At 50.4% G+C, this 243,793-nt stretch overlaps 7 protein-coding genes across 20 annotated transcripts; 4 read left to right on the forward strand and 3 right to left on the reverse strand.

The window, feature by feature from the left end:
- Positions 1-36,290: 36,290 nt before the first annotated feature.
- On the reverse strand, positions 36,291-64,262 carry WFDC1 (WAP four-disulfide core domain 1). Its single transcript, XM_081215215.1, has 7 exons — positions 63,774-64,262; positions 49,865-50,048; positions 45,380-45,463; positions 44,150-44,290; positions 39,757-39,798; positions 38,436-38,508; positions 36,291-36,727 (listed from the first exon to the last, which is right to left on the reverse strand). The coding sequence occupies exons 1-6, from the start codon at positions 64,053-64,055 to the stop codon at positions 38,450-38,452; spliced, it is 792 nt and encodes a 263-aa protein (XP_081071341.1). The 5' UTR covers positions 64,056-64,262; the 3' UTR covers positions 36,291-36,727; positions 38,436-38,449.
- Positions 64,263-110,170: 45,908 nt separating this feature from the next.
- On the forward strand, positions 110,171-121,985 carry KCNG4 (potassium voltage-gated channel modifier subfamily G member 4; the record flags this gene model as incomplete). The annotated part of the gene is made up of 2 exons (XM_081216375.1): positions 110,171-110,911; positions 121,215-121,985. 2 exons carry the CDS (start codon positions 110,171-110,173, stop codon positions 121,983-121,985), a joined length of 1,512 nt encoding a protein of 503 aa, XP_081072501.1.
- Positions 121,986-131,438: 9,453 nt separating this feature from the next.
- ADAD2 (adenosine deaminase domain containing 2) lies at positions 131,439-138,214 on the reverse strand (the record flags this gene model as incomplete). Its single annotated transcript, XM_081215305.1, has 13 exons — positions 131,439-131,604; positions 131,690-131,810; positions 132,059-132,302; positions 132,425-132,645; positions 132,720-132,887; positions 132,965-133,115; positions 133,198-133,323; positions 133,412-133,459; positions 133,818-133,958; positions 137,243-137,386; positions 137,495-137,696; positions 137,961-138,043; positions 138,148-138,214. The coding sequence occupies 13 exons, from the start codon at positions 138,212-138,214 to the stop codon at positions 131,500-131,502; spliced, it is 1,821 nt and encodes a 606-aa protein (XP_081071431.1). The 3' UTR covers positions 131,439-131,499.
- Positions 138,215-142,243: 4,029 nt separating this feature from the next.
- On the forward strand, positions 142,244-151,414 carry TAF1C (TATA-box binding protein associated factor, RNA polymerase I subunit C). 8 transcript variants are annotated; one of them, XM_081216981.1, is made up of 16 exons: positions 142,324-142,392; positions 142,992-143,089; positions 145,072-145,311; positions 146,384-146,465; positions 146,647-146,744; positions 146,820-146,909; positions 147,005-147,078; positions 147,694-147,932; positions 148,029-148,145; positions 148,218-148,335; positions 148,422-148,493; positions 148,637-148,772; positions 148,929-149,072; positions 149,562-149,736; positions 149,811-149,948; positions 150,026-151,414. In XM_081216981.1, exons 2-16 carry the CDS (start codon positions 143,081-143,083, stop codon positions 150,886-150,888), a joined length of 2,595 nt encoding a protein of 864 aa, XP_081073107.1. In that variant the 5' UTR covers positions 142,324-142,392; positions 142,992-143,080; the 3' UTR covers positions 150,889-151,414. The 8 variants fall into 8 exon arrangements, with proteins under 8 accessions (XP_081073108.1, XP_081073105.1, XP_081073106.1 ...); XM_081216977.1 differs by having other exon boundaries at positions 146,647-146,909; XM_081216978.1 differs by having other exon boundaries at positions 148,029-148,335.
- Positions 151,415-151,475: 61 nt separating this feature from the next.
- DNAAF1 (dynein axonemal assembly factor 1) lies at positions 151,476-173,567 on the reverse strand (the record flags this gene model as incomplete). 4 transcript variants are annotated; one of them, XM_081216990.1, is made up of 12 exons in its annotated part: positions 173,345-173,567; positions 170,241-170,376; positions 169,698-169,789; positions 167,628-167,849; positions 167,324-167,490; positions 165,013-165,134; positions 160,868-161,034; positions 159,987-160,277; positions 155,788-155,897; positions 154,061-154,117; positions 152,804-153,173; positions 151,476-152,027 (listed from the first exon to the last, which is right to left on the reverse strand). In XM_081216990.1, the coding sequence occupies exons 1-12, from the start codon at positions 173,484-173,486 to the stop codon at positions 151,942-151,944; spliced, it is 1,962 nt and encodes a 653-aa protein (XP_081073116.1). In that variant the 5' UTR covers positions 173,487-173,567. The 4 variants fall into 4 exon arrangements, with proteins under 4 accessions (XP_081073116.1, XP_081073115.1, XP_081073117.1 ...); XM_081216989.1 differs by having other exon boundaries at positions 152,804-153,176; XM_081216991.1 differs by lacking the exon at positions 170,241-170,376 and having other exon boundaries at positions 152,804-153,176; positions 173,345-173,424.
- A 131-nt stretch (positions 173,568-173,698) lies between these two features.
- HSDL1 (hydroxysteroid dehydrogenase like 1) lies at positions 173,699-190,576 on the forward strand. Of its 4 annotated transcripts, none has more exons than XR_014013721.1 (7): positions 173,699-173,789; positions 180,976-181,034; positions 183,929-184,154; positions 184,835-185,280; positions 185,489-185,716; positions 187,762-189,405; positions 190,198-190,576. XR_014013721.1 is itself a non-coding variant. In XM_081215918.1 (7 exons), exons 4-7 carry the CDS (start codon positions 183,935-183,937, stop codon positions 187,858-187,860), a joined length of 993 nt encoding a protein of 330 aa, XP_081072044.1. In that variant the 5' UTR covers positions 173,699-173,789; positions 180,976-181,034; positions 183,209-183,577; positions 183,929-183,934; the 3' UTR covers positions 187,861-190,190. The 4 variants fall into 4 exon arrangements, 3 of the variants coding, with proteins under 3 accessions (XP_081072044.1, XP_081072043.1, XP_081072045.1); XM_081215918.1 differs by lacking the exon at positions 190,198-190,576 and adding an exon at positions 183,209-183,577 and having other exon boundaries at positions 187,762-190,190; XM_081215917.1 differs by lacking the exon at positions 190,198-190,576 and having other exon boundaries at positions 187,762-190,190.
- Positions 190,577-192,088: 1,512 nt separating this feature from the next.
- MBTPS1 (membrane bound transcription factor peptidase, site 1) lies at positions 192,089-242,734 on the forward strand. The gene is made up of 23 exons (XM_081216134.1): positions 192,089-192,235; positions 204,091-204,576; positions 205,293-205,550; positions 208,467-208,670; positions 210,271-210,381; positions 210,814-210,923; positions 212,500-212,616; positions 213,063-213,130; positions 216,709-216,811; positions 218,137-218,288; positions 219,605-219,766; positions 223,652-223,796; positions 227,090-227,278; positions 227,719-227,891; positions 228,359-228,474; positions 229,182-229,338; positions 230,083-230,207; positions 230,909-230,986; positions 234,039-234,179; positions 235,972-236,103; positions 236,976-237,102; positions 240,573-240,703; positions 241,893-242,734. The coding sequence occupies exons 2-23, from the start codon at positions 204,408-204,410 to the stop codon at positions 242,087-242,089; spliced, it is 3,165 nt and encodes a 1,054-aa protein (XP_081072260.1). The 5' UTR covers positions 192,089-192,235; positions 204,091-204,407; the 3' UTR covers positions 242,090-242,734.
- Positions 242,735-243,793: the final 1,059 nt, after the last annotated feature.

Below are 243,793 nucleotides of genomic sequence, written 5' to 3' on the forward strand. Positions count from 1 at the left end.
TGGGTCGCCTTTGGGGCTGGGAACAGGGTGGTGGAAAACCGAGGCAGTGACAGACTCCTACTGGACCCCCTTTTGTACCTTCTTGAATCTCGAACCATGCGTAAGAATTGCTGATTCCAAGGGGGAGAAACCAGTCCCGACCAAGCCTGCGGGCAGAGCTGGTGCAGGAGGGGAGGGGCTTCCTGGGGACAGGGATGCTTGGAGAATCATACTGGGCCGGTGCTAACTTGGGAAGGAGGGGCAGAGGCTGTGACCAGAGGGACCCATAAGGAGGCCAGTAGGGCTGGGCGCACAGAGCAACAGGAGGCTCAGATCCTGGGGCGAGAGTGATGTAATGAACTCAAAGGGCCTGCCCACTACTTTCTTTTTTTTTCCCTTTTCTTTTCCCTCTCTTTTTTTCCCCCTACTACTTTTTAATACTTGTGGGGCGGTGCGGGGGGAGGAACCCTAACTGCACAAATTGGGTGGAGGCCCACGTCTCACTGATCTGGGCTCTGATTCTAGTTCCCCCAGCTACCAGCTGTGCAACTCTCAGCAACTCCCTTGACTTCCCTGAGTCTCAGTTTTCTCCTCTATAAAATGGGAATGATACCACACACGGAGCACTGCTGAGGCGGGGGTTCTTAAAGTCCAGTCTCAGGTCAAGATGGGTTTCAGAGATGTTTTCCAGTCCCTGAAATCACATCTAGGTAGAGTCTGTGGTCTGTGTGTGTGTGTGTGTGTGTAACAGTGGTGTGACCCCGGACAGCAAAGAACTGCCAAGAGGACATGAGATACTCAAGAAAACATACGTTGTTGGGGGGTGGGGTGCAGTGCAGTCAAGGGGCCAAGAGAGAAGACAGGAGGTGGCCAATGGATTGCGGACCAATAGGTGGCTGGCAAGGTGAGGAGCCTGGCTACACACAGGGAGATTGGCAATCCGTAAATAAACCAAAGCTCCTGGGAGCTGGCACTCTCTCTGCTGGTGAAGGGAGTTACAAATATATAAAGAGCTGGCACCAGCCCTGTGGCATTTACTGCATTGAACTCTATGATCAAATATATTAAAAATATGTATGTGTATGCAGGGGACACGGGTTCGTGCCCCGGTCCGGGAAGATCCCACATGCCGCAGAGCGGCTGGGCCCGTGAGCCATGGCCGCTGAGCCTGCGCTCCGCAACGGGAGAGGCCACGACAGTGAGAGGCCTGCGTACCACACACACACAAAAAAGACACATGCACCCCAATGTTCACTGCAGCACTATTTACAATAGCCAGGACGTGGAAACAACTTAAATGTCCATCAACAGAAGAATGGATAAAGAAGATGTGGTACATGTATACAATGGAATATTACTCAGCCATAAAAGGAACAAAATTGGGTCATCTGTAGAGACGTGGATGGACACAGAGACTGTCATACAGAATGAAATAAGTCAGAAAGAGAAAAACAAGTATTGTGTAACAATGCATATATGTGGAATCTGAAAAAAAATGGTATAGACGATCTTATTTACAGAGCAGAAATAGAGACACAGACGGAGAGAACAAACATATAGATACCAAGGGGGAAAGGGGGGTGGGATGAATTGGGAGATTGGGATTGACACATATACACAATTGATACTACGTATAAAATAGGTAACTAATGAGAACCTACTGTATAGCACAGGGAACTCTACTCAATGCTCTGTGGTGACCTAAATGGGAAGGAAATCCAAAAAAGAGGGGATATATGTATAATTATAGCTGATTCGCTTTGTTGTACGGTAGAAACTAACACAACATTGTAACGCAACTATACTCCAATAAAAATTTTTTAAATAAATAAATAAAAGTAACGGATTCAGGCAAGGATCACCAACAGAAAATGAGAAGCAGGCTAGTCACATAGCCTTAACACGACTCGTCATAAAATACCAGTTGATTACAACGGGGAAACAGTAACTTTATAGAAGAGAAACCTGGCCAGTAGGAGTGGAGAATTCAAGCACAGAAATCAGTCAGACCCAGGTCCGAATTCCTGGGCAAGCTGCGTGGGCCTGGGCAAGTTACTTCACTTTCCAAGGCTCAGATTCCTGCAGGGATTTGTGTAAGGATTCAAAGTAATGTGGTGCATCCACAGATGTTCAGTGGAACATTGTTCTAAAAATTGAAGGGAAACTACCTAAATGCCCATCAGCTGGGGAGGGAGGTTAAATAAAAATGCCTACACAGCCATTAGAAAAGAATGTGCTGCTATTTACAACAGCCAAGACATGGAAACAACCTAAATGTCCATCGACAGATGAATGGATAAAGAAGATCTGGCACATATATACAATGAAATATTACTCAGCCATAAAAAGGAATGAAATTGGGTCATTTGTAGAGACATGGATGGACCTAGAGACTGTCATACAGAGTGAACTAAGTCAGAAAGAGAAAAACAAATATCATATATTAACACATACATGTGGAATCTAGAAAAATGGTACAGATGAACTGGTTTGCAAGGCAGAAATAGAGACACAGATGTAGAGAACAAATGTATGGACACCAAGGGGGGGAAGCGGTGCGGGGGGGTAGTGGTGGGATGAATTGGGAGATTGGGATTGACATGTATACACTAACATGTATAAAATAGATAACTAATTTAAAAAAGAATGAAATAATGTCATTTGCAGCAACATGGATGGGCCTAGAGATGATCATACTAAGTGAAGTAAGTCACAGAGAAAGACAAATACCATGTGATATCACTTCTACGTGTAATCTAAAATATGGCACGGGGCTTCCCTGGTGGCGCAGCGGTTGAGAGTCCGCCTGCCGATGCAGGGGACACGGGTTCGTGCCCCGGTCTGGGAGGATCCCACATGCCGCGGAGCGGCTGGGCCCGTGAGCCATGGCCGCTGAGCCTGCACGTCCGGAGCCTGTGCTCTGCAACGGGAGAGGCCACAACAGCGAGAGGCCCACGTACCGCAAAAAAAAAAAAAAAAAAAAAAAAATATGGCACGAATGAACCTATCTACGAAACAGAAAGACGGACAGACACAGAGAACAGACTTGTGGTTGCCAAGGGCAAGGGGAGGGAGAGACGGAGGGGTGGAGGAGGGATGGAGTGGGAGTTTGGGATGAGCAGAGGCAAACTATTACATAATAGGACGGATAAACAACAAGGTCCTACTGTAGAGCACAGGGAACTACATTCAATACGCTGTGATCAACCATAATGGAAAAGAATATGAGAAAGAATACATAAGTGTATAACTGAATCACTTTGCTGTACAGAAGAAATTAACACAACACTGTAAATCAACTATACTTCAATCACATTTAAAAAAGAAAAGAAAAGAATGTATTTGATTGGGATGTACTGCAGGGATGTGGGACAGTGGAGGAGCTGCTGTAGGATCCCATGTATGTAAAATAAAAAAAAAGACTTATGTTGTTGTGTATAAATAATAGTAAGTACTGTGATCAGGTGCTGCCCTGAGTACTCCATGCGTACTGAATCATTCCACTCCATAACAGATCTCTGATGTGTGTACACTTGACCCCACTGGAGAGAAAACCGAGGCACTGGAAATATTAAGAAATTTGCTTAACATCTTCTGCTGGCTGCGGAACTGGACTTTGCAGCCAGGTAGCTGGTGCTGCAGACACCAGTGTTCCTAACCATAGCCTCTCTAGAATTGCATAGAAAGGGGGCCAGGACCACCCAAGCAAATGGTAATCTGATTACTGCAAACTGATTAGTTGGCAAACGGTACCTCCCTCCACCCCTCACCAAGGCGGAAAGTGAAAAGCAAAGACATGGGGCAGTGAAGGAGGAATCTCAGACTCTGCAAACTTTTACTGGGGTTTATGAAAAAACAAACAAAAGCTAAGACAAGTTTCGAAAGGGAAAAGAACAAAGGACAAAGAGGGAGGCAAATAAAGAAAAAAAACATGCAGTGTTCCTGGTTCATAAAAGACAGTTGAAAAATAGCAGCTAACATTAGCCTAATTCAATGGTCAATGAAGGTGAAACTGTCACTCAAATTTCAATATGCTGGTACTTGGGGGAGGGAGGGGCAGAGAGAGGGGCAGCCCAGTGGGTTGATTTCTGAAACTGGAGATGAGGTGCTGCTGAATGAGAGGAGAGACCGGCAGGATCCCCCAGGCAGAGAGGTACCTCCCAGATCAGAGGAGGAAGGCCGTGTTCCAGGGCGTGCATGACATGTGGCCCATGGAAACAATTAAAATGAGAATGTGTAGCTTGAGTGCAAATCTCAGTTCTCCAAGTCCCTGCCACCTCCTCCAGGAAGTCTCCCTGGATTGCAGCAGTAGCGTCCCCACAGGTGACAGGCATACACAGGCTGTAACCAACTCCTTTCTTACATGCACTGCTTTCCTTCATGGGACTTATCTCACTTTGTAATTATATGCTCAGTATATAATTACTTGATGACTTACCCACCAGACTATAAACTCCACTCAGTAGACGGGTGTTTTACTCACTGAAGGGGTCTGGCCTCAGGAGGACAGATGTCACAGGGATGGCAAAGCAATGGTTCTCAAACTCACTGAACATCAGAACTACCCGAGGGCTGGTTACAGCTCAGACTCCTGGGCCCCAGACCACGTGTGAGGAAGAGCTTATCTAAAGAAGCCACAAAAGTAGGTGAGGGTCAGAAGGCTGTGCAGAGCCTGAAAAGGAGGAAACCAGATGGCGAGAACTTTCCGGCATCTCCGACTACAGACCTCACACAAAGATGCCCACCAGGCCAGCTCGGCAGATGTGCTCAGGAGGGCATGTGCTGCGTGCAACGCCCTGCTGGCGCTGACCTGAAATTCTCATTTTTCACGACGGGACCCCATACTTTCGTTTTGCAAATTATGTAGCTGGTCCTGCCCTCACCACAGAGCACCTCCCTGGGCACAGAACCGAGCACTCGACCCGAGGCCAGAGAACGAACAAGACAGTGATGATTCTTAATAAAACCCGTCGTCACGTTTTGAACTAGGCATTGTGCAGCGTTTTAAACCATTCTCTCATTTATTCTGTTTTGTTTAAAAAATTTTTTGGCTGTGCCTCGTGGCATGCGGGATCTCAATCCCCTGACTAGGGATGGAACCCGTGCTCCCTGCACTGGAAGCGCAGAGTCTTAACCACTGGACCGCCAGGGAAGTCCCTCTCATTTATCCTTGTTTTGTTACTACGGTGATACTCGTGTGAGTATCTGCATACATCACCTAATCTAATCTTCACAAAGAGTCAGGGAACGGCACCCACGGGGAACCTCGAAGCCACTATGGGCACATCCCCACTATCAGACAAAGACATTCTGATGTGGAGAGATGAAGCAAGTTTGCCCAAACTCACGTAGTCATAGTGATGGAACCTGGGCTCCACCTCTGGGCTTCTGGCCCCAGTTCCTGCCCTAAACCAAGACCTCCTGGTTAGGAGCGATCTTCTAGGCCAATAGTCTTTCCCCCATACCCACAAGGTCCCCCAGATTCAGTGTTACTGGAAGGGCACAGACCGGAGGATCCTGAGATGTACACGGGGTGATCCTGTGTGTCAGCTGTAAATCTACCAGAGCCCGACCACAGTAGTCCGGTTTCAGTGGTTTGAAATATAAAGAATACTTATGGGTAGTGCCTGACTTTATTCTAGACGTTTCAAGTCTCTCTTACCCCGGGGACTCCAGAATCATGAACTTTGAGCACGTCTTCCTTGGCATGTACTTGAGTTTCAAGTTGGGTCAGACACGTGCTCTGCTGGGCTCTGCTTCCTGCCCACGGGAAGTCCACGGGGAAGACAAGCTGGAAGAACACAAGCCATTTCCAGGGATTCGGGGCACACTGGTGGGGTCAATCAACGCAACCTTAAGAGTGTCTGCAACCTCCATAGAAGGTTACGTATTTCCCCAGTGTGACCCACAGCTTTCCCCCAACCCCAAATACCCGTCCAGATATTTTCTGCAAGGATCATAGTATTACAGGCTGAACTGTGCTCCCCGCAAATGCCTGTGCTGAAGTCCTAACCCCCAGCACCTCAGACCGTGACTGTATCTGGAGACAGGGTCTTTGAAGAGGTGGTTAAGTTAAAATGAGGTCATTAGGATGGGCTCGAATCCAATGTGACTGGTATCCTTGTAGGAAGAGGAGATTAGGACACAGAGGAAAGACCAGGTGAGGACACGGGGAGGAGACGGCCGTGTGCACGCCTGCGAGTCCCCTCCCCTTAGGAGCTCGGGGATCTAGGCTCTGTTATCCGTAATAAAAAGGCTCCTGACATTGGCCTGGAGCAGGGTTTCTAACAGGGCATCTTCAGACGTACTCTCAAGAGGCCACAAGTCTTCTGAGATCTTCCAAACCTTGAATATGTGTTTTAATAATTAGCCTACTATAATATATAATACAGACCTTCGGGTGGCCAGTTTATAATGAAGAGCTGTGATGTGACCCTAGTGCCACATGTGCATCTATGCCAACAATCAGGTGACACACTGAAGGGACGCAAGTTTCTCAAGGGCTCAGAGAGAAGAAATGGCAGGAGAACGGAGCCATCACACAGCAGGCGGTGTTGACATCGGCACATCAGCTTTAAAACGTCTCACTTTTGAAGAGTGTCGCCTTGTTGCAAGCGAGGCCGTACATGAACCCAGTCTCTGCACACGGCTACTTGCCACAGGTGATGTGCAGCAAGTATGGTCATCACACACGGTGAAGAAACATCCCTTCCACAAGGCCTGGCACTCACCTTATCAAGTGAGCCAGCCAGTTCTATGGTTATCAAATGAAAGCCTTTCAAACTGGCATTCACGGGCTGCTTGCTGGCAGCTGGGGTGAAGTATGATGCAGGTGGTCCTAATCTAGCAAACACATTCTTGATCCATTTAGATGCCACTCTCTACATATGCATGTAATTAGACATACCCAGTATGAGCTTTATCAAGATCAAAATTCAAGAGAGTCTAAATAAAGACTGGACCTCAGGACTGACACACGGAGACAGCTGGGCAGCAGACTCTGTGCCAGGTGTGGTTCTGTCATTTAAGGAACCATTTCTGTCTACCACTGTGGTCGGCAGGCTCTAAGACGCCCTGCCTTCATTTCATGACATCCTCGTGTAATCCCCATCCTTGTAGAACCAGCCGGATCTGGACTCCTTCCAATGAACTGAACATGCCACAAATGAGGAGATATCACTTCCAAAACTGGATTATAGAAAGGATCACTCTGGGGCTTCCCTGGTGGTGCACTGGTTGAGAGTCCGCCTGCCGATGCAGGGGACACGGGTTCGTGCCCCGGTCTGGGGGGATCCCACATGCCGCGGAGCGGCTGGGCCCGTGAGCCATGGCTGCTGAGCCTGCGCGTCCGGAGCCTGTGCTCCGCAACGGGAGAGGCCACAGCAGTGAGAGGCCCGCGTACCGCAAAAAAAAAAAAAAAGGATCACTCTTCTTTGGGGAAGCTAGCTGTTGAGCCATGAGGCAGCCACGAGGCTGCCCCTTGGAGAGGCCCATGTAGCCAGGGCCAGAGACCCACCAACAGTCACAAGAGGGAGCTTGGAAAGGGATTCTCTCCCCTTGCACCCAGAGAGCCTTCAGATGAGACCACAGCTCTGGCGAGAGCTGAACAGCCACCTCACGAGAGACCTGGCGCATCCCCCAGATGTGCGACCCAAAGAAACTGGGAGAGAATCAACATTTGTTGTTTTCAGCTGCTGCATTTGGGAGTGCAATCCACAACAAACACAATCATTCGACCTCACTGGTTGACTTTTAATGATACATCACCAGTCACATCAAAATGCAGTTGCTACATGTGTACTTCATAATTTTATTATAAATGTAGTTTGCTTTTATTGAGTTATAAGCACATGGCTATGTTTGTTGCAAATTTTAGGCTTCTACTTAATTATGTCACATTTTGATACAAATAATTTAAGACAACACTGGGGGCTTCCAACACATTTCTTCAAGATGACATATAATGGGCTTCCCCGGTGGCGCAGTGGTTAAGAATCCACCTGCCAAGGCAGGGGACACGGTTCGAGCCCTGGTCCAGGGAGATCCCACATGCCGCGGAGCAACTAAGCCTGTGCGCCACAACTACTAAGCCTGCGCTCTAGAGCCCGCGAGCCACAATTACTGAAGCCCACGTGACACAACTACGGAAGCCCGCACGCCTAGAGCCCATGCTCCGCAACAAGAGAACATTGAGAAGCCTGTGCACAGCAACAAAGAGTAGCCCCCGCTCGCCACAACTAGAGAAAGCTCATGTGCAGCAATGAAGACCCAATACAGCCAAAAAATAAAAATAAATAAAAACAAAATAAAAATTAAAAAAGATGACATACATTGCTAAATTTTGAGAGACACCAATGATGTGTGTGTGTGTGTGCGTGTGTGTGTGTGTGTAAACCTCAGAACGCCTCTTCCTGCAACCCAAGTGTGATCTCTTATTTTTTTTTATTTTTTTTTTGCGGTACGCGGGCCTTCCACTGCTGTGGCCTCTCCCGCCGCGGAGCACAGGCTCCGGACGCGCAGGCCCAGCGGCCATGGCTCACAGGCCCAGCCGTTCCGCGGCATGTGCGATCCTCCCGCACCGGGGCACGAACCCGTGTCCCCTGCATCGGCAGGCGGACTCTCAACCACTGTGCCACCAGGGAAGCCCCCCAAGTGTGATCTCTTAAAAACGCAAATCTGGGGCTTCCCTGGTGGCGCAGTGGTTGAGAATCTGCCTGCCAATGCAGGGGACACGGGTTCGAGCCCTGGTCTGGGAAGATCCCACATGCCGCGGAGCAACTAGCCCCGTGAGCCACAATTACTGAGCCTGCGCGTCTGGAGCCTGTGCTCCACAACAAGAGAGGCCGCGATAGTGAGAGGCCCACGTACCGCGATGAGGAGTGGCCCCCACTTGCCACAGCTAGAGAAAGCCCTCGATAGTGAGAGGCCCACGTACCGCGATGAGGAGTGGCCCCCACTTGCCACAGCTAGAGAAAGCCCTCGCACAGAAATGAAGAGCCAACACAGCCATAAATAAATAAATTAATTAAAAAAAAATTTAAAAAAAAACGCAAATCTGACTGTGTCTGCTCTGTTTACTGCGTTCCTCATGTTCGGCACATCTCTGAATAAATGAATGACTATCACGCCCCAACGTAAAACCTGTTGGTGATTCCTTGTTGCTCTATGGATAGAGCCCAAACTCTTTACAGGGCCCAAAGGCTCTGTGAGGTCCACCTCGGCCTCTCCCACTAACCCTCGCACCTCACTCCCTTCTGCCTAGAACTCTCCATCAACTCTGCCTTCCCACTCACCCTAGTCTTTGCCATTCCTATGAGTCTTAAACATCTCTTCTCATTAAACAGTCAACTATGATCTGTAGTTTGGGGCCCATCTCTGCCCACCAGACAGGGTGCCACAAGGGCAGGGAGTGTGTGCATCTTTTTCTCCACCCTATCCCTGGCGTGCAGCACCAGCCTGACACGGGGTAGATGCTCCATGAATCTGGGCTGAATGAATAACCAAGACACAGGCCTGCTGGAAGCCAGGCTTCACCCTGCAGAGCCCCAGGAAGATGGATCCGTTCACAACAGGGAAGGCAGCAGAGGATATGGAGCCGTGCCGGTCTCAGTTAAGAGAAGGGAGGGTCAACGATAACTTCCTGAGTTGGTACTGAGTTATCTGGGAAGCAGGAATTTCTGGTCCAACATTTTCCTTGTCCAAAGCTCAGATCAGCAGAGAGAGCTTTTTTCCAGTAATGAAAGGGGATCTCCTATACATTGTTCTTTTCATGACAGTGGAAATGCAGCAAGAATGAACCATCTGCAGAGCCGTAAGAACTGTGCTGATTCAGCCTCGGAAGCTCCTAACTCTGGGTCCTCCCCCATCCCTGTCTCAACCACCAATCCCCTGCCCAGTCACTCTGCCATTTAAGACGGTTGGATCTTTTTAAATTTATTTTATTTTATTTATTTATTTTTACATCTTTATTGGAGTATAATTGCTTTACAATGGTGTGTTAGTTTCTGCTGTATAACAAAGTGAATCAGTTATACATATACTTATGTTCCCATATCTCTTCCCTCTTGCGTCTCCCTCCCTCCCACCCTCCCTATCCCACCCCTCTAGGTGGTCACAAAACACCGAGCTGATCTCCCTGTGCTATGCGGCTGCTTCCCACTTGGATCTTAAATTAAACTTCTCTTGGGGTCTCTGCTGTCAGCCTCCCCCATGAACTCTGTTTTGGATACAACTGTACCCTTACCACCTGGCCGACCTGAGAGCCTCAGCAGCCTCATCTAACACACCGGTACAGTAACACAACTCAACTAGGGGTGAAGAGACACAGCAAGTTCTCAATAATAATTAGTATTATAGCTGAGCTGACTCGGCAAAGTGGCGGGGAGCTTCAGAGCCTGCCCAGGACACCACCTACAACAAGTGCTCATGAAAGAGAGTTACGACTATTATGGAAATGACCACGGTAAGCAAACTTTGCTTCTTTTTCAAATGTTTCTGAGGAAAAAAAAAAGAGTTCAAATTGGAGGATGTAAGTGTGAGAACAAAGACTGTCACCTGGCCCGGCCAGTCTCCTCCCTCATCATGCTCCCCATTTACCTTTATTTCAATCTCCTGGGTTTGATGAACTGCCTTTAAAGACAGGATACTTTGTTTCTCTGCCAGCCTTTGCGGCTGGCTGCCTGGGTCTCCTGTCTCGCTCCACGTCCACACTGCTAAGTCGTCACGCACCCTTCGGGGTGCAGCTGAGAACATCCCGACCACACCAGGTGGGCGAGCCCCCACCACCGCATACCTACAGACAGGTTGAAGACCTGTCCCACTCTCCAGGGCCCCTCTGGGGGCATGAAGCCCACTTTGGTGCAGAGATCAAATTCGCCCCAGCATCTCTATTCATGATACATCATCCCCATACCTGGCACACCTGGCACACCTGGCACACCTGGATACCTGGCAAACCTGCACATCCCATAAAATCTGACTGTAAGCAATTACATCAGGAGTGTTTGAAAAATACCTAGCTCGATGCAAAAATCAAAAGATGTAAAGAAAAGAAAATAGACAAAGTAACATAGAACAGGCAACCATGTTGGCAAACTAACTTCAAACTCCTTCAACAGAATGAGTTATGTGGCATATAGGGAGAGAAGTGGATTTCGGCAAAACAATGGAACTCTGCATCCAATCCATGGTTAACATACATGTCGCTTCAGAATAAGAGAGATTATCTGAGAACTGCTAGCTATGCGGCCCCGTGGTGTACCACCCTAGCACCAGAATTCTCACTTTAGCATCCATTTATAAAATACTAGTTTTTTAAACGCACAAATACTAAGACCCGTACAACCAAAATGTTTTGACTGTTGTCAAGTTTTTCCAGCTGACCTCTTTCATTAAAAAGTAAATTTAACTTGAGGTTTCCCTCCAGCCATGGAAAGGCCACGAGCACCTCCAGAGTTCCACGTCAGGAATTTTATTTTTGAATGACTGATTATATTTTAAAAAGTGCAGTGACCCAGAGACGCTTTGGCAGAAATTCCGTGCTCTCTGCTCGTGTATCACGCAGTGAGTTCTGCTTACAAGCTACGGAGAAAGTTGGGGGTCACCCCTTGACCCTGCTTCATCTCTGGGTCCCCCACATGGAAGGAGGGGCTTTTGGGGACAGCTTTGTCAGTTTCTCTGCTGATAAAAACTCCCCTGGCCCTAGAATCCTGTTGGTTTATCCTAGAGGATCCCCTGGAGGCTGCAAAGTCAACACACAAATCTGGGTGGTTTTTTTTAAAGTGTCTCTGGAGATGTGGGAAACACAGGTGGGAGGCATGGCCACTCTTACCTTGATTTCCACCATTATTGCTACTATTCATGCTAAAACATTTGCACAACAGTTTTTGTTTTTTACGCCGCTCTAATCCCCCCGCCCCATTCAAGTCACTTTTAAAAATCCGGATAGCAGCCTGGTGTGGAGACCCGGTAATTAAAATTTTCTGGAGTCAGAGAAACCAAAGTTAGGTTCCTAGCTGGGTCATTTGCTAGCCGCGTGTCCCTTAAGGGACATATTTCCCCTGTCTCGGCCTCAGTTTCGAGTCCGCAAAATGGGCTGGCAGGCGAGGGTTAAAAGGCGAGCGCCGGGCCCAGAACAGAAACGCGAGCTGGCGTTGCTATAAAGACACCTTCTTTCTAGAACCAGGGGGAGGCGGGCGAGCTGGAGGAACGCAGCCCGCAGCGCGCGGACGGGCTCTTGGGGTGGGACGGGGTTGGGGGGGGGGCTGTGTCGGGTCTCACGCCCCGCGCCCGGACTCACCAAGGTTTCCAACTCGCCCCTCTCCAGCGGCTGGTACTGGTGGCCCCCGCCCGAGAAGGCGAGTTTCTTCAGAAACTTGGAGAAGCGTCCCTCGACCATGGTGAGCGGGCGGAGGCCCTTCGCCCAGCCTCCCGTCCCGCCGGCGGCCGCCCCTGCCTGAGTCCCTCGGTCCCTGGCGTGGCCGGGGCTGGCTGTGCGCGCCCAAGCCTCCCGGGCCAGGCCCACGTTACCAGGTAGCCGTCTACCTGCCCGCCGCAGCTGAGGCCCCGCCCCCGAGGCGGAGCTGCGCCCCCGGCGGCCCTCGCGCACCTGGCCCCGCCCCGTCCGGCGAGCTCGCCCGAGACTTTCTCGCCCTTAGGGGCCGCGGCGGCCCGGGAAGGCCCGGGGGCTGCAGAGGCGCCTAGCTGTTTCCCAAACTTGCCAGATTATGCGATGCATCTGGAGCGGGGCGGGAGGGGGCGGAATGGGTTGGAGATGAGCGATAAACGCTTGTTTAAAATGTAGATTTCCACACCCCTCCCTACCCTGGGCCGGGAAGCTGGACTTTACCAAGCACCCAGGTGATTCTCATGGAGACCCACGTGTGGTCAACTAAGGTGTTGGGAGCGCTGAGTCAGACTCCTACAGCTGCTGCGAGGCTCGGGACCAGCCTCGTGGCCTCTCTGAGCCGCGGTTCCCAGTTTATGTTATTGAAGGGAGAGAAAGCTCAGACCTCACCTCGGCCCTGGGCGTGAATCCCAGGAGCTGGAGGGTTTGAGGACCCCTTTGGGCGCCACCGGGTGCTGCATGGTCTCTGAGCTCTCTTTCCTCACCTGCGGAATGGGTTCCTGGCGCTCACTAATCGTGGGGCTTGGGGTAGGTTTCTAAAATGTTCAGAGCCTTAGTTTACTGATGTGTAAAACGGCCACCATGATTGCACTTCCTTCCCAATGAAGTTGAGGGCATTTGATGGACCATGTTATGTAGGAAGAGCTCAGGGCAGGGCTTGGCTTAGTGTGTGTGGGGGGCATATTCACCATCATCCTCGTCATCATCATCACAGGAAAGGCACTGGGCTCAAACGGCTCCCAAAGTATGTGGGTGAATGTGCAGCGTAGGCAGCTCCCAGCCTCCAAGTGGATATAGTGGAATGTATAAGGGCTTTGGCTTCACGTGGGACTGGAATCCAGAACAAGACCCACCGCTTAGTAGGGAGGTGGCTTTAGAGAAGGCTGTGCCACTCTTCTGTGCCTCAGTTTTCTCATCTGTCGAGTGGGGTTACTTAAGGACTATAGGACAGGGCATGTGTATATGTCCATTAAACTGTGCTGCCCCTTTGGAGCAAAGGTTTACCACTTACCCCACCTGCCCCCCCCAGGGGGTGGCCACCTCAGCCCCACTCAAGCTGATAGGTTCTAGAGACCCTTCCTGTTTCTCCTGCCTCATCCCCCCTTTGCAGAAACCATGCTGCTTGGTTCCAGCAAAGGCCCAGAAATGACAGAAAGAGCAAAACTGTGGTGCGACTCAAATTTGAATCCCAGGCCTGTTCCTTTCAGATGTGTGACCTCGGGCGACTTTCACCACCTGTTTCCACCTCGGTTTACTCACCCACAAAATGGGGATGATGCTACCTATCCGTCTGAGTCAGGGTCCCAGCAAAAAACATATGGTGCCTCACACTGAGTGCTTTGGGGAAAGTTTGATAAACAGACTATTTGTGAGCAGGGGTGATGTGTTGGGCAAATGCCTTTCCCTTGAAAGCCCCACCTCTGCTCCAGCTCAGAACTGTCAAGAATTTGTGGGTCATGTATGAGAATGCCCAGGGCATTCAGGAAGTAAATTCTGGGTAGTGGATATTGTGCAACACCCAGACCTGTTGGGATGAAAGAAAAAAAAAAAAAAAAGGAGTGGATCACAGCAAAAGCAGTTTAAGAGACCAGCTTTGTGACTGGGATGGTTGAATGGGCATTGTTAGGCTTAAGTTTGCTTAATTTTTGTCTTTGCTGCATAGTGATCAGAAAATGCAGCCTGCACACAGGTCTACTAACTTTCCTTAATTTATTGAGACTTTGTGCCTGGTTTGTATGCAGTTTTTGTAAATATTTCAATCCCACTAAGGCAAGTTGGTATATTCTTTGAACGAGTATTGGTAAGCTGTACTTTCTTTGTAAATTAGTTCTGTACTTATTCACTCTATGACTCCATTTTTCATGTCTTTATTTTTGACTACCTGATCTGACACAGGAAGAAAAGGAAGAGTTTGAAATTTCCCAGTTTAATTGCTTTCCTGTCCATTTTCCCCTTTTGCCTTCAGCCTGTTGAATTCTCGAGTCCACTCTCAAGGAATTAACTCAGACAAGACAGTTGCTGGGAAACTTTCTGAGGTTGGCTGCTCTGGGAGCCATTGATCCTGATGTTCTGGCCTGACCTTGAGAGTCAAGGGCACGACTCAGCCCAAAACATCCAGCCTTTCCTGAAGTATCAGCTCTGGGCATCTTGAATATTGAGGTCACACTCTTCAAGGCCCATTCACTCTCTGTATGAAAGTGGTGTCATTTCATGAACCATAAATTATCTCCCCAAAACACACCCTGTTGGGAAGCCTCAATGCAGCCCCAGGCACCTGAAATGTATTTGGTAATAAACCTCACTGGCAAATTACAAGGTTAGAATTTGAAAACATCCTTTTCAGAAGGGGTATAGAATACAAAGGAGATATATATATATATATGTATGTATGTATCTATATTATATATATTAGTTTTAGGACTTAGTTTGAAGTTGTCACGGCTTACCTAGACCCTCAATTCTGTTTGTTTTTTAATGGCTGAGCATACAATTGATAATATAATCATTTTACAAGAAATGTAGAAACTAGAGAAGTAAAGCCACTTTCATTCCTTCAGCAAATATTTTTAAGCACCTGCCATGTGGCCGTGGAGACCAGCCCCTGCTACAACAGACTCTATTCCCCCTGTCCTGTATCTTATCTCCTAGCGGATGTGATAAGGTGCAAACAAATCCACCTGTAATGCAGTGTCAGGCAATGAATATAGTGGGTTGAGTAATGGGCCCCCAAAAGCATTCGGCAATGTCCGAGTCCCCAGAAGCTGTGTAATGTAACCTTATTTGGGGAAATAATCTTTGAAGACATTATTAAGGGTCTCAAGATCACCCTGCATTAGCTGGGTGAGCCCTAAATCCAAGGACTGGTGTCCTTTTAAGAGACAGAGGAGAGACACAGACACAGAGGAGAGGCTACATGAAGATGGAGGCACAGATGGGAGGGATGCGGCCACAAGCCAAGGACCGCCCGGAGGCACCCAAAGCTGGAAGAGGTAAGGAAGGATCCCCCCACCCCTCCCCAGAGCCTTCCGAGGGAGCATGGCTCTGCCAACACCTTGACTTCAGACTTCTGGCTTCCAGACTGTGGGAGAATTCATGTTGCTTCAAGCCACCTGGTTTGTGGTCATTTGTTGTGGCCGCCCCAGGAAACTAGCAGAGTGAGCGACGCTATGAAGACAAGGATGCAGAGTGGGGACCTATGAAGACAAGGATGCAGAGTGGGGACTGGAGAGTTGTCGCCTGAGCAGTCAGGAGAGGTGACATTCAAGCAGAGGCCTGAACAAGGTGAGAAGTAACACTTGTGGATATCTCAGGGGTGGGGTGGGGGCGGGCAGTATTCCAAGCAGAGGGAAGGGACGGGACCAAGGCCCCAGGCGAAAGTGTGCTTAGCTCCTGTCACCATTGTGAGACGTGCTTATGTGAAATGACTCACATTTGCACCCAAACTCTGGCCACACTCACCCCACGCCCACACAGAGCCTTATTGCAGGCACTCTTCACGTCATGCTCTTTGTCAGTTCTTCCACAGTCATTGTTTGCTGAGTGATGGGGTAACACTGGCTGAGAACCTTCTGCAGCTGAGGGCATCTCTGGATTTCCAAGGGGCTTAACTCCACCAGGAGAGCAAGGCCCAGCCCTGTGGAACTTGATGCCAGGTGCCAAGTGAACGTGCCTTGGGACTTGCTAAATCCCGAGAGGTAAACACCTCGCACGGATGCCACCCATCCCACCTCCTGCGCCCATGGCAGACATCACGTGTCAATCTCAGGGATGACATTTCCCCATTGGCTGGGACAGGCCTGGGAATCCTTCTACTTGTCAACTTTAAGTAGCTACCAACAATTGTTTAGGCCTGGCACATGAATAAACCTGTTTACCGCAAGATTTTCAGAAGAGGAGGGAATGACCTTGGGTGGGGGCCGTTATAGAACCTTCTAGAAGGTGGTGGTAGAGCTGAAGATCTCCATACGTGAAATCTGTCATTTACATGAGGGTTTACTCTTGGTGTTCTGTAGTCTGTGGGTTTTGACAAATGTAGAATGTCATCTAGCTACCATTACAGTATCACACGGAAGAGCTTCACTGCCTAAAACTCCCCTGGTCTCCACGTATCCATCCCTCCCTGCCCCCAAACCCCTGGCAACCACTGATCTTTCCACTGCTGTCGCTATAGTTTTGCCTTTTCCAGAAGGTCATAGAGTTGGACATTTGAAAATGTCACTGTCCAATTTCTGTTGGCTTTTTGATATAGTAAAGAGTTCAAAGTTCTGGGCTTCCCTGGTGGCGCAGTGGTTGAGAGTCCGCCTGCCGATGCAGGGGACACGGGTTCGTGCCCCTATCCCGGAAGATCCCACATGCCGCGGAGTGGCTGGGCCCGCGAGCCATGGCCGCGGAGCCTGTGTGTCCGGAGCCTGTGCTCCGCAACGGGAGAGGCCACAGCAGTGAGAGGCCCGCGTACAGCAAAAAAAAAAAAAAAAAAAAAAAAAGAGTTCAAAGTTCTGAGTGCCTGCCCTTTGAAAGTTCAGAAAGCCCCAGCGTCCCCCTGTTAGGTGGTGCTGAAGGGGTGGGGCTAGTTATCAGTTAAGTGGCTATTAGAATATTCCCTCTGTCAACCCCTGCGCCTCCGTCCCAGCACCACCCCCACCTCGGCCTCCTGGCTGTTTGTCAAACAAGCTGAGCTCAGCCCAGCCTCCCCACCTTTGAACTTCACAGGTCCCTCTGCCAGGTGGGTTCTCCTCCAGCTCCTCACAGGACCCAAAACTCCCTCCCTTCAGGCCTAGACTTCAGTGTCCGGGTGTCCACTTTGTAATAACTCATGGAGCGGAACTTGCATTGTGTGTGCTTTTCGGTAGGTAAATTTTGTCGCAATGAAAGATTCTGTTAAATAGAGAACAGACTTGTGGTTGCCAAGGGGGAGAGGGGGAGGGGGAGGGATGGACTGGGAGTCTGAGGTTGGTACATGCAAACTATTACATTTAGAACAGATTAAAAAAAAAAAAGGTCCTACTATTTAGCACTGGGAACTATATCCAACCTCCTGGGATAAACCATACTGGAAAAGAATCTAAAAAAAAGAATGTATAAGGCTTCCCTGGTGGCGCAGTGGTTGAGAGTCCGCCTGCTGATGCAGGGGACACGGGTTCGTGCCCCGGTCCTGGAAGATCCCACATGCCGCGGAGCGGCTGGGCCCGTGAGCCATGGCCGCTGAGCCTGCGCGTCCGGAGCCTGCGCGTCCGGAGCCTGTGCTCCGCAACGGGAGAGGCCACAACAGTGAGAGGCCCGTGTACCGCAAAAAAAAAAAAAAAAAAAAAAAAAGAATGTATATATGTATATAACTGAGCCACTTTGCTGTACAGCAGAGATTAGCACAACATGGTAAATCATCTATACTTCAATAAAAAGAAATTCTGTTAACATTTTAAAAAGGAAGCAGATGAAAGTTGAATGAGAAACAAGACATTTACACCATCTTAAGTGGGTCCCCACAAGATGGTTACGAATTACAAAGGGAAACAGTCACTTTAGTTGGAGAAATCTGGCAGACCCCAGCTGGACCAAGGGATCAGGGTCACCAGGACCACCGATGGGACAAATGACATCGTGCGCCTTGGATACGGGGCACCAAGGAGACACGGCTTCACTTCGGGGGATTCCTGGCAAAGTGCTGAACACAAGTCCCATCATGAGGAAGTAGCCCTCCCACTGGAGAGCAGCCTAGGAGATAACTGGCTCGTGCGCTTCAGAAATGTCAGGAAAGGCCATGGGATGTTCCAGAGAGACTAAAGAGTCATAATAATCAAATGCAAATGTAATCCTGGATCAGATCTTGGAGCTGGGAAAAATGTCTTCACCATTTGCTATAAAGGACATTAGTGGGACAAGCGGTGAATTTGAGTGAGGTCTGGAGATAATGGTATTGTACTGATGTGAACTTCTGATTTGGATCATTGTTCTCTAGTTATAGAAGAGAATGTCCCTTTTGGAAGGGCACCCTGAGGTTCTTAGGGGTAAAGGGAGGGGAAGCAAGAAAGTGAGGGGGGGCATGCCCACAGACTTGGGTAATCTGGGAAGAATATACGCAAATCTGAAAAGGTCACACAGTGTATGATTCCACTTACAGAACATTCTTGACATGACAAAATTATAGAGATGGAGGGCAGATTAGTGGCTGGCGGGGGTTAGGGATGGTGTGACTACAAAGGCAGTGAGAACGAGACCTATGTGGTGATGGAGCCGTTCTGTCTCTTGATGGAGCTGGTACTTACGTGAATCTGTACCTGAGATCCAGTGACTCGGAGACCACACCCCCCATACTGTACCATATCAATTTCCTGGCTTCAGTATGGCACTGTGGTTACACAAGATGTGACATTGGGGGAGTCTAAGTGAAGGGCCTCGCTGTGTAATTTTTGTAGCTTCCTGTCAAGCTGTAATTATTTCAAAATAAAAGAGTTTAAAAAGTAAGAGAAGGGGCTTCCCTGGTGGCGCAGTGGTTGAGAGTCCGTCTGCGGATGCAGGGGATACGGGTTCGTGCCCCGGTCCGGGAAGATCCCACATGCCGCGGAGCGGCTGGGCCCGTGAGCCATGGCTGCTGAGCCTGAGCGTCTGGAGCCTGTGCTCCGCGGCGGGAGAGGCCGCAGCAGTGAGAGGCCCGCGTACCGCAAAAAAAAAAAAAAAAAAAAGTAAGAGAAATAGCATCCCACTCTGTCACCCTGTTCCCCCCCCACCCCCCCAATCCTTGCTTTGGGCCATTTGTAGCAGCCAGCCAGGACACAAAAAGACTTCTGATAACCAGCTTGGGCAGCCACCGTGGACCCGGTTTAACCAGTAGGCAAGTTGGTTCATTCATTCCACAAATATTTGAGAGCCTGCAGAGGAAGGAGGTTGTTCGGGGCCGGGTGACAATACCGCCAGTGAACAGCACTGCTCCTGCGGTGCCAGGCTCTGCGCTCAGAGCTGTGCCCTCAACTTAATCCTCATAACACGTGCCTGATTTGCTGTCAGCACTGCCCGCACCCACCCTTTCACAGAAGAGGGACTCTAGCGCACGATGGGGTCCTCCACCCAGATACCCTGGCATCCCTTTTCCCGTTTGTGGGCTCCCCGCTCTGACATCCAGCAGCTGCAGTGCCTGGAAATGTGCTTCCCCAGGTTTCCCTCGATGAGGACCGGCAGAAAGCCCACCCTGTGCCCCCCCGAGAGGGACAACTCCAGAGCTCCCCAGGGGCCAGGCTGAACCTGGGACCCAGCCTGAAACCTTGCCCCTCCCGTTCCCTTACCAGTTTCTGCTGGAAAGACATCCTTAATAAACCATGAGTCTTGCCTCGGGCTCTGCTTCTGGGGAACCCGACCTGGGACAGAATCGGAGGCCCAGAGTGGTTGAGTAACTTGGCCCCAGCCACACAGCTAAGAGGGTGAGCCAGAAGTTCTACCACTGGACTCTGATGCCGGAACCTGCACGTCTGACCATCATGCTGCACTGCCTCTGAGGAGGGGCTCATCCATCCCTTCACAAACCTGCTCAGACCATCCCCTACTGCCAGGCTCTTAGCTGATTGAGGGCAAATAGGATTCTCAGGCCACTTCTCAGAAATTCTCAGCCTACTCAGGAAGGCAGACCCAACCTCACCCATTTGATCAGTCACCGATTCAATAATCCAGCATTTAGGGGCTACGGTGTACCTGCACCATGCTGCATATTGGGAGAGAGATGAGCTAGACGTGGCCCCTGCCCTCCAGGAGCTCTGAGTCCCATGGAGAAGGAGGAAGCCATGTGGCATGTGTTACAACGTCGCTGCGTGCGGGACCCAGTGGGGGCATATGTCAGTCTACCCGGATGACTCAGGGAAGACTCCCAAGGAGGTGATGTAGAGCCAGGACTGTGGAATACAGAGGAGCCAGGCTGGGGGAGGAGGGTGGAGACAGACAGTCTAGAAGAGGGGCAGTTGCATAATATCCGTGGCTCCTGGTTCAGGCTAAAAGGAGGACATGTAATCACAGCCAGCGTGCTGTTGGCTGGGTGGGGGGTGGAGCATTCCCACGGAGGTGGCCCAAATCCCACCCTCCCGTGGGAAGCCCTTAGTGTGGGGTGCAGGCTCCACTACTTTGGGACCCTGGGCCACATGTGTCACCCTCTCTCATCTCTAAAAGGGGAAAATGGTACACACCTGGCAGGTGGTTATGGAGGAATTATCTGGTGCTGAGTGAGCCTGACTGGGATCAGCAGGGCTGCCAAGTGGGCTTGGACAGGTTGTGCAGAGGTCCTGGGGGCACCAGTCACACCACTGTCGATTTGAAGAGGCTCGTGGCAGAGGATGGGCTCCCTTTTTGAGCCCCTTACGAAGCTGTCGTAAGGACCAGCAGTGGCGCTGTCCACGGGGGCTGTTATCGCAGGTGGGGTCCCGCCCTGAGAACTGCCTGGGGGAGGGGGCTTTAGTACCCACACACGATCCCCACAGCCAACAGCAGTTCATCAGAGCCCAGAGCATCACGCTCTTCCTTGGGTCTTTGGGTCAAGCCGGGCAGTGTACAGAGCATGGGGCACGGGAAGGGGGGAGGATTTCAGTGCATAGAAGGGTTGGCGCAGAGGCTTAGGGAAAGCAATTCACATGACCAATTTCTACTCTACGATGGACTTCCGGGAGCCCTGGACAAACGGCCCTGCTTTCTGAACCTCATTGCTTACAAGTTAGAACAGGAGAAGAATGCCCACCGTCATGCCCATCAAGTAAGACCGAACTCTCAGCCACACCCCTGCACCCATGAAACCCCACCTTCCCGAGGTTATTGTATCAATCTCTATGTTTTGTTAAGGTTTTAAATGTTTCATACACTTGTTTTAACTTTTTAAAAAAATTCTATTTACTCTTCAGAGCCTGGAGAGCATCATGGGATATGATAACTTACCAAAACAAACAAACAAACAAATGAAAACCAACAACAAAAAAGCTTTTCTCCCTTGATGAACTCTCTACTTTTTTCCCAGCATTGAACTTTTGGTCTTAGCTGTCAGGAACCTCCGTGCTCTGTTTAGTGCTCAGTTAAGGCTAAGCTTCACCTGGCTGTATCAGTTACCAACCTCCCGTCTGCGAGCAGCAGAAACTGGTTTTTTTTCCCCCTCTTTTATGTATGTATGTATGTATGTATGTATTTATTTATCAACTTTATTGGAGTATAATTGCTTCACATTGGTGTATTAGTTTCTGCTTTATAACAAAGTGAATCAGTCATACATATACATCTGTTCCCATATCCCTCCCCTCTTGCATCTCCCTCCCTCCCACCCTCCCTGTCCCACCCCTCCAGTCGGTCACAAAGCACCGAGCTGATCTCCCTGTGCTATGCTGACTGGTTATTTTAAACAGAAAGGGAATTTGGCAGAAGCATGTCAGGTCTGCCAGGACTATGCAAGGGGAGGGAGAGAGACCCATCCTTCTCAAGCTCCCCAGTGGGAGTGGGATGGGCTCCAGGACCACCCACCTATCCATCCAGCAGAGAGTTGCTGAGTGGGAGGAGGTGGGGGCGGGGCAGTGGTGGTGGGAGAAACTGTCAGGTAAAGGCTACAGGTGTTCCCTGTAACCAGGTGTTTTAGGGTAAACACGTCCTCCCACTTCATTAGAGTTTTTCTCAGCGTCTTGCTTTGGGTTCTCCCAAGCCCAAAGATCTGAACGCATGTTGTCTGAGAGGTGACCCCAGGAAACGCTGGCAGAGGGGAATAAGGCAGGGCTGGGAAGGGGGGCATCTGGTCCTCCCTGATGGGGGCTGAGCGTGTTCCTGCAGTTGAAAGAGAGCCGTGTTCGCGGGAAGCAGCTTTCCGCAGAGGAGGGGATGCTGAGGGCCAGGGGGCTGGAGACACTGCCGTGTCTGCTACCCCGGGCTTTATACGTCCACTGCGAACATGTTCACACCCCATATTCCGTGTGTTGATAAGTCTGCTCTGTCCTGCTCCTTCGCATAACAAGTTACGAGCTCCACAGACCTTTCTTTTCCCTTCGAGCCAATCGCTGTGCTGCTGGTGAAAGAAATGTCAGCAAGATCAGGAAGAGGAAACGTTTTGTCTTCAACAGCTCTGGGGAATGAGATCCTATTCTACCCCCACGGAATCGTCCTTGCAACTGTTACGATTTTTACCTGGTTGAATGGAAATGAAACAGTCTTAGAGGACCACAGAACACAAAAGTACTGCTTAATGAATGATTACCAGGTGAACCCCCTTGGAACCACCAGCCGGGCTCCGCCATGTGCCCCCTCCCCACAGATGTACCCATTCTCCTGACTTATGGTCTTATGTTCATCACTTCCTATGTCCTGTACAGTTCTTTAACCAACACGTTTCCCATCTGCATTTGTTTCCTAGGGCTGCTTGACAGTCACAAACTCAGTGGCAACACAAATAGTTTCTCTTAGGGTTCTCTTACAGGTCAGAGGTCTGAAACAGTCCTACTGAACTAAACTCAGTCTGCAGGGCTGCATTCCTTCTGGACGTGCTGGGGAGAATCCATTCTCTTATCTTTTCCAGCTTCTAGAAGCCACCCACATTCCTTGACTCATGACCCCTCTCTCCATCTTCAAAACCAGCAATGCTGCTTGGGTCTTTCTCATGCTGCTTCACCCTGCTTTCAACCCCTCTGCCACCCTCTTATAAGGACCTTGTCACCACACTGGGCCCACCTGGACCATCCAGGATCATCTCCCATCTCAAGATCCTCAACTCAGTCACACACCTGCAAAGGCCCTTTTGCCAGGTCAGGTCATATATTTACAGGTTCTGAGGCTTAGGACGTGGATACCTTTGAGAGGCCATTATTCTGCTCACTGCTCCATCCATCTCTTTCCCCTCCACCCCTTACATTTTATCTGTTGAGACACCCTGGCCGTCTGACCTGTAGCATTCCCCACAGTCTGGATTTTGCGGGTTGCACACTCCAGATGCAGTGCTGCATGGCGCTCTGTCCTGGGAGTTTCCTGCAAACTGGCAGTGGGATCCAGATGTTGGATCAGGCTCAGGCTCCACCCCCTTGGTCTTGTGTGTTTCCATCAGGAGGCTCCTTGTGGCCAGTGGTCTCTTTTTGTGATGTCAGTATCACTGATGTTCAATGTCCAGATCCACTCATTCCCTGGGGATCGCAAAACTGCGATATTCCAGTCCTATCAATTGCCTTTTTTTTTTTTTTCGGTACGCGGGCCTCTCACCGCTGTGACCTCTCCCATTGCGGAGCACAGGCTCTGGACGCACAGGCTCAGCGGCCATGGCTCACGGGCCCAGCTGCTCCGCAGCATGTGGGATCCTCCCAGACCGGGGCACGAACCCGTGTCCCCTGCATCGGCAGGCGGACTCTCAACCACTGCGCCACCAGGGAAGCCCCTCAATTGCCTTTTAATGTATTAGTTGGGATACTTTCATCAGGAGACTCTTCCTCTCATCTATATATAGTTTGTTACCAGTGGAAACAGGAAGGCAGAATCACTGCTTGATTCCCTCCCTTGACCGATTTCAAGATAACAAGCCGGTTCCTATCATCCTCCGAAGGAGATCCACTAGTTTTTAAAAACATTTTTGTGAACTCCTGAATGTAAACATAGATGGGTTTCAATCCAGTGCAATATTATCCTTCCTGAAGCTCCCATGGTCATGTCTTTCACCGCGGGGAGCCTTTTCAAGCTGGCTTCAGAGTTCTTTTAGCATAATCCCAGGAGTCTCTCTTTGACAAGTTCCCTTGGCGTTTGGGAAAACAAAATACTCCAGCCTTCTCTTGTACATTTCCAGCCCTGGAATCAGCTATGTCTCTGAGAAACCCTGCTTTTTTAATTTTCAAAAAAATGGGAGGGCTTCCCTGGTGGCGCAGTGGTTGAGAGTCCGCCTGCCGATTCAGGGGACACGGGTTCGCGCCCCGGTCCGGGAAGATCCCACATGCCGCGGAGCGGCTGGGCCCGTGAGCTATGGCCGCTGAGCCTGCACGTCCGGAGCCTGTGCTCTGCAACGGGGGAGGCCCGGATACATCAAAAAAAAAAAAAAAAAAAGAAGGGAAATGGCATTTCAAGACCACAATCTGTGTGTTAGGCTACAGAGGTGACCACTTTTTCTAAGACTTTTAAGGGGGCAGGGCTGGCTAATGTAAGTGTATTTTCAAAATGAAACACCTCGGCAGTTCACACTGTGACCCTCTCCCATGTCTACAGGTGGATGGCAGTCTCATGTCGTGACTTGTCCTGATCACATTATTTGATTGGCAGCTCTATCCCCTCAAAGGTTAAAACCTATGACTCTTCTCTCACATGGCTGCAGGTAAAAGAAACAAGGTTTCTATCCCTCTGTTAGATTTTTCATTTAAACCAAGGGTTTGAGAGACTGTGTCCTATTTAAATGAACAATTCTTAACTGAAGTTTCAGAGCCTTGGGGACAACCAAACCTGGGGCAATTGTCTCATCAGTGTTAGCTCGGAACCCGGCCATGACCTCCTGCACCCCCTGCACCCCCAGCCTGCCTGGTGTCCAGGGCTCCCCATGCTCCTTGACTGTTCCTGCCTCCTGTCTCCCCACCGGGGCCCTGGGGGAGAGGAGCCTTCCTGAGGCTCCCAGATGCATCACAGCTCTTGCAGCTCAGAGGCCCCCCTCCCGCCTTCCCCCCGGGGCTCTGGGGAACCCACCGCCCTGGGCAACCGTGAGCTCCTCCCTTACCATCTCTGGCCATGGCAGTGTCTTGTAGTCTCCCTGCCTCAGGGGCACTCCCTGCTCTTCCCAGCAGCCCCCAAATCTCCTTCCCGTTCTCTCCCGGGAGGCCCCCCCGCCCCAGCCCTGCCTGTGAGAAGCAGGCTCCCGTTGACGCGTTTCGAGCTCACTCGCAAGCCTCCTACGATGGTGTGTAGGTCAGGCTATACTTCCCTTGCCTCTGCCACCCGTTTGGTCAGAACAGCTAGTCCTTCCGTAATACCCGCTGTGCACCAGGAACCATTCTAAGCACTTAACTAGTTTCTCTGCACAGCCGGACTAGGAGGCTGGTGCTGTCATCCACGTATTTTACGGAGGAGGAAACGCTGGCTCAGGGTCACCTCGGGAGCGGGAGGACTCACCCACTGACCGCTGGGCTCCTGAGTCGGCTGGAAGGCAACGCTGCTTAAGACCAACCCCTCAGCATCCTTTGGGGAAGGAGCCAGAAGCTGCATAAATAAGAAATCAACAATGCAAGAAGGGAAACACCTCCCTGGGCCGTCATCCTCCTTAGGAGCAGCAGTTCGGGAGTTCCAGATGGCATCAGAGTCACCGGGAGGGCATGCTAAAATACAGACTGCTGGGACTGATAAGGGCTTAATCTCCAAAATATATAGACAGCTCATGCAACTCAACAACGAAAAAACAAACAACCCAATCGAAAAATGGGCAGAAGACCTAAATAGAAGACATACAGGTGGCCAATAGGCACATGAAAAGATGCTCAACATCACTAATTAGCAGAGAAATGCAAATCAAAACTACAATGAGGTATCACCTCACACTGGAGTGGCCATCATCAAAAAGTCTACAAATAACAAATGCTGGAGAGGCTGTGGAGAAAAGGGAACCTTCCTACACTGCTGGTGGGAATGTAAGCTGGTGCAGCCACTATGGAGAACAGTATGGAGGTTCCTTAAAAACTGAAAATAGAGCTACCATGTGATCATATGATCCAGCAATCCCACTCCTGGGCATATGTCCAAACAAAACTGTAATTCAAAAAGATACATGCACCCCTATGTTCATAGCAGCACTACTCACAATAGCCAAGACATGGAAACAAACGAAATGTCCATTGACAGATGAATGGATACAGGAGATGTGGTGTATATATATACAGTGGAATACTACTGAGCCATAAAAAAGAATGAAATAATGCCATTTTCAGCAACATGGATGGACCTAGAGATTATTATACTAAGTGAAGTAAGTCAGACAGAGAAAGACAAATAGCATATGATGTCACTTATATGTGGAATCTAAAATATGATACAAATGAACTTATCTACAAAACAGAAACAGACTCACAGACATCGAGAACAGACTTATGGTTGCCAAGGGGGAGTAGGGTGGAGGAGGGTTGGATTGGGAGTTTGGGATTAGCGGATGCAAACTATTACATATAGGATGGATAAACAACAAGGTCCTACTGTATAGCACAGGGAACTATATTCAATATCCTGTGATAAACCATAACGGAAAAGAATATTGAAAAAGAATGTATATATATACATATATATATGTATGTGTAACTGAATCACTTTGCTGTACAGCAGAAATTAACACAACATTGTAAATCAACTATGCTTCCATAAGAAATAATAAAATTAAAAAAAAAACCCACACACAGACTGCTGGGCCCAACCCCAGAGTTCCTCACTCGTTAGGGCTGGGGTGGTCTGAGAACCTGCATTTCTAATGAGTTCCCTGGTGATGCTGATGCTGCGGGTCTGAGGATCCCCCTTTGGAAACTGCTGCCCTAGTGAACTTGCCTGCCGTGGACCGTGGCTGGGACCATGGCTGGGACCGTGCTCCCTCCCAGGGCACGTGGTGTGGTGGTTCCAACTCGAAGTTTCCCGTCCAGGTGGTCCTGTGGTAATGACCTTATGATTATGTTAAAAAACATACTCAACTGTTAGAGATGCATTCTTTTTTTTTTTACATCTTTATTGGAGTATAATTGTTTTACAATGGTGTGTTAGTTTCTGTTTTATAACAAAGTGAATCAGCTATACATATACATATGTTCCCATATCTCTAGAGATGCATTCTGAAGCATTCACAGGTGATGTATACCATGTCTAGGATTTACTTTAAAATACTCCAGACTCTACCTCTGCAAAAAGTGGAGGGTCTAGATGAAGCAATGGTAGCTGGCTGATGAGTCCAAAGAGGTTCCTTCTACCACTTTCTACGCCTTGTTTATATCTGAAAGTGTTACTAATAAGCCTTTTGATTTCACGTAGGAAGAAAGCTCTGGCTCCCCACTTAGTAACTGTTTGATCTGGAGCTAGAAACTTGTAATATCTGAGCTTTGATTCTTTCTGCTCTCAATGCAGGTGGCGGCATCTTCCCAACCTGGATGTCGAGGACACAATGGATGTTAGATGTTAGCACTCACCTTGGCATAGAACCCATGAGACTTTAGTCCCCTCAGTTCACTCTGCTCTCGTGCATTCTCCAGCCTGGCCTGGCCAGGGCAGTGCCTAATGGGCAGGGGATCGCCCATGTCAAGGCACCTGTTCAACAAGTTCCTGGGCTGAGCGTGGAACTTTCCAGAAGCCTGCCCACTTGGGATCAGGCGGTGTGGATGTGGAATGTGGGGTGGGGAGGCCACGCGTCGTGTGTTCCCAGGACGTGAGGCTTCTGGGCCGTCACAGGCAGGACGGCCTCCCCACAGTGTGGCTTAGACCTGCCAGGGGTTTCTTTAGGTAGCCACCGGGTCTGAGGCAGGAAGTCCCTGGCATCCAGTTCAAAGGTGGTTCCAGTGGCTTCCACGGGGCCTTCAGCTCGCCAAACCGTCTCAATCAAGGCGTGTTTTGGTTGGTGTTCTGTTTTGGTTTTGATTGCAAAAACAAAAAACAAAAACAAAACCCATCTGTGCTAGCCCAGGGCAAAGTCAGGGGCAGCCCGCGACTGGGAACCACTGAGCTGTTTCCTTGAACCTCAGTACAGGAAGGGGAGGGTGGCCAAGTCTCCTATCAGTTGGAAGCAAGTCCTCGAAAGCTGTCAAGAACCTGCTGGCTTCTCTCTCTCTTTCTCTCCCCTTCCTGGTCCTCTTCCTCCTCTCCCTGTGGCTCTTTCTCCCGTCCCTCTTCCTCATGGACAAGGCAGGAGGTGGCCTCCGCACAGCCCCAAGTCCCATCCCCCTGTCCATACCACTAGCAGAGCCAGCTGACGTTTGCCCAGCATTTTCTGTGTGCCAGGTGTCAGGCAAAAAGCTTCACCACCAGGATTTCATGTAATGCCACAGCAGCCATGCAGGGAGGTTGCTGTTTTCATCCCTCCGACTTCCAAAGAAGGAACTGAAGCACCAAGGGGTTCGAGAAGTTACCTGAGGCCACGCTGCTGAGAGGAGCCTCCTGACCTAAGCTCCTAGTCACGGCCATGCTAGCTTCCGGCGTCAAAACGACTCAAGCGCATTATGGGGGAGGAATCTGACAGGCTTAGCTTGAGTCAGGTGACCTGTTTCTCCACCAATCAGATGTGGCCAAGGAGGCTGGTCTCAGAGCATCAACATGGCAACCCCCAGGCCCAACATTAGAGAACCGTTGTCAGGTGGGGCGGTGATCCTGGCACCTGATCTCACTTCCATTCCTTTCCTCCTTCCTGAGTAGCCTTCCACGGACACAGATTCCTGCTGCATTTGTCTTCGCACTTACGGAGTTAGATGAGGCCTGAGTTCAAATCCTGCCTCTGCCGTTTTCCTGATGCTCTGCTCTTGGGCAAATGACGTCACTTCTCTGAACCTCAGTGTTTTCATCTGTAAATGCAGACCGTTAAGACTGGCCTTCTTGGGGAGAAGCAAACAAGATCATAACCCAGGTAAAACCTTCAGTGGCTTCCCATTGTTTCACGGTCAAGTTCAAACTCAAGATGTGAACTGGCTGGCACCTGCTTAACTTTCTACCCCGCATCCTCCCAGTCCCAGAGTGCCCCGCTTCTCCAGCCATGTCCAGCTGTGCCTCTGCACATACTGTTCCCTCTGCCTGGAATGCCTTTCCTCTTCTCCCCCAGTCTGTTAGCTAACTTGCTCCTGAGTGGGTTGAATTGTGTCCCCCCAAAAAAAGTTGTGTCCGCATCCTAACTCCAGAACCTGTGTATGTGACCTTATTTGGAAATAGAGTCTTTGCTGATGCTGATTCTTAACTTCAATTAAGGATCTTGAGATGAGATGGTCCTGGGTTTAGGGTGGGTCCTAAATCCAGTAAGTGTCCTTATAAACCAAAGGAGAGGGAAATCCGTGACACACAGACACAGAGGGGAAGGCCATGGGATGATGAAGACAGATTGCAGTGATGGGTCTGTAAGACGAGGAATGGCACGGGTTACTGGCCACCCCCAGAAACTGGACAGGGGCATGGGACAGCCTCTGGAAGGAGCCAACCCTACTGACACCCTGACATGGACCTCTGGTCTCCAGAGCTGGGAGAGGCTACACTTCTGTTGTTTATGGTAATCTGTACGGTAGTTACAGAAAACTCATACTGGTGAACTTAGCTCAGAAGCCCCTCCTCTGGGAAGCCCTCCCTGACCTCTCAGCCTGCACAGATGCCCAGAGCCTACATAAACTCTATCCTAGCCCTTTCCACCGTGCCTGTGATCACCCACACACCAGTGTCTCCCCCTCCACCCTCTTCCAGAGGAATCCACACTCCACAGACCTCCAAGCTGTCCACAACAGATGATACTCTGATGGTGGAATTTCAGGCAGCAGCCTACCGGTGCCCACAGGGAAAAATCTGTCTGGAGCTGGGTGCCACCACCGTCTCACCTGAGGGCCTGCTCACCTCTTCCCAGGTGGAAGCATGCAGAGGCCTTCCCTGGGGTCATAAGATAAAGTCTGTCCGGCACTATGTCCCCTGGAAGGGCGCCCCTCTCCCTTCCCTTTACACTGCCTGCTGATCTCTGTGAGATGGTCTACAAAAAGATCTGGGGTCGGGAAGATAGTTGATCCTGACAACTCTGGTGGAAACTGGCCCCAGGGAAGACTGTGGCTATGTCAGCCGGCCCAAGGGACAGAGAGACTGTTTAATTAAGTTTGTTCTTATGGAAAAGCTGCCCCTGTGGGTGAGGTCCCTGTCCTCAGCCAAGTGCCCCCAGGGTCCAGCTGCTTTTCAGGCGCCTTGGAGGAGGCAGGGCTGACTTGCCCAACTGTTTCCTGGCTTCCTGGGGCCCTGCTTACCCTCTGGAGGGACGTAGCTCTCTCAGAGGCTGGGCATCCCCCCCCACTCAGCCCCCCCACAGCTGTGGGACGGTCCCCAGACAGCCAAAGACGTGGCCATGGCCTCTGTGGTCTCTTCAATATGGGAGGCTTTGTGTGTGTGGCAAGAGAGAAAACTCCAGACTGGGGATTCGGGGGAGTGGGGTCGGCCTCTTGCATTTCCTGGGAGAGTGGGAAAATGGGCAGTTCCAAGCTAGGTGACCCTGGGTGAATTGCTTCTCCCCTCCCAGGCTCCTCTGTGGAACCAGAGAAAACCCACATGCTCTGTGGATGGTGCCATTGCCAGCTTCCTGGTGGCAGTACTGCACTGTAGGTACACAAGGTGTTACCATGGGGGAGGTGGGCCTCTCTGGACTTTTCCTCACATGTTCTGTGAATTTACTATTATTTTAAATTTAAATTTTTTTGGGGGGTGCCGCGCTGCGTGGCACGCGGGATTTTAGTTCTCCAACCGAGGATTGAACCCACGCACCCTGCAATGGAAGCACAGAGTCTTAACCGCTGGACCGCCAGGGAAGTCCCTTAAAAATGTTTTAAAATTATTTTCAAAAAAGAAAAATAAAAACAGGTAGATGACCATAGTATGAAATAGAATCTGACTTCAACAACTAATGGCAAAAAAAAAAAAAAAAAAAAAGAGGAGCCGCATTCTTTCCTTCCTGGTCTTTTCCAGAAAGTCTTCCTATAATGTGTACTTCCTGGGAGACTGACAATAACTATGTAATATCTCTCTGTTCTGAATGGCTGCAGATATAAGAACGTCATAATCAAGTCAACTATTTCGTCCAAAACTCAATACCTAGATGTGTTCTTTTTTCCCTTTTAATTAATTTTATTTTTGGCTGTGTTGGGTTTTCGTTGCTGCGCGCGGGCTTTCTCTAGTTGCGGCGAGCGGGGGCTACTCTTCATTGCGGTGCGCGGGCTTCTCACTGCAGTGGCTTCTCTCGTTGCAGAGCATGGGCTCTAGGCACGTGGACTTCAGTAGCTGTGGCACACGGGCTCTAGAGCGCCGGCTCAGTCGTTGTGGCGCATGGGCTTAGTTGCTCCGCGGCATGTGGGATCTTCCCAGACCAGGGCTTGAACCTGCATCCCCTGCACTGGCAGGTGGATTCTTAACCACTGCACCACCAGAGAAGTCCCTAGATGTGTTCTTAAACCACACAAATTAAAGGCTTTTTCTCGCTGATTTAAAAAAAAAAAAAGACAAAGGTCGAACCTCCCAAGGAGTCAGATCCGGAATTAGTGTACTTGGGTCTGTATCTTCAGTCTGCCATTTACTGGCTCTGTGATCCTGGCTAAGTGACTATTTCTCCATGCCTCAGTTTCCCTCATCTGTAAAATGGGTGTCAAGAGTCTCTTCCTCACGGGTTGGGAGAGCTCAGATGAGTGGTTGGTTTCTGTAAAGGGCTTCCAGAGGCGCCTGGCACGTGATCAGCTCTCAGAAGGTGCTGGCGACCACGCTAAGGTTGCCACGAGAGCAGTGAAATAATACAGGTCAAGGGCTGAGCGGAGGGAGATCCCTGTAAGAACTGACTGTCCCCCATGGCTGCCTGGCTGTGTGTGACCTTTGGCAAGTCACGGGACACTGTGGGGTCTTTGCTGCCCTCCCCTGTGGAATGAGAGGTGGAATCTAGAAGATTGTCTGCCCAAACCCACGTGCACGTTTTCCTGGGACCCCCTCCTGGCTCGGCATCCCCACCCTCACCCCCGTGGCCATTGCTTATGGGGGACCTGCCAGTTCTTCCTCCCTGCTTCCCGTGGCCTCAGTCGATGGGCCCAGATGTGGGTGCCTTCCCCAGGGTGTCACAGGGGAGGCATCCCGTTCACCGGGAGTATGTGCTGGACGGAGCTCTAGGGCTGCCTGGGGCCACTCTCACGTCCCGAGGAGACAGTGGCTCTGCCCAGAGAAAACAGAGAGACGTGGGGGACTCCATCCCTGGTTCCCACTGTCCCTGAAGCCCACGTGTGGTCCTGTCCTCCCAAGGTGTGGCCGCTCACTTCTGCCTTAGAGACGGTAACAACAACAATAGCAGTGATCGCTTATAGAACCCACACTACGAGCCAGACATTGTTCTGAGAACTGCACATATTTCAACACTTTTACTCCTCATCACAGCCTGGAGTATCATCACCCCCTTTTGCAGATGGGGAAACCGAGGCACAGTGACTAACCTGTGCAAGATCACACACTAGCGAGTAGCAGGGCCGGGACTTGAACCCCATCAGCCTAGCACCAAGGCGGTGCCCCCATCCACTCCCCGTCTCTCCTGGCGGCCCTCTTTTCCCCAGCTGCTCGGCCGGGATCCTGTCACTGCCAGCAGCACAGCGGACCTCTAGCCCCCGAGGGTCCTTCGACTCCGGTCCAGCACACTGTCTGCCTTCTTCCTGCTTCTTCTCCCTGAGGACCCAGAACAGGCCTTTCCGGGTTTCCCACCTGTTTTCACAACTCTCATCTCCTTCGTCCTGCAGCAGGTATGGCAGGCATCAGCCCGTTCCATCGTGGTAGAAACTGAGTCTCAGAGAGGCTAAGCTCTGAGTCCAGGGGCACACAGCTGCGACCACCACCGGAACCCGGCTCCAAGTCCAGAGGTCTCTCACATCCTGGACAACAGGACCTCTGCTCACACTTTAGCTCAGGTGAGCAGCCTTGTCACCTGGTTTCCAAATCCATCAGGTCCAAGGAAGGGCTGTGCCAGCTCCCAAGGGGACAGTGCTCTGGGCTCAAAGCCAAGAAATACAGCTGAGCTCCGGGTACATACCCCAGTGCCTGCAACCACCCATGCATCTGTGTGTCTTCCTCCAGAATGAGGACCCAGGGCAGGGACGTAAGGGGGAAAGCCGGTGAGGGCGGGGTGGGGGTTCCACCAGGAAGGGGGCTTGCAAGCCCACCCCGGGGCTGCGTGGTGGAGAGGCAGAGCCCTGGAGTCAGGAGGCGGTGGTTCCAATCCCCACTAGACCGTAAACGCCATGCAGGCAGGGGCCGTTTCTGTGCTGTTCCCCTCTGTGTCTCACATGGAAACTAAGACAGGCAGCATATAGCATAATAACCCAAGCAGAACATTATATATAATTAAAAGATAAAAAGCACTGCCAACTGAGCTGCTATGGTGCTTTCACCTTTCTATTGTAAGCTTAGTAAAGACCTCTTTCAGATTTATTTATACACAGATTTTAATCATGCCTCATTCTGGCACATACATCAGAAAGAAAATGTTAAGTGAGATAAATGGGATAAGGTCTTTCCTAGAAGGTCATCACGCTTGGACCCAACCCTTCCGAATCACTTTTCCACTCAGAGTTGCCAGGGTCCTAGTTTTTCTGCCAACGTGGCCTCTGAATCCCCAAGGTTCTGATGACGCAGAATTTCCCAGAAGGCGGTTCCTTGGTTTTTCCTGGAAGTTTCTACTGGGTTGCTTACACCCAGCCTGCATATTTAAATGTGCTCACGTGCAGGCAATGACGCCTGGTGGTCACGACTAGGACACTTCCCAGCTTCGGGGACGTGGAAAGGTGAAAAAAAACGCGCATCTTGCAGTCACCAAGAAAAGGTGGTTCGTGCTTGGTAAATATTTCTTGATAGATGGAATGTATGAATGAGTGAATGAGTACCCGATGAGTGAATGGGAAAGTTAATTAATTACCCTGAACCTAAGGGAAATGCACCAATGAAACTTACTGATGGATGAAGTGAGATAATTAGAGTCTCAGTATTTGGGCTTAAACAGAGGCGCTCAGCTGGGGGCCCATGGACTCTTGGGCCAAGGTAATAATAATAAAGAATGATAACCATACCCGCTGACTGCTTTCTATACACCATCTCTCATAATCCTCCCCGGCAACTCTGAAAGGCAGTTACCCTTATCACACCCATTTCACAGAGGAAGAAACTGAGGCTCAGCAAGGGGAAGTGCCTTGCCCAGGATCAGAACCCAGGTTGACCAGCCTCTACTCTCTCCACCCCATCTACTGGACAGCCCCCCAGAACTGGGGGTGAGCTCCGCCCTGTCCCCAGGGCCCTCTGCAGATCCGTACACCAGCAGTGTCCCCTTCTGGGCCTCCACGGCTGGAGGGAATGTGCTTGATGGGTCTCTGGAGCCCAAGCTGTGAGCAGGTCAGACCAGTTTGGAATCCAGACCCTGGCACTTATGGGCTGTGTGACTTTGGGTGAGTCATTTCAGATTTCTGACACCCAAGTCTCTGCTGGTTGAAACTGTTTACCCCTGCCACGTATGGCCAGCCATGAAGGGGACAGTCCCTTAGACCTCTGGTCCTCGGCCCTGATGGTCTGGCTGCTCATGCCCGCCACCTCCCCGGGAGGGAGCTTCAGCCAACTGCAGGCTCAGGTCCCGTCCACACCAGTGAGATGGACCCTCCAGCACAGACAGATGGGACGCTGGGGATCTCATGGGTGACCCACGCTGTGACCCCTGAAATCACATGTATAAATTCCACAACATGCCTGGAATGGATTGACATAAACCTCAGTATCCGAGATGGAAATCAGATTTGTCTCTGGTCGGACCTGCCATTCTTGGATAAAGGCGTCTTCCTTTTCCGTCAACGGGAAGGTCAAAACCTCCCCCAGCCAGTGTGACAAAGGCACACTTTACACAACTTTGACATGAATCGCTTGACTGTTTTTCTCTCATGTTCCATATACACAAAAACAAAGCAACCATCAAAATAATTCTTGAGCAATGTGATCACACGGATGCTCAGAAACGACCAAAAAAAAAAAAAAAACAGGCCCATCGGTCATCAATCTCCACTTTAAATTGGACTTGGCGTGTTTTCCAAGAGAGTCTGGATGTTACCCGGAGAAAAAGTGTGGATGTGTGGGCCGGGGGAGGACCGTGAGGGGCGGGGCAGGGGTGAGGAGAGATGCTTGTTTTTAAAATACGGGTACTCAGGAGTCTCCGCACAAGCCCATCTTGGAATGTGAAAGGTCAAGCCCTGCCAAATGATTGATCGTCGAGCCATATCAGTCACCAATGGGGCTGTCTTACATGCCCGATGAATTGAATAATTTCCCCCAAAAGCCGGTGGATGTGTGTGTCCATTTGGGTGCAGTCACTGTTGAGATTTGGATTGTGTAACAGATGCCCCCAGGGCTCTGCCCACGTCCTCTTGGGTCCCCTCCCTGGCAGGGGGTGGGCTGCCCCTAGAATTGACAACCGCTCCTCCAAGGGACAGCCCTTACCCCACCACTGAGCGGGGCTCGGCTCCCTTGCCTTCTGAAGGGGCCAGCGCCACAGTGGGACTCAAACCCACTTACATCATTTGCAAAATGAACATGCGGGCCCCTCATTCAACTCTGTTAAACCAAGCGCGGGGCCCTTCTGAGCACCTGTATAGGTGCCGCCCCTGGAGCTGGTCCTGGTGGGACACAGGCTGCCTCTGGGACCCCCAGGGGACCTCGCCAAAGTTACCCCCCTCGGGACCATCTTACATCACCTGGTAGGACCTCTTTCTCTTCCTGTCCCACTGCCCCACCCCTCTGCTAGTTCTTCCCAGGAACCTTCCCAATAAATCGCTTCCTAATAAATCAAATCCTCCTCCCTCTGCTTCAGAGGGACCCACACTGACACGGTACACGTGTGGCCCAGACAGTGCAGGGGTCCAGAAGCAGAGCTGAGCTGAAACCTCATCCCAGTCACACCCGTCCACCTCCCACTCCCAGGACTCCACGGCTTCAGCACCTCCAATTTAAGATCATCAGGAGGTTAACACTACGAATCACGCATGAGTAGGTAAAGTTCATTTCCATTTTATGATGAGCAAACGTATCTTGAGGACATTTGGGACGGGTACATGCCTCCAAGAGTCACACCTGGAAGAAATCTGTACCAACCAAGACACTGACCTCTGTCTTAGAAAGGGGCTTCACACAGCTCACAAAGGCAGTGACTTCTTCCCACGGTAGATCTGGGGAACTGCAAGGTCAAGGGGACTGCTAGGTGGGCCTCATTTCCAGGACAATAAAACAGGGACCCGGAACTGCCGAGTGGCTCCCACGAAGTCACCCCGCCAGGTGGGGCCACCCAGGGGTTGAGAGCCAGGGGTCCTGTCTCCAAGCATCTCTGGGGTCATGCTCTGTTGAGCTGGGCATGACCTCTGGGGGGTCAAATCATTTTTTACCCAACGGTTTCTGAGGCTTAGCAGAAAGTGGAGGAATGTTCTTCCAGGTTGGCTGAAAGGGAAGCAAAGAGGGAATGAATATGAACCACTGCTTGGGTTCATATGAACCCAAGAACATGCGGTCAAAAGTGTGTGTCATCCACTTCCTCCTCACCCACCAGAAAACACCAGAAAGATGCCAGTTTCCACTAAGACTAAATTCTTAACTCACTGCTAAGTCTCTCTAGCTTCCATCTTCCTCTTCCCTTTCTACCTGATTCTGTGTGGATCTTTCTTACAACCTTGGTTGTACGAGAATCTTTTTGCCAGTTTCCATTTTGTTTGCAGTGAGCGGTGCTCCAGGTGGAGATGTATCTTTGATGCATTCATCGGGGGAGGTGGGCTCTGTGTCCTCCTCCGCTGCCATCTTGTCTCCCCTCTCATCTTACTTAGTTCCTAACACATCCCTCCACATCACTCCCATTTTACAGATGAGGAGACTGAGGCTTGGAGAGTGGAAGTCATTTGCTAAGGTCACCTTGTGGTGGACCAGGAATTTAAGCCCAGTTCTGGCCGGCTGGTTCTCAAGAGCCATCCCAAATCCTCTCTCACTGTCCTGTTCTTTCCCACTGGCCCCAGCACGTCCCTGTGTAAGGTTCACAGACTCAGGTGGGTCAGACCCACTCCAAGAACTGTTCCTGTCGTCAGCAGGTAATAGATGTGTTGGCATCGATCCCCATGGACTCTAGATTTTCCTGCAGGACTCACACCTGAGTATTCTGAATCTCAAACCTGATGTTTGCCTTTCAAGGGCATTGCGGTGGGTGGGGAAATCATCCCCTCTCAAGGGCTTTTGTTTACCATGCATAGACTTGAGCTCTCACAGCACTGGGTGGGTGTTCGGGTTTTACTGGCCAAGACCCCTGGACCTTTGCATCCACCTGCATCTCACCTTGAAGGGCATCAGAGAGCAGAGCCTGTGCCTTCCTTACCTGGTCACCTCTGACGGCAGCCTTCCCCACCATCATTCTGTTCCCACCCCAGTGGCCTCCCGGGGTTCCTCAAAGCAAGATCTTTCCTGCCTCGGGACCTTTGCCCTTCCCGCTCCGCCTGCCTGGGTGCCCGTGTCAGATCTTGGCTCTGCTCACAGCGGCCTTCCTTCCTGGCCCCGATCTGAAGCAGCTCCCCCCTCGCCTGGTTACCCCACATCACATCACCTGTCTGTCCAGCTTCCTTCACAACACTATTGCAGGCTGGGCCTTTCTTGCTGATTTACTGGTTTCCCAGTTTAGTCTCCTACTAGGATGTAAGCCCCCGAGAGCAGGAGCCCTGATTTATCCACGGCGTCCCCCCAGCACCACGCCTGCACACTGGAGAGTTCCATGAATGACTGTTGAATCTCTGGGCACCAGGTTCATGCCTGAGAGTTGGCCCTGGATAGCACCGCGGGGCAGAGGGAGGGAGACAGAGGGACCAACTTCATGGGACAGACGAGGGCTTGTCTGTCTGTTCACAGAGGCATGAAGGCAAAGGAATGTGTAAGTTACAATCCAGTCTGGTCCTTGGATTTAGGGCCACGGGCTATAGAAACTTCCACTTCTGAGCACGCCCAAAGCTCTCATATGTTCACTTTGAAATTTATAAGGGAATTTTCAAATTCAACCCGCAGGTAAAGCCCTACTCTTGCCCTCCCACTGTTCAGCTTCGTGATGAAAGCTACCTTGGACACCTGGCTGCCCAAAGCCACCTGCTGTCACTGACCCATCCCGCCTCCCACTTACCGGCTGCCGTCGCTTTATTGAAAGTGCTTCTGCTGTCCTTTCCCGTGCTCTGCGACATTTTTGGAGGCACCCTCTGCGAAAAGAAGTGGGCTCGGTCAGGGAAGGTGCGTCGACTCCTGCTCAGATGCTCACGGCTCACCAGCCAAACCAAGTCCAAACACCTCAGCCTGGGCCGGCGCCCTGGCCCTGCCCCCTCTCCTCCCCCAGAGAGGTCCCCCAGTCCCCACCTGCAGCTGCTGCCCCAGCCCATGTGCTCTGCCCTCAACTCCTGCCATTCCCCCCCCGCCCCGCGCTCACGACGCGCTCCGGCTGCTGTGATGGCCAAGTTCATTCTACCTCAGGATTTCCACATCTGCTGTCCCTCTGCCCGCTATTTCTTATTCTCGATACTGGGCTTCAATATCCTCTCCTCAGGAAGCCTTCCTTGACATCCTAGTCTAAGGTGTCCTTTTTTTTTTTATTTTTTGCGGTACACGGGCCTCTCACTGTTGTGGCCTCTCCCCTTGCGGAGTACAGGCTCCGGACGCGCAGGCTCAGCGGCCATGGCTCACGGGCCCAGCCGCTCCGCGGCATGTGGGATCTTCCTGGACCGGGGCATGAACCTGTGTCCCCTGCATCGGCAGGCGGACTCCCAACCACTGCGCCACCAGGGGAGCCCTGTGTACTGTCCATTCTTTAAAAAGATATGGTGGATGAATGGAAGAAGGGATGGATGGATGGATGGATGGATGGAGGGATGGATGGATGGATGGATGGATGGATGGAGGGATGGATGGATGGATGGATGGATGGGTGCATGGATGGATCGATGGCTAACTGGATGGATGACTGGCTGGAGGGACGGTGTCAACCATATCTTCTAATTCCCTCAATGAAAGCAGGAGGAACTTCTGCACGTCTAGTCCCAGGTTCTGACGTTGAGCATGAAGCTGTGTTTGCTGTGAGCCTCTCTTGCCCACCATCAGACCAAGGGCCTCTTCCTTACTTCCCAACCTAATTCCCATCTCGTCCCCTAGGAGCCACCCCTGACCTGCTGCCTCAGTCCCAGCCTGCAGCCTGGCATGGCTCCTGCCCACGTGGAGGAGCACACAGGCTAGAGGAGACATTTCTCACAACAGAAGCATCTTGGCATCCTAGCACCTTACCCCCAACATGCCATCTGACAGCATAAGAGCAACCAGGGAGAGCACAGTCATTTTCCTTCATAGCAGCTTCAAACTGTAGTTCTCAGAACAGTCCACTGGGTTTCTTTTCTTCACCCCAGAAATGCCCACTGCCCTTTTTGGTACCCTCCGCAAAGTAAGAATGGTTCTTCTCTTACCTGGATATTCTTTGTAAAATTTGTGTCGTAAGAACCGCCCATCTGGAAAAGAAGGGAGAGTATTAAACGCCTTTCGGGGAGTTTATAAGGCCAACACTATTTTCATAACAATGCAAAGAAATTATTTGTGTTTTTCACTCTCATGCTCTCACGAGTGTACGGTGGAATTTTCCAGAAGGTACAGTGGCGTGTGACACTGCAGCCGATTAAATGCAGAAGCAGAACAACCCAATTCCCACTGTTGATTGTCATCCACCACCTCCTTCCTCAGCCCCAACCCTGTCACGGCAGTGAAACATTTTCTGGTGGGAGTTGGGGAAATTTAACGTGGGAGAGTGGAGAAATCTGGCCAGATCATGCAGACGTTTCACTTGGCAATGCGTCTATTGGTAAACTCACCCCTCCCTCTCTGTGCATCAGTCTCATCTGACTGCTATAAGGTTAATAAATCACATTTGTGCACTTGAAACTAATATTATATGCCAATCATAGCTCAATAAAAATCATATTTCTGTACTCAGCGGGCATCTTGTTTCCTTCTCTTCTGTGGCTATCCTAAAAATCAGTGTGTGTCCAGGACCAGCACTGACATTTATCGTACAAGGCGACAGAACCAACGGCTGATCCACACCCTCGGGCAGAGAGCTTATCAGCAACCTCAACGACTACTATTTACAATGATTTCCATTTACAGTTATTTTCCGAAGCAAATGGCAAAATTCTTCCAGGCCGGAGGCTCTCCGAAACATTCCTGCTCCTCCCTTCTCCCTGGGGGTGAATTCTGGCCCCTGATGCCATGGGCAGGAGACGGTGGTCTGTGAGGAGCCGGACCCCTTCCTCACACCAGGTGTGTTTACCAGAAATGTCACTTTTACAGAATAAACCTATGGATTTGAGCCCCTGCTCTGGGCTGTGCGACCTTGTTATCCTTTCCAGGCAGCATCCAGTGAAGTCACTTTGTCAGAGGGAAGAGTCGGGGCGGGGGGGGGGCCTCATCTCCCACATCTCAGTCTTGGATGGTCAGTATCGGAGCAGCATGGAACCTACTCAGAAGATGCACGGGGTGGGGATAAATTAGGAGGTTGGGATTGACATGTACACACGACTATGTATAAAACAGATAACCAACCAGGACCTATTGTATAGCACAGGGAACTCTACTCAATATTTTGTAATAACCTCTAAGGGAAAACAACCTGAAAAGGAACGTGTGTGTGTGTGTGTGTGTGTGTATCTGAATCACTGTGTTGTACACCTGAAACTAACATGACATTGTAAATCAATTATACTTCAATAAAGTAAAATAAAATAAAATAAAAAGATGCACCAAGGACCCCGACCCTGCTCTCTGAGAAATCAGATCTACTGCCTGTGTTGATGTTCATTTTCCTCTCAAGAAAGACATGAACTCCTCAGACGTCAGGGTCCAGGCTGGACTCAGAGCGGTCCTTGGCCCCCTGTAGCAGCTGGCTCTCAGCAGAGACCTGCATCTTAGGCATGGGCACGAGATCTGTAACTTATTCTCAGTCCCCAAAAGTAACTATGTGGATGTACATATAGAGAGAGTGCAGGGCTGGGGGAGAGGCAGAGAGAGCACGATAAAGGAAACAGTATTTAACGATTGATGAATTAGGGTGGAGGGTCCAAGGGACTCTCCCTGCCGCTTTTCTGTAAGTCAGAAATTACTTCAGTACTTCCCTGGTGGTGCAGTGGTTAAGAATCCACCTGCCAATGCAGGGAACACGGGTTCGAGCTCTGATCTGGGAAGATCTCACATGCCGCGGAGCAACTAAGCCCGTGCGCCACAACTACTGAGCCTGCGCTCTAGAGCCCGTGAGCCACAACGACTGAGCCCACGTGCCACAACTACTGAAGCCCGTGCGCCTAGAGCCCATGCTCCACAACAAGAGAAGCCACTGCAATGAGAAGCCCGTGTACCACTACGAAGACCCAACGCAGCCAAAAAATTTTTAAAAATTAAAAAAAGAAATTAGCTCAAATATGCAGTTTTTTAAACACTTAAACTCCAAGGCTTCTTGTGTGGTTGCCCTGGGACAAGAGGGCTCCTCTATTCCCCGAGACTGTTGCTCCAAGGGAAGTTGTTGGAATTTAAGATGTTTCCAAACTCCTGTACAATTACCAATAATTATCGCTAAGTGACAGCCCTCTGGGGACAAGGCTAGGGGAAATTTCAATTACATTTCTATCTAGAAGGCTCCAATCATTCCTGTGGGTGGGGGAGGGCACACACCCATGGGCTTTGGAGCAGGTGGCCAGGCTTGGAATTCTCACTCTGCTCCCTGTTGGGTGTGTGCATTGTCTGGGCACGTTTCTGATCTCCAGCCCTCCCTCTTCCGGAAGACAGGTGATGGCGGCGCACATTGGTTGGGGACCTACTATGTGTCAGGCGCTGCCCTAAGCGCTTTATAAGTGTTCTCTCATTCAAGCTTCATCACTACCCCAAGAAGCAATTACTATCGTGACCCTCACTGCTCCATTTTACAGATGAAGAAACTGAGGCTAAGAAAGCTTAGGTTAGCTGCCCAAGATTACCCAGGAAGAACGCCGCAGCATTTGAACCCATTTCAGTGGCCTGCAGTCTTAATCACACTCGACGCTGTTCCTGGTCATATTTCTGCCTTCGCAGGCTCGCACTGAAGCTTAGGGGAGCACCCACAAGGGCCTCAATCAACCCCGGGTGTCATCGGTACAGTCACCTGTCTCTTTGTTTATCTCCACCCTTGAAGTGGGTCCTTTTTGAACTGGTTTGGTCCCTCAAGAATGGGTTTGAACCTATCTGGCTTACTCTGGTCTTGGAGGTCATATAACTGAATAAGCAAGATCAGGAGATGAGAAAGGTCACGTAATTCCAGGCCTTTCCAGTTATAAAAATGACATTTCGGTTCAGAGGACTCCTGACTAACCCCTACCATCCCCAGCTCTTTTGGAAAAAGCTGCTCCTTCCAGCAGGTTCCTACAGGCTGGCCTCTTCTTGGGGTTGTATGTCCGAAGGACTGCGTATCCCGTCCACCTGCGTACTCCGTCCACTGTGGTGTCTACAGACAGCAGTGATGCCAACAGAAGGGATTCAGTTCGGTACTTGAGAAACTACAGACATGGTTTATTTACATGGATTAACTCACTGGCTCCTCAAAGAGTCCATGAAGTAGCTTAACTACTATTAGCCCTGTTTACAGATGAGGAAAGCGATGCCTGAAAAGGTTGGGCGATTTGCCACACACAGCAGCAAGAGGCCAAGTGGCCACTGGAAGCCTGGCTGTCTGGCTGGAGAACCTACTCATAACCCTAAATAGCAAGTAGAATGTAGGAGAAATCTCAAGATTCCTGGTTGGTTCCAATCCTTTTATAAGTAATTTTTTTCAAAGCTCAGAATTCCAGGAACCAGGATTCCTGAGACATCTCCATGTCTCATAATTTTATTACTTGCAATGATGCTGATGCTAAATGTGTAACAGACTTCACATCTACGTCTTTCTTGAAACGCCTCAGAGAAATAAATTCTCAAATGAGGAAAAAGAAATGCTTTGGCAGATAATGCATGTGATGGGTCCTTTGGACCAGTAAGGTCGCTGTGATTATCCTCGATTTTGACCGAGGTGCTATCCTCAGCTATTAGGACTGAGAGATGCTAACGTGGGGACGTGGGCCCTGGAGGGTATGGTCTCAAAGCTCCAATAAGCTCAACTTTGACATGGTTACCTTCCATCTCCCTGAAGTTCCTGATTCTTCGTTTGCCACACATTTCTGGCAAATTCCATGCCTAACCTCTCGACCTTACACCTTGCATGAGGCAGGAGTGGCTTTTAGGTACCCTCCGCAGTCCCTCCTCTGTCGTCCCTGCCCCCCTGGGGAAAAGTCTGCAAACTAAAGCCACACTAGTCATGCCCTTCACTGAACTATTTATCGCCTTGTCTCCAAAGACAAATACTAATTAAGTCACGCTGAACAGTCCTAGCAGAGAGAAGTTAAGGGTTCTCAGACAGTTCAAATTCTGTGCAGTTTAAAATCGATAGATAGATAGATATAAATTATCCAACTTTTACTGAGCACCTTTTGTCTCTGCTCTGGCACCACATGTATGATTTCAATTAATCCCCATAACCCAGCATGAAGTGGCCCCATTTTACAGATAAGAAAACCGAGGCTCAGAGATTTGAAACAACTGACCCCAAGGTCAGCCAGGCAGGAGGTGGCCGAGCTGGGGTTTGCCCGCATCCTGCTCAGATGAGGAGGGAAAAGGCGGAGAGGAGCAGGGCAGAGAGGGGACAGGAGGAGGGCGGGGCCAGGCTCAGGGGCCGGGGGCTTCCTTTGGGAGGGGTCTCCCGTGGGGGGTTCTGGGGAGAATGGGGTGGGGCTCCGTGTCCACACTCACCTGCCGGCCGGCGCTGCTTGACACACTGCCCGCTGTTGGGGATGCCCTCAGCCAGGTCACCCGGGCTCAGGATGTGGCACTCATAGCCTGAGGGGCAGAGGAGTGGCTCAGCCCCGTCCTCTGTGGTGCTGCAGGCCTCTGCTGCGGGGGACACACATGCGGGGGCTCAGGGGTGGCCCCCACGGGGGCAGACGGGCCGCCTCTCATCTGCACCCCAGATTCCACGCTGTGCCTGGGGTCTCTGCACACACACATGCACACAGGGGCAGCCCAAAGTCACATGATCCCAAACATGCCCTCGCATGCATGCATCGTGACATGCATATGGGTTGGCCAAAAAGTTCGTTCGGTTAGCGAATGCGCCGTTCAAGAAAAGTTCTTTGTAAAAATGAAAAACGTCATTTTTACTTAAAACCGAACGAACTTTTTGGCCAGCTCAGTACATGTATGTTCATCCCCACACAATGAAACACATATGCTCGTGCTTATCACACGTACATACATGTTTACCCACCAAAATCCTATACACACACATACACACATTTTCACCATCCCACAAGTCCTAACACATGTATACACACACATAACACACAGCCATATCCACACCCACGTTCATGTGCACACAAATCCTGCACACATACACACACTCCTACAGTTGCACACATCTGCACAAACACGGATGCACAAGTTCTCAGACACATGGTCGCAAGCACAGCCAGCCGGCTTCACACACAGCTGCACACCCTGACAGACGTGGTCACGCACTCGGGTGTATGGAGGGTCACAAGCACAGCTGCACAAACGCAAAGGTGCTCCCTCAAGCCACATCCCCACAGTGGTCCAGGCCCCTGGGCCCGCCTGCCATTCCTTTCAGGAACTGTTCTCCACCCACCCCAGAAGGAGGCCACGTCAGCAGGGAACAGTGAACCCCTTATGGTGACTTGAGGGATCTGAAAACCCCAAGCCCCCTCCCTCTGAATTCTCCACCCAGGGAGGAGGCCCCATTGCCAGGGACAGTCAAACCCCACACTGTTCTGGGGATTCTGAGAGCCTGGCCAAGACCCAGCCATCCCCTTCCGTGTCGGGGTGGGGAGGGTCCAAGTGGGCCAGGTATTTGAGGACAGGCAGCCTGCCGGAGCAGAGGCTGACCCTGGTTATCAGTTTTCTGGGGGCACCTGAGAAGGGGGGACCCTGGCTCTGCTGTCGGGTTGGGTATCACCCTGCAGGTACCTTGCAATGCCTCCTCAGGGCCGTCCAGGAGCCAGCCGTTGCCCCCAAGCCATCGAGGTTTCGGCTGCACTAGCCAGTCTAAAACTGACAAGATAATAGATGGTTAAATCGAGGCCCTCCTCAGGCAGCTGAGAAATGCCCCAGCCTCTGGGGATGGGGAGCCTACATCTCATGATGAAACACAGAGCCTCCCCGCAGGAGAAGCAACTCAGTTCCCCAGCAAAAGTTCATCCCTTCCTTTTAGTAACAGAACTCTTTGAGTTTCAGCTAGGCACTGGCTGGCCAAGCTGGAGACTACATTTCCCAGCCTCCCATGCAGCAAGGTGTGCCATGTGACTGAGTTCTGGCCAATTGGATATGAGCAGAAGTAACGATGCCACATCCCAGCTTTCCCTCGTATGGTTACCTGTCGGCTCCCCTCCCTCTCTTTCCCGCTTCCTGCAGACTGGGAGCCACCATGTGGAGCAACGAGACAGAGGGAACCTGGGTCCCTGGGTGACTGGAGCAGAGCCACCTGCCTGTCATGGACCACCTGTCGACTCCGGCCTTTTAACCAAGGGAGAAGTAAATGTCTAATAGGTTGGGCCCCTGAGTTTGTGGGTCTTTTTGTTACAGCATCATGGCCTGTTCTCTAACCAATACATTTTTAACAGGAAGAGTGACCACGTAGTAGACTGGAAGGTCTTCAAAACCCCAAATATGGATTGAAAACCCAAATGCCTCTGGGGACACATAGGTAACATAAAGGAGGAAGGTAGGCTGGGTAGGATCACGGCCAACTGGAGAGTGTTCCTGCCTCAGTGGGTCAGCAGCTGGTCAGCTCTGGCCAGCTGTTCCCAGAGCTTCTGGGTGGTTTTTTTGTGTGTGTGTTTTTAACTTTAGGTCTATATTTTTAAAAATATAAACTCTTGGTTTTAAATGTTGGCAAATAATTTTTAAAAATTTTAAGTACTTTGGAGATTAAATAAAACTGGTCTGGGATCACATTCGTTTATGACCTCTGCTTTAGTCTGACTCCAAAATAAAGAGATTGATATGCTGTCTAGTGCCTAGATAGGGATTGGTAAAAATACCAGTTAGCTTTTTTTTTTTTTTTTTTTTTTTTTTGCGGTACGCGGGCCTCTCACTGTTGTGGCCTCTCCCGTTGCGGAGCACAGGCTCCGGACGCGCAGGCTCAGCAGCCATGGCTCACGGGCCCTGCCGCTCCGCGGCATGTGGGATCTTCCCGGACCGGGGCACAAACCCGTGTCCCCTGCATTGGCAGGCGGACTCTCAACCACTGCGCCACCAGGGAAGCCCAGCTTTCTCTTTAAAAGAGCACAATATGGTTATAAGATGGTTGCTCTCCGTGTGGAAATGGAAACAGCAGAACCAGCAGTTTACAACTTCCAAACGAGAGGGGTGAGACATGGTTCCAGAGCCTCTGTTTCCAATCTTCTGGTTCTTCCCTCCTTTTCCCCACCACCTCGGACTTAATGTTAGAAAATGTATTTTCAATGCTATTTTTTCACTAAATAGGAAATGTATTAATTTTTCCTGTACAGGGAAATGTACACATTTTGCTATACTTTTTGGAATACTGAAATTTGGTCAAGGTCTCCCATCAATATGCAGACCCTAAAGGCCTGGAGGCCCAGAGTCTCGCCTCTCTGCTCCCCAACTAGAACTTCCTGGGATCACCTGCTACATAAACTCCCCTCACTCAAGACCTTATCTCGGGGTCTGCTTTGGAGGAAACCCACAGGCTGACTGCAAGGAAGTGTGTAAGCTGCTTAGAACAGGGCCTGGTGCATTTCAAGTCATGTTAGATGAGCGGTTCTCAATCTGGAGCGATTTTGCCCCCCTGAGGAAACATCTAGTAAAGTCTAGAGATATTTTTGATCGTCCCAGGGTGGGGTGGGGGCACCACTGCCATCTAGTGGGTGGAGGCCAGGGATGCTGCTCAACATCCTACACTGCCCAGGTCAGCGCCCCACTGCCCACCCCAACTAGAATTATCCAAGCCCAAACGTCAAGAGTGCCAAGGGTGAGGAACCTTGTTCTAGATATTATTATCATAATTCTTATTATGACTGACTAATATTTTGTCGGCTCTTCCTGTTGGCCAGTGAAAGCTAGGCCTTCGTTGATTCATCCATTCTTCACTGAGTACCTTTTATGTGTCCAGAGACTATTTTAGGTAGTGGGGATACAGCAGTGAATGAAACAAACCAAACTTCCTGCCTCATGGGGCTGACCTTCGAGTCAGGGGAATGGTCAGGAAACAAATGAAACACAATATTCTAAATTGGGCTATAAAGAAAGCTTAAGCCAGAAGGCAGTAAGCAATGGCCAGAGGAAAGATTACCATTTAGAGAGGGAAACTTCCCTGAGAAAGTGACCACCTCTGCCTGAGATCTGAAGGAGGTGAGGAAGTGAGCTGTGTGGGTGTCTGGGGGAAGGATGTTCTGGGCAGTGAGGGATCCCACGAATGAGCCCGGGGCCCCATATCCCTACACGCAGAGCCTAAGGCAGTGGACACTTCTCCACAGTCAGAAGACTAAATTGAAATGCCAGCTCGGCCTGCTGTGTGACTCTGGGCAACGTACTCAGCTTCTCTGAGCTCCCGTGTCTTCAGCTGTAAAACAGAGCTGATAGTGGTCTCTCCACCCCATGGGACTGAGCGAGCATTAAATGAGATGGTGTAAGGAAAGGCTATTTGGAATGTCATGGACAGTTGTATAGTTTGTGCACTGCTCAGAAGCACCTGTTCTAGGCAGCAAGTAAGGCTGGAGTCCCTGTGCCCCGTCTCAGTCCAAAGGAAGGGGCACCTTTTTGACTTGTCCAACCAGATGGGCATAGTTTTATGTGCCTCTCCACCAGGAAGGGGTGCCATTTTGTCTTTCTCATAAAAGGCCCTGTAGGAGCCAGGTGGCCATGAGGCAGTACTCAAAGGCAGCACAGACTGAAATTATGAGCATTATTAAGGGTGCCGAGTCCCTTGTCGTCACTGTGACCTCACCCCAAAGAGAACTGAGTGTGCTCGTTCTTACCTTGGCCTTGAGGAGGGGGCAAGCCTCAGTAATGAAGGCCCAGGGGGACCACAGCCTCTGGCTGGAAGTGCAGTCCTCACAGGCTGCTGTCCTCCAGAGGCTCAGCCCTGAGCAGAACTGGGAGCGGAGGAAGCTTTTAGGGCACCTTTTCTCCACTCAGCTGCCCATAATCAGCCCCACCCTGTATTTCCCCCAGGCTCCCTTCCCTCCCCTCCCAAACCTCTCCAGAAGGGATCTGAAACTCCTTCCCTCCACAGATGAACCCCTGAGGCTGTGTCTCCCAAAGATTCCCCGTTCAGATTCAACGAACATCCTACTGATTCTCTCTGCTCCTGGCCGGAGGCGGAGGCAAGGCTGAGCACTTCCGGATGGGGAACTCCGCGTGAGCTGCACATTCTCCTTTCAGCCCTGCTTTACAAGTGTGGGTTTAAGCTGGTGACCAGCTAGCCAGTGGATTTGAACCCAGGAGTCTGCATGCCCGCCTGGATCGCTAAGGTGTCAGGTCTCCATCTCAAATACCCCCAGGGCCAGGCGTCATGAGTGAAGTGGGCCTTGTGGGGTCCCTGGAAACCGGGAGGGCGCCCCCGCTGCTATCTAGGGGCACCTGAGGCTCCAGCAGATGGTGGCCCCGGGAATGAGGTCCAGTATTTTTATTTATTATTATTTTTTTATTTTTTTGCGGTACGTGGGCCTCTCACTGTTGTGGCCTCTCCCATTGCGGAGCACAGGCTCTGGACGCGCAGGCTCAGCGGCCATGGCTCACGGGCCCAGCCGCTCCGCGGCATGTGGGATCCTCCCGGACCGGGGCACGAACCCGTGTCTCCTGCACCGGCAGGCAGACTCTCAACCACTGCGCCACCAGGGAAGCCCGAGGTCCAGTATTTTTAAGAAAAGCTGGAGGACTTCCGTGGTGGCACAGTGCTTTAGAATCCGCCTGCCAATGCAGGGCACACGGGTTCGACCCCTGGTCCGGGAAGATGGCACATGCGGTGGAGCAACTAGGCCTGCGCCCTAGAGTCCCTGTTCCACAACAAGAGAAGCCACCGCAGTGAGAAGCCCGCGCACAGCAAAGAAGAGTAGCCCCCGCTCGCCGCACCTACAGAAAGCCTGCGCGCAGCAAGGAAGAAATTAAAAAAAAAAAAAATTTTTAACGAAAAGCTGGAAATCTGGATTTTTTATGAGAAATCTCTCCCATCTTCATAAGAGGGGTATTTTCCTTTTAACGGGCGGCCCCTGGACTGTAGTTCTCTGCCGGCAGTGGCGAGCCCCGCATACAGCAGGCGCTCAGTGCATGCAGCTGGATGCTTGCTCCAGGAGCGCTATGTTCCCATCTCACAGGGCGGCCCGCCCACGTGGTCCAGGTTTAAGCCCAGCTGTTCTTCTAGTCGGGCAGCGCCGGGCAGTACAGTTCCCCGCGCCCCCCACCCCGTCTCCCCCCGCCTGGAGCACCTACCTGGCGGGGGCGGCACGGCCTCCAGGCAGGCGTAGGCGCAGCCGTTGTAGCAGCAGCGCCGGTGCCGCGGGCACTCAGAGTCAGCCTGGCAGCGCGCCGCCTGGCAGGCGCCGGGGGGCAGCGAGCGCGGGGGCGGCGGGCAACGGTCGGCGCGGGGCTGTCGGGGGCCGCCAGCCTCCTCGGCCTGCGGGAAGAGAGCGCGTCAGCGGGAGGGGGCGGGTGCTGTGCGCCGCGGGCGAGTCGCTGGGCCTCTCGGAGCCGCCGCGTCCTCGCGTGATCACAGCAGAACCAGCCTCAGCGGGTTACTCTGAGGATGAAAGGATGCTGTTTCTCTTTGTAATAGACCCAAACTGAAATGACTGTAAGCCCATCAGCAGCAAAAAGGATATATGAATCTGGATAAGAGTTGTATGTTAAGCGACTATCCTGATGTTTATATGTATGTATGTACATGTATGTATTTATATATAAAATACGGTATATATATGTATATGTATGTATACAAACACAATAGATAAACACACATATTTATATACTTCTTATAATTCATGTGTTTATACAGAGCTTTGAGAATTTACAGATCACACACAAAATGAATAAATTCACGTAGCAAACGGCTTGGAAAAACGTCACAGGCATAACACTGAGAAAAAAAAGAAGTCAGCTCACAAGAGAACATATAGTGTGAATCCATCTATAGTTTTCGTTCAAAAACAGGCAAAGCTGATGTCTGGTGTGAGAACAGGAGCGTGGTCACCTGGTGGGTGGTGACCTGAAGGGGGGGTCTGGGGTCCCTGGGGGCTGGCCCCGTTCTGCTTCTTGATCTGGGTGCTGGTTCCATGGTGTGTTCGTTTTCTGGGGATTCATGGAGCTGAACTCAGGATTTTCACACTTTTTGGTACTGTTTCCAGAAAGAGTTAAAAATATGATATCCTATTTAACATATAGGAAGTGTGGACGCATTACCAATAAAATAAGAATTTTAGAGGTGGGGTTGGGAGAGTTCAAGTCACACCAGACCCCATCTGTGCCGGGAACACTGCTCTGCTTCTGGATATGGAGGTGGGGTGTACGGAGGGCAGGTCTTACACATCCCTACACAGGTGTGAGCACACACACATGCACACTCACACACAGAGTTAGATACAGAGTAGGTTCTTTGGGGGAAAAACCACCCTGGCTTGCCCCGCCTCCGGCTTATGCCTGAACTGCCCCACCCATCTAAAATGCTTTGCCTACTGACCCCCCGATCTCCCCCAACATATATGTATTTCAAAATCCTGCACCTTGTACTGTCCAAGTAAATACTGCATGTCTGCAGACTGGAGTAGTACGCAGCCACTAAACCTGCTGATGAGAGATCCCCAAGAGATGGTGGTTCATGAAGAGAATTAAGATACAGAACAGGTTGTCTGCTCTTCACCTATGTTTTCAAATATTCATATGCACACACATGCAATATGCATATGTTTAACAGGCCTGGAACATCTTTGGAAGGATATATACAAGAATACACAGCAGCCGCTGGTCAAAGATTGCCTCTGGAGAGAAGAATTAGGTTCTGAAGCCAAGGGAGAGTTCTCCTTATTGTACACTTTCTTCCCCTTATTGCAAGCTCTTTTGCACAGGTTCCAATATATATATATTGCCATGAACACATTGATTTTTTTTCAATTTAAAGAAGACAATTAAAAACCTTAAAAGGTAGAAGTACTTAAGAAGAATGATTAATGACAGGAAAAACCTTTTATGTTAGTAAATAAATAAATAAAAGGCTAGCTACGCAATGCTACATGCCCTCAAAGGTCAAGGATGCAGGAACGTCCTTCCGCCACAGCTACTGCGGTGCCTGCAAACTCCACGCGCTGCTCCCAGTGCCCAGTAGGGGGCGTCAGGTCACAGAGAACAGGTCCCGACCAGACGCATCTGCCAATGCCTGCAATCACAAGGACCAGTGGTTCTCAAACTACCTCCCAGGGACCCGCCCCCCCCACCCCCGCCCCAACCAGGGGCTAAGACTGGGCAGGGGTGGGGGCTGGGGAGGAAACTGTGACCAAGTGGAGCAGGGGAGGGGTGCAGTTTGGGGAGGGCGGGGCTCCTGGCCCTCCCTGCTTCAGCCAGAGAATTCTTTTTTTTTTTTAAATAGAAGCAGAGTTGATTTCCGATATTGTGCTAATTTTAGGTGTGCAGCAAAGTGATTCAGTTATACATATATATTTTTTCAGATTATTTTCCATTATAGGTTATTCCAAGATATTGAATATAATTCCCTGTGCTTTACAGTAGACGCTTGTTGCTTATCTATTTTGTGTATAGTAGTTTGTACCCAGAGAATTCATCTTTTCTCCCTTGTATAAATCATTTAATTTGTGAAAAGCAAAAATGAATACAAAGCCAACATTTGGCGGAAACGAAGCCAAAATAAAGAGGCAACCTTGTAACTCCTGGATCTTCTAACTCCTGGTTCAGCCTTTTTGCCATCCTCTGCTCGGCTGGGTGCCCCAAAGTCCTGTATCCTCAGGAATAATTTCCAAGATGCAGGCAGGGCACATAATCCCGCACCATTAACTCAGTTCATTTTCTTAAGAAACAGCAACATCGGACCCACGTTGGGGCCCCGCCATTTGAATCCTCATCGGCGGTGACAGCTGCCCTGGCCTCCTTCGGAGGGCGAGGGAGGATGCCCGTGCGTGGCTGCGGAGGGACGGCTGGTTTTTCCGCCCAGCCTGTTTTCACATCAAGCCTCATTTATAAAATTTAACAGAACCTGGAGATCAGACGGGAAATGCTTTCCACCCACCTCCAATGCCTCCCAGGTGGGTGACTTCCTAAGGGCAGCCCGTAACAGGGGCGCTCTCCAGGGAAAATTTAAATGTCGATTCTCAGAATTTGGAGAAAACAAGAGATAAGCGCCTTAGAAGTCAAATCGCCCCAGTGATTTATGGTGCTGCCGGAACAACAGATGGTCCTGGGTGATAAAGAACCGATTTCACGGAGGCGCCCAGATTAAAGGATTAAATGTTTTGAAAAATATTTCATGTCATGCAAGGTGATGCTCACAGAGGGTCCTAAACGAAGGATGTTTCCTGGTGTTCTGAGAAAGAACGGACTTTTATAAATGAAATAAATAGATCACCTTCCCAGACCACGGGGGCTAAAGGTTAAAGGCCAAAGTCCTTGGGCTAAAGGTCACACCCCAGCTGGCCCCATGCCCCTGCCCCTCCGCTTCTCTGGCCTCCCTCCTGTCGTCCCACCGCTCTCGCCTTGCTCATTCCTGGCCAGCGCCCTGGCCTCTCTGAGGTCCCACCTCTGGGCCTTTGCACGGGCTGTGTCTCCCTCCTGAGATGCCCGGCTGGTTCCAGCCCTCACTTGGTCCAGGTCTCTGCTCACATGCACCCGTAGCTGGCGCTCCCCGTTCCCCTCTGCCTGCCTTACAGAGCTCCAAATCTCTGATCACCCTTGGGAGGACCGTGTACTGATTCACTGTTCAGTTTATTGTTTTTCTCCCCCCTACAACGTGTCCTCCTAGGGACTCGGTCCTCTTCCCACCTGTGTCCCCAGCACCTACGACTATGCCTGGTGTAGAGCAGGTGTTCAGTTCATTTTTGTTGTGGCTGATTGAAAGCTGTGATGATGAGAATGATGGAGGCGTGACAGTGACGGGCAGCATTTACTGGCGGTCCACCGCGTGCCGGGCATCCTTCATCCTTCCAGGCGTTTCACGACCTGCACAATGTCCCCGTGAAGGTGGCTCCGCAGGCCAGGTGGCCTGCACTGATGTGGAGCTGTCCCTTCGTGTGTGTTTAATGCTGTACCTTTCCCCCAGCATCTGCACACGCCTTTGGTCACGTGAGTCCAGGAGGGGCAAGTCCTATTTTATCCACACTCTAAAGATGAGGCCCCCGAGGCTCAGAGAATTAAAGGTTTGCCCAAGGCCACCGGCGGAGAAGGGTCATATTACACTCCTCCCTCCTGAAGCCAAAATAATGCATCCAGAATATAAGTCTGGGGTCAGTGTTTGAAGGTTTGCTAGGACCCCAAACTCCTCCTCGCCTTGGAGCCTCTGCACACTGTTCCTTTGCACTCAGAACTCTTCCCTCTCCTTGCCCAGCTAATGCCTCCTCTTCCTTTGGGGCAAGAACTTAGGAGTTACATCCCACCTTCAAGTGTACCAAGATGGATGGCGCTGAGGCCGTGACTTCCTCAGCAGTCAGGGATTTGAGCTCAGGTGTGGGAATTCGATGAGTCTGGCTTGGACCCCTGTAGCTGTGTCATCATACAGGAAAATGACCTCTGAGTCTCCGTTTTCCTCACCTGCAAAATGGGCCCAGAAGTGCGTGCCCGCTGCAGGGGTTTGTGGAGGGAGCAGATGACATCACGGCTGTGGGGGCTCTGCTCAGCGATGCTGACCGGTTGGTTTTATCATTACTTTTATTTTTGGTCTTTCCTGCTTCCTCCCTCCTTCCCGCCCTCGATTCACTCACACACTGATGATGCTTTAGGTGTGATGCTGAGGCAGATGCAAAAGAAACCTATGAGCCGGTCCCTGCACCCAAGGAGTTCAGAATCTAACTGGGATCTAAAGATGCGCAAGCAAGAAACCCTCCCGCAGCAGTGCCATCATTTCTAGGGAGGGAGGGGGGGGCGGTGGGGGGGGCAAACAACTGGCAGAGTTCCTAAGAGGAAGCAGCCGCCCCAGCACTGCTCCCTGAGGGTCCCCTAAGGTAGCATCCATCGCTCCCCTGTAGTTACACCTGCTGACCCCATTGTACAGGTGAGGAAACTGAGGCACATGCTCACCATATGGGGAAGCGCCAGGCTCAGAATCTGGGCAGGCTGATTCATAATCACTGCAGGGCAGGCAGCATTTATTAAGCTCCCACTGTGTGCCAGCGCTGTGCCAGGTCCTCACAAGACTGAATTTCACGGAATTCTCAGCATAACCCTCACTGCTATTATTAACCCACGTGACTGACGAGGAAACTGAGACACAGAAATATGAAAGGCACTTGCCCCAGGTCACACAGCTGGCCAGCAGCAGAGGCAGTATTCAAACCTGGGTCTGTCTGACTCTGGCAATTTCCTGTCCCAGGAGCCTGGATCTGGGGAGCTGCTTCTCAGTCTCACCTGTGAGATTCTTCCCGTTTTGTCGGCTCGGGGTCCCCCTCTCTCACACGCCCCTGCCTCCTGCCCGCCTCTGGACCAGCCCCAGCTCTGGATGTAGTCATGTAACTGCCTCCCCAAGGGATACATTCTGGAAAGAACTCGTCCTGGCCCCCACTCTCTGCAGCCCCAGCCAGCCCCAGCCCTCCGTAGCCTCTCAGCTGAAAATAAAACAACAGCACGTCAAATCCCAGTTCACCCCTTCACGAACATCCCAGACAACCCATGATCTCCATCTTTCATTTTCATCCCCGCAAAAGGATGGTACAGCAAGTCTGCTTCAAAGTAGCTGCTGAACATACATCTATGGTACAGCTCGGACAAGAATGTCCCAGCGCTGCATGCCTTACTTGGATAAAGATGGTTCCCTTAAGGTTTCGACCTGGTGGCTATTTTTTTTTTCATACCCTGGGGGGATTTTTTGGAAGCCTCTATAGATTTGCAAAGCCATTCTTCTTCTGATATCTTCAGGAAGCAGGTAGGGAAATGCCAATTCTGGGCTGCTTCAGTGGGAAGCCCAATTCCACTAGTCCAAATCCAGAGTCCACTGAAGCAAGTGCCTGGATGTCCAACCAAAGGAGGCTGGATAAATAAATAACTGCAGATTCACAGCTTGGAACACCACAGAAGTCTTTGAAAAGAGGACACGGACCTATCATATTAACATATTCACCATATATCGTTCAATGAAAAATGCATGGTACAAAACAATATGAATAATAAGCCAGACACAAATTCCACCTATTGTATGATCACGTTGATATGAAACGTCCAGAATAGGGAAATTTATGGAGACAGGAAGCAGACTGGTGGTTGCCAGGGGGCGAGGACGGGAAGGGGAGTGGGGAACAGCTGCTTAAAGGGTCTGGGTTTTCCTTTTGGGGTGATGGGAATATTCTGGAACTAGATAGAGGTGGTGGTTGCACAACGCTGTCGATGCACTAAATGCCACTGAGTTGTCCACTGTAACGTGATTAATTGTATAGTATGTGAATTTCATCTCAATAAAAAAATTTTAAACAATATGAGCAAAATACCATTAAGAAAACAATGTGGGCCGAGCATAACTGCTTCACGAAAAAGTCTAGGCACTCGCACATACCAAAATGTCAACAGAGCTTGTGTCTCGGAGAATTTAGAATATTTTTACTTATCTGTGACTTTCTGTATTGTCTGAATGTGTTGCAGAGTAAACATCATCGTTTTCATAATCCAGAAAAAAGCTGAAACCATTTCCATTTAAGGAGAAAGAATTCAGTCTCCAAAGCTGCCCCGGTTTACCCGCATCCCTCCCTCAGCACTCCACCCCCTTCATTCCCCTGCAAGAGCTTCACCCTTCTTTGGAATGTTCCAGAGAGTTCCTCCCTGACCAATAAATATGCACCCCAGGTCTGGTTTGCTTGGTGCAGGAAGAAAGCCAACTTTCTTCTAAGCTTTACTTGCTCTTCCTCTGGAATTCGGATGTCAAAGATCTAAAAATATGTCTCTCCCTGGAACAGAGGGCTTAGAGTTCAGTGTGCATTGAATGCCATTTCCTGACGCCCTAAGACCTCCAGGACACGCTGGGCTCCAGGAGCAGAGTTTGGTGCACGGCTAACGGGACTTCCTCGGAGAGGTACTCAAAAACCCAGGATCTCACACTAGGACAAGCCATCCCAGTGCATGTCGAGGGCAAGAGTGCAAACTTGGCCAACTCCTCCAGCTGGTGTCCACTGAGCCCTGCTGTGCACCTGAGAGTCTTCTAGAACTTTCCATCCCTTCTCTTCTGCTCTAGAAGGTTTTAATGTAATTTAGTCATTCATTTAACGGTAAATTCATAGTTCCCAGGCCTACCACGTGCCAGGCACTGGCTGCATGTGAGGAGAGCTGACCTAAACCAGAAGACACTGGCCCTGCCTTCACGCGTGGCTCAGCTCCAGGACATGTGACAAACACCAACCCAACACCACACAGAAAGCAAATGAATTGCTTTCTTTTTGTTTATCTGTGAAAGTAGGTAATAAAAAATGAAACAAAGCCAGAATAAAAAAAAATCATGCAGATCATAATAAGGGAGGTAAATGTTATGAAGAAGAAGTCGAGAAGTTAAGAAAACTTTTAAGAGAGACCTAAATAGGGGATCAGGGAACGGGCCTCTGAGGAGGGGACCATGAAGCTAAGACAAGCCTGACCAGGAGCCCCTCACAGAATCCCTAAGATGTACCTTGGGTTCCCACCGCTTTTTTTTTTTTTTTTTTTTTTTTGCAGTACGCGGGCCTCTCACTGTTGTGGCTTCTCCCGTTGCGGAGCACAGGCTCCGGACACGCAGGCTCAGCGGCCATGGCTCACGGGCCCAGCCGCTCCGCGGCATGTGGGATCTTCCCGGACCGGAGCACGAACCCGTATCCCCTGCATCGGCAGGCGGACTCTCAACCACTGCGCCACCAGGGAAGCCCCCCACTGCTTTTTAAAAAACTTATCGTGGTAAAATACATTGGGTTGGCCAAAAAGTTTGTTTGGTTTTAAGCAAAAATAAAAGACACATTTTTCATTTTCACCAAGAATTTTATTGATCAGTATATTCACTAACCAAATGAACTTTTTGGCCAGCTCAGTATAACATAAAATTTGTCATTTTCACCATTTTTAAGTGTACAATTCTATGGCACTGATTAAATTCACAATATTGTGCAACAACTGTCTCTTACCTATTTCTAAAATATTTACATCACCCCAAACAAATTCTTTTTTCTTTCTAACTGAAGTATAGTTGATTTACAATGTTGTGTTCATTTCTGGAAAACTTATATTCTCATTAAGCAGTCCCTCCTCATCCTCACCCCCTCAGCCCCTGGCAACGTCTAATCTACTTTCTGTCCCTATGAATGTGCCTTTTCTGGACACCTCACACAGACCGATCACAGGCTATGTGGCCTTTTCTGACTGGCATCTTTCACTGAGCGTAATGCTTCCAGGGCTCATCCATGCTGGAGCGTGTCTCAGTACCTCATGCCTTTTTATGGCTGAATAATATTCCATTGTGTGGATGGACCCCGTTGTGTTGATCTATTCTGAGCTTGTGGACATCTGGGCTGTTTCCAATTTGGTTACCATGACTATTGTCACTATGACAGGTAAGTTTCCCTCTGCTTTCCTGCCTCCTCGCATGCAGGGTCCCAGATTATGACCACACGGTTCTTGGATACTTCTCCCCTTGCTCGTTTCCACCTGGAATCAATTTCAGGACTGAAACCTCAGGTACAGAAGCCAGATTCAGAGAGGAGGAAGTCACCCCTGTAGTCACACTATTCATTTGTTTTTCCTTCCTTCCATCTACCCGCCCATCCATCCAGCTCCTTCCCCTCGTTCTTCAAATGTTTCTGAGAGTCTGTGACGGGTCAGGCTCTGCGTTAGGCCCTCGGGGAGGGCCGAGCCTACAGTGGGGCACTTCACCACGGTATGTCACGTCCCCTCTCTCCAGCCCCCAGGGAGGACTTGCGGGGTCTTGACCATGAACACTCCAGGGCCCACTGAGCAGCCCCTCCCCTCCAGATGGATGCATCCTAGTGGTGCTGATGATGGGGTCCTGCAGAGGTGCAATCAATCTCACATCTTTCAAGGAGCAAGGAAAGCCTCTAGGACTCTGAGGGCACAGTGATAGCTTCACCAGTCCATGGCCAGAATGGTGTGGGGTGAGTCACTCTCTGCTCTGGCCGGAATTCCCTCATCTGGGAAGAGTCTACCACTGGGGTTGCTGGTTGAAAGCAACAGAACTGACTATGTTGGTGCCCAGAGGCTGACCATATGAGTGTGCTAGGGCTGCTGTAACAAACACCACAGACTGGGGGCCTTAAAACAATGGAGCTGTGTTCTCTCACGGCTCTGGAGGCCAGACGTTCAAAATCAAGGTGTCGGCAGGGTTGGTTCCTTCTGAGGCTGTGAGGGAGAATCTGTTCCATGTTTCTCTCCTGGCAGTCCTTGGAGTTCCGTGACTTGAGATGCATCCCTCTAATCTCTGCCTCTGTCTCCACACGGCCTTCTCTCTGTGTGTCTCTATCTCTCTTGTCTTCTTCTGAGCTCACCAGCCACATCAGATTAAGGGCCTACCTAATTTCAGTATGACCTCATCTTAATTAATTACACTACAAGGACCCTATTTCCAAATTAAGTCCCATTCACAGGCACCAGGGCTTAGGACTTGAACAGATCTTTTTGGGGGTAGGGGAGACAAAATTAAACCCTGAGACTAGGATTTTAGTGCAGGTGGTATATTTGTGAGAGGGTCCCAGGCAGCTCTAGCAGGGGAGGGGGCACGTGAGGCAGGGAAGGGGGGCGCCATCTGGGGACCGTTAATGCCCAGGTGACTGCCTTGGGCACCTGGAGCTCAAACCCAAGGGCAACCTCTGAGAAACTGTCCAGATCACTCTGCAGAGGCGTCCCAGCCTGGGCTGAGGACGCCAGGCCGTGGTCCCTCAGCTCCGTTTGCTCCCACAGTATGGACCTGAGCACCTTGGCCCATCCTGTGTGCCGGCCGAGCGTGTTCCAAGGACAGAGCTTTCCAGGATGAACGTGAGGATTCAGGACTCAGGGAGTGATGAGAGCAGAGGGGAGGTACCCACAGCTCCAGGGCACCTGCCTCTCCCACTCTTGCTAACTTAGCAAAATATCAAAGATGTGCCAGAAAGCTCTAGAGCTCACAGAAGTAACAAGGGAAAGGAGGAGCAGCCTGGGGAGACTGGGGAACATGCCCTGCACAGGGCCTCTGTGCTCGTCAGCAGAAGATGCTGCTCTGGGCAGGCCAACTGCAAAGGGGTGCGCCGTCCGGCAGGACGCATTACATCCTCGCTCTGGGCTGCTGCAGCCCCACACTGCCCCTCTGCTGGGCAGGCACCTCTGGGCAGGGTGCAAACTGCCTAGCCATTTCCAGCTGCCCTGAATGGGAGCTTAGGGTACAAAACAGACACATAGCCACAGTGACACATGGGGACCATGGGGCTACCCAGTCCCCAAGCCGACATGGCGGCTACAATAAGTCCCACCTGGTAGGTTTGTTCAGAGGATCCTGAGATAGCCTGGCCTGGCACACAGGAACACTCAGCAGAGAACTGTTCTTATAACTTTCTCATCAAATGGCAGGAAAGCAAATCCCAAAACCCCAGCTCCACAGAACTGACCCTGAGCTCCCCAGAAAGCCTCTTGGGCTACTGACAAACATCCCTCTTCCTAGCCTATTCCTTTCCGTCTTATCTAGCCTCATAAATATCTGTCTTTGGTTTGTTTTTATTAGCACACAGAGAGAGGTGTTCCCTGGCCAGGCACCAAGCTGAAGGCTCTCGGGGTCTTTCCACTGGATTGCAAAGTAGCACTGCCGCCTCCCACGCCGCAGACGAGGAAACGGAGGCTCACGGAGAACAAGCCTTCTCCTCCTTACAAGCCTCCCTACAGGGCCCCCCGTGTCTTCCTCTCAGGCACTGTGTCTTGGGCAGGCAAATGCACACAGCATCCAGGAAATGCCCCGGACCCCCTCAGCCCCCTCTGCCCGCTCTGTCAAGGGGCGGGGCTTTGAGAAGGGGAGGAGCCAGGATGCAGGCAGCCACGTGCAGGTCCCGCTTTAACACCCAGTTCTCCGTGTGCAGCCTTTGCCAATTTCCATGGTGTAAATACTCTCACTGGGGCTGATTTCAGGCTACCAATGGGAGGCCACTGAATGAGGACTTGGGAAGAGAAGTGTAATAGCTCCTCGAGAGATGGTGTTTCTACCACGCAGATGCCACAGACGTGAATGGCCTCGAGAGCAGGGAGAATGGTAAGAATGCAACCAAAATAATCAGGAAGTGATATGTTTCTGATAAGGAGGATTTCCTTCCTTCCTTCTTCATGTAAATTATATAAGTTTATATGACTTCATCTTTAATAAGGGCTCTGTTTAACTCTCTGGAATGGGTATGAGCTGACTTCAGCATAATTCTGAACACCTGGCCTCTCCTCGCCCTGACCTGCCCCATGGGGTCCAGGGCCAAGGCTGAAGAGCTGACCCAGCCTGGGGTGGGCAATGGGGGCCACATAAGAAGTCTTGACCCTGAATATGCGGAGCTGCTTCCTATTACTCCTAGATTTCCTGTTGGACATTCACATGGATGTTAGAATCAGAACTGAAAGGGCCCTGGAGGTCATCCGGTCCTTTGTCTTCATTTCCCAGGTAATGACCTGAGGCCCAGAGAGGGGCAGCAAGCAGCCTGAGGCTGCACAGCTCATTAGAGATGTCACTGAAAAATTCCTAGGCCTGGCACCCTGCCCAACTTCCTTATCCTCTGAGCCACCAGTCGACAGCCTGTCTTTCCCCAGGGGCTCTCTGTGAGGCACAATCTTGGCACAAATCTCTCCCATGTCTGGGCACCGGAGAGGGAAGCTGATGTCTGTTGATAGCAGGGAAGAGTTCCAGTCCAGTGAGTACAAACTCAAAGTGCTTGCATTCTGACAAACGGTGGCTAGAAGTAATTTGGTTCCTGAAGCCCACCCAGGCCTGTGTTTTTAAAGAGACTCCCCCTGACCCCCAGTGCATATCGTCCCCAACCTCCTAGCCTCCTCGTTCCTCCTAGTGAGATGTCATGGCATCAGCCCCTGTGACGCTCCAAGACAAGGTGGAGATAAGGCCAGATGATGTATTGGAAATCTCTCTGTGGTCCTAGAACCAAAGTGCTGGATGCTTTGAGGCCTAAATCACCCTGTTGGGACAGCGAAGAGCACGGGGGAGTCCAACCTGACAAGGGTCTCTCTTCTCCCTCCAAATACCTACCACCATTTCACTTGCTACTATGCTTTTCTACACCCAGGTGGCCTCCTGCCTGACCTATAAAGTGTGAGCCCTGGAGGCTGAGGTTAGCCTCAATACAGTTTCATTTCACATGGTGCCTGGGGTCATTAAACATTCCCTTCTCCCTCTTCACTGCCTGGAAAACTCCTATTCATCCCTCAAAGCCCTGGGTTGAATGTCCCCGATCCTGGAAAACCCTCCCTGACTCTCTTGGGGCAGAGCTGCATACACTCTTCTGTGCTTCCATTGCACTTGCCCATAATTTACCCACAAGAATGTATGGGGCGCCTACTTCCTGGCAGGCACCAGGAACACTGCACTGAGGGAGACAGAATCAGGCCCTACTGTGAGGAACCTACATTCCACCTGGGGAGGCAAACACCAACCAATTTCCTAATATTTGAGTAAAAGTCACCAAGACGCAAGGACCACTCGCTATGCACTGTTTGACAGATATGGAGTCATTTACACTGCTCACCCACATGCTGAGAGGGCTGGTATTGTCTTCCTGAACCTTCTATGCCTCTGTGCTCCCTTTTGGGGTGGGGGACCTAAAGTGACACCCTTCCCACCTCCACTCTCTCTCCTAGTCCCCTTCCTGCTTTATTTCCCTTCTCAACACTTGTCACCAAATACACTACTGGCACGCCTTGGAGATACTGTGGTTTTGGTTCCAGACCACTGCGAGAAAGCGAGTCACATGAATATTTTGGTTTCCCAGTGCATCTAAAAGTTAGGTTCACATTATATCGTAGCATATTAAGTGTGTAATAGCATTATGTCTAAAAAACTCAATGTACACACCTTAATTAAAAAATAGCCTGTTGCTGAGAAACGCTAACCATCCTCTGAGTCTTCAGTGAGTCGTTTCGCTATAGTCACATCAAAGATCACTGGCCACAGATCAACATAATAAATAGAGTAAAAATGAAAAAGTTGGAAGTAGTGGGAGATTTACCAAAATGTGACACAGAGACATGAAATGAGCAAACACTGTTGGACAAAAGGTGCCGAGAGACTTCCTCCAGGCAGGGTTGCCACAAACCTGCAATTTGTAAAAACGCAGCATCTGCAAAGCACAATAAGATCAGGCGTGCTTGTATACATTTTCCTTTCACTTCTCATTCATTCTCTGCAAGCCCAGCCCTGTGGGGGTAACACGCGTCCCCCAAGGCTTGGGGACATCTAAGTCTGTATCCCCACAGCCTAGGGCAACAGTGACCTAGGTAAACAGCGGCGATCAAACATACATATTTGATGAAAGGAACTGAAAGGAACGCATCAATCTGTCTTTTTCAGATGAGATCGCAGGTGCTCACAGATGTCAAACAACTTTCCTGAAGTCACACAGCCTGTGAGCAACAGAGCTTGGATTCAGACTTAGGGCTGCAGGGCGCATGCTCCCTGCCTCTCACCACGGCGTGCCGACCCTTTGTATTGCTGTCACATGTCACCTGACTGCCTCCCCCACTCGACCACCCTGCAGGGTGGGAGCTGGTGTCTCCATGTTGTACCTACAGGAACGCACAGAGCGCTCGGCCTGGAGCAGTTTCCACTAAGTGTTTACTGAATGAGTCAGGAACGGCACGGAAGCATAATTGCATTCTATCGACTATCGACATTTGGTTATTGATTGTTGAGACAAACACTCAGTTTTAAGTCCTCGGACTCTAAAATCAGGTGCTCTTTGTCAGGAGAAAGTAAACGTGGGTAGGCAAAAGCACGTCACCGGCCCCCTGCGCATTTTTAGGGGCCCCTGGCTTCTTTACTCCCAGGCTTGGAGTCTTTTGAGGGCTGTGAGTTCCATCTGCTCCCCACCCGACTTTGGTACAACTCGGATAAAGAAAGAAGGACGCCTGCCCTGTGCTGTCCGCATCTGGGCGGGGCGCTTGTACACCGTACGGTGCGGGGATCACCGATCTCCCCCCAGCCCCCACCAGCCCGGGCACTTACACGGGTCCTCTCCGCCAGCCTCGCGTGCAGTGCCCGTTTCCAGATATTCTTGGCAGAACTGGCTTCGAGGAGCAGCAGCAGCAGGCAGCACAGAGTCCAGCTGACCTTCCTCCGGCCGCTGCCCAGCCTGCAGCTGGTCAAAGGCATTTCCTCCCAGATGGTCAGAGGAGAGGGGCCCTCTGGCCGGGGCGGGGCGGGGGGGGGGTCCTGGAAGTGTGGAGCAGAAGTGTGCACGATCTGCCGGACGGTCTCAGCTCCACTCGGCCGGGTCCCGGGGATCATGTGTCCGCGCCCAGCCCAGGCCCCCACCCCCCCACCCCGCCCCCGACCCGCACTCCCGATGGGGGCCGCCCACAAGGTTATTTTTAGCTTGCCCTATTGCATCTGGCCCGGAGACTCCAAGCCAGACGTCTGCAGCCCAGGCAGCTCATAAGGCAGCGGCGGCAGCAGGCGGGGGTATCACGCTGCTTGGAGACGTGGCCGCGAGTGGCCCTGTCACACTGGGACAAGGAGCACTTCCTTGCAGGCTGGGCGGTCCCCTCCCCAGGAGGTGTGCTGGCTCTGGGGGGTGGGGTGGGCACGCAGGGAATGGGTGGCGGGCTTCCGGCTGCTACTTTGTCCAAGTTCTGAGCTGGTCTGACAAACTCTTCTGCCCACAAAAGCTTCTTTGGAAGACTTCTTGCCGAATGGGGACCAGTGGAGCGTGGCACCGTGGGAAGAGCGTCCTTGAGCCCTGGTGACCTCCGCTGTAATGTGGGCGTGTGGACAGTTACCCACATCACGTGTTTCTTGGGAGAGTTCTATGCAATTGTGTGTGTAAAGTGCTTCACAGACGTCGTAAGTGTGCTATAAATGTTGGCTTGCGTGTGTTTTATACAAGGATCCATATTTCACAAGCTTTACACTCTATCGCCTGTTCTCAGCAACCCCAAGACAGGCACTGCTTTGATGTCCATTTTACAGATGGGGAAATAGAGATACAATACTTGCCTGAAGTCAGGCAGTAGTAGCAGAGCTGGGGCTCAACCCAAGCCCCATCTGATTGCTGTGACATGCTACCAAGCGAAGCAGAAGGGACCCGAGCTCTGGATTTAGAGCCCCTGGGCTGAGTCCCAGCTCAGCCTCTGTGTCTGTGGGATGCTCGCTGCTCCGCACTTCTCTCATCTGAGACAATGAGTTTGTGGTCATTCACTACAGCGGCAGAGGCAAGTTGCTACACCCTGGAGCAGGTTGTAGGCTCTCAAGGTCAGGTACCCACGTATCTCTTACTGCTTGCACCCCTGTGCCTTGCACAGCGCTCAGTAGGCACTGGCCCAATGCACAGAATAAATGTCGTCATCATGACACAGAGGCGTACCCTGGTCTACGGACTGAGAGATGGTCACACAAGTCAGGCATGTTTCCCAAAGCCCCCATTCGTGACTGACCTCCCAGGCGCTTTCCTCAGGACATGGCACAGGGGCTTGGCCACAGTAGGTGCTCAATAAATGTTCTTCATTTTTTTTTTTTTTTTTTTTTTTTCTTTTTGCGGTATGCGGGCCTCTCACTGTTGTGGCCTCTCCCGTTGCGGAGCACAGGCTCCGGATGCGCAGGCCCAGCGGCCATGGCTCACGGGCCCAGCCGCTCCGCGGCATATGGGATCCTCCCAGACCGGGGCACGAACCCGTATCCCCTGCATCGGCAGGCGGACTCTCAACCACTGCGCCACCAGGGAGGCCCAATAAATGTTCTTCAATTGAGCTATATCCGTTCCTCTGCTGTATTCAGACCATAGGGACCCAAGGCGCCGAGCTGTGTGCCATCAGTTCAGTTCTTGTAAACATGAACTCATAAAAATGACTTTCCCGCCTGTGCTCCGCAACGGGAGAGGCCACAACAGTGAGAGGCCCGCGTACCGCAAAAAAAAAAAAAAAAAAAAAAGATCTTCCCAAGTCTTCAAGACAGGGGGTGACTATTCTGGGAACACGGCTGCCCTCCGGGTTTCATGTGGAAGGAGAAAAGGCTCTGAGTAGAGAAATAAACATGGTACAAATCTACCCAGGAAAGCAGTCGCTTTCCTTTGATCAGGACGAGGCAGGATCCCGGCCTGACAGCCAGCCTGGATGCTCCCAGCTGGGGCCGAGGGGGCCGGCCAGGGCCTGGGGCCCCTCATGAAGTCAGGGCGGGCAACTCCTCCGCAATTCCTGCCAAGCCTCAGAACTTTATGTTCCAAGTGGCGGAGGTCCTTCTGGTTTATCTGAGCTCTGGAGACCTGGATTTGATCCCAAGCTTCATGGGCTGCACTCCTGGGATTCATCAAGCCTGAGTGTGACTTCCTGCAGATCCGTGGGCGGGGTTTCCGCTGGGAAAGCCTTGGAGCTGGCAAGGCTTTTCAACTCCTCTGCTGCCAGAGGCCAGATAGCGAGGCCTGCCCACAGGAGTCTGGCAGCCGCTGCCTGCTGACAGCTTTGCTCCCTCCAGAAAGGGAGGAAAATATCTCCTTTAAAAATACAAAGGGTGGGACTTCCCTAGGTGTGCAGTGGTTGAGAATTCACCTCCCAATGCAGGGGACACCAGTTCGAGCCCTGGTCCAGGAAGATCCCACATGCCATGGAGCAACGAAGCCCTTGTACCACAGCTACTGAGCCTGCGCTGTAGAGCCCACGACCCACAACTACTGAGCCAGCGTGCCATAACTACTGAAGCCTGTGCGCCTAGAGCCTGTGCTCCTCAACAAGAGAAGCCACCGCAATGAGAAGCCCATGCACCGCAACAAAGAGAAGCCCCCGCTCGCCGCAACTAGAGAAAGCCCATGGGCAGCAACGAAGACGCAACACAGCCAAAAAAAAAAAAGAAAAAGAAAAGAAAATACAAAGGGTGCAAGTGCTCAGGGCCTCCCTCTAAGGAGCAAAGGACATGGCTTGTGGTGCCAGGGTCTAGGAAGAAATCCTGCCCTTCCAACCCCCGTGAAACTCCCCCGCCTGATCACTGAGGCACCACATTCCCTCCCCAAAGAGGCAGAACATTTCTTCCACAGTGATCAGATCAGGCAAATAAGTGCTCTAGGAAAGAGGACAGGGTGGCACTCATTCATACTTTATACTAAAGTGTGAGTGACTTCCAGCAGAAACAGACACAGAGGCATACAAGGAGGAGCAGAAAACATTCATTCATTCAAACCTTTGAATATCTACTGTGTGCCAGGCCTGGGGATGCCGGGGAGAGTAAAACCAGGTCCAGTCCCTGCCTTTATGGGGTTTAACAAGTAGAGGAGTCAGATAATAATCAGTGTTTTTAATAAACACTTAGATGACACTTTTTGGCTCCAGGCATGGTTTCAAGTGCTTCAAAAATACTAATGTAATCTATCACAATTCTACTAGATAGTTACTATCATCATCCCATTTTATAGATGAGACTGAGTCTCAGATTAACAATGGAGTGCTTTAAAAATATTCCCTCAGCTAATCCATCAAAACCTTGTTAGTTAGGTACTCTTACTATCCCCATTTTACAGACAGGGAACTGAGGGTCAGAGAAGTGAACAACCTGCCCAGCTACGCATGGCTGATAACTGGTAGAGCTGGGATTGCAACCCAGACACTCGCTTTCAGAGTCTGGGCTCAAAACTACTGCACCGTGTGTCCACAGGACCAAGCTGCTACAAGGGCATATGGGGGGAGGGGGAGTGACCTAGTCACAGAAGCCAGCAGAGGTCCCCTGGTGAAGTGGCCACACATCTGAGAAGTGAAGGGCGAGGCTGGACAGAGAACGGGCTGGAGATGCAGCCCGATGCCCAGGAGGAGAGGGAGGCAGGAGGAGAGCCTCGCCTTACCTAAGTGGCGAGGGGGTGTCACCATCCAAACAGAGCCATGTTATTCCACGAGCCCTTGGTGCTTTTGCCTTCCTGGGCCCTTTCCTCTATCAGAAAAAAAAAAAAATTAACAGTGATCTATTATGACTGCATTGATAGAAGGACAAATATAATCCAACCTGGAATATATTCTTTGTATTTCCTCTAATTTTAAGAGAATTTAAAACACTTTCCTGGGCCCCTAAAAGTCTCGTGGGCCCTGGGACGTATGCCTGAAGATGGCCCTGGTTCCAAATACTGCTGTGCGACGTCGGGTAAGCCTTTGTACCCTCTGGGCCAAGATTAAATAGAGAGGATAGGAAAGCCTCTATAGGGGGTGCCTGGTTCTCGGCAGTGTCCCCTGCAAGAGCAGGGAGGACCGCTGGGAAAGGCCCCGGAGCTGCACAGTCAGCCTGCAGGACAGCCCTGCCCAGCCCTGCTCCAGCCGTGAATGAAAGCACATGTCCCCTGGACCGCCCGTTCCTGAACAGCCAGGCCCTGACCTCACGTCACCCCGCCACCCTGTCCCTGACCTCCACTCGCTGTCCCTCTCTCCACTTGATTCACAGCGGATGTCCTCCCAGCCGGGAAACTCCCAGCTTCCCTCCGCCTGCTCCCCTCCTCCAGCGCCCCAGAGTGACTGGTCCAGGGCCAGACCCCACCACCACCCGGAACTGACCCCTCCTCTCTGGCCAAGGGGACCTCCCTCGCTTCCTTCTGCCTTTCAGGATTGCTGCAGTACAAGGTCCCCTTTCAAGCAGTAGGAAGCCACGAAGCCAACGGACATGCATGAAAGGTCCGGCGGGCAGGCTGGCTGGCTCGCGAGCCCCTTCTTCCCGCAGCCGAGGCTGGTACCAATTCCATCAGCAGGCTCAGCCCCTCTCTAGCTGCCAGGCCAGGTCGCTAACAGGCTTCTCTTGGTTTTTTCTGCAGGACCTGGACCCACCCCCAAAGCATGGTTTATTTCTCAGCTGCTTGTTTTTGTTTCTCCCCCAAAGCACATGTGATCATGAAACCCCTCCTCATCCCACCTCCCAAGCTGAAGACCTTGCCATGGCCCTGTTGAGATATGGATAAAAATGCGTGCCCCACGGGCCTTGCTGGTCTGGCCCGGCCTTTCTCCACCTGGCCGCGTGGGAGCATCACCCATGGGAAGGGGTTTCAATCACACCCATACCCAGGTCCAGCACAGACCAAGTGAATCAGAACCCAGATCAAGGAAATCAGAACTGGTGGTTTCCAAAGTTCCCCAGCTGATTCTTTTTTTTTTTAAATAAATACATTTATTCATTCATTCATTCATTCATTTTTGGCTGCATTGGGTCCTTGTTGCTGTGTGCGAGCTTTCTCTAGTTGCAGCGAGCAGGGGCTACTCTTCGTTGCAGTGCGTGGGCTTCTCACCGCGGTGGCTTCTCTTGTCGTGGAGCACGGGCTCTAGGCGCGTGGGCTTCGGTAGTTGTGGCTCACGCGCTCTAGAGTGCAGGCTCAGTAGTTGTGGCGCACGGGCTTAGTTGCTCCGCGGCATGTGGAATCTTCCCGGATCAGGGCTCGAACCCGTGTCCCCTACATTGGCAGGAGGATTCTTAACCACTGCGCCACCAGGGAAGTCCCTCCCCAGCTGATTCTAATGAACTGCCAGGGCCAGGAGCCCTAATAAAGTTGGCCTCTCCCCCACTGGCCCCCACCCTGACCTCTGGGGCCACATGTCCCTACACGTTCCCTCCTGCTTCTCCCTGCTGCCACGTGCTGGACTGCCCCCTACACACACTCACCATGTGCCTTAGCCACAGTGCCTTTGCATATGCTGTTCCCACTTCCCAACACTCTTCCCTGTTTTCTTTGTTGAATAAACTTGTTAAGGCTTCTTCATATCTCAGCTCTTGGCACAACAGTTAGTCCCTTCATCCCAGAAACATTCCCTGATCTCCAGAGTAGCTCAGTTCCGCTAGAACAGGCTTTCACGGCCCCGGGTACCTCTGCTTGACAGGGCTCACACAACCCAATAGTGGAAGTGACAATTCTTTCTTACCATGCCTGACTTTCCTGATAGACAGAAAGCACCCTAAGGGCAGGGACAGCATCTTTATTGTTTTTGGTTTATTCTTCCTCACGTGCACCTGGCACGTAGTAGGGGCTCCGCAAATACTCACTGATCGGCTAAATGGGTGCTCCCACACTCCTCACCCAGGGCTCCTGCCCAGATGGCTTTGACGGGCCATCCTAATGCCAGCCAGCGATCCGAGTTGCTGACTGCCTGGCACCAAGTCCCTTGGTCTGGTTGGACAAACTTGAGCCCCTGCATGGGAACTAAGATCCCAGAAGCCACGTGGCACGGCCAGAAAAAAAAAAAAAAAGGACTAGGGCACAAACAGATACCAGTTATCTGTGCCCATATCCTACACCGGGGCAAGGGAGTAGCTAAATTCAACAGCTCAGCAAGAACTCAGCTCAACCACCAAGACAAGCAGGATGTAGCTGTTTCTTTCGGCCAATCGCTCGACCAGGTCAACCTCATGGGGGTCAAGGTCAGACAATCCAGGATGCTGTTAATGTGGGCTCCACAAAACCTAAGCTAGGTGAAACCATCCAAGATGTTGTTTAAATGCCAAGGATGACATTTTTAAAAAATGAAAAAAAAACCCTCTGACCCCAGATAAGTTGGACGTCAGACCATTCCCCTCTGCTGATACATGGCTGGGAGGTGAGCTGGAGATTTCACAATCCTTTCCCCAAGGAAACGCTTAACTTTCCAGGGAAGCAAATGCTTCCCACGTTCATACACACCAGCCTCATCTTGTGTTTTCCTGGGATACCCAGGATCTCTGTGTCCTGTGACACAGTAGGACCTGGATAAAATGGGGGCGATCCCCTCTGTCACGAAGGGGGCGGTCCAGCGGGGAGACACAGACCAAGAAAGCAGGTAAATTATGCTAAGTGCTGAAATGACACCGAAGTCTGAGGAAATGACTCTGGGGTGCCGTGTGGGATGGGGAACCCCCTTTAGATTGGGTGGGGAGGAGCAGTGTCCAGGGGGTGACGCCTAAACCCAGAGATGGGAAGGAGCAACACGTCTGGGATGGGAGGTGGGAAGAATCTTCCAGGCAGGGGCCACCTGCCTCTGGCTCCAATTCTGCTGGATTGTAAAGTCATGAGGGTCTTAAGGGGTAAGAAGAAGGCTCTAGCTGTATCCAGAGATGAGGGAGGAATTGGAGAAAAGCATGGTGGGAGCAGGATTTCAAAGAGCAGTCACCTAGTGATGAGGGTGGCTGATCCCCCCATAGCCCTAACCACCTGGATGACTGGCTGAAGCCAGTCATGTAGTCTCACCCACCACCTACTGGTGATTGGAATGGGTCTGTCATCTGATCTGGGCCAATGAGGTGTGAGGGGAAATCAGGGGAGGTGCTTCTGGGAAAGTGGTCCTCACCCCAGAGGCCTGCAGGAAAGTGGTGGTTCTTCTGTGCGTCTGGACTTTACCCAGTCAGGATGCAATGCCAGGATCTGCAGCAGCCACTTTGCCACAATGAGGGGAGCTGATCGGACAGTGAGACCAACGCTGAAATGGCCGCATGGGAAAAAAAACAAAACAAAAAACCTGAATTCTTGGGAACATTGCTGAGCTGTTGAATTTAGTCAGTCTTGGAGCCGTCCTACCTCTGGGCTTGTTATTACAAGGACAAACTAATCTTGCTTAGGGTTAAGTGGGTAGAGTTGGAGCTTTTTCTTACTGACCGCCAAATACATCCCAACTGATACAAATCAAGTTTGCGTTGCGTCCAACCTGACTGATGAGCATCTATGAAAGCAGAAGCTAAAGGAGAAAGAAGCAAAGGAGAAAGACAGTAGGGACTCACATTCCTTGAGCACCTACTATGTGCTGCGCTTTGTACTAGGCACTTTACATAGGCCTCTCCTTTATCCTCAGACCAGCCCTTTGAGGTGGCTCCTACAATGTTACCCCACTTAGCAGAAGAGGAAACTGAGGCTGTGAGCTGAAGACGCTTGATTCCAAGTGGTGGGAGCAGGATGTGAACCCAGGTCTGCCTGGGCACTTGGCCACAGCCTGCTTCCTGGAGGCACGATGGTGCTGCCCTGGCAGGGGAGGAGCCTCAGCTTGGGCTGAGCCAGGGTTTTCTGCAGACATTCGGCATCTCCCAAGAGCCGAGGACTTTGATCTACCCGACGGCCAGCAGCCCCCGAGCCAAGAGCCCACCCGAGAGAGACTGGGAGCCTGACTGGGCTCCATTTGACCACGGGGACACCACTGTCAAAACCCACATGATGATGCCACACAAACCCTTCCTTCTTCCTTCTGCTTTCTCCCTTCCTGGGGGTCAGTGATTCGGGCCACTTGACTGGGAGTGGTCAACAGGTACAGCAGGACACCCCTCCCCCGCAGGGACCTTGAAGAACGCTTTAGCTTGACATGAGTTTAAAGAAAGAAGAAGAGGAAAGAATCTTTGACCCTTATTATGTAGTGCCTGGTGCACATAAATCTATCACTTGGCAAAAACAAGCTGTCCCATCATAAATCACGGTGTGATGGGCACATAAATTCAGAAAGCGATTTCTGCCTGGCTGGGCGTGCAGGGTCCCAGCCTTGGCAGGCGGGCGGGAAAAGTAGCAGCCCTTCTCGGGCCCCTGTCCTACTCTCCCCCTTGCCCATTCCTCAAAAACCAGCCCCCAACCACTTTTCTGGCTTTCATTTATCCTTTTTTCTTATTACAGAGGAATAGATTTTGTATCACAGGAAAATGGAAATAATGATGGGCACTTAAAGCAGACAGATTAACGCAGGGACCTGGTTACACAGGCTGCAGAAGGGCTGAGAAACCAAGCATGGGACAGTGGGGTGACCCGGAGATAAACAACAGCAATTCAGTGCTGCCCCATCCCCAGGGCAGGGCACAAAGAGATGGGGTGGTGTCTCTCAGGCCCAGGATCTGGGGTCACCTGGAAGAAGCTCAACCACAGGAGGATGATGCCTGGTGATGCTGGAACCACAGAGGAGACATGGCCACCGCTCGGGGCCCTGCCCCAGGCGCAGAGATGGGGAGAACCCCCTGGCTTCTGCCTCGTGCCCTCCCACCCTCCATCAGGGTCTCCCGCTGGCTGAAACCAGTGACACAAGAGCTGGGGACAAGCTGCGCACCGGAATCAGTCCCCTTGTAAAATCCCCCAGAGCAGGAGAGCAGGAGAGGAGGGTGGATCTAGGAGCAAACGGTCCCAGGCCCGGCACGGGTAGACAGGCAGTCACTGCAAAACAACCCCCACCCCTTACACACACACACACACACACACACGCACGCGCGCGCGCGCACACACACACACACACACACAGTGACTGCTTCATTTTCTCCCTTCCTCCTCTTTTCCTTCCGCTAACTGGATCAAAAGCTGACAGAACCCAAACAACAATGGCAGAAACTTCCCATTCATCTGTTAAACATATTTACTGAGCACCTACTATGTGCCAGGTATTACTGTAGGCCTGGGGCGCCTGCATTCTAACAGGGGGAGTGGGGAGAGTTGTTCCCTGTATCAGAACAAGAAACGAATGAACAAGATAATCTCAGGGTGGTGGGTACTGTGAAGAAAATAAAACAGCCATGAGCAGGGAGAATGAGATGGGTAGGGTGGTGGGCAGGGAAGGCCTCTCTGAACAGGTGACATCCTAGCCAAGATTAGAGTGATGAAAAGGAATCACCTGTATGGAGAGAAGGTCAAGGCATTTTCCAGGCAAGGGGCAAAGCAGGTGCAAAGGCCCTGAGGTGAGCACCAGCTTGGCTTGCTGTAAGAATCATAATGTAATCGACATGCCAAAGGGTCTCTAATCAGCAGTGCAAAACCAAGCAACAGCTTCTCGACCGTGCTATGTGGGATCTCCTGGTTCCACCCTGCACATCAAGACACTTTGTTATGAAATCTTGGCCAGCTGTGCAAACTCCAAGCTCGTACCTAGTTCCGAGTTCTCTTGGAGAGGAGGCTAGATGGAGGCTCCAGGAGACCACACACCAGGCTTGTCCCTCTTCGACCCCCCAGGCACTTCAGGCTCTTTGTCCTCTGGGGCAGCTCTTCCTCCCAAAGACTCTTTTTTTTTTTTTTTTTTTTGTGGTACGCGGGCCTGTCACTGTTGTGGCCTCTCCCCTTGCGGAGCACAGGTTCCGGACGTGCAGGCTCAGCGGCCATGCCTCACGGGCCCAGCCGCTCCGCGGCATGTGGGATCTTCCCGGACCGGGGCACGAACCCGTGTCCCTTGCATCGGCAGGCGGACTCTCAACCACTGCGCCACCAGGGAAGCCCCCAAAGACTCTTGTTCCTCTTCTTTGAACCTAAATAGCAAAGCCTTCCCGAGCATATTAACAAATGCAAATAGGTAGAGGGTGGGTTGGAGAGCTGTGGTGTTGGGGGCACCCAGCTCTACCAGCCACAGTGACCGGTGACACATTAGCGGGCAGGAAGAAAGCCCCAAGCCAGGATGAACAGCGAACACCATTCATAGCCTTGGATCTCCCACCAAAAATGCTCATGGTGGCTTTCTCTGGATGGTAGAATTTGGGTGGGTTTAATTTTAGCTCCATTATTACTAATATATAGCTTCCAATTTGCCTACAATCGCCTATTACTCAGAGCATGGCCCTGGGTTCAAATCCCAGCTCTGCTACTTCCCAGAAATGTCCCCTGGGGCAGAAATGCATATGTTCTCTGAGCTTCACATGCTGCCCCATCAAAAATGGCCCAATAGGGACTTCCCTGGTGGCACAGTGGTTAAGAATCCGCCTGCCAATTCAGGGGACACAGGTTCGAGCCCTGGTCCAGGAAGATCCCACATGCCATGGAGCAACTAAGCCCGTGTGACTAGAGCCCGCAAGCTACAACTACTGAAGCCCACTCACCACAACTACTGAAGCCCGCGTGCCCAGAGCCCGTGCTCCACAACAAGAGAAGCCACCGCAATGAGAAGCCCGCGCACCGCAACGAAGAGTAGCCCCTGTTTGCCACTAGAGAAAGCCCGGGCACGGCAACAAAGACTTGACGCGGCCAAAAATAAAAATGAAAAAAAAATTAAATCTTTTAAAAAAATGGCACAATAATGGCACCTGGCCCATACGACTGTTGTGCAAATTACAAAATAAAAATAAAAAATACTTTGTATAGAACACAGCACATAGTCAGTGCTTCTTTACATGTTTATCATGGTGATCTCATTATAGAAAATTGGAAAGTCACTCTAAATAACTAACTTTCATGGTGCTTGTGATCTGGGGACACCACAAAGTGACATTGCAAAAGGCACTGGAAAAAATAAAAAGCTGGGGAATGATCTCATGCCCCTGGATCAGCCAGAAGGACTGGAAATCAGACGGGAGTGAATGAATGATGAGCATGTCTGGGACACAAAGACATGCGTCAGTGTCAAAGGGACCAGCCACGCTCTTGACCAAAGCTGAAAGCTTTCAACGTGAAGGGGGCTGTTCAGAGGGTACCTGACACCCACCCCAACTGGGGGGTGTAGGCAGCAGCTGGGATCCTGTAGGCTTCCAGGTGTGACAGAGAACCTGTGAAAATCCCACCCACTGCTACCCACACCCCTTATTCCTAGCAGTTTCACCCCCTTGGATGCGGAACATGTGAATTTTGTGTATGTGGTCTGGGGCAGGGCATAGGACAATGATAGCTATAATAATAACTAATCCTAATAATAAAAATAACAATAATCACACTTAAGTAGTCTTACTCTAAGCTGAGAACTTCACATGCTCAATGCATATGATAACTCTATAAAGCAGGTACTGTCATAAGCCTTATGTCACTGATGGGGAAGCTGAGGCTCCGAGGTAGCTTGTCCAGGGTCACCGAGCCCGTCAAGGCTGGGATGGCTCAATTATAATCAGAACACTGTCGCCCGGGGCTCTGCCTTTTGCCGCCCTGACATGTCACCATGGAGATGAGTCCCAAGTCACCTGATGGCCCAAGACATGGACTCCCCCCACCCCACACACAAGTACCTGCAGTCACAGGGGCCCCAGCTTCCCTGACCCAAGGATTCCACTTGGACACAATACCCAGCTCCTGCACCCTGGGGTCAGCCTGGCCCAGCTAAGAACTGGCAGAAATGTCCACACACCCTGCTCGGCTCCCCAGGGACTGCACAGGAACTTGGACCCTCCCTGAGCATCTCCTCCGTGGTGAAGCCTCAGTGTGCTATGTGTGCGATGCCCAGGCAGCCCAGGTACACGCACGGCCACGCGCCTTCGCTGGTGCCCTTCCCTCCTCCCCAAATGTCCTTCCCTGCTTCTAGCTAAATCCTACTGCTCAGTGCCAGAGCCCAGACCTTTCGGGGTCAGAGAAAGGAGGAGGTGGCAGCTCCTTGGAGAACAAATGGATGAGGCTCTCAGCCCCACCGGGAGCCAGGAACCCCCCTTTCTTCAACCAGAGAATCTTTGCTCCTCCCCACCTCCAATGTCGTCTGCTCACTGAGCGAGGACCCTGCGGCAGCAAGCAGCAAGCAATTTGCTTCCAGCAATGCCCCTTCATACTTGCATCTCAGTTTCTCCTTCCCACCCCTAGATAACATTGATAAAATTTTCAAAACTTTTTTGGGTCACCCTTAGTAACAAAAACCCAGCCCTTCTATGTACTTTTCTAGCTTGTGCTAGCCCTCTAGCGATCAAGGAGCAACATCTCCGATTCTTGATAAATGTGTCTAACAGAAATCTAGGAAAACCGGTCCAAGATGGGTAGAGGAAGGGAGCACAACTGAATCTTCAGAAAGAATAAGAGAAAGAAAGAGATGGAAGGAAGAGAGGGACAGAGGGAGACATATAAAATCTACAACAGATTTCAGAGTTGCCAACAAACTCTGAGAAAGCTAGGGACGGCCCCAGGCAATATTCAGCAGGGACTGAAACCTACCATTAATTATGAAGTGGGTACCAGGTGTCAAGGATGGGTGTAGGACTGGGTCACGACACCCCCTGCTGGAAGCAGCCCGCCACTGCTGGGGAAAGGAGAAAAGGGAACCCACTTGCACTGTTGGTGGGAATGTAAATTGATACAGCCATTATGGAGAACAGTATGGAGGCTCCTTAAAGACTAAAAACAGAGCTACCATATGATCCAGCAATCCCACTCCTGGGCATATACCCTGAGAAAACCATAATTCAAAAAGAGACATGTACCACAATGTTCATTGCAGCATTATTTACAATAGCCAGGACATGGAAGCAACCTAAGTGTCCATCGACAGATGAATGGATAAAGAAGATGTGGCACATGTATACAATGGAATATTACTCAGCCATAAAAAGAAACGAAATTGAGTTATTTGTAGTGAGGTGGATGGACCTAGAGTCTGTCATACAGAGTGAAGTAAGTCAGAAAGAGAAAAACAAATACCATATGCTAACACATATATATGGAATCTAAAAAAAAAATGGTTATGAAGAACCTAGGGGCAGGACAGGAATAAAGACACAGACATAGAGAATGGACTTGAGGACATGGGGAGGGGGAAGGGTAAGCTGGGACAAAGTGAGAGAGTGGCATGGACATATATACACTACCAAATGTAAAATAGATAGCTAGTGGGAAGCAGCCGCATAGCACAGGGAGATCAGCTGGGTGCTTTGTGACCACCTAGAGGGGTGGGAGGGAGGGAGGGAGACGCAAGAGGGAGGGGATATGGGGATATATGCACACATATAGCTGATTCACTTTGTTGAACAGCAGAAACTAACACAACACTGTAAAGCAATTATACTCCAATAAAGACATTAAAATTTTAAAAAAGGAAGAGTAACTGGTCTGACTTTATTCCCTCTGCCTGATTTGCTAAGCAAAGAGCAATAAAGACAAATTGGGAAAGATGCGTGTTCAAGAGAGCCCATCACTGCCTTGTGTATCATCGTAAACCATGATGAATGGGGAGAGGGCAAATGTTCACATCACAGTCACATAGTAAGAACTGAAATGAACTAGCGGAATATGGGGAGTGATGAATGAAACGGAGTGGGATGCCCAAAATGAAGCCAAGTGGGCTAGTGTGAATGGGGGAAGGGGATGATGGGATCCAGCGCATGGACCAAAATGAACAAATGAAACCGAATGGGGTGACTGAATGAGAGAGGGTAGGGATGGATGGATGGATGGATGAATGAAGGAAGGAAGGAAGGAAGGAAGGAAGAAGTGGTTGCTGACCCCAAGGGGATTCTGGTCTGGCAGGGGAAGGAGACATGTAACCAAGATTCACAGGAGTGTTTGACCGCTGCCCTACCACTAACAGGCCATTTGATCCTGCGGGCTTATGTAGTGTCTCATTTAACCCTGACACTAGAGGTTCTGTTAGTTTTGTTTTGTGAACAAAGAAACAAAAACTGCGAAAGCTGTAGTCAAGTCCCTAGAAAGAAGCAATTCTGGGTCAGGCTCCCAGAAAGCAGACTCTGATGGAGCCTTGCGGCCCAAGGCTCATCAGGGAAGCTGGGAGAAACCACTCCCATGCAGGGAAGGTAGGAGCCCGGCTGGGCAGAGGGGCACGTGGGTGGAGGTGCCCACCCCACCGGAGCCCTGAACCTGGGATGGTCCTCAGAGGTGTCCTGGGGTAGAGCAGGGGGACCCCTTTCCCATTGACCTGTCACAGGATAGAGGCTATTTTCTTCTCTCATAGTCGTGGAGGCCAGAAGCCTGTAATCAAGATGCCGGTAGGGCTGGTTCCTTCTGAGGGCTGTGGGGGAGAATCTGCTCCATGCATCTCTCCCAGCTTCTGGCAGTGGCCGGCATCCTTGATGTTCCTGGGCTTACAGACACATCACTCCCATGTCTGCTTCTGTCCTCACATGGCCTCCTCCCTGTGGGTCTGGTCTCTTCTCATGAGACATCAGTCATATTGGATGTGGGGTCCACCCTACTCCATCCAATATGACCGGATCTTAACTAATTACATCTGCAACAACCCAGTTTCTAAGTAAGGTCACATTCACAGGTACGGGAGGTCAGAACTTCAACATATCATTTTGTTGTTGCTGCTGGGGGCGGGGGAGGAGAAAGGACACAATTCAAACCGTAACATCAGCCAAGGACTTTTCCAGAGGGCTGGTAGCTGAGTGCCGTGTGCTGCCAGCAGTGTTCCCTGTAGCTGGGGGACTAAGTCCTTTAGTCGTGAGGGGCTTCTGGGCAGCAGAACATCTAGTACAGAGACCATGGCTTGGGGGGTTTCCATCAGTTTACCAGGGTCACGGAGCTAACAGGAAAATGGGTGAGGACTTGAACTTTGGGTTCAGGCATGTGCTCAGGAGCTGGAACCTTATCCTGAGGTCAAGGGGAAGCCCTTAAATGAATTTATTATTTATTTATTTATTTATTTGGAGTATAGTTGCTTTATACTCTTGTGTTAGTTTCTGCTATACAGCAAAGCGAATCAGCTATCATTATACATATATCCCCTCTTCCTTGGATTTCCTTCCCATTTAGGTCACCACGGAGCACTGAGTAGAGTTCCCTGTGCTATACAGCCTGTTCTCATTAGTTATCTATTTTATACATAGTATCAATAGTGTATATATGTCAATTCCAATCTCCCAGTCCATCCTACCCCCACCCCTTGGTGTCTAATTTGTTCTCTATGTCTGTGTCTCTATTTCTGCTTTGCAAATAAGTTCATCTATACCATTCTATTTCCCAGAAAAGCACTCCTGATAACTGTGGAGAATGGACAAGAGTGTGATGGCAAAAGGCTGTGAGGATGGGACCCCAACTGTGCTTGACAGAATAAAGACCCCCCAAAGACATCTGCATCCTGATCCCCAGGACCTGTGAGTATGTGACCTTACGTGGCAAGGGGGACTTTGCAGATTCAGATCAGCTAAGTATCTTGAGATGGGGAGATTATTCTGGATTATCTGGGTGAGCCCAGAGTAATCATAAGGGTCCTTATAAGAGGGAGGCAGGGGTGGGGGTCAGTGTCAGAGAAGAAGGTGTGACAATGAAAGCAGAGAGAGAGGGATGTCAATATGCTGTGCTGTTGGCTTTAAGGAGGAAGGGGCCAAGAGCCATGGAATGCACGTGCCTCTGGAAACCTGAAAAGACAAAGAAACAGCTTCTCCCTCAGAGGCTCCAGAAGGAACCAGCCTTGTGACAACTTGGTTTTAACTCAGTAAAACCCTCTCCAGATTCATGACCTCCAGAACGGTAAGATATTAAATTTGTGTTGTTTTAAGGCACTAAATTTGCAGTAAAATGCAAATAATAACAACAAGAAAATAATACAATAAGACAATTCAACAATAAGAATATAATACAGGACTAAGGCAGGAAAGATGGGGTTGGAGACACTCATATGGTCAGATCAAGTCACACTCCTCCAGTGGTGACCACTCTATGTATTTCTTAGTTTGACTTACAGGGTCCTCAGACCTGGCTCCATCCTCCTGCAGATCATCACCCTCTGCTCTCTCCCCACCTCTCCTTTCCCAGCCCCACTGGCCGTGCTATCCCTCAGACACACCAAACTCATTCCTGGACCAAGACTTTTCACTTGCTATTCCCTCCATCTAGAATGCTCTTGTCCCCCCACCAAAAAAAGTGTGCATGTCTGTATCCTTACCATTTAGGTGTCAGCTCAAATGTCACCTCCTGAGAGAGGGGTCTTCCCAACTACTCTAGCAAAAGCAGCCACCCAGTCAGTCTCATTGTCCTATTTCAATTGTCTCTCCAGCATCCATCACTCTCCTATTTTCTTGTTTACTTTGTTTACTGCCTGTCTCCTGCTTAAGAAGGTCAGCTCCATGAGAGAAGAGACCTTGTCTATCTTGTGTGCTGGTCACTCCCCAGTGCCTGGAACAGAACCTGAAATAAGCAGGCATTCAAATACTTATGGACGGAGATAAATGGATGGATGGATTGAAGACTGTTGGATGAAAGAAAGACAAAAGGATGGTGGGTGGGAAAATGGATGGATGTAGAGATGGAAAGAAAGATGGAAGCATGGGTAGACGGTTGGATGGAAGGATGGGTGGATGGAAAACTGGTAAAGGAAAGGAAAACTTGAAAGGTTGATGAATGGAAGGATAGATGGTTAGAAGGATGGGTGGATGGAAGGCTTGGTGGGTGGATGAAAAAATCCAGTTGGGTGGGAAGGATAGGTGGATGGGAGGAAAGATGGAAGGATGCATGGACAGGATGATGAATGGGTAAAGGGAAGGATGCGTGGATGTATGGATGGGTGGGTGGATGGAAGGAGGGATGGACTGAAGACTGGTGGATGAAAGAAAGACAAAAGGGTGGTGAGTGTGAAAATGGATCGATGGAGAGATGGCAAGAAAGATGGAAGCGTGGGTAGATGGCTGGATGGAAGGATGGGTGGGTGAAAACTGGTAAAGGAAAGGAAAACTTGAAAGGTTGATGAATGGAAGGATAGGTGGTTGGAAGGATGGGTGGATGGATGGGTAGATGAGTGGGCGGAAGAAAGGATGGGCTGATGGGAGGATAGGTGAGTGGAAGGACATAGATAGAAGGAAAGACAGGAGGAGGAACGGACAGAATGATGGATGGGTGAGTAGAAGATGAGTGGATGGATGGAAGGAAGGATAGATGTGAAATCTTCATGAGGTGGCTGCCAGGCTGAGGTGGCTAGATACTGCTGATGCTAAATACTTCCCATCTGTGTCTGAAGGGGGCCCGGCTGCTCTACACCTTTCTGATGAGGACTTTTGTTGCCAAGTGACAGAAGTCAACAGGCTGTTTGCACCTCTAATCCTTGGAACCAGGCTCCATTATCATCTTAACTCATCGGCAAATATCTATATTTAATGAATTCCCCACCCACGCCCAGCTATTGACTTAGCAGCTTTATCACAGGGCTTGATAATCCAGGTTCAAAGCATTAGCATTAACTTCTCCTGCCACCAGTGGGGTCCCTCTGCGATCTGGCCTCCTTCCAAACAAAAAAAGGTTTGCTCACAACGCTTCCCTGCTTACAATCCTCAGGAAGCCATGTGTGACTCACAGGACAGGTGCAAATTCCAGGCACTGAAAGTCCTTCACGTCGTGGTCCTGGCATAGCCCTCCAGTCTCGCTTCTCGTAGCCCTCTCGCTCCTGTCACTTAAACCCCCTGTGCTGCCATCACACGAAATTCCTCTCTGGTCTGAGGACAGATCCTTCTCCCTCAGGCCTCCAAGCCCCATACATGCTATTGACCCCGCACATAGGCTTCCCCTCTCTCCACCTAGGGCAGGTCCTTCCTTCTAGAAGCTCACTTGTTAGGGAATTGGAAGCGCTGGTCCCTCAAACACGGCGTCTTCACCACTGAAACCATCATCATCTCCTGCCAAAGCTGGTCCTTCTGTATTGTCCAGCTTCTTCAAGGATCCGCCCCGTACCCCAGACCACAGAGTCAGGAGGCGCCCGGACACTGCCCTCTGCTCCATCCTTCTCATCCCATCGAACGCCAAGCATCAGCAACTCCTTCTCCTGCAGCCTTCAAGCTCTCCTGGCCTATCACCCTCTCTGCAGCCGCCAGCTCCCAGCCCCCTTCCCTCTGCCATGGATGAGCCAGAGGCCCCCGCACTCACTGCCCCACCCCCGTCCCTGCTCCCTCCACCCACTCCCACTGCAGCTAGCAGGACCGCAATCGAGTGTTAAACTGGCCCCAGCAGGCCCCCGGTCCTATGGGCCTCTGCTGCCCTTAGAATAAAATCCCCAGTCCTCTCCTCACCTCACAAAGGCTTTCTGGTTTACCCCCCCACCCACCTCTCCAGCCTGTGACTACCATCCCCCCAAACTCTGCCCGTCTGCTATATATAGGCTTCCTTTCAATGCTTTCTGGGCATCAGGTTCTCTCAGCTCCTGGCTGGAGCAGAGGCTGTTCCCTCTGCTTAGGACCATCTTTCCTATCCCCCTTAGTCTGGATAATCCTCCGCATTGTCAGTATCACATCATCATCATGATGTTGACCACAAAAATAGCAATGGCAGCTAAATTTGAGAACTCATTATGTGCTGGACACAGTGCTAAGTGTTTTACAGAACATCCTGTTGGGTTATGAAGCAAGGATGATTGTTATGCCCATTTCTTTTTTTTTTTTTTTTTTTTTTTTTTTGTGGTATGCGGGCCTCTCACTGTTGTGGCCTCTCCCGTTGCGGAGCGCAGGCCCAGCGGCCATGGCTCACGAACCCAGCCGCTCCGCGGCATGTGGGATCTTCCCGGACCGGGGCACGAACCCGTGTCCCCTGCATCGGCAGGCGGACTCTCAACCACTGCGCCACCAGGGAAGCCCTGTTATGCCCATTTCATAGATGAGGAAATTGAGGCAGAGAGCTCAAGTGTCTGGTCTAAGCTCTCAGCAATTGAAATCAGGATTTGAACCCAGGCAGTCTGACTCCAGAGTCCTCCTCTTAACCATTTCTCTAAGGAGCCACGCAAGAGGAGGTCCCACGTCCTCAAGAAAGCCCTCTGTCTATCCCCAGCCCAGGTTTATTGCCTGCTGTCTGAGCTCCCACTCAGCTGGCACTCCGAGCATAGCCCCTAACATCTCTTGGAGCCCGGCTGCCGTGCTCTGAAGAGGTCCAGGCTGGACTACCTCCCAAGGAGGGGCTCTATGGAGAGATGCCCCAGCAAATGAGGTCACCTTGGACATTCCAGCCCCAGCTGAGCTCCCTGCCAAGCTCCTGGCTGCAGAACTGGGCTCAGGGGAGACCAGCCAGAACCATCAGCAGAGCCCCAGCCAATGCATGGAACTGTGGGAAAATCACAAATCATTGCTGTTTTAAGTCCCTGGCCTGGTTCATCTTTCAGCCTCAGTTTCCCCATCTGAAAAATGGGGAGAGCAATTTTTACCTTCCATGTTTGTTGTGAGAAAGTAAGGAAGATGGTCAGTGATTGGTTGCCAGTTTTTAATTTTGGACCAGCCAAGGGAACAACTCTTCCTTTCGACTTTTCTCCCCCATCCACTGTGACCCAAGGCCAGGCCACTCTCATATCCTCAAGTTGCCCAGACATACAACTCTCTGCTCCCTCCCCTACCTTGTCCTTCTGAGATGAGCCTGGTGCTGGGCTCCAGTCGTACTGGTCAGGCACATCGGGCAGGGCCATCTCTCACTCACCCAGAGCAGCAGGTCCCGGGGGCAGTGAAGGAGTCAGAGAAATGACCCCCTCCAGATGGGTATCCGCTCTCCAGGGAGAGCTGTGACGTGGGTACAGAAGGAACCTGACCCACTTCAACATCTGGCTGTCAAATACATCTCCACTGTGTTATCTAAATTAAGGGATGGTTTGACCCAGACCTGCTCCCAGGCGAAAGAAACCAGAAACAAGAGATACTCCAGTTGGAAAACACTCTCAAGATTGTTTATTCCCAAGGTCACAGATTTGAACGCCTGGGGAACCCAGGCAGGTGATGTAAATGTACAAGACAAGCAAGTGTAAGACCATAGGACTTAGGAGCTCAGCGCAATTCCTATCAGGTACACTGGCCCTTCAGTAACTTTTTCATTTAAATATAACTACATACACGCTTAAGAGTGTATAACTCTCTACAAATAATAAATGCTGGAGAGGGTGTGGAGAAAAGGGAACCCTCCTACACTGTTGGTGGGATTCTAAATTGATGCAGCCACTACGGAGAACAGTATGGAGGTTCTTTAAAAAAACTAAAAACAGAGCTACCATATGATCCAGCAACCCCACTCTTGGGCATATACCCAGAAAAGACAAAAACTCTAATTTGAAAAGATACATGTACCCGAATGTTCATAGCAGCACTATTCACAATAGCCAAGACATGGAAGCAACCTAAATGTCCACTGCCAGATGAATGGATAAAGAAGATGTGGTACATATATATCAATGGAATACTCCTCAGCCATAAAAACAATGAAATAATGCCATTTGCAGCAACATGAATGGACCTAGAGATTATCATACTAAGTGAAGTAAGTCAGACAGAGAAAGACAAATACCATATGATATCACTTATATGTGGAATCTAAAATATGATACAGATGAACTTATTTACAAAACAGAAACAGACTCACAGACACAGAAAACAAACTTATGGTTACCAAAGGGAAAAGGGGGGGCGGGATAAATCAGAAGTTTGGGATTAATAGATACACACTACCATGTATAAAATAGATAACCAACAAGGACCTACTGTATAACACAGGGAACTATATTCAATCTCTTATAATAACCTATAAAGGAAAAGAATCTGAAAAAGAATATATATATATTATATATACACCTATATAACTGAATCATTTTTCTGTACACCTGAAACTAGCACAACATTATAAATCAACTATACTTCAATTTTAAAAAAATAAGAGCAGTGGTGGGATGAAGTGGAAGATTGGGATTGACATATATACACTAATATGTATAAAATAGATAAGTAATAAGAAGCTGCTGTATAAAAAAAATAAAAAGATCGGAAGACAAGTTAAAAAATAATAATAGCCAAAAAAAAAAGAGTATATAACTCATACGGTAGATTAGTGGTTGCCCTGGGCCAAGAAAATGGGGGTACAGAGGGAATCACCGCTAGCAGGTACCCGTTCTCTGAGGAGATGAAAATGTTCCAAAATTAGATGTGGTGATTGTTGCACAACTCCGTGAATATACTAAAAACCACTGAATTTTACACTCTACGTGGTGAGTTATATCTCAAATAAAACTGTTCTAAAAAATGATACGGATATTTAAAAAAAAGAGTATTGAGCTTGATGAATTTCCACAAAGCAAATGGACTCACGTAACCCCACTCAGAGGAGTTGGGGAGCCCTGCCAGCATCCCAGAGCCCTTCCCACACCCTATCTCATTAACTACACAACTGCATTCTCCTCTCATTCTTAAAAGGTAATCACGATTCTGACTTCTACTAGACTAGACTAGTTTTGCCTTTCTAGTCCTTTCTATGAATGGAATTATTCAGTGTGCATTCGTTCATGCCTGGCTTCTTTCACTCAACGGTACTTGTGAGATTCATGTTGACACATAGCAGTGGGTCGGTCACCTTCTTTGGCGTAGTTTTCCATTGTACGACAATAGAGTAATCAATTTATCCATGTTGATGGGCATTTGAGTGGTTCTACGTTTGGGCTGCTCCAAATGGAGCTGCCGTGGACACTCTTCTGGTCTGTGTCTTTTGGTTGGCAAGAGCATTTACCATCTTCAGGAAAGAGCCAGGAGTGGAATTACTGGGTTCTAGGGTCGGCATGAATTCAGTTTAGCAGAAACTGCCAGTTTCCCAGAGTGTTTGTTCCAAATTCCACTTCATTCACATAGTTTTAATAACACTGTGAGGGCCAACCCAAAACACTCCTACAGGCTATACCCTGGCTGCAAGCTGCCAAGGTCAAAATCTGATCTACATTTTTAGAGCCATATAAGAACTCCATTAACGAATGGTCCAAGGTCACAGAGCAACGTAATAGCAGCAAGCATATCTGTGGGCAAGTTGTCCGCCCCTCAAACCTCAATGTCCTCATCTGTAAAATGGGGCAGTAATAACATCTCTTACACTGAGTTGTGGGGAGGATCAAGTAAAATAATGCCTGGAAAACAGTTAGCACAGTGCCTGGCTTATGGGTGCTGCATAGATGTGAGCTGTAGTTGCTGAGGCCACTGTCAGGCTTTCTCAACCTGGGTCTATCACCTTTCATCAAAACCCATTCACACTGGTAAATACTGACTGCTAAAGATGAACATTTGATTAGCACTGATGTTTCTTATTCCAGAACTCATACAGCTAAGTTGTATCAACCCTCAGAAGGTCAAGCCCTATTACATCCCTCTGAACCCTAAGAAACTGCGTTTGGATGCCTGGGTTCTGTGACATCACACCGATTATAAAATAGCTGTATTAAAAATGTGTTCTCGGGACTTCCCTGGTGGCCCAGTGGCTAAGACTCCATGCTCCCAATGCAGAGGGGCCTGGGTTCGATCACTGGTCAGGGAACTAGATCCCACATGCCGCAACTAAGTGTTCTCATGCTGCAACTAAAAGATCCTGCATGCCGCAACTAAGACGCGGCACTGCCAAATAAATAAATAAATATTAAAAAAAAAAAAAAAAATGTGTTCTCCCTTGAAACTGTTCGTGAATTATGTGTTAGTATCAATATGTTGTTTCAACTTGTGGTTTTTCCAATTTTGTGAAAGACAAGTTGATATTAAAGGCTTAAGATTTATAATTTATGTTAAAACAAAAAAGTTTAAATAAAAGTCTTCAATTTTGGGGCTTCCCTGGTGGCGCAGTGGTTGAGAGTCTGCCTACCGATGCAGGGGACACGGGTTCGTGCCCCGGCCCGGGAGGATCCCACATGCCGCGGAGCAGCTGGGCCCGTGAGCCATGGCCGCTGAGCCTGTGCGTCCGGAGCCTGTGCTCCGCAACGGGAGAGACCACAACAGTGAGAGGCCCGTGTACCGCAAAAAAAAAAAAAAAAAAAAAAAAAAGTCTTCAATTTTATTGAAAGAAAGAAAGGGAGGAATGAAGGAAGGGAGGGAGGAAGGGAGGGGGAGAGAGAGAGGGAGGGAGGGAGGGAGGGAGAGAGGGAGGGAGGGAGGGAGGGAGGGAAGGAGAGAGAGAGAGAGAGAGGGAGAGAGGGAGGGAGGGAGGGAAGAAAAGAGCAAAGCAAAGCATTCACCCTGGGAGCTTCTGGAACTCAAAAGTTCCAAGTCTAGTCAGTGGTGTCCTTCCACTCAAGGTTAACCTAAGGTTGGAAACACGTCATTCTAGTTACACTGTGAAATGGTCTCATGTGCCATTAACCACTTTGTGCACCAGGGCACCATTTTTGCCCTGGGAACTGATGGCCTGAGACAGGAAACTGGAGGCTGGGGGAGGCAATGTCCCATAAAACCCAGGTTTCATGACCATTGAGAAGATTAAGCTTCTGTATGCCTTATTGTTCATTTCAAGTGGTCTCAAGGGATGCCCTTTAATCTCCAGGTGAAACCTGGTGATTCAGAGGGTGATAACAAGCAATTGTGTTCCAAATGGTCTAGAAAGGCAACTCAAGCCTGTGCCAGTGTCTTGTCTTCTTGCGTTTTTTTCCCCCTCTCCTTTGAGGCATCTGATGAGGAGTTACTATAATTAAAGTGGTGGCAGGGGCCGGAAGATAAAACAGCTATTTGAGAGAGGAAATTTTTCCAACTGAGCTAAGAGGTCAGTTAAATCCCAGGCTGAGATATCAAATCATTTGTGCCTCATTAATCCAGAGGTGGCTCAAACCTGCCAGGGAGTGTGGAGGAGGGGCATGAAGACCCTGTGCTGGCGCTGACAGGGCACCAGTCAGGGAGTGCAAATGGGGTAGGCGGGTCCTAGGGGTCAAGGTGAGGCAGGTGGCAGGAAATGGAAATAGAATGCGTCAGTTTCTGCCCTGGTGAACTTAGGTGCTGAGCCCAACTGAGCAAACTCAGCAAGCCAAATGCACTTTGAGGCCAGTCCTTTCCCTATTTCTTTCTGAGTGCTAAAAGTTGCCCATCTGCACAGATCACAGATGGCCACAGGCCCCCAAATCCCACCCCTTGCCTTCTAACTGGGTGGTTGTGTAAATAAATTCCTGAGTTTGTTTACCAGCTACAAAATACTGGAAGTGGTACTAATTCTCTCTGGGCCTCAGTTTCCTTATCTGTAAAATGGGAGCAAATAATAATCACACCGCTTCCGAGGACAGCTGCGGGAATGAAATGAATTAAACGACAGCAAAGCTCCTGGTCTTAGGTAGAGCTCATCAGGCAGTCCCCTCTCACCCCTAACCTTTCATTTGAATGATGGGTGTGTTTTAATTTCTTTAAACCCAAGATGGGTGGGATAATTTGGAGGTTAAAGGAGACCAGCTCTTCAGATTCATTCTTCCAAACGAGGCCAGGCTCCCTCCCGACCTGAATGATTTCTACATCTACTCATGCTGACATGTGGCGGATGGTACAAGAATTAACCGTACAGGTTGTTGAAGTGTTGAAATCTTTCCATACCAATTAGCAAACAGCACGTGCTCAAGTACCCACCCCCGACTCCAGCCTCCAAGATCCACCCCCCTCCTCGGCTTCCCCACCATGGTCTGGCAACTAAAGGGCTGGCTCTGCACAGTTGGGGCCTCTGGGATCTACGCTCAAGTCCATTCTGATTGGTCAGGGGCCGCTGTAGAGGTGCTGCATTGGGCTTAAGTCCATTCTGATTGGTCAGAGAGCCACTGTACCGGTGTTGCATTGGGCTCACCAATACACGCAACAGGCACTTGGGCTTTACCATCCCCTACCCCTACTGTAGAGGAAACTGGGGCACCCAGAGGGGAGGTGACCAGCTCAAGGTCACTCTTTCAGTGAGTGGCAAAGCCAGGAGCTGCCAGACTCCTGGAGACAAGGTGGGACTGTGCAGGGTGTTTGGGGGGCATGTTCGGTGCATCCCACACATTGCCCCACGGTACGTACGAACCCTCACCTCTGCACTGAAACTGCCTGGGTTTGAGTCCCGACTCTGCCAGTTACAAGCTCTGTCACCATAGGCAAGTAATTTATGCCCTCTGGCTTCAGTTTTCTTATACGTAACAAAACAAAACATAAAGCAGAGCATTACAACCGCAGTACTACTGACATTTGGAACCGGATCATTCCTGTGGGGTGGACTGTTCTCTGCACTGTAGGCTGTTAAGCGGCATTCCTGGCCTTGACCCAGGAGATATCAGTAGCACTCCACACCCACACACAGTCAGGACCATCAAAAATGTCTCCAGATGGGCTCCCCTGGTGGCACAGTGGTTGGGAGTCCGCCTGCCGACGCAGGGAACACGGGTTCGTGCCCCGGTCTGGGAAGATCCCACATGCCGCGGAGCGGCTGGGCCCGTGAGCCATGGCCGCTGAGCCTGCGCGTCCGGAGCCTGTGCTCTGCAACAGGAGAGGCCGCGATAGTGAGAGGCCCGTGCACCACGATGAAGAGTGGCCCCTGCTTGCCACAACTAGAGAAAGCCCTTGCACAGAAACAAAGACCCAACACAGCAAAAATAAATAAATAATAAACTCCTACCCCCAACATCTTCTTTAAAAAAAAAAAAAAGATCCCCAGATGCTGCCAGATTGACCCTCCACTGACATCCTATTGGCAGAACTTGGTCACATGACCATACCTAGCTGCAAGAGAGGCTGGGAAATGTAGTCTTTGCTCTGCGTGGCCATGTGCCCCGCTGACATGATATTAGTGTGGAAGAAGAGAGAATTGGCTACACAAGGTCATGGAATCTCCTGAGCCTGCTGCAGTCAGGAAGCTGATTAAGGGCTGTCAGAGCCACCAGGCCATGAGGGTGATATAATCCTTGGAGCATCTGGTGCATTACTTTTCATAAACCACTAGACAAGAAATATTAGCACAGCCTACTCATCTTTAAAAACAAATCCTGGGAAGTGCTGTGGGACCAGCATCCTTTATAATCAACTCCTTCCCCCTTGCCCACCGCCCCCCCCACCTGCCCTCCATGCTCTGCGTGAACTTAGGGTAAGAGGAAGGGAACATGGGACACTGGATCAGGAATCTGAGGGACTCCTCTTTTGATTCTGCCACCCAGAGGCTGCATGACATAGATCAAGTCACCAGCAGGGCCAGTACTGGAGTCCCAAACATCAAAATGAGGCATATTTGTGCACATGCATTTTGTGAACTTTGTAGCAGCTCTAGCCAGTAAAACCTTCTGTGATGATGGAATGCTCTAGATCTGCACTGTCCAACATGGCAGCCACCAGTCGCTACCTGTGTTTCCGAGCACTTGAAACGTGCGCCTACAATAGAGAAACTGGACTTTTGGTAGCATTTATTGGAGAGCACAACTCTGGAGCACTTGCTGCATGTGATGGAGCCGTTTATACTGTTTCCTCTCAAGGACTTTCTATCTCCCAGGTCCCTTGTTTTATCATCCTCTTCCCCTTATCCTGAGCCCTTAAAAAAGCCACCCGTCACACCCATTAGCATGGCTATTATTTTTTTAAAGACAAAAACCAGAAAATAACAAGCATTGGTGAGGATGTGGAGAAACTGGAAGCCTTGTGCACTGCTGGGAATCATGTAATATGTTGCAACTGCTTTGGAAAAACAGTATAAACGTTTCTCAAAAAATTAAACACAAAAAAAAAAAAAAAAAAAAAAAAAAAAGCTGAGGGCTTCCCTGGTGGCGCAGTGGTTTAGAGTCCGCCTGCCGATGCAGGGGACACGGGTTCGTGCCCCTATCCCGGAAGATCCCACATGCCGCGGAGCGGCTGGGCCCGCGAGCCATGGCCGCGGAGCCTGTGTGTCCGGAGCCTGTGCTCCGCAACGGGAGAGGCCACAGCAGTGAGAGGCCCGCGTACAGCAAAAAAAAAAAAAAAAAAAAAATTAAACACAGAATTACTACATGATCCAGCCATTCCACTTCTGGGTATGTATCCAAAAGTACTGAACATGAACTGATATTTACACACCCCTGTGCACAGCAACATTATTCACAGCAGCCGAAAGAACAACCCAAGAGTCCATCAATGGATGAATGAATAAGCAAAATGTGGCATACATGTACATACAATGGAATGTTATACAGCCTTTAAAAAGAAGGAAGTTCTGGGCCTCCCTGGTGGCGCAGTGGTTGGGAGTCCGCCTGCCGATGCAGGGGATACGGGTTCGTGCCCCGGTCTGGGAGGATCCCATATGCCGCGGAGCGGCTGGGCCCGTGAGCCATGGCCGCTGAGCCTGCGCATCCGGAGCCTGTGCTCCGCAACGGGAGAGGCCACAACAGTGAGAGGCCCGCATACCGCAAAAAAAAAAAAAAAAAAAAAAAAAAAGAAGGAAGTTCTGACACAGGCTGCAGCATGGGTGAGCCTTGAAGACATCATGCTAAGTGAAATAAGCCAGACGCAAAAGACAAACACTACATGTTTCCACTCATATGAGGTACTTAAAGTAGTCAAATTCATAGAGACGTATCATTTCATAGTGACAAGGGTTCCAGTTTTGCAAGTGAAAAAAAAGTCTGCAGATGGTTGGTGGTGATGGTTGCACAACAATGTGAACGCACTTGATGCTATAGACACTTAAAAATGATGAAAATGGTCAATTTTAGGATATGCATATGTTTATCTATATAATTTATATTTTTATTTACATAAATTTAAAAAAAACACCCCAAAGAACTCAAACTCATCTGTACTATGAAAAAATGTCTGGTAACAGCCTGGGAGACTCCGTGTGGGTCCAAGGAGGTCAGTGTCTCCAGCCCTAATGGCAGAAGTCGAGGTGGCTGAGGGAGATTTAGGGTGCCCCCCTGAAGCCCTCTGCCAGAAGAGCCGTCTCGCAGGATGATGTAATTAACCACGTTGAACCCAGAGGGCTAAAAACAGATGAACCATTTCCAGAACAGGGACCTTTTCTGTCTCCTTCTTGGTGCTAGCGAGACTATAATATGGGTCTTAATGTTAAAAGAAAATGTTAGAATAAAAGATCACCCAGTCCCCAGGGTGATCTTGCCTGGGAATTATGCTGGCCTGGAGGTATGGCTGGTTCAGAGGCCACAAACATGGGCCAAGTTTGAACCTGACATTCAGACAGTTTTGTTTGGGAGGTCGGGTCTTTGCATTTTCTTTTTAATTAGCGGTCAGCATTTAAGAATTGCAGAGTTCTGTATTAAAATCTCTGCTCCGGCTTGTCTTGAACAAACAGGGAAATCTGGCTGCGAGGAGCCCACTCTCCCATGTGGCAGCAGGCAGCTGTTCCTGAGTTGCAGGGACCCCTTCGAATGGGACTCACCCTCCCCAGTTCACCACAATCCCCACCACTCCCTATTGTCTCCCCTCCCAGCCTATCTGTGTTTGTGACCAGCTCCTTCCCCACCGGTGAGGTTTTGCCATCTGTATGAATTGGAACAAGAATTACAGACTCTAAGAATGTCTTATATAGACAGGAAATTTACAGGTAATCTAGGTTAAGTTCATTTCATAGAAGGGGAAGCCCAAAGAAGATAACTTGCCCGGGATTTTAGAATCATCAATGAGCTGCATGGAAATGAGAACTCAGGTCCCCGAGATCCCATTCCTAATCTCTAGCCATTCTCATGGCCTTAAAAGACATGCACGTGCACCCACGCATGCACACATGCACACGGCCACTACCTATGGCAACAAAAATAATAACAGCGGTGAACGTTTACTGACGGCTTGCTACGAACCCAGGAGGCACCGGGCAGGCCTCCCGGCACAGTGCTGCTATGCTGTAGACACTACCCTTATCCCGTTGAGATGACCAGGGGATAGAGCCTTAGTTGGAGAAGTGAAGCATTCTCCCTGAGCAATGCTCCTTGGAGGAGGCTGAGCTGGGGTTTCTGCATGGGTCTGTCCAGTTATCCGAGCCTTAACCAGAATTGCAAATTCTACCCCATTAAATGCAACAGTTACCACCTCACCCTCTAAAAGTTACATCAACCCCAGACGTTTAATAACTTTGAGCTGGGGAGACAATGGGACTTGATGATATTGAGCTCAAATGGAACATACGGCTTCTCCACATACACAAGGATCAGAATGAGGCTGTGGGAACCCATTCAATGGCCTCACTATAGTGTTGTCACCATCAACTGATTCCCTAACTCAGAGTCCATGTTCTACCCAAAGCAACAGTGAGTCTTCCGTGTAATTTCTGATTGCCTAAGTGTCCCCAGCGACACCATGGGACTTATTTTTATTCCTAAATATGTTTGCAAATGGTTGTTTCTCAGCCTCAAATCAATATATCATGAATAGGAAAAGCCAGAGTCACAAAAGCCTCAATGAATGCTTTCTGCAGCAATGCATATATCTTGGTATTGAACCAGCCACAGAGGAATAGTGGACGTAAAAGTCACAGAAACTTTGAATTTGGGTTCCAATTCCTGCTCTGGTCTTTTGAAGCTGTGTGACCCTGGGCCAGGTATTCGACCTCTCTGGCCCTTGGCATCCTTATCCATGAGAGTGGAGTGATACACCCATATCAGAAACCTCCCAAATCACCTAAGACTGAACTACATAGTGCAAGTTAGTAAATTATAAGGCTTCATGCAGGTGTCGGCTACTGTTCATTTTTGTCGAGCATGAAAAATATGCTGGCAGTATTTGACAGTTTGGACCTCCTGCTTTTTAATCTAGGTTTACCTTGTCTCAAGTTCAAATGCTTTTCCTTAAATAATTAATTTCTCTGCATACTTTAATCTTCAAACCTGTCACCGACACCTGCAGTCGGTGTAAGACGGTACAACTGAAAGCAACTAAATTCCTACCACAGCGAAATGAAATTCTACCCTCACCGCCTGGAGAACAGAACCTGATGGTATCAAAGTGATTGCTGACCCTCTGGAAAGAATTCCAGGTGACAGAGAGGACAGGCTGGCCACCGGGGTTCAAGACTCAAGGCAGTGCCTCTCCTCTGCCCTTTAGCCTCCTCGGCACCCCTGGGCTGTTGGAGCCGGGACTCTGAACGCACTTGCGCCAGGTCTGGGAGAGAAATGATCAGGTTCTCTGCATGTAACAGCCAGCTGTCATCCTCACCTTTGCCCATTAAAAAAATGAATTTACCTTTTAAATCACAAAAACTACACTTGCAAATTAATTTTGCTATATTATGTTTGCAAGGATGGAGCAGTACAGGAGGGTGTTTAAGGGCATGGACTCATGTCATATCCTCCACCCCCTCGCTGCTGTGTGACCTCAGACCAGTTGCTTAACCTCTCTGAGCGTCTGTCTTCATATCTGTAAAAAGACAATATGAAAAGCCTTCATCTTAAAGTTGCTGTGGGGGTGGTGGCTAACTGAGGCCACGAAGAAGAGCGTGCAGCAAGCCCTCAAGCATATAATACAAAATGTGTCGAAAAGGATCCGGAAATAGGTACAACAAGATAAAAACAGTGATTCTTTGTTAAGAGGAGAATGTGCATCTGCTTTCTTTGTACATAGTCATAAATTTTGTATGAATATATGAAAACAACACACGCTCATTCTAGAAAATGTGGAAACTTATTTGGAATAACATAAATCTTGTTTTCTGCAACCCCAGCACCACATCCCTAAGGGAGAGATGGTCGCTCTTTAATAAATATTCTTATCTTTAGCCAGGTAAACCTCACGTGGAATGCAGAAAAATGACCAAAATGTGTCCTTTCCTTTGGATTCTGGTCATAGCTCCCAAGCCCAGATGCTCAGTGGTCAGCAAAGTGTCTCCAACTCCACTTAATTCCTCTATTTATCCACCCATCCAATGCTACTCATCTGTAAAATGGGGCTATCAATAGGCCAATAGCACCTACCTCAAAGGTAGGATGGTTGTAGGATCAAATAAGACAATGTATGTAAAGCACTTACTATAGTATCCAGGATAAAGTAAGCAGTCTAGGTTCGGGATTATTCTTAGTGATATAATTACTAATAACTATGTCCATTCCATGCCAGCTCTTATGCCAGGAGCAAAATTGACAGACTTCCAGCTGTGGCCCAACTTTACCCTCTGCAACAGTGTAAGATGTGATCCCATCTCGTCAGACCCAGGCCGGCCCTGCTCCTGGGACACAGTGCTGCCGGGGGATCCGTCTTCCACCATGGCTGGATGAGGGGACCATCACCCCACCTCCCCACCACTGTCTGCTCCTCCAGACTTGCTCTAAATGCACAACTGATAATTCTGTCTGTCCTTCCTATTTATTTAGTTAGAAAGGGTATTGGGTGCAAAAGCCAAAATTTCTGCTGACATCAAAAGCAGTCAAAGAAACATTTCTTTTTAGGATAACAAATGTTTTTGTGTTCCAGCAGAGAAAGAACAAAGCTTCTGCATTTTTTAAAAAAAATTAAGGTCAATTATTTCATTGCTTTTAGCTTCTCAACCTTGCCTGACTGAGGGCTTGTTCTAGAATATTGAGGATCCACGGGATAGCACACTTTTCTGTGACCTTCTCGCTCCCCTCTAAGGAAAATAACTGCCCTAGATTTTCAAATTCTTCAGGAAGGTGGAATACATCTGGAGCAATCAGCTCTTAAAAGGTGTGAGAGCAAATTATGAGATATTTTTCCAGCAATAAAACTGGCTTTAGGCTCCTCATAAAACACACACACACACAAACATGAGATGCTGTTGTCAGGACATTAGAAACAGTTAAGACCCAGTTATTTTTTAAGGGTTCTCTGTAATTCTATAATTTGCCTTTTTTTTTTGTATAATTGTACAACCTTTGCTTGGTTATCTTTTATAAAAAGTGGTGAGTAATAATACCACTAATAATAATCCCGAATCTAGACTGCTTACTTTATGCTGGATACTATGGTAAGTGCTTTACATGCATTGTCTTATTTAATCCTACAACCATCCTACCTCTGAGGTAGGTGCTATTGTCCTATTGATAGCCCCATTTTACAGATGAGGAAACTGAGTTTCAGAGAATCAAAGTAATTTGCCCAAGCTAGAAATGGAAAGAACTGAGATTTGAAACCAGATGATCTGACTCCAGAGCCTGCAAGCTTGATCTCCACATGATACTTGAAATTTGTACAGAAAGAAAAATACCTATTCACAACAACAAAATAGAAATCACGTCTAAACCTTCCATTCGGAGATAACCACTTAGCACCTTGGTAGATAAGTCTTCCATTTTATTTTTCCTTTGCCTCTTTCACTTACCAAGTGTAGAATGAATATTCTCTTATGTCAGTAGGCATATTTTCCACCCTCATGATCAGAAAACCAAGAAAAAGAAGATATCATGACTGGATAAAAACCCCAAGGACGAAAGTCAGAACAGGGAACAAAGATTAAATCTGGAGGTCTGCTCTTCCCTTGGCTCTGACAAAGCCTCATGGTTTATTATGATACATGGGAGGTTACAAGTCATCAAATGGCCAAAAAGGAAAGAAATTTAAAGAAGCAGTAGCAGCTTTAACATGACCACGGAGTCTTTGACGCCCCTCCCATTGAGGGGCAGGGCTGTGACCCCTCCTTTGAGTGTAGGCAGGCTTATGACAGCTTTGACCAATAGAATACAGCAGAAGTGACACCATGTGACTTTTGAGGTTGAGTCATAAAAGACCACGTAGCTCCCCTTTGGCCCACAGGAGCACTGAGCTGCCATGATAGAGGTACAACCACCCGCTGAGGCCACCGTGCTGGAGAGGCCACCAGGAGATGCTCTGGCCAACGGTCCCAACTGAGCCCAGCTGCCGGCCATCCCTGCCAAGATGCCAGCCCCAGATGCTGAAGTCACACCGGCCGCTGAGTCTCCCGGCCGACATCACAGAGGAGACACTAGCCTTTTTTACTGCATCCAAATTCCTGACCCGCAGAATCCATGATTCTTTTTTATGCATAATAAAGTGCTTGTTATTTTATGACACTAAGTTCGCGATGGTTTGTTTTACAGCAATAGATTCCTGGAACAAAATTTGGTACCTGGAAACACAGACTGACTTAAAACAAACTGAGCCGAACTCTGTGCTACTCTACATGCATCTAGGCGCCACGAGACCAAAAATCCTCTAAAAGGTCCCAGCAGCCCCCTGGGCCTGCCCTGCCTGGGCCTCCAGCAGGCATGTTTGGCTAGGAAAGGGCATCAAAATATAACTTTCGGGCTTCCCTGGTGGCGCAGTGGTTGAGAGTCCGCCTGCCGATGCAGGGGACGTGGGTTTGTGCCCCGGTCCGGGAAGATCCCACGTGCCGCGGAGCGGCTGGGCCCGTGAGCCATGGCCGCTGAGCCTGCGCGTCCGGAGCCTGTGCTCCGCAACGGGAGAGGCCACTACAGTGAGAGGCCCGCGTACCGCAAAAAAAAAAAAAAAAAAAAAAAAAAAAAGCCTCTTGTAGGATGAACACATGCGGAAAATCTATTTTGCTTATTAACGAGGGGGCTGACGGGATGGCAAAGCTGGTCCAAGAAGCACATGAGCACCTAGTGTTTATAGGCACCTGACAGTGTCGGGATAAGATTGCTGAGTGAGATTCAAAACCAGTGAGCCTTCTGCAGGGCAACGCAACCATATCCTTGGGGGTTTCTTTGCTAACAGAGAGAAATCATATTCATCTCTACCAGACACAAATTTGCCAGTTAGCATGTTCACTTCAGAATCTGGACCCTAATGAATAGTAATAAGTGAGTCGAACAAAGGCACGGTTCCTTAGAGAATTAAATATAAATTACTCCCGGGCTGGCCTGTTAGTTGAGGCTGTAGTGTGACATTGAAAGGACGGAGAGGCATCCATTTGCCTTACTCTCAAGTTTTTCGTCACCTTCCTGCTTAGTCCTGGTGGCACCTTGCCACGCTGACCTCATACCACCAGCTGCCCTTGGGACTTTGGGACCCCTCCTTTACAACTCTCCTGTCCTCCTGAACTTGGACATGAGTCTTTGCCTCCGCTTGGCCACTGTCCTCCTGGAGACCCTGGGCTCCCAGCCCTTCTCCTAAGCCCCTGGTCCCTCCCCGGCGCCGCTTCCCCCTCCTCCCTTGCCCCCATTAGGACCCCTCTGGCCAAGACCCCTGGACCCTCAAGCTTCTCAGAAACCGACTAAAAGATGCACGATTCTGAAAGCAAAGCTTCCAAATCATGAGAAAAAATACAACTGCTATTAATATATATTTTGATGGTTAACCTATGTATCTGTTCACTGGCCAATGACATCCAAAATATTTCATTACATCAAAACCAATCTGTCGCTTTCTTGTCTCACTTTGAAAAGGCCTATCTGAAACAGGAAGAGAGCACGCTGAGGAGTTGGACCAACCCTAAATTCAGCCAGCTCCTTGCAGCCAAAAGATTGCAAAAGCACAATACTAAAGAAATATGTCCCCACATCTTTGCAAAGCAAAGCACATCTTTGATGAGGGGTCGGGGCACATTTCAGAAGCTGGATGCTCCGTGAGGAGAGACCTCCAAAGGTAAGAACACCTGGCTGCGGGCCTGCTTCTCTCCCTCCCTGTGCCCACCTGGAGGCTCCCAACTGCCAACAGGGGCGTCCTGGGCTCCAGAGTTCACATCTCCTGCCATTGGGCATTTTCACCCCCTGCAGAGACTCCGCCCCTGCAGAATGACACTGGGGAGAACCATCCACCACGCCATGGGCCCTGCTGAAACTCCAGCCCATCCCCTACTGCGGTGCTGCCTTGCTGTCCTGCCAGGGATCCTGCCAAGCCCAGTGGGTACCAGGCTGAGCTACCCAACAACGGAGGGTGGAGAGCCGGCCTGTCGAAAAGGGGGACCCTGGGGAGCAAGAAGTCGGGGGGATCACAGGCGACAGCCAGCCAGCCCCTGGTCTAGGAGAGGCACTTCTCACATCGGATTGGTCAGGTTGCTGAGCAGATCCCCAGGGGGGAAACCACTTGGCCCCAAACTCACCTGGAACAGCATCCTTCTCCTTGAGGGCCTTGGAGCACGCGTCTTCAGGGGCAGCCATGCAAGTTCAAATGCTTCCTGGGGGTGGGGGAGGGGAGTTAGAGAGGTAGCGGGTACAGGGGAGGCCCTCTAAGACCTTCTTTCACCTCTTTACCGGAACTAATCTGCAGCCTGACGAGGTGTGGTGACCCCCGTGGCGGCTTAGTTGGCCGGGCCAAATGGACTCAGCCAGGCTGTCGTTCAGAATCCCTGGGAAACTCTGAAAGGGCCTCTGTCCCACCCGAGGCCCTCAGGGGGCTCCTCAAGGCTCTCTGGGGGGGTTCTCTTGGCAGGAGGAGAATCCTGTCAGGCCCCCCATGACCAGGCAGGGGGTTCGCGGTTCCGGGACACACGCGGATCAGCCCGTTTCCGCTCCCTTCAAGCCCAGATCCCCACTCACTTCCTGCTTCTTGTCTGGGACCTGACCTTGGGGAAAACCCTTTCCCTCAAGGGCTCTCCAGGCCTCCCAGGACCTGGAGCTGCTCCGGCCTCCCTCTCGCTTCTGGGGACGCAGAGGAAATTCCACACAGCATCCCTTCCGGGTCACCCATCATTTGCCACTGTCCTCCCCGCCCCGCCCCCTCAGCCGCACCTCCCCGAGGGTGTTTCCGCTTCCGGAAGGGGGTCTGAGGAGGCTGACGCCTGAGCTTGCATCTCCGAGCTCTTCTCTGGGCTCTAGACGCAATTGCCCAAACACTTGCACCTGGGCGCCCTTAACCTAACAAGCTCCACCAGGCTGACATCTTTTCCCCGTAAACCTCTTCTCCTCCGTTGCTTCCTAGGTGGGTTACTGGCCCCCCCATCCACTCTGCCACTCAGACTAGAGATCTTGGGGTCACGTAGCCTCCTCCACCCTCCATCCGCCAGTCCTCACGAGCATCCTGCCGACGCTTCTGAATCTCGTCTGCATCCCTCCTGCTGCCTCTGACTCTTCTGGTCCCTGCTGTCTGCCTCAGGCCCTCTTTTCATGGTGTCCTAACTGGGGTCCCTGTCTTGTCTTTTCATCTGGTCTTTGCATCCCACCCTAAATATATCTTCCCTAAGGTAGGTCAGATCTGGTCATATTCTTCCTGAGTTCTTTTGACGACTCTGTAATGCCTTTCAAATTAAGATCCAAGGGCTTCCCTGGTGGCGCAGTGGTTGGGAGTCCGCCTGCCAATCCGGGGGACACGGGTTCGTGCCCTGGTCCAGGGGGATCCCACAGGCCGCAGAGCGGCTGGGCCCGTGAGCCATGGCCGCTGAGCCTGCGCGTCTGGAGCCTGTGCTCCGCAACGGGAGAGGCCACAACAGTGAGAGGCCCGCGTACCGCAAAAAAAAAGATCCAAGTGTTCAATCCACCATTCAAAGCCATGTTCTCTCTGACTCCTATATCCTTTTCTGACCTAATCTCTGACTGTCCTCCCGAGCTGGCCACATATTCCACTTCCCAGACATGCCTCACTTTGCACACTTCCCCTCACTCCTGTACTCCCCTTAGCCCCAAAGGCCTTTGTCAGTGACTCTGCTCAGACTCCTACTCATACCTCCACACCCAGCTCAAATGGCCCTTCCTGTAAAAATCTTCCTTGGATTCTCCCAATTAGAATCAATCTCAGATTTCCCTGTCCTCCCTAAACTCAGTGTTTTGTCCCATTAACGTTTCTCTAAATCTTGGCTGCAGGCAGTTGTGAGTCCGTCTCCCCAACATGCAGCCCTAAAGTCCAGGGCTGGGTCTTACTCACCCCTGATCACCCCTCAGGCTCCACCCTTGAGCTGTGTCTGTGGCAGAACCTGGCAGGGAGTGTAACTCCAGCGGGAACCAAGCACTTTCAACATGATCTGCGTGGACCCCTTTGTAACAGGCCCCATAAACTAGCCAACTGTCTTGAGCATTAAAAATAAAATTAATAGAATAATAATAACTTTATGATAGTTACCAATATCTGTTGTATTAAGTCATTATGATCATACGTAGGTTTCAAAATGATACATGAATGTTCAAAATAGGTTAAATGGAAAGTAAAATTTAGGATCTTCGTAACCTTAAGGTTACCAATGGCAGATTAATCTGTACCTGGTCTCATCTCGCATTTCTTACTCAACCTTCAACCCTTCTCCCAGCCTCTGTTACCTCCTGAGGCAGGGACACAGCCCCAGAAATTTGGTCTTGGAATTTGAAGGGTTGGTGCAATGTAGCAGAGAGTTAGCAGCAGACAGACCCGGTTTTGAATCCTGGATGCCTGCAGACAAATTCCTTAACTTCTCCAAGCCTCGGTGTCTCCATCTCTAAACTGAGAGAATAATTGAATCTACCACCCATCATCAGGCTGTTGTAAGGGTTAAAATGTTTATTTCGTTCAGTGCGTGGTACACAGAAAGAGCTCAGTGATACATAGTAGTGATCGAAGTGAACAAAGACCCAATGCAGGCAAAAAAAAAAAAAAAAAAAAACTAAAGAAATATAATCCACCAATCTAATTGGGAGAATCTAATCTAATTGGGAGAATCATATGTGACCCTTAACTGGATGTTGGTCTGAAAAACAACTACACAAGACATTTTGGAGACATGGAAATTTGATTATAGACTGAGTATTAGATGATGTTAGGGAATTTTTGTTAATTATTGTTCATCGAGTTTGGTGTGATAATGGTTTTTTTGGTTATGTAGAAATTATTTTTCCAGATATCCATGCTGAAGAATGCAAGGTGAATTGTTACAGTGCCTGTAGTTTACCTTGAAATGTTTCAGAAAAAAATATACATATATTCATATATAAAGTCAATATGACAAAATGCTAGCAGTTATGAGCCTAGGCAGAGAATGCTCATTGTACTAGTCTTGCAATTTTTCTGCTTGTTTGAAAAATGTCATAATAAAAAGCTACAGGCACCTGGAGGGTGGTGGGGGCTGAGCCCCTAGCATGTGTTCTGCTCTGTAATCCCCCAACCAGAATATAAAACATCTGATTTCCTTGGAGGGCGATTCCTCCTCCAATAGAAAGGACTCAGCTGCCTGGCATTCAGAAGCAATGACACATGCCTCCTTTGAAGCAGAGACTTGTCCCTGACAATCCACAACTTCTGCAAACTGCCTGAGGACAGCCTCGCTTTTGGGAAGAGCTTGCATCTTTCACTGGGGATAATTACATCTTGAGCAATATTTTTAAACAGAAAGCTGAAGCAGCTGTCATTGGTCCATCCATCTCTCTCCTTCCTTCCAGAAAAGGAAGGTAGAAGGGAGGTAGGAGGTGAGAGGGCAAACCTCCACTGCTGAGTTCTCTCTAGGACATCAGAATTCCAGGAGGATGCGAGGGAGGGAAGGCAGGCATGGTCCATGTAGAGACAGAGCTGGGCGTAACTGCAGGATTCACGGGTGACTGACAAAAAATAGAGGTTCCGGGGCTGGAGTAACTTTGAAAGCCTAGCCACTTCAAAGACATTCAATATGACAATCTAGTCCTAACTGGGGAGGCCAAGACTGAAATTAGCCCACTGACATGGCTTATTTGGTCCTCCACGTCAGTGGTAGTTTAAAAAAAACAACCCACTTCCAAAGATTAAACACAACATACATACTAAGGTACACACATCACTTGCACGGATTTAAAACACTGTGTAATCAGCCTCCAGAACCCTCTATGCCCCCACAAAGGCAATCGCTTTCCAGGCTTTTATCACCGTGGATGAGTTTTGCCTGTTTTTGAACGTTCTATCGATGGAGTCACGCTGTAGCTGCTCTTTTACGTCCAGCTCCATGCACTTACCACAATGGCTATGAGATGCTTCTGTGTTGTCGCACATGGTTGTAGTGTGTGCATCCTCGTTCCGCTGTGAGAACACATGTGATTTATTTATTCTCCACTCTCCTGTTAGTGGGTGTTCCAGTTTGCCACTGTTATAACAGTGCGGTGACAAGCCTCCTAACCCGTGCCTTCTGGTAAGCATCTGTGCGCGTTTCTCATGGGTATACACCTAGGAGAGGAATTGCTAGGTCAGCAGATGTGCACATGTTCAGCTCCACGGCGCTTGATAAATTTCTCATTCGTTGGCAACATTTAGAATTTGAGAGATGTAGCATACACATCAGGCTTATAGCTCTCCTTTCAAACTGTAAAGGTCCCACAATATGGCACCCACATTCCCTCTCTGTGAGCTGGGGTTTGGGTTCCCCCTCACCCCTGCCCAGCCTGCCTGAGGCCATCCTCCCGGCTCCTGGAGGCACCTTGACTTTGGGACTCTCAGTGGGAAGTGATCCGAGTGTGCTTTTACTGCGAGTCCATAATGAAGATTACTGGGCTGCCTCAGTTTCACTCGTGAGGTCATGCTGAATGACCCCAGTGGTCCAAGGACCTTGATCAGGTCACTGCAGTGAGGGTGCTGATAAATGATCTCCTTGTTCCCGGATGGTGCCTCCTCCCACCCTGGCACCAAGATGCCTTTTAAGTTAACTTTAAAAAGAAGTTTTTCAATCAATACATGTCCATGGTTTTTAAAAATAAAATAGTACACAATGATAGAGGTGGCGCCTCCTCCCACCTCTTCCCCAAACTCCTGGGTTTCCCTCCCCAGAGGCAACCCCAATTTCTAGATTTTACCCATTTTCAGAAATAACTGTTCTTTGCACACACACACACACACATCTTGTCTATTTTCAAACAGACTAGTGCTTTCAGGGTGATCTGTTCTGCACCCTGAACTTTATGCATTGTGCTGGTCCTTCCACATCAGTATATACAGATTCTCCTGTTTCTTTTTTTTTGCGGTACGCCACTGCTGTGGCCTCTCCCGTTGCAGAGCACAGGCTCAGAGGCCATGGTTCACGGGCCCAGCCGCTCTGCGGCGTGTGAGATCCTCCTGGACTGGGGCACGAACCCATGTCCCCTGCATCAGCAGGTGGACTCTCAACCACTGCGCCACCAGGGAAGCCCTATCCTGTTTCTTTTTCACAGCGGAGATAAAGCAAGAGTTTTCTCTTGCCTTTATGACTACCATTTATTTAGTCATAAATAAATGACCAGCCCCCTAATGAGGGATATTTCAGTCATTTCCAATCCACTGTTATCCCAGACGATGCTGCAATGAATATCTTTATACAATTGTCTTTGCATACATATACAAGCATATCCGCCAAATAAATTCTTAGACATGTGACTGTGGGTCAGAGGGCACCCACATTTCTTGTTTTGGTCAATAGTGCCAAATTGCCCTTTAAAAGGGTGGTACCAGGGGAGTGGTCCAGTGGTCAGGACTCTGAGCTTCCACTTCAGGGGGCACGGGTTCAATCCCTGGTCGGGGAGCTAAGATCCCGCAAGCCATGCAGCCAAAAAAACGAAACAAAAAAACAAAAAGGATCGTGTCAATTTACACTGCTTCCAGCAGTATCTGAGTGAGTTACAGTGGGCTCTGAAAAACGCATGTAATTTATCAGATTTCACTGATCTGGACGTGGCTCAGTCGCTGAGTTTTTTAATAAGCTCCCCAGGGTGATGTTATTATGTTCCAGGGTGGAGAACCGCAGCTTTCATCACCAAAGGCTCCCCCAGGCCAGCGTCAAGTCTGTAGCCCTCGGCAAGGTAGAGAAGCACATCGGTTTTGATTGCCACCTGCCTCTCTGCTCTCTTGCATCACGTACTCGCTACCTGCCCATCGAGGCTTAACGGGGGGGTCCTGCTTGGGGAATGTTACCCTGGTCGCCTGGTGAGCTGCGTGTGCTGTGATACACGGAGCCGAGGGGCATGGGCTTGCAAGAGCTGAGATGTTTTGCTGTCAGCACGAAGTCTCGCGATAGGAGTATTTACACCACAGTAATTGGCAAATGCTACAAATCAGCATTCTCCCCCCCAGAAAGCCAGTTATTATCATTTAACAGCCCGCCACCGTTTATTTGCCTCGTCTGCTCACTCATAACACGCTGGCATCTGCTCTTCTCATGCTCTGTTATCAGGAGGCTTGAGCTCCTGTAACAACACACGACAGTGACGATGAAAATGATAATTTCTTATGGAGCATTTACTATGTGCCAGGCTCTGAAGTCGTGCTTCCCGTGCATTTACCCATTCATGCCTTACACTAATGCTGTGAGGTAAGGACTATCATTACCCCATCTCTCCCAAGGCACAGAGAGGAAAGGTGACTTGCCCAAAGTCACACAGCCAGTGAGCGACAGCTGCAGCAGAGCAGATCTCAGTAAGTATTTGTTGCATGGATTGATGGATTGTAACTTCTGGAAGCAGGTTCTGGCAGGCCTGGCTGTGCAGACAAGGCAGGACCTTCTCCTCGACAAATTGCAAGTCTCTCTGATGACTGGTTTGTGACCTGCCTGCCCCTCCCCCAGTCAGGGTTTCTATTAGCTCGCTCTTGCTACTGTAGTAAATGCCACAAAATTAACAGCTTGAAACGGCACACATTTATTATTTCACAGTTCTGGAGGTCAAAAGTCCAAAATGGGTCTCACCGGGCTTAAAGATATCTACATCTTAATCCCCAGGACCTGCAAATATGTTACTGATGGGGCAAAAGGAACTCTGCAGATGTGATTAAGGATCTTAAAATTCAAAGAGTTTCCTGGATTATCCAGCAGGCTCAGTGTAATCACAAGGGTCCTTATAAGAGGGAGGCAGGAGAGTCAGGGAAGGAGATGTGAGGACAGAAGCAGAGGTCAGAGTAATGCAGCAACCAGCCAAGGAGTGTGGGCAGCCCCTAGGAACTGGGAACAGATTCTCTCTCCAAGAGCCTCCAGCAGCAGTGCAGCCCTGACAATGCATTGATTTTAGCCCCTAAGATCCACTTGGCACTTCTGACCTCCAGAACCACAAGATAGTACATGTGTTCTTTTAAGCCACTACATTTGTGTGTTTTGTTACAGCAGCCCTAGGAGACTCATTCATGGTCACAGGTCATCCCTTTATCAGAAAAATATGGCAGGTGGCAGTCTTTCAGAAGAGAACGAGGATGGGCTGGCTTAGGCTGTCCTGTATCCCAGACTTAGAAGAGGCTAGAAAGGGATGGGGGCCTGGCTATATTCTCTGATTAGCTGAGGTCAAGTGTACACAACGGGGGACATATTGTGGGCAGGAAGGCAGTGGCATTAAGTTAAAAGGGAATTTGGACTTTACCAAGCCCTGTGGAAGGACTCATTTGAATACCCTGGGCCAGGATGCCTGGACAAAGTGACAGCGCTGAGGCTGTGGAAAGCACGCTGGCCTGTCATTGGCTGGCCCTGCGAGCTCAGACTGTTTCCTCCCTTTTCTGGGTCTCTTGTGGGTGACTTCTTAAGATAATAATCATAATAACAGCAAGCACTTAAATGGGACTTGCTTGGCCCCAGACACTCTTCTTCTTCTTGCTTGCCTTATAAATGTAAATTGACATGTTCAATACCCATAACAAACCAATAGGTAGGTTCAATCATCTTTATTTCACAGATGAGGGAATTGAGGCACAGAGAGGTTAAGAAGCTTGCTGAAGGTCACACAGCAGGGACGTGGTAAATTGTTGATTGGAACCCATGCACTCCAGATCCAAAGAGAACTGAGAGGTAGGGGAACAGGTTGGGGGAGATTTGGCCAGAGATGTTAAATCGAGATAAGTAATAAAGAGCTGGGGGAGGTGGGGAGACAGAGAGAGAGAGGAGGGGAAAAAGCCAGCAGGAGCTGGAAAGGTGATTTTGGTATCTCGTTTATGAGAGGTGCTGGAGCAGCTGTGAGGTCTGAGAGAGCTGGGGAGTCAGGTGAAGGGGGGAGAGCGTCTCCATTACTAACAGGCGCCCTGGGGGCTCTTGGAGTGGGCGGAGTGTGGTGACTGGGCCTTGCAGGGCCACAGCAATGATTTGGGTTACACTTATAGACGCACTATGGGAAACCGATCTGATTGAAGCTGCCATGGTGAGGCAGAATCTCATCCCTCCCTGCCCTCTTCTTTGTCACCCCCCCCCAATTCCAGGCCCCTTGGTCATTCATGCAGAACCCTCAGGTTTCAGGCAATACCCTTTGCAAAGTGCTACCCTAGACCGGCTCCATTCCATCAGCCTCTCTGCTCCTGCCTGGATTCCTCCCACTGCCCCGGCTGCAGAGAGCCCACGGAGGTCCCCCCACTCCTGCCACCCGCCTCCAGGTAGCTTCGGAAGACTCAAGCTTGGACTTCCTCACTTCCAGATCCTTGCACCAGAACCCGGAGTCTCTGTTAAGTGCACATTCCAACCAGCAAGGTGACTTGAGCAAGCCTCTTCCCTAGACCGCCAGGCCTCATCTGCAAAATGGAGCTGATAATAATAACTCCATTTTGGAAGCCAAGAGATTGGGCCTCAGAACCTCTTAAGAAAATTAGGAAGAGCCAGTGTACACGGAGCACCTACTTGAGAAGATGCTTTTGCAATTTTCGCCGTCACCACTTCCACTGTACTCATTTGACCAGGGAGAAAACTGAGGCCCAGAGAGGTGAAGTGACTGCCCAAGGACACACAGCAAGGCAGTGCAGAGCTGAAGCCAGGACGCAGGCCCTAGAACTGGGCCTCTTCCTCTTTGTCCCGACCATGCTGTCAAACCCACAGAAGGAGGCTGTCCTGTGCCTTCTGGCGTGACTCTCCCCAAAACCCCTCTCCTTCTCATATATTTTACAAACAAGGAAACTGAGGCTCAGAGGCACAAAGTCACCCATCCAAGGCCACCCATCCACTTACATGGGAGCCAGAGATCCAGGTGTGTACGACTCCAAGCTCACACCACTTCCCAGTCCATCACGCAGCCTCCGGGACTCCCACCCAGCGCTCGGATGCTGGGTTTCTCTGCACCTGTCCCAGGCCTGGGCTAGTTAAAAGCAGTTCCTCCTGAAGCCTCAACCTGAGCACCCCCCATCATCAGCACATCCCAAGGAGCTTCCGGGATGCCTGGGACAGGTAGCTGCAGACGCCCCAGCCCTAAGTTGCCCTCCGCTCCTTCTGAGTTTTGCTCCTCCTTGGAAGGGAGGGCGGACAGCTGTCCTTGCCTTCCAGGCGGTTGGCAGAGCGCGGCTGCTCCTGCCTGCTGCCTGGCTGATGGAGAGATTATTTCTAAGCCCTTCCCATCCTCCCACCCCCTTCTCTTGCAGGACCACACTGGCTTTCCCGGTGGGACTCAGAGTGCAGGGCCCACCGCTGAAGCAGGACAGCTGGCCAGGCTCCCTCCCAGCACGAACCCCTCAGACCCTCACCTCTCATGGGGAAAAGGGATTCTGGGAAAGGGGATTTGAAAAAAACCCACCCCACTCCTCTCCTGGGCTTTTCTGCAGCTGCTGGAGAGAGAGCTGCAGAATGAACGGACTTCTGCTTTCTGAAGGAGGCAAGGAGAGGAAGGTTGAAAACTAACTCTGCCAGAAACTGCTGTGTTCGGGCTTTTTCTTTGCTCCTCCTTCATCTTCACCACAAACCTGTCTCTTCCCTGGGCATCGAGACATGGGCTCCTCTTGCCCGGCAGAGAAACAGCTGGAAAGAGGCTCCCTGAGACAGGAGGGTGAGTTACACTTCGGGGGAAGAAGTTAGTGATTGCTGCAGTGGCAGGGGGAGCGGATTGCAGGGTGCTCTGAAACATCCTTTGTCAAAGCATTGTTTTGAGTGAACACCTTTCCCACGCTCTGAAAGGAGGTTTGTGTGCTGGCTATTTCTGGGGGGCAGTGGGTTGCCAAGTTGGGTTTGTGCAGTGAATTCAGAAAGAGCAGTTTGGGGGGTTCTAGGAAGAGCCCCCGGCTGGGAGACAGAGTCCCTGGTTGCACTGGGACTCGCTGTGTGACCTTGGATGAGTCACTTCAGCTCTCTGGCTCTGCGTCTTTTCACCCGGAAAACAAGAACGCTTGGGAAGCGGCTCCCCTGATTTCAAAATACTCTTCTTTCTGCAGGCTGCTCATCGTTCTCTGGCCGTACATTGTAAACGAAGTAATGCACGCAGAATAACAGGCTATTGTGTGGCGAGCAAGTGTGAAATGCATCGGCTGTGATTCAACTCTTCGCTGTCTGCTGGAACCCAACTGGCTCTGAAATTGAGAGGAACTTTTATTTCCATTCAGCTGATGAGTTTTTCTCTTGATTGGAGTGCATCTTGGAATGTAAGGTTATGGATGCTTTGGAAACAGCTCTGGCTAGAATGAATAGCACAGGAAACAGTTGCGGGAGGCTGAGGATGAGAAATATTGTGGTAATGATTTCCTTTAATGCATGGGCTAAATCTAAAACCCTTCCCTGTAAGTCAAGCATCCCAAATAGGTCTGAAATGGAGACAGCATTAGAGGCCCCTTCATTTCACAGATAATGAGACCGAGGCCCAGAGAGGGGGAGTAACTGACTCAAGGTCACACAGCAAGGTGGCTGAGGAAAGCACCCAATGAACACGGAGGAGTGCTCTCATTGATAGCAAAGTCCTCTAAGTGGGAAAGCAAATAAGAGGGCTTAGGTGATCGTTGTGGAGCTTCTCCTGGGAGTCAGACACTGTGCCACATACAGTTCCTCGTTACTTAACTTTTCTGGGCCTCAATTTCCTCATCTGTAGAATGGGTGTACTAATGTCTACCTCATGGGGTTGTTGAGATGAGTTAACATAAGAGAGTCATGTGGGTCAGTGCCTGCCATGTCAGAAGCGTCTAGAAGTGTTCTTAATATACACGTCACGTGTATTACTGCACATAACCCTCACTGTGTCCAGTGAGGTGGGCACTCAAACTACCCTAGCTGTGCAGATGAAGCAAAGGGCTGAGAGAGGCTGAGAAACCTATCTGGGGTGGCAGTCCATAAGGGATCGCAACCTAGCAGTGAACTTGGCAAAGTTTTACACCCTAAGCTCTGTTTTCAACAACCGTACTTTGCAAAGTTGGGACGAGTCTTGTCATTGCCATAATGAGGCTGAGATCAGAGAGGTTAAGCTACATGCCCAAGACCACACAGCCTGAAAGTGACACAGCTGTTCCAGGGAGATTCTTCTGAGATATAAATAAATGCTCTATCAGGGAAGGGATGTCATCATCATCTCTTTTTGTTCACTGATAGATCCCAAGTGCATAGTAGTAGGTGCTCGGTAAATCTGTGTTGGATGGAAGATTAAAAGAATAAGTGATGCAGGTGCAGTTGCAGGAAAGCAGACATGAGGAGATGCTGTCTAGGACTCTGCCCTGAGACTGATGTCTCCCCTGTTCTCTTGCTTTTGTCCCTTTCCGGCGCCAGGACGTGTTCGGTGATACCCATGCCTTCCAGAGACAGGGGCCTGCATCCCGGACACCATCACCTTGGCTCCTGCGGCCCTTTGAGTCAGTTCTTGACACGCCCCGTGGAGCCCCCGGCCATCAAGGGCATTTACTACCGCAGGGCCCGGAAGCTGGGAACGCAGGACGCCTCCTGGACGTCGGACCTGAAGAAGGAGATGCTGGTCAACGTGGGGGGCAAGCGGTACCTCCTTCCGTGGAGCACGCTGGACGAGTTTCCACTGAGCCGCCTGAGCAAACTCCGCTTCTGCCGGAGCCACGAGGAGATCGCGCAGCTCTGCGACGATTACGACGAGGATAACCAAGAGTTCTTCTTTGACCGCAGTCCCAGCGCCTTCGGGGTGATCGTGAGCTTCCTGGCGGCAGGCAAGCTGGTCCTGCTCCAGGAGATGTGCGTGCTGTCCTTCCAGGAGGAGCTGACCTACTGGGGGATCGAAGAAGCCAATCTGGAGACCTGCTGCCTGCAGACACTGCTGAGGAAGCTGGACGAAGTGGCCGAGCTGCGCACGGAGGAGACGCTGCAGGGGTGGGCAGCCGGCCGCCCCGCCGTGCACATGTCCCGCTGGGCACTCTTCATGAACCGGCTGCGGGACGTGGTGGAGAACCCACAGTCGGGGCTCCCCGGAAAGGTCTTTGCGTGTCTGTCCATCCTCTTCGTGGCCGCCATGGCCGTCAGCCTGTGCGTTAGCACCATGCCGGACCTGAGGGCGGAGGAGAACAAGGTGAGTGTTCCATCTCTCTCTCGGGTGTGGTGCCCAGGACCCGCGGCACTGAGGGCCCACGAAAACGTTTAATAGCGTTGCAAACAAGAAAAAAAGAGGGACTTCCCTGGCGGTCCAGTGGTTAAGACTCTGCCCTTTCAATGCAGGGGGTGTGGGTTCAATCCCTGGTCAGAGAACTAAGATCCCACATGCCACACAGCCAAAAAAAAGAGAAAGAAATGAATAGGATCCAGTGTGAGTTGTACTCATTTTCACACCAATGCAGTGGTAAAAGATAATTTTATACATTTTGTTTTGAAGAAGGAAGCACATAAAGGGCACCCATGAAAGTCATGAGGGGCCCTGCCTCTGATAGAGAGCGCCAGGCATTGACAAAGCCACCGTGGTCTTAGTGGGCTGAGCTGGCCCAGCCCGGCCTCTCCTGGCTCTGTGACCACTGGCGAATTGCTCCACCTCTCTGAGCCTCAGTTTCCTCCTCCGTAAGACGGCTGACATCACTATGAAGCTGCACACAGTCCATGCACCCATTGCATGTTAACTGAGCAGCTACTCTGTGCCAGGCACTAGACCAGGACCAGATTCCCTACCTTCTTAAGCCAACCTTCTCGTGGGCATCTCAGCTCCATTGTCAGATGAATAAACTGAGGCTCAGGCCACTTAGCTTCCTTGGAGTAACCGAGTGAAGATGCCGATGACAGCAGAGCCTCTGGCCCTTGTTCCTGAGCCTCCCAATCAGTCCCACCAGACGGGGAACTCACAGATGAGTTGATTTGGAAGTGACCCTGCCACAGGAGGCCAGGGCAGAAACATTTGCTTGCCCACTCTTGCCCTCTCTTTCTGGGAAGCTGTGGGTGAGCTGCCCACACCCACCAGGGGGCCAGATGGTCTGAGAAATGAGATAAGAATCTAACATTTTGTTGGGAAGGTTATTGGAGAGCTTCAAACTGAGAACTGGATTGTTTCCTAAGTTAAAATGTTGCTCTATAATCCTCCATGGCTCCCCATCACGTAACTTATGGAGCTTACGTTATAGCAGAGAGAGAGCCGATAAATAAAACGTATACATAAGGCAGTGCAGGCTGTATATGGTTTATAACTGGTGTCAGTTGACCTAAGTTCCCTTCTCTTAAACATATATCCCAGGGAGGATCAGAGAACTTTCCAGATAGAGAGGACTTAGATGGAGAACTAGCCAGTGCTTCACACCCGGAGTAGGGTCTCAATAAATTTTTGCTGGATAAAATGTATCTTGTTCAACCTATTAATATTTTGTCCTAAAGAAAACCAACCAAAATGTTTTGAGTTTCGAACAGCTTTCTCCCCACAGAGAGGACTATAGCTCTAATTGTAGGCATTTTTTTCATTCTTTAGCACGAAATCATGTAATTTAATAGCCTGCTTGTTCACAGAAATATTTACATGTGGATGCTGCAATAAAAAGATTAGGACAAAGTAAGGGGCTTCCGTCCCCTGTCCCCTAAGGGTGCCCTTGATCCCCGTTGCTGAGGAAGGACCCCTGGATTTTTCAAAGCCTGTTCCCCTTAGGGATGGATTTTCAGGGCTCCAGGATTTAGACTGTGCACAGGGACAAGCTCTTTTCAAAGCCTGATGCTTTGAAAATTACGCAGGGTATGAACACAGGTTGGTATAACAGGGACTTGGAAAATTAAATCAGAGGTGGGTAAGAGGCCCGCAGAACCGGGGAATCAGGCAGCCATTTCTACTCATGGGACAAGGGAGGTGATTCCCCCCGGTCCAGTTGCAACCTCTGTGCAACTGTGAAGCCACCCCTGGGTGCTCTGTTCAGAGAGGGGCTGGGAGATGCAGCCCTCCAAAAAAATGTGTGTCTATTTCGATGGTAATTCAGAGAACCTGGAGGCTGAGGACCAGGCGGGCTTCGTTCTTTCAAACTGCGCTCTTACATTTACATAAAAAGATGATGTTCTTTCCTGGCCACACGTGCCTGGTATTTCGTATTTGTCCTCTGGGACATCAGTCTGAAAGCAGCGATTCAGCACCGACTGCAAAGCTGGACAGCTACTTCTGGGGACAGGAAGTGCCCAAGAGGCGTGAGGGTTCAAGTCATCCTGAGGGGATGTGACTTGCAGAACACCTCCATCAGACATGGAAGAGGTGTCACGCAGGGTTGGAGAATTAGCACACCTGTGAAGAAAGCATTTTCCTTGCCCTTAATTCTTCTAGCTTCTTACAGCAACAGCCCTTGAGTAAACTTGGCGGTTGGGGTGCAAGGTCTGTGCCCGAGATTGCAAATTAAAATGGAGGAAGCAGGAGGCATTGTGGATAGGAAAGACCAAGCCAAGTGCCTAAGCACCTCTAGAAGCATTCAGACTCTGTTGGGTTCCCTGGCGGAGCTCATCCCAGAAGGGATGAGAGAACTGATGCTTATTATGTGCCCTTCAGGAGGCTGGCATTTGACAGGATGGACTTAATCCTTGTAACAGCTTTGGGAAGTGAATACCACTTCTACCCCCATTTTACAGATGAGGAAACTGAGGCTCAGGGAAGCTTGTTATCACTTTCCTAAGTTCAAAGTTAGTAAGTGGCAGAGCCAAGATTTGAGCTCACCTCTGCCTGGCTCTAAAACCTGACCCCTTGCACCACTTCTCCCGATGCTCGGCCCTCTACCTGTAGGCTAGACCCTCAGCCTCAATGGCACTTAGCATTTCTAAGGCATCTGGACTTTGTGAAGCGCTTCTCTGTCCAGGGTAATGGTTCTGAGTGCTGACGCCCTGGATTTGAATCTTGGCCTCATCCTTCATGAGCTCAATGATCTCAGAAAAGTAACTTAACTTCTCTGAGCCTCAGTTTCCTTATCTGTAAAATGGGGATGCTATTAGCCCTTTCCTCAGGGGGTTATGGTGAGGATTAAAAGAGTAATTCGTGTAAAGTGATTGGAACAAAGCCGACACACGGGAAGTGCTCAAAAAATGTTAGTCATCATCATTATTCACTTATCAGGTACTAGTTAACAGGAAGTCACCACATTTATCCTTTTATTCATTCATCAACAGTCACGGAGTGCCTACAAAGTCTATTCTTCTAGATGCTGCAGATAAGACAAATTTCTCACTTTCTTGGAGCTTATATCCTGAGCATCCCAGCTCTATTTTTTAAATTGAGGTGAAATTCACATAACATACAATTAACCATCTTAAAGTGAACAATTCAGTGGCATTTAGTACATTCTCAAGGTTGTGCAGCCAACACCTCTATCAGGTTCCAATACATTTCCAAAAGAAAACCCTGGACCAATCAGGCAGCCGCTCCGCACCCCCACCCTCAGCCCCTGGCAACCACCAGTCTGCTTTCCATCTCTGTGTCCCTATTCCAGACACTTCATATAATGGAATCATACAATATGTGGCCTTTTGTTTCTGGCTTCATTCACTCCACATAACGTGTTCAAGGTTCATCTGTGTTGTAGCCTATGTCAGTACTTCATTCCTTTTTAGGGCTGAGTAATATTCCACTGTCTGTAAATGCCACGATGTGTTTATCCATCCACCCAGTGATCGATTCCTCAGGTTCTTTGCTTCCCTCCACCCGAGTCCTCTACCAGGGCTGTCACCCCTGCCACTTAGCCCTAGCGCCCTTTCCTTGTAGCCCTTGCCTGGCCTCTCTGTTGGTCAGAGCACCTTGTCCCCCCTCTGGGGGAGTCAGAAGGTCACCAGGCTGCTACAGCTGAACACATGGTCCTTTTCTCTTGACCTTTCTCTTCCTCCTTACTGCTGCTACCTGGCTCTGCCCTCGGACGAGTCACTCTGTTTCTCTATGCCTCTGTTTCCTCACCTATAAATGAGGATAATGACAGCACCTGCTCAGAGGGAGGCACCAGGACTGGCGGTCTATTTATGATGTGCCGTGGCTCTTTTTACCCACCTTGGGGATTCGCTCGTGCCCCTCCCGCCTGCACATCTGCTTTGTTCCTCAAACTCTCTCCCAGCTCCGTGGGACCCCTGGGGACAAGCACAGGCACATGCTCTCATATCCCCTCCTGTTCTAGCTTCTACTTCTGCCCAGAGGTTTGCTTGGGACTTCGGGGATGCTGCGAAGGGACGCACTCTGGATTGCATCCGTGCAAAGTGCACTGGATGAGAGCAGAGCCTCGGTGCGGCTGGGGGTGGGATGGCGGGGCTCCGCTTCCCCCGCCCCCTTGTGCCCCGTGCTGTGCTTTCCGCGTCTCGCTGGGATGGGGAAGGAAGGAAAGCACAGAGAGATTTTTTTTTTTTTTACAGAGAGACTTTTAAAGACCTGGTGGAACCACTGGGGGCCCTTGATGGAACAATTCCCTCCTGGCGCGGGTGCAGCTCACCTTTGGGGCTGCAATTCCCTCCCACTCCTCCCCGCCTTTGATAAAAAGTCTTGTGCTGGGGCTTCCCTGGTGGCGCAGTGGTTGAGAGTCCGCCTGCCGGTGCAGGGGACACGGGTTCGTGCCCCGGTCTGGGAGGATCCCACATGCCACGGAGCGGCTGGGCCCGTGAGCCATGGCCGCTGAGCCTGCGCGTTCGGAGCCTGTGCTCCGCAACGGGAGAGGCCACAGCAGTGAGAGGCCCGCGTACCGCAAAAAAAAAAAAAAAAGTCTCATTCTGGAGCCAGTGTCTCCTCCTACCTGGCCCTTTCTTGGATCATGGATCAGCTCCATAGAGAACTGCCTTCTCTGTAGCTTCTCTGTGTTCAGTGACATTTGGTAATGGCTTTATGGAATTCTTCTTAACCTGTTTTGGGAGTTTGTGGAGGGGGAGTTGTTCCCTGCCCCCTGCCCCCTGCTGAGTCTCCCTATATCCCAGCCAACAAGCACTAGTCCCCATTTCCTGGATGGTCCCCCCTTTCCTGAGTATACATACTTCATGCTGTCCCTCCCACCTCACCACGCTCCCCTGGTCTCTGTGCGTCCAATTCCTAGCACCCCCCCCTCAGAGCCCCCATGTGCCAGGGTTGGGGAGTCCAGGTGGCTAGGACGAGGGAGCCAAGGGTAGGGGCAGGGCTGGGGAGGAGGGACTGCGGCTCAAGGTGAGGGCAACAAGGGAGAGGATCGTGGAAGGGGCCTGAATGAGGGGAGGATGGCAGAGAGACCTGGCTCTCGGGGAGAGGCATGAGTCAGCACCACCAGGTACCGGGAGGGCGAGGACAGAGGCCAGTGCCAGAGGCACAAATGATTTCACAGCCAGGAGGAAGGAAAGGGAGGGAACTGGGTGGAACTGCTGAATGGGGCAGTGGGACCAGCACTGAGCTAAGCGGGTAAGACGTGGCCGATTCTGGCCTCATTCCCAAAGAGGGAGATGGCAGGCATTGCTGTGAGAGAGACAGAGGGTGCGGGGGAGGCTCCAAGGTCAAGACTTTGGCCCTGAGTCCCTCCCAGATGGAACTTCTAGAACTGGCCCTAGCTGCACCTGCAGCCATCTGCTGGACAGCCTGTCCAGATGGTCCCTCAGGGACAATGGCTTTGTCTTCAGAAAGCCCTGGCCTCCCTCTGACCCCAGAGCCCTTCAGAGTAGCTCTGCTTTGGAGCTTCAGGAAAGGATGGGGCAAGGCTGCGGACCTCACTCCCTGCCTCACCCAGACTGACTTGGCCACTCAGACTCAAACTCGAGGTTCTTTTTTATTAAGATATAATTCATACCCTCAAATATTCAAGTGCACAAATCAGTGATTTTTAGTATACAGTAATGCAACCATCCCCACTAATTCCATAACGTTTTCATCACCCTATAAAGCAACACTGCACACACTTCCAATTATTCCCCATCCCCTCCCCGCCCCCATCCCACCAGCCCCAGGCAACTGCGAACATACTTTCTATCTTCATGAACTTGCCTTTTCTGGGCATTTTATAGATATGGAATCATACAACATATGGTCTTTATGTTGGCTTCTTTCACTGAGCATAAGGTTTTCAAGGCTCATCTGCTTTGTAGCACATGTCAGGACTTCCTTTTTATGGCTGAATAATATTCCAACATATAGAGAGATCATATTTTGTTTATTCATTCATCCGTTGGTGGGCATTTGGCTTGTTTCCACTTGTTGGCTGTTATCAGTCACACTGTTGCAGACCTTCACGGACACGTTTTTGTGTGGATGTGTGTTTTCAGTTCCTTCGGGTGTATACTTAGGAGAGGAATTGCTTGGTCATATAGCAAATGTATGTTTAAGTTTTCTGAGGGACCGCCCACCTGTTTTCCACAGCGGCTGTACCAATCTACATTCCCACCAGCAATGTCTGGGAGGTTCCAATTTCTGGACATCCTCACCAACACTTGTTTTTCTTATTGTTGGTTTACTATATCATATTAGTTTCAGGTATACAACAGAGTGATTCGATATTTTTGTATCTTATACTCGATTTAAAGATATTATAAAATACTGGCTGTATTCCCTGTGCTGTACATTACATGCTTGTATCTTATTTATTCTATACCTAGTAGTCTGTACCACTTAATCCCCTTTTCCTAAGACTTGTTACTTTTTGTCCTTATAATCACAGCCATCCTAGTGAGTGTGGAGTGGTATCTCATTGTGGTGTTGATTTCCAACTCTGATTTAAAAACAAAAGCAAAAACAAAAAATCTTTTCCGGATGGAAAATTTGGAGCATTTACAAAGTAAATAGAATAATCTAATGAACCCCCAGTAAGTACCCATGTCTCAGCTTTCACGATTGTCCACAGTCTGCCATTCTGGTCCTCTCTCTCTCTCCACCCCCTCCCACCCCCAGTCATTTAGCACCATGATCATTCATTTTATATTTACAGTTTTATGGGTGAAATTTACATACACTGAAATGCACAAGTCTTAGCTGTCCAATGTAACAAATGGGGCACACCCACAGCCCTGTTTAATATGGATATTCCCATCACCCCAGAATGTTCTTTCAGGTCCGTTTGTGGTCTTCTCTACCCCATCCAGAGGCAGCCACTCTTTTGGTGATTCTGTCCACCTCAGGTGAGTTTTGCCCGCTCTTGGACTTCACCTGGATGGAAACATAGCCCCACATCCATCTGTGACATTCATCCATGCTCTCATACCGTTCACCCCTCGGGCCTTCCTGGGGCTGGTCATGTTTCTCTTCATTGCAGGAAGGAATCAGAGCACGCCTCATTCGCGGTGACAAGCCCCTCAGGGGGGTGACCAAGCATCCCGGTTTGCCCAGGACTGAGGGGAAGTTCTGGTGACCTGGGATTGTCTGTTGCTCAACCTGGAAAGTTCTGGGCAAACCAGGATGAGTTGTTCATCCTACCTACAGAATACAACCAGAAACTTCCTCAGAGAGAGGGTGACTTTTTTCTTTCCTTCCATTCTAGTTTTCTTCAAATATTGCCTGGCCTGGGAATTATTTTCTCAGCTCGAACCCCATAAACCCCTGCCATTGCAATGCTAGCCGCTAACAGGGCATTTCTCTGAGGACCATTGCTGGGAGGTTGGTTTAGGCTGCAGAGCGGAGCAGCAATGCAGGGGGTGACTCGGCAGAGCACTTGTTGCAGGGCAGGGAGGTGGCCGGTGGGAGGTGGGTGGTGCATGCCTGGAACATCCAAAAGCCAGCACCAGAGGCAAAGGGAGGAAGGACCCACAGGGCCTCCTCTGCCTCCCAGGAGTCACTTTCCTGAGCTATTGGGTCACTGGTCTGGGAAGACTATTCCCAGGCCACACAAGGCTCTTACGCCAGAGAAAAAAAACTCCCAGAATGTCAGTGATGAAAGAGGCCTTATCGAGAGAATCTGGCCCAGAGGCTGAAAAACTTCCAGGTGCCTCTGAGTCAACAGGAGGCCTTGCCAAAAAGCAGATTCCTGGGCCTCACTCCAGGGCTTTGATTTGTGATGGGGGCCCCAGAATCCACATTTGTAACAAGCACTCTGGGGCATTCTGATGCAGGGCTTATGAATCAGCTTTGAGAAATACTGATTCTGTTCCACCCTCTTCATCAGAAACTAAAGCACAGAGAGCGGCAGTGACCACGGAAAAGTCACACAGGAAGTTTGTAGCAGGACTGAGGAATCAGGATCCAAAACTCCTGAGCCTTCCAGAATCCTGAAGCAAACCCCAGGCAGTCATGGCAAAGACCTCTAGTGTGTTGGAGAATTTCCTCAGCCTCCTGTAAAATCCAGGATAGGAGAAGGATAGTTAACCTTTAAACAGACCAGGCAGGCTATGTCTGCAACCAGTGAATCATCTCATACGGGTAGCTACAATGTTTCATGTACCTGCAGATGCAGCAGCCTGCTAACTTCTTTACCTGCGTCATTTCCATTTGTCTCAACCCTCCCGAGGCAGAGAACCAGGGGAGAGAGCTACCCAACACTGGATCGGCGAATAGAGATCAGGACGGTCCAGCCTGTTTCTTTCTTCAAAGGCCAGACAAAAAGATTATTTCACTTTAGTATTCCTGTGAGCCCAGGCACTGGAAATAATTTCTTTTTCCACGTCAGAGGTTTTTAATCCAAAGAAAACTGCACTTGTCAACATCTTGCTTTTCACTCCATCAACTGGCTTTGGTCATTGGTTCACTCATCCGTCATAAGATACAGATGATAGAGATATAGACACAGATGGAGACAATATAGAGATAGATGCAGATAGAGATGTAGATGTAGATGTAGTATTTAGAGTCAGGTTCTCAACTCTAGCTCCGCATGAGAATCATTGATGGGGCTTCTGGAAAATTCTAGTGCTCAGGCTAAAACCTCGATCAAGTAAATTAGCATCTCCGGCATCCTGACCTGGACATCAGTATTTTTCAAAGCCCCCCCCCCCCAGGTGATTCTAACACGTGCAGTCAAGGCTGAGAACCACTGCACTAGACCAGAGCTTCTCCAGCCTTATTGTGCACACAAATCATTGTTAAAATGCAGATTCTGGATCCGCAGGGATGCCGTGGAGCCCAAGATTCCGTGTTTCTAACAAGTTCCCAGGGGAGGCTGATGCTTTAGGTTCCAGGGCACACTTTGAATAGCAGAGGGGCTAGCGGAAGTCTCTGTTGGGGGCAGGGGCAGGGGTGTGAATGACACAGTGAAGAACCCACTGGAGCCCCACCTGGCTGGGATCTCAGGAGGGAAATAGTTGCAATCCGCCTCACAGGGTTGCCGGTGTCCTCTCTGCCGGCCCCAGGCTCCACGCCCCCAGAGACCACGTCTGCTTCTCTAGCCCTTTACCTCCGGAGTCTAGCGTGGGACCTGGCACAAGGTGAGTCCTCCATGCAATTTTGCTGGATGAATGAATGAGGGATGGCAGGCAAAGTAGTTACAAAACAGCACATAATCTCTGGGAGACCATCTACTATGAATGTGAGCTCAGGCAAGTTATCTCAGCGCTCAGGACCATTTCCTGGGCCATAAATGAAGCCGACTGCCTGCTCACGGCATCACTGTGAGGCTTCAGTGACAGCACCAGAGCAGTGCCTGGTACACAAGAGGTGCTTATGTCATAAAGGAGAAACTTGGCTGCTCTAACCAAGGGGCCTCACGACAGAGCAGCTTTCAACACAGTAGAAGTTGGTTTCTCTCATAAAGAGGGACCGAGGCGAGTGGGCAGCTCTCATTCTGACACCCAGATTTCTTCCACCATGATGCTCATCCTTCCCAGGGCGTTGGTCCAATCTGCTGGTTCTAAGCTGGGGTGCAGGGCCATCTGGGTTGTCCTGGCTCACAGGAAGGGGAGAAAGAGTGTGCAGGAACTCACGCCAACACTGAACTCCTGGAACTGGAGGCGGCATGCATCACCTCTGTTTATATTCTGTGGGTGGGGGCTTAGTTATGTGGTCACGCTTAGCTGCAAGGGAGGCTGGAAAAGTGGTCTCTGATCTAGCTGACTGGCCATGTGCACAGCCACAACTTGAGAACTATGTAAAAAGGGGGTTTTGGTAGATGACTAAGAGTCTACAACAGGGCTCCATCGATGTATAGATAAATGATAGATAGATAGATAATATATAGAATATAGAGACCATATACTATACAAAGAATATATATAGAATATATATTTAATGTTTAATATACGCTATACTTAATATATCAGTATATTGTGATATGTATTATATAATATATATTACAGTAATATATTATGATGTGTATTATAAATATTAATATAGGATATATTAGTACATGTTAATATATTATTAATGTATATTTAATATATAAAATAGAGAATATATATTTAGTATAGAGACTCTGCATGTGGAATCGATATCGGTATCATTACAGATCTATGGAATTGCTTTTCAGTGTGGTTATTTCGCCATTTCCAATGCTGCTGCCCGTCCCCCTCTACCCTGCGTTTTGTCGCCTCTCCAGGGGGAGTGCTCGCAGAAGTGCTACTACATTTTCATCGTGGAGACCGTCTGCGTGGCCTGGTTCTCCCTGGAGTTCTGCCTGAGGTTTGTCCAGGCCCAGAACAAGTGCCAGTTCTTCCAAGGGCCCCTCAACATCATCGACATCCTGGCCATCTCCCCCTACTACGTGTCCCTCGCGGTGTCTGACGAGCCCCAGGAGGGCGGCGAGAGGCCGAGCCGGAGCTCGTACCTGGAGAAGGTGGGGCTGGCGCTGCGCGTGCTGCGGGCCCTGCGCGTCCTCTACGTGATGCGCCTCGCCCGCCACTCGCTAGGGCTGCAGACGCTGGGGCTCACGGTGCGCCGCTGCACGCGCGAGTTCGGCCTGCTCCTCCTCTTCCTCTGCGTAGCCATCACCCTCTTTTCTCCTCTGGTCTACGTGGCCGAGAATGAGTCCGGGCGAGTTCTGGAGTTCACCAGCATCCCGGCCTCCTATTGGTGGGCCGTCATCTCCATGACGACAGTGGGCTACGGAGACATGGTCCCGAGCAGCGTGCCGGGCCAGATGGTGGCCCTCAGCAGCATCCTGAGCGGGATCCTCATCATGGCCTTCCCGGCCACGTCCATCTTTCACATTTTCTCGCACTCCTACCTGGAGCTCAAGAAGCAGCAGCAGCAGCTGGAGGCTCGCTTCCGCCGCCTGCAGAGCGCGGCCCCGGCCAGTGAACGCGAACTCTTAAACGACGTCAAAGACCTGATCCTGGAGGGCCCTGCCTTGCCCATGGCATACATTTAACTCAAAAGCCCCCCCCCCTGAATATTCCAGATCTTCAGCCCATCGCCCTCGGCTTACATGAACTGGAGAACACCAGCACCTACATCATCCAGTGGTGTGTTTCTAGAGCTTGGGGGTCACTCCCAGAGCTAGGAGGGGCTTGAGGCCAAAGATGTTTGGTTGGGTGATTCTTGACCGTCCTGGCCACGACGTCCACGTCCCTTGCCGTTTCCTCTCTCCCTGCCCCTCGCTGAGCACAAGCAGGTTCACTTGCTGGGTTAGGTCTGTCTCCCTTTAATCTCGTTTCCTTCCCTGCAGTCTTCAACAGCCCAGGCTAGCTTCCAGACACCTAGAGAACCAAGCCTACAGAATTCCATTCCTCCCCGAAGACCCTCTTTCGTGGGCCAACCCACCACCAGGAACTGGAGGGTTCAGTCACTGCAAACCCTTCTGATCAGATCTCTCCACCCAGCTCCACTGGGGGTTCTAGCCAGGGTCAGTTCTGCTACTGTTCACACCACCAATGGCATTTTTCTAATGCAGCTGCCTCCCCCCAGCTCTGGAAGCTCTTAGCCGAGAAGGCAGAACTGGCCTCCACGTTAAGTCCCACAGTGGGGGATGGTGGCCTGCCACCCCTCCTGACGCACCTGGGACCTGGACAGGAGCAGCACTTGTCAGCACGGCGGGTCCTCCTTGGCCACCTGGGCTCTTGGTGAGACATCGTCCAATTATCCAGTCCTTGGCCTTGACAGAGGCTAACTCTCACAGGGCACTGCATTGTCCCTTGAGAGAACCATTCCTGCTGCTGGTTCCTCCAGCTCTGCGGGGACCTCGGCTTTCCACTCTCAGCTAAGCCACCACAGATGCAGCGTAGAAACGAGGGCAGACTTAGGATCTGCCCCTTGCCTGCTCCCCACCTCCCCTGACCCCTTGATGCCAGAGAATAGACATCCTTGGCTGATATTTAAATGAATTCATTTGCTCATCCATTCATTCATGAACAGACCCGGCCCTTTGCATCCAGAGTAGGAGGCAGAGGGAGGACCAAGTGATTAGAGATAAAAGCGGTGCATCCTGAGCAGAGAGGAAAGAGCAGTGCATTCTGGGCAGTCGGCTCACGGAGGGCTTCACAGAGACACAGGAAGGGGTTGAATGCGGAGGGCTGTTTGGGCTGTTTTGGGAGATGAAGCTGGAAAGGTGGGCTGGGATGAGATGCTGTGTAGCGGACTTGGACATTTCGGTAGATGGAGAGGCGATATTGCCGATGCTGGAGAAAGGGGTGATGTGAAAGGACTGCAGGTGTGAATGATGATGATGATGGGATGGGTTGCAGGAGGACCAGCTGGGAACAGGGAACAGTCGAGCAGGTCAGGCAAGCTATGAGGGCCTGCTTCCTCCACGTCATTAGTCATTAATCGTACAAGGTGGTGGCAGCCCTGGAGTCTCATCTTTTGTTCCCCAGCTGAGCACACCTGGGAGGGGCCTCGATGGCACCTCCCACCAGTGATTCGGCCGGGCACAGCTGCACACCGTCGGCTGTAAATCCGCTGAGAAAGAGCACGGGGTTGCAAATGGATGATGGAGAGAAGGCTGTGGACCTGTGGATCTGATGTAGTTCATGTGTAAGCGTGTTAGCATTTCATCAGCGGGGACAACTTAACGTGCTGTTTATTCATTCCACTAGTATTTAGTGCAGGCCTACTGTGTGCTGGGCACACGCCTTCCCCTGACCTCAACGCCAGGGTCGGGCTCTGGCACAGGGGGCACCCACATCAGCATCTAGCTTCAAGCTGGCCTTGATCTCGTGGGGAGCCCTCGTTCCCTTTGACTTCTCCGGGTGCACTCCCAGCTCCCAGCTGACAGGCGCACATGTCCCCGTCCCTCTAACTCCCCAAAAGTCAGCAGGGCGCCCCCCAGTCCTTCCCATGCTATTCCACCAAATAGGTGCTTTGCATAGTGGCAAGGTGGCCAGTCTCACAAGGAAAAGCCCTACCCCCTAGAAAAGCCTCCTGTGACTTTAGCCCCTCTCTGTCAGTTTCAGGCATTGGGCCAGGTCTGTGGTTTTCCAGCTGGGGTTTCACGAACACCCTCAGGGCTGCTGTGTGGGTGGAGAGCTCTGAATCCCAAGGTGCAGCACTTGCAAATAATGATTTTTAAAAGAATGTGCAAATTTCTAGATACCCTCCCCCATTTCAGTCATGGCCCCCACTGGGGGCAAGCTGACCCCAGATCAGGCAAGGCCTGGGACCCACATCAGGCCCCATATCCGTCCTTCTTCTGATTGGAGACTTTTCTGTGCTGCGTGCCTGAGGCAATAACTCCCCACTCTGGCTCAGCCCATCCTGTGACTGGCTCCCACCCAGGGCTCTCGGTTTTCCTCTGTTTCCCATACCAGTCATCTGAACAAAATGTGCCAGAACTAAAAGAAAAATAGGTGAGCCCATCACCAACATTATGAGGCTCTATAACGTCTCAGTACATGCCCGGTGGAAATTCTTTACCAAATTAGAAGTGGAAAATTGGCATTGATCGCTCACATGTGGGGCTTAATTAAAGGCTCTATTTTTTTCTCCCTGCCATGTCCCGGGGGATTGGTCTCCTTGTGATTAGCCTAGCCTGACAGAGCAGCCTTTCCTTCATGCTGATTGGGTGGGATGGGGATGACCAGCGAGTTGCTAGGCGGTCTCTTCATCCCCATTGGCTGAAAGGAGTCTTGCGATTCCCAGAAGGGCTTGTTTTTCTCGGAGGCCAATGGGCATGACTGCAGCCAAAAGTCAAAAATTTCCAGCTGAAGGCAAAAGAGCAAAGGCCCCTTTACTTCAAACTTATTTTCATGCGGCTCCCAGAGGCAAATTTAAAATGTTGGTTCAACACCTCTCTAGCCAGAGTTGAGCCCAAGTGAATTGAGGATGGATGGGTTAATTCTTCAACGCAATGCAAGTGGGGCTCGACCCACTGACTCTATTTTCATAGCTTTTAGGACTGGAGAAATTGACACCTGGAAGGCCCATCAGAAGGCAGCCTAAGCAGGTGGTTTCCATGAGGTGTCCCTGAACATCTGGAGATTAAGTGTCTCAAAATGCACAGCTTTGAGAAAGGGTTCAATGATTTTATCAACCCTCAGGGAATCCATGACCCCTGAAAAAGGACAAGAAGTTAAGTAAATGAACTTCTGCATTTTAAGATGGGGAGACCAAGGCTCAGAGAGGGAAAGCCACCTACCCAAGGCCACACAGCATGTTCGTTTAGTTAGATCCGAGCAGCCTGATTCCCAGCAGGACACTCTTTCTAGTATATCAGCTCTTAGGTTCATCTGAAACAGTGCCCAAGACCTCAAAGAAAATATTCAAGACAAGATTCTAACACTTTGCCATGCCACCCTGAACAGAGTAAAGAGGGTGGTCTTGGGGTCCCTGGGTACCAACACTTAACCCTTTGTATAACATGGGCATGGAAATTGATTTCACTGGGCCTTCCTTTTCTCATTGATCCCGTGGAGAAGGTGGATGAGATAGTTGTTAAATTCCCTCCCAGCATGGACAGTCTGGGATTCTGGAAGTTCATTGCTACAACTTATACGATGGAGAGAGAGGGGCAGGTAAGAAACGGAGAGAGGTGAGAAAGAAAAGCTGACCACAGTCCCCGACTATCCGCAGAATTGCTCCCATAGCAAAAATCAGCAAGTAGCTCAAATTTGAATAGTTCCTGAAGATCTCTGTCCGCCAGCTGCCCGCCACATGCCTACCCATCCACCTGGGTGCCTCGCCCCAGTGCCTGGCTGCACGGCTCTACATGCCCCATGCCCACCTCCCTCCAGTGGCGTTAAACTCCCTCCCTCCTCTTGTTCTTGTCGAAATGCTCATAATGGGCATCACTTGTTGAATGATTACTAGGCACCCCGCAATTGATTTTTTTAACATTTTATTTGGGAAACATGTCAAACTGACCAAAACTTGCAAAGAACAAAATCAGTACATAGACAACTCCAACACACCTTTTAAGAAACATTTGGCCCCATTTGTTTTATCGTTTGCTCTATTTTTTTATTATCTATATAGCATGCTTTTCTGGACCATTTGAGAATAGATGACTATATCATGGCACTTTGCTTTCAGAACTTCAGAAGGTAGTAACTGGAAAGCCTATCAGAAGACCATCGGTCCAAGGATTCCCAGCCAAGAGCTTCCACAAGGGGTTTGGGAATCTCTGGAGATGACATGAAACAAAGCACGTGTACGTTATGTGCATTCAGAGTGCACTGTTCAATGATTTCATCAGGTTCTCAAAGGAATCTCTGACTCCTCCCCCAAGTAAAAGGATAGAAGCTCTAAGGTAAACGAACTCCTTCATTTTAAGATGGAGAGCCCAAGGAGACCCAAAACACTTTGGTACGTAGATCCTAAGAATAAGGATATTCTCTTACAAAGCCATAATGCAGTTACCAATGTCAGCACATTTAACTTGGATGCAATATTTTAATCTAATCTACTGCCTGGTCCACTTCTGTCAGCTGACCTAATAATATCCTTTATAGGATTTCCCGTCTGGGACAGGATCCAGCATAGGCCTGGATGTTGCATTTCCTTGTCCTATCTCTTTAGCCTCCTGTGATCTGGATCTTTCCACAGCCTTTCTTCGACATAGATGACATGGAAATTTGGGGTGAGTATAGACCTCTCCTTATTTAGTAAAACATGCCTCATTTTGTGCCCATCCCATCTCCTTGTGCTTAGATTGAGGCTGTGCTTTCCTGGCCACACACTATATCTGAGGTTGTGTCCCTCTCAGGGTATCACATCTGGGGGCGCCATCACCGGTGACATAAAAGCCCTTTATTTGGGAGGTGACCCCAGGAAATGCTGGCAAGGGAGTGGAGAGTGAGAAAGAGAAAGAGAGCAGGGGAGTGGTGGCCGGGCCCAAGCCATTCAAATAAGAAACAAAATTAACCCCTGCTCCCATGCCGGCTGGATAGAACATGCCAGATGGCCGGCAGTGCATGGACCATTGGCGCCTCGGTGAGGAGGAGAGAGGGTCCGCCTGGCAGGTGACCCCATCCCCGAGGCTCAGAGCAGGTCCTCACTCTCCAGCTGCCACGAGAAGGGGACTGTCCCTTGCCCTCCTGACCCTGCCAGCCCGGGAACCAACCGCCTGCCTCACAGATTCTCAGAGCTGAACGGTCCTTGCGGTCACTGGGCCCAACCTGGCCCTTTTACGGGTGTGGACCCGGAGGCCCAGGAAGGGGACGTGATGGGGCAGGTCACACGGTCAGAGGCGGCAAAGCCAGGACTGGCAGGCAGCGCCCGCAGCTCTGAGCCTCCTGACCCTCGCCCAGCGCTGGGCTCATCCGTCATTTGACATCTAACCAAGGGGCACCTCCGGGAACACAATGTCAGTTAAAAATAAAACAAAGGGACGCCGCTGTCCCCACCAGTCCTGTGGCTCTGGTGCCGTCCAGAGCAGCCCGGCTGAGGCTGCACGAGCCCACCCTCCCTGGCCGCCAGCTCCAGGTGAGGCGCAGAGAAGGCACATGACTTTCATAAATCACCTTTCCTGCAAGGGGGACAAAGGGAAAAAAGCATGAAATTGGGTGCTTGGAGCTAAAATTAGCCAATCTTGCTGTTCCAAAGGCTTCCATTGTACTCAGTCAATGACTGGCTTGAAATAAGATCCCCTGGGAAACTCAGCAATTTCACCTGGCGCCTTCCTAACTAAGCTTTCCGGGGCTCCCCTCCCCCACGCTTGCAACTCCTAGAGAAACATTAAACTGTACTAAGAAGCGATAAGTGGCTGCTCTGGTGTATTGGGGCAGGTCTAGCCTCGGGGAATGCTGGGGCTGACCTAAGGATGTCGGAGGAGGTGGGAGGGTCCCCCAGGTGATGGGTGGCAGGGGTCAGGGCTCACCAACCCCTGGGCTGTGGCCAAGTCAGAAGTTGGAAGGGCAATGGTTAGTTTCTGGGGCAGAGTTTCTTAAATGCCTGCCATGTGCCAGGCATTGTCCTGTCAGCAAGACAGATGCTCCTGGAGACCTGGGAAGAGGGGAAGAGTGGGGTAGAGAGGGAGGCCAAGGATAAGTCAAGAAGAAAATAACTAGGACAAGCAGAGCCTGTGCTAAGTCCTAGAAGGGAAGAGGGCAGGGTGGTGACGGGACTAACCATACATGGCACCGGCCCTGAGGAGGTCTGCCTTGGTTCTCCCAGATGTTTGGGTTCCCCCAGAAGCAGACCCCGAGGCAAGGATTTACATGCAGGCAGTTTATTTGGGAGAGGAACTGAACCAACACTTTACATTTTTAGGACACACCCACAAATATCAGTTAGAAATATTTTGTTTCCAAGGACAGGAAACTCTAATCAGACTTCATTAAACAAGCAGACAAACAAAAGGAGACTTATTCGTTCTTAGAACTGACAATACACAAGCAGTTCAGGTGTGGTTTAACCCACATTCTTTAGGTCTTTCTGAATGCTTCTACAGGTCAGCAAAAAAGAGCTCACAATAAAATGGAAATTTTCAAAATGTCTTCTAGAGCCGTATTTTAGAACAGGGTTTTTGTTCTTTCTCTCTAACCCACTCCTGTAAAGAGAAGATACTATCATTCACTCATTTTACATTCAACGCTTGTTTGTTGGGCATATTCTATGTGGGAGACCTCAAGGAGGGGATGGAGAGAAACAGACAACAGGCTGACCCCCGGGAGCTGGGAGCAGCCAGGCCCTATGACAGCCACCAACGATGACCGCTAACGTCGGGAACAGTGCTCGGCACACTTCTCAGTTCATCCCACCATGACCCTGCAGGCCACGCGTTTGTGACCGATTTCCCAGGTGGGGAAACTGAGGCTTGGAAAGGTGGAGTAGCCCCTCGGCCGCTGGGTCCACACCTGTGCTCAGTGGTGAAGACCACACACGGGGAGGGGCAGCACAGTGCCGGGGTCCAGGGCAGACCCCCGGAGCTTGGAGCTGCAGGGAAGGGAAGATGGGCCTGATGGCAAAGGCGGCGTGGAGGAAGCGGCATTTGAGCTGTGTCCGGCTGGGTTACGTCACCTCCCTGCTCAAATATGCTGTTGTTGGCAAAACTTCACTCAGAGGGGATCGGGCCAAGAAGACATTAACAGGCTCTCCTTTCAGAAGCAGCCTTCATCATCACCCTGCAATCATAAATAAGCTGAGTCAAAGGAACTGAGCGAACATTGTGTAATAGGGACTGTCTTGGGAGGGGAGGATTGGCCAGGCAGATTTATGCAACATGGGGACAAATATTACTTACTGGGCAGAACACAGCAGAGTTAATGTCATTCTGAATAACTTGTTTACCCACTAATTATGTGATTAATGAATATCAAAAGGCTCGTTGCATAGAACTGCCATTTGGAATGGCTGGTATATTTCTGGATCTGGTTGTAGTCACCATCACAGGACAAAAAGGAAATCAATTTAAATGCTCTCCAGGGGGGAAAAATGTGTAATAAATGTGCTAATTAATAGGCTTGGCTGTTTAAAAAATCCTCCCCATCCCTGAAAAAAATAACCATGAGAAATCATTATTTCAAAGCTCGCCTAAGTTTGTTTCCTTTTAAATAATAACACGGGTAAATGACCTCGCTGTTTTCTCAGTTAAAGAAGAAGAAAAAAAAAAAAATCAGCGCTTACCTGGCTCTGGAGACCCTCCATCCGGGTCCAAACTTCCCTCTGCCCTTCCTTTGCACATGCGCATTCCTGGACACCTGTCCTGCCTTTGGCAGCTACTCCCACCTCCCCCAGCCCCTTTCCTGCCCTCTCCCAAGCCCGCCAGCCCGCAGCTCTTTCTCTCAGTGGCAAAGGCTGCATCTCCCACCCTCGTGGCCGTTAGGAAAGAGCTGAGGAGCGATGGTCGGAGCCAGGAGGGAGCTCCTGGAGCCATGCGGTCCAGTCACGTTATAAAAGAGGTCGGGGGTTCTGTCCAAGGTCACAGAAGCAACTCCAGTGGCAGCCCAGGCGGTGAGTGGGATTGAGGGGCTTGGAAGTCAGGTGCCTGGACAGGAACCGCAGCTCCATCCTGACCCCGCATGCTCTTCTGGAGGTTACCCAACTTCACCTTCGGAGTTTTCTCCCCAGTAAATGGGGGCAGCGATAGCGTCTACCTCTTCAATATGGCAGCATCTGTAAAGCCTCGGGTGCAGGGCCTCCAGAGCCTCTAGCCTGTCAGCTATTTCCTCTGCCACCACATCCCTCCCACGTCCCCTCGTGGACAGCGGCACTGGTTGAGAGGCAGGGAGCACGGGCCCAGCGGACAGGCAGAGGGAAAGCCCAGCCTGAGGCCAGATGGGCTGGAGGAGAACAGGCCACCTGGGCTGGCCTTCCAGTTGTTTCTCCAGATGAGTCGACCCAAGTGCACGGAGGTTAAGCAGCAGCCGAGGCCACACACACCGGGGGCCGGGAGGTGGCTTGGCGGGAGGGGATGCTATCCCAGGGCTCCACCATCTGCTCCGGCCTGGCCCAGCTTCCCAGCCCACCCGGGAGAGCAGTCTGTAGTTCTGAACCCTGAAACTGCTGAGGGAGCAGGGAGCGTCCGGCCACGGGGTGTGGGGCTGGGGGCTGGTGTGGTCCTCAAGCCCCCCCGGCCCCAGGTCCCCAGACTTCGAAGCTGCCTGTACTCCTGCTCAACAGGCCCTGCCCAGGCTGGGGTGGCGCCCAGGCCTGCAGACCCGTGCGTGGGTGTGTGTGCACGTGTGAAGTGTACAGCATCTTCCCTCCACACCTAAGGTCCTTGGAGGGCCCGGGAGTCCCCACAGACATACTGCAGTCTCCCGAGGAGAAGGAAGGAGACCCGCCCACCTGGCCTGAGAGGCAGGCTAGGCAGCCCCCATCCAGCGGGCACAGGGGCTCGGGCCGGTCACAGCCTCAGCTGGTGTGCCAGCTGGGGCGGCCGGAGAAAGCCTGGGCTCAGCTCTGCGTGAGCCTCCTGCTGGCGCCCAGCGCTGCCCCATCCACTCGCGGGAACCCAGAGGACGCGGAGGGCAGGAGCTGGGGCTGCCGCCCGCCCGGGGCCCGCCTCTCCTCCCAAAGCCACCCTTCCCGGCAGCGGCTGGCCCGACCCAGCTGGCTCTACGGGCCTCGTGGCTGCCTCCTCTGGCCAGGTGCCACCCTTCTCCCCCCGCCCTGCCGGGCGAGCCCTGGGAAAGGAAGGAGACCAGGGAGGACGGGCTCCCACACCCGCCGCCCGAGACACCACACGGCCGCCCCCAGGCGCGCAGGCTGGGCGACGACGCAGTGATTCTGTGAGGAGGCTCCAGCCGAGCCCCGGCCGCGGGGGCTTCTCCCTTCACAAACCGAGGGGCTACGGCTCCCCTCTTCCTCGTCAGAAAGCCGACAACACACAGAACCACCAGAAACAGCTTCTTTATGCGAGCCCGAATATGCAGCCGCCCCACCTCTCCAGCACGCCAGGCCCTCCCTCCACCCCCAGCTTCACCCTGTGCCCCCGTGCCCCCGCCCAGAAACGGCCCTCCTCCAGCAGGCTCCGCCTGGGCTCAGGGACCTCGGCCCGGACGTCTGTTTCAGTTTCTGAACTTGCCCACCAGTGGTTTCGAGGGCCAGGCCCCCAGGCCCTGCTGGTCCAGGAGGAGAGACAGCTGCTGGCGAGCCTCCTGGTAGGGCCCAGCCTAGGGCGGGAGATGAGACGGTGGAGAGAGGGTGCCTGCTGGGGGTGCAGGAGAAAGGGGGCTGCGGGGCAGGGAAGCGGCTGACCTTGGCTGCCTCGTAGGTCTTCAAGGCCAGGAGGTGGGACTTCCCGAGAGCGCGGGCAGCCTGGCGGAAGGCCCAGAGAAAGGCAGCCTTGCAGAGGCGGGAGGGAGGCCCCCGGGCAGCGCTGGGGATGGAGAGAAAGGGACCGAACGTCGGGGGAGGGCAAGGGAGGACAACACTAACAGGCCTACTCCACGCCCCTCACACCACCTCCACGCCGTGACCATCCGGGGCGGGGGGCGTCACGGGGTGGGTCACATTACCGGTAAGAGGCTGGCGGCTAGATGTGCTCTCTTTCCCCACGGGCAGGGGGCCGGGGACCCCCACCGCCAGGCGCCCCTCCCGCCGCCCCCCACCCCGGGCCCCGCTCACTCGGCCTTCACACGCCCGGTGGCCACATCCACCACCTCGACGTCAGGGTCCCCCAGGCTCCAGTTGAGGCTCAGGCCCTGGCAGGTGTTGGAGGGGAGGTCGGAGGGGGCCACCGAGGGCCCCGCAAACAGGTGCAGCATGGTCCGGGTGTAGGGGGGAGGCAGGCACGGCCCCAAGGCCCCGTCGAGGTCGGGCCGGGTGTGGATGGCCCTGCCCAGGGCCGGGGTGTTCTGGCAGGGGTCGGCTGTGGGGGCAGAGGGCCCAGGACGAGACCTGAGTCTCCGCCACGCTCCCCAACCCCTGCACCCCGCCACCGCCCCCACCCCCGCCCCAGCCCGCCTCAGCCCTCCCGCCCTCGGGCCTCACCCAGGACCAGGCTGCTGGCGTAGACGGGGGGCAGGAAGTGCGCCAGCAGCGCACCACCCAGCCCCAGCACGGCCCAGCGTGCCAGCTTGTCGCTGGCCGAGAGGCAGCCCACGTGGGTGTCGCGGAGCGCAGGGGCCACGTAGCACACGGGCTTCAGCTGCCCCTGGATGTGGGCCTGCAGACGGAGCGGGCAGCTGTGCGGGAGGCCTTGCGACGGGAGGCTGCAGAGGACGCGGGGCTCAGGGCCGCTCTCCCCACCCCCGCCCACACGGCCCTCCCCGGGCGCGCCACATACTCGATGTCGTGGGCAGCTCCCCTGGGGGTGTTGCTGACGTACAGGTGCAGGAAGATCCCGGGTTTGAGGGCGAAGGGGGGCCAAGACCCCGGCTGGGGGACCACCACAGACCGTTCCTTGCCCTTGGGGCCCCCCTGCGTGGCCAGCAGGAGCTGCCGGAACAGGAACCTGGGGGCGGACGGAGCGGCAGCTGGGGCGGCCCGGCCCACCCGGGGCGGCCGCAGAGGGTCCCCCCGACCCCTCACCTCAGCAGGGCCCGGCGGGCCACCACCAGCCCGTGGCAGTCGTGGAGCTGTCGGCCCGAGAAGTCCAGCCACCTGGCACAGCTGCCACCGCCGGTGCCCAGCGCCACCAGCTGGTAGATCTCCTTGGCGTGGCCCTGGGAGCCTGGGACCTCTGCGGGGAAGGGGGCAGAGGTGACTAGACTGAGGCGAGAGGCCCAGGGGCCTTCCGAGGTGAGGGGCAGGGCCAGCCCTACCTCTCTCCAGGATGACTGCGGCCACAGTCCCCTTGCAGGCCCAGTACTGTGAGCTCGCGTCCACCAGGCGGTCAAAGCCAACGCTGACCACGGCCGCGCAGCGCTGCTCGTGGGTCAGGATGTTCTCTGCGGGTGAGGGAGAGGGCGGAGGTGGGGGGCCCCACAGGCCACACCCCTCCCGTGCCAGGGGCCAGGTCAATGGGGGCCCACCTACCGATGCTCAGGGGGGCGAGTGGAGGCCAGATGGGGGTCTTTGGGGTCTCTGGAAGACAGACAAGGGGCGGGCTGCCGTAGGTGCTGGGGTCTGCCCTCCTGTCCTGTGCCCTTCAGGAATCCCAGAAGTCCCACTGGCAAGCAGTGTGTGTGTGTGGGGGGGTCATCCTCCAGAAGCTGAAAGTTCCTGGGCTGCCCCCAGCAGTCCCTGTCCCCAAGGACTGCTAACATCCTTCAAAGGACGTTAGGGCCTGGTCAGCTCACACCGCCCGCCCCACCCTCCCCCGCCCAGCTCCCTGCTGGCCGGGTCCTGATGCCCAGATGGTCTCCGCAGCGACTCACCCCTCCCCACACACATGCACCCGCCCCCACGGGGGCTCAGGGCCCTGGGTCACCTGCCCCTGTACCTGGGCTCTCCAGCCGATGCTGGATGTAGTGGAGGGCAGCCAGAGCTGCCTGCTGCTTGGCCTCTGGCTTACTGTAGGCGGTGCCCGCAGCGCAGACCACCCCATCCAGCTCCACGGACACAGAGGTGGGCAAGCAGGGGTCTGGGGAAGGAGGGGCTGAGAAGTAGCACCAGGCACCTTACCCGCATCATGGGCCCTTTCTAGGAGGGCCATGACACCTGCCAGTGAGGAGGACAAGAATGACAAGGAGACAGGCCTGCTGACCTCCACCCAGGCCATGGCTACTCAGAATGCTCACTAGCCTCTCTGAAATAGGTCCCTATGACCCCACTTCACAGAGGGGGCACACAAAGGGCAGGTAGCGTGCCCAGGTGGCACCAGGGCCCACATCCAGGGCTACACTGTTCCCAGGATGAAGGGCCCCTGTCTTCCCCCAAACACATAGCTCTATTTCTTTTCTACATTTGAAAGGGTCATCTTCCAAACACTTCCACTTCAGGTGTTACTTACGACACAACAGAGACAGGTGAAAAATCCTAGAACTGGGATCACTTGGTCAAAGGGCATAAATTTACTTCCATTCGTGGTATTTGCTGGTACCTGCTGCTAAACTGGTTGCCCAAAGATCTCCCTTTTAGAAGAGAACCCACATTTCAGTACCCCTCCCTAGCACAGAGATTCACCTACTTTAAAAGGGCATCAAAAATGCCAACTAGTAGTAGTAAGGGAGGCTAGCATCAGGAATCCACGGCAGCCAGCGGGGTGACAATTAAATCTGGCAACAATCATCAAAGGCTGCTAGAACCACGAGGTGACGGTGTTCTGGGGAACAGGATAGCCACACCATCTGGAGATACCCCCCTCGGACGACTGATGACCCACCCAGGGGGAAGTGAAGACACCTGGCAGACACCACCCTAGTCAGGCCCTCCCAGCTGACATCCCAGGGGTAGGCCAAACAGGTCTCAGGTCTGCTGGTGGGATGCACAGCCAGGGCCACGAGGTTCCTACAGGCGCTCCTGCCGGGTATGCATCACCTGAACCCAATCCTGAGGAAACAGACCCAAGTGAACGCAATTTCTACAGAACAACCGGCCCTTACTTTGCAAAAACATCAATGTCCTGAAGCCAGAGACACTCGGAGGAATTGTTTCAGGTGAAAGGAGATTAAAGAGGTGTAAGAGCTAATGTGATAGGTCATGCTGGGTTGGGAAAAAATGGCCATTACTGTGACCAGTGGCAAAAATTGAATGTGAATGGTAATTAGCTAATAGGATCATATCAATGTTCAACTTCCAGAATTCGACCATTGTACCTGCCATCATAGAAGACTGCATCCTTGTTCTTAGGAAACATATGCTGAAGCATTTAAGGAGCAGTAAGTCAGTGTTCAGATTGTGCACGACAAATTAATGTGGATATTTATATATAAATATATAGAAGGGACGGAGAGAGAGACATACACAAAGTAAGTGGGGCAAATGTGAACTGCAGAAACTGGGTGAAGAGTTTATGGCAGTTCTTTTATACTATTCTTTGAAATTTTACCGAAATAAAAAATGACTGAAAATACGCCTATGCATGTAAACAGTGGAAAGGGGGACCTCAGGCAGAAGGGAGGGGCAATATTACCCAGTGGTTCAGCACAGGCTCTGAAAGCAGACTGCCCCCTCGCGGCTACGGCCTCTCTGGCCTGTCTCCCCGTGTGTAAAGTGGGGGCAACGGTATTGTGCCCCCTCGAGGAATACTTGTGAGGACGCAAGGAGTTACTGTCTGAAGGCCTTCAAACAACACCTGGCCCATCATCCAGAACTCATGAATGTTAGCTAGCATCATTGCTGTTGAATCGATTTCCTTACTTCTGTATTCCTGATGCTCTGGCATTTGGGGATTTGATCCTGGAGAGACCGACCCTCCCAGGGCTAGCTAATTCCTGGACATAGCAAATGAGTCCCCTGCAAGCACACCCTTTCATATGGAAACCAACCAATCCAGAGCTCACACCCCAACCATCAAACCGTCACACAAGCCAACACTCCCCATACCCTAAATCACCTCCCAGGCCAGGTACTAGACAACTAGGAACCAACCCCTAAGCCCTAAACTTACTGTCTTGCCTTCCTCGATCCTACACTTACTCTGCATTCCTACCCTGCCTCAACCGTTCTGTCCCAAGAAGACCCCAATAAAGGCTGTGGGTTGTGCTCTCCCCTCTCCTCTACCTCCGGACCACCCCCATCCTTTCCCACATGGTCCGGCATGGCAAGCTGTGCCTCCTGTTTCTAGGGATCTGTATTTACTTTTTCCTTCATGGCAATCATTCTCACGTCTGCTGTCTTACCATACCTGATTAAAACAAATCCCGGGTAGATTTTTTTTTTTAATTTATGTATTTATTTTTGGCTGTGTTGGGTCTTTGTTTCTGTGCGAGGGCTTTCTCTAGTTGTGGCAAGCGGAGGCCACTCTTCATCGCAGTGCGCGGGCCTCTCACTGTCATGGCCTCTCCCGTTGTGGAGCACAGGCTCCAGACGCGCAGGCTCAGTAGTTGTGGCTCACGGGCTTAGTTGCTCCGCGGCATGTGGGATCTTCCCAGACCAGGGCTCGAACCTGTGTCCCCTGCATTGGCAGGCAGATTCTTAACCACTGCGCCACCAGGGAAGCCCCCGGGTAGATTTTTAACACATTATCTCTTTTTGAGCTGGTCCGTTGGGGTTCTCCTAGGAGGTTTGACAAATGCTCCCAAAAGCTTAAGGGATGATTCTCTTGCTGCCTCATGAGAAGCAGGGAATGTACTGGCTTAAAGTTAGGAACCTGAATTTAGGACCTGGTGTATTTGTTCTTGGGGAGGGCAGGGGGGAGGACTGTAATGATTACATCTCTTTGCAGTGTTGCCATCATCAAGCTGTGTTTGATAATGTCTTTGACTCTGGGGCTGGCCCTCACTCAGGTATCTCCTCTCCAGTGCTGGCATGGCAACTGTGTGTGTAACTGGCCCTCAAAAAAGCCTGCTGGGGCTTCCCTGGTGGCGCAGTGGTTGAGAGTCTGCCTGCCGATGCAGGGGACACAGGTTCGTGCCCCGGTCTGGGAAGATCCCGCATGCCATGGAGCGGCGGAGCCTGTGAGCCATGGCCGCTGAGCCTGCGCGTCCGGAACCTGTGCTCCGCAAGGGGAGAGGCCACAACAGTGAGAGGCCCGCGTAACGCAAAAAAAAAAAAAAAAAAAAAAGCCTGCTGAAAGGCTGGGGTAGCTTGAGGCAGGTCCTTTAACCAACCCAAGCTTCAGATGTGGCCATGACCTGCCAGTTAGAAATCTGATGTACCTGGTGCTCCTGGCACCACGCTGCTCACAGCAGGGCCTACCCTCGGGCCCCAGGCTCAGGCCCAACTCACAGTCCTCCTCGGCCGTCCCAGCCCCCTGGGCCTCACCTGCTGTTTGGTCCTCTCGGAAGGTCAGGGAGACTCCCACAGTGGCCGCGCACTGAGTAAGCAAGGCCACGGCCTGGCCCGGTGGCGGGTCTTTGATCTGTAGGCCCAGCTGTCTGGCTGCCGTCAGGAATTCCCCGGCGGGCCCTGCGGACGGAAAGGAGACCCTCTGGGACCTCCCCATCCTTCCCCTCGAGTCTTCCTGTGCCCGGGCTGCCCCCAGTTCCCAGACACGGGCCCCCACCCCGGGCCCACCATGCCCCGTCGCTGAGGCCTGGAACTGCCCGCCCTGCTCGGCGTCGTAGTCCGAGTTGGGAGCGGGCGTGGTCTCCCTGGGGTCTTGGCCCAGGCTGGCCGAAGGCCTCCTGGGGCTGGTCCCGGGGCTAATCTGCAATGACGCCGCCAGGCGGGGCTTCCTGCGGCGGGCACCGGCATCCGCGCCCAGGGCTGTGCTGGCCTGTGAAGCCATGGCCGGACGCGAGGACCCGAGAGGACAGTGGGCACGATCTCACGCCACCCGGACCCTTTTACAGGCAAAAGTGAGCTCGCGCGTGGGGAGCACGTGGCACAACAGACAGTGCATGGAGAGCTCCGCCTCCTATCTCGCTCCTAGCCAATGAGAGCCCATAAAGCTGTGGCCGACAGTGTGCCCAGCCAATGGGAAGGCCAGTCTCTCAAACCGTTGGATGTGGACTGAGTGGCCGCCTGGCCAACATCCTACCTCCGGGGGGCGGGGCTTCAGGTGTGAGGTGGGGATGGGGCACTGGGCACTCCCATTAGCTTCTTCTGGGCCCTTGCCTGGTACTGGGGAGACAAAGACCAGGGGAGGGGTCTGGGGACCCAAGTCCAGCACCTCACCCCTGCTCCCATCCTAGGATGCCTCCCAAATCACGCCACATCATGCCAGCCTGCCCGCAGCTGCTTAATTGAGCCTGGCGGGGGCGGAGGGGTGGGGGGAGGCGGAAAGTCGGTCATCTTTCGATAAATGAAGGTGTTTTCAATTGCAGCAGCCCCACAGAATCTTTAGGACCTACATTTAAAAACTGTTCACCGTAGGCCTTCCTGAAACCAACTGTAAGTGCTCCATGTGTGCTCTAGCTAAAATTACTCATTTGGTACCCTGTCCACCCATCCACCCCCCGATTTTTTTTTTTTTCCAGAAGGGATTTTGGGTTGGTTCCTAAAAATATCGCAAGACAGCAATTCTTTAAGATGAGGGACTAGGGATGAAGGAGAGAGAACAAAAATAAAATGAAGTTAGGGATGAAGACAATTTACATATGGCCTGCTACGATGCAACACAGTTGCTTGAAGGGGTTGGAAATGTTAACAGTCTTGGAGCCAGTGAATGGGAAAACATAACCAATTATTCAGTTTACAGTCTGTAAGCTTTGTCACTGTTGCTGCTGCTGCTGATTGCTACCTTTGGGTCTGAGAACACTAGCCAGTATTGGGGCAGTGTGGATACAGAAGCGTAGGCGGAGCAGTTGGTAGAACCAGTAACATTTGACTCAGGAAGAGCAGCTGCGGGGAGCGGCATAGATTCAAACTCCCAAACGTTTCAAGGATTGGCATCAGGAATTATGGTTTTTCTTTCGTGTGTAGCCCAGAGAGCAGAATTATACCTAGTAGAGGGATAGCATAGCAGGTGTTCAGTAGTGGAGTGAGGGCTACACAAATCCACAAAGACGTCACCAGAGTTACCAAAACGTAGAAACATCACCAGCAGGAAACTGCACGAACAAATGGTGATATATTCAGACAATGGACTATTACTCAGTAATAATTTTTTTTAAATAAACAAGCTACCTTTGTGCTCACAATCACACATGCGTGTCGAATGAAAGAAGCCAGACTAAAAAGACTATCTTCCACATGATGCTATTTATATAAAGTTCTGGAGCTGGCAAAATTAATCTGTGGTGATGAGTCAGAATCATGGTAACTTCTTCAAGGAGGTATTGACTGACAAGTGGCACCAGGGAATTTTCTGGAGTGATGGAAATGTTCTCTGTCTTGATCTGGGTGGTTGTTATGTGGGTTTATATGTATGTAAGAACTTGATGAGTGTACACTTAAGACTTGTACACTTTACTGCATGTTAAGTATATTATCAGTAACAAGAGGAAACCTAACAGCTTGTTTACAGAAAGGGAAGAAGGAAGGAGGAAATGGAATTGGCCTCCCCGAGCAGGAGCTGGATGGGTGATGTGAATAGTCATGTGATAGGCAAAATAACGGTACCCCCAAGATGTCCACGTCCTGATCGCCTCAGCCTATGACTATGTTACATCATATGGCAAGGGGAAATTACGGTTGCAGACGGAATTAAGGCTTCCGATCAGCCGAGTTTAAGAGAGGGAGATTATCTGGGTGGGCCCAATGTAATCACAAGGGTCCTTAAACCAGAAAGAGACCGAAGAGTCAAAATCAGAGAGATGGCCTTGTGAGAAAGATTCAACTGGCCATTGCTGCCTTTGAAGACGGAAGGGGGCCATGAGCCAAGGTGTGTGGGCAGCTTTCAGAGCTGAAAAAGGCACCAAAAAAAAAAAAAAAAAAAAAGTCTCCCCACAGCCTTCGGAAAGGAACACGGCCCTACTGACACCCTGATTTTAGCCCAGTGAGACCCATTTCAGGCTTCTGACCTCCAGAACTGTATGATGTTTTGTTGTCTAAAGCCACTAAGTTTGTGGTAATTTGTTACAACAGCAATAGGAAACTAGTATAAAAGGCCTTCAATATTTTTGGCATACATACCCCTAAAATAATTTTGAAAGACTATGTATCCCCCAATTGTTTAGTCACACGGAGTTACGAAAGGTGCAATTTCTAGTTTATTATATATTGTAATCATCTTTCCAATATGTTTTCACCAAAACCACAGAGATGCAGACTTAGCTTATTCCATTTATGAAAAACACTCTCCAAATGATTTAATCGTCAAAGCTTTCTCTCATAGACAAAGTACTCAGCTAAAATGGAATTACTTCTCCTCAGAAACAGTCTGACTTGGCTTTTTCAATTTAAGTAAATGTGTTGATACTTTCTCAGAAGAGCCATCTCATTCATGCCCTCTTCCATTGATTCAAATATGCATGAGGCATCTTCTAGCTGTTTGGGATACGTCAGTGACCAACACAGACAGAAGAATCCCTGCCCTCGTAGAGGGACTTCTGGATTCTATATCTAAGGTAGCTGAGAAGGCTGACCTAGAGGTTGAAGTCTCAGTAATATCAAGTGTCACAGCCAGCAGTTTTCTTCTTTTTTCCTTTTCTTTTTAAAAAAGATTCTTTACTGAAATATAACATACACGCAGAAAAGTGCACGGGTCATTCAATGAATTTTCACACACGGCACAGAGCCATGTAACCAGGACTCAGATGAACGAACATAATACTGTGAGCCCCTGGGACTTCCCCGGCGGTCCAGTGGTGAAGACTCTGCTTCCACTACAGGGGGCATGGGTTCGATCCCTGGTTGGGGAACTAAGATCCCACATACCGCGCAGCCAAAAATAATAATAAAAATAATAAATAAAGAATTGAAAAAATATAATATATAAACAGCCCCTCTCCTGAACCCTTCCATCGCTACTTCTTACTGAGCCTGCTTTTCTTAGTCTTACGGGAACTTTCTCCTGCAGGGACTCTGCTTTTTGGAATAGTCCCCTTGTTCAGCACTCATCTCAGGCAACAGTCCACAGAGGAGAAAAAAGCTTGAAACTTCCGAAGCCAAGCACCTCCCAGATAAAATCTATATAGATGGAAGCCAAGAATTTGGAAATTGACCCTTTAAAGTAATAGTTCTCAAAGTGTGGTGCCTGGACCAACAGCATCAGCATCCCTGGAAACTCATTAGAAATGCAAATTTTGGGGGGGAAGGGAAGGGTGGGATGAATTGGGAGATTAGGTTTGACATAAATACACTACCATGTGTAAAATAGATAGCTAGTGGGAACCTGCTATATAGCACGGGGAGTGCAGGTCGGTGCTCTGTGACGACCTAGATGGGTGGGATGGGGGTGGGGGTGGGAGGGAGGTCCAAGAGGGAGAGGATACAGGTACACATATAGCTGATTCACTTCATTGTACAGCAGAAACTAACACGATTGTAAAGCAATTTCACTCAAATTTTTAAAAAAAGGAATTAAATTTAAAATAAGTAATATGTGGAATTCTTAAAAAAAAAGAAGTAGCATAAAGTTTGTCAGGAGAAAGTTTTTTTCTGGGACTGAATTCTAAGAGGAATTCATTTAAATGAAAAAAATTGAATAAAAAAAAAAAAGAAATGCAAATTCTTGGATCACATCCCAGACCTACTGAACCAGAAAACGCTGGGGGTGTGGCCCAGCAAATGGTTATAACGAGCCCTCCAGGGGATTCTGATGCATGCTCAGGTCTGAAAACTACTGGGCTGGATAAGGGTAATATTTATGATCGCACAGTAGCTCTTAAAGCTTGGCCCCCAGACAAGTAGTATCAGCGTCACCTGGGAACTCAGGAATACAAATTATCAGGTCCCACCCCGGACTCACTGAATCAGAAACTCTGTTTTAACACACCCTCCAGGTGATGCTGATGCATGCTAGAATCTGGGAACCAGTGCCTAAAGCTGTATTTGCCTGACTACTGGGAAAGCCTCATGCGTTCCCAGCAGTACCGGTACTCCTATTTGGAAAGCCTGCTTCACAGGATATAAAGACAGTCAGTAGCATTCCTACTGACTAATAAAGTGCCTGGCTTATAGTAGGTGCTCAGTGTTTGTTGAGTGAATTAATGCAACAATCCTGTAAAGTAGGAAGTTAGTTAAGCAGAGGTGAGGTTCGCGAGCCCGTCAACCAGGACTTCACCATTGGGATTTGAAGGCATTTGATTTCTACGGCCCACAGCACGGCCTGCACTCGCATTCCCCCTCCTGCCGGGAGGTGGCGCTCTGGAGCGCCCGCGAGCCCAGGATGGGAGGCGGGACTTCCTGCCTTCCAGGGAGCACTTCCGGCCCAGCCCAAGAGACGGGTAAACGCCGCTGTGGGGCGGTCCTGTCGCGGACGCTGGAGCTAGGTCTATGTTACTCTCGGGCTCCCTCGTGGCACGAGGGTCAGGCGAGCATCACGCAGAGGTTCATTTCCCAGACGAGCACGGCACGGCCGGGGCCACGTAAGTGCGCGCGCCGCCCGGACGGGACGGAGAGGCAGGTCCCTCTGCTCAAGTCCACGGGCCCCAAGCTTTGTGGCTTTGGGACAAGTCGCCCAGGCTTTACAAAGTGGGTTATTAGCAGCCGCTGGCTCATGGAGTCGGGAGCATCCCACCGATGTAAAGCGTGGTAGCAACAGCTGTCTGGCGCACGGCGCTTGATGCGAGACCTCTGATATTGTTGTTCGGTTGAAATTCTGGGGCCTGGAGGTGGAGTGGGAAGAGGTGGATAGGGAGGGAGTGGGCGAGTAGATGTCTGAGGGGAAGGGCCGCCCGGATCCCCTCTCCCATCCCATTGCAGGCGCACTTTTTGTCGTGCCCGGCCTGGCGTGAATGCAGACCCGACTGACTCTGCAGCCTTGGCGGTCTAAACGGGCCGGGAGAGCCCAGGGCGAGGGCGGGAAGTCGAGGCTGTCTTGTCTCGGGGCTTCTCTGAGGTCGTGGGCTCCACCAGCGCCGTCAGCCTGCCTGCGTTTGTTTGAGGCTGTTTGGTTCCTTTTTCCTCTCCTTTATTCATTGCTGGATTTGTTCCTTCAGTTTTTGTTTTTTAAAAAAATTTTTAGGGCTTCCCTGGTGGCGCAGTGATTAAGAATCCGCCTGCCAATGCAGGGGACACAGGTTCAAGTCCTGGGCCGGGAAGATCCCACATGCCATGGAACAAGTAAGTCAGTGCTCCGCAACTACTGAGCCTGCACTCCAGAGCCCGCGAGCCACAACTACTGAAGCCCGCGTGCCTAGAGCCCGTGCTCCCCAACAAGAGAAGCCACCGCAATGAGAAGCCCGCGCACCGTAACCCCCGCTCGCCACAACTAGAGAAAGCCCGCGCACAGCAACGAAGACCCAATGCAGCCAAAAATAAATAAATAAAATAAATAAATTAAAAAAAAAAGAACAATGACTAACATTTGTTGAAATTTTTTTAAATTTATTTTTTAATTTATTTTATTTTTGGCTGCGTTGGGTCTTTGTTGCTGCGTGCGGGTTTTTCTCTAGTTGTGGCGAGCGGGGGCTGCTCTTCGTTGTGGTGCGCGGGCTTCTCATTGCGGTGGCTTCTCCTGTTGCGGAGCACGGGCTCTAGGCGTGTGAGTTTCAGTAGTTGTGGTGCACGGGCTTCAGTAGTTGTGGCGCACGGGCTTAGTTGCTCCATGGCATGTGGGATCTTCCCGGACCGGGGCTTGGACGCGTGTCCCCTGCATTGGCAGGTGGACCCTTCACCACTGCGCCACCAGGGAAGCCCTGTTCCTTCAGTTTTTATGTACTGATTGTTACCACGTAGTAAGTACCCAAGGCACGGGGGATGAAGTCTCTTCCCCATGGGGACTTTTAGAGCAGTTTGGAATTAAATAGCTTTACCTTTAAATATCTAATCACACATTGCAATGCGTGCTCTGGAGGAGGGATGCAGGGTGTTGTGGGATAGTATTGGGAGAACTGGGAGAGGCTTCCTGACTGAAAATCTGAAGGATGAGGAGGATCTTGTAGGTGGGTAGGAAGGGCAATGGTGATCCTTTTAAGTGAAGAGATAGTGTGAAAGGGTCCTGCAGTGAAAAGACGCATTCCCGCCACTGTCGTCTCTTGCTACGGAAGAGAATGACAGCAACGGCCAGATGCCAGGAACTCAGAAATGAGTCAGATACAGTTCCCGCCCCTGGAGAGCAGTCTCGAAGAAGAAATAAGGCTGTACCTATAGGCACAATTAGAACGAGGTGACACGTGCGCTAAGAAACACACATTCAGTTGGCAAGTATTTACTGGCATTTACTGTGTGGTGGGCACTTCGCCAGGTGCCGAGGGTACATGGATGTCCGGAGGTTACAAACTGAATGGATACAATTCAGCTGCAGTTCCAAGGGGAAAAGTTTTTGCTTACTGAGACTCCAAGGCTGGTGTTTGCTTCTGGGTGCACGGGAGAGTAGTGGTTCAGAACTTGGATTTTGAATCAGGGCAGGGATCAGGCTGTTGGCCTCGGGCAAGTTGCTCTTCCCCGAGTCTCAGTTTCCTGAACTCCATAATCGGGGCAGAGGAATAAAACACGTAGTGCCGTGTCTGGCAGATGCTGGCACTCAGTGAGTGAGCACTGCTCTTATTTTTGCAGGTAATAAAAAAGAGGAATGATACGGCTGTTTATTCTTTATCAAAGCCCTTTGACATGCTTATTATTATTCAACACACAGTTCCTTTTTTTGGAAGTTACTGTACTTGACAGTGGGAAGGCAGACAGATAAGACTCGTCTCTGGCTTTGGGGAACTTGAGTTTGTCTTGGGAGCGTAGCGTAGAGTGTGGGGTCTGTAGTCTATGAACGTGTAATTATAATGTAATACATAAGAGCATGTTGGAAGCGGACCCCTCGCCACCTGACTTCGGCCCGTCACTCACCTCCTAGTTCTGTCCATGGCTGCCCCGTTGTTTCTCACACACTTCCTGCCCCAGAACTTCTGCACTTGCTGTACCCTCTTCCCAGCGGCCTTGTCATTAGCTCAGGGTATGCCGAGCGCCACCTTCTTACCGATGATGCTAAGACCACACCCCTCGGCCACCGCCATCCCCTCCCTCCTGGCTGGTTGGTTGGTTTTACCGTAGCACTTATTACTGTCAGGCATTAGGCGACATAGCCATCTGTTCTTTGTTATCTGCTTCCCCAGAGAAACTGTACTCCTCTTGGGGCGCTCTTCACCCTCCAGGAACCCCGGAAGTGGCTGTCAGGTTCCGGTCTGAGGAAGGCCGGGTGGTTCCTGTTTCCCAGGATGGACTTCCCCAGCTCCCTCCCGCCCTCGTTGTTCACGACTGGCCCCCTTGGCCTGAGCGACGTCCCTGACGTGTCCTTCATGTGCAGCTGGAGAGACGCGCTGACCCTGCCGGAGTCCCTGCCCCAAGGTTCTGAGGTGAGGATGGCAGGGGAGGCTTGGTGGCTGCAGGGTGGGTGCTGTCCCTTGGCCCCCCCATCCTAGCATTCACACCAGTTGGCAGGAGTGCAGGGGGGTGTGGCATTGGCACAAATCTGCTAAGACACCGGCTGAGCCAGAATCCCCTCCTTTGGGGACCTGGGATGCCCTGCCATCCGCAGAGGGTTTACTGAGCGGGAGCTGTTGGCCCCCGTCTTTTCTTCCTCTATTTGTTCAACAGATACTCACAGAACAGCCCCTAATATGTGCCAGGTGCCTTACCAGGCCCTGGGAATCCAGAGTGAGTAAGTCAGATGCGCTCCCTGCCCCGTGGAACAGAGTTAGGTTGAGTGAGAGTAGACAAGTGAGTAGACTACAAAGTGAGAACAGCTCTGAGCGAAACCAAAAGGATGCCGAAACCTTACAGTAGGGGTGAGGTGGGGAGGGGAGGGGAGATCTCCTGGGAAACGAAGGACGCCAGCTCTTTCCCCGGAAGCCTAAGCCATCTGGCTGCCACTTGGAGACAGGCTGGCTAAGGATTACGCCCAGTAGAGGCAAGTGGGCGAGAAATTTAAAAGAGACGCTGGCATTGGGCGGGAGGGGCTCCCTTGACAAGGAAGGGCTTACATCAGATCCGCCCCTGCGGGAGCCTTGCTCGCCTGCCTGCTGCTCTTCCGGCCCCAGGTGTGGAGCTGAGCTGTCTCAGGCCAGCCCCGCAGTGGGATGGAGCAGCCTGTGGGCGTCCCAAGTAAGTGACCACAGGGTCTCCTGAGTGTAAGTGAGACTCAAAGGCCAGGGGCTCCTGCGAGAGCCTGGAGGTCGAGAGCACAGACTGAAGTCAGACTGCCTGGGTTCAAATCCCAGCCCTTCCCTTTAGTGGCTGCTGCCTGGGACAAGGGACGGCCTCGCTGTGCCTCCATTTTCCTCATCATTAAAGTGACGATGACCGTCGTACCAGTTTGCCCGGTGCCTTGGGAGGATTGAATGAGTTAATAAAAGACAAGAGTGGGTGACAGCGCCTGGCCCGGCGCACACTCACTGTTCTGTTGTGGCCCCGGTTGTGTTTCCTCAGAACGCGGCGCCGCACGTGGCCAATGGCCTGCTCTGGGAGCCGGACACCCCTGGGCCGCTGCCCTTGCTGCCTCCTGGTCCCGGTAAGGATCTCGGCCTTGGGGCCCCCTCCCAAGCTGCTCCCCGCTGCTCCTCTCCCCCAGCTCCCGCGCGAGGCCTTTCCTCTCCCTGCTGATTCTGCCCTACAGGGCCCTTGGCACCTTCAGGCACCTCGGACACCTGGTTCCATTTCCGGGCCCTTCCACAGCCTCACTCTCCCCTCAGATCCCTGGGACCCCGGCGTGACTGCCCAGGATCTGCTTTTCCGGGGAGGTTACCAGTTCCGTAGACAGCCCCAAGCCGTGCTGGACGTTACTGAGCAGGTAAGCGGCCCCACGGCGGCCGGCGCCACGCGGCCGGGGCTGTGCCTAGTGACCTGGCCTCCTTTCCTCCTGCAGCTCAGCCGGTTCTTGTGGGATCACGGGGACATAGCCTTTGCACCCCTGGGGAAGCTGATGCTGGAGAATTTCAAACTGGAGGGAGCACGGGTGAGTAACCCCTGGCCAGCCAGGAGAGGGGGCTCCCCACTTCCCGTCGGGGTAAGCCCTAGGGCGTGTGAGCTTGACGAGGCCTTTCCACACAGAGCCGCTCTAAGAAGAAGACAGTGGTCAGTGTGAAGAGGCTACTCCAGGACCTCGGTGGACACCAGCCCTGGGGGCAAGTGGCTAGGGAGAAGGGACGGGATGGGTATGCCTAGCTGGTGGTGGGGCTATGGAGGGAACCAGGGCCTGGATGCTGGTTTCCATCAAATTGCTTCCACACCCCCCGTGCAGTCATGAGCCACGTTGCCCCATACAGAACTCCCAGCTGCACTAGCCACGTAAGGGAAAAAAGAACGGAAGTTCATGCACTACAGGCATGGCTGCATCCAGGTGTTCAGATGTTAATAGGGCTCTACCTCTTTATTTTCTCATCCTCTCGCCTCTGCTTGGCTTAATTCCTAGACAGACTGTTTCCAAGTGGCAGCAAGATGGTTTATGATTCCAGGGAAAGGGCTAGTGTCCTTCCTGAGGCACCAGCAGAAGTCCCGGGAACGGTGTGGTCGGTTTGGCTTGGCTTGGCTTGGCTTGGGTGTCACACCCATCGTGAGCCTATCCCCGTGGCCGGGCCTGGATCATGTGAGTGCAGCACAGGAATCGAGTGGGCTGGTTTCCCAGAGGAAGAAGTTCTGGGGTGACAAAGAGTGCGTCTGCTACACCTGGCCTCCCTCGGGATGGTACCCAGCCCTCCTCCCCATCACCCACAGCCTGCCCCTCCTCCTCTCGCCCCCAGCTGTCCCTGGGCTTACCTCAGCCACCGCCAGCGCCGGTTCTCCATCCTTGGGGGCCCGATCCTCAGCACGTCGGTGGCGAGCCTCCTGGGGGAGCTGCTGCACGAGGAGCTGGCCCTGCGGTGGGAGCAGCTGCTCCTGGACGCCGCCTTCACCGGGGGCGCGCTGGCCTGGGTGCCTGGCAGGACGCCCAGGGCTGGGCAGCTGGTCTACCCTGCAGGAGGTGCCCTGGACAGGCTGTGTATCCTCCCTCGCTGGGCATGCTCTAGGGACACGTGGGAAGTTGGGAGCCTTGAGTGGCCGTAACGCATGAACTTATCCTTAGCGAGATGCCCAGACTTCCAGAAGGTCAACCTGACCCCAGGCAGTGAGCCCCGAGTTCTCGGAGGCCCTGGCCATATCCGGCTCCGGGGACCTGTCCGGCAGGTGGTGACCCGCACTGTGCAGGGAGAAGGTAAGGCCCATAGACACCTCCCCCATCCACTCACTGACCTGTTGCCTGACCCTGACCCTCTCCATCCCTCAGCTCTGCTGGCCGTCCGCTCTGACTACCACTGTGCCCTGTGGAAGGTCAGTAAGCAGGGGCAGCCGGCCCCTCTCCAGGTGTGGCAGGTCGAGAAGGGGGCCACAGGGATCAGCCTCAGGTGAGGGGCTCACTGAGGCTGGTCTGCGTGGAGATGGGCGTGGGAGAAGGGGGTGGCCCGGCATTCATCACGTGTGTGCCCTGTAGCCCTCACCTGCCTGGAGAGCTGGCCATCTGCAGCCGTTCCGGAGCCATCTGTCTGTGGACTCCCCAGGACGGGTAACGCCCCTTCCCCATAAAAACCCTCCACCCCAACCAACGGCTCCCGCAGAACCCGGCCCATGTCCTGGACCCCAGGCCAGGTCACCCCAGCCTCCCCCCATCAGCCGGTCTCCCCACCATGGCTGGCCTGTCTCCCCAAGGCTGCAGCAAATCTACAAGGACCCCGAGACCCTTGTGTTCCGGGACCCCTCTCCCTGGCGTTGGGCAGACTTCACCGCCCACCCTCGAGTGCTGACTGTGGGTGATCGCACCGGCGTGAAGATGGTGGACACTCAGGTGAGGGAGCAGAGTGGGTCCTTGGTGGGGGTGGGGTGGGGGGCTTCCCCCGAGAGGGCGTGATGAGCTGCAGGGCCAGCGAGCCCCGGGCCAGCTGCAGCAGGTGGCACCACAGATGGCGGACCGTGGGCTGGCTGACCTGGCCGTGTCCCCCAGGGCCCGCCGGGCTGTGGTCTGCTGCTTTTTCGTGGAGGGGCAGAAGCATCATGCCAGAAAGGGGAGCGGGTCCTGCTCACCCAGTACCTGGGGGAGTGCGGCCCCGAGTGTCTGCACTCCACGCTCCACCTCATCTGCACCCAGGTGAGCGACACCTTTCCCTCCTCTCCGTCCTGCACCGTCGCAGGCGGTCACTGGAGATGCTCCTGGACAGCTGCTGGGGAAGGGCGTGGGCGTGGGGGCAGTGGCCAGAGCTGGACAGTCCCCCCGTGTCCGGAAGGGGAGAGGAGGTCTGGCTCCACCCCGCCCCCTCAGGACCCTGGGTGTTAGTGGGTGTGTCTCGGGCGTATGTGCCAGGGTCAGGTGAGGTCGGGGGAGGCTGGGTGAAAGCCTCTCTCGAGAGCCCTTCTCCCAGCAAGGCCATCAGGACAGGACGGTGCCACCTGCTCCGGGCTGCCTCCTGTGCGGGCTGGGCAGCTGAAGCTGCAGAGGCGGTCAGGGCCGGTCCCGGAGTGCTGAGACTTACCCTGAGAGCCACATGGGGCCCCGGAGGGGGCCACCCAGGGGGACCTGTCCCGTCCCTCTCTCCCACTGCTCAGTCACGTCCCCTCTGTCTTCTTCCTGGGCCCCCAGTTCTCGCTCTACCTGGTGGATGAGCGCCTCCCCTTGGTGCCCCTGCTGAAGTGGAACCACGGCCTCCCCTCCGCGCCCCTGCTGGCCCGGCTGCTACCCCCGCCCCGCACAGGCCTCCCGCGGCCGCTGCTGCTGGCGGGCCAGGGTGGGGAGCTGCAGCTGCTGCACCTCGCAGGTGAGGGGCGGCGCGGGCGGGAGGGCGGGCAGGGCCGGCCTGGGCAGGGCTTCAGCTGTCTGTCCCTCCTCCAGGAGAGGGGGCCTCCACACCCCGGCTGGCAGGGCCCCCCCAGTCTCTTCCTTCCAGGAGCGACTCCCTCTCTGCCTTCCCCCTGCTGGAGCCCAAGAGTCAGCGGCGGCTGCGGGAACGTCTGACAGCACCAGCCATAGGTGTGCTGGGGCAGGGGAATGGGTTTGAGGAGCCGCACCCGCACCAGGCCTTGGGGTCACGGTCCTTCCACCTCCAGGTCTGGCCGCCGCCATCCCACCCTCCGCTGCCACACCGGTGCTGTCGCTCTTCCAACTTTCGGCGGCTGGAGACGTCTTCCACCAGCGCCTCCACCTCCGGGCAGACCCCGGGCCTGATTCTCCTGCCCCCACGGCTTCCTGGACCCCCCAGGCCACTGCCTCCTGCAGCCAGTGGCTGAAGGCCCTGCTGGAGGTGCCCCCGGCTCCCCCCATGTGGGCCGCACCCACCTTCTCCCACCGCCGCCTGCTGGGCTGCTTTGAGCCCCAGAAGGCAGAGGGCAAAGCGCCAGAGGGTCTCCGCGCGGCCATGGCCAAAGGGCGTCTCCTGCAGCCGAGGGACCTGGGCTTGCTCCCCACAGAAGAGCGGGCCCCCGCCCCCGAGCCAGGCCCCGAGGACGAGCTCAGCGAGCGTTTAGAGGCAGCCTGGGAGGGCCAGGCGGCGGCCTGGTGGGAGAGGCGGCGGGGCAGCAGCTCGGGGCCCAGCAAACAGCCCAAGCGGCACAAGCGCCGGACTCAACTGTCCAGCACCTTCTCCTCACTCAGCGGCCGCTTAGACCTCTCAGACGCTGCCAGCCCCCCTCCCAGCCCAGAGCGGACACTCCCTGAGGCCAGGCCTCAGCCTCCAGTGACCCCGCCCTCCCAGGAGTCCACCCAGGAGCTGTGGGCCCGGGGCGTCCCCTCGGAGCGGCAGCAGACGCTCCGGGACTACATGGCTGAGCTGCCGCTCCGAGGGGACGCCCCGGGGGCTGCCTCTCTGCTTTCCTCCCAGGCCTCCAGTGTCCAGGCCACTCCCTCCCGGCAGCGGGCAGCCGTCCGCTCCGGCTCTCAGCCACGCTGGAAGAAGCCCCGCATGGGCTTCTGAGGCCCCGGGGAAGCTGCCCCCCACCTCCAGGGGGCCCTTTGTCCTGGATAAGCTGTGCCTTTTGTGGTTGAAACGGGAAATAGAAGAGAACAGTCGCCAGGGTGCAGACCTTCCTGCTTTCCGAAGGCCTTCGTGACTGCGGGAGACATTCAGAAGCGGTTTGAATCCACGTTGGAGGAAGAAGGACAACAAGGTAGTCGTGTCTCCTGTAGCTCGTGCTCCCAGGGGCACGTTGAGAAGTCCTGAAGGTCAGTGTCGCCGGGATCCCCTCCAGCCGACGGTGTTGTGCCGGAAAGCAGGGGCTCCAGGCGGCCGAGGGCTCTGCCACGCACGGGCCCCCGGGGATGTGGCGGGTGACGTTGAAGTGAGCTGCCCCGCCTGCCGGTGCTTCGCTGCTGGGTGTTGGCAGCTAGCTGCCAGTGGTTAGGTGTGTGTGTGTTAAGCAGTTTCTAGCACCATCTATAACGTTTTGTAGAGGGAGGCACTTTGGACCCACGTTTAGGGGTTGAATAAACTTGTGAGCTGAGCCTGGTTTTGAACAATCAAGTTTCTCAGGCCAGGCTGCATCCCCTTACTTGGCTTTCGACATTGAGCACGTCAGGTTCGCTTCCTCCGCAGCTCTGTGGCTGTGGTGAAGAGCCTGCCCTCTTGCAGGGAAAACACCCCCTGGGAATGACACAGGGCCCTGGGGCGGGACCTAGGTTTCTGATCACACGTGAAGAGAGGAATGGTCCTTGTCTCGGGTACCTGATGAAGTGAATCACGCGTGACTCACTGGACATCAAATAATCCAATAACATAGGGACTTGCGTGGGTGCTAAAATGTTTACAGTGCTCAAGGGAGACATTTAGTTACATGGTTTATACTGCAAATAACCAGGGGTCGTGTGAGGCTTTGAGAGCAGGGAGCACAGTGCCGTCCGTGTCCAGGGCCCTGCACGCCCTCAGTAACTGCGACTCTTGGAAGGGAAGGGGAGCCCAGCCAAGGGGGTGACCTGCCCCTGCTGGGGGGTCAGGCCCTGTTAGTCCAAGAGCAGAGGGGCTGCCTTGGGCTCAGTCCCAGTCTTCTCCGGCCTTGGGCTCCGGGCACTCCTCAGGCTCCATCTCAGACTGGACTTCATCCTTTTCGGAGCTGTTTCCTAAAGAGCCAGGAAATGGGTAACTTGGTGTCCGTGGAAAGTGCGGCCGGCCCTCCTCCCTTCCCGCGCGCAGGCCTTGGGGCAGCCACGCAAGCTGCTGTTCAGCAAGAAGCCTGGCTGCCGTCCAGTGTGGATTACAGCGGGAGTCGTGTGCGTGCTCCCTGAGTTGGATACCCGGAGGCACAAAGCTGAACACAGAGCTGCCCCCAGTGCGCTCGTGACCAGCAAGCACTAGTCAGCTTACCCCAAAGTGCCCCTCCCTGGTCATGGGCACAGGCCCCAGCGCCAGGCCGGCGGGCACGTCAGGGTGTGGCTTTACCGGTCCCACCCATCTGGGCACTATGGGCGCCGTCCCTACCCGTTGAAGCTCCCTTCCCGGCCAGCAGCATCTCACAGTCATTCATCCCGGTCCTGGGCCTTCATGTGGACGACCCACACCCTCCGGCCAGCTGTCACCCTCATTTTGTCCCATATTCCCAGCTGCGGTATCACCGGTCCCCTCCTTCCCTCAGCAGCCTTGGTCTGGAGGGGCCAAGGATGGGGAAGGTCGGGGAGGGGGTCGGTCTGGCAGCTCCTTGGCCCCGGCTGGTGACTTAGGAACATGCTCTAGCGATCTCCGTGGTCTCTGGAGAGGTCGTGAGTGACCCCCTCTGAGAACACGGGATTCCTAGGGCAAAGGCCCAGGTGGCCACCCACTCTGGGTTTGGGTGGTCCACAGTCCATTTCCCCCTGAGAAGCTTTTGGCCCCGGTAGCCTTGAAAGTTGGGTGACAGTACCTGGAGTGCAGGCCAGAAGCAGGTCCCCATCCCTGTCCTCACTGCATGGGGCTGGCGCGGCTTCCCTTTTGCAGGCTGGGGGCCATGGTGGTTGCCCTGAAGGCTCGTCATCGTTCAGCTCCTGAATCAGTGGGCGAGGGGCCTTGGTGTCTCTCCTATGGGTTGCCAAGTCCCTCTCTGCTGCTGCTTTAAATATGCCTGTAAAGGGTGTCTCCGTCTCGGCCTTCCTGGAGGTGTCCTTGGAGACTGCGAATATACTGGAAGGGGCGTCTGTGGAAGCGTTTTCCAGCACTGGGAGTGAGGTGTAGTCTAGTTCAGGGTCACTGTCGTCACTCAGGCTTGAGATGGCTGTAATCTTTGGAAAGCACATCTTCTGTTAAAAGAAAAAAGATGTATTTGAGCATTTCCGTTTTCACAGTAGTCTCTAAAATGCACAATGCTAATTCGGCTTTTTTAATCTATCACACTGTGGGCCCGAGGGAGCACAGCACTCGCTGCTTGAAAGTCGGGCCTCAGGATGGACACTCCTTGGCAGCCGTCTGTGAGCCCCGGAGGCCATGGTGAGCTCTGCAGCCAGGTCTCCACTCCCCCAGGTCCTCGTCAGGTCTCCGTGTGGCACGGCCCTTGCCCACTCTGTTCGTGCTGCACCACCAGCCTCCTGGGTCCCTGAATGGTTCGTCTGTGAGCCTTGGCTTCTGACGGGCTCTGCCTTCACCCGGCCACCTAGTCGTGCTTTGGAGGTCAGGCCCCCACAGAACTGTGGTCCCCTGAGTCTGTGTCCCTCCTTCGATGACGAGCTCCTGCCCTGAGGTTACACCTTAGGTTTCCCTCTCCTTGGGGCCCCCAGGGCTGGCCCACACTGGCTCTCAGCATGGCCAGAGGGAGGAGGGTCGGGCCACCTTGGGAGAGGTCCCCATAGGGCCTTCTATGCTCTCCTCCCTCCCTTCCCCTGCCCGTGTGTCGCTGTGGTACAGACATTCACTAGATGAACGTACAGATACATCAAAAGGATAGAAAAAATGTTCAGATAATCATGTACAGAACATGATTATTAAAAATCAGTGATAAAAGACCTGTTCAAAAAAACCGAAGTGGCTAGTTGTGAAACCTCAGAGAGGGGAGCAACAGTAAACAGCCGCATTTCCTTAGGTGAGGTGAGAAGGCTTCAAGCACAAAGGGCGTGCAACTTTCCGAGATACCTGGTCAGTGACAGGGCTGGAAGGGAAGGTGGGACTGGGGGGATGTGTGAGAGGTCACCTTGTGCTGGTCTCCCAGAGATCCGCCTGCATCCACGTCTTCCAAGTCAGGCAGGTCCTGGAAGAGAAAACGATCCCCATCAGCAGGAGGGCACGCTCTCAACACCCGGTCCACGGGACAGATGCGGCTGCACAGCCAACCAAGCCTGCGCTACGTGCTCGGAGTGTGGAGGCGCCTGCGGAGTGACCCAGACCACTCAGACCACGTGCACGCTCGAAACACACGCACGAGGCAACACCTGGTACCTGGATCTGATCAGTGAAAGAGATTTGCAAGGTATGACATGTTTCAAAAATTTCCACCTCTTTTCTCCACTTCACTTTGGTGTTACTCACCCAGTTCATCTTGGGGGGAGACGTACCTCCTACACACAAATTCGTCTTAGGACTCTGTGACATCGAACGAGTCTATTTTGGACCTCCCCCAAACTAGGGGGGCTTTTCTGTTTTGTGTTGTGTTTGGGGGTATCTTCATCTATAGCACCCCGTCCAGCGTGTGAGGCAGGCACAGTGTGTGGTTAGATGCATGGGCTCTGGAGCCACACTGCCTGGGTTGCTACTCCTGCTCCATCGTTGCCTGGCTGTGGAGCCTTGGGCAAGTTGCTTAACCTCTCTGTTTCTCAATTTCCTCATCTGTAAAATGGGGATGACGGTGGTACCTATGTCTTAGAGTTGTTGGAAGGGTTAAGTCAGTTGATAACAAGATGTGTTTAAAATAGTGCTGGACAAAGAGGAAGAATGGTCAGTACTAGCTTCATGTTGGGGTCCTGTATACGGTCAGTTATCACATGTTAGGGAAGAATTGCCCACTTTCGTTTTGTCATATGTATATGCAGGCCCAGAAAACCAGAAACCCACTCTGAATATTGGCTGTACTCGGTTGAACACTTATTGAGCTACGTGAAATTGTGAGGTTGGGAATGGAACACCCATGTAGGAGTTTATGGAAGAAGCGGGCGGGGGCAGGCGAAGCTGCGCACAGGCTTGAAGGGAAGGAGCTCACTCGTGGGCAAAGAGGCGGGCCGTCCTCCGGGCGAGCAAGGTGTGAGGCTACAGGTGGGGGGCGCTGGCCCCCACCCCTCGCCCCACCAAAGCACCGTTCCCGGGGGTCATGGCAAAGTGTGTACCTCCCCAGAGACCCATTCCTGTGGGCATAGCATGTCAGACTATTATCAGAGCGGAAGGGCTTCAGGGAGGAGGGCCGTACTCTGGGCTGTGATCGGTCCCAAGGTCAGGCGGCCCCTCACTGAACAAGCCCCAGGGGACGGGCCGCTGGACAGTCAGGCCAGGGAACAGGAGCCGTTGCTCCTCCAAGCCAGGAAGACGGGCAGCTGTCCACTGAGGATGAGGCTCTGATGATCAAGTGCAGCTTTCTCAAGGGTTCTGTGTACGGCCAGCCAGACAGGGCTGCTTTCAGCGTAGCTTCTTTGGGGAAAACACGTCAAGAGTTTTGTAGACATAGTTCAAGGGGACTCACCTGGGCCATCACTTCTCAGTCTTGGAGGTGCACAGGCACGGACCCCTCTGGGGGAGGGCTTATTAACTGCAGGTCCTGAGCAGTGGGTCTGGGGTGGGGCCTGGGGCTCTGCCTTCCTAGCAGCCCTCAGGGGAGACCATGCCTGCTGGCCCAAGGGCCACACTCTGGGCAGCGAGGATTTGCAAGTTTTGTGTCTGATCTGATACCGGCTGTACCGCAGATACTTCTCTGCAGATGCACCAATTACGTACCTCAATGAAGAGCTTCTCCTTCATCTCCAGTCTGATGGCTTCCAAATCTTCAGCTCTACAGAGCTCTGTACCTGATGCACTTTCAGTGGCCACAGTCTGGGGAGCTGATTCTAAGGAACAACAAAGAGTTACATTAATCTTGGAGTTAGTTTCATACACAGTGGACAGACGGGCAAACCCGAGGTTAAGGCGATTCCAAGAGGAAGGACAAAGCCCTCGGGTCTGAAAGCCTCCAGCCCCTGTGACAGGAGCTGCAAGAATCCCAGCTTAGGACAAGATTATGTTTGAAAGGAAAGGGAGACAGCTGCCCCCTTTCTGGAGCCTGGAGATGGAAGCACCAGCCAGGAATCCGTGAAGAATACGCAGAAGCCTTGGAAAAGGCACAACTGATGGGCCAGGAGATGCAGAAAGAAAGGCTGTGGTGCCAAAGGCCAAGTTCCACGGCCCCTCCTGCTGCACAAGCGTCAGGGACACCTGTGAAGTCACCGCAGGGTTGCCTGTGGAACGTGGAGTCCAGACAGGGCTTGTCTTCCTCCCCCAGGCCCCTCTTATCCTGCCCTCTGCTTCCTCTCCAGTCTCCATGATTAGAGATGAATGGCCCCGCTCTGCTCACGACATGCTGGTCCGCTGTCCGCTCTGAGGACTGGCCGTGCCCAGTTTGACTCGAGAGCCACGTTGGGGCACCCGTTTAGAATGAAACAAGGGGGACTTCCCTGGTGGCGCAGTGGTTAAGAACCCACATGCCAGTGCAGGGGACATGGGTTCAGTCCCCGGTCCGGGAAGATCCCACATGTCGCAGAGCAGCTAAGCCCATGCGCCACAACTACTGAGCCTGCGCTCTAGAGCCCACGAGCCTCAGCGACTGAAGCCGCATGCCACAACTACTGAAGCCCACGCGCCTACAGCCCGTGCTCCGCAACGAGAAGCCACCGCAATGAGAAGCCTGCGCACCGCAACGAAGAGTAGCCCCCGCTCACCACAGCTGGAGAAAGCCCACGTGCAGCAACGAATACCCAAAGCAGCCAAAAATAAAGAAAAAATAAAATAAGCAAAGTAGATAAATAGACGTTAAAAAAAAGAATGATATAAGGAAGTGGGCAGGGGCTTCCGGCGCTGCTGTGGACGATTCCAGGCCCACCTCCCAGGCCCGGTTTGTCGTGCTCTCTTGCACTTGGCTGTGCCCGTGGCTTCATAGCTTCTAATTACAACAGTAATCTGCTTCCCCTCCAACCAGCCCTTCCCCCGGACCCCTGTGTCCTGCTCGTGGCACCGTGGCGTCCAGCTTCCCAGCCAGCAGAAGCTTCTAGTCCAGGCAGCTGCCAAGTCCCTTTGTTCCCTAAAACCTACCTGCTTAGGCTTTGTGTGCCAGGAAAAGGCGAGGCAGGGAAGAGACTAGTTGTTGGGTGTGTTCCTTACGTCGCCTCATGCAATCCACGGTAGAGACTGTTCCCACTTCGCAGGGGCTAGGACGGGCTCCGAGAGGTTTTATGGCTTGCCTGAGGTGTCCCAGCTGGTTAAGGGGCTGGACTTGGGTTTGACCTCAGGGTGTCTGTCTAGAAAATTCGCTGCCTCGCCTGTTCACAGAGTGTTTTAGTGAAACGCGTGTGTCATCCTCTGTGCCGTTCTGGTGACCACTGGAAGGAAGCTGAGGCTCCTCTCGACAGTCATCAGATAGGGGTGGGAAACGTGTGTCTCCGCGACGGTATGCGCTCACATAACGTTTCCCCCGGTCCTGTTGACACTCAACGTCGGGATGGGGAGCTATTCAAGCCTCCGAGCCCTGACTCGGTCCCCAGGCAGCCTCCCCTGGTTCCTGACTCCATGATGAGAGAGAATGAGCCCAGGGAACGCAGCAAAGCTGCTCGTACCGTTTATCTCCTAATTTCCTGCATCCTTCACTAGGCCTCGTGACTTGTAAGGGAAGACTGTGCGCCACGCAAGAAAGGTAAATGGAAAAGTGATTTTTTTTTTTTAAACATGGCTTTTATATTTAGATTTGCTTTTCTTGAGGTTGAGTAACTTGCGTGGAAGAGGTACCTCCTTGTTCTGACAGCCCAGCTCCCCTCTTGGGACTCAGGACACCCAGAGGGTTTAGCTCAGCAGGGAGGGGACTGTGGAGGAGGGGTGGGCAGCAAAGGCCGTGGGGGGTTAAAAGCAGGGAGGATGGCAGTGAATCGAGGTGGAGACCAGCTTGGTCTCTGCGGGCAGATCTGGCTTCAGTTCTGCCCCACTATCACTTGCTCTGTGACGTGGAGCAGGTTACTTCACCTCTCTGAGCCCCAGTTGCCAACTCAGTAACATGGGTTAATGGTGAGAGCACCTGATCATGGGATTCTGGGGAGGCTAAGCTGGAAGTCATGGCCTTGGCTGACATGTTAGATAAACATCTGGCTGTGCCTCCCTCTTCCGACCTGCCGCAGGTTGCCAGCTCCTTGTTAAATGTGCCCTTCGTTCAGGAAGGCAATTGATGGTTTCACTCATAGAAAACTCTGCTTCTAGGCTAGGTGCGGTTTCAAGGCAAAAAACTTACCGGAGGGGGAGTGAGGATGCAGGCAAAACCTTGTATCTGGATCTCAGAATACATGTGCCAACACCTACATCAGTAGTTCAGAGGATGCTCTTTTCCCCGTGTGTTTAATACATGATTAGTGCCCCTTTTAAATAATAAAACCTATAACATCGCCACCTGTGGGAAGCTTGAGGGAAAACGTGACCCTTGTCTAGTAGAAATTCTCTCCCAGGAACCAAGGAGTGACCAGGTCTTGGGGGGTCTACAATCCCATGCAGCAAAGTGGTGCCAGGAGCCATAGAAAGCAGGGCTTCAGTGCCTCCCAAGGGAAATTAAATCAAGACAAGTCACGCTTCTCATAGATGCATTCCAGCCGCAGTCTCATGGCAAAGTCAGAAGAGGAGCGGCGCAGCAGCCACCCGACAAGTGTGAGGAGGGCATCGGAGGGGTGGGCAGGGCGTGTGCCCCTCCCCGGGAGCCTATTCTCCCTGTGGCTGTGGCTGTTTAGATCCCACGTGCTTTCCTGCTCCTTCCCTGCTCTCCGCCCACTGCTCCTGCCTCACCTGCTGGAACCCCTGGGGACTTCATGAGCTCCAGCATCCCTGATGGGGGCCAGGGCCATGGATGGCAGCACAGTCACAGGTCACCTCACTCCCTACACCACCCCTCCTTCCTAAGGTGCATTTCTATTTCCCACAGACATCTTGTTAAAGACTGTAGGCTACAAGATAAATTTTTCAGATGTTACTGAACAAAAGGGGGGTGGGGAGTAAATCCCAGTGAATAATGGAGCACTGATTGTTTGGGGGTATGGAGTGGCCAGTAAGGTTTTGAAAGGAATAATTAAAATAGAGCTCAGTTGAGTTAATCTTTGAGGATAGTCTGCCCTGCCATTATCTTCAGCTGGAAAGATAATTCACCCATCTCTGGTGCCCTGGGGTGTGGCCTTTGCCCCCTCGGCAGTCTAGAGACTAGGGTTACTTCGAGGTCTCTCCCAGACAGTGGGGGCCAGAACAGCTGACCTCCCCAGATGGACCTCAAATCCTGCTCAGGCTGGGAACAGAAGGTTTCGGGTCTCCCAGGGCTGCACAGACACAGCAGTAATGGGCAGTGTCCAGGGCCGAGTCCTGGGTTTATCTGTTAGTCAGCAGGAACCCAGGAACTTGGCAAGAACCTGCCAGTGGGCTTCCCTTCTAGATCAGCATCATCCACTGTGGTAGCTATGGCCATGTGCCTGCAATGTGGCCAGTACTCCTGAGGGGCTGGATTTTTAATTGTATCTACTTTTAATTCATTTCAATTGAAAAAATGAAGCAGCCCAAAACAACTTGCTTCTTTTCATAGAGCTGCATTTCACCTTAACCATTCAAAAGTGAGCATGTGAATTGAGATGTGCTATAAGTGGCATATACAGGCTGGATTTTGAAGACTTAGTGTCAAAAGAGGGAAAGGATCTCATGAATAACTTTATGATATAAATTATTAGATTTTAGATGTACTGGGCTAGATAAAGTACACTGTTAGTGTCTCACCCATTTCTTTGCACCTTGTTGAAGCTGATACTAGAAATGCAGTCCTGGCTCCCCTTGTGGTTCTAGATAACTCGCAGACTCAGCGGTCAGAAGTGGAAACCCGAGACCCCCAGATGGGTGCTGGCCCATCTACACCCTTGTTGTTCTCAACCACCTACCTTCCCAGGCAGCTCCGGGGCTCGGTGACGGGGCCTTGGCAGGGAGCGCCCCTCCTGGCTCCCTGTCAGGATCCACAGGCAGCTCCTCCGGGAGACTCGACTCTTCTGATTTTTCTGGGAATAGCTCATCCTTGGCCTCGAAGCTCTCCTTGACAAACAGCTCTGTCTTCTGCCACGTTTCTCTGTCCTCTTCAGGCGCTTCCTCCCCTTCCACACTGGCACCCAAGTCCCCGGCACTGTCTGGCGCGAGCATCTCCCCTGAGCAGAAGTCCACAGTGAGCTGGGAACGTCCTGGGAGGACAAGGGGGACCTGCAGTGAACTGCCGGGATGGTCATCAGAGTGCTGTTTAGGTGCTAAATACACAGGCTGAAAGTCCACCGGGGGATGCCTAGCGCGTGCACTGCCGGCACAGGACACAGCCACTAGAAAACTGTGCAGGGGGCTCTTAGGAGACGCAGGCTGAGGTATTTGGGGTTAAGGGCCACGATGTCTGCCTTTGGTTTCAAATGGGTCAGCAGAACAGGAAAGACTGTGTGTGTGTGTGCCTGTGTGTGCCAAAATATTAACAACCATCTGATCTAAACAGACAATTCAGCTGTTCATTTTAACTTTTCTTAAAGCTTTTTTTTTTTTTTCTTTTTTTTTTGTGGTACGCGAGCCTCTCACTGCTGTGGCCTCTCCCATTGCGGAGCACAGGCTCCGGATGAGCAGGCCCAGCACCGTCCTTGCATGAGGTCAAGGGCAGATGGATCTGCAGGTATGTGAACGAATGGTCCCCACCCCCCACCCCCAATCCCCAAGATGAAAGACTGTGAGTTCAACAGCCCAGATTTTTAATCTAAACGGAGCTCGGGGTCCTCCTTGTGTCTCAAGCATGCACCTTGCTCTTGGCTTGCTTTCTGCTGTTTCCTCTCCTCAGCCTGGCGCTTGATTGCGGCTAAGGCCTCAATGCTGTCTGTGATCTTCTTCCGCTCTCTGCTCTCCCACTGCTGTCTCTCCTCCTTCTCAGCTTTGTACCCTCCTCGTGCCCAGGCCTCTGCACAAGCTCTGTTTAGGAGTATTAAAAACAAAAAACAAAGCAACAAGAACACCCCAGAAATCGGGGAGGTTTGGATTGTCACAGGTTAGACGTAAATCCAAAACATATACTATCTGACCAAACTTGCTCATCTTCCCCAAAATCAAACTAAAGGCACAGGACATATGACTGCAAGGATACATATTAACACATGCACATTTTTAATCTTTAAATCTAATGGTTTGCAAAGCCTTCCAGATATGAGGCCAAGAGTACAAGTGACAAAAGAAAGAAATAGAGAAATTGGACTCCACCAAAATTAAAAACTTGTGTCATGCAAAGAGTACCACAAATAAAAGACAACCCACAGAATGGGTATGCAAATCATATACCTGGTCAGGGGGTTGTATCTAGAATATATAAAAACCTATTGCAACTCATTAATACAAAGATGACTTAAAAACGGGAAGAGGTTAAAAGAATGAGAAGATGAACTGCACTGGGAGAAAATATCTGCAAGAAAGATAACTGAAAAATGGCTTGTATCCAAAACATACAAAACTATTAAAACTCAAAAATGGGGCTTCCCTGGTGGTGCAGTGGTTGAGAGTCCACCTGCCGATGCAGGGGACGCGGGTTCGTGCCCTGGTCTGGGAGGATCCCACATGCTGTGGAGCGGCTGGGCCCGTGAGCCATGGCCGCTGGGCCTGCACGTCCGGAGCCTGTGCTCTGCAACGGGAGAGGCCACAACAGTGAGAGGCCTGCGTACCACAAAAAAAAAAAAAAAACTCAAAAATGCAAAAACACATTTTAAAAAATGGGCAAAAGAACTGGACACCTCACCAAAGAAGATAGGCAGGTGGCAAATAAGCTCATCATCATAGGACGTCAGGAAAGTGCAAATTAAACCAATGAGATGCTACTTGACACTCAATAGAACGGCTAAAATCCAGAACACTGACAACACCAAATGCCGGGAAGGATGTGCAGCGACAGGAATGCTCCTTCATTGCTGGTGGGAATGCAAAATGGCGCAGCCCCATGAAAGACAGCTTGGCAATTACAAAGCAAACATAATCTTACATATAATCCAGCAATCATGCTCCTAAGTATTTACTCAAATGAGTTGAAAACAAATGTCCACACACAAAACCCTGCACATGAACATTGATAGCAACACTGTTCAAGACAGCCAAAAAGTGGAAGCAACCCAAATGTCCATCAACTGATAGATAAAGAAAATATGGGCTGAGATAGCCTCATCCACCAGAGGGCAGACAGCAGAATCAAGAAGAACTACAATTCTGCAGCCTGTGGAACAAAAACCACATTCACAGAAAGACAAAATGAAAAGGCAGAGGGCTATGTACCAGATGAAGGAACAAGATAAAACCCCAGAAAAACAACTAAATGAAGTGGAGATAGGCAACCTTCCAGAAAAAGAATTCAGAAAAATGATAGTGAAGATGATCCAGGACCTCAGAAAAAGAATGGAGGCAGAGATCGAGAAGATGCAAGAAATGTTTAACAAAGACCTAGAAGAATTAAAGAACAAACAGATGAACAATACAGTAACTGAAATGAAAAATACAGTAGAAGGAATGAATAGCAGAATAACTGAGGCAGAAGAATGGATAAGTGACCTGGAAGACAGAATGGTGGAATTCACTGTCACAGAACACAATAAAGAAAAAAGAATGAAAAGAAATGAAGGCAGCCTAAGAGACCTCTGGGAAAACATTAAATGCACCAACATTCACATTATAGGGGTCCCAGAAGGAGAAAAGAGAGAGAAAGGACCCAAGAAAATATCTGAAGAGATTATAGACGGAAACATCCCTAACATGGGAAAGGAAATAGCCACCCAAGTCCAGGAAGTGCAGAGAGTCCGAGGCAGGATAAACCCAAGGAGAAACATACTGAGACACACAGTAGTCAAACTGACAAAAAGAAAAATTATTAAAAGCAACAAGGGAAAAATGGCATTTAACATACAAGGGAACTCCCATAAGGTTGACAGCTGATTTCGCAGCAGAAACTCTACAAGCCAGAAGGGAGTGGCATGATATATTTAAAGTGATGAAAGGGAAGAATCTACAACCAAGATTACTCTACCTGGCAAGCATCTCATTTAGATTTGATGGAGAAATCAAAAGCTTTACAGACAAGCAAAAGGTAAGAGAATTCAGCCCCACCAAACCAGCTCTACAACAAATGCTAAAGGAACTTCTCTAAGTGGGAAACACAACAGAAGACAAGAACCTACAAAAACCCAAAACAATTAAGAAAATGGTCATAGGAACATACATATCGATAATTACCTTAAATGTGAATGGATTAAACGCTTCAACCAAAAGACACAGGCTTGCTGAATGGATACAAAAACAAGACCCATATATATGCTGTCTACAAGAGACCCACTTCAGACCTAGGGACACATACAGACTGAAAATGAGGGGATGGAAAAAGATATTCCATGCAAATGGAAATCAAAAGAAGCCTGGAGAGGCTTCCCTGGTGGCGCAGTGGTTGAGAGTCCGCCTGCCGATGCAGGGGACATGGGTTTGTGCCCCGGTCCGGGAAGATCCCACATGCTGCGAAGTGGCTAGGCCCGTGAGCCGTGGCCGCTGGGCCTGCGCGTCCGGAGCCTGTGCTCCGCAACGGGAGAGGCCACAACAGTGAGAGGCCCGCGTACCACAAAAAAACAAAAAAGCAAAAAAAACATACTACCAGCTACGTTTCTTTTTAAGTGTTGGAAAATTCAGATTTGCACTTCCCTTCAGGCCATCCCAGTTACTGAAGTTTTATTCGAAGCTGGAATGAATGAATAGTGGCCTCAGTCAAAAGGTAAATTAAGGGAATTTCCTGGATATCCAGTGGTTAGGACTCTGCTTTCACTGCCGAGGGTGAGGGTTTGATCTCTGGTAGGGGAACTAAGATCCCGCAAGCCACGAGGCGCGGCCAAAAAGAAAAAAAAAGGTAAATTAAAAACCCAGATAAAAGCAGTGATGATACACATGGCAGTCCCGGGTTCAATATTCTTGATATGCAAAGAGCTCTTATGAATCAGTAAGAAAAAGCATGCCCCCAAAAGGAAACTGGGAAGAAGTCATGAATGCAGTACTCATAGAGAAGGAAACATAAATGCCCGACAAAGGTAGTAAAAATGACCAGCTTCATCAGTTACCCAAAAATGCAAATTTAAAACGAGGTATTGGGACTTCCCTGGTGGCGCAGTAGTTAAGAATCTGCCTGCCAATGCAGGGGACACGGGTTCGAGCCCTGGTCCAGGAAGATCCCACATGCCGCAGAGCAACTAAGCCCGTGCGCCACAACTACTGAGCCTGTGCTCTAGAGCCTGTGAGCCACAACTACTGAAGCCCTTGAGCCCTAGAGCCCGTGCTCTGCAACAAGAGAAGACACTGCAATGAGAAGCCTGCACACCACAATGAAGAGTAGCCCCTGCTCACCGCAACTAGAGAAAGCCTGTGCACAGCAACAAAGACCCAATGCAGCCAAAAAATAAATGAATGAATAAAAATTAAATAAATAAATAAAGCGAGGTACCACCTTCAGTCATCAGTTGGCCTGGCAACGGTTTTGTTTTGTTTACATGGCTGTGTCTGGGGAAGTTATAAGTTGATACGAACATTCTAGAAAACAATTAGAAAATATTTTAAAACACCTTTTAAAAGTCTCAAACCACAGTCCTTATCTTTAATCCAATAGTACAACTCAGGGTTCCATCCTAAGGAAATAACCGGCCATGAGATCAGAGACTTATATAGAAGGATAATTATCAAAGGATTATGAAAAGTCTGTGAATAAGTGCTCAAAAACAGGGAATTTCCTATTATAAACAATCATGTAAGCCATTAAACCTATTTCACTGGAATATTTAATGATGTGTGGAAATGCTCAAAAATCAGAAATTTTAAAAAGTTTAATATTGAGCATGCTCAACTCTTCCCTATTAAGTATGATCAAAAGGCTTTTCATTTCCTTACCTGTCCTTTGGAAAAACTGGTCTATCATCCAGGTATGTTAAATGTTTTAGTCGAACAGTGACTGTCCTTCGATAATGAGGGATGCTCCTAATCACTGGGTTTCCCATCAAATTCAGTACATGCTGGAAGCACACAGGCAGAGCCACATTAATCACTGAAAAATGGATGCGATTAAAACATTTAATACGTGCAGTGCTCTGAAAATCAATAAATAAACGGAGTGTTGACATCAGATCATGAAGACGGTATCAGAGAAAGCAGAGGCTTTCGTTGTTTCTGTGCCATCAGAACTGTCCCGAGACCTGGGCAGCCCTTTCTTCTATTACACTTGACCTTCAGATCCTAAATCTCACTGTCCTTCCAGAGCAATACTGGGAAACACTTCCTGAGGCCTTTACCCAAGGGCAGTGATTGCATTAGTTTTGCTGGCCCAATGTCTTTTACTGAAATTAATCTCCAATTGATCATTTTCTGTCCTTCCCAGCCAGGACCCATTTTAAGAAAATGTACACGGCAGCTAGACAGATAAGAAGTGGTGACTGAGGGCATAGGATGCAAAGTGCCTGCTTATCTACTGCCAGGCTTATAGGTCTTCTGGATGTCAAGTCGGGACCAGGAAAGGGAAAGCGACACAGCAGTGCCAGTGCGCCGTCCCCACCCCTCTTTAAATACGGTCACCTCCCCTGCTGCCGATGAAACTCAAGAAGGTGAATGGTCAAGGTGACATGTGGGTGCAACATTTAACATCGGTTTGCCTGAACTGGTGAAGTGTTTTTCATATCTAAAGTGATTTTTCTTGTTCAGGAAAATAAATATACTGGTTCAAGTGACCTGTTCTGTGGGGCTGAGTGAGGGGAGCAATGTGCCCCAGGGGCAGGGACTAAAGGGCTGCCTGTGTATGGAGAATGTAAAAGCCATCACAAGATGACCACGAGGCAGACGTGTTCTTGTTATGGGTTGAATTGCATCCCCCCAGCAAACTTATATGCTAAAGTCCTAACCCCCAGTGCCTCGAAATGCGACTGTGTTTGGAGACAGAGTCTTTGAAGAGGTGATTAAGATGAAATGATGTCATGAGGGTGGGGCATGATCCAATAGGTCCTTGTAAGAAGAGGAGATTAGGACACAGAGAGACACACTGAGAAGGCCATATGAGGACCCAGGGAGAAGATGGCCATCTACATGCCAAGGAGAGAGGCCTCAGGAGAAACCAACCCTGCTGACACCTTGATCTCGGACTTCTAGCCTCCAGAATCATGAGAAAATAAATTTCCGTTGTTTAAGCCTCTCAGTCTGGTACTTTGTTATGGCAGCCAGGCCAAAAAAAGGTATTATAATACAGCTTTATATTATCACCATATACTGGTGATAATATAAATTCTAAATTAGTCTTTGGTGACACTCTGCTCTACAGATTGTTCTTGAACTATGATTTGCTTATTGTTTTTCTTTAAATGGACTTACTTTTTCTTTCTTATCCATACCCTAAGCAGTAAACAGTGAACTCAAGTTTTTTGTGTGCTATTTGGAATATTTTTTCCTAGTTCACTTGACAACACATATACACTAAAAAGCAAGGAAGTCATCGAAGGCTGCTGGAGTTGAGTCTAAAGGACACAGGAGCTGCCTGGAGGGGTTGCCACAGGCCAGAAGATGGGACCATTCAATCACCCCAAATTAAAATGACAACAAGGCTTAAGTCATATCAAATACGTATCTATAAATCTTTGTGTTCACGATGATAACGTGAACCTTTAGAGGTTCAGCCTCATTGTCACCTTTAGAGGTTCCTACGTTCTTGACTCATTTCTCTGAAAAGGAATACATAAAAAGAAGAAAAAAACAACAAGCATTTATCCTAGCTTTTTCTTTTTAAAAAATATTTATTTATTGGGCTTCCCTGGTGGCGCAGTGGTTGAGAGTCCGCCTGCTGATGCAGGGGACATGGGTTCGTGCCCCGGTCCGGGAAGATCCCACATGGCGCAGAGCGGCTGGGCCCGTGAGCCATGGCCGCTGAGCCTGCACGTCCGGAGCCTGTGCTCCACAACGGGAGAGGCCACAACAGTGAGAGGCCCGCGTGCCGCAAAAAAAAAAAAAAAAAAGAATACACACTGAAATATGTGTGGGTGAAACGATACAGCATCTGGCATTTAAAACACTCCAGCTAAAAATACAGAGAGGAAAAAAGAGTGTGATGGGTGTTAAGAAAGCAGGGAGAAAGGAAGGGGGAAGGGAGGGAGGGGAAGAGAAAAGAGATCTGCTGTCTACAGAACACAGGATAACGCAAGTTGTGTGCGTGTGCATGTTTTACCAAGTCGGGCATGTTCTCGAGAATGCTCAGGATCTCTGGGTCACTCAGCTTGTTGTGGGAAAGGTCAAGGACACAGAGTTTCAAACACTCCTTGAGATGCTGAATGTCTTCCACGGTCTCTAAGTGGTTGTGGGCCATCTGGAGTGTGTTGAGGACCGGCAGGCAGGCTGGAAGGGGAAGTCGGCAGAAGTAAGCGACACGGGTGGAAAAGAATGTTAAGAACCTCCGCTAGGAAATGGTGGTGGACGCGGGGGCCCAGAGAATGCCCCCCCACCCCCGCCCCGCCACGGCAGGGCCTTCTTACAGAGGTTTTCAATGGTCTTGATGTAATTGTTGCTGATGTTGAGAGCATCCAGTTTCTGCAGAGGTTCTAGGTTCTCGATCTTATGGAGCAGGTTCACTTGCAAGAAGAGGCATCGCAGTTCCGTTTGGGCCTCTAGGTTCTCGATTTTCTGTATTCCGTTGCACTCCAGCCAGAGACAACGCAGCCCTGTGTACTCTTCCAAGTTCTCGATGCGGTCAAAGCCTAGTGGGGAGGAAGGGAGCACTGGTTAAGCTTCTACACACTCAGAGGCACAGGGGTCACCCTCTTTTTTGCCTATCTACCCAGCATCCACACGTCCTTCCTCAGTTACACCACTGCCTCTCTGGAGGGACATGCCTGTCCGGATACTACCCCATGGCTCTCTGCAGGGAGCTGGTCACGCTTAGCCAAGTGGAGCCAACCTTCATGAATCCTGGGGAGCTTTGCTGGCTCCATTGGAAAGAGGTAACTTCCTGCTAGAATTGCCAGCCTGGTAGGGTGGAGCCTAACACCGAAGCAGCCACCTTCCCTTCTCGCCTGGGAGTGGGGGGAAGTGAGGGGGTGACCTGTCTGAAATGAATGAGCACCAAGGGAAAGCAGGGCCAAGGAAAGGGGAGAAACAGCCTCGTGAAGATAGGCAGTGAGCACCAGGATCCAGCTGTACCTGAAGCCAATCCAAACTTCGGGTCTGGTTTTACGGTATTTTTCAGTTTTATTAGCCACATTTAAGGTGAGGAAAACAAACATTTTTGTTTCCTTGAGTGACTCATTTATAGATTTGTAATTCACAGTGCACCTGCTATTACCAAAACTTTTTCAAAGTCATTTGTTTTGTTGCCTGAAAAGTTTTAACCAAAAGTTTTTATTTAAAAAGGGTAATAGCGGTTTTCCCTGGTGGCACAGTGGTTGAGAGTCCGCCTGCCGATGCAGGGGACACGGGTTCATGCCCCAGTCCGGGAGGATCCCACATGCCGCGGAGCGGCTGGGCCCGTGAGCCATGGCCGCTGAGCCTGTGCGTCCGGAGCCTGTGCTCTGCAATGGGAGAGGCCACAACGGTGAGAGGCCCGTGTACGGCAAAAAAAAAAAAAAAAAAAGGGTAATAGCAATGATGAGGCAGAACCACCCAGCTAAGTCATTCCCAGATTTCTGACCGTCAGAAACAATATCAAATAATGATAATTTTTTAAGTTGGTAGGTTTGGGGATAATTTGTTAGGCAGCAGTAGATAATATAGGCATATCTCTCTCCTAGTTCTTCTGCCTCTCTGATTCTTTCTACTTGGTCTAACCCACTGGGTCTGCTTCTTCCCACCTCTTAAATATTGGTCCTCTGGGGTCTGCCCTCCTAAGTCATCTTATCACTGTTACACCTAGACATTGGGTGGAGGATTTTGGAGGGGGCAACGTGGAGGTGAGGAGACCAGTTAGGGGTCGTTCCACACCTTTAAAGTAGTTGTGCTGCTGGAGCCCTCCGGGAATCTCCCTGGCATAGCGTGAACCTTCTCACGGTGGCCGCCCTGTCCCCCAAGACACCAGAAGCATCTTTACCATATCCGTCTCTGTATCTTCAGCACTTGCCGGGCACACAGAAGGCTCTCAGTAAACATTTACTGAACAAACGAACGTAAAGATGGTCTGATGAAGGAGGGTGGCCATCCCAAATTCAGCACGAGGTTGGGAGTTATCACTCTGCTTCCTCATTGCTAGAATAGCCCTATCTATGATCCTGAACTTAAGTTTATGTGTGATACTGGACACCGACACGGTCCTTCACAACGTAACTCTCCCAAGCCCAAAGTATTTACAAGTAGCTACTGGTTCGAAAAAGTATGAGTCCTTTAGCAAATATAAATAAAAGATACCAAAGTGGTTCCCTTGAACCCATATAAACTCCAGTCACGTAAGACTTTTTCTTCAAAGAAATATTATTGCTTTTCCATGCATCTCCACTAAACTCTGAAATTTCTGCTTAAATATAAGTTAAGAACACCAGATGATTCCTGCAAGTAATTCTTAAAACCACTAGAGTCTTTCCACCAGACATGAGGTAGCACCTCCACCAGACCCTTACCTTTATAGTGTAAATACAGTGTATCGTTCAGTGCTGGGGTAATATAAAGCTTGTGCTGCTTGCACAGTTTTTGCAGAAAATTTTTAGTCATTCTGTTGAATGAAAAACATGAACAAGAAATGTATTTCAATTTGTCAGCTGTAAACTATATCCCATAAATTCTTTGCCACACCCATTCCGTCCACAAATTCCACAATATTCTATATGCCCGATGACTTTGTTTATAGCTTTCAGGGCCTCATCCAATATTGTGACTTTCAGCCTTCTCAAAAACTGCCAAGTGTGTTCTAATAGAAATACCTTTGTGTCATCGAGAACTACCAATGTTTCTCTCTCTCCAGGTCCAGCATTAAAGTTGTATAGATTGTGGTCAGTTATGCCACAGAGCAACGCCATCCTGACTCTGCTACTAAATCCTCAGACATGGGGCCGACTGTTTAATCTCTATGAGCCTCAATTTCCTTATCTGGACAAAGGGGTGATTATAACATCCACCTTAGTGGGTAAAAGCGTGCTGTGAGTGGCAAGAGCACACCCACGAACCTGGGGCCACGATCTTCTTTGTCATCTCTTTGCTGTGCTAAGCGACCATCTGACCAGCTATCACCACTGTGTTTCTGCTTGCTGAGGTAGGAAGTGTCCGAAGGACCCACGCATGTTTTCTTAGGATCATTAATTTCTGTAAAATAAAGAGATTGGTTCTATAGAGATCGAGAAATGTATAAAAAATGTCCCCCAATTTCAACTTGATGAATAACTGTCTGCTTTTAGCATGGAACTGGTACTCTTTAAATGTATCACAGTGATTTTTAAAGTACTGATAAGGACTATGAAAATTTCACTTCTAGGCAGATCTTTTTTTTTTTTTTTTTTTAAATGGTGTTTTCATTACCTTTATTATTTATTTATTTATTTATTTATTTTGCGGTACGCGGGCCTCTCACTGCTGTGGCCTCTCCCGTTGCGGAGCACAGGCTCCGGACACGCAGGCTCAGCGGCCATGGCTCACAGGCCCAGCCGCTCCACGGCATGTGGGATCTTCCCGGACCGGGGCACGAACCCGCGTCCCCTGCATCGGCAGGCGGACTCTCAACCACTGCGCCACCAGGGAAGCCCCTAGGCAGATCTTTGATAAAACCTCTTGTGTTCTTGTACAGCTGGACACGGAGAGGTGTGCAAAGATACTCACTTCTGCATTACTTGTAACAGCCAAAACCTATTAACAATGCAAATGTTCATCCATAGGGACTGGTTAAATAAAGCAACAGATTATTATTCTGCCTTGGAATAGAATGCACTGGAGCTATGTCAATCAATATGGATAATTCTCAGAAACACATATGGAGTGAAAAAAGCAAGTTTCATAATAAGCACAGGATATCATTTACATAAATCAGACCCACACAAACCTATGCTATGCATTGTTTAAGGACACATTTTAGATAGACAGATAGATAGATAGATAGGATAGGGAGAGAGAGAGACACAGATGAGATTGAAAGAACCCACACAGAATTCTGGAGGTGGGGAGAAGGGACTGGGACTAGGAATAGAGGTGGGGTAGGGCAAAAAACATCAAATTTATCTGAAATGTTTTATTTCTTTAAAAAAAGACTTCAGGGCTTCCCTGGTGGCGCAGTGGTTGAGAGTCTGCCTGCCGATGCAGGGGATGCGGGTTCGTGCCCCGGTCCAGGAGGACCCCACGTGCCGCGGAGCGGCTGGGCCCGTGAGCCATGGCTGCTGAGCCTGCGCGTCCGGAGCCTGTGCTCTGCAACGGGAGAGGCCACAACAGTGAGAGGCCCGCGTACCGCAAAAAAAAAAAAAAAAAAAAAAAAAGACTTGAGGTACATGTGATTAAAATGATAATCATTTTCAATTCTTGGTGGTGATACATGGGTGTTTGTTATAATGTTCTCTGTTCTTTTTAAAAAGTTCTCAAAAGAGGAGGGAGGAGCAAGATAGAGGTAGGGGATTAAGAAATATAAACTACCATCTATAAAATAAATAAGCTACAAGGATGTATTGTACAGCAAACGGAATACAGCCAATATTTTATAGTAACTGTAAATGGAATATAATCTATAAAAATATTGGGCTTCCCTGGTGGCGCAGTGGTTGAGAGTCCGCCTGCCGATGCAGGGGACACGGGTTCGTGCCCCGGTCTGGGAAGATCCCACATGCCGCGGAGCGGCTGGGCCCGTGAGCCATGGCTGCTGAGCCTGCGCGTCCGGAGCCTGTGCTTCGCAACGGGAGAGGCCACAACAATGAGAGGCCCACATACCGCAAAAAAAAAAAAAAAAAAAAAAAAAAAAAAAAAAAAAAAAAAAAAATATTGACTCATTATGTTGTACACCTAAACTACTATAATATTATAAGTCAACTATACTTCAATTTAAAGAAAAGCTCTCAAAAAACACACAAGAAGAAACAAAAATGATGGGAATATCTTTGGTAGAAAGAAAATGAACACGTTCAAATGCACCTATTTTTTTTTAAAGGTCAATCAAAATTGGCTGATTCAAATGCACTTAATCTTAAGGCTGTTTGCTGCTGTTCTCTTGGTGTCCCTGTGGACTACCGAATGAGATTAAACACTCCGTGTGTGGGACTGTATCTTATAAGTTCCCATTTCCCACTGCATATAATGCCCAGCCACAAGAGGCACCAGATAAAGGTTTGCAGAATAAAGACTAGGTGCTCAATATACATAATAATTGATTGGTTATATTAATAACAAGAACTACCATTTATTACTGGCCCAATGTATGCCAGACACTCTAATTATAACTATCTCGCTTGCAAAAGAGGAGACTGCCCTATAGAGAGCTTAAGCTCTGGGCAAACAGCCATAAAACCGGCAAGTTGCAGAAGGGTAGTGTGAACCCAGCAGGAGTGGCTTCAAACCTGTGTCTGTGCACAGAGCAACATGGCTTCCCTACAGCCACTCTTACAGCGCCTGCCTGGACAGTCAATGCTCAAGATATATTTGTTGGCTGGGTTCAAAACATGAGACACAAATCAAGTAGTTTCTTTACCAGTCCCTAAAAAGTTTCCTTTACAGTGCAAGCCAAGCAGGAGGGGAGGCTGCTTTCTAAGCCCATTCTGGAAAACTGGTGAGGAGTGACCTCAGAAGCACCAGCTCGTCATTCACTCTGTCTGCCATAGATCAGGCACTGGACCGGACACTGCCAGTTCAATCAGGATGTCCTGCCCTGACGTAGCTTGCCATCTAGAGGGGGAGAGAGCTTTTGATCTTACATGGTGACGGCAATAAAGGGAAACATTCAAAACATTAAAAAGTTGGGCGGTGGGGCGAATGGTGTGTTCAGTGAGGGCTTGGGCTCTGGAGTCAGACTGTCCAGGCGTGAGTCTGTTCTGTCATTGACTGGCTGAGGGTAATCTGTTTGGAGCAAGTTCTATAACCTCTTTTAAGTTCCAGGTTCCTCATCTGTTTGAAACGGGGAGAGGAGTGCCTACCGCAGAGGGAGGGTGTATGGCTCGAATGCAGTGAGCGCACGGCACGCATCGTTTAGTAAGTGTGGGCCGCCATTATTATTATTATTATTACTGCTGGCTGTGAAGACTAGGTGTGTGGTGCTGGGCGCAGCCCGTCGCCCCCCTCGCCTCCCTGGGGCGGCTGTCGGCACCTTCCTTGCGGCCCCCTTGGCCTGCGTTCCCGTGGTCACCCGCCGACTCCTCCACGGCTGACTCCAAGCCCGGCTCCCGCGCGCAGTCCTGCTCCGCTCCCCCGTCCGCCACGGGCTCCGAGGCCTCGCGGTTCATGTTCATTCCGGAAACACTGAACACCCCCTAGCAGTGGGGAAGCCCGGTTGTGTAGGATCACTACGTCCCCCAGCCCGCCAGGCCACTCTGCGTTTGCGTCGTTGGCAGCCCTACGCTTCCCTGGTCCCCACGGCAACCGTTGCGCACGCGCACTCGCGACGCCTGGGGGGCGGGTCCCGCAACGGCCCCGCCCATAGCGCGTGCGCGGGTCACGTGAGGTGCGGCCCGTTGTAGCTGCGGCGGCTGTGACGGGGGCGGTGGCCGAGCGTCTTTGGTGGGACCGGCTCCGAGACTGCGTCGCCTCTGCAGGTACGGCGCCCCCCACGCCGGGCCCTGGGCCCCAGACCCTCCTGGTCTCCCTCGGCGCCCACTGGGACTTCGGCCCGGCCCCTCCTTCTGCGCCCCACCACGCCCCCCTGGACTAGTGCCCTCAGCACCGAGACACCCAGGCCTCCCGGACCCTTTCGTCCCTCCCTTCCTTCGGACCCCGCCCCCAGCTTCCCTCCTTCCAGTGTCCCCCCAGAGCGCCCCTTCCACAGCTCCATCCCGGCGTTGCACCCACACAGGACTCCCTTTTCTGGGCCCGCCCCTCCCCCAGGACCCGGCCGACCTGGGGCCCCAGCACCCCGAGCGCGGGTCCCACTCTTTCCCAGACCTGACCCAGGTGCTCCGCACGAGGCTCTGAAGATCACCCCTTTGTGCTTCTTTATTGTCGTTTCCAAAGGACTTGGTCTGAATGGGATTTGTTGTCGTCGTCTTTGTTCTGAAGTAGAAGTAATTCAGAATAAGGGAGCTCTTGGAGAAAGGGCCCCACCAGTTTCTCAGCGGCGGTCGTTTGTTCGGCCCTGCCCGGTGCTGGAGGGGAAGGGTTCTGGAGACCAGTGAGGCTGTCGCTGTTCCAAATGAACGTGCAGCCCAGACACAGACCGGCGCTTGAAGCCAAACCCAGCGGCCCTCTCGGTGATGCTAGCAGGATGCCTGCCTGAGGGTCTTACAGTGGGCGTCGCCAGCCAGGGCTCAGGACTTTGGTAGACCTTGATCTGAATTCCCACAGCCCAATTCTTCACTTTACCTCGGTAAGCCTCAGTTTCCCCGTCTGTAAACTGGGAACGATTAAAACTCTGCCTCGTAAGGTTGATGAGAGGGCAAGTCCGATGATGGGAATAAAGCACTTAGCGGAGTCTTTTGCATAAAGCCAGCTCTCAGTTTTAACCCTGAGCACTACAAATAGACAAGAGCTAACGTTGAACACTGAATTACAGTGGCTAATAGCCAAGGTTTATGGAGCAGTTATGTTCTGGGCTCTGTTCTGAGTGCTTTTTACATATGGTCTACTTTAATTCTCATTATAATCTTAGGCAGGAACTATTAGCCCCATGTTTACAGGTGATGTAAGGAAAGCTTAGGTGAAGTAATGTCACCTTCACCCAGGACACACAGCTCTTATATGGGGAGCGTGGATTCGAATCCAGGATGTTTATTTTCAGAGTCTGTGGTTATAATCACTACAGTAATGTTCCAGGGGCATAGAGTTCAACAAATTGGTATTTTTTTAGCAGATTTTTTCTTTTTGAGATAAAATTCACATAACATAAAAGTCACCATTTTAGCCATTTAAACATGTAGTGCTCATAGCAGCATATTCACGGTGTACAGTCCTCACCACTATTTAATTCCAGAACATTCTTATCATCCCCCAAAGAAATCCCACCCCATTAGCAGTCGCTCGCCATTTCCCACTCCCCCTGTCCCGTGGCAGCCCTAATCTACTTTCTGTCTCTGGATTTGCCTTTTCTGGACATTTCATATACATAGACTCCTGTGATGTGTCGCCTTTTGTCTGGCTTCTCTTGCTCAGCATACTGTTCTCAAGGTTTGTCCATGGCATAGCATGTATCCATACTTCATTCTTTTTATTGCTGAATAATATTTCGTTATGTGGATAGACCACATTGTTTATCCATTCCTCTGCTGTTGGACATTTGGGTTGTTTCCACTTTTTAGCTAGTGAATAATGCTGCTATGAACACAGCTGTACAAGTTTTTGTGTGAGCCTAAGTCTTCGGTTGTCTTGGATCTATATCTAGGAGTAGATGCTATTATTATTTTAATTCCCGCTGCACAAAGGGAGACCTGAAACTGAGGGTTATCGGATCTTGGATGAGAACTCCCGTGTTCTGCTCTTTCCATGCAATGCATGGTAGTGGTATACTGAAACTTGGCAAAGGAAGGTAAGGAAATTCCAAAAAGTCACGATACACCAATAATAACTTCGTCAAAGTGCTGATGCAAAGTTTGAGAAGCTTCTCAAGTTTTCTCTCCCCGAGAGGGAAGTTTGAACTTTGAACACAAAGCCTTATTTGCTTCTGTTTATTAAATAAATATCATATACCTAGCACCATGCCAGGTGCTGAGGAGGAATAGTAAAGATGGATGTGATCCCAGCCTCACACCATCACAAGGCTGTGGGAGGATTAAAGAATTAAATCTGAAAAACAAAACTGTAAAAAAAATTTTGGGAAATATCTTTACGACTTGGGACTAGGATGGGATTTCTGAAATAAAACATGACAAGCACAAACCATGCAGGGAAAAGATAGATAAATTTGACTACATTAATATTAAGACATTCAGTTCATCAAAAGCACTACAAAGAGACAAAGCATACAGAGAACCAGTATCTACAATATGGAAAGAATTCTTATAACTCTGAAAGAAAAAGAAGACAACACGTCAAAAGCTAGGAACAGGCATTTCATAGATGAGAAAACACAAACAGCACATAAACATCAAAAGAGTGCCACTCAGCCTTATTAGTAGTCAGGAAATGCCAATGAAAACCATGGTGAGATCCCATTTCACAGCCAGCCTTTGGCAGGAGGTGAACTGTTAGACGTTGCCAGCCATCGAGAGGAGGCAGCGTGTGCTCACACTTGCTGCTGGTGGGCGTGTAAATTGGTGCAGCCGCTATGGCAACATCTCGTTGTACACATGGATGCCCTGTGGCCCAGCAGTTTGACTCATAGGCCTATCCCTTCGAGAAGCTCTTGTACACGTGCCCAGGAGACATGCACGAGAAGGTTCATGGCAGTGCCGTTCATAATTGTAAAGTCAAAACCAACAAGAACAACCCATCAGCAGTAGAATGGTTACATGAATTGTGTGTCTGTACCGTGAGGTAGCGCGGCAGTGAGAGTATATGGCCTATAGCTACGGAGGCGTGGGTGAGTCTCAGAAACAGCGCGGAGTGAAAGAAGGCACCCAAGGATACTTCGGGTTTGATTCCTTTATGTAAAGGTCAGAACCGGGGAAAACGGAATATTTCAGAATCCATGCTGCAGTAATAGTACAACTCTTAAAAAAAAAATGAAGCAAGGGAATATTACATCAGAATTTAGGAGATTGATTATCACCCCCACCCCGGGTGGCAGAAGGGGATGTGACCAGGGAGGAAGCATCGGGGCTTCTAAGACTCTGCTTTGATTTGTGAAGTAGGGTGTCTGTGTGGGTGTTTTGTTCATTACTCTTTGAACTGTGCATAATAGGTTTTACAACTTTTGTGTACAATTTCCAATTTTCTTAAATTACAGAAAAATTAGTTTTAGATATATTTCCTGCCCTCAAGAGGCCTGTGTTCTAGTTGAGGAACCAAGATAGAGACCAGTTACTGCACTGCTCCGCATTCTGTTTAAGTGTTTAAGTGTCACGTGGGGGAGAGAGACGGAGGGGAACTCATGCTGGTGGGTGTGGAGACCTGGGAAGGGAAGGGAAGAGGCGCGTGGGTCTCCCGTCCATCGGTCCATCCCCAGGGCTGCCGTGTCGTGGTGCTTGTCAGTGAGTCCTGGGACTGAGCTGGGGAGAAGGGATGGGACTTGAGCTGGTCTTGCGAGGAGAGACAGGATGGGAGTGCTGAGAGCAAGGCTCTGAGTGAAGTGAGATTTCTATTAAAAAAAAGTTTAAAGTCCTAACCCTGCAGCCTTACTGGAAAGTGCCGGCTGTTCACGAGGGTGATGAGGACGGCCTCAGCCAGTCGAAGATCTGAGGAGCCTCTGAGGATACTTTCTGCTTCCTGAATACAGGTTTTGGTTTGAGGGATGTTTCAGGATTTGCAACTTGTCTCTATACTGTCTTAAAAACTAGACTGACAGTCTGTCCATCCCTCCGTCTTAATTTCCTATGACTGCTGTAAGAAATTGCTACAAGCTCAGTGGCTTAAAACAAGACATAGTTATTCTCTTACAGTTCTGGAGATCAGAAGTCTCAAGTCAGTCCCACTGGACTAAAGCCAGGGTGTCAGCACGCTTGTGTCACTTGGGGAGGCTCTGGAGAGGATCCATATCCTGGCCTTTGCCAGATTCTGGAGGTGTCTGCCTTCCTTGACCTGTGACCCCTCTCCTCTCGGCATCTTTAATCCAGCAGCCTCTGGTCTTTAAATCTCCCTCGCACTCTCTGACCTCTGCTTCTTGGTCACAACTCCTTCTCTGACTCTGACCCTTCTGCCTCCATCTAATAAGGACATGTGTGATCACATTGGACCCACCTGGATAATGCAGGATTATCCCCCCATCTCAAGATCCTTAATCTTCAAGGTCCCCTTGCTACATGAGGTGACATGTTTGTGGGGCATGAGGATTAGGATGTGGGCATGTTGGAGGGCCGTTATCTACCGCCCCCACTACCTTTTGTTTGGTGGTGTTTTAATTGTCTTTTTTCCATCATACTTGCTTTATTTTCTTCGAAAACATTTGGGACCATCTGTCTTATGTTCTTGTAGCATCACCCCCAGGTAGCATTCATTTGGATAGCCTGGGGATGCCTGTGTTTCAGCCGAGACACTGCTCCCAGAGCTCTTTGATTCCCGAAGGGTTTTGTATTAGGTCTGAGCGCCTTTTACACGGTGAAGTTGAGTCAGCTAAACTGTAGGTCAGGATAATGTTACAGGCACAGCAGCCGCGCTTTGAAGACGTGACTTTGCTCCTGGAGTCTTGACCATAGTTTTCCTATGATGCCTTCATAGTTGTGATGTTACCTCAAAGGGGTTTTTTTAGGCTTTCTTGGAGCAGTTTTGGGTTTATAATAAAATCGATAGGAAGGTATGGAGACCCCATACACTACCTACTCCGGCACATGCAGGGCCTCCCCTGTACCAGCATCACTTGCCAGAGTGGTGCTGCTTCTACTGAGGGCGAGTCCACCCTGACACGTCATAATCACTCAAATTCCGTGGTTTACCTAAGGGTCCTTTAGCCCTGACGAATATTGCCCTGGAGAAGTAGAACATGCCTAGAAGACAGTAGGGAACTGCACTGCTTTTCCTGTTTCAGAGACAGTTCTGACTGTTTGCCTCTGTTGTTCACTGGTGTTTTAGTTTCCGTAGAGGCAAGAAAACAAAGCTTTATAATAACTTGTACAGGTAGGGTGTACAGGGACCAGGATTTTACTGTGTTTCAGTGTTGCTTTCTAAGTAATGGATTTCTCTAAGTTTTAGACTAGTACCTATCCACAGAACAATGAACTAGTCAAACCCCTAAAGCAAGTTAAAAGCAGCCTGCTATCTGTGCGTACCTTGGTAGCCTTCTCGACCTAAATGTGTAGTAAACCCCTTTAAAACTGCTTCCATGAGTCTTCCTAGAACTGAATGGCTTTGGGGGGGAGTCCTGATTTCTTCTTCCATTAGAAAGACATTATTTTCCATCAGCTACTTACGGATGGGGAGAGGATTAAGAGGATGTCGGGCATGTAGAATTTCCAGTCCTTTGCCATTTATAGTCCATCGAGGTGCGAGCAAATGGATGAAAATGTCTGGCGTGTCTGAGGAGCGGCAGGGAGTCGGTCACAAAGCCGCGTGCTCTCCATCTAGCTTTGCTTCGTCCCCGTCTGGATGGACCAGGGCCCAGGCCGCCTGACTTCCTGCCCGCGAGGCCACTGCCCCTCCACCGCCGCCAGCTACCTTCTGCGCTAAACCTGATGAGCTCCTGCCTTTGGCCCAACGTTTCTGTGTGGCGTAAAGGCATCTCACAGCCTGGGCTCCCCTCCTGGCCCTGTTTCCACACCTGGGTGCGCATCCCACGCTGTGAGCTCGTTGCTGTTGTCACCATTTCCCGGCAGGCCGGGCTGTGTGCCTGGGCACGTCTCCCCCCCGCCCTCCTCCCTGGGGAATCGCTCTGTTGCGAGACCCAGCACGGGTCCTCGGCATCCAACACTTACTGCTTTCTTCATTGCTGTCCTAGTAGTTTGTAGACTTTCCTACAGCCTAGTGACCGTGCGTGTTTAGGCTTCTTGGCTGCATCGTTTATTATTCATAACTAAATAGGCATTTGAATTTATCAGTCTTTTGTGAATTTGGTTGGCGTGAGTCAGGTCTGTCCACGTTGAGCTGCCTCTGGGGAACGATGAGATGCATCTCAGACCTAGAATGCCGTCAGCCCTCTGATGATCTGCGATTAAAAAAAAAAAGTCCAGCAATGATAATCAACGTGTAAGATAGCTGTCTGTGACGGAATTGCAATTTAAAATATCGTGACGGTCCCCCCCGACTGGTGGTGCAGCGGATCCAGTGGGTGGAGTTGAGAAGCGGGGTTGGAGGCCCTGGCACCGCTGGTCTCTGCTCCCCTCCGATGCCTGCACAGCTCTTGCTGGGCCTGCGCAGGACGGCCCCGGGGGCCTTGCCCACGAGGGATTTCTTTTTGTAAAGGATCGCAGGTGTTGGTTTGGTGGTCCCCTCCCTGCGGGACGGGACTGAGCTGAGCTAGGCCGGGTGCTGCGATTTCGTGCAGCAGCTGATCTGGGCGTTCCTATCTGTCCGCGCCAGGGGTTGTGTGAGGTGCTGGAGGGTTGTGTGGGGAGATGTGGCCCCCCAGGGAACGCAGCCTTGGGTGGCGGGTTTCAAAACCGAAACAGGCACCAGGCGGTGTCTAGGGTGGAGGGAGAGGGGAGAGGTGGCACTGGCGTTTCCTTCCATCTCCTCATCCGTAAGCCCCCGGCCCCAGGCAGGCTGGAAGGGGCCAGCCCAGGACCCACGTGCTCAGGTGGGCAGCCCGGATCTGCCGGGAGTGTGGAACAGGTGCTGCGGCCGAGCAGAGGGTCTAGTGCTCTGTGGCTGGAGCGCAGCACAGTGGTTTGCAGAGAGAAGGATGAGGCCCGGGGAAGCCCAGCAGATGCCCGGGACAGGTCGGGGGCAGGGTGTCTGCTCGCCATCCTGGGTCTCCCTCCAAGCGGTCTGGACAGATTTTGTCCTGTGTGACGAAATGTTCCTTAAGGAACAAGGTGCAGGAGCCGGGATGCCTCCCAGCCCAGCCTTCCACCAGACGGGCACTGGCGCTGCCTGCCTTCTTCCCAGACCAGGTGATGCGTCGCTGCCTGTGCCGGGAATCACAGCACGAGAGTTGTTCCGTTTCCTTAACTTTTAAAATGCTTTGGTCGTAGTTTTATATAAACTTATCCCAGCTGAGCTGTGAAGGAGAGGCATTTGTTTCCTGTTGGTTTTTGTTCACAGCTTGTCCCGGAGAGAAGACAGAGCAGTGTATTCCTGAAGGCCCGGGGCTGGCAGAGGAGGTAAGAGGAAACCACGGGTACTTAATGACTTGAGCAGAAAAATCGGGGAACTCGGTCGCAGTCAGGCTTCTCTTGCTGAAGTTTTTCCTTCTGAGATGTTCAATTCTTGAAAAAAATGGTGTTTGAGAGGGTCGAAGTTCCCTTTACACAGCTTCCCCTTGGGGTGAGGTCATTCCCTGAGGCATACCTGACCTTTTTAGCTGGAACCCTATTACAGCCACTCCTGCAATTCATTTTCCCACAAGTATTTCTTTGGCTACGATCCATTAGTCCTTGATAATGTGGGTTTCAATTTTTCATTGAAAACACTTTTAACATTTTAGATGTATGCCCACCTGTTATTTTGAAGAGTAGATTTAATGTTCCAAGTATCTAGTTTTTTGGTCATAGTTTTGTTATTTTGAATTTTATCACATTTTGTTTGAAAAGTACTGGTGCATGCAAGTATTATGTTTCACATTTGCTTTCTTCACAGCCTAGTATTTGATTAATTATGACAAAAGGCACGTGTCCACTTTAAAAAATTATTTCAGGAACTCCTAACTTAGGATGGTTGGATTTGGATTCTCAGTTTTTACGTTCTTCCTTGTAAGAAGCTAATGTTTTGGTTGTTTCTCTGGGAATCTTGAATTAGCACCATTCGGGGACAGCAGCCAATGTGAGTGCTCAGTGCCCGGCAGGGGCCTCTCCAGCCAGCACCTGCCTCCTCGGATGTGGCTGTGTATAGAGATGGTGCAGCAGGGGGGACCCTTGGAGAGGGTGACATGTCACTACCTCATCGCTAGCATCCGGAAGCTTTGAGAGGTGCTCATGCACAGCAGAAAAGGGGTGAACACATTTCAGGTGGATGACTGTGACTGTGAACGTCTTTCAGAGGATTTGGAGCAGCGCCCAGGGTGTACTGCCTTAGGGGGGCGGACTGACCAGAAAAAGAAAAGCATCTTCAGCCCAGACTGCACTGATCTCGATAGTTCATGTTTTAGGAAATCTCAGCCATTGTGGTCCATGAAGAAGCATTACCCCAGAGGAACATGTAATTGTTTTTATCTTATTAAGTAATTGGTTTGTGTGCTTAATGAAGTTTATAATGTTTTCTTTTCTTGACCAGTTTTGGCATCCTTGTCGTAGGAGGTAAGTTTCTCTGAACAGAGCCCCAAAGTGTACAGCACTTTACTTACTGGAAATACGGTGGCCCCTTCAGTCATTTCCTGTATTGCTGTTTGAGAAGGATGTTTCTTTAACTTACTTAATGCTGCACCCACTTAGAGTTACGGTAGGAGTGGAAATTTTAACGTTTGAGGGGTTATATCCTCATTGTGAGGCATTTAAGAATCCTACTGTCTATTTCTTTCAGTTTTCTGTCATATTTCTTTTGTATGTTTTGTTGGTTTGTAATTTGGACTGCACACTCATGTGCATACTCAACACACAGATATATATCCATATATACCTATTTATATTCAGTAGTTTTTTTTCGTTATTTTATGTGCCTGTTACCACAGTGTGGTATCATCCTTACAGTGTGTTCCATTCCAGAGGTTAATTTGTTTTCTCCGCTCCGCGAACCTCGGTTGAGCTCAGATTGCATCGCGGTGGAGTGGGAAGGAATTCACTTATTTTTCCTTAAGCTTATGCCAATTTTTGCTGCTATTGTCGGGGATTTTTCTCAGTTTCAGGATTTATTTTTTTCCTATTCTAATGCAGTTTCTATGAAAGGGGCCACTTCCAGAAGTTTTACATAAATGTTTGTTTGGCTTAAATCTATTTTCTTTTATTAATATATAATAAATGCTGTATCCTTGTGTTTGTGCATGTCGGAGCTCCCTGTAATTTAATTGTGGTCCGTTCTGATCTTTTTGATGTTTGACCCTCACTTGATAGCACACAGTGAGTGGGCTCAGGCCTCAGTGGCTCCCCGGGTCTAGTCCAGGATGAAGTTCATCAGCCTTGGTCGTGCCCGGCCTTTCTCGGCCTTTCTGAGCACAGGCATACATACACCAGTTCGTATGGCATTTCAAGTTGTTTTGTTAAACGTTCGTCTCTTCTTCTAGGTAGTTATTTACTTCATCTTTGAGTCCTTAGCGTCTGTCATGGTCCATGGCACATAATAGGTGCATCGCGATGCTTGCTGTGTGAATACTTACAAGAATTGAATTGGGCCTTTCTTTCCCCAGACGTTAAGGGGCCAGGGAAAGGAAATGGTGTGCCAGTGACGTCAGCGAGGTGGAGTGTGCTTATGCAGTGTCATTTGAGAAAACCATTTCTTCAAGTTTGGGGAGTATCTCTTTTTAAGTATCCATTTATGAATATTATTTAGACATAATCTAATTTATGTTTATTTGATGTTAAGGTTTATTAGAGCTTAGTTTTGTCTCAAATGGGTTGTACGGTCTTTGAGGCCAAGGCCCTGTCTTAATATCGCCTCTGTTTCTTCTACTCTGTCTTTCCAGGGATAGTAGGCCCTCTGCGCTTGCCGGTTTTGAATACATATAAATTCAGTAAAAGAAAGAAACATACCTCTCAGCTGTTATGTGAATTAAAAGGTCTGTGTCTGTCGCTGTGCTGGACCAGGAGCTTTTTTTGGCATAGGGTGTTTATCTCCGTAGCCACAACATATAGCGCAGTGCCTGGATTTTAGTAGGAATTTGGTAACTCTTGATAACTATGTTGACTAATCTTCTTGGAAGGAAAGAACTTTATAAGCGACAGATGTTAAATAATGAGATCATCAGCTGTCTGGATCCATGGGCTATGTGCATCTGAACAGTTACTGTTATTTGAATGCAAAATTGTTAAGCTCTGATGTCCTCAGATGCCTTTCTTCCTGCACACCGTGCGCGTTCCTTTAACTTACTAAGCAAAGGCCACCTCTCTCTCGCTGCCCTCCCTTGCAGGCTGCCATGGCTGCCGTCGACAGCTTCTACCTCTTGTACAGGGAAATCGCCAGGTCTTGCAACTGCTACATGGAAGCCCTCGCCTTGGTGGGAGCCTGGTACACGGCCAGAAAAAGCATCACCGTCGTCTGTGACTTTTACAGCCTGATCAGGCTGCATTTCATCCCGCGCCTGGTGAGCCGAGCAGACCTGATCAAGCAGTATGGAAGATGGGCGGTCGTGAGCGGTAAGACATGAGTTTTCACTTCTTGCCTAATCCAAAAATGAAATCATCTTTCCTGTCTAATCTGTGTTTTAAGTTGGATGCATCATTCCTGGAGTGACTGAATTTGATGTAATGTTTTCATGGGATAAAAAAATAAAACTACTCTGTTACGATTATGTGCGCGTTTCTTACCGCCCTGGTCTTGGAAGAATTTCCCTGTGATTTCTGTGCTTCCCATTGTGCCCCCTCCTGTTCCCAGTCCTGCTCCAGCCCCACCTTCCTCCCCTTTGCTTGTCCTTCTTGCTCTCTGTTTTGAAAGTGTCCTTACAAACTGGTACCACTTTCAGAAACACTTCGCTTATTTTAAATTTCTTTTTAATTTACCATTGTTTCCCAGGAAAGTACCCCCTGGCACTCATTCAAGCCAGATGAGAGTTTGAAAACAGTTTCCCACTGTGTCTCACAGTCAACTTGGTGAATGTACAACAGCTCTTCCTCTGCCTGTCAGAGTGTCTGGGCGAGTATTTGACTAGCTTGTGTGTCGTGGATTTGACCCTGTGCTTGACTGATCACTTACAGAACTCGGTTTATTTCTAGTGTGACTCCTTCTCTGATTAAACCCGGACACAGGGTATTTAAAGTCCATTCTAAAGGTCACACTGAGAAACGAGTTTGCTCACCTTTCCCGGCTTGTACTGTAGGCGCAACAGACGGGATCGGAAGGGCCTACGCAGAGGAGTTGGCCAGCCGTGGACTCAACATCGTGCTGATCAGTCGGAACCAAGAGAAGCTGCAGGCGGTCGCTAAAGACATCGCTGACGCCTACCAGGTGGAGACTGACGTCATCGTCGCGGACTTCAGCAAGGGCCGCGAGATCTCCGGGCTGATTCGGGAAGCCCTGGAGGACAGAGACGTTGGCATCCTGGTGAACAACGTGGGCGTGTTCTACCCCTACCCGCAGTACTTCACGCAGGTCTCGGAGGACACGCTCTGGGACATCGTCAACGTGAACATTGCCGCCGCCAGCCTGATGGTGCACATAGTGTTACCCGGGATGGTGGAGAGGAAGAAAGGGGCCATCGTCACCATCTCCTCCGGCTCCTGCTGCAAGCCAACCCCCCAGCTGGCGGCGTTTTCCGCGTCTAAGGTAACGCGTCCCCAGTTGGAAAGTGAAATCATCCTGTAGGACAGTGTTTATCACAGTGGTTTGGTCCCGTTTGTTGAGCTCTTTGTCAGCAGCTCGTGTTTGCTTATGCTGTCTTTTTTTCCCTGAAATGACCATTAAGTCTTTTTTTTCTCCTGAATTTCTTCCGAGTTCCTGAAAAATGAAGTCTTTTCCCCTCCTGTTTCAACAGGCTTACTTAGACCACTTCAGCAGAGCGTTGCAGTATGAATATGCTTCCAAAGGAATCTTCGTACAGAGTCTAATCCCGTTCTACGTAGCTACCAACGTGTCCACCCCTGGCAGCTTTCTGCACAAGTGCCCATGGTTGGTGCCTTCGCCACAAGTGTACGCACATCACGCTGTTGCTACCCTTGGCATTTCAAAAAGGACCACAGGATACTGGTCCCACTCCATCCAGGTAACAGTGTGTGCTCAGCTCTTGTAATTAGGTTAATGCATTCTAAACCTTTTTTAAATGATACATGGGAATCTGATTGAAGCATGATGCTGAAAGATGAGGATTGTAAATTCTGATTCTCAAACCTTAGAGTGCTCCAGTTTAAGGATCCAGCTCACGTTCTTTGAGTTCTTTTGCATCTTCTCCATTCCCGTTTGTTTCTTACCTTTTTAAGTCCCGCCTGTCTCAGTCTCTGGGGAACGCATGGCATTTGTATTTTAAGCGCTGTGACTTTTCTGACAAGCTGGATGTGCACCCTCGCTGTGGACGTCCTCCCCTCGGCTCGTCGTTCCCAAGTCCTACTGAGCCGGGTCCCCGTGGGGGCTACGCTGTGTCACACTGGCCAGGAGCAGGCCCGGACACACGGGTCAGGATCCCCGAAGGCGCCCAGAGCCTTGCAGAACCCGAACCCCCCCCCGCAACCGGCTTTTCTGCAGTTCCCAGTGCCTGGAGGCTTGGCACCCCTCTCCTGTTACTGCTGTTATCTTGGCAGGCCGATGAGTCAGCCTCCGGGGTTGCTCCGTCAGTACCCAGAGGATGAAATTCTCTCCTCTCCCATTAGCTCTTTCCCTCCTGCTGCCCAGTGTGCTGAAACCTCCCTGGGACGAGCCAGTGAGTCTCCGCCTGCCCCTCCTTAAGAAACGGGCAGAATCCATCTTGATGCTGGTCCCCCTGTAGTGGACAAGTGGTCATGAGAGGAGATTTAAAGCAAACAGATTTTTAGATGCTGCTTCAATCTCCACTCAATAAATACTGAAAATAAAATGCCCTTTGGGGGGGATCCGATTACCTAGCCTGTGTCAGGCACCCCCATGTTTCAATGTGACCCTCCTTGCAGAGTCCTCCTAAGGGACCATATATTGCCTTCTTTCATCTCCTTGGATTTTAGAGCCTTTTGCTTTAGGACAGTGGCCCCAAGGAGGAGTATTTGGGTATTTTTTTCCATGAAATCCTGACTCTTTAAATAGGTCCAAAGAGACCTTGGTCATTTTCACAGGTAGTTACTTACGGCTCCAGGCCAAACACGGGACCCCTGTCTCCAAGGTGGCTAAGCTGAAGCTTCTGTGGAACCTGTTGGGAACAGCGGCACCTCTGGGACCCTCACCCCACAGTTCATCGTGCTGGGACCCCCTCCTTGTTCACTGTGGTTCCTGGAATAGCAGAGTGACCTGGGTCTGTTTCTTAAGGAGAATGTGGAGTGACCTATATTACACCACCTCTGGTCAAGGCTAGAACATCAGCACCAGCCAGGGCCCCGTCCATCTCCCCTCCTTCACACACAAGGCGTTAAACTTTCGCTCAGTCTCGGGCAGATCCGTCAGTGTTGCGCAGGGCTTCTCCACCTGGGCACTGAGGGCGTAGGGGTTGGCTCCTTCCTTGTTGTGGGACCTTCCTGTGCGCTGTGCGAGGCTCACAGCGTCCTGGACCTCTGCCCACAAGATGCCAGCAGCACCACCACCCGGCTTGTGACAGACCCCCTGGAGCAGAGCCGCGTCAGCGGACGTCCTCCCCGTGTCCCCGAGCCTTCCTCGTCACACCTCAAGGCACCCTCTCAGGGTCCTGGTGGTTTTGACTCAGTGCATTTGTTTAACTTAGCACCACTCTGCCCCTCAGTCCCCAGTTTTCTCACACGGTACTAAGCACGTACGCAGTTTTCTCTTTCACCTGCCTTTTATTCCTGGGCTGATTTGTCATTCTTATCCACATTCCGTACTATTCATGTCACGTTAAGTAAAGATGAAATCGTATCACTGCATGTAGGTCTGTCCCGCCTCATTAGAGAAAGGGGGTGGGTGGGCGGTGATCACATTTCTGTTGCCCAGAGAGTCTAGCATAGGGTCTTATACAAAAGTAGGTGCTCAGTGCAGTAGCACCTAAGGTTTTTTCCTTGTTTGTATTTAATGGGATTGGTGATGTTTGTTGGTTTAAATGATTGCTGATCTATGCATTTTGTTGTCGATGACTTTGGGTTCTAACCTTACAGTCTTTTTGTCTTTCATTTTTAGTTTCTTTTTGCACAGTATATGCCTGAATGGCTCTGGGTGTGGGGAGCAAATATTCTCAATCGTTCCCTACGGAAGGAGGCCTTATCCTGCAAAGCGTGAAGCTGGCTGATGGTTGGGAAGTGTTGCCAACTGGGGGAACCTGCAGTATTCTACATTTGGAAGAACACGTGTAATTTATCTTCTGCATTTTCTTTCATTACCAATCATTTAGCATACTGTTGACTCATCATTTGCAAAACAAACATAACCCTTTTAAGAATGCTGTGGAAAAGCCTCAAGGGCCACTTGGAAGGCACAGAGTAAATAACGACCACCACACAAGAACCATGAGGAAACCTAAATTTTGATGCTTTTTTTTTTTAACCTGTTCAAAAGTTGTGTGATTTATGTTGCTCTAAGAGCTACTAGCGATCTGACATTGAAATATATGACTTGTCAGCTCTTACAATTTCACGTGTTGTTTCTTAAGGGAAATTATTTCAGTAGATGAATTATAGTATTGGTTTTCAAATGTTCATCAGGAAAAACTATTTAAAAGTGTTATTTTCTAGGTAAGATTGCTGGTGTAATTAGTGGAAATCTGTATTATATTGTGTAACTCTAGTTGTTTGGCTGTCTGTGTATGAAGTGCTGCTCTTCAACTGATACTTCGTTAGAGAACCATATATGTATGTATGTTGTGTGCATCTAGGCAACTTTATTTATGGGTAAGTTACTTTAAAAAAGATTTCTCGTCAAGATGGCTTACTGTGGGATCTTAAGGGTATTAAAATTCTAGATTTTTCCTTTTCATACTAAACAAGGCTACCCAATTTTGTGCTATAGATTTGCCACGTATAATATTACTTACGACATTCTGGTTTTTTTAATCTACTAAGGAATTAATTCATTCCTAGATTTGGACATGTAATAATTGACCCTCAGTCATCTTCTGATTTATAATTACTGTGGATAAGTAATGATTTCTCAGCCAGTGACCCATTTTATAACAAATTTAGCCCTTTAGAGCTTGTTATACCTCGTTGTCAAACACTTTTCTATGTAATATTAGTCCATTCCAGCGGCATTATTGGTGTAAACATCAAATATTTATAGAATAGTAGTTAAAATATGGACAGATGATGTGTGTGTGATATGACATATTGTATCTGTTGAAATAAGTTAGAAGCTCACTCTTGGTTCTGTAATGGATTTATGCATTATAGTGAATACTTCTATTGGTATGAAGATAATTATGCACAACCCACCACAATATGGGTTTGCACTGAAACCTACTGTGAAGTCTTTTTGGTTCAGGTCCTATAAAGCCAAACATTTTTGAGAACCACATACGTAGTGCTTTGACAGTTGTAAATCACTATACGAATATGACTGTATGTACAAATTTGAAATTCACCGCTTAATATTGCAACATTGATGCAGAAACCGGTAAATTGAAATCAGGACTTTTATGAAATTGCTTTCTCCTGAGATAATATTCCATTACGAGTAGGCCTAAAGCATGCTTTTATGTTATGCCCACAATTTTGCCAGTGACATTGCCTTAGTATTTCCAGATCTGACTTGGACTCAAGATCAGAAGTTAAGTTCAGAGCTCTTCAACTTACAGATTAGGCCTTCATCACATAAGAGGAAGAACTTCAGGTGTGAAAATTTACACACTAGTGATACTACGTAGAACTGACCTTTCTACGATACTACGTAGAACTGACTGTTTTGCTTCCAAGTTGGCTTGGAAGCCTTTATTTTGTCATATTTGGCATTTCCCCACCCGACAATTTATGGTCATTAAGACTAGAGAAAATTTGACTTCATGCCACAATGACTTGAACTTTAATTGACATGTAATAAGCAGCAGCAACTTGATGTAAAAATACCATATTTATATCTAAGGTGTTATGTGGTACAGCAGTGTCTTATAGATTAGGTGTTGGATCATTGTTATATGATGAGACTAAGTAAACCATGTCAGTGATGTTTTAAAATTCTCTCCTTGGCAGGACATATGTAAATATGCTGATGGGTGCAAAGTTCATGAAAGATCAAAACCAAGAATCTTCCTTAGGTTTTACCTTTCCCAGAGCTCATTTGAGAGTCATAATCGGACCACTGTAGATGGGGTTTCTTATTAAGAATGTGGGAAATAAGAACCTTTGAAACAGTCTGTGGCCTGAAAACTTAATAAAAGCAGTTGCTTCTGCTTCCTTTGGAAGAGGTTTTGCTCCATATGTTTGTAAATTGGTTGTTTGGAAAGAGAGATACATTTTTCCCCCCATAGGAACAATTATTTAAAAGTTACAAAAAATTAATCTCTGAACACCTGTGATAGTAACTCATTAAAAGCTGGTAACTCAGTAAGAAAATTGTGTGTAACCACGTGTCTCATAAATCTTTTGAAACTATAGAGTTGATTTCTTGCTCTCATTCTCCTGATAGGTTGAATAAGATGAAGGCTGATTTTGATCACTGACATTGGCGATGTGGAGGTCACTGGTGGTTTTGTCATGATCCATTTTCATCGAGTGGTGGGGATGAAAGTAGTGGTGGGGATGAAAAGTAGTGGGTTCAAGGAAGAGTGGGAAGAAAAAGGGAGTCAGTGAGTAGAGACAGCTCTTCGGAGGAGTCTGTTCTGTTTTAACCTCAGTTACTTAAAATCTTGGCACATTTGGGAACCAGAGGGTTAAGTGGTGTCCTCAGTGTTGACATCGTTTGGCCTCGGAAACTGGTCTCTCTGTGTCTCTGTCTCAATATTGGCTCAGGCTGTTACTCTTTAAAATAGCACTCAGGGTTAATAAAGATTTACCTTCCCATGGAATTGTGAATGTTTTATTATATACATGAAGGGTTAGTTTAGGAAGTTATTAGAACCTGGAGTGGTGGAAAACCGGTAGACCAGGATTCTGGGGCTCTCAGCCTTCCTTGGTCAATTTCCAGGCCACCTCCTGTCATGCCCCAGGCCCCCTGCGGTTTCTAGGATTTTCAGGAGCCGTCAGCGGTCTCTCTTCCCCCGCTTCCGACTTCACTATCACGTGACAAGGATGTGTGCAACTCATCAGCCTACCTCTGTTCCTAACAGTTGGGCTTTGTACTAAATGGCATAGTGACCTAAAGGGCTGTTAAAAGGACCCTGAGTAGAACAACACAGTTAAGTTTAAGATCAGGTACCTTACGTGGTGGCAGCAGGAAGTGCTTACTTTTGAGGATTTGCAAGTGCAAGGGTCAAGAATTCTCTGAAAGTTCCTAACATTGATGCGACCTGGGGCGGGGCGGGGCGGGGCTGGGAGGAGAACTTAATCAGGTGTGGGTTGATCTCGTGTAACCACCACATTTACTGAATGTGTGTCAAGCTCTGTATGTGTATGTTTCATTTAACCCTCACCCTATTAGGTAGCTATTCATATCTCTTTTTTGGATGAGGAAGGTGAGGTACAAAAGAGCTGAGGGACAACTTGCCGAAGATCACAAAGCCAGTAGGGGATTCTGTATTTAGCCGCTATATCAAATCAGTTTGGTTAAATATTCTTAAAGGGAAGATGCATTGCTGTGGGTTCGAATACTGGGGCCATGCAATATCTTCATGGTGCCGTGGAAAGTTCAAACAAGATGCAAGCAGTTCTGTCTCACTATATAGCACATCACTTGTCACCAGCATTACGTAAAACAGGCTTTCAGTCCCCCAGTTGTGTCCAGTGTCAAGTGTGGACCAGCTCAACATTGACACAAAACAGCCCGTGATCTCAATCACCCGGACATTTTGGGGGTGGCGCACTTCTAGAGTTAAACACATTAATCCTTGTTTCTTCAAAAGGGGTAGCCGCTTGGCGTTCGTGCTCCAGGCGAGGCCGCGAGGGGTTAGGAGTGGAGCGGACCGGACTTGGGGTAGGGGTCTCGCCGGCCAGGGTGGGAGTCAGGGGAGGACTCGCATTCTCACGCCATGAGCAAGCACTTCACCCGCCCGCGTCCCAGGTGCCGCGCGGGTAAAACGGGTAGCGGTTTGCAAGGGGCGCGCGCTGAACCCGGCTCTTGCTCCGGACCCCTAAAGGCCCCAGGAGGAGAGCTCTGGAGTAGAAGCTTTCAGGGGCTGTTTCGCCATGGCTGTCCTCTGCAGGACCGAGCCCGGCCCGGGCCAGTGCAGGTTCCATGAGCTCCTGCCCTAACTCCCTACGCATCCCTCGCCGGCCCATTCCAACAGTCCTTTACCCGGACTCCGACCCGGTCCCGCCCCAGGGCCGCAAACTTCGCGAGACCTTCGTCTGTCCTCCCGGCCCGGCCCCGCGGCCCCCGGCGTCCAGAGCGCGCACGCAGGGCACGCACGGCCGGCGGGGCCGGCGCTCCAGGCCGTCGGTCTCCCCGCCCGGATCGCGCAGTATCGCGAGCGTTGGGAGTAAACACCCCGCATGGAGATCCGAGGCGTGTTCGCCGCCGAGGCGCCGTTATCCGGGGCCGGGCGGACCCGAGCCTGAGGCCGCCGCAGGTACGTCAGGCGGCCCGCTCCCCGGAGCCGCCGCCTCTCCGGACCCGCGCGGCCGCCCGCGCTCTCCGGCGTGCCCGAGGCCCCGAGGGCGGGGGTCTGCGCTGGCGGGGGCGGCGGGCGGCGGCGGGGCCTCGTTGCGCTCTGGGAACCGCGGGCGCCGACTGGGCGGTGCGGGGGCGACGGTGTGGGGCGCGGGGAGGACGGGCGGCTTGACGCGCCAGTGCACTGCATGCCTGCCCGTGGGAGCCTCGCGGTCCCCTCCACTCGCCCCAGACCGGCCCGGCTCCCGGCTGGTGTCCCCGCCTGGCCCTCTCTGCGTGTTGACACGCTTCGGTAGCTTGCTCCATCTCACCGTTTTCTTTATCTGAAATACACTTTAACGGAGTCAAACCATATGCCTGGCCCTGGCCCTCCGCCTCCGAACAGACCGCAGTTCTCCGTCTGCTCCCAGAGGGAGCTGGTATCAGATCTTAAGGGACCTCGGTTCTCTGCCCCGTCTCGGTCTGTACGCATTGCTCCACTGATTTTTCAAAAATGCGGCGTAAGAAGCTCGTCGGCAAGTTGGGTCCGGGAGGCTCTGGTTGACTCTCAGAACCAGAATGCCTTTCAGACCTGTAGGATCTTAAAATCTTGCCTTGCCCTGTCCTGAATGTGCTGCGTGAGACGGTTATACACCGTCTTACATATGTTCATTAAGATGTTTACCCCTTGTTTGGGTTAGAGCCCCTGAGACTTTTGGCCTATTTGCCTATGCAGATTAAGTTAAATATTTACAGTTACTTTAGATTCTGAAGGACACTTCCAAGTGTCCTTTGAGAGTGGCTTAAGGTTTGAGTTGAACTGGAGAATTTCGTTTCCTGTGGCCCTTTAGTCTTGATTGTGCTGGTAAGTAGCGCTCTCGCTTCAAGGTCTCAGTTTGCCTGAGTATAAAAATGAGAGGTTTGGAGAACAGTGACTCTTCCCAACCTTTAACCTGCAGCACCCATTTTATTTATATATTTTTTAACGTGAGAGCTTTGTTAAGGTAAAGTTACATACCATAAAATTCAACTGCTTTAAGTGTACTTATTCAGTATTTGTTGGTAGTTGTTGTTTTAGTAAATTTGCAGAGTTCTGCAACCACCATAACCCAGTTTAAGATGACATCCCCAAAAGATGGCTGGTGCCCATCTGCAGTCGCTGCCTGTTTCTAACTCCAGCTCCAGGCAACCACTCATCTATTTTCTGTCTCCTTAGATTTGTCTTTTCTGAATATTTCGTGTATTCAGGTGAGATCGTATGTGGCCATTGTGTCTGGCTTCTTTTGTTTCGCATACTCTTTTCAAAGTTCATGTACATTGTACCCTGTATCAGTAAGTCATTCCTTTTTTTTAAATTGAAGCAGAGTTGATTTACGATGTTGTATTAGTTTCAGGTGCACAGCAGAGTGATTCATTTATACATATATATATTCTTTTTCAGATTCTTTTCCATTACAGGTTATTCCAAGATATTGAATATAGTTTCCTGTGCTATACAATGGGTCCTTGTTTATCTATTTTATATATAGTAATGTGTATCTGATAATCCTAAACTCCTAGTTTATGCTTAAACTCCTTCCCCCAATACTTCATTCCTTCTTATGACCCAGTAATATCCCAGTGTATGGATATAACACATTTTGTTTATCCATTCATGCAGGACACTTTTTTTGGGGTGGGGTGGGGCTGTGTGGCATGTGGGATCTTAGTTCCCCGACCAGGGATCTTACCCGAGCCCCATGCAGTGGAAGTGCAGAGTCTTAACCACTGGACGGCCAGGGCAGTCCCCTGGACACTTTTCTCAAATAAAAGGTTGCGTTTCCATGTATGATGCAGATGGCCAGAGCCCTTTTTGTTAGAGGTGGCAGCAGGGGTGGCGGGTGGGACTCTTGCCCATAAGCTGTCTCCGTTGTGCTCCCCAAGTGTCCCTTATATCCCTTATATTATAAGGCTTATACTTATCATTGATTATAAGGCTTATAATCAAGAGTTGGTTGCGTCTATAAATAAAGAAATTCTAGTTCAGTGCTTGCAGAGCCTTAGAAGCACCTAGGGTCCTATGGGATCAAGCAGGCTCTCTTCTGCAGAGTCAGGAGGTCTTAGCGTTCCCTTCCGATCCACGTGTTGTTTGCTCGCATGTTCTGTCGGTCTGGTGGCAGATAGTTCTGGCCCCGCCTGCTGCCCCTTTCATTTGTGTGGCAGCCACAGTAAGTGCCACAGATAATGAGGGGCCACAGGCCCGGGCAGACTACACATGGCTCCTAGCGTGGTGCTTTAAGTGGAGCTGGGGTGGGCGTGTATTTGCATCCGCCCCCTGCCACCAGGGGAGAGTTAAGGTACTGGTTATATTTTGGAACAACTTGGCAACTCCAGCCCTCGGTGACTTGAAATATTAAGAACGGGAGGCTGGACCTTGGTTTCTCACTGTTTGGCCTGAGTCAGGTTAGGGAGACTGATTTCCTCCTCCCTGTGGCCTAATCAGTTTTGACACGCTGAGAAATCTGTTAACTTGGTTTATTAATATTGAGAATGTCTTTTTGCTTAAGAAAATGAGTTTAAAGTAACATGAGGAAAGTACTAGCCTTATACGGGGCTGGCCAGTCCTGGATGGCTGAAGGGTCAAGAGAATGAGGAGACAGGAGCCACACCTGAGAAAGAATAGGCAGTAAAAACAGTGTAGACCACGGTCCTTAACTTTGACACTCTTGACTCTTGGGGCTCAATTACTTGTGTTTTTTTCCCCCTACAAAGCCTACTAATGTACAGAATGTGCCAGAATGAATGGTTCAGTCAGGCTTAAGAATACACCTTTGTTTTAAGATAGTGTGGTCTGGCATCTCTTAAATGTTTGCCTGCTAAACAATGTAATACAGTCAAGTATGCAGTTAGTTACAAAAGTGGTATTTTTACAGTCAAATTTTAAGTGAACTGAGTAGTGTCCTTCCGTAGCCTAAACAGTTCAATTTTCTCTGGATCTATTTCAGTAAAGGGTCATTAAAAAGCAAGGTACATCTTCATAATTAGACGACTGTCAGGTGATACAAGTCATTTTCTCTCATCTGAGTTGTGTTCTTTAATGATTTGCAAAGAAATCATTTTGGATGTACTTTAGCTATACCTAGCATCATAATCCTAGTGATTCTCTTTTATAATGCAAAGCAGAAGATTCTCAGAGCTGTAAGGAATGTTAGCTGTCACTTGCCCAAGTAATGCATCTCCTCTACCTTGTCTCCCTTTTATACACGTCTTATTAAATATTATTCCTGGCATTGTATTTTTTGAGCTGTTTATTTTACATTTAGTATTTAATGTCAAATATTTTTTGATTGTACCTTTATTGGAGGCATAATTATACTTATTTATGGAAAATCCATAATTTTGTAAATACCATCTTTTAGGGTGTACCTTTGTATGCAAAGATAACCAGGTCTTCTATGTTAAGAATTTATAGAAATTAAATCCAGTAAACACTTGGTGGATCCAGTAACAGTGCTAACCAGGCCCTATGATTAAGTGATATTACAGATGATAAACCTGTTGAGAATGTACTAGCTAAAAGCATATCCTTAAGCTAGAAGGTAGACACAGAGATTTTTGAAAACAATTCCTAGGAAATAGATCCCTTTTAAGCTCTGCTATATGTACAAATAAAATTACATTTTTAACATATTTTGACTTTGTGCCACTGTCTTACCAGAAAATTTGTTTTTCTATAAAATTTATTTTAAAAGATTTATTAAAGTATTTAAATAATATGTTTTATCTAATTTAAAAGTGTAACGTGCTCTTTGTGAAAAGGTATGAATAGAATTAAGAAAATAACTACCTGTAATCATAATATCGAAAGGTAATAGAATCATTGGTACCATTTTGGTGGATATTTTTTCATGTTCTTTTTCCCTTGTGCATATAGATACATACTTAAAAATCAAGATTTGGATCACACTGTACATGAACTGTTTTACTTAATATTTCATTAACATTTCCCCCATATTCTTTGGGAAATCTATTAGCTTCCTATGGCTGCTGTATCAAATTTCTATAAACTTGGTGGCTTAAAACAACACAAATTTATTCTCTTGCAGTTCTGGAGGTTGGTAGTCTGAAGTCAGTCTCACGGGGCTGAAGTTGAGGAGTCAGCTTCATTCTTTCTGGAAGTTCCAGGGGAGAATGTGTTTCCTTCCCTTTTCCAGCATCCAGAGGCACCTGCATTCTTTAGCTCCTGACCTCCTCCTATATCACTTCAGCCTCATGTTTCCATCATCAGTTCCCTGCCTCCCTCTTGTAAAGACTCCTGTAATTACATTGGACCCACCTGGATCATCCAGGACACTAGACATCCTTAGTTTAGTTACACCTGCAAAGTCCCTTTGGCCATATAAAGTAACATTTATAGGTTCTGGGGATGAGAATGTGGACATCTTTTGGGGACCATTATTCAGCCTTCCAAAGGACCATAGTTTGAAATTGCTGCATTGCATTCCATAGTATGGGTGAACTAATTATTTAGCTAGTCCCCTATTGCATTTAGGTGGTCTGTAATTTTTCCCAGTTAAAATCCTTGGACATAAATTATTGTATGCTTTCAGGTTTATACGTCTATGGATTTTGGGAAAGCAGGGTAACCTGCCTCTTAAGAGTGTGGCCTCTGGAGCCAGATCACCCAAGTTCCCAGCCCAGCTTCCCCACTTACTGGCGGGGTGACTCCAGGCAAGGTGCTGAGCCACCGGGGGCCTCAGTTTTCTCATCTGAAAATGGGATGGGTAGGAACAGGTTGTCGTGGGATTAAGTGAGTTAACATATGCACACTACTAGGATAACGCCTGCCACATGATAGATGTTCAGTAAGTGTTAGTTGTTGTTATTACTGAAGTTATTAGACTAAAAGTTTTTTACGTCCATATATTGGCAAATTACTCTAAAAGGCCATAAGAGTTTGTTACATTCACTAGCAACCTATGAGAGTACTCATTTTATTGGGTTGAATTCTTAAACATGATTTTATTTTATACTCAATTTTTGTCTCAATTTTTGTCAAAATGTTACTTGATTTTTATAATGTAGATTATAGAGGCACTGGGGTTAATTTTAGCAGCTGTTTACTATCTCAATTCCTTAATTCCTTAGAATGAGAAATACTTTTAATTTCTCTTTGACTGGCTCAGTCCGTCGCTTGGTGTGTTCAGATATCATTCTGTGTGACAGTGATGGGTGTAAACCTATTTGACAAAGTCCATGGTCTGGTTGTGCACACACGGGTCTGTGCACACTGAGTCTCACAGAAGAGGCTTAAAGTTGCCCCCACCCCTCCACCACATTTTCTTTTTAAAAATTATTTTATTAATTTATTTATTTTTGGCTGCGTTGGGTCTTCGTTGCTGCACGCGGGTTTTCTCTAGTTGCGGCGAGCGGGGGCTACTCTTCGTTGTGGTGCGCAGGCTTCTCACTGCGGTGGCTTCTCTTGTTGCGGAGCACGGGCTCTAGGCGCACGGGATTCAGTAGTTGTGTCACGTGGGCTCAGTAGTTGTGGCTCGCGGGCTCTAGAGTGCAGGCTTAGTAGTTGTGGTGCATGGGGTTAGTTGCTCCACAGCATGTGGGATCTTCCTGGACCAGGGCTCGAACCCGTGTCCCCTGCATTGGCAGGCGGATTGTTAACCACTGCGCCACCAGGGAGGTCCTCCACCACATTTTCAAATTCATACTCCCACCCTCCTGAGGGCAGCCCTAGCAACTGAGACTAAATGTAGGACCTTTTTTGTGTGTGTGTGCATATTTTGGAAACCATTCAACCTGCCAGAAAGGGTCCAAGAACAATACAAGCCCTTTTTTCCCTCTGAACAATTTGAAAGTAAGTTGCAGACCTGATGTCCATTATCCCTGGATACTTTAGTGGGCATTTCCTGCAAGCAAGGACCTTTTTATGCAGTCACAGCACAGCCTTCAAAATCCAGAAGTTAGTGTTGATACGCCACTGCCAGCTAATCACAGGTTGGCCCCATTCAGGTTTTGCCAGTTGTTCATTTCCAGTAATGTACTTACAGTAAAGGGATCCAGTTCAGAGTCTTGAGTTGCAGTTAGTGGTCATGTCTCTTGAGTCGCCTTCAATCTCAGCCATTCCTTGACTTTCATTACCTCAGTACTTACGGAAATTCTATGCGAGTTGTTTTGAAAAATGTCCCTCGATTTGGGTCCTGACGTTTCCTTAGGATCTGATTCAGGTTGTGCGTCTTTGGCAGGAGCCCCTCAGGTAATGCCAGGCTCTTCCAGTGCGTCTGCCTGGCGGACCTGGGTCCACTTGTCCCATCGCTGGTTAACTTGATGAGGCGTCTCCATTGTAGGGTTGCCCTATTTCCTTTCGTAAATCAGGATTTTGCTGGGAGGCATTCTGAGACCATGTAAATAGCTTCTTCCTCTTCACAGTTTAAGTTTATTTTACGTATATATGCTACAGTGGACTCATGTTTTCCTGTTGTATTCAGTGGGTCAGGATCTGTTACTTTCATTATTTACTTTGATGCTCAGATGGTCCCATGCTGGCCTCTGTGTCCCTTTGACACGTCCCCACCATTCTTTGAGCTTTTCCTTACTTTCTGGCACAAGAAGATGTTCCAGACTCATCTCTGTTTACCCTGCCCAGCCTGGAACTAGCTCTCTCTCCAAGGAGTCTGGTTTCTTTTAGTGGAGAATAGTTATTTAGAAAATCAGTTCTGGGTTCCCTCCTGTTGGGATATCACTGCCCCTGTGTCCTTTCAGCAGACGCTCGGAAATACATGTATGTGTGTTTGTGTGAATGTATTTTTCTACCTCTGTCTGTATATTGAAAACCTTGAGTTCACACCAGTACTTCCAGTTTTATTCTGATCCTGCATGGTTCATTCCGGTTTTTCCCCTTTCGTATTTGAGACTTCCTTCTCTGTCAGTGAGAAATCTGCCTCCCATTATCCACAGAATATTTATTTGATCAAATCAGTGTCCCCTCGTCACTGCCGGCGCCTCACGCAGGCTCTGACGCCCCTCGCCAGGGGCCTCTCCCCTCAGCCTCCGGCCCTCCGCGCCAGGCCGCTGCAGCTCTCCCACCAATGCCTCCTTCCTGTCCTCGGCCGATGATTTTTATAAAAAGCGTTTTCTTTTCCTGTTGTGTCTGTGCTCACCTTACGCTTGTCGCTGCCTATGTGTTTGCCACTAGATGGTGAGCCCGTCCTGGGGACACACTCTGCAGGTCTGGACTGTGGAGTGGGAGCAGGACGGAGCCGTTGTGCGCGCGGTCGAGCGGTGCATTCGGAGCCCTGTGGAGGAGTCGGGGGAGCCGTGTCTTTAAAACAAACAGGCCAAGGGCGCAGAGGTCGGTGCACAGCGGCCGGTCTTCCCTCCCCAGCGCCCACGCCGTCGCTCACCGGCCTCTAGATCCCCCGCGGCAGTTTTCTTTTCCTCGGCGCAAATTGATGTTTCGAAGCTCTCTCTTTCTGGGGTTGGGAAACGTAGAAACCTCCATATCTGTTGTCACTCTTGAAAAAGAGTGTCTTCCTAGAGTCCAGATTTTAGTTCACCTTTAAAGAACGGAAGCAGGTCAGCCAGGTCCAGGTAGGGAGTGTCTCCTCGTTCCTGTCCTTCCCAGCCTTCTCCTTCCTCCCCGTCCCTGGGAATTTTCCTCGTGAAGGTGTCTGCTTTCCAGCCCCTGGGGTTTGGAGACTCTTCTCGTGTGGCCCTTTGGTGAGAGGTTCAGTGACCTTTCAGTTACTAAACCAGTGACCGCCGTTCATTATGGAAAATTTCCCCCTAATTTGGGGGTTTTGACCTCCCTCTTCCCCTCTGCCCTGAGCCATGCGCCCCCAGCTCTCATGCTCACCGAGAGGACTCAGGTCCTGCCCGTGCTTCCTGAGCCGGCTTTTCCTGCGGCCGCCGCCATCCCGTTGGGCGCAGACGCCCTGGGTGTTGGGCCGGAGGCCTTGGTGCTGTCCCTGCCTGCTCACGTGCACGCCCCGCGTCTGGTCGTCCGCAGAGTCTGTCCGCTCTGCCTTCGCCTCCCCTGCCCCTCGCTGGCCCAAGCCACCCTCTTCACAGGGGTCCCCCGCTTCCACACGGAGGCTGGGGCGAGCCGGCCGGTGAGGCTCCTTTGCTCTGCTCACGCTTTCCCTGCCCGGTCAGCACTAGGGCGCGGGCCTCTCATCTCCCCTCCGAGGTCCCCTTCCCTCGCCCCTGGCCTCTGCTCTTCCTGGCACACACCAGGCGTGTCCTTGCTCGGGCTCCTGCCCTTGTCTCCCCAGCGCCCGCGGCACCCTTCCCCAGGGGGCTTGGCGAGCGCCCCGCTTCCATCGGGTCTTCACTCAGAAGTCCCCTTCCAGAAGCTTCTGCAGCACTCTGTCTCAGCTTCACCCCTCCCCCTGACTTGTCGCGTCCCCCTTCTTTCTTTTTTCTGCTTTCAAAATACAGGATTTATCACCAGCTAAATGCCACGTCTTCCCATCGTGCGTGTTACCTGTCTCCCCCCGAAAGGGCCGCTCCACGAGGCAGAGATTTCGGTTGTCTTGTGCTCACTGCTCTGCGGGGCCGGCCGGAGCAGTGCCTGGCTCTGGGGCTCCCGGGGAAATGGGTCGGACGAGGGAACCGAGCTGCTCACATCCCCCCGCCCCCCCGCCGCGGGGTTCTAGTTCTGCACGGCGCCCCGCTGGCTCGGAGCGGCTGTGTTTCCGCTTGTCGCTGGCCCTGCTGCTCAGCCCCGTGCCTGCCTCAGCGCCTGCCCTGTCACCCTCTCCAGCCTGGCACCGATGACTGGCTGCTCCTACGCGCACCCTGCGTTTCCTCGCCGGGATGTAGCTCTGCTCAGGATGCCCCGCTTCTCCTTCCGTACTTCCACGCTTCCAGCCCTGCCGGGGTAGAGTCGCCAGAGCCAGCCGCCAGCCGCCTCTCCAGAGGCTCCTCCTTCCGTCCCACGTCCCCGCGTGGGCCCTGTGCCTCTCCTTTGCTGTCGTCCTTTCCTGCGCTTGGCCTGGCCGTTGGCGTTTGTGCTTGGCCTCCTTGCAGGCTCCCACCTGGAGGGCTGCGTCCCTCACCTACTAACAACACGTGTTTCCTCTGTAACCCCTGGCAATGTCTGAAACTTGGTTAGCACTTCATAAATTTGTACGATGTAGTGAGTAAATTAAGGTAAACTGTCTTACGATCGTGCAGTGTCCTGTTTTCCAAAGACCTAAAAAGTTTCCTGTTTCTATTTGGAAGAGAACGGATTACTTCAGGCATTTTAAAATTTCAGAATCCCTCACCTTTTCTTCCGTTTCTCTTTCTTTTGAAGTCAGGCTCCTGCCTCAGCTGTAAGAGAACATCAGCCATCTCTACCCCCACAGGCTGATTGTAAGTTCACTGTCTTTACCTGTGTGTGAATTATTCTGGAACAGGTTTAATTGAAGTTGATCTAACCCAACTTGTTAGGTCTAACATTTGCTCACTAATATTTGCGTTATATCCAGTCCAAATGTGTCATAGATTCTTTTTTTTTAAGCTATCTATTTTACATTTGGTAGTGTAAAAATGTGTCATACATTCTGTAGCATTCTGTTTTTATTTTATTTATTTTAATTGCCTTAATTGAGACCCATTTAAATCTTTTCAGTGTAAGTTCATTTCCTATTAACATAAGAGCTCTTATCACCAGTGATTAGCTTTCTCTACTTTGACCCGTAATACTGTAATTAAGTCAGCTATATACTTCAGATGGTTGTATTCTCTGATACTGCTGCAGGTATCAAGTATGAACAAAAGCTTGGACCTCACTCCCAAACGGCTTGCTATAAACTAGGTTGGAGTGACTGTTGGTGTCCCCTGTTGCTTTTCTCCCATCTTTCTGTTCTGGTCTTTGTGTTGAATTTCTTTGTTTATATGACTGGCATTCTCATTGTTCTTCATGTTGCTATGGAAATAACTTTTAATATTTCATTTCTATCTGATTAACTCTCTTCCACCAACCTTGGTCTCCAGTTGCAGAGACAGGCCTGCTTTTCAGGTTCGTTTGTGATTATAACAATGAATGTCCTAATTATTGAACTTCAAAGATTGTTTAGATACTCTTAACCCCTTACTTTTCTTTTCCTTTAATAAATTTATTTATTTATTTATTTTTGGCTGCGTTGGGTCTTTGTTGCTGCGCGCGGGCTTTCTCTAGTTGCAGCGAGCGGGGGCTACTCTTCGTTGCGGTGCGTGGGCTTCTCATTGCGGTGGCTTCTCTTGTTGCGGAGCACGGGCTCTAGGTGCGCAGGCTTCAGTAGTTGTGGCATGAGGGCTCAGTAGTTGTGGCGCATGGGGTTAGTTGCCTCGCGGCATGTGGGACCTTCCCGGACCAGGGCTCGAACCCATGGCCCCTGCATTGGCAGGTGGATTCTTAACCACTGCGCCACCAGGGAAGCCCAAACCCTTACTTTTTTTTATCAGTGCTTTCCTACTTATAGAAGCACACATGAATAGTTCCAGAAACCACAGGCTCCTTGTTGCTCTCAGGTACCAGTTTCTGCCGGAAGAACAGGTTTAACACCCTGACATCCCTCTCTTGAAAGGCAGCTAACTCCTTGTCCTACGTGTTTTCTTTTTAGAAACAAGTAGCAACGGAAGGCCTGTCTGTCTCACTGGTCTGTCTTCCCCCTGCTGGATTACTTATGTTTCTGGTGTGAGCTGTGCAATGGAGTTTTCTGGGCGTGCTGCAGCCTGTGTTGTTGTTTTATCACTGCTCTGTTCTTCATTGTGAAGGATTATGAGTTTCCTTACCATTCAGATACTTTGAAAGGTATTCGTGCTCACGTGCAGTTTAACACTCAGCGGTTTTCTTTGGCAACAGCTTTTACCTCACGAACTGTCCTCTCGTGTCACTCTCAGTAAAGAGGTAATTTGACTTTATAACATATTCAGCAGGTTGAAAATCTTTAAGTTGAGGCTTCAGGTAAAAATACACTTAGTGACAATAAAAACTCTTCTGTGCTCTCTTCATAGAATTGGCAGAAAATATTTCAAAATCTGAAGAGGCATAGTTTGAATAATTTTAGACCATTTATGTCGTCTCTTAAAGAAGGTGGTAAGTACGTGACTTGCATGGAAATTAGTTTGCTCTTAGGTGTTAATTTTACAGCAGAAAGTAAGGGTGTATACCAAGCTTTTGCCTGAAAAATTGGTGAAATTTATGGGGAATTAAAGTGCTGACTGGGGAAATGCCCTGGAGATGAAGAGCTGCAAATGATAGGAAAATACGGCGTCTGAAATAGAGGCATAGTAAGGACCATAGGCGAAGGGTCATGGTTCCTCCTGCTCCGTGGTGCCGGGGTGCTCAGGGCCAGTGTGCTTAATACTCCTGGGGTTACTTGTCATCCTTATTTTTCTCATTTATTTTATCCTATTTTATTTTATTTATTTATTTATTTATTTTTTTTGCGGTACGCGGGCCTCTCACTGTTGTAGCCTCTCCCATTGCGGAGCACAGGCTCCGGACGCGCAGGCTCAGCGGCCATGGCTCACGGGCCCAGCCTCTCCGCGGCATGTGGGATCTTCCCAGACCGGGGCACGAACCCGCGTCCCCTGCATCGGCAGGCGGACTCTCAACCACTGCGCCACCAGGGAAGCCCATATCCTATTTTATTTTTGAAGCTGTCTTAAAACTTTTTTTTCCCCCTGAAAGAAGTGAGGAGTAACTAAATAAAAGTGAAATAATAAGATGTTCCATGGTTGTGTCATACATTTATTTTGTCTTGTAGCTGGTGTGTCTTTTTGACCCTCTTATCTAAATTGCAGCGATCAGTAACCCTCCCCGGCTCTGTCGGTGCACTGCTGATGTGTCTGTGCGCTTGCTTTGTTTTGTAGACGGGCTCACGGACTGATCCCTCATCCCCGTTGGACTTTGGTTCTGTGGTGCAGATGGAGCGTAGGACTCGGGTGTCTGGGCCGGAGTGAGCGAAGCCCGAGGCCCAAGATGGAGAAGAAACGACGAAAGAAATGAAAGCCTCTTTTCAGGCCAAACCACAAAAGGCCATGAAATTTAACTTTTATTTACCTTGGACTAGACTGTAAAATGGCTGATCAGTAATGTTTCAGCTTTTAGCCGAAACAAAAATTAACTTATAATCAAGGAAGAAAAAAGTGCGATTTGAATTTATGCGATTTTATGACCATATTCACTCATGACCATGAAGCTTGTCCACATCTGGCTGCTTCTGCTGGTGGTTTTGCTCTGTGGGAAGAAACATCTGGGTGACAGACTGGAAAAGAAATCTTTTGAAAAGGCCCCATGCCCTGGCTGTTCCCACCTGACCTTGAAGGTGGAGTTCTCCTCAACAGTTGTGGAATATGGTAATGATATTATTTTAAATGTTAGGGACTTCCCCCCACCCCCGATGTGGTTTTTTTTTTCCAGATTTATTGTAAACATTAGCTTTTGCCAAAAGCAATAAATTTCGAATGGGCTGAGTGCGTAGTGTTTGGATATTAATTCTGCTGAAGTTTGTTTTTCCAGTATAATTAGCTTATATTAAGGAGGGAAATTGACATTCTGAATTATTTCCCTAAAACTGGATTCCATGGAACAGATGTCATTGTAGCTGGTGAGGGTGGGGACTTTGGAGGGGCTGAAAGTTTATGTGACCAGTTGTGGATTACTAAGCAATTAGTCTTATATAATCTGCTCTGCATTTTGTTACTGTCTTCAGTGAAATAAAACTGAGCCTTCGCTTCTCTGAATTCCTTCTTCCTGTTTGAAAACCTTGCATGCCTTTCTCTGCCATACACTCAAATTTCTGTTAATGTTTGGCTTTTGAAAAATAGCTCAGGTATCTGATTCTAAGTGATGTGTCCTGTGATCAGTGGGGTTCATCCACATCGTTTTAACTCAAAGCTCTGGAAACTGCCATCCAGGGTGTTTAAACTAGTCTGTTTGTTTACTCCTCTTTCTACTAGGTTTTATGATATGTAAGCTTTCTTTTACCAGGGAAGTTTTAGATTAAGTATAATCTTATGTCATAATATAGGTATGTAAATTCTCACTTTTATTTTGTGGTCATTGATTGCAGAGTATATCGTGGCTTTCAATGGGTACTTTACAGCCAAAGCTAGAAATTCATTTATTTCAAGCGCCCTGAAGAGCAGTGCAATCGACAACTGGAGAATTATACCTCGAAACAATCCATCCAGTGACTACCCTAGTGATTTTGAGGTGATTCAGATAAAAGAAAAACAGAAAGCGGGGCTGCTAACACTTGAAGATCATCCAAACATCAAACGGGTAACACCCCAACGGAAAGTCTTTCGTTCCCTCAAGTATACGGAGTGTGAGTACTGTGACCTTGGGCTGGTCTGTATCCATCTCTGCTGCGCTGGGAATAGAGGGAGGATATGCGCTTTCACACGTGGCAGAATTTGAAAAGCAGCACAGAGAACATTCCTGTCCCTCCATCTAGTTTCGTCAGTCGTGAACATTTTCCTGGCAGGAATTTAAAAAACCAAAAAGAGACTTCGTGCTTCTGATAGAAACAAATAATGAAAGTTTGCAGTAGAGGGTGATGGTTATCTCTGTCATGTGGGAAGTGATTTTCACCAGGTTCCTCTCAAAGCGTGCAGGCTTTGAGGCCCTGACGCCCCTTCACACTCTGAAACGAAGACGGTGTCTTTGAGCCTCCTTTTTATTTGCATGTTGCTTCTTTCAGCGCATGTTTTTATTTTTGAAGGCATCTCGCAAAAACCATCTTCCTTGGGTTTCATTTTGCTTTTCTCAGACCCTCCCGACCGCGCACCGTCGCGCCTCCGCTGGGCTTGTTTAAGCTGGGAGCTGGCAGGTGCAGGGATGGAAGGAGTTTGCTGAGTCCCTTTCAGCTCCAGGGCTTACTCTCCTTGTCCTTACAACTCGCGCCTGTTGGGATAAGTTTATCCTCAGATGACAAGTTGCATATTATTGCATAATATTTTCCAAAGCAAATGTATTACCAAAGGAAAGGTTTTTTTTTCCCCATTTGACATAAACTGGGGCAACAAATTGCTAGTTCCATTACCGTTTATTGTCATTTATTTCATTAGGTGGAAAAAGAAGATTTTGCTTTTCTTTTTTTGTCTGTCATATACTAGGCCTGAGAGCCTCTGAGGTTTCAAAAACACCCAGGGGACAAGCCTGACTAATTTGCATCCTGTGACAGCCAGTTCGAGCGTCAGCTGTGGAATTCAGGTGTCTGACTTCGCAGAGCTCTCTCTCTGCTAGTCCACGTTTTGTGGTGCTTTTTCTCTTTGAAAAGCAATAATCTCAGAGCAATCCAGGAAGATAAAAGCAAACCAAAACTTGTACAGTTAGCCAAATTATATAAATTGCGCCTTTTTTATTTTTTAATCTTAAAGAGCTGCAGAATATTTTAGGAAACATAGAAGGGCTGGTTTTAGCACAGGAAGCATAGGGGCTCATGGTTGGGGTTCCCTTCTGTATCCTCTCCACCATGGTTGTCAGATGCTGTGCTCGACAGCCCGTAAGGAAATAGTCTGTATCTCCTTCTTGTTAGCCATGACCTTCTGTGGTAAGCAAGTCTTCTTTAAGCTTCAGTGCTTCTCATCCAGAAAATGGAGATAATACCACCTACCTCAGAGTTCTTACAAAGGTAAAAGGAAGTAGTGCGTGTGAAGAGAGCTTAGCAGATTTCTTAGGCTGTTGTGAGCAGACATTAAATGTTCATTTTTTTGGAATTCCCTGGCGGTTCAGTGGTTAGGACTCCATACTTTTACTGCTGGGGCCCGGGTTCAATCCCTGGTCGGGGAACTAACATCCCGAATACCACGTGGCACGGCCAAAAAAAAAAAAAAAGTTCATTTTTTCTGTGGCTCTGTTGTTTGAAGGCTTTGCTTTATTTTGGGTTGGAATCTGTCACACTCTGGATCCCATCCCTGGTCTCTCCATGGGCCATAAGACAGAGCTAACCTGAGTTCCACCAGACAGCACTGCAGGGTATTTCAGGGCTATCGTGGTGTCCTTAACAGCTCCTTCTCTCCAGGATAATAAAAATATCCAGTTCTTCCAGGGGTTCCTCTAGTATGACCTGGCCTCAAGTCCCCTCACCACTTTAATTGCTTTTCCTTGAATACTTCCTGTTTTCTCTTAACGAGTGAAGCCAGAGTTGAATGCAGTCCTTTGGTTGCAGTCCCGTCTGCTGAAAGGAGAGCACAGCAGACCCATCCTTTGTTCGAATATTGTCCTTCAATTAGTGCCCAGGCTGTTGACCGAAGGAACAGAATCAACATGGGAGGTTCAGTATAGAATAATTTCAGTTGCACTGTGCAAATAATTACTTAATGGAATTGACATGACTGTATATTTTTCCTGGTCCCTGTACTTTCATGGGTGTAGTCTGGTGAGACCGGAAGGAAAGCTAAAGTAATTGGCTTTAGAAACAGAACCTCAGTGGTATTACAGATTTGCCCTTTAGAAACGGATTTGAAATATGGTTTTTTTCTTCATTATAGCATGTTTTTTGAAAGGTAAAGGGACAACCCTGTGGTATTTCTTCTACTTTTTTCTTCCACTAAGAAAAAAAAAAGTATTTACAGATAGTAAAATGCATGCTTTTTTAGTGCACAGTTTGGCGAGTCTTGGTAAAAGTGTGCAGTCAGGTGCCCACCAGCAAAATCAAGATACAAGACAGTTCCATCACCCCCAGCAAACCCCCGAGTCCTCTGTTTTGCTTTTTGAAGGATGACGTTCTAGCAGATACGCACACTGAGGACGTTGGGCAGGTCACAGTAGGAAAAGGTCAGAGCGAGGTGTCCTGGGATCACACTGTAAACGGTGAAGCGTCACCATCGCTTAGTGGACATTTTCTTATACTCCGCCCTCCCCACCCAGCACACACACACTTCTGGTTCAGTGGGAATAGTGGATGATGAAAAACCAGGCATTTCTTCGGTTTTAGTATCACAGTTGACTTTATTTCTTCAGAAATGATTCTCTTATCAGTCTTTCCCTGCCTTACATCGGTTAGAAAATTCCAGGTAAAGAACTATTCGGGAATAACGAACTATTCGGGAATAACGTGATGGCTAAGTAATGTCCTCTGACTCTAGCCGCGTGGAGAAGCTCCTTCTGGCCGAGGGGAGGGAATATCACCACCCTGCAGAAGGGATTTCAGATGGGAGTCCTTGCACTGGGGGAGTGGCTGTTTCCCTGACAGGTACGTGTCCCCTGCGTTTCTGATCTTTCTCTCTCGTGGCTGCAGCTGACCCCGCCGCGCCCTGCAACGAGACCCGCTGGAGCCAGAAGTGGCAGTCGTCCCGCCCCCTGCGCAGGGCCAGCCTCTCCCTGGGCTCCGGTTTCTGGCACGCCACCGGGAGACACTCGAGCAGACGGCTGCTCAGGGCCATCCCGCGCCAGGTCGCCCAGACGCTGCAGGCCGACGTGCTGTGGCAGATGGGCTACACAGGTGGGCCTGTCAGCCGGGGGGCCTCCCCTCCAGGGCCTCACGGGTCTGTCCTGCGGGTTGAGCTGGACGCAGTCAGCTGCCCCTCGTCTCTGGCTCCTGTTGTGGGGGCGTCTGCTTCTGTGGCTTTTCTCATTGTTTAGTCCTGTTCACTTTTTGTGTCTTATTTTCCTGTACTGTTTTTGAGGTTACAAGGAGTAGACTGTGGAGTGTTTCTTTCCTGTTGACACATGTGAACAGACACAGCACTGCTCCTGCCAGAGTTGACTGGCAGTCCAGCAGAGTTCTGTAATTTCCCAGGGAATGAGATCAAATCCAGAGATAGTTACCTTGATTTGGGCAGTCCCGTGAAATCGAGCATGTCCCTCCTGTGTGGTGCCCCGTGTGCGGCATGGCTAAGTGATTGACTGTCGAGCTTGTTAACCTTTTGTTTCAGAATAGGAAACAATAGTAACGACCATATCCTGAGAAATAAAACTCACAACCCATCAGATTTTTTTTCTTGCTGATACATCATGGCAGAAAATTCCTGTTTTAACTAATGTGAAGGTTTGGACCCTAAATATCAGCCCATGTTTCTGGCGCCTCATACCTCACAGTTTGTCTCAGTGTCTTTCCATTTCTCCTTGGCTTAGAGACCGTTACCTTAGAGAACCAAAGACCTTGCCTTACGGCGCCTCAGACTTAACACCCGGGGGCTGACATTTTATTAAATTACTGTCTCTTCTTGGTTTATCTTTTTAGGGGGAAAACTTCACAAAACAGAAGTTCTCTAATCAGAAAAGCATTTTTCCTTGCCCCCAAACCAGCTGGTTTCCAGTATTGTGTCTGCATTTTTAAAAAGTAAACAATACACTTTGTTGGTTATCTCAGTGTAATTGATTATTTAACGTAGTATTGATACATAAATGCAACCCTCATGCCAAAAAGACATTACCTTTGTTACTTCTGTTAGTCTTTCAGTGAGTATCTTGTATTTTTTCCTACGTGTTTTCTAGAATTCCTTGATCTAACAGCATGAGTCATGTTTCCCATCGGAACAGATGGCTTTGGGCCAGTATCTGAAGTAGACTTGTTATCGTAGAGAAGTGTGTAATGCAGTGGTTTTCCTTAAAGTGTGGTTTTCCCTGCGTGTGGTGGGCAGCCCCTCTCTGCAGAGTCGCTGTCGTTAGTGAGCAGCCCTGAGTCCTTGTCGGGGGTAGAAACGGCCCCGCCCTCCCGTAAGTGAGTGCTTTGTGCTGTCCTTAGCCCCGTGGGCCTCTCTGAGGAGATGAGGAGATGGAGACTTGGAGAAAATTGCCCAGAGGGGAAAATCGGTCATTGGTGGAGGATCAGGAGAGGTGGTTCCCCGCACCGCGCCCCCCCCCGAGCTGGTGACGTTGAGGGGCGTCCGGAGGGACTCTGTGTGTCCCCAGGTCTTACTTAGCGGCAGGTGGTGGTATTCCCCTGCTGTCCCCTCCTCTCCTTAGCACCTGGCCTACTGTGTGCCCTCTGGGCAGGCTTTGGCCCTGGATCACCTGTCATTCTCTCTGGGTCCCAAAGAGGGATGTATTTCATAAACGATGATTTCTCAAACGCGATTGTGCTTTCTTTTTGGCATAAGGTGCTAACGTAAGGGTTGCCGTTTTTGACACCGGGCTGAGTGAGAAGCATCCCCACTTCAAAAACGTGAAGGAGAGAACCAACTGGACCAACGAGCGAACCCTGGACGACGGTGGGTGGCTGATGTCCTGAGAACCTGAGGGGGTGTTTTCTGGTCACGGGTGGGCTTTGCATCACTCCCATCCTCCGTTTTATTAGCTGAGAGGGTACATTTCTGTGTAAATGCTTAAAACAGTCTGTGTACAACAGTTATCCAGACAGACCCAAGTTGTTTTGTGTCTTTTGGCAGCAGCTTTTCAGAGTAGGTCGGGAGGTGAGTGAGGAGAGAGTGACGCCTGGTGGAAGGGAACCTCCTTTTAGGGGGGAGAGCAGGAGCGGCTGCACCCCGAGGTGGGGCTGGCAAGGCCTGGGCTCTGAGTGGAGGCGCTGGAGAGGTGCTGGGGAGTCTGTGTCTTGGGCTCGGAGAATGAGCTCGTTTGAAATGCTGCATCTTGGCACACGTTGTATCAGCTGTGTTTCGTGCCTTTTTCCTTTTGGACAACAGGGCTGGGCCACGGCACGTTTGTGGCGGGTGTGATAGCCAGCATGAGGGAGTGCCAGGGGTTTGCTCCGGATGCAGAACTTCATATTTTCAGGGTCTTTACCAACAACCAGGTAGGTGTTTTGAGGACCCCTGAAACGTAAAGGGTTGATATTAAAATGTGAAAAGTCAAAACTCTAGAAAATGTGCTGGTTTAAAAGCAGCACCCGTTTGCGATGCTGAGCTGCGGCTGGCGTCCCCCGTGTGCCGTGCTGTCCCTCCCGTCCCTCCGCAGGGCGGCTTTGCCCTGCTCCCACCGACCCCTTTGTCGGCCTCACTGGAACCCCAAAGACCCTGCTCCAAGGGGATTCCTTGACCTCCCGTTTCTCCTGTCCCGCCGGCTGGCCCAGGGTTCCTGTCCACCATGTCTCGGGCACACTTCCTTGTGCTTGAGAGAACAACCCCATGTTTGTGTTTGCTGCCCCTGCTGGACTGACCGCCTTGAGGGTAGCCTCTGTGCCCAGCACCCACTGTCGTGTAACACGGATTTAGAAGCTTATTCCCTCACTCTGCATTTGGAAACATTACTGAAAAAAGGGAGAGTCCTAGTGTTTATTAATTGTTAAAATTTAATTTTTGCATAGGTAATACATAGTTCAAAAACATCAAAAGGCAGCACAGGGATACTTCTCCCAACCCTGTCCCCGTCCGACAGGTTCTCACCTTACTTCCCCATGTTCCCTATGTGGTAGTTTCTTTTTTTCTCATACCCACTCCTCCTAGAATTTATTTTGCACATTCAAGCAAATATAAATATATTGTTTTATTTTTAAAAGCCTTTAAAAAACATAATTCTTAATCATTATGTTGATTCTTTTTCCACTGTAAGGTTTTTTTTTTAACATTTTGTATTTATTCACATATTTTCAATTTCCAGTGCTCTTTATTTCTACCTGTAGATCTAAGTTTCCATATCACGTAATTTCCTTTCAGCATGAAGAGATGCTTTTAGTATTGCTTGTAATGCAGTCTAGTAGCTATGATTTCTCCCAGCTTTAGTTATCTGAAAATATCTTTATTTCATCTTTATTCTCAAAAAACTATTTTCACTGAATATAGAATTCTGGATTGAAAGTCTTTTCATTCCCTCCAGCGCTTATTTTATTGTTTTCTGTCATCTATTGTTTTCTACTCTAAGTTTAATTTTGTATCTTATAAAACACGTGAACGGTGATACACAAAGTAATTTAACTTTTTTGTAAGGAAACTATGAGAGAAATAATAACTATCAGAAGTAATTCTGTGAAATAACTTTCATTGATACCATTTATTCAGTCTATTTAGGAATAAAGAATATTAGACAAATACATTAAACTATTTAGAAACACTTAACTGAACAGACGTGTCTTAGGACAAGTCCTTTTATAAGGGGGGCAGCTAGAAGTTTGAGGTCTTCCCCGGCAGGCAGGCTGTGAGGTCAGGAAGGCGCTGGCCGTGAGACCGGGCGGGACGGGACCCTGGGAACCTTGCCTCTCCCCAGAGTCCAGCCCCAAGGATCGGAAGCTCTGGGTGTAGTAGTTTACATCGCAGAGCATTTGTCGTTCTTGGGCTCTGTTTCTGAAGTTTAAGTGAATACTTCATGCTGCTGAGAATCTAGCATTTGGAGGCTTCCACTGCAACACCTAAAGGGCTGTTTTAACGACGGGCCAGGTCTCCTACACGTCCTGGTTCCTGGACGCCTTCAACTACGCCATCCTGAAGAGGATCGACGTGCTGAACCTCAGCATCGGGGGCCCCGACTTCATGGACCACCCGTTCGTCGACAAGGTGGGTCCTGCCCTGTGCGGAGGACGAGGCGTTTGGTGACGACCCCTGCCCTGCCTTGTGCCCCGCTTTGCTTCATGTCTCGTGTGCGGCTGGCTAGTCGCCCACCTGGTGACCACTCCGTGAGGGTGTGAGCCGTGGTGACTTGTGTGGGAAGCAGCACGGGCTGCTGCGTTGCTTCCTCTCGTCTGAGCACACAGCCTGTCTTTTCTGCACGTGCCTGGGAAGCCCGGGTCTGCTCTGTGCGCGTGGATCTGTGTCCCGGAGTCTGTCGTCTCTGGACATTCTGACTGACAGCCATACCACGTCTGTACTGGCCTGGTGTTGCGCTTTCAGGGGGATCCCTTCTTTTTTTAGTTCTGTTTTTGGAAGTTGTGGTTATTTTTGAACAATTATATATTGATTAAGAGTGGTGTACTTTCATAAAGAAATGCTTGTTAATTTTGTAGGTGTGGGAATTAACAGCTAACAACGTCATCATGGTTTCCGCTATTGGCAATGATGGGCCTCTTTATGGGTAAGTACCCCTGATAGGAATAACCTTAGAGGTATTTTTTTCCTTGAAATAACTGAAAACCTGTTGTTCGTCTGTCTCTGTATCTTGCTATACCTGTTTATACCTGTCTAAAACTTTGTATTGTGGATATTTTCAGCACATACAAAAAAAAACTTTGTAATGAATCTCATGTGCCCACTCACTCCAGCAGTTGCCAACTCAAGGCCGATTTTGTTTTTGTTTAATTTTTTGTTTTTTTTAACTTCGCTGGAAATAGCAATTTGGAGGCCTAAAGTTTTTATTCTACTCTTTTTACCCCCAAAATCAATCAGGAAAGTAAATCTGTTAGAAATAAATGGATTCTACAGTATTTATTGAGACCCACTGTGCACAAGGCACAGGGGTAAAGAGGTAAATAAGTTGAGGTGCCTGCCTTTTTAGGAAAAATAAGGTACAGATACAAGGGAACTAAAATGAGGAGAAAGTGCAGGGTGGCATAACAGACACAGTGTCTGGGGGACTGAGGAGAAGGATCAGATAGGGAGGGACCAGAGAACAGTGTCACAGAAATGTCCCTTTGTGCCGGGTTACGGTGTATTAAAGTGGCTTGGAATGCGGGACATCAGTCACTGAATCACAGGCAGTAGTGAGCTTTTGTCTGGTTAGTGATCCCAGTTTTCTTTCTGCTTACAGCTCCAGTTTTTATTCTGTAGATAATGTATATAAATAACCTCCTGTGCTGAAACACTTCTGTAGTGGGATGTCAGTCACCCCACTTTACCAGGCCCCTGGGACGTGTGTGGTTCAGGGCCCTGGCAGAGGGCTTAAAGTACCTGCAGAGGAAGGAGAGAACGTACAGAGCCTGCCTCGGCGTGCCCTGATCCAGAAGGAGAGCCACCTGGCATGGCTGTTTGCTCGTGCCTTCAGGAGCACACGCCCTGTCTTCAGGGACATCCTGGCCGTGCTGCTAGGGCAGAGCAGGCCGTCTTGAGCGCCGATGGAGCTCATCCAGGATGGGGATTAGGCCGGACTCTGTGAAATTAATGATTCTATAGGTCAAAACCCGTGCACATTCGCAGTCATGGTTCCAGCCTGAGAGCTGTTCTGTCAGCGATCCCATCTCCTTGTAGGGCTCCAGGGTTGGGGATCTGGCTGGGTCCTCAGTCGTGTATGTTGTGACTCACAGGCATAAGTGGCGTAAACACGTCCCAGCTATAGTTCTGCCACGAAGAGCACCAGCTACTTCGTAACCTCACCCAGTTTCCATGTCTTCTCTTTCTAACGCTTCTCCCTTTGTCCCCCCCCCCACTTCTGACGTCCCCGCTCCAGGCCAGCCCTCGGCAGCTCAGCATCCCCAGGGTATCTGTCAGTTCCGCAGCGCAGCTCTCCCTGCACGGGGGACGTGGGGTGGCGGGGAGGGTGCGGGGTCGGAGCCAGGCACGTTTGCCCTGCCCTTGGGCTGTGGGGCCTTTGCTTCTCTGAGCCCTGGCCCCCTCGCCTGGCTCTGGAGGGCGCGACACCCGCCCGGGTTGGTGGCTGTGAGGATGAGGGTGAAATGAGACAGCCGAGGGAGAGCACCACGAACACCGAGCCTCTGCCAGTGGCAGCTGTTCCTTTCTCTTCCTTTTTTCTGTGTTTCTGTTGTTAAAACATCGTCTAGCAGTTTCTTTAACTAAGGATCTGCAGTGGATCATTATTGCCTGATCAGATCTAAACTTTTCTCCTTGGTTTTCAAGGTCTTCCTGGAGTCTAGCCTCGAGTTGGCAAACATTTTCTGTAAAGGATCAGATAGTAACTAGTTGAGTCTTTGTGGGCCACATGGTATGTTGCACCTACTCACCTGCCCTTGTAGTGTGAAGGCAGCATGGACGTGTAGACGAACGGGCGTGGCTGTGTCCGGGGGCCTGGTTCTGCAGCCGTTGCCTCACTTCCCGCTTCGCTGTGCACTCTTCCTCAGGGCAGGCTCCTCCTCGGGTCTCCATCACCAGATCCTGCTGCTGACGCCCCCCTCCCCCAAGCCTGCCTTTCTTTCCGTTCACACCAGCTCTTCCACATGCCATCCTGACTGCTTTGCACACACTGGTCACTCTTCTGAAATCCTGTGACTTCTGTGGGCGGTCACACGTGAGGGCTTCTAATCAAAGAGCTGCTCGTGCTTAGTGGGTCAGGCGGATCTCGGGAGAGGAAGCCCCGCTGTCAGACTCGTGTCTGCCCACAGAGCCCCACAGCATCTGGCGTCCGCCACTGCTGGGTCGGCTGGGGGTGGCATGTGGTCACCGTGGCCCAGCCTGAATGGGTGTGGCTTACTGCTGGGCCTCGGGTAGGGCTGGTCAGATGACAGTAATGCACTTGAAGAGCCCGGTTATTTATCGGAGGCGTGGCGCTGCCCGACACGTCCCCACGGGTACCCCTTCTGGGAGCTCTCTGGGGTCTGGCACCCTTGATGCTTAGATTTCATGGTGCCAAGGAGTCTGCAGCTGCACTTCCCCCTTTTCAGCACCAACAAAGATCTTCTGATGCTTTCCCCTGATTTTAAGGGTGTAGAGTGTAGGGATTGGCAGGTAGAGGCAGGGTGGGAAGGTGGTGGGTTTTGGTATCAACTTCACTGGGAATTCTGCCCCTGACTCTTCTGTCCTCATCTCTGCTCTTTGCTGTCCTAGAAATCTGTAAGCTTTTACTGTCCGCCAATTAACACATCACTGTTGGTGCTTCTGAGCAGCCAGCTGGTAGCATGCTGGCGGTGGGGAAGCGAAGGAGGCGACGCCAGGGTCGGCCCCGCGTGGTTGAAACCGTGGTATCGTGCTGCTGCTGTTGCGTCAGCTGCTCGGACTCAGTTGTGGTTCAGGAGTTCGTTTGTGGCGGTGGAGCGGAAATAGATAAAGCTTGGAAGTGCAGTTCCATAACCGGTTGCTTCGTACTTTCACATAGTTCATCTTGACTTCCATCTTGACTCCGTAGTTTAAATGTTCGTGTCATTGCGGATCTAGTGCCCTTGAAGTGCTGGAGAGAACCGTGTGCTTTTTCACACGCATCCGGGTCTTCCCACTGAGGAGCCCGGGGTTTCGGAGAGATGAGTGGTCCCCACGGTTCCCATGAGGAAGGGGGACACCTACCCGAGGCCGGGGGAGAACTTTCACTTTCTGACGGTGGCAGGTGCACGTGTGTGGCTGCAGTTCCTTCCCAGAGGAGCCGGGGACTGAGCTGGGGGGGGGGGTGCTGCGCTCGCAGCAGTTGGGAGGTGGTGTACGGACGTGCACGCAGGTGACGGTGCTGGTAGTGGCCAGTCTTGTGAAGCTCGGAGGAAGGGGGCTCCTGCACGCCTGGCAGTAGTGAGGGGAGAAGAGAGTCTTGGGCCGGAGGGCGGTAAGTTGACAGGGAGGAGAGAGGGAGAGGAGGAGAGGACGTCCCAGGTGTGGGGAGACCACCGGGCCGGCAGAGGTGGCAGTGCCGGGCCAGCCCCTCACAGCCGCACGCGCCTCGCCACGGGAGAGCCTGCTGCGGGCTCCGACCGTTCTGGGGCTGCTTGCCCTTGTTTGAATCTTTCATTTAGAGTGGTTCCTCTCCCCCGCCTTTTGTGTCTTTTTCTTGCCTCGATGCAGCACTCTGAATAACCCTGCTGACCAGATGGATGTCATCGGAGTGGGCGGCATTGACTTTGAGGACAACATCGCCCGCTTCTCGTCGCGGGGAATGACCACCTGGGTAGGCACTGCTCCTTTAGTCCGGCATGCCCGCGGGAGCCGTGTGCGAGGGCCTCGGGGCTGTCTGTGAGCACGGAGAGAAAAGCAGCCTGGAGGCAGCCCGCCGCGAGGACGCGCTCTGGCGCCTTCCGTGTCTGCCATGTCCCCGTGGCCCAACGGGCAGGTGCCGGTTCTCACTGTGTTTCCCGGGTCCACTTCTTTTTAACTTGTTTCTGAGTAACTCGTCATTTAGGTCAGTTGGATTCATGTGCACTGGTCCTAACTGGTAGGAGGAGGACCAGCAGTCCTCCGTGCTGGGTGGGATGATTTTTTTTGGCCTTGGGAAGCAGGAGAAGCCAGTGAGCACGGCTTAATATCAGCTCCGCTAACGTGGGAATGATTGCATTTAGCTGGAGAAAATTGAAATGACTCTAGCAAGGTAATTAGTTCAGCTGCGTGAGCTTTAATTATGTGGCCGACTCCTCCTCCCATCTGAGCAGAGCTGGGGTCGCTGGTGCTCCCTCGGGCGGCACTTGGGGACCCTGACCTGCCCTCCGTGTCCCCCTGCTGCTCCAACCCCCCTGCCATGTCCTTGGCCTTTATCGAGGCCTGTGTTTTGATGGCATTTTGAGAAACGTTCCTGAATAATATGTGGAGCTGCAGGTGAAGACGTCTCTGCTCAGTGTCCCACATGTGAGGATCCAGAGTCCATTTATGCCTGATTTGCCGGGAAGGATTTTTTCACTTCTAATTGGTGTACTTCTTTCTTACAGAATATAACTCCTATTGTAATTCTCATTTTGCCCCAGTTTCTGGGAAGCTTGAGAGAGTTCTCAGTTAAACTCTTATCCCAGGTTACTTGTGCGGTTATATACTCACTGTTCTTAGTCATCTTTTCCCCTCTGGTGACAGATTGTAATATCCAGTCATGTCACGTACTTTTTTCCTTGTAAAGGAAAATGTTTCTTTTTTTCCCCTAATTTTTAATTTTAAATTTCTGATTTTTCTAGCATATTTCTAATTTTAAAATTATCTAGAAATAAATCAGTTTCCAGTTTTCAGCCTTGCACGTTAGCGAAATTTAAAACATTCACTTTTAAAATGCTTTATGGCATTACTGTCATGCTGGTCATTACAAAACGGACCAAAAATAATTTTTATTTTGTACACTGTCATTTAAGCTTCTTCTGAATTGCAGTGAATTTCAGATGAAAACCAGCATTATACTGAGGTTACAGTGTGTTTAGCTGACCCACGTTTCTGTTCTGGTTTTATTCACTCATAACTGCACGTGGCCGTGTGCCAGTGTGTGTGCCGTGGTAGAGACCACCCTGCTTTTGTTTACAGGAGCTGCCAGGAGGCTATGGCCGCATGAAGCCTGACATTGTCACCTACGGCGCTGGAGTGAGGGGCTCCGGCGTGAAAGGCGGGTGCCGGGCGCTCTCGGGGACCAGCGTGGCTTCACCAGTGGTGGCGGGCGCTGTCACCTTGCTGGTGAGGTGAGTGTGGCTCAGCTGGGAGGAGGTGGCGTCGGGACCAGTAAGGTCACCAGCTTGGCTGGATGTAGATCACATCCCGGGGCCTCACCCCATCTCTACAGAAGAGGCAGGAGTCCATTTTTTCTTAGATGGTTTTTGTGGGCGTTAGATGAGCCCGTTAAGCCTCCTGCTGTCAGAGGAGCGAGGAGGGGAGGCCGTTGTGTCTTCCGTGCCCAGCCCAGCGGCTTCTCTATGTACAGATGTGTTCAGTGGGGAGGAAGCTTTTGCTTTCCTCATCTCCCTGCAGCAGCTAAAATGCTTCTGTGGTGGGTCAGAAGTGCTTTTATGGTGTGAGAGGGAGCTCATAACATAACGAGCGGCAGAGAAGTGCTTCTTCGTTTCCAGCCTTAGAGCCCGGCGAGGAGCCAGAGCCTGAGCCTGGTCTTGCGCTGTCGGCGGGAGGGGGGTTGTCAACCTATGGCTGAGTGTGAACAGTTCTTTTTTTCTGCCAGTAAGACTTGATGCCGCTTTCCTCCCCTCACTTCTCCTTAAGTCGGATCTCCCATCTAGACCTATTAGAAAAGGTCCACCTACACACCACGACCACCCATCATCGTAGAAAAATATTTAGCAACTTAGTAGAGTTAGTTTTTCCTTACTGTTTACTGGATTTTCTCCCCTGCATTTAGGGCCTTAAAATTTACTTGTATTTATAATATGTAGATACACAAAAATGCATGTTTTAATGCTGGTGTTCTAAAGCAAGTGAGAATGTCTGGGCACCGCTACCCGAGTCCAGCTGCGTTCCGATGATGAGCCCTCTACCAGGCCTGACCCACCAGGGTGACGCGTCACACACAGGCCTCCAAACAAAACAAGCACGTGGACGCAGTGGGCCTCACTCCGAGGCCGGGCCTCTTGGCCACGCTGCATCGAGTCCCCGCAGGACCCACCTCGATCCTTCCCTTCTCCCGGCCGGGCTGCGTCCATGTGTCCGGAGCCTATAACTCCTACCTGTTCTTGTCTCCTGCAACCTCTGAGGTCGACTGTTAAGTTAGTGGGAAGATGTGTTTTCCCGATCGATTTAGTAAAAACAGGCGCTAGCTCAAGAGTCCATGTTCTCACAAGCCACGCGGAAGGTTGAGGAGCGGTCAGTCCCTAGGCAGGTGCAGAAATGAGCACGTTCGTTCGCATCTTGCATGAGTTTTACCAAAGAAGCTCCTGTTAGATACAGATCAAGATTGGAGGTCACATGACTGCACACATACAGGGTAGGGATAGTCTGGTTTTCATTCTGTTGCTGAGAGAAAATGAGCGAATATGGTATTTGCCCCCAGCACAGTCCAGAGACGTGAGCTGGTGAATCCGGCCAGCATGAAGCAGGCCCTGATTGCAGCAGCGCGGAGGCTGCCCGGCGTGAATATGTTTGAACAAGGCCACGGCAAGCTGGACCTCCTCAGAGCCTACCAGATCCTCAGCAGCTACAAGCCACAGGCCAGGTCGGTGTGCTTTCCTTTTGAACAGGTCTTTCTTCTCTGCACCAGGCTCCTCGGCACAGAGTATTAGCCTCCAAATGGAACCAGCCCCAATCACACAATGCTCGGGGGCCTCAGGGAGAGCTTTGCAGTGCTGCTTCTGCTGGGGCACTGCCGACAGGATTGCTCCCCACTTCCTCATGTTCTGCTGTTTGTAACGTCAGGGATATAAGGTAGTGACTTCCTATTTCTTTTTACTTTGTTAAAACTTTCCTTTGAAATAACCTTAGGTTTACAAAAATCTGCAAAAATCGTATGGACATTCTCATATACCCTCTCCTCGGCTTCCCCTCAGGCCAGCACCTCGGTAGTCCATGATTCCTCTGCTAGAGCTAACAGGTGCACCCTGATGCTGTGCTGGGTTAGTCTGCAGACAGATGCGCAGTGGCCGGCTCCCCTCGTGTCCTTTGGTCCAGGCTCCAGCCCCCACGTTGCATGCAGTTGCCATGTCTCCCTGGTCTCCCCAGACCCCTGACAGTTCATCTGTCTTGTCATTCATGACTCTGAGTCCTCTGATGCTTTCTCGTGATTAGTGAGGTTCTGTATGTTTGGCAAGAATTCTTTTGCACTTCTTATTTTGAAATGGTTTTAGATTTACAACAAAGTTTTAAAAATTGGTGCACGAAGACTCATAAACCCTTCACTACCTTTCCCTGATGTTAGCAACTTACATAACCATAGTAGAAGCCTCAGAGCCTGGAAGTTGGCACTGATATGTTACCATCTACCAACCTGCAGACTGTATTTGGATTTCACCCAGATTTTTTCCCACCCCTGTCCTTGGCCTGGTCCAGGATCCAGGCCAGCATCCACGTTGCATTCAGTCATCGCGTGTCCTTGGTCTCCTCCAGTTGGGACAGTTGGCTCAGTGTCCTTCCTTTTATTCTGGGTGGTGCTCACCTGCATCATGAAGTTTAGGTGATGTGTCAGGCTGGACCCTCCAGGAAGCAGATGCCAACGTGGACTTAGACGGCCAAGAGACCTCCTGGGGGAGGGGCCTATGAAGGATGAAGGGGCGAGGAGGGAGGAGTGGCAGGAGGACCCTCACACCCAGCACAGGTCTGAAACCTCCCCGATCACGGAGATTCCCTGAACCACAGTCGCCTGGTAGAGGCGCCTGTGTCCCCCAGGGCTGGGCCTACCCTGGTGCCCTCTGCGCTCAGTCCTTGGCACAGATGTAGTGGAGGGTCCACCGGCGTCCGTCAGCTGGGCTCCACAGCAGGAGATCTGGTGCCGTGGGTAGCTCTGCCAGGTGTCCACTGCAGTGACTGTCCCTTTGTGACTGCGAAGTGTCTGGTGGGGACGCCCTTGAAGGTGATCTTGTTTCTTATAGCACAGGGAACTCTACTCAGTGCTCTGTGGTGACCTAAATGGGAAGGAAATCCAAAAAAGAGGGGATGTATGTGTACATACAGCTGATTCACTTTGCTGTACAGCAGAAACTGACACAACATTGTAAAGCAACTGTGCTCCAATAAACATTAAAAAAAAAAAAAAACGGATGATCTTGTTTCTTAACACACTTTCCGTCACTGAGTGTAGCCTCCTTTGTGGTTCCTCCCTGTAACGGTTCTTACTGTAGAGATTGTCCCGTGGTGATTTTCTGTTTCTCTCATTCCCTTCTGCATTTGTTAAATGAAATTCTGCTGTAAGGAAGAGCTGTCCTCCTCTCTAGTTTATTCAGTTGTATCAGCATGGACACAGGGGTACTTACTTTACTCTGGGTTATAATCCATTGGTGTCATTGTTTATTTTATTGCTCATCTGTCCCAGGTTTGGCTCTCCAGGGCTCCCGCTGGTTGGCTCCCGTGTCTTTTCAGCATGTCTCCATCAGTTGGGGGGCACTTCCTCACTTTTTGGCAGCATTTCCGTGCCCAGTGTTGGTATCAGTTCTTTGCCCGAGCAGCCCTGGTCCTTTAATCGGAGAGTGGGTTTAGAAACGGACACCTGGGCACCAGGTGTGCTCTTGGCAGCTGTGCTCATAGTGGTTTCTAGGCCCTTTCAGCAGACAGAGCTGGCGAGTGTGTGTACACACACACACCTGTACCTGTTTCTATGTCTGTCCATGAAGTCATCTGTCTCCTGATCCCGCCTGATGCCACAGCCCTCATCTTGAGTCTTCCTCCTTGCTGGTTATCCTTCTCCAGCAGCCAGAAACCTGGCTGGCACTCGCCACGATGTTTATTTGCTCAGTCCTAGTACACTTGTGGACAAGTTTTAGAACTGCTAGCTTGTACCGTGCTGTTATAGCATGTAGTCTACTTCTGTCAAAGTGATTTAGGTTAATATCTTCCTCCCCACCACACCCCTTTCAGTCTGGTTTTGCTGTTTATTTTCAATGCAGTTGAGTTCATTTGTTAGCATTTCTTTCTTTTCGGATTCCCCCCACATCCTGGTTGATTTCAACTAGTTATGTGTCGGGTTGTGGCTCTCAGGTTGGAGCTGCACACGGAGTGCACCTGGCCAGGTGTGGCTCCCCCCCCGCCCCTTTCCCTCCACCCGCATAGGTAACAACGCCATTAGTTTTTGCTTTATCCTTGCATTTCTTTTTTCACACACAAGCAGATACATACCTACCATCTTATATCCCCTTTCTTACGTGAAGGACAGCATTACTATAAATATTCTCTTGTACTTTTTTCATTTAACAGTATCCTGGAAATCACTTTGTGTCGGTTCACAGAGATCTTTCTCCTCTTTCTTTTTTTTTTTTACAGCTCCATAGTGTAGATACCTTTGTTTATTCAAGCACATATCTATATATGGGCATTGAAACTGTTTCCAGTATTTTGTAATTTTAAGCTGCTTGTGCCTGTGCATTTTAGTTTTGTTGGAGGTGTGTCTCCAGGGAAGATTCCTAGAAGTGGGGTTGCTGGGTGCAAGGTGAGAACAGAGGGCACTCTTCCAGGTCTCTCCCTTCCCTTCCAGAAGGGCTGTGCCATGGGAGCTTGCCTGTCTGCCCGGAGCCTCACCTGCCGTGTCCGGCCACGCTCTACTTTCTGCCAGTCTGACACGTGAGAAGTGCTATCTCAGTGTTGTTCTCATTTGCCTTTCTCAGGTTATGAGTGAGTTTGAACACTTCGTCTAGAGTTAAGAGCTGTTTTTATATCTTTCTTGTGAAGTGTTTGTTCATTTCTTTCACCATTTTTCTTTTCTGGGGTTTTTGTCCCTCGGTTTTTACGCGTTCTTATGTTAGGGTGAGTAACCCTTTATTGCAAGTATTTCTCCCAGTTTGTTGGTTGCCTTTTGACTTTGTGAAAGTGTTTTTGGCCATGTGGTTTTTTTCTTTTTTAACAGCCATATTTGTTAGTCTGTCATTGCTGTCGCCCCTGGATTTTGAGGCACAGAAAGCCTTTCCCTGCACTGAGGTTAAGGAGGGACTCGCCCATGTTTTCTTCTAATGCTTGTTGGCTTTCTTTTATTTACTTGAGAGGATCTGATCCATTTGGAGTTTATTCTTGTGTATGGTCTGAGGTGGGGATCTAATTTTATCTTTTGCCGAATGACCACCCATTTGTCCCCGCTCCAGTTATTTAAAAGTCCATCTTTGCTCCAGTGCCTTGAGACTGAGTCCCAGGTCTGCTCTGGGGCTGGTCACGTACTCGTTCTCCACCAGCCGCAGCCACCAGATTCCAGGCTCGCAGAGGGGAGAGGTGATGCCCACTCATCCCGCTGTGCTGCCGGTGAGGCAGGCTGGCCAGGAGGCCTCCCCAGCACAGGGCGTGTTCTGAAGCCAAGTTCCCAGACCTCAGCCGAGGGCAGCCCTGGAGGCCGGCCCTTCCGAGGCCCAGGGCCGCCCCGTGAGGCTTTCCAATGCCGTCTACTGCAACACTGGATTTTTGGTTTCAGTTTGAGCCCCAGCTACATCGATCTGACCGAGTGTCCCTACATGTGGCCCTACTGCTCCCAGCCCATCTACTACGGAGGGATGCCGACGATCGTCAACGTCACCATCCTCAACGGCATGGGTGTCACAGGAAGAATCGTGGACAAGGTGAGGCTGCCCTCTGGCCAGCGGTGAACTTAGGCGTGGCCCAGATTTACTCCCGCAGTTAAAAGGCACAGGTCCTCCTCCTGTCTGGGTGCCGGGGGATTGGAAGTAGTGGTTTGTTCTCCCCTGAGTGCTTTATATATAAGTCAGGGATATAGTAATGAGGCCAGTGTGCTACTCTTTTACTTTTTTTTTTTTTTTTTTTTTTTTTTTTTTTTTTTTTTTTTTTTTTGCTGTACGTGGGCCTCTCACTGTTGTGGCCTCTCCCGTTGCGGAGCACAGGCTCCGGACGCGCAGGCTCAACGGCCATGGCTCACGGGCCCAACCGCTCCGCGGCATGTGGGATCTTCCCAGACCGGGGCACGAACCCGTGTCCCCTGCATCGGCAGGCGGACTCTCAACCACTGCGCCACCAGGGAAGCCCTACTCTTTTACTTTGACATCTTGAGTTTGACTCCTGAATCAGCTAATTGCCTTTGAATCTTCATTTTTACAGTTTCCCGTCTATAATTAAAGGCTCACTTATAATTATTTTATTGTCTAATGCGGACACATGGGCCTTCATGTTTAGAAGGCGTGGTCTTTATTTGAATTTTGTGTTTTATAACTTGTTTTACACTTACTACATAAACATTATCACAAAAATAAAGGATCGGGAAAAAGAGCAGAAAAGCGACTTCAGCCCTACACCCTAATAGAGCCACTATTTGAAAAAAAAAGTTCAAATCATATTTTCTAACAAATTACTGTGGTTGTTTAAATATTTAGGTGTATTTAAATTGATTCAATGCCCACCAACACTTACTGTATTCATCCTTGCTTTTTCATTTCCGAGTCCCTCATTTCATCTATTTCTTTTTTTTTTTTTTTTTTTTTGCGGTACGCGGGCCTCTCACTGCTGTGGCCTCTCCCGTTGCGGAGCACAGGCTCCGGATGCGCAGGCTCAGCGGCCGTGGCTCACGGGCACAGCCGCTCCGCGGCATATGGGATCCTCCCGGACCGGGGCACGAACCCGTATCCCCTGCATCGGCAGGCGGACTCTCAACCACCGCGCCACCAGGGAGGCCCTCATCTATTTCTTGATTGCAGGATTTCACTTTTCATTAAGCTGTCACAGAAAGTACATTTCTTATGATTTTGTGAGATTAATAAAGTCAGTTGCCTGAAGGAAGAAAAAAATCTTTTCCAGCCCTTATCTGAAATAGATATTTTTAGTTTCTTTGTGTGGTAGACAAAAATTTAGTCTTTTTTCTTTTTCAGTTCTCACGTTATAAACATTTAAAAATGTTACTATATGTAAGCACCAATGTTCTTTCTAATGGTTGTTTAATACTATGTAGAACTGTTGAATCGTAATGTGCTTATACTGTTTCTTCTTGCTTGAGCAGTTAGGTGGTTTTCAACTGTAAACATCTCTCTGAATATCTTAGTATATATCGTTTTCTTTTGTTCTGAATTATTAACATAAACTCCCTGGATTAGTATCCCAAGTAAGAGGGCAGGAACATTATTAATGGCTCTTGGTACGTAATGCCAGATTCTTTTCAAAAGAGGTGCATCAGCTCAGACTGCCACTGGTGGTGTACAGAGGGGTAGTGTCTCTGCTCTGGTGGTACGTCCTTTTTTTCCCAGTTGCATGAGGTTTTAAAATATTGAGATAAAATTCACATGCCATAACATGCACCCTTTTAAATTGTGCAGTTCAGTGGTTATTAGTATATTCACAAGTAGTGGTGCAATCATCATACTGGATAATTCCAGAACATTTTCATCACTTGAAGGAGAAACCCCTGTTAACACTTCCCATTTCCCTTCCCTCGGACCGTGGCATTTCCTAACCCCTTCTGTCTCCATGGAGTTACCTTTTCTGGACGTTTCCTATAAATGGAGTGGTATGTTACGTGGTCTTTGTGACCGGCCTCTTTCACTGAGAGTAATGTCTTTAAAGAGGCTCATCTGCATTGCAGTGTATATAGTGCTTCACTCCTTTTCATGGCTGAAAAGTGGTTCATTGTATGGATGAGACCCCGCTTTGTTAGTGGTTCATTGTATGGATAGACCCCACTTTGTCAGTCGGTGGACATTTGGTTTGTTTCTGCATGGTTCATCTTTTAACTTTAAATCTACAGGGGGTAGTCGGTACCTTGTTTAATGATTTGTAAGGTGTGTATCTGCATGTTTGTTTACTGATTGTATTTCCTCTTGTGTGAATTCGTGTTTCATTTCCTTGGCCCATTTTTCACTAGAATTTAGGTTGTCCCTATCAATCCGAACAAGATCTTCATTTCATAGAGAGATTAACCACTGTTGTGTGTCATGCAAAAAGATTGCCCAGATGATTGTTTTCTTGTCTCTTTAATGTTAGAGGTGGTTTAAAAACTTGGGGGGGGGTGTGTGTGTAAAAGTTTCACTTTTTCATGTAGTTGAATTTTCATCTTTTGTGAGTTCTTCTGTTTCAAAAATTAGAAGCTTATCCCTCCAGAAATATAAGAAAAATCTCAATTTTATTTTCTACTCACTTGCCTTTTATGCTTGTTAAATATTTAACGTTTTCACCTGTGTTGAGTTAACTTGATATGTGTTCCAAGCGATGGATAAAAGTTAACTTTCTTCTCTCTTGTTAACCAGTGGTCTGAAAAGCACTTTTATTAAAAATCCCTGTCCTTTCTCACTGTTCGTGATGCTGTGCCCTACGAATATTTTTCTTCTTGTTCACAGTTTTTTTTAACGTGCTGACTTGCTTGGGGGGAGTACGTCGTTGCGCTCTGGCTTGTGAGGGAAATGAGTAGTTCAGGTTAGCTTGAAACGCTGGTTCGCTGTGCGAGCTGCCGTGCGTCTCCCGTCTCGTGCTTCCCTTTCGCCTTCCCCCAAGCCTGGAGAGGCCTCCTCCAGGCGCCGCGCGCACTCCGCCTGCCCGCTCGCTGATTCGGAACCTGACTGGTGACACTTTGCAGCCATGTCGTTTTATTATTTTATTCCTTTCAAGCAATGTGATTCGTTAAGCGTACAGCCAGTTGAGATCTAACCCCAAACCTGGGAATATTCTTTTCTGTAAGTTCTCTGCAGGTGCGAGCTCTTCGTCAAGCCGTGTGTGTCCGCACCCCCCGCCTCCTTTTACGCTTGCGGGGAACTTGTCTTTAAAGGCGGGGTTGGTCAGCGGCGGTGATCCCTAGGCTCCTCCGGTGGGTGACGGCCTGGCGCTGCACGCCTTGGGCGCGGGCTGCGTGGTGCCGGCTGAGCGGGCGGTGACCCGGACGGGGCTTCTCACCCGCGCCTCTGCCTCTCTCCTCCCGCAGCCCGAGTGGCAGCCCTACTTACCGCAGAACGGCGACAGCATCGAGGTGGCTTTCTCTTACTCCTCGGTGCTGTGGCCTTGGTCGGGCTACCTGGCCATTTCCATCTCCGTCACCAAGCAGGCCGCCTCCTGGGAAGGCGTCGCACAGGGGCACGTCACGGTCACCGTGGCTTCTCCGGCGGAGGTGGACGTACGTGCGCGCGGGGGCTCGTGGGGAAAGGGGGATGGGCTGAGCGCCGGGCGCTGGGCCGTGAGGCGCCGTCCACGGGGTCCCGGCCCGGCGAGCAGGGGGAGGTCACAACCCTCTTGGTGAACGGGGCGTGGGTGGGCTGTTCTGTGCCACATTTCAGAATGAAAATGATTGTACAACGTAGAGCTCATGCTATGCAGTCTAGTCGTTTTTAGGAACCAGGTGCCTTAAATTTGAATTCTGAAACCATTCATAATTGAATTCATAATTCTGAATGGAATTAATTATGATACACGCATGTCCTCTCCTGCCGTTGTTGTGAGAAATTCTTGGGTTCTGTTTGGGTTAAATTGATAAATAGAAGTGAGGTTTCCAACCTGAAAGCCTGGAAGTTTCTTCTGAGCCGAAGGGCCGTTTCACATCTCTTGTATGTTCCTCAGTCCAGCAGCGGTACAGAGCAGACCTCGACAGTGAGGCTCCCGGTGAAGGTGAAGATAATCCCCGCTCCTCCTCGAAGCAAGAGGGTCCTCTGGGACCAGTACCACAACCTGCGCTACCCGCCCGGCTACTTCCCCAGGGATAACCTGAGGATGAAGAACGACCCTCTGGACTGGTAAGTGGCCGCCAGGCCCGGCGCCCGTCCTCGGCGGGGCGGGGACGGGAGGAAAGGAGATCAGGGGCAATGAGGTAAGGTCACCTGTGTGTGACCACCCTAGTTCACTCCCAGCATGTCTGCGTGGCCATGCTGAACTTGTCCAGTGCAGGTGGTTGCTGGCCTTTCACACCCACGCCGCCGCTAGAGGGATGCTCCAGTGCCCCTTACGAAACATTTCTCTGGCCACACCTTCTCGTCATCTTATCTCCTCCGTGCTTGTGTCGAGCAGGTGATTTCCTGTTATCACCCACTTTACGTGCAGCCTGGAGAGAACTGGTCTGAGAGGCTGACCCGCGTGCCAGTGGACTGGCTCCCCGGCCTCTGTGGGCGGTGGAGCTGCTCCTTCAGAAATGCGCCCTGTGGCCACGTGGCTTTTATTCCCAGTAAGGACTGTTGGTTTGAGTGCGGGGCTTCCTGTGTTTCAGGAATGGTGACCACATCCACACCAACTTCAGGGACATGTATCAGCACTTGAGAAGCATGGGCTACTTCGTTGAAGTCCTCGGCTCCCCCTTCACGTGCTTTGACGCTAACCAGTACGGTGAGGGACACGGGGTGCCGGCCCGGCGGTCCCGCTCCGCTGGGGAAGGGTGGAGGCAGGGTAGGCTCTCCCGTTCCCAGTGGCGGCCAGGACCAGAGAGAGTGGCCCATGTTCCTCGCGTTCAGCTGAAATGAGAAGCCCTCAGAATCACTGGGGACAAGGACATTTGTACACTTCTGTTGTATTATTTTTTTTTTAATTAAAAGAAACTGTAGGGCCTCCCTGGTGGCGCAGTGGTTGAGAGTCCGCCTGCCGATGCAGGGGATACGGGTTCGTGCCCCGGTCTGGGAGGATCCCATATGCCGCGGAGCGGCTGGGCCCGTGAGCCGTGGCCGCTGGGCCTGCGCGTCCGGAGCCTGTGCTCCGCAACGGGAGAGGCCACAGCAGTGAGAGGCCCGCATACCACAAAAAGAAAAAAAAAGAAAAAAAAAAAAAAAAAGAAACTGTAGCACAGAATTTTGCTTCTCTTCAGGTGAGTGAATGTCCTTCACATAGAGCATCACCAGTGAAACAGGCCGCAGCTGGCTGGTGTCCGCGGGCTGTTGGACCCTTTCCTTTTCACCCCCTTCTAAAGTGGAACAGGGCACAGGCCAAAGTACTAGAAGCCAGTGACTGGAGTTGTTGAGGCCAGTGAAGTACCGTGTTCCTGAAACGGTGGTGTCCTGTGGGTGCGGTGGCCGTCCTCACCCGGGCGCTCTGTCCCTCAGGAACGCTGCTCATGGTGGACAGCGAGGAGGAGTACTTCCCCGAGGAGGTGGCCAAGCTCCGGAGGGACGTGGACAACGGCCTCTCGCTCATTGTCTTCAGCGACTGGTACAACACGTCTGTGATGAGGAAGGTCAAGTTTTATGACGAAAACACGAGGTACTGATATGAATTGGCATTTGGATAAGGAGTTTGACTTTCTGGGAATTAAACTCCACCCAGCAAAGACGTAGATTGTTTGGCCTGTCAGTGGTCTTTTCGGCTATCAGGTTCTGACACCTGGTGAGGGCAAGCGCTCTCTTCGTTGGCAGAGATGTTCTTGAAAGTTGCTTGGGAAGGAAGTAAACTAACTGCTCATTGACCCAAGTTCTGACTGAAAGGGGTCCTTGTCCTTGTTGATCTTAGACCCTTCAGCTTTAAATTTCTGTTTAGTTCTCTTCTGCTCTCCCACCTCTCCTTTACCGAATCTGTATACATTTAAATGCGCCAAGAAAACAGTTACTTAAAGAAACCTTTCAGTAGATTGGGTATCGATGAAGGATTCCCAGCGTGTTATGAATATCTCATCCTTATGATGTATGTTCTTTCTTTAGAGTCTGTGACTTGAACTTCATGAGCTTCTTTCTTCCTTTACTGATCCTCTTGAGGTCTAGGCTCTGTATGCAGTGCATTTATGTTAAACGTGGTGCATTTCATGAAATAAATTGGGCTTTGCTTTATTCTGCACGCTGGCGGGAGCATTTACATTGCAGTGCTAGTGAAACCCAGGCAGTTAGGCTTGTTTTTAGCGGAAACCTAGTGTGGAGGGGCTGGACTCTGGTGGGAGAAGTCAGCTTTGTGACAAAAATATCAGGCATCTGTGGGACGCTTTAGTCCTTCATTAAGTCCCTGTCACTTTCACAGGCAGTGGTGGATGCCGGACACCGGAGGAGCCAACATCCCAGCCCTGAATGAGCTGCTGTCGGTCTGGAACATGGGATTCAGCGATGGCCTGTATGAGGGGGACTTTACCTTGGCAAACCATGACAGTAAGGTTTTGTGTTTGTTTTTAGTAGGGCTCATCACTCCCAGAGGTGGGCAAGCACAAGCCGTGTGTCTTTGACGTCTAAGTTTCAGAGAGAGAGAAAGATGTGATGTCACCTAAGTAAGCAGGGTCTGTGGAGAGAACTGCTCAGTGTCTTCACAAAGGGCACCTGTAACACTGGGTGTTAACCCTAGTTTTTGTCCAGATTTTTAAAATGAAAATACTTCCTGCGAGCATTCCTAACTCTGGTACCACCTGTAAGGTTCTTTGTGTCCTGTATGTTCCCAAATAGGTCATACCCCCCCCAGGCCCCTGATAATGTATAAATTCTGTTTATGAAATAATAGCATATCTCATTTAAGAAGTCCCCCCCCGCTTTCATTTTGGTGGCTAGTTTCTAAAACAGTGTCTTGAACGTTACTGTCACTAACTCTGCTCATCCTGACTTAGGTTGTCCCCAAGTCTGACAGCTCCAACTTCTAAAATCTACCCAGAAACCTTAGATTAATAGAATAATTCAGCTTGAATTTTGAGGTAATTACTTGCAGTTTGTGTGACCAGGCAATAATAGCACCTCCTCTCTTAAGATTAGAAACGATTTTAGAAAATACATAATGTCTAAAGATTGCATCTGCGGTAAATGAGTAGCTGCTGATGAAAGCATTCAGTGTTTCTAGGTTCTAACTTTGTACGACTGTTTTCTAGTGTATTATGCGTCAGGGTGCAGCATTGCTAAATTTCCAGAAGATGGCATAGTGATAACACAGACATTTAAGGACCAAGGTAAGGAATGCTATTTGTATATTTTCTGGTTTTCCTTTTTCTTTCTTTCACATTTTTTTTTTTTTTTTTGCGGTACGCGGGCCTCTCACTGTTGTGGCCTCTCCTGGTGCGGAGCACAGGCTCCGGACGTGCAGGCTCAGCGGCCATGGCTCACGGGCCCAGCTGCTCCACGGCATGTGGGATCTTCCTGGACCGGGACACAAACGTGTGTTCCCTGCATTGGCAGGCGGACTCTCAACCACTGCGCCACCAGGGAAGCCCTCTTTCACATTTTTTAATCACAGTTTTTGTTTTTGTTTTTGTTTTAAATTCAACTTATTTATTTTTGGCTGCATTGGGTTTTCGTTGTGGTGCGCCGGCCTCTCACTGCGGTGGCTTCTCTTGTTGCAGAGCCCAGGCTCTAAGCCCATGGGCTTCAGTAGTTGTGACCTGCGGGGTCTAGAGTGCAGGCTCAGTAGTTGTGGTGCACGGGCTTAGTTGCCCCGAGGCATGTGGGATCTTCCCGGACCAGGGATAGAACCCATGTCCCCCGCATTGGCAGGCGGATTCTTAACCACTGCGCCACCAGAGAAGCCCAATCACAGGTTTATTACATGTAATTCACCTACCATAACATTCACCCTTTTAAAGTGTGCAGGTCATTGATTTTTAGTGTTTTCACAAGTTGTGCAGTCATCACTACCACCTAATTCCAGAACATTTTCATCACCAGAAAAGAAACCCTGTACCCATTAGCAGTTTGGATTTTGAAAAAATTCTTTGCAGTATGTGTATGTTACTTCAGGTGAGACATCGTGTGTAATATGTTCTGGGGGATACGTAGAAAGATAAGACAGTCTCTTGCTACTAATTGGAATATGTGTGTAGTGACCACTGCAAAGTAAGTTGACTTTCCTACAGGAGAAGAGGGGCTTTTGAATATTTGTAGGTTTTTTTTTTAAAGACTGTCTTCAAAGTTGCTTGAATTTTTTGTTCCTGTTTATGAGTTGTTCTGCTCTGTGATTGCCAGATTACTAAAATTTTAGGAAAATGTTGACTGTGCTTTGAACTTCTTAACAGTGTAAACATAAAGAATATTACAGTCATCTCCTAAAATTCCCTGAAGAATTAGAAGGGAAGAAAGGTCTTTACTTTCAGTTTTGCCTTTTTACTACAGACAGCCATCACCTAGGAAGGCAAATGATGCCATGTCCCTTGGCATCGGTACCTGTGACACTGCTGAGCGCGCTGAGCGGACCGGGGTGCGGGAGGAGCAGGGTGCCCCGGGCTGCCTCTGCCCTTCCCGGAGGTGGCAGCCGCCCCCGTCCTGCCCAGGGTGGTCTTCCCCCAGCCCCGCCCTCCAGAGCCAGGGTTCCGCACCGTGTGTCCCTCTCACCTGTACGAGGCTGCGAGAGAGTATATTCCATGATGGATGTGGTGGGCTCATGGAAACTCCCAGGCTGGATCCATTTCCTCGAGCAAGTTGATATTTTCTATTTCAGAATGGAAGGCCCCCTTCCTTGTGAAGTTTGTCATTTTCTGTAACTGGAAGTCGGGGACAGTTTCCCTAGTTGAAAATGACAAGAAGTCAGGATTTCTCACTCACCGGTTTGTGTCTGCAAGGTATAATTTACTTCTGTGTTGCCTGGAAGGGGCTCTTTCCTTCCGGTCAGGGCAGAGGCAGTCAGGAAGTAGTTCTGTGTTCATAAGGGTATATTTTAACTTTAAGAACGTAAATGATCCTGTCTTCCCAGTCCTCTGGCACAATTTACCGTGGGTTAGTAATTCTTCCTGAGATCCGTTGCTCACAGGGCAGTGTTGCTTCTGGAAACTCCCCTGGGGTGAAGGCCGTGGTCTCCTTGTCAACTTGTTGCCATCTGGTAGCTCCTTTTTTTGTGGCGGGGAGAGAAATCAAAAGTAAGTTTAAGGGTGCATACTTTATTTTGGTGTTCTGCTAGCCTGAAAATGAAAATTAATTACCTGGGAATCCCTTTTAAGGGACTTTTTATATCCAAACAGGCTTTAAGTTGAGTAATCTTTTGGGTACAAAATAGGAATTTGAAAATCTGGGTTATGCTGGATCAAAAAGCACCCTATTGTCAGAAACAAAACTCTGTCAAACCACGAGGCCAAGTGGCAATGCTGTGTGCACTTTCCCCACGTCATCTGTTTTACTGCCGTGTCTCTCCCTCCCAACAAAGAAAATCTTGTCTTCCCTTCCACTCAGTTCCCAGTGGGATTATACGTAGAGAGTAGGAAGCGCTGCATTTTTAGAGCCACAGACTTTTTAGATGTGACCAGCGCAGTCGATGCTGGATCCTGGTGCAGACGTGTGTCGTCTCCAGTGTGCGGGATGCGTTTGCTTCAGGGGTGGAGACTTTGATTATGTGACGGTGTCACCAGCAGTTGCTGCCGTGGCATCTGTGCACTGTTGGCTTCTTGATGTGGTCAGCGTTGTAAATTGTGTTGTCTGTTTGGGCAGAGGTGAGAAGTCTCTGCTGTTGGAACGTTTGTACTGTATTTACGAGATTCACGTAACAAATACCTTAAATCTAAACTCAAACTACGTGGGCGTATGTTCTAAAAATTAGTTCTGGTTGTCCTAGCTTTCCGATATTCAGCATGAAGCCTGGGCACCAGTGTGTATAATTGTGTGCACAGAGGCACCTGTGTGTCGGGCAGGACCTGCCCCTTGTGTGTGTGGTCCGAGGACATAAGCCTCTCAGCATAATAAGAAGAGACAAAAACTTGGGTTTGATGGATGAAAAGGGAGAAGCATCGCCTCTAGGATTGTGAATACTATGTACCACCATTCCAAGTAAAAATGGAAAAGGAGGGTTATGGGAATACACGTATACACATTATGTGAATTTTGCTACAGCCCTAATTAGTGGCACTTTATATGTTGTTTTCTTATCCTAAAAGTTGGCACTGTTGTGATGGTTGGATTTTGCTCTGGGTTTTTTTTTTTGCAGGGGGGTCATACGGACTGAATGTCAACATAAGGGGCAGCTGGAAAACTGTTCATTCCTCCACAGAACTTCTCACTGCTGTTTCTGTTGTGTTGTTTCAGGATTGGAGGTCTTAAAGCAGGAAACAGCGGTTGTTGAGAACGTCCCCATTTTGGGGCTGTATCAGATCCCGGCTGAGGGTGGAGGCCGGATCGTGCTGTACGGAGACTCCAACTGCTTGGATGACAGTCACCGACAGAAGGGTGAGAAGCGCTGGTGCGGCCGCAGCGGGTGGGCCGTGGTGGCCTTGAGGTTCCTGCCCCTTCTCCCCGTGTCCCTGGACAGGCACCCATGAGACGCGGGTACATAGAGGCTGCTCAGCTGAGCCAGGTGCCTTGGATGTTTTGATAGGTATCTCGGGCTGGGCGTGTTTAATAAGCAAAACAAAAGCGTGCTCGCAGGCTGCGCCGCCCTCCCGTCCACGCTCGTTGTGCTGAGGCCAGCGGAGGCCAGGCCCCCCGTGTTTAGGTGGGGAGGCCAGTTTACCTGGTCTCTGCCCTCCCCGGCATCCCTCCCTGGAGGCTGTGTCCCTGGCACTGCCGCGCAGTCCCCCTCTCAGGTCTGACCTGCCCTCTTCCAGCACTTGGCCCTCATCCCAGACTCGGGGAGTTTCGGCCCTCGTGAGGGGTGCTTGGTATCCTCGCTGGGCGTGAGGTGGGGGCAGAGAGGGGCAGCTAGTCCTTAGCGCCCCTCCTCTTCTCGGCCTCTCTCTGCACCTTCAGATCTGGGGGTTTGAGCTTGGCCAAAGACTTTCATTTTTCTCATTTTGTAAAGGAGGCATGGACGGGTGCAAGTGTTCCGTCTCTTTGCTGGTGAGATGATGACCAGACCAGGACCAGAACCTAGTCTTTCAGGTCCCTGAGGACGGGGGGCAGGAGGGGCTGGGGGAGCCGTGTCCTCATGTGCAGGCAGAGGGGCCGAGGCGGCTTGAGCGTGAGCTGGGCGTGTGCGCTGCGTCCGTCCCCCGCCCCCCGCTCTCTGTGACGTGAAGGTTAAGGGACTACGTTCCTAGCATTTCACATAAATCCATAGAACGTTTTCTTTTAAAACAGTCAAAAGTGAAGGTTAAAGTCGTAGCTGAAAGAAGATTAATGTTTTATTTCTACAGAGATAGTCTTTTAAGACCTGAGATCTCTGGTGAATCTTTATGAAAACTGTAAATGCCTGAGAGACTGTTCTGGTCATTACACTTCCCGTGTCCGCCTGGAGGAGCTTTTGGGGCCGGGAGCACTTGACTGGGTGCTCCCTCGGGAGACAAGTGCGTCCTGCCGTCCGCCCTCTGGGACCCTCACCCCGTCTGCGCTGGTGTTGATGGGATGCGGGGAGGTGGCCGCTGGGGAGCAGTGATCCCAGGTGTAAAGTCCGTGCAGCTCCTGGTCTCCGGACAGGAAGGATCCGTCCGTGTGGCCCTGTGACGGAGGCCGCTGAGTGCAGCCCAGCACCTAGACTCCCTGGGATGACCCCCCAAAATAACTGACCATTTTCAGCTTTCCTACTTTGTGGTCGGGGCCCACTGACTCAGGGCGGCCCAAACTGCTGGACTTTGTACTTGCGTTGACCTTGAACCCACCTCCCTGTGGCGTGCACCCGCTGGTCCTGGCTCTACCCTCACCCGAAAATCTAGATCCCTCCCCCAGGACAGCCTGCGGGCGCTGGCGGGAGCTTTGGTGCCCGGTTCTCCGCTCCTCTCTCGCGGACCCCCGATCTCCGGGCGGTTCTGCTCTCTGGTGGCACGTGGTCCCACCGTCCCTGCAGGAGCCCCTTCTGTCCTTGTCGTGAGGAACCCAGAACCGAGGGGCACCTGGGGGCTGGGAGTGAGGCCCGCGTGGGCTGCCGCTGGCCATGGAGGACGCGAGTGTCTCACGAACAGGGCTGTACTGGGACCCGACCTTCTGCCGTCCCGTTTCCCCGTTGTTCGGGGGCCAGCTTTGATTTTCCTGTAGCGGTCGCTGTAAACAGATGTAGTTGCTAAGCAGCCTGTTGCTGAACCCGCAGACTGCTTCTGGCTCCTGGACGCGCTCCTGCAGTTCACGTCGTATGGGGTGATGCCCCCCAGCCTCAGCCACTCGGGGGCTCGGCAGCGTCCGCCCAGCGGAGCGCGCTCGGTGGCTCCGGAGCGGATGGAAGGTGAGTGGCCGCGGGGGGAACCCGCCTCCGCCCATGTCGTCCCACGAGACGAGCTCCCACAAGACGGGCTCTTGGGAGGAGCTGCCGGCAGGTCAGAGCGCTCTCTGGGTACCAGGCGCCAGCCTGGGGCCGCTCACAGGGATTACCCTCTAAGCCCTCTCGGGACCCTTGAAAATAGGTACTTCTTTCCGGTTCACAGAAGAGACAGGGCCCGAGGTCGCCTAGCGGGTGACAGCCTGTGGCCGCGCAGTCCGAGCCCCCTCGTCCCAGGCTGTCCCTGGACACTCGGTGCGAGCCGCGGTGTGGCTCTGAACTTCCCAGTAGCCGCATTTAAGGACTAAAATGAAACAGGTTAAGTTCTTTGTGATAAAACTCTTTAGCCCCATTCACCAGAACGGCATTATTTAAACATGTGACACCCACCCTCTCAGTCGCTCAGCAGCCGCACGTGGGCAGTGGCTACAGTAAGGGACGGCACAGATCTGAGAAGCAAACAGAAGTTTGAATATTGAAAATGCAGATTTTCTCTTGGCCTGAGCATTAAATATTTGAAAAGAGGAAGCTGTTTCCACGAAGTGTATCTACAGGTTAGACTCCTCGAGTACCGCCTAGTGCGTGTCACTCCGGTCAGTGGGGTGGCCCGGCCGCTGCCGTGTGTACAGCGTGGCCACCTTAGAGGGAGCGGCTGTCCTGATCTGTTCGCTCACCCTCGGCAGCAGCCAGACCTCGCCCCTGAGCACCTGGCAGACAGGTGAGAAGCGCGTGTAGTGGGCCTGACGGCCGGGAAGCAGACAGACAACTAATGAAGCCTTGTTTTCCCCCTGCATCTTCTTAACAACGATGGCCCGGTTGTTGGCATGGGTGCTGCCCAGGGAACCACCTGCACCGGTACTCCAAGGTCCTCGAGGCCCGGCTGGGAGGCCCTGAGCCTCGGGCGCTGCCAGCCTGTCCGCACCTGTCGTGGGCCAAGCCACAGCCTTTGAATGAGACGGCTCCCAGGTTGGTGACACTTTGCTTTTCCACGCCTTCTGCTGGGTTTATGATTCATTGCCTTTTTTTTTTTTTTAATAAGAGGGAGCTGAATTTTACTGACACCGTTATCGAATAATCAAGTCTAGCTTGTCATTTTGTGATGGTTTTTTAAATTAGCGAACTCCCGTATTGACCTTTAGAGTTATGCACCCTGGTGGTATCCTGCATAAAAAGTGCTTTGGGTAATTAGCCTCCCGTTAGGTTTGGTTGGTTCTTGGTTTAAAAGCTTGTGAAGGGGAAGCTCTGGCTCGTTTAGTTCGAGGTTCGGGAGTTGAGCGCTCCCCACGTGCGGTGTTGATTCTGGGGTACGGACAGGGTCTTTCTGTGTCACACCCGGGGGCAGAGACTTCAGGAGTAGATCTGGGTTCTGGCCTGTTGCCGGGCCCAGAGTTGCGTCTGTGCCCTCACCCTGGGCTGAGTGTCGTCCCTGGTAAAGTGACTTCTTAACCATGACAGATGCTGTTGATCTGCCTGCTTCTCCATCTGTCAAGCTCAGCCTCTTCGTTTCTGTTGTTTCCTTTCAGAAGCCAAAAATTGAGTGACCCCTGCTGTTTCTCTGTTAGGGCAGAAGAGCCAGCTCAGGCCGCTGGTTCCAGCTTTTCTCTAGATCAGTCCCTCTCCCTGTTTCTCTCCTGGGCATGGCTGGCCCCAGCAGGATAACTTCCTGCTCTGGCGAGGAGATTTGAGGTCCTGGTACGGTGACGCAGGGGCCCATGTTCTGGGCGTGGCTGTGGGAGCAGTCCCACCCCCACGGCTCCTGCCTCCCTGAGCGACGCCGCAAGCAGCTGTTTCCCCTCACAGGCAGCACGCCTCACGCACGCGGCAGGTTCCCCTCGAGGGGGGCCCCTGCCTTCTCTCCCCCACCAGCCTGCCCACTTCGTTTGGGTCTCCGTGTGTACAGGTGTTGGGGTGTGTGTGGCAGGGCACGGGGGGCCACTGTCTACATCGTGAGCCACGAAGAGGGCGCTGCCTGCAGGAGGCCCCGAAGCTTCCTTTGCTTTACTGTCGTCATGAACGGAAGCACTGAGTGCGCCGCTCACTCAGTGAGTGACGAGCACGTCATCTTCAGAACACGCTCGATGGAAAACAGAATTGTGGGTTCATCACGCTCTCTACTCGTCAGCACTTCTGGTCCTGAAACTTTAATTACCGAGTACTTTTCCATTTCAGTTACCATGCCATCATTTAAAAATTTCTGATAAGATTCCATTTTTACATCTCATTTATTTATAACCTATCATCATCCTAGTATTCAAACCAGACTTGAACTCTAGCTGTGGTCATCAGTTCATGCCCAGTGGACAGTGGCTGTTGGCAAAGCTTCCTGAAACCCAGTTATTCTCCACAGTGCTGCTCAGGACTCTGAGAATAGATAACAGCATCCTTGGTGTCTGCGTGTCCACAATGAACAACGCATCAAGTCCCAGCCTGGCCCGTCAAGGATGCTGATGCTGTGCAGCTCCTAGAATTTGATTTTCACTGTCGCTCTCAAGAATTCCTTCTTAATACACCCCCCAGGCTTCACCTTTTTTTTTTTTTTTGCTTTATAACAAATTTAATCAGTTATACAGGCTTCACCTTTATCTCACATCTCACATCTTGTTGAAAATTGTTCTCAGTTCTCATCGACCTAGATCTGGGTCTAAATTCTGAATCTCTGAAGTGATGCGAGACAGTGTCAGAGAGCCCTGGAAAGGCTCAGGGTCCGTCATCCCAGTGCTGAGCGCAGGCGTCCACTCCGTTCCTGAAACCAGGACTCATCTCCCAGTGTCGTTCCTGGGCGTCAGGCATCCGCACCCAGAGCAGCTGCAGGAATGTCAGACCTGTAAGGAGCCCCTGGGTGAGGCTAACCTGTCCTCCCATCGGGACGCTGTGAAATTCTCAAATGATAACGTGGTGCACTGTCACCCCGTCTGCTCAACAAGAAGGGGCCACTGCCAGGTAATTAAATTCCAGAACAGGAGAGCACCGTGAGAATTAACATACGGCCCCGTGTGTATTCACCTGCAGGGTTATAACGCTTAAATGTCATTGATTCTGTAACTTGGCATTGTCAGTGTAATTTTCAGACTGATTAAACCTGAAAAGTAAAGTTAGGTTATATAAAATAGAACAGGTTATAATACTCGGCATCTTCCGAGCAGTTGCCCGGTTGGACGGGCAAGATAGCAGCTTATCTGTTTCCTGCTCGGAAAACCTCTTTACAGAGCCGGTGTCTGTCGGCTTCCTGCTGACCTTCATCCTGATTGCTGATTGAACTGAACTCTTTGCTCTCTCTCTTGGCCAAAGTGAGAGATGGGCCAGCAATTTCCAAATGAATGAGAAGCAGAAAAATGGCGAATTCATAATTTGCAAGCGTATTTTATTCTTTTCCCTGATTTTAGCCACAGCAGTCTTCAGATTTTCCACTCGCACTCTGTGCTCTAATCTCTGTGTCTTCCCAGGCTGCTCTTGGCAGTATACCAGCCTCTCTTCCTCAGTTACGAGTTGTGTTGGCCTGAACAAGTTCTTCTTCAGATCTTAGAATTAGTGATATGAATAATGGTGCCATCGTAGCAAGTCCGGTACATTTTGCAGAGCACATGTGTTTCCTTTCTTCCTCATTGTGGCCCTGCAGGCTAGGCAGATCTCATGCCTTTATTCCCGTGGTTTCTGTCCACGCCTCGCTTACTTGTGTGTCTGCCTTGTTCTGCCTCCTGAGAGTGGTGTCCCTGAGGGCCAGGGTGACGGCTGGCCCCTGGCACCAGGTCTGCCCCCTCTGCCGCCGTGGTTTGCGTCTGTCAGAGAGCAGTGCCCACGCTCTCCTGCCTCGCGGTGGAGACCGCGCACCTTCCAGCCGGGCTGTGTCCACTCGCCTGCGACCGCCGGCTCCTTTCAGAGGTTACGTGCAGTTTTCTCTCCTTCTGCTGGGTGACGTTTCTGGTTTAGGCCAAGACAAGCTCGAGTTGCTAGTGGTGTAAACCCTCTAGAACTGAATCTTGTGTGTACGGACTTTGCTTGACGTTCTTGTCTTGGGGCCTGGAAGTGTGCTTCCTGTTGTCCCCAGTTGTGTTTAGGTAGACGTAGATGGGACAGCATTTCACATTAATGTTTGTTTTTTTTCTTTCTTTTTTTTTTTTTTTTTTGCGGTACACGGGCCTCTCACTGCTGTGGTCTCTCACTGTTGTGGCCTCTCCCGTCGTGGAGCACAGGCTCCGGACGCGCAGGCTCAGCGGCCATGGCTCACGGGCCCAGCCGCTCCGCGGCATGTGGGATCTTCCCGGACCGGGGTACGAACCCGCGTCCCCTGCATCGGCAGGCGGACTCCCAACCACTGCGCCACCAGGGAAGCCCCGCATTAATGTTTAAATCACTTTCTACTTCTTAGGGATTGGCTCAGCTTCCTTGGGCCAGTACAGTTGCTTATTTTTATTTTGTTTGAATCCGTTTTCCTGAAGTAATCTTTGGAAACACCAGAAGTTACTCTCCATCGACCTGGACAAGGTGGTGTTACCCAGCTTCCGATCAAATCGCCCTCAAGTGAGACCCTTGTCTCCGGGAGAGAGTGGAGCGTGGGACATTCCTGGAGGTCAGTTCTTCGGCGTTTTACTATTGGGCTGAATCATACTCTGGTTTGTTCAAAAGAGCCTCCCGCTGTCCCCCAAGAGGTGGGCCAGGCCGTTCATGTCTCTGCCTTCCTGGGACCATGGGGGTCCTGGCTTTCTTCGTGGTAAAAATCAACAAGGCCAAAAGCAGACCTAAAGGGTTAACATGTTGTCGTCTCTTAGAAGATTCTGCTTGAAGTTTCAAGTTAGAATTTCTTTTACGATGTCCGTCTGTCACAGCATGGCCCCTGAACCCTCAACCCAGACGTCTTCACCCATTCTCTGCCCCGGCCCCCCTAGGATGGGACTTCCCTGAGCTGGGATTCTCAGTTAAATATGGGGTGTCCCTCACCCTAAGTGACATCAAATGGTCCCCCCGCCACCCGCCATATAATGGCTTTGACCTCACTGGACTGTCGGGGACAGGTTGTCCTTTATCTGGGATGATTGGACCAAGTCATTCCAGCGGAGTGTGGGCTCCTCTTCTGTTCCGGAAACCCGTGTGCTCTTGCACAAGTTTACAGCTCCCCAGGGGCACTTCTCCTGGTGTTAGGAATTGGCCAGGAACTCCAGGGATCAGGAAGGGGTACCCTGGCCCACGTGGTCCAACCCTGGGGACTTTGTGTGCTGACGTCAAGCTCCTGAGGGCCTTGCCTGCAGGTCCCGGGGTGCACTGATGATAAAGGTTAGTTCTGGAGCGCCAGCGTCGCTCAGTTACAGAGCCGTGTGACAGCACAAACCCAGCTTCCTCCGATGGCCACTCTCAGTTCCCGACCACGTGTCCCATGTGCGGGAGGCCTTCCCAGCGGCGGGAGCGTGGCCGGCCGTCCTCACCTTCCCGCCAGGCCGCCTCCCTCTTCCCCCCGTCCAGCTAGTGTAACACCAGTGCCTAGACTTGTCCATCTTCTGTGGTTTTCATGATAACAGAGATAGGGCGCCCCCGTTGCAGATAATCCGCGGCAGCAGAAGGACCGCGCTGGCTTCTGAGGGGGCACAGGTGGGGAGGCGGGGCAGAGACCTCACACCCCACGCCCTGCCCCAGGAAGCCCTCGTCTGAGAGTTTGGACGCAATTCTCTCTCATTCTTTCTCTGGGTCACTACGAGCCCAGCTCGTCTTGTAGGCACAGAGGCCGCGGCCGTGTGGACTGACCGTCCCCCGCTGTCCTCCTGCAGGGATCATGCCTGGCCGCTACAACCAGGAGGTGGGCCAGACCATTCCCGTCTTCGCCTTCCTGGGAGCCATGGTGGTCCTGGCCTTCTTCGTGGTGCAGATCAACAAGGCCAAGAGCAGGCCAAAGCGGAGGAAGCCCAGGGTGAAGCGCCCACAGCTCGTGCAGCAGGTTCACCCGCCAAAGGCCCCCTCGGTGTGACGTCCGCCCGCTGGCTGTGAGCGCCGGGGAGCGCCTTCGAGGGTGGCCGTGGCGGGCGGGCGGAGCCGTGGGCTCCCGGGATCCCCCTGCTCGAAATGCTCTGAGAGCCTGTGCTGAGCGGGCTTCCCCCCTGCGAGGAGCGCAGGCTCGCGGTGTGTCGTGCGGGGCGCGGGGCTGTGAGAGGGCCCCGCGGGGCAGCCTGGAGTCAGACCTCACCGGCCGCCCGTGCACCAAAGACTCGGACAACTCCTAAAGGCTGTCGGGGAGGAAACGGCTCTGACCAAGCTAGACGTGCTCCATAAAGGCTATTTTCTATATTTATTGTTGGGGAAAAGTCACTTTAAAGACTTGTGCTGTATGGAAGCAAAGCTATTTTTTTTGTCAACGGAACGCAGTTTTTTACTATTACATCATGAGGAATAACACAGATGCCGTGATCTCCTTTTTGACGAGAGGACAGGCTGAGATTTTGAAAGAAACTTGCACAAATCTGTGAAACATAGCCCTTCGCTTTATTTTTATAAGTATCAACTGCCATCGTGTTTTGTAATTTGGGTCTCGATTTCACCATTGTTGGTGAAGAAAATTTTCAATAAATACGCATTACCTGTATGAAGCTAAAAAGAAGTGTATAACGGGCTCTTACCCACCTGTCCATTTCTCTTTGATGACAACCTGGAATGGCTTCTGAGTCAGCCTGTTAAATATTTTTTTGAGATGTAATTCACGTCCTACAAAATTCTGTTTAAAAGTGTACAGTTCAGTGGTTTTTAGTATATTCCAAGGTTGTGCAACCATCACTGCTATAATTCCAGAACATTTTCATCGCCTCCAAAAGAAACCTCCTACCCAGCAGCCAGTCAGCCTCTGTTCCCTCCTCCCACAGCCCCAGGCCACCCCTGATTTGCTGTCTCTATGAAGTTGCCTAATCTGAACATTTCATGAAAAGGGCGTCGTATAACACATGGCCTTGGCGGACTGGCTGCTCTCCCGGAGTGCGTCTTAGTGGTTCATCCATGTTGTAGCTGTCTCCATACTTCACTCCTTTCTAGACCTGAATGACACCCTGTCGGATGGATAGGTCTTATTTTGTTAATCCTCACTTCATGGACCACTGAGCTGTTTCCACTTTTTGTCTGCTGTGAATGGTGTTGCTTTGAGCATGCATGTACCATTTCTAGTGTGGACATAAGTTTTCATTCCCGTTGGGTTGGCACCGAGGAGTAAAACCCTACAGTTTTATGCTTCACTTTCTGAGGAACCGCCGAAACTCTTTTTCCAAAGCTGCTCCACCGTTTTACATTCCCACCAGCAGTGTATGATGGTCCCAGCTTCTCCACAACAGTTACTGTTACCCATCTTTCTGAGGATAGCCCTCTAGTGGGTGTGAAGTGACATCTCATTGTGGTTTGATTTGCATTTCCCTAAAGATAATGATGTTGAGCATCTTCTCATGTGTTCATTGGACATTTTTATGTCTTCTTTGGAGAAATGTCCATTTTGATGGACATTTACCCATTTTTTTGTTTGTTTGTTTTGTTTTTTTGTTTTTGCGGTATGTGGGCCTCTCACTGTTGTGGCCTCTCCCGTTGCGGAGCACAGGCTCCGGACACGCAGGCTCAACGGCCATGGCTCACGGGCCCAACCGCTCCGCAGCATGTGGGATCTTCCCGGACCGGGGCACGAACCCGTGTCCTGTGCGTC

This window comes from Mesoplodon bidens, assembly GCF_964165515.1.
Source record: "Mesoplodon bidens genome assembly, chromosome: 18".
NCBI lineage: Eukaryota > Metazoa > Chordata > Mammalia > Artiodactyla > Ziphiidae > Mesoplodon > Mesoplodon bidens.

Bases quoted from the DNA above. Each gene is read 5' to 3' on its own strand.
- MBTPS1 (XM_081216134.1), top strand. From the start codon at position 204,408: ATGACCATGAAGCTTGTCCACATCTGGCTGCTTCTGCTGGTGGTTTTG. The intron at 213,131-216,708 runs GTAAGTACCCCT...GCCTCGATGCAG, and splicing joins AATGATGGGCCTCTTTATGG to CACTCTGAATAACCCTGCTG. The intron at 223,797-227,089 runs GTGAGGCTGCCC...CTCCTCCCGCAG, and splicing joins CAGGAAGAATCGTGGACAAG to CCCGAGTGGCAGCCCTACTT.
- TAF1C (XM_081216976.1), top strand. The intron at 146,910-147,004 runs GTGAGTAACCCC...CTTTCCACACAG, and splicing joins TCAAACTGGAGGGAGCACGG to AGCCGCTCTAAGAAGAAGAC. The intron at 149,737-149,810 runs GTGAGGGGCGGC...TCCCTCCTCCAG, and splicing joins GCAGCTGCTGCACCTCGCAG to GAGAGGGGGCCTCCACACCC.
- WFDC1 (XM_081215215.1), bottom strand. From the start codon at position 64,055: ATGATCCCCGGGACCCGGCCGAGTGGAGCTGAGACCGTCCGGCAGATC. The intron at 45,464-49,864 runs GTAGGTGCTCCA...TTATCTTGTCAG, and splicing joins GGCCGTGCCGCCCCCGCCAG to TTTTAGACTGGCTAGTGCAG. The intron at 38,509-39,756 runs GTAAGAGAAGAA...TTCTTTTCGCAG, and splicing joins ATTTTACAAAGAATATCCAG to AGGGTGCCTCCAAAAATGTC.
- HSDL1 (XM_081215918.1), top strand. From the start codon at position 183,935: ATGGCTGCCGTCGACAGCTTCTACCTCTTGTACAGGGAAATCGCCAGG. The intron at 184,155-184,834 runs GTAAGACATGAG...CTTGTACTGTAG, and splicing joins AAGATGGGCGGTCGTGAGCG to GCGCAACAGACGGGATCGGA. The intron at 185,717-187,761 runs GTAACAGTGTGT...TTTCATTTTTAG, and splicing joins ACTGGTCCCACTCCATCCAG to TTTCTTTTTGCACAGTATAT.